Here is a 288,358-nt window from a genome sequence, read left to right as displayed (position 1 = left end):
AAGGAGAATGGCATCCAATTTAAGAACCCTCCTGAGTCAAACAGCCACATGTAAGACATGAATTTCAACCAAAAATGGCTTGCAGAGACACAGATATGCCTCCTGTGGACTTAGGCAATCAGGAGTGTCAGTCCCTAGAAGTCAGTCTGAGGAACCAGGGACCCAAAGAGGAATGATGTTTTCCCAAATATCTTTTGGGAGTGATGAAGTAAAACAATCTCATCCACTTTATGATGATAACTCTCAAATGTGAATCTGTAGCCAAGATCTCTCTTCTATTAATAAGATGCAGACCCTGTATCCAACTACCTACTGAACACGTCCACTTGAATATCTTTCAGTTTCCTAAAACTCAACTTTTCCCAAACTAAACGCGGCAACAACGTGACTTCCCAAGTACGCTTCTTGGTTTGTCACTTAATCAATCACCATGTCCTGGTGACTCGCTATACTCAGTGTGCACTATATTCAGCAGTAGGCTTGGCCCTCTACATGTGAATTAGTTTTTTATTGCATCTGTAACAAATACCAACAAAATTATAGGTTTAAAATAGCACACATTTATTACCTTGTTCTGTAGTTTATAAATCCAGACAAGTCTCACTGGACTGAAGTCAAGGTCTTGGCAATACTGCATTCTTTTCCAGAAGTTCTAGAGAAGAATCAGTTTCCTTGTCTTTTCCAGATTTTAAAGGCCATCCACTTCTTTGGCTCATGGCCTCAACTCCAAAGACACCAAGGTAACATCTCTCTGAACCACGTGCCATCACCACATCTCTTTCTGACCACAGCCAGGAATGGTTCTCCACTGTTAAGGACCTATGTGATTAGGCTGGAACCACTTGGATCAGGGATAATCTCCCCACCATGGGATCCTTTACCTAATCACATCTGCAGAAAGCCCTTTTGCCATGAAAGGTAACATAGGTTTGTAGGTTCTAGGGATTAGAATATTGACATCTGTCGGGGGCCAGTATTCTGACTGCCACAACCTTCATTATCTCATAATCTTCTGAAGAATTCTGTGAGATGGCTACTATTATTATCTCCACCTTACACATGAAGAAATAGATTTATCTAAATTGCCTAAATTACCTAAAGTCCCAATCTAATAAGTGGCAAAAGGAGAGTCATACTGAGGTCTGTTTGGCTTACTATACTGCATTCCTGCTTCCTCTATATCTCTTGACTCAGTGGTCCCACAGCAACTGTTCAGGCTACCATATGAATGACTTAGGTTATTGGATTATCATAACTGCTCCCTTTCCCTCCAGTTTTATGGTCCTTTAGGCCATTATCCACTCTACAGCCAGAGTTTTCCTTATAAAGCACACATCTAATAAGGTCATCCACCAACGACAATCCATTCCTCATGGTGAAAAGCCCAGATTTCTGGAGAAGGTATAGAAAAACCAGCAGATACACTATCTCCTGCTTTACTCATCTCTCCCCATTCCTCTGCCCCAACTCCCACAATCCCAGTGAAGCAAGATAGTACTACGATTACTTTTCTAAATTTGTCATGCTCTCTCTTGGCTCCAGAAGTTTCCACATGCTAATCCTTCATGGGGTAGCTGGGTGGATTAAGTAAGATGCAAAGTGCTTATTATTGTACTTTGAACATATAAGTCCTTAATAAAGGACAACTGCAGAAAAAGGCAATGCTTTGTATAACAATGAACAATACATGAAAGATCTCACCAATGTGGATCTAAAATAATTTAAATAGGATGCTTAATGGAAATTTATCAAATCTGCTTCCTTTTTTCTTCCATTCATTTTCCAGGGGTTGCCTCCAAAGATTAGTTTAAGCAGAGATAGGGGAAACAAAAGCAATTTCAAAAACAACACAGCTAAAAATTACAGAATAACTCATCGTCTCTATTCTGCTGTCTAAAATTATAAGCACACAAATGGAACAAAAGTAGCAAAATTCAAAGATTGAATCACAGATTCTTCTGTTATAAACTATAGCAAGTGCAGGGAATGGGCTGGTTAGTGTGAAGGTATCTTTGCTCTGGAAGCACTTTGTCCTGGGGAGCAGACAAAGGTCTAGGTGATTTAGGGAACAGGGTGACTGATCTTTATAAACATTTTGCATTTCTATGTCAAATGGAATTTTTTATGGTATGATTTAGGGAAAATATTCAAAGTTGGGTCATATGTTATTCCAGACCTGCATATGGAGTAATCTACACTATTAATTCAATTGGCAAAGGTTGACTGTACATCTCCATGAATCGAGCACTGATATAGACATACATAACCCATTACCTGCTTTTAAGGAGCTCAGAGATTAGTGACAGAAATAGACAAGGAGCAAACCATGAATATGCACTATAAATATATAAATACATAGATAACCCCTTGTGTAGGGAGTTGAGGGAGTTCAGAGAGCAAGAATCTCCTTCTGTTTTGGATGGTCAAGAAATCTTTGTTATTTTTCCTGAAAGGGGGTTCAGGAAAAAAGAGAGAAATTATTACTAAAAGTGCCAAGTCTTGCAGAATGCTCAGGAATAACCCAGGCAGCATGTGCAATGACACAGAGACACAAAACACGATGGGGAGAAAGGGCTGAGGTGAGAGCAGCACCTTGACGGTAATGCCAAGGAATTATCTGAAGTTGATGGAATCCCATGAACAATTTTAACCATAGCAGTGACATAGGAAAATTTGAATTTTAGAACGATCATTTGGGCTGCCATGAAGAGGATGAATTGGAGGGGGAAGAACTGGAGTTTTGTTTAGGGGCTGTTGTAGTAATCCAGGTAAGGGCTTTTAAGATGTCCTGAACATTGATCAGCAATGAAAATGGAGATGAGGGGATGGAAGTTAAGAAGGAATAAAAAAGACTTGTTGACTAATTGACTAACTGGATGAGGATGATGCTATCCTCTGACATAAGGAATTTAAGATGAAGACCAGTTTGAGGGGCAAATGATTAAATCTGGCCTGGATATTTCCAGTTTAGAGTGTCTGTGAAACATCTAAGAAGAGATGTGCAATAAATAGTTGGCCATCTGGACTTGGAATTCAGGCCAGAGGTCCACAATCGATATAAATTTGAGAATCATCACCATGAGGTGTTAGCTGGAGGCCATCAGAGGGAAAATTCAAAGGAACAAGAAAGGACCCTGAGAAACCCTGACATTCAGGATTTTAGGTGGATGAAGAGAAGTTCATGGAGGGGATTGAAATGTAATCACCAGAACAGGTGGAAGAAAAACCATAGATGAGTACCACTGGACCCGAGGGAAGACAGTAGCTTCAGGAGGGTAGAACTAGCACAGCACCGCCACACAGGGAAGAAGAGGCACCAGGAGGAAGAAGGTATAGAGCCTCACCCACCTAGTTTGCCCTGAACCCCCAACCTACATGGGCCACCCTCCCCCACCCCTGCCTCCCTGCCATGCCAAGCGCTTTCTATTCTATTACCCTGAGTTGCTTTACTCATCACATAAATTCTAACTGAAAATATCTTGTTTATTTTTGTTTCCATTGTGTGCACCCCTCTACAGGCCTCATACATCTTGTTTGCCATTGTCTTCATTTGGATTTCACAGAAGCAGCCCTTGAGACTAGGATTCAGTGCAAGGAGTTTATTTGCGAGGTGAACGAAGAAAACATGAGTAAGGGAGTAGGGAAGGAAGGCAGGGAAGGAAAGGATGACAATAGAGAGTATTTATTTACTTAAATTTCATGTTATTTTACTTGACAAATAATTATTGTAAATATTCATGGAGTACACAGTGATGTTTCGATACATATAATGTATAGTGATTGGATTAGGGTAATTAGCATATCCATCTTCTTAAACATTTATCATTTCTTTGTGTTGGGAACAGTCAATAAAGGGAGTATTTAAACCAGTTACCCTGTGGGCAACTGGCATGGAATCCCTCTGGGAGCCTTTGTCCATCAGTGTGGAAGACACACCTCAGAGATCTCTCACCCAAGGGGAAGGCAGCTGGGCTTTCTATTCACAGACTCCCTCCCGTTGGTCACTACTTGAGGAATGTTAGGAGTTGGGGTCTGGGGAGGGCTTTAATTTCCCAGCACTCTGACCTACCCTAGATTTAAGCAAAGTAGCTCCAGCAGCCAGAAAAAGCCCTCAAGCAAAAAAACCACCAACAACAACAAAAACAAGTACTAGCAAATGCAAGTGGATGTTCGGCCAGAAAGTACAGAAAAAGCAAGTCAAGGGAACAGAAGCAGGCCCTTAACAGCATCCACTGTAACTCCCAAATCTCCAGCCCAGAGAATAGTGCTGGGTACATCATGAGTTCTCAATAAGTGTCTGAATGAATATTATGATCAATGAATAAAGGAAGGAATGGTCTTCTTAGCTTTGCCTCATGCCACTTTTCCTTCGAGGCCAACGTTCCACCCATACTGGATTTTTACCAATTCCTCAATTTAGGGCCTCCTCACATGCCATTCTCATTGCCTGGAATACTTCCTAAATGTCACTTCCTCAAGAAACCCCTCTCAGACCTCCCTCCAAATAGTTAATGTCCTCAGGTTATACACCAACTCAGCATGCTGTCACCACTTCCGTCTATAACACTCACCACATCTGAAATCACTTGTGTCCTTAATTCATCACTGTGACTCAAATGCCCAGCATAGTTCCTACTTGAGTTCCTAGTCAAATACCTAGCAAGTTCTCAATGCATATTTATTAAATAATTAATGAGTTAGGGTTAGTGTCAGATGATCATGGAGGGGTTTTACGCAGAAAAGCAAAGAATTGACACACCAGCTGAAGGGAATGCAGCAAGTTGTTGACTAGAAACACATATGAAGACTCTGAGAAGCACCAAAGACCCAGAAGAGCTTAGAGATATTAACTGATTGTGGCACCTGATCTTTGTGTTCTGTGTTGTCCCACAACTGTGCTCTGAAAAACAGGAGTAGGATCATAGTTGGTGGATGGTCATGTTGACACAGCATTGTGGTTTTCTGAGGGCAAGACAGAGGGAAACTAACACAGCAGAAGAGTTGAAGCAATTGGAAGAGTTACTGAAGAGGTGTCCTGAACATCTAGTTGATCTCTAGGGGAGAAGTTGAGCCAGAATGGCAATGGGAATGTGATGAAGTCGGTAAAAAGGAGATAACTGATTCTTAATAGGAAGAAGGATAAAGATGTCAAGAGGTGAAAGCATATAAGACTGCAGTTAGAAAGTGGAATGTTGAAGTTTATGATTTTAGAGATAGAAGACTATGGGAGTATGATAAAGAACATGGACCCTTCAGACTCAGCATGGTCAAGACCAATTTTAGTTTTGGCTGGAGAGACAGGTGTAAGACAGATTACAGATGTTGTGATGTTCTTTTGTAAGGTATGGATCAGTGAAGTCTCTTTTGATGAAAACAGAGACTTTGTTTACATTGTTCACTGCTGTATCCCTAACGTCTATGACAGTGTTTAAAACAATGCAGACATTCAGTGAATATTTTTTAATGAATACATAAGTAAATGAAATGGCAGAAATCTTGATCCATCTGGCTTAAGCAAGTGAAAAAACGTACTGGCTTACACCAGCTAAAATCACAGGGTAATGCTTGCTTCAGGCATTACTTGCGCTATGTATGAAATAAAGTAATCAGGATTCAAGTTCTCTGCATATCTGAGCTCCACTTTCCATTGTTTTGTCCTCAGTCTTTGGCTTCACATGGTAATAAGATCTGGAAAGAGTCAATTTTCCAAAAATCTTAGCAGAATTTTCATTGGTTAACATGCCCATTCCCAAATCAGTCACTGTAGGCCAAAGAATGAGATGTTATGATTGGCTTAGGCCTGGATCACAAGTACCCTGAAGGCCAGGATGGAATCAGCCTCACTCCAGTCCCAGAGTCTAAGATTGAGAAGAAATGAAAATGTAATTTTTTTAAAAAGAGAGTAAATGGATACTGTGTGGCAAAAACAACAGGGGCTCATGACAAAGAGCAAAGCCCACATTCTCTCAAGCAACAACGTGGAGCTGCTGAAAGATTTATCAAGAGCAACTTGGTTTGATTTGCACTTCAGAAAGATCTTCCTGGGGCAGTGTGGAAGACAAATTAGAGAAGGTCACAGCTAAGGGAAAGAGAACATATGAGAGAACATCATTCAAAGTTAAAATCATCAACTATCAATGGAGCATCTTTCTTCTCCATCTGGAGACACAATAATGAACAAGACATAGTCCCTGCACTCAAGGGGTTTCTGGTCTAATGAGGAAGACAGACAAGTAACAGGCATTTACATACATAATGATAGTGCCATGAAGGCTTCCTCATGTACCATGCATGAAGTGTCATCTAAGATTAGGTCTGAAATATCAGTAGGCATTGGCAGGATCTGCAACCAGAGACAAGTGGACATGATAGATGCTTGGAAAAGTAAGTTCAGTGTGGCCAGAGCATGGAGTTCCAATAATGAAGCAATAAGAGAGGAGGTCAGATTATTCAAAGTCCGGAATCTTGAGGAGTCTTGCAAACCCAAATTTAAGTGTTAGACTTCATCCTCAAAGCCTTGCAGAATCATGAAGGTTTTAAAGTTTCAGAGTGGCATTAACCAATCAGCACTTTAAAAAGATCAATCTGGCCATGTGAAATCTGGATTAGAAGATTACAAAATAATATGCAAGAGTACCATGCAAGAGGCATTTGCAGTAATTCAGGGAAGAGACAGTGGTGCCCCTACTAAGACACCACTTATCAACGAACATGAAGAAAAGTGGACAGATTTGAGAGAGTTTTAAAATTTGGAATCATCTGCACTTGGAAATAAGGATAAGGGAGGGTATGAGGGAAGTGAGAGGAAGGAGTTAACAATCTGTGCAACTAAGTGGATAGGGATGCTAGTCACAGAAAGAGAGCAGGGTTAGGGAGAAAAATAACATTTGTTTATGGTCACACTGAATTTGAGATGCTTGTGGGAAATCAACGCGGAGATGCCCAGCTAGTTGCTGAATATGTGGACTGGGAGCTCAGGAGAGAGTTTGTAGCTGGAAACATACATTTGGGAACCATCAGCATAAAAACAGTAGCCGAAATGTTGAAGTGGATATGGTCATTCTGTTACAGTCCAGTCTTCAAAGAAGGATTCTGGCAGTGAACGCCTAGGAAGGATATTTAAGAATTACCAAGGATTGGGAGTCATCAAAGGTGGCCAGAAGAATAAGCCAGGGAGCCAAGGATCAAAAGCCTGGTCTAAACAAGGGTTGGAAAAAAGTATTCCAATTATTTATGATGTAAAATGAACAGAGCTTCTTAGTAGCCTGCATGAAGGGAACAACGGAAAGGAAGGGGTCAAAAATGACTCCCAGGTTTCTGGCTAGGGTGACCAGTTCGCTGCTCAGAAGGAGGAGGAGGTTATTAGGCTCTAAGATAATTGTTGGAGGGGCCCATAGGATATCCAGGAAAAGAACTGCGGACAGTCAGAGCTCAAGAGAGCATGTGGACAGTGGCCTACCTGGGAAGCAGGCAATGCAAAGGTGTGATTTAACATAAGGGGAGATCAGATGACCTTGAGGGGGCTGTTAGTTGAGACGGGAGCCCCAGAAATACTCTCATTTGAGGAACAGGCAGAGGAAGAGGTACTAGCAAAGGAGACCGCAAAGAACTTAAGAACAGGAAGAGCTGAATTCGTCCTTTAGAAGAAAGCCTTCTTACCTGCGGCTCACCTAGTGGGAAACTGGTCCTTGCATGTTATGCAGCCACCAATTTCCTCCACTACTTTAGGCCTTAAAAAGTCAAATTACACAATAATTTCACATGTCTTCTAAATTTACCCTAAAGCTTATCAAAGGTCCTAGGACCCATGAGGAGTTCTTTATAGTTTCCTAACTTGCCTTTGAATAAAGTACTTCCATGGGTTAAAAGAAGTGGACCACTTCATCCAGCAATGGCTAGAATTTACTTCCATATTTGGAAATACTTCAATCATTAGGGTTGAGCAGAAACACACAGCATCCTTCAAACACTGTTCCTCTTTCTTCACATGGTATTGTGAATGGCTCAGCAAGTGGGCCCATCATTTTCTTGCTAATTAATTTAGGTCTAATTGGTTTCAGCCCACACAACAGTGCAGGTTGTAAGAGAGGGCAATAGCAGTCATATTCCACCAAAAGTACCTGCCAGCATCAAAGCCTCCACCATTAAGCAATTCACTACAGAGGGAAGAGCTCTTAAGAGCTAAACAAAGTGAATTAATTCCCCCCCTTCCCAATTAACTTCAGAAAAATCTCAAAGTGCTCAGAACTCTGTCAAAGCACCAGGAAACATTTCATCTTACTACCACCATTCTAGCATAACACAGTCTTGCAAGGAGTTACCAAACACTTACCAGCCTCCATGCTGTGTATTGTTTAGAAGGATTTCAAGTTGGACAAATGACTGGTATCTCTGTAGAAGCAACAACCAGGACTAGTTTTACTTATTATTTTATCCCCAGAGGCTAATACAGTGCATATACATGGCATTCAACTAATATTCGTTACACAGGTGAATGAAAAAATTAGGAGAAAGAAGGAAGAAGGAAGGGAGGGAGGGAAGGACAAATTGATTCGTGGAGTGAACACCAATTCAAAAAGTCATAATAAAAGAGCATTTAAAGCCAATGAGCCAGCCCCATCACCCATGAGCTGTGTAACAATAAGTAAGTCACTTAACCTCTCTGAATCATAGTCTCTTCTTTCATTTCATGGTGATGGTGTTTGCATTACATATTTTAAAGAGTTATAATAAAGCATAATAGAATTAATGAATTTGAAAGCACTTTGTAAACAGTAAAAGATAGATGTTGCTCTTAAGACTGGGAATCAAACTTCAAGTTTTTCTTTAATGTGCCCATAGTTAGATCACATATCATGATATTTTAGTCTGACTAAACTTTCATAAGACTATTACCATGATTTTATGTCCCAAGTGTACAAAGAAAAATGTAAGTAAGTCGCTGTGCTTAAGGAGCTCACAGCTTGGGGGGGTGACCAACATGAAAACAGAAATTATAACACCGAAGTATTAACATGCAACGGAAACCTGTATAGATGAGTCACTGAAAGTCACAGAGGAGGGACAATTACTCTGCTGAACAAGTCAGAGACTTGAGACGGGGGCAATATTTGAACTGGGTCATGAAGAATAATAGATGATTGCCAGATGACGACAGAAGAGATTTTGGGTGCTTTATTTGCATAAATAATATTAATATTTGACCAATATATTTTTTCAACTTTCTTTTTACACAAAACACTGTATCTTTTAGATTTACCCGTATAGTTGTACGATGCCTTCACAACTGTCTGTGTGTTTTCTGGGTGTTTCCTATATTTGAAATGTTCAATGATTAAAAAATGTTTTAAGGAAGCAAAGTTACCCTGGTAGGGTAAAGTATACGAGGTAGTTAGGAGATGGGTTTTAGTGGGTCTGAGCCAGATTGAGAGAGATGTTACATGTTGTAATGAGTTTTTTTGTATTTCATTGTTTGAGCAAAAAGAATCAACATTCAATTAATAAACAGGATTGAAATGATTTTTGTTGTCGCTGTTGTCAGAAAGCATAACAGAAAATGAACAGGTTGACTGCAAGGAGAATGAGACTTGACTCATTCTCACCTTTTGTTTACCGTTTCCATGAACAATGCCCTCCAGGTTCTGTGAGTAAACCAGACAAGGAAAGATCATTAGAATCTGGGAAACTAAGATACATTCGACATGTTTAAGATGGTCCTGGTGCTTTGAAGGCCAGTGTACAAGGCACGGGCTGACACGGTTAAAAGGCCTCTGCTTCATATCAAGGGAGGAGGAGGAGAGAGCCATGCCAGGCATGCAGAAATATTTGTGTGTTCACTCTTACTTCCCCCAGCTTTACCAATAAGTCATCCTTGCCCCACCTTGTACCATATGAGGTCCCAGTCTCAGCCCCAGGATTGAAGGCCAATTGTGTGTTGCTGTGACAGCAAGTATTTAAAAGGAAAATAAAGAAGCGACAAGCTGCGACATGCTATCATTAAGTAATCATAATTTCCTCCCTATATTACGACAATAGATGTCACTCTCTCATCTGGAAGGCAGGCCACGTATAGAAACACCATGTCAAAAAGCTTTTCAGACAAAGACAGTGGGGGTGAGTTCGCTGGGTGCAGAATAGAATATTTTGATGAGTTGCATCCACCCAATTTCCCACCCCCAACTCCTACATGCTCTGATAAAAGTCAGATCTATAAAGAGCTTCAAAGGCTCCCCAGTCTGACAAACAGTAATAAAACAAGAAATCGAAAAAAAAAATCTGCCAAAGTGCATGGAGGAAGCAGAGCTGACAAGTGCTATGATGGTTCTGTTTTAGTAATCAACACGCTAACTGCAGGGCACTTCCTCCTAGCGGGAAGCGGAGTCTGGGTTGTCAACTGTGAAGGAGTACAGAAAGGTCAGGCGGAAAAGGCATTCTGAAGGCAATCTGGAATAAGCGATTGCACATTCTTTCTGGCTATTTTTCTTCCAGTCCACATCCCACCCCAAGCCCAAGCTTTCTCTGGCCCAACTGCTACCTCAACTATTCTCTCACCTCCTTCTTCCAAAGAGAAAGGAGGTGAAAAGCAAAATCAGCCAGTCTGGTCTCCCCTTCCCTTCCTCCATTTAATGGAGGGCTGGGGGTTGGGGAGAGCCTAAGACAAGGAAATAGCTCTGGAATCCAGAACATCTGGCTTCTATTCAGACACAATCACCAACCTTGGGAGCATATTGAAAGCATTTGGCTGTCTCAACGGTCTAAAAGGAGCTATTTATTTCAGACTCAACAACCAGCCCAAACATGTGCTTCCATTTGGAAACAATTGGAGGTAAGACAGAGTTTCTTTTTTTTTTTAAGGAGGAAGGTGGAAATAACACAGGACTTACAGTCAGTGGACGGACCTGCATTCCAATCACTGATCTGCCACTTGCTTGAGACAGCTGTGTGACTTTATTTGACTTCCCTACTCTCTTTGCAATTTCAGTTTCTCAGCTTTCAAGCCATGAATAAATTCTTCTCCGATGGAATTATTGAGAGGATTAAATAACACAATGTATCCTAAGGACCCAGCACAGTGCCTGGCATATGGTTCCTTCTCTCTTCAGACAAACCATATAGCCATAATTTATTCTTTGGGCATAAAAGTGCCTGTCTCGTGTACCTCACATAGTACTCTGATAATCATATGGAGAGTGTCTGTCTAAGTGTTTGGTAACTTTAAAGTGCTTTGCAGAGATGAGAGATTACAGTTGGAATCATTATTACACCAATAATGTGTAATAATGTGTCAAAGCCAAATGCTTTGATTCCTAAAACCAATCCAGGGGGAACTCAAAATGAAAAGTCTCTAGATGACCAGTGGACATTTATTTGGCCAGGCTGGTGACTAACACCACCTGAGCATTAGCCCACCCACATGTCATTATCTGGTTTGTGATCCCTTCCTAGAAACTATCTTCCCCATAATCCCTGTGGCTTTTGTTTTTCTGAACGCGACTGAGAGGCAGCCATCCTATTGGCATGTCACTAGTCATATGTGCTAAAACACAAAGCATGTGCTTGGTCCAAGACATGGTGAGAATTGCTTCTACCTCTACACCTCTATGTTTAGCCCACTCTTTAAGTGCTTTTCAGCTTAGGTAAAGGAAGAACCTGAGGCTCTTTTACTTTGGGCAATTGGTAGAGCCCCATGAGAGCCTATAAGCTTGGCATCATTTCCAGAACATTTCTAAACCACCAGGTCTCACTTTTATAATCTCTAAGACTAAGATCTCTAAGTCCTAAGAATAAAAGCCATCCAGGTATTAATAGTATTTTAGAATTTACTAACATATTTTCATTACATCCTTACAATCACCCTGTGATTGTATTTAATATGAGGAAGCTAAGTCTCACCTAAGTGACAGGTGAGCCCAGGGCTCCTTACTCAAAATCCTCTGCTTCATATCACAACTCCCAAGCCAGTCAGCATGAGGGAATCCCAGAACAGGAAAATAACCAGCAAGAGCCAGCAAGAGGTCCCCGGGAACCCTGCAGGTGCCCTAGGAAGGAGGCTTTATATGGCCTCAGAACTCCCAATTGAGAATTTTAGCAGGTGAAATTATTCCCCCTTCAAATTCCTACCAAAGCTTTTGCCCAAAACGAAAACATTACCCTCTAAAATTGTGGAGGAGGAACCAGACCTACAATTGAAATATCCAGCCTCCAGACTCAGCTTCAATGCCCCGCATCCCCTCTCCATCTCTGGCTCTGCCTTCCACACGGGGCTCAACTTGCTATGACACGGAGTAGACCTGTTGACTAAGCACCTGCCTCGAGCCCAGGTCATGCCTCAGCTTGATGGTTTCTAGCTAGGTCTCCTACTGGTTAACCAATCAAATCTTCTGGAAAGACCTTTAGTGTCACTAAAGTGTCATGGAAGTCCACTGTGACTTTTAGCTAAGTGGAAAAAGCAAAGTAAAGAAGTATTTCTTCACCTCGATTTAACTTAGATGATGGGGGTGTTCTTCCCCCGCCAGCCCTTCTCCCAACCTGAATTAGGTGCCATGCCTCTGTACCTCCATGGTGCCTTCCAGTTTCCTCCTCGACAGCACTCATCCCACTGTATTGTCATCGTATGCATGCGTGTCTGTCACTGCCTTTACCTTGTGAAATAGGTATTCTGTCTTTACTGCTATGGCCATGGTGCCTGGAACAATGTCTTCAACATGGTACAAAGCCTGAAATAACTGCTATCCAGCCCTTTATAGAAAAAGTTTGTCCCTCTCTACTCTAGAATAATGTCGAATACTACATCATAATTAATCATGGGCATCCTTGTTTCTGACTTTAATTAGAATGCTTCTGGTGTCAACTGTAGTGCAAAAGTCATAGAAACTACATAAATGAATGAGTGTGATTATCATCTGACAGAACTTTATTTACAAAAACAGGTGACAGACTAGATTTGGCCTCTGGGCCATCATTTGCTGACCCCTGTTTTAGAGTATCTGGCCAACACTAATTTAGAAAAAGAAAGTAAAAAGTATAAATATTGGGAAAAAGGAGATAAAATTACAATTTTTTGCAGCATGATATGTATCTGTAAAAACCCAAAACAATCAATTGGAAAAACTATATAATAATAAGAAAATTCAGAAAGATGAATTTACATGATTGAAATACAGAAATGAATAGCACTCAAAAATATTAGCATTAGAAGATCTAACAAAAGAGTAACAATAGAAAGCTAAAATACCTAGGAACATAACTCTAATACCCAAGAAGCAATAATTGTGTATAATTTATGATGAAACTTTAAAACGTGCATGAAGACCATAATTTATTCTCCATATTTACTTGTGAACATGCAAAATGATGAAAATACAAAACTATATATTATGGTAGTGTTTGAAATAGCAAAGTACTGCAAGCAATTAGTCCAGCAATAGAATACTGATTAAATTACTGCATATGCATCCAATAGAATATTAAGTATCCATCAAAGAAGAATGAGGGAGCCTTTTGTGTATTGATGAGGAATGTGTTTAAAGATATATTGTTAACTAACTTATGAAACATATTTATAATCTTCTACCATTTGTCTAGAAAAAGTAGGAAGAGGGAATATATAAAAACATATGCATGTAAGCATCTGCTAAAATGTTTGTGAAGAGATACATAAGAGGCTGATAACATTATTTGCTTCTAAAAAGGGGACCTGGGTGGCTGGGGACAGAAGGAGGGAAAGACTTTGTATCAAATACTCCCTTCTATGTTTTGATTCTTGAACCTTATGAGTGTATTAAGTATTCAAAACTTAAATATCATTTAAAAAATATTGTTGATGCACTAAAAATCAAATGCTTTTAAATCTTTTAAAACTTTTATGGCTGGGCGCAGTGGCTCACGCCTGTAATCCCAGCACTCTGGGAGGCCGAGGCAGGTGGATGGTTTGAGCTCAGGAGTTCGAGACCAGCCTGAGCAAGAGCGAGACCCCAACTCTACTAAAAATAGAAAGAAATTATATGGACAGCTAAAAATATATACAGAAAAATTAGCCGGGCATGGTGGTACATGCCTGTAGTCCCAGCTGCTCAGGAAGCTGAGGCAGAAGAATCACTTGAGCCCAGGAGTTTGAGGTTGCTGTGAGCTAGGCTGACGCCACGGCACTCTAGCCCGGGCAACAGAGTGAGACTCTGTCTCAAAAAAATATTTTGTGGGGAAAAAAAAACCTTTTGTGGTTATTGTTTACTTTTCTTCACAAGTTTTCAAATACCAAAGGCTTTAGAGCCACACAGTTTGAAACAAGCACATAGAATAGTGGTTAAGAGCACAGACTCTATCACTCCAGATGGCTTCGATTTGAATCCCAGCTCTGCCAGTTAAGATCTGCATGATCTTGAACCAGTTAACATCTTTGTGCCTCAGTTTACATACCTGTAAAACAGCAGTATTGATAATTCTGTCATGAGATAAATGAGATCACCTCTACTCAGTATTTTATCCAGTGCCTTGATGGAGTATCTGTGTATCATAATAACGCTATAGTGTCTATCAAGACAGACAAAAGATGGAGGAGGAATTGGAAAGGTAGGCATGTTTCTGAGGATATTTATTTTATAGGTTAGAGAAGCATAGTCTTAGACCTAAAAATGACCTTGAATTTGAGAAAAACTACTCATATATCCTCCTATCAGAGCTTTGCAATGCAGGATAGAATACCTGTTTGACTTTGTTTAAATCCACCTGTTAAATGCAGGTGTTTCCAAGCTTGTACGACGCTGGTATCCTCGACCCACAGAAAACCTATTATTACCTCTCAGGAAACTTTTATTTGGAGCAGAGCTTGTCAAACTTTAATATGCTTACGAAACACCCGGATTTATTCTTTAAATTTAGACTCTGATTCAGTAGTCTAGGTTGGAGACTGAGATTCCTTATTTCTAACTATTTCCCAACTATTTCCCAGATGAAATGCTTTATACAAGTGGCTTGGGAAATGCTAATGTGTATCATACTTTTAAGATTTATTCATGCACAAGTTTCCATTCTTCTCTCCTTTTATTCCAGTGCATCATTTGTAAACTTGTTTTAATGTATTTTCACCTTTCACAGGACAGATTTTGTTAATTAAATGTGCCAGTTGGCTAATTATGCAGTCAAGGAAAAAAACAAACCTCAACCAACCCCAATCAAAGTGACAGATTTCAAAAGTTATGGCATAAAAGTGCATACATTTTGCTTCAAATGAAAGCAGCAACAACAAAAACTATGTCATTGGATGGTGTAAAGGCAATATGTGTAACCAAAGCATTTGTACTCCCATAATATTCTGATATTAAAAAACTATGCCATTTTTAAATGACATTAGCATGACATTTGTTCATTGTACATTGCAGTTTATAAATCTTAGGATAGAGGACAGAGCCTTGGACTTGGAATTGCTTACTTTTCTAAACTTTAATTTCTTCATCTATAAAATGAGGATAATAATTAACATGTCAGAAAACTAAGTAGAGGTCAAGTGACGTCAGCATGATGGCCAACTAGAGGTGCATGGCGCCTATCTCCCCCACAAAAAGGGTCAAAACAATGAATAAGCAACAACATTTTTACTGCAGTGTCTGAAGGAGAGTGCTAGTGTACAGCCAGGGAATGGTGGCATCCCCATAGAGCACAGACGCCCAGGATGGCAGCACAGAGAGGGGAGCAAAAGCACTTTGCTTCTGCCACCCATCTCCCTCACCGGGATTGGCTGGGAGCCAGGAGTGACTTCTCCTTGTGGGAAAAAGGTAAGCAGGAGGCTCCCAGCAGCCCCCTTTACCACTGCAGACACCTGCAGTCCTTACTACGGGAAAATCCCGGCGTCCTCACAGACCCTGGGCTATTTCAGAAGCCTCCTGGAGTTCACATGGCTGCATTGTTCCAGAGTAGAAGGCCACAATTGTACACCCCTCCACTCCCTGTGACCCAAGCTGCTACAGCACAGCGCCATCTTGAAACCACAGCCACTGCTAGAGTGCATCCTGCTCTGGGGGCCTGTAGCCACTATGTCTCTCCATCCCTGTGGCTCTACCATTATTTTACCACATTCACACAGATGAATGCAGTGCTCCTACTCAGAGCCTAGACCCAGTGAAACAGCTGTGACTCTGGCACCTGAGCCCACATGGCACCCAGCCCCCAAAGGAACAAGTTGTCCTGTATAGTGGGGAAACCAACCCCTGGCTGGTAGACATACCACATGAACATGCCCTCAGCCTGACAACCAGCCCAGAGGTCCTGCCCCCAGAGTCTCACCCCTGTGCCAGTTGATCCACCATAAATGCACACTCCTGATATAATAAGCAGCCCAGAGACCCTAGCCCCAGTGAGCTTGACCCCTAACCTGGCCAACCTGCCATTTGTGTGCCCCCTCTACCTAAGAACCAACCTAGCAGCCCCGCTCTCAGCAAGGCCACCTCCAAGCCAATGACCCCACTGTGCACATGCCCTCTTGGGCTCAGAACCAGCCCAGCACCCTGCCCCCAGCAAAGCCACACCAGCCCCACCATAAATTCTCACAGCCTAGGCCACTGAGGCATTCACAGACATTGCTAACATGGATTACAGATGAAGAAACTGCATGGAGACTACACTACTGTGTCCACCAGAAGCACAGCCTCACAAACTGACAATTTCAGACCCATCTACATGAAAAGGTCTTTTCCTACAAAAGCTACTCCATAAAACTGGAATAGGTGACTATTTCACAGATGCACGTAACATCAACATAGGGACCCAGAAACATGAAAAAACAGGAAAACAAGACACATCCAAAGGAACATAATAATTCTCCAAAGAAATCCCAAAGAAAAGGGAATATTTGAAATTCCTGAAAAGGAATTCAAAATAATGATCTTAAGGAAATTCAATAAGATACAAGAGAATAAAGATAAACAATTGAATGAAATCAGAAAAACCAATTCATGGTATAAATGAGAAATTAAACTAAGAAATAGACATCACAAAAAAAACCAAACAGAGATCTTGGAGTTAAAGAAGTCAATGAATGAAATAAAAAATATAATGGAGAGCTTTAATAATAGACTAGATTAAGCAGAAGAAAGAATTTCTGAATGTGAAGACAGGTCTTTTAAAATAAGCCAGTCAGAGAGAAAAAACAGAAAGAAGAATAAAAAGGAATGAAGAAAGACTACAGGACTTATGGGACACCATTAAGAAAACAAATACTCACATTAAGGGATTTCCAGAGAGAGAAGAAACAGAAACTCCCCAAGTCTTGGGAAAGATATGGACATCCATATCCAGGAAGTTCAAAAGTCCCCAAATAGATTCAACCCAAAAAGGTCCTCTCTGAGGCACATTATAATCTAACTGTCAAAAATCAAAGAGAAAATTCTAAAAGTAGCAAGAGAAAAATGTCAAACTGAATATCAGGGAATCTCCATTAGACTATCAGCAGATGTAAATCAAGACAACAAAAATATAAATTGTATGAGGGAGTGCAAAAGTCTACAGTATTTTTATGAAACTAAAGTTAAGTTGTTAGCATCTTAAAATAGCCTATTATAAGCACAAGATTGTTTTATGTTAGCCCCATAGTAGCCACAAAGAAAGAAATTGCAGCACATATACAGATGAGAGAGAAAGGAATAAAAGTTTAGCACCACAGAAAACCACCAAACCAAAAACATAAACTACAGAGAAGAAGAAAGAAACAAATGATCCACAAAATCAGAAAACAATTAACAAAATAGCATGAGTAAGTCTGTACCTATCAGTAATAACCTTGACTATAAATGGATTAAATTCTCCATTTAATTGGAGATAGAGTGGCTGAATGGATAAGAAAAATAACACCCAAATATGCTACCTATAACAGAAACACTTCACCTGTAAGGACACACATAGACTGAAGGTGAAGGGATATAAAAAAATATTCTATGCAAACAGAAACCAAAAGTGAGTAGGAGTAGCTATACTTATATCAGATAAAATAGATTTTAAGTCAAAAATTGTGAAAAGAGACAAAGAAGTTCATGATGTAATAATAAATGAACATATTTGGCAAGAAGATGTAATAATTGTAAATACATATGCATCCAATACCAGAGAACCAAAACACATAAAACAAATATTATTAGATCTAAAGAGAGAGATGGACTACAATACAATAGCAGTAGGAGACTTCAACACTCCACTTTCAGCAATAGATAGATTATCCAGACAGAAAATCAACAAAGAAACATGAGATTTAAACTGCACTCTAAACCAAATGGACCCTACAAACACTTAATGAACATTACACCTAACAGCAGCAGAATATATATTCTTCTCAACTGGACATGAAAAATTCTCCAGGACAGATACATTAGGCCACAAAACAGGTCTTAAAAAATTTGAAAAGATAGAGATCATATCAAGTATCTTTTGTGACCACAATAGTGTAACACTACAAATAATGACAGAAGGAATTTGGAAAACTTTACAAATACATGGAATCTGAACAACATGGTCCTAAATAACCAATAATTCAATGAAGAAGTTAAAAGAAAAATCAAAAAATTTCTGAAGACAAATGAAAATGAAAACCCAATATACCAAAACCTATGTGATACAGCAGTTCTAAGAGAAAAGTTTATAACAATAAATGCCTACATCAGAAAAGAAGAAAGATCTCAAATAAACAATCTAATGTCTACCTCAAGGAACTAGAAAGACAAGAACAAACTAAACCCAAAATTAGTAGAAAGAAGAAAATCATAAAGATCAGAGCAGCAATAAATGTAGTAGAGAATATAAAAACAATGCAAAAGATTAATAAACCAAAGATTTGTTTTTTTGAAAAGATACACAAAATCAACAAAGCATTAGTAGACTGAGAAAAAAAGATGCAAATAAATAAAATCAGAGATGTAAAAGAAAACATAACAACTAATATCACAGAAATACAAAGGGTTATGAGTGACTACTATGAACACTCATACACCAATAAATTGCATAATCTAGAAGAAACAGATAAATTCCTGGACACATACAACCTGCCAAGATTGACTTATGAAGAAATAGAAAATCTGAACAGACCAATAATGAGTGAGAAAATTGAATCAGTAATAAAGTCTCTCATCAAAGAAAAAGCCAGAACGGGAAGGCTTCACTGCTGAAATACACCAAACATTTAAAGAAAAACTAATATCAGTTCTTCTCAAACTATTCTAGAAAAATTGAAGATGTCAAATTTCCAAACTAATTCTATGAGACCAGCATTATCCTGATACCAAAACCAGATAAGAACAAAACTATAAAACACTGATGCAAAAATCCTCAACAAAATACTAGCAAACTGAATTCAACACACATTAAAAAGATCATTCACTATATCAAGTGGGATTCATCCCAAGGATGCAAGGAAGTTTAGCATACGTAAATCAATAAGCGTGATACATCACATTAACAGAAAGAATGATAAAAACCATATGATCATTTTAATAGATACATAAAAAGCATGTAACAAAATTCAGCATCCCTTTAAAACAAAAACTCTCACAAAGTAGGTATAGATGGTATGTGCATCAACACATTAAAGGTCATATATGACAAAACCACAGCTAACAGGATACTACACAGGAAAAAATTGAAAACATTTTTTCTAAGATCTGGAACAAGACAAAAATGCCCACTTCTACTCAATACAGTCCTGGAAGTCCTAGTCAGAACAATTAGATAAGAGAAAGAAATAGGCCGGGCGCGGTGGCTCATGCCTGTAATCCTAGCACTCTGGGAGGCCGAGGCGGGTGGATCGATCGAGGTCAGGAGTTTGAGACCAGCCTGAGCAAGAGCGAGACCCCGTCTCTACTAAGAATAGAAAGAAATTATCTGGCCAACTAAAAATATGTATAGAAAAAATTAGCTGGGCATGGTGGTGCATGCCTGCAGTCCCAGCTACTCAGAAGGCTGAGGCAGTAGGATCGCTTAAGCCCAGGAGTTTGAGATTGCTGTGAGCTAGGCTGATGCCATGGCACTCACTCTAGGCCGAGCAACAAAGCGAGACTCTGCCTCAAAAAAAAAAGAGAGAAAGAAATAAAAGGCATCCAGATTGGAAAAGAGAAAGTCAAATTGTCCCTATTTGCAGATAACATAATCTTGTATATAGAAAATGCCAAAGACTCCACCAAAAAAACTCTTGGAACTAATAAACAAATTCAGTAAAGTTGCAGGATACAAAATCAACATACAAAACTTATGCCATTTGGTCCAGCAATCTCATTACTGGGCATCTACCCAAAGGAAAAAAACATTCTATAATAAAGACATCTACACCAGAATGTTTATAGCAGCACAATTCACAATGACAAAGATGTGGAAACAACCCAAGTGCCCATCAATACATGAGTGGATTAATAAAATGTGGTATATGTTTAGCATGCAGTTCTACTCAGCCACAAAAAATGATGGTGATCTAGCACCTCTTGAATTATCCCGTATAGAGCTGGAGCCCATTCTACTAAGTGAAGTATCACAAGAATGGAAAAACAAACAGCACATGTACTCACCATCAAATTGGTATTAACTGATCAACACTTATGTGCACATATAGTAGTAACATTCATCAGGGGTCAGGCAGGTGGGAGGTGGGGGAGGGGATGGGTATATTCACACCTAATGGGTGTGGTGCGCACTGTGTGGGGGATGGACATGCTTGAAGTTCTGATTCGGGTGGGGCAAAGGTGATATATGTAACCTAAACATTTGTACCCCAGTAATATGCTGAAATAAAAAAATAAAATATAATAAAAATCATACAAAAATGAGTAGCATTTCTGTATGCCAATAGTGAACTATCTGAAAAAGAAATCTATATAACAATAGCTGCACTCACAATAGCTACAAAAAAAAAAAAAGATACCCAGGAATAAATTTAACCAAGAAGGTGAAAGATCTACACTAAAATCAATAAAACATTGATGTAAGAAATTGAAGAAGACACAAATTACTAAATAAATATCTCATGTTCATCAATTGGAAGAATTAATATTGTTAAAATGTCCATACTACCCAAAGCAATCTATAGATTCAATGCAATTCCTATCAAAATATCCATGACATTCTTCATAGAATAACAATCCTAAAATTTGTGTAGAAACACAAAACACTTCAAATAGCCAAAGCGATCTTGAGCAAAAAAAAAAAAAAAAAAACAAAGGTGGAGGCATCACACTACCTGACTTCAAAGCTACAGTAACCAAAACAGCATGGTATTGGGGGAAAAAAAAAAAAACAGACACATAGACCAATGGAACAAAACAGAAAGCCTCGTAATAAATCAATGCATCTACGGACAAGTGATTTTCAACAAAGAACACACATTAAAGTAAGTACAGTCTCTTCAATAAATGGTGCTGGGAAAATTGGATATCCACGTACAAAAGAATGAAACTGTACCCTGTATTTTTCACCATATACAAAAATCAACTCAAAATGGATTAAAGGCTTAAATGTAAAACCCAAAACTATGAAACTAGTAGAAGAAAACATAGGAGAAACATTTAATGACATTAAACTGGTTAAGAACTTTTTTAGATAAGACCTCAAAAGCAGAGGGAACAAAAGCAAAAACAGACAAATAGGATCATATCAAACCAAAAAGCTTCTGCAAAGCAAAGGAAACAACACAGTGAAGAGGCAACCTACAGAATGGAAGAAATATTGTAAACTATAAATCTGACAAGCGTTAATATCCAGAATATATATAAAACTCAACTCAAAAGCAAAAAATAATAATAATCCAATTAAAAATGGGCAAAAGACCTTAATAGACATTTTTCAAAAGAAGACATACAAATGATTAATAGGCATATGAAAAAATGCTCCATATCACTAATCATCAGGGAAATGCAAATCAAAACCACAGTGATATCACCTCATTCCAGTTAGAATGGTTATTATCAAAAAGGCAAAAGATAACAAGTATTATAAGTAACAAATGCTGGTAAGGATGTGGAGCAAAGGGAACCCTTACATACTGTTGGTGAGAATGTAAATTAGCATAGCCATTATGGAAAACAGTATAAGAGTTCCACAAAAAATTAAAACTGGAATGACTGTGTGATCCAGCAATTCCACTACTGGGTATATATCCAAAGGAAATGAAGTCAATATGTCAAAGAGATATCCGTACTCTCATGTTTATTGCAGGAGTATTTACAATAGCCAAGATATACAATCAGCCTGTGTCCAACAATAGATGAATGGATAAAGAAAATGTGGTATATATACACAATAGGATACTATTCACCCATAAAAAAGAATGAATGAAATCCTATCATAAGTGACAACATGGATGAACCTGTATGAAACTTAAGTGTGCAGCAGAATTAAGGCTTGTTAAAACAAAGAGAGAACCCCCAGATTTCTAAACTCGTTGAGCATAGACTGGTCCAAAAATTTGCATTTCTAACCAGTTCTCAGGTGATGATGATGCTGTGAGTAAAGGTGCTATGCTTTGAGAACTACTACTCTAGAAGAAAAGAGAAAAAGATGTGAGAAACTGTGTATTTATAGAGATGGCTAATATGATACATGTTTATTTGCTCCATCCTACCAATAGGACTCTGTGATACATGTGATTTTTTTTTTTTTTTGAGACACAGTCTCACTTTGTTGCCCGGGCTAGAGTGAGTGCCATGGCATCAGCCTAGTTCACAGCAACCTCAAACTCCTGGGCTTAAGCCATCCTACTGCCTCAGCCTCCCGAGTAGCTGGGACTATAGGCATGTGCCACCATGCCCGGCTAATTTTTTCTATACATATTTTTAGTTGTCCAGATAATTTATTTCTATTTTTAGTAGAGATGGGTTCTTGCTCAGGCTGGTCTCGAACTCCTGACCTTGAGCAATCCACCCGCCTCGGCCTCCCAGAGGGCTAGGATTACATGCGTGAGCCACCGCGCCCAACCTACATGTGATTTTTTTGGAACAAATTTAATTTCCTAATTTTGTTTAGTTTCAGCCCTTTGGATACAGGTTTCCTGAGCCCTAAAAAAATAAGAATCCCAGAAGGGTTCTGCTTAATACTTTGTCAAACACATAACCTTAAAAATAAAATTAAATCTATAATTGATTCTATAGTATTCTGATATTTATGTGTTTTAAAATACACTATTCCATGCAGTGCTAATAATCACCTGGGAGGTAGGCAAGGTAAGAATTTGTATCAGAATTTTACAGGGGAAGACCTGAGGCATGCAGGGCCTAAACAATTTGTACAAGAACACACAGCTTGTAAGTAACAGAGCCAGAGGCAAATCCAAGAATTCTGATTCCAGAGCCTGGACTGTTCGCACTGAGCCCTACTGACTTTAATGAGATAGTATTGAATTATCTCCCTTCATTCTGTAAAGCTGTAGTAACCAAGACATCATGGTACTAGCATAAAAACAGACACATAGACCAATGGGACAGAACAGAGAACCCAGAAATTAATCCACATATCTGTAGCTCACTGATTTTTTACAAAGGTGCCAAGAATATTCTTTGGGGGAAGGGCAGTCTCTTCAGTAAATAATGCACAGGGGAATGAACCTAGACCACCTCTCACTCTATACAAAAGTCAACACAAGGCCGGGCACAGTGGCTCATGCCACAGGAGTTTGAGACCAGCCTGAGCAAGAGCGAGACCCCCTCTCTACTAAAAATAGAAAGAAATGATTTGGACAGCTAAAAATATATATAGAAAAAAATTAGCCAGGCATGGTGGCACATGCCTGTAGTCCCAGCTACTCAGGAGGCTGAGGCAGTAGGATGGCTTAAGCTCAGGAGTTTGAGGTTGCTGTGAGCTAGGCTGATGCCACGGCACTCTAGCTCAGGCAACAGAGTGAGACTTTGTCTCAAGAAAAAAAAAAAAGTCAACACAAAATAAATCAAAGACCTAAAATGATAAAACTATTAGAAGAAAACATAAGGGAAACACTTCAGGACATTGATCTGGGAAAAGATTTTATGAGTAAAACCTCAAAAGCACAGGCAACAAAAGCAAAATAAACAAATGGAATTATATCAAACTAAAAAGCTTCTGCACAGCAAAAGAAACAATCAGCAGAGTGGAAAGACAACCTACAGAATAAAAGAGAATATTTACAAACTATTCATCTGACAGGGGATTAATATCTAGTGTATAGAAGGAACTCAAACATCTGAACAGGAAAAAATATCTGATTAAAAACAGACATTTCTGAAAAGAAGACATACAGGACAACAGGCATATGAAAAAATGCTCAACATCACTAATCATTAGAGAAATTCAAATCAAAAGCACAATGAGGTATCATCTCACACCAGTTAGGAGGGGTATTATCAAAAGGACAAAAAAATAAATGCTGGCAAGGATGCAGAGAAAAGGGAACTCTTATGCACTGTTGGTGGGAATATAAACTTTTAATAGTACAGCCACTGTGGAGAACAGTATGAAGCTTCCTGCAAATAGAACTACCATATGACGAGCAATCTCACTATTGGGCATTTATCCAAAGGATAGTAAATCAGTGTATCAAAGAGACATCTGCACCCCCATGTTTACTGTGGGATTATTCACAATAGCCAAGATATGGACAATCAAGGTGTCCAACAACAGATGAATGGATGAAGAAAATATGGTACATATAAATAATGGAATATCATCCATCCTTTAAAAAGAAGGAAATTCTGTCATTCCCAGCAAGATGAATAGAACTGGAGGACATTATGTTAAATAAAATAAGCCAGAAACATAAAGTTAAGCACCACATATTCTCATTCATATGTGGAAGCTTTAAAAAGGCCCATCTCAAAGAAATAAAACTAGAAGAGAGTATACTGGAGGCTGAGAAGGGGAGGGAGAAGGAAAGGCTAGGGAGAGATTTGTTAAAGGATTCAAAATCACAGCTAGATAGGAGGAATAGGTTCTAGTATTCTATACCACAGTAGGATGACTATAGTTAACAATAATATATTCTATAGTTTTAAATAGCTAGAAGGAGGATACTAAATGTTCCCAACACAAAGAAATGATAAATGTTTAAGATGATATGATAATTACCCTGATCTGATCAGTAAACATATGTATCAAAATATCATTATACAACACATAAATAGGTACATTATTATGTATCAATTTAAAAAATAAAATGAAACCATGGAATTGAAAAAAACTAATGGAATTAGCAAATGGTAGAGAAATAATCAAAGAATTTATTTAATAAAAATGTGTATATTAGGTGGTTCCTGCTGGTAGATCCTGAGTCAACAAATGAAAATTAGATTTTGGAACTCAGCAGGTTCCTTCCCAGAGGAGGGGACAGTTGAACTGGAGCTTGAAGAAGGAAGACGTGGCTATGAGACAAGAAGGGGTGGATCAGGACTGGATTGGAGTGAGCTGACAACTACCAGACATAGGAATACACCTGAGGTAGACTACAGCTTATTTAGGTAGACTAAAAGAAGGTTCTAGAAGGTTTGAAATGCCATGTTGTGGAATTAGAATTCCATACAGGGAAGCTATTCAGGAGCTTGGAGCAGAAAAATGACAAGATATAAGATGAACTGATGGACAGTGTAGCAACTTCCAAAGTGCACTTGAAGATTCATTAAGGGCACAAGGTGGGGGAGAAGATGGGAATTTGTTTATATTTTTTATTTTATATTTGAACTTTTTCTAGTTTGTGTATGATTTATACTGTACATAATGCATACTGGTGCATTATGCACTTCATAAACATACACACAACAAACAGTAGATGCTCAAGCTTAATTTGCATAATCAACAGAGACAGCCTAAGACACATGCAACCACCAGGAAAGTATTGTGAAAACACTAGAATGAGGCAATTTACTCCTAAAACAGGAAAAGGTGGAACAAATGTGAGAACCCCACAGGAATCCTCAAGACTCAGAAACAAGTGAAATAGAATTTTTTTTAAAAGAACATGTTTGGTTGAAAATGGGCCCTAAAGACAATTTTAAATATGGTGGTTTAAGTCCAAGTCCCTATCCTGAAACATCTCAGAGTCCTCAGATATTTATAAAATATTTACATGAAGTGTTTTAGACCAGTGGTTCTTAAATATCAATCCTTAGACCAGTACCAAACCTTGATAAATTTTTCACTCCTTTGTTAACAAAATTACAAAAATAAGAAAAATGTAATGATAATTCCATTACACCAAATATTCGGTTAAAAGGGCTATCCTTTTTTCTCTTGGGAAAAATGAAAAACGCTTTCTCGTTCAGTGTGGGAATTTCCAAACACTTTCTCTTGAGGAACTACAATCCTTTAAAGGTAAGATCACCAAACACTGGTGCAACTTTTAAAAATATTATAGCAAAATAAAAAGTTGGCAACCTTTTATTAGACTTATTTATTCAAGATTTTTATGAATTATTTTTGTTTGCTTGTTCGATACTTTGTTCCCTTGTTTTTGCTTTATAATTCATAAAAATCTGGGGGCCCTGGAGTACGATTTACAAACTGCAGGTGCCGCTTTGTCCACCAGGTGGCAGAGCAGCTCTACACGTAACTTTTTAACGCGCCACTTTCTGCTACCTCCGCCCTTGGCAAAGAGCACCAGTTCGTCCTTTGAAAAATAGCCTATTGCTTTTCATTAGGATTTTCCCCCAAAGAATATTTTGAGCAGAAGTATTTTACATCTCAGCCTAGAAATGAATTTCCCCGACAGTGTTGTGTTTGGCCCTGTTTATCAAGCATTCATTATAAACCTCTACTAACAAAACAAAGACCTAACCAAGCAGTTCAGAGGTGCAGGAAGACGACATGAGGAAAAGACGAAATTAACCCTAAACGCCTAGCCCTCTCTCTTCTAAATCACTACCCACAACCGCCACACACAGCTGAAGCTCAGAGTGTGCGGGGACGGAGACACAGGCAGCGGGACACGAAGGAAGGGGAGCCGGGCTGGCCCGGGGGCACACGGTTCCTCAGGTGCGGAAAACACAGGATTGCCCCAGACGAGACACAAAGAGAAACCCCGCACTGCCACCCAGTGGTGGGAACGCCTTCTTGCTAGACTTCAGCGAACAAGACACTTGTACTTAGGCTTCCCTCGGTGGCTGAGATCACCCTCTCAAAGAACCTGAGGTCACACTCCTGCGCTGCGCCCGCCAGTCCCCGACGCAGGTGTTAGGATGGAACCAAACAGTGAGGACAGTCACAGGCCTCAGTCAGGGACTCACAGTCCCGCCCGAGTGCAGGGCACACGGGACCTGTTCTCGAGACTTACTATCACAATACACCACTCAGGCACCTGGGAACCGGAGAATTGCCCTATTGCCCCAGGGCCCCGCTGTCATTTGGGCAAGAGACTCATCATCACCGCCTTAATTTGTCAATTTTCCCTAAAACCTCTCATTTCAGAAAACTTAAGCAAATCTGTGACTCTCCCTCAAATGTTTAGCCTTAATGGGAATTTACTGGCTGCATAAAAAGTCCCCCATCTTCCTGCTGTCACTTCCTTTTCCTGGCCTCTGGGGCAAGAGCAGAAAGGCCAGGAAAAGACCCCGAAAATGTCTGGGTGCGGCGCAAGGAAAAATCGAGGCTCCGTGTTTCCTCCTTCTTCCCCAGTTTGGCCTAAGGAAATTTTTAAAGTACCTGAGTTTAGCTCCAGCAGCCTCCTTCCTTTCTTCCTCCTGTGTTTTTCTTCTACTTCGCAGAACACCTCTCTTCTAATGACCTCCCTCGCTAGCTGGGCGACATTATTACACATGTCTCTGGAACCTTCTCTCTCCTCTGTGACCGGAAGATAACACGACCTCACCAGCGCCCTCTGGTGGGGCTTCATTCTCTGCCTTACGTTTTCTTAAAAAATACGCCGACGTTTCCAAATTACGCGCCCTGTTCCTACATTCCAATCCAAACTCATTTTTCTTCGATCCTAGACTATGTCAGTTTTTAAGAAATCAGGTTACGTGGAGTAGTTTATAATGATATGAAAATGAGTAATAACAGCCTGTCCCTCCTAGGGTCGTCTAATCCCATCAGAAGTGTGGAACCACCGAGGGTTAGACAGGGAAGGTCCGTAGGGGTCCTCTGGTTCAAATCCCATATTCTCCAGATGACGCATCTGAATCCTGAAGACATTAAGCAGATGGCCCGAGCCACAGAGTATTTCGTAGAACAGCCCAGACAAGAAGAGGATAGATGCAGGCTACTGACCTCTGCGCCGGATTCTTTCCAATATTCCACGCAGCCTTTGGAATTCTATTCCTGCCTCTTGCTCTTGGCTTCTGCCCGTTGTGCACCTCTGAACCCATGAGCACAATTTTCCTCTCTTCTCCCCCTTCCCAATTATCACTGTCTCACATGGGTGGCAGAAAGGCTTCATTCACATTTTCCAGGCTTCATTGCTTAGAACTCCGTAGGGAATGGTTCCAGTCTCCGCATCCAAGATAATTAAGTGTGGAGTTATTTGTAACAACAAGTGGACGAAATTTCCAGAAGAGAGAGAATTGCATGAGCAAAGGCATGTTGGTGTGGGGTGTGCACATTAGGCTCCATAAGCACAAACTGAAAGGAAACAGAATAGCGGCCTAAGTTTCAAGTGCAAGAATGGCAAACAACTGATGGCAGGAAAGGAGCAGGAAGAAACGAAGAGGTTAAAAATTCAGCCGCTGGTCAGTTGCGGTGGCTCACACCTGTAATCCTAGCACTCTGGGAGGACAAGGGGGGAAGGCCGCTTGAGGTCAGGAGTTGGAGACCAGCCTGACCAACAGCGAGACCCTGTCTCTACTCAAAATACAAAAATTAGCCGGGCATGGTGGCACATGCCTGTAGTCCTAGCTACTCCGGAGGCTGAGGCAGGAGGATCACGTGAGCCCAGGAGTTTGAGATTGCTGTGAGCCAGGCTGACACCACGGCATGCTAGCCCAGACAACGGAGTGAGACCTTGTCTCAAAACAAAAAAAAAGCTTTACAAAAAAAATTCGGCTGCTGAGTCTAGTAAACGCTATCAGAAAGTTGGATTGCCGGTGGGAAGGAAGAATCCTTGTGAGGAAGTGGAGAGAAAGGTAGCTATATGAGGCATTGCCTCTCATCTCTGGCCCTGCCCTTCCCATCCCCACTACCCTGGGGAAATTCATAAAATACAAATGCTCAGCTCTTTCCAGGCCCATTAAATCAGAATTTCTGAGCGTAAGGCATTGGTAATTTTTATTCCAACATATTATTATGAAAAATTTCAAACCTACAGTTTAGTTGAAAGGATTTTACAGTGAATATGTGCATATCCATCATCTAGAGTCCACCGTTATTAATGTTTTTAATTTTATTTTTTTAATTATATATAGTAATGTTGACTTGGTGCACAGGCCTTGGAATCTGAACACATGCATATGTGCAGGTAACCACCCCTCAGGCGGGGTACAGAACAGTTCCCTCACCTCAGCTTACTCACACTCTGCTTTTACAGTCACACACTCTCTGCACTTCAAATCTTTGGCAACCACTGATCTATTCTCCATAAATACAGTGTTGTGTCTTGAGAATGACATATACATAGGATTGCACATTGTGTAACCTTTTGAGACCGGCTTTTTTCATTCAGCATACTGTCTTTGAGATTCATGCAAGCTGTCACGTGCATCAACAGTTCATTCCTTTTTACTGCTAAGTAGTATTCCTTTGTGTGCGTGCACAATAATTTATTCTTTAACCTGTTGAAGGATATGTGGTTTGCTCCCAGTGTTGACTGCCACAAATAAAGTTACTATAAATATTTGTGCACAGGTTTTGTGTATACGTATGTTTTTGTTTCTCCAGTATAAATATCTAGGAAGGAGAATTCTGGGTCATATGGTGAGTACATATTAATTTATAAGAAATTTCTAAATTTTTTCCAGAGTGGTTGTACCATTTTTCATTTCTACCAGCAATGTATGGCAGTTCCAGATGTCCTACATCCTTCTCAGCATCTGGTATTCTCAATATTTTAATTTGAGCCTTTCTAGCATGTGTACAAAGGTATCACACTGTGGCTTTAATTTGCATTTTCTTAATGGCGAATGATGTTGAACATCTTTTCATGGGCTTATTTGCTATTCATATATCCTCACTGGTGAAGTGTCTATTCAAGTTTTTGCCCATTTTTAAATTTAGTTGTTTGTCTTACTGATGAGTTTTGGGAGTTTTTTATATACTCTGGATACAAGTCTTTTGTCAGATATATTAAAATATTTCTCCCAGTTTTGTTATTCTCTTAGCAAGGTCCTTGTTATCTTAAATGGAACATTTAAATTTTATCAACACAAGTTTCCTTACACACACACACCTTTATGTCATGGTTTCTTATATATTACATCTATTTCCACTGATACTCCTTCAGACAATGTTGCAATGTTTGCTTTTAAAGATCATATTGTAAAGAACTCAAGAGAAGAATATTCTCTTGTACTTACCCACATATTTATCATTTCTAGTTCCTCTTCCTTCATTTCTGATGATTCAGATATCCTGGTATTATTTTCTTTTTTGTCTAGTGAACTTGCTTTAGCAATTCTCTTAAAGTGGGCCCTTTGGTAATGAATTTTGTTTTCTTAATTTTTTTTTCTTTTTGTCTAAGAATGCCTTGATTTCATCTTTATTCCTATAAGACATTTCTTGCTATATTTGGAACTCTGGGTTTATAGTTCTTTCAGCACCTTAAAAGTGTGCCATTTCCATCTGTACTCCATGGTTTCTGATGAGAAACCTGTAGTTGTTTGCATCATTGTGTCTCTGTAGGTAATGTGTCATTTTTCTCTGGCTGTTTTCAAAAATGTGTCTTCTTTATCTTTAGATTTCTGTTTGATCATGGTGTGGCTAGATGTGGATTTCTTTGGGTTTATCCTGTTTGAGGTTCACTGAGCTACTTGAATCTGTAAGTTTACGTTGTTCATCCCATTTAAGAAGTTTTCAGCCATTATTATGTCAAACATTTTTTTAATCCTACACTTTTTTTCCTCTCCTTTTAAAATGGCAACAATATGAATGTTAGATGTTTGTTTTTGTCCCACAGCCCCTTGAAACTTTGTTCTTTCTTTTTGTCATCTCTTTGTCTTTCTGTTGTTCAAACTGGATGATTTCTATTAATCTATCTTCAAGTTCTGCTTCTTTTCTTTGGCATCTCCATTCTGCTATTGAGCACATCCAGTGTTTGTTTGTTTTTTTTAATTCATTTATTGTATTTAAAAATTCTAAAATTTTTACTTGGCTCCTCTAAATGTCTTCTATTTCTTTGCTGAGGGTTTCTATTGTCTTATTCATTTTAAGAGTATTCATGATGGCCAGTTGAAGCAATTTTGTAAAAGCTGCTTTAAAGTCTTTGTCAAATAATTCCAACATCTGTGACTTCTCAGAATCTCAGCATTGGCATCTGTTGTCTTTTCCATTGTACATTGAAATTTTCCTGGTTTTTCTTATGCCAGGTAATTTTGGATTGTATCCTGGACATTTGAGATACTATGTTATGAGACTCTGAATATATTATGTTATGCTTAAATCCAGTGGAGAATGTTATGTTTAAATCCGATGGAGAATGTTGATATTTTTATTTTCATAGGCAATAAGACTGGGTAGGTTCAGTTCACTTTAATAAACAGTCACATAGTAAACAGTCACCAGTTTAATAAAATTGCTAAAGCAGTGATCAATTTTTTTTAAAGATGAAAAATAAAATCATGACTTCTGGTTTTAACATGGTCTAGAATAAAGATGCATTTCTGCCTTTTCTTCTTGGAAATCACCTAAAGGTAACTAAGAGAATGTGAAACAGAAGTGGACACCATTTTGAATAAGAGAAAACCTGAAAATACCTGTGAATGGTAGAGAGAAGAGACTGAGTACACAGCCTTGCAGCTGTTAATTTCTGTTGATTATAGAAACTTAAGCCCGAAAGAACCCACTGAGACACAACATGGGGTTTGGAGGAAAACCTTCTTGGAACAGAACAGTTTGTCCTCCACATAGTTGGTCTTAGAAGAATTCATCTCATTCAAAGATGAGTAATAATTTAAAAGAAGAAAGAACAAGAAACCAATAGATACTCTGTTAAGATACTGTAAGAGGAGATAGCTGAACACGTGGCAGTTCCTGAAGGGCGACATGCCCAGGGAGGGCACAGAAGCTCTGCACCCCTTCCCTCATAACTCACCCTACACATCTCTTCGTCTGTATTCTTGGTAATATCCTTTATAATAAACTGGTAAGCATAAAAAGATACTATAAGAAGTAAAGAAAAAAATGGCAAACCAATAGAAAACACTAACAAGGGGAAGTAAAAGACCCTATCCTCTTAACTCTTGGGTCAAAGAGGAAACCATAACTAAATTATAAAACACGTTAAAATAATAATAATGAAAATATTACATAGAAACAGAAGGAATTATTAATATTAATAAAAATAAAAGCAGAAATTAATGAATTAGGAAATGTGGGAAAAATTATAGAATTGATAAATAAACCTAAGACCTGGTTCTTTGAAAAACAACAATAACAAAAAAAAATTTAGCTAACTTGATTTTTTTTTTTTTTTTTTTTCAGCTCTTCATGGGGGTACAAAAGCTCAGGTTATATACATGGTCCATGTCCCGCCCATCCCCCTGAGTCAGAGCCTCAAGCGTGTCCATTCTCCAGACAGTACGCCTGGCACTCACCATAACCTGATTTTTTTAAATAAGTCGGCAACAAACACACAAAATAAGAAATATTACTGGAGAAAAGTTTTCACCCTTACAGAAGAGACTGAAGCCACCATAGAGACTACCTTGCTCAAGACTATGCATATAATTTTGGGAAGTTATATGAAATGGTTGACTTTTTGGAAAAAGATTAATTACCTAAACTAGCCTCATAAGAAATAGAAAATTGAACAGATCAATTACTGGTGAAGGACTGGAACATTTTTTTAATGTGCAAACTCTAGACCTGGAGATTTGCCAGAGAAATTCATAAAGCATTTAGGGAAGTCAATGGCTACTATGTCAAAGTGATATAAAGAAATAGATGTATGAGCATATTACTTAGAAATAGGAATGTAAATAACAAGAAGCAGATGAAAGAGCTCCATGGGCTGCCGCCCTGGAGCAGGGCTCTGGAGGGAGGAGAGACAGGAACAAGAGCTGGTCTTTTTTTTTCTTTTTCAAGTCAGGACTGGTCTTTTTGACATAGCTTTTTAGAACTATTTGATTTTTAACTATGGACGTGCACTACTTTGCTAAATATAAAAAATAATTAAATGTTTTAAAGGGTTCATTTGAAATAGGACAGGGGGTCAGGAAATCTATTATTCTGGGAGCCAAATGAAATGCCTGGGGAGGTCGGTCCCCACGGCCTCAGATTGAGCTGGCTCTCAGGGAGTGAGCAAATGCGGAGCTACTACAAACACTCCCCTTTGCTTAGAATATTGATCGTGCTGGGCTTTGAAGCCCTTCTGACAGCCCTACTGTGGTCTCCATTCTTCTCTCCTATAGACTCCCTGCTCGGCCTGGTTAACGTGGTCTCTTTCTGTACATAATTCACCTACTACCCCAGGGTGTCTGAATAATGCCTCTTTCTGAAATACCCTCCGTGCCCATAGCATTTCCCCCAAAGCTTTGGATATAGCAGTATCCACAAGCCGCTTTTCCTAGGTGACTTCACTTCTTAGCTTCTTGAAACTTATTTACAGGTAAGGTATGTTGATGTCTCATGGATAAGTTTAGCCCCTGGTAGAATGCTAGGCAGCTAGCTGACAGCTGGCAAATGTTTGTTGAATTTTTTCTTCAATAAATATTTTTCTCATGTGTTTAGTCCCTCCAACCAGACTGGCAGGGCAGCTCAAGCATAGTCACCCTTTTCTTCTGTTCATCTTATCCACAAGGTCACTCTGGCTAACTTACTTGGATAGGGTAGTAAGTAAACCAAAATACTAAAACTGTGGTCCTTCTGGGGGTGCCCAGTGTGTCTCTGCTTCATTTTTTCCCTCAAACTACAAAACAATGTTACGTCTTGAAATGTTAGTAAGTGTTCTGTAAAAAAGAAAAAGCATTTTGTAGTAGGCAGCCTCTAAAGTGACCCCATGAATGCCCACCTCTGGTATTCATATGCTATGTAATCTCTTATCATTGAGTGTGATTTTCATTTATTGATTAACACCTAATGAATAGAATATGGCCTATAGGATATGATTTACAAGATTGGGTTATAAAAACACAATGTCTTAAAAGAACAAAAAGTCAAAATATTCACTTCTTGATTTCAAAGCTTACTACAAAGCTACAATAATCAAAACAGTGTGGTACTTGCATAAAGACAGACATACTGGCCAATCAAATAGAATAGAGAGTCAGAAATAAACCCTCACATATACAGTCAAATGATTTTCAAAAAGGATGCCAAAACTATTCCATGAGTAAAGAACAGTCTCTTCAATAAATGGTGGAGGAAACTGAATATTCACCTGCAACACCTTGAAGTCGAACCCTTACTCTATATGCAAAAATTAACCCCAAAATAACCAAAGACTAAAACTATAAAGTTCTTAGAAGAGAACATAAGGAAAAAACTTCGTGATGTTAGATTTGGCAATGATTTCTTGGAAATAACACCAAAAGCATAGGCAACAACAACAACAAAAACTAGATAAATTAGACTCCATTAAAACTAAAAAGTTCTGCTCAGTAAAGGACACTATCAAGAGAGTGAAAAGGCAACCCACAGAATGGGAGATGTGAATAGATATTTCTCCAAAGAAGATATATAAATGGCCAAGAAGCACATGAAAAGATATTCAGTATCAATAATCATCAGGGAAATGCAAGTCAAAATCACAGTGAGATATACCACCTCACACCCATTAGGATGCCTATTTTCAAAAAGAAACAAAAGAAAGTGTGCATAGAGGGAAGTAAATCTCAAAGGGAATCAAGCAGGGGGGAGGGAGGAGGAGAGGATGGATGAAAACCTACCTAACAGGTACAATAAACACTATCTTGGTGATGGGCACACTTTTGACTTGAGCATTACAAAAGCTATCCATGTAACCCAAAACATTTGTACCCCCATAGTAGCTTAAAATAAAATAGAAAATAACGAGTGTTGACAAAGATGTGGAGAAGAAATTGGAACTTTAACTCACTGTTGGTGAGAATGTAAAATGGTGCAGCCATTGTGGAAAACAGTATGATGGTTCTTCAAAAAATTAAAAACACAGTTACCATATGATTAAACAATTCCATTTTTAGGCATATACCCAAAAGTATTCAAAGCAGGGACTCAAACAGGTATTTGTACATCCATGTTCATAGCAGCATTATTCATAATAACTAAAATGGGGAAGCAACCCAAGTGCCATTGACAGATGACTAGATAAACAAAAGGTGGTCTATCCATACAATGGAATATGATTCAGCCTTTAAAAAGGAGGACATTCTCGGCCGGGCTCCGTGTCTCCCACCTGTAATCCTAGCATTCTGGGAGGCCGAGGCGAGAGGATTGCTTGAGCTCAGGAGTTTGAGACCAGCCTGAGCAAGAGGGAGACCCTTCTCTACTAAAAATAGAAAAATTAGCCAGGAGTGCGGGTGTGTGCCTATAGTCCCAGCCACTCTGGAGGCTGAGGCAGGAGGATTGCTTGAGCCCAGGAGTTTGAGGTTGCTGTGAGCTAGGCTGACACCACGGCACTCTACTCAGGGCAGTGGAATGAGACTCTGTCTCAAAAATAAAAAAAAAACAACAAAGAGCCATTATTTTAAAAAAGAAAAAAAAAGGGAGGACATCCTGATGCATATTATCACATGGATGAACCTCGAAGACATTATGCTAAGTGACATAAGCCAAACACAAAAAGACAAACACTGTGTGATTCTTTATGAGGTACCTTGAGAAATCAAATTCATGGAGACAGAAAGTAGAATGGCGGTTGACAGCTGCTGTGAGGAGGGAGAATGGGGAGTTATTATTGAACAAGTACAGAGTGTCAGTGTTGAAAGATGAAAAAGATTTGGACTTGAATGGCGGTGATGGTTGTACAACAGTGTAAAGATACTTAAAGCCACCAAAATATACACTTAGAAGTAGTTAAAATGGTAAATTTTATGTTATGTATATCTTACCACAATAAAAAAATAATTTTTATAAACACTATGTGTTGTATCTTGAACTTTTTCCCCCTACTCCTCACCTCACACCCTCCCCCGTCTCCCTCTCTCTCCTATCACTCACACTGGGCAATACCAGCCGCCATGTTGTGGGGCAGCCCCGTGGAGACTGCAAGGAACCAAGGCCTGCCAACAGCAACTACATGAGTGAGCCTAGGGGTGGATCTTCTAAGGCCTGTCAAGCACCAGGAGAGTGCGCTTAGACACAGATTCCCCCAAACAGGGCCCTTCCATGACCACTCCCCGGCCAACACCTTGCTTTCAGCCTTGTGAGAGACCCTAAGACAGAAACACCTGACCAAGCCACGCCCAGATTCCTGACCCACACAAATTGTGAGAAAGTAAATGTTTGTTGTTTTCAGCTGTCAAGTTTTAGGGTAATTTCTTAGAGCAATAGATAGCCAATATAGGTACTGTGGTCAAATAAATTTGGGAAATGTTCTAAATGATATACTTTTTTTGTAGATTCCCAAAGAACACTGATGTTTAAAAAAAAAAAAAAAGTTCTGAAGCCCTTCTGCAAAGATTACTTTTTTTTTTTTTTTTTTTTGAGACAGAGTCTCGTTCTGTTGCCCAGGCTAGAGTGAGTGCTGTGGCGTTAGCCTAGCTCACAGCAACCTCAGACTCCTGGGCTTAAGCAATCCTTCTGCCTCAGCCTCCTGAGTAGCTGGGACTACAGGCATGTGCCACCATGCCCGGCTAATTTTTTTCTATATATATTTTTAGCTGTCCAAATCATTTCTTTCTATTTTTAGTAGAGACAGGGTCTCGCTCTTGCTCAGGCTGGTCTCAAACTCCTGACCTTGAGCGATCCTCCCGCCTCGGCCTCCCAGAGTGCTAGGATTACAGGCGTGAGCCACCTCGCCCGGCCAAGACTACCTATTAAACTTCTTTTATCCCACTGTTACTTAAATTCACTTGACCATGGAACTCTTTTGTTGTAGAATACCTATTAATCTGGGAGGCCGAGGTGGGTGGATGGTTTGAGCTCAGGAGTTCGAGACCAGCCTGGGCAAGAGCCAGACCCTGTCTCTACTAAAAATAGAAAGAAATTATACAGACAGCTAAAAATATATATAGAAAAATTAGCTGGGCATGATGGCGCATGCCTGTAGTCCCAGCTACTCAGGAGGCTGAGACAGGAGGATGGCTTGAGCCCAGGATTTTGAGGTTGCTGTGAGCGAGGCTGACGCCACGGCACTCACTCTAGCCTGGGCAACAGAACGAGACTCTGTCTCAAAAAAAAAAAAAAAAGAATACCTATTAACATTTCACCACATAATGTTCTTCCAAGAAACATAATCAGGTAAAAAATATATTTATATATGTAATTTGTAACCAACTTGAAAATTCTTTCTGATTAGTAAATCATTTTGGGAACCAGAAGAGCGAGGTATTATGTAGGAATCATTCACCTACAAATAATAGAAAACCTAACTTTTAAGGATTAAATAAACACCGGTTTATTTTTCTGACTTAACAAGAAATCTGAAGGTGGGCAGCTGCTGGTGCTGGCTCAGGGGCTTGATGAATCAGGGTCAGAGTCTCTGTCATCCTTGCTCTTTCTCTCACACTTGATGTCTCTGGGTGGGACGAAGGATGCACCAGCTTCAGGCATAATAATAATTGTCAGTCAAGAAGAAGACACAGAACGTTCTGTCCTTTGTTATCACAAACAGCAAACACCTTCTAGGGGAGGCTTCGCTTTATGTTATTACTCAGAACTGGATTGCCTCACCACTTGGAAAAGTGAGTCTGGGGCTGGACACACTTCTTCCTTGAATGAAAATGGGATTTATTAGCAGGAAAGAAGGGGTAAATGGATATCGAGTAAGCAAATAATAGGGTCTATGGTAGAGGGTAATGGGAGTAGCAGGAGAAATCCACCCTTATGCCCAGAAGGACAATTCAAAGTTCATGTGTACCTTGAATTGTATGTGCTCATAAAATAGTTAAACTACAAAACAGTAAGGAAGCAGAAATTAAAATGTTTAAGCCCAGCTGTGGCAGAGAGATAGATATTTGAGAGGCGGACATAGAAGGCAAAGGGTTTATCATTGTAAGCTGAAAATCTCTCAGGAATCACTCAGCTAGGAAGTTCTTCTTTCCCTGCCAAAATGCAAACATTCTGAATATATCCTCACTTAACAACCTCAGAGGGTATTAACATGAAGCTGGAGCAAACCTATTTGCATCTAAACAGAGTACACAATCAGAGGAACAGACACTGCTAGGGAAATGCAAATCCAGATGGTGAACTGGAAGCAGTTTCAGGATGAATAACCAAGAACCGTTTGCAACTAGTATGTCAGAGTGATGATAAAAGGGAAATGGGTACTACTGGAGCACGAAGAAGATAATCAGAGAATGACCACAAAGGGGGAGGTAGGATGGGAGGGACTTAACCGAATCGAAACAGATATTTTCCAGTCATTCCTGATCAAGAGTTTCATGAATGAATGGCAAGCAGGTATGGGCCAGAATCAGTTCATGATGCTATCATTGCAATTGTTGTGTCTAATAATAATTACTGAGCACATTCTATGGCCAGAATGAGAATGGCTTTGTTTACTTATATTATCTTTATTCTCACAGTAATTTTGCACATAAGTACTATTTTTCACCAATACTCAAATGAAAAAATAACATTCAGAAAGGTCTAGAAACTTGCCCAAATTTACATCAATAGTAAGTGGCAAATGCAGGACTCTGACTAAAATCTGTATGTCACCAAAGCTCAAGGAATCTCTACTCTATTACAAGCCTGTCTTTGGTCACTACAACACAGCCAATCTCTATCCATATTTTCTTTTTTTTTTTTTTTTGAGACAGAGTCTTGCTCTGTTGCCCGGGCTAGAGTGCCGTGTCATCAAGCTCACAGCAACCTTAAACTCCTGGGCTCAAGTGATCCTCCTGCCTCAGCCTCCCGAGTAGCTGGGACTACAGGCATGTGCCACCATGCCCGGCTAATTTTTTTCTATATATATAACTTTAGCTGTCCAGATCATTTCTTTCTATTTTTAGTAGAGACAGGGTCTCGCTCTTGCTCAGGCTGATCTTGAACTCCTGACCTCGAGCGATCCTCCTGCCTCAGCCTCCCAGAGTGCTAGGATTACAGGAGTGAGCCACTGTGCCCGGCCCATAATATTTTCATATTTGCAGTTTGTTGAATAGATTTTAACTGCTTAGTAAATTCAGTTAGTAATAATCTAGTCTTCAATACTTCACTAACTATATAATCAGTTTACTTTTTAATTGAAAAGAACCTAGTGGCATAAGAACTTATTAGAGACCCTAAATGAGATTCTAAAGAACCTTATAGTCCTTGCTTCGGCAGCACATATACTAAGATTGGAACGATACAGAGAAGATTAGCATGGCTCCTGCACAAGGATGACACGCAAATTCATGAAGTGTTCCATATTTTTCAATATACATAACCTGAACTTTTGTACCTCCATAATAAGCTGAAATTAAAAAAACATAAAGAACCTTATAGACAGGTTTTGGTTGGATGATTGATAGATATTATGTACTGCTTTGGTCTGAATGTATGTGCCCCCCCCCCCCCAAATTCAATTGCCAAAATCCAAACTTCCAAGGCAATGGTATGTAGGTCTTTTAGGAGGTGATTAGGTCATGGTGATACAGCCCTTGTGAATGGAATTAGTGCCCTTATAAAAGAGACCCCAGACAGCTGCCTTCCCCTTTCCATCATGTGAGGACGCAGCCAAAGGCTTCATCTATGAATGAGGAAACAGGTCTTCACCAGACTTTGAATCTGCTGGTGCCTTGATCTTGGACTTCTCAGCTTCCAGAACTCTGTGAAATAAATTTCCATTGTTTATAAGCTACCAAGCTTATAGTAACTTGTTATCGCAGCCCAAGAAGACTAAGACACCCATCATCTTGGCTACCACGACCCACAACCAAAATTTTCATAGCTGTGGCTCTTTGAGGATCCTGGGATGAGTTAAGGCCAAAACCATTTGGTCAGGGGATCTATGACATTGTGTTGGTACAACAGACCATGGACATTAGGTAAGATTTCTGTTTCAGCCTGAATCATACAGAAAGGGGGCCTGTTTCCCATCTCAATGAATCACAAACTTGCTGCCCACTGAAATCATCTGGGATCTTTAGGAAACCCTGGTGACTGACACCCGCCCCAGACATTCTGATCTTATGAGGATGAGGTGCAGTTTCTAAAAGCTCCCGGAGTGATTCTATTATGCAGCAAACTGGGGGCTACTGAACTGTGTAGTTCTCCTTCTCAGGCATGACTCATGGGTGCCCACCTGGAACATGGCCTTTTGAATGGCAGACGTGAGCCAGGCCAGTCCCTTCAGAACGGAGCCCTTGTTGTCCCTTTTGCTAGTGTCTAATTCAGATTGTCATTCTGGAGGGAATACAAAAACAAGTAGGATTAAGTCAAAGCTAGAAAGCACCCTGAGCTGCCCAGCAAAAGAAAAGGAAAAAAAAAGGAATTTAACTCATGATTATATTAGCCTGTCAAGTACAGTGTTAAAGCCAATATCTTATACATACAGGAAATGTTGACTTCAATCAAAGCTCTTATATCCTCTTTAATAGCTGCTCTTCCGGAAGGCAACAGTGGAATCTACACTCTAAAAGTGATCCACGTATATCCCAGGAAGGTGAAAACCTTGTCCTAGGGTCATATGGTCAGCCTATGGTAAACCCAGAACCAAAAGAACTCAGGTGTCCTATGAAAATGCCTAGGCAAGTCAAAATTGCCATCAAAATTCTACTAAAATTATTATTGTATTAATAACTCATGACTACCACTGATATTTACGGTAATAATTTCCTTTGGCTGCAACACTGCCCACAAATAGGAAAAAGATGATGACTTCTGGAAAGCCTCTCTCCATAGAGGAATGCTCGTATTAACCTTCTCCATCTCTGCCATACTCCCTAGAGTATCTGACTGCATTTCCTGATGATGATACCGTAAGCTTTTCCCTGGAAAGTGATGCATTAGCCTCAGTGACTGGGTGGTCCCTGAGAACAGCGACAAAGGCATCCAAGGTCATTTGATTTCAAGCACAGTGAGCCACCCAGAAGGAAGAAACCTGCTGAGTTTTCCTAAGTTCCTGAATAGTGATGGACAACCTGGTATAGAGGAAATTAGGGAGCCCAAGCTTGAACCCCAGTTCTGGCTCCCCACTAACAAGCAGTGTGATCTCCGCCTGCCAGGCCAGGTCCCCATCTGGAAAAGGAGGGCCGTGGGCTGAATGATCTCAAAGGGCCCTTCCAGCTCTCAGATTCATGGATTTCATAATCTAACTCAAAGAACAGCAATACAACTAGCTGCAGCGCCAGGCAGACGTGGAAATTTGCAACTCCCTGGAGTTCCATAACCTTAACTGAATAAGCTTCTTGGAGCGGACTCTCGAAGTTGTGAGAATTACATGCCTCATTTGTTGACAAAGAAATCTACATGTGAACAGAGAGGTGGTGTAATTACAGAAAAACCAAAGGTCCAGATTTTCCAAGATATTTCAAATGTTAACTGTTTAGTCATCCCCATTAAACACATCTTCGTTGTCAAACTATGGTCCCTGATAGTTGGACAAGAAAGCGCAGTCTCTATTGACGTAAACCTTTTAGACTTGTACAAAACATGCAGACTCTGCAACTCATCTTTGACTTCCAACAGAGCAATGTGCACATTTCTTGCTCTTTGGTTTTATTTTGCAGAGAAGAGACATCTATGTATTGTGTCTCAAGAAATGCTACTTTATAGGGCACTTTCACGTGTATTATCTCCATTTATGGATTCAGGGTCCTTATTCATCAGCCCTTCAGGGAGGTTAAATACTTCGCTAGTAAATGTCAGAGCCTCTGCTGACTCATCTCTGGCCTTCCAACCTCATTTCTTGTTCATCTTTCGTTTGGAACAATAACAGTTTCCATCCTGAAGAAACTTAGCTACCACTTGATTTGAGGTCTGGGATTTGCCAGGCATGAAATAGGCTTACTAGTATGAAACAAGGATCAAATACTGGCTCATGGTCAGAGTCAATGGCCATAGATTGCACTGGAAGGTTCAGAGTCGACTCAGGACTCAGCAAACAGGACCAATGCACAAATAAGCCCTGGCCCACAGACACTCACCCTTATGAACCTCTAAAACTTTGTTATGCAACTGAACATGGCTATCGATAGTAGAAGCCAGGCATCATGTTGGAAGCAGCAGTCTTTCAGACTGACTCAAAATGGCATTGGTCTATATTCTTACTACTCAAGTGTGATCCAGCAGCATGGGTGTCACCTGAGAGCTTGTTAAAATGCAGACTCTCCACTCTACCCCAGATTCGCTTAATCAGAGTCTGCATTTTAACAAAGGCACCAGTGGTTCGTGTGCGCACAATAGCTTGAGAGCACTTCCCTAAACTCCCCCCATCCTTGAGGTTCCACAGGCAATGGTTTTATAAGTGCAACTCCTGTGCATGTTGGTAAGTGGGAAGTTAGCGTAAGCCCACAGCTGGCATCCTAGACACCAAGTTTACACATCCACAGGTCCATAAAAGCAATTACAACTGTGGAGTATCCAGCACTCTGCAAGGTGCATGGGAGCCACTTAGAAAGTAGCTTGTTGGTCCATTTTATAGGAAGAGTAATGAGATTACCAGACCTTCTCACTTTCCTCAAGTGGAACTGGAGAAGATGAGAGGTGAGCTTTCAAAAGCTGATGTCCCTAACTTTCCTTCTCATTGCCTGGTGCAGAGTAGGAAGCAGGTTATCTCCCTCCATCCTCCATTGGCATTTCTCTGTCTCTCCCCGGCCCGCCCCTCCTTATTTCTCTCCCTTACCCAGTGTCCCCTGCCACCCCCAACGCACCCACACACACAACGTTACATTTTCCAAGTTGAAGAAATGTGAAGATTCATCTCTTCTGATTAGGGCCCAGGAGAGAAATTTCTGCAGAGACATTTGCATTAATCACCACATTAATTTTTTGTCCCAGAGAAAGCTCAGCAAACTTGAAAGCCTTCCTGCAGGCAAACACCTGCGAGACCTGGCAGTGGATGGGGAGCTCTGGGTTAGTGAGGTGGCAATGAGCGCTGGAGAGGAGCCCACTGATGGCTTCCGCACAGGTGTTCAGCATAATAGGGTGTTAATTGGGTAACAGGTGGAAGCACAGAGGGTGCAGTGAGCAGCAGGTGAGGTGACTGCCATAACCTAATTTTAAATAGAGTGGAATTTTCCTACTCCTTACTTCAGTTGGGACTTAGAAAGCTCAGTCGCAACAGGGCTGAACAGTGCATCACCATTTATAACAACTAAAATTGATGCTGCTTTCTTTTTTTTTTTTTTTATTTCAGCTCATCACGGGGGTACATAAGTTCAGGTCATATACATTGTGATGCTGCTTTCTAAGTGCCCAGCACTGAGCTAAGCCCATTATCTGCTTTATCCCTAATCTTTAAAGAAATTCTGTAGAATAGGTAGGAGAATCTGGGTTTTAAGAATGCAGACGCCAGTGCTCAGAATAAGATAAATAACTGCTCAAGGGCACACAGCTAGTATGTAGCAGAGCTAGTGTTCTCTACCGCCAAATAATCTGTGCATAAATCCACTGTATGTACTATCTCTCTACCTCTGTGTTGTTGTTCTTATGTGACACAAGAAGCCTCTTGGTCACCCACATCTGGAGTGTTGTCCTCCAGATCAATCAAACTGATGAGAGTCTAGAAACCACGTGAGAACTGGCTAAATCAGGGATGGGCAAACTACCACCTAAATCCAGGCCTACTGCTGTTATTGTAAATAAAGTTTTATTGGAACATATCTATGTATTTAAATGTTATCTGTCACTACTTTCATGCTACACTTGTAGAACTGAGTAGTTGCAACAAAGACAATGACCCCCCAAAACCTCAAGTATTTACTATCAGGGACTTTACAGAAAAAGATTGCCAACTGTGGAGATATGTCAATCATTGCCCCTGAGCCTAACTACAGAGCCTCTACTCAATGCTGCCAACAAAACTGGGGATGTTTTGCCTGAAACAGAGAAAACTCAAGGGCATATGCTTGGCATGATGTAGAAGTGGATTTGTTTGCAGACCAATGGGTAGAAATTTCCAGGCCTTGTTTCTTGGCCCAACCTAAAGAGTTGTCTGTTCCTAATGTTTATGAGTTAACTTATAAGGTAATAAGCTCTCCATCACTATAAGTGTTCACATAGTCAGATGAGCATCCACCAGAAATGTCACAGGGGTTGTCCTTCATGGTATCTATGTTCCTTTACAACTCCTATGAGCTCATGACTGTGAATGCCAGTAGGACTAATGAGCCATGAGAACTCTGCACCCTAGTCTACTAGGTTAAGTTCATTGTTCCTCTCCACACACACATTAGTAATACTTAAGTTATTAAATGTCAGCAAAGAATAAGCTATTGCACTTGAGCAGAATTCCAGATAACTGAAGTTTGACCTATGGTCAAGATGTATTTATCTTTAAGCACTTTTTTTTTATTTTCAAAGCCAAAAGGGCATAGCTGCTACCAAAAACAAGATGAATTGGTTTATTCATTCAATAAATATCTATCGAGTACTACTATGTGCAGGGCAAAAACTGTAGGCGCTAAAGACACAGGCCTCGGACTCCTGGTCCAGAAATAGACAGAGGTGGCTGGGAATCCCAGCCTTGTGGGATAACAAGCAGAGCCAGGCTCAGCAGGAGAAGGAAGCTGGCAGAGCTGTGACCACCACCTGGGGCTACAGTTTATGTTAAAGGTAGCTGTGGTCAGCCCAGAGAAAAAAGAGAGGCTGAGAGGGAGGCACACATGGAACCTGGGCCAAGGCACCACTGGACCTGGGGAAATTCCCCATTAGCACCAGTGGGGAGGAGCCCTGAGCTGTGAGGACGGGACCCCGTATCTAAACTAGAGGTTCCAAGGGAACGATTGGAGCTAGTTACAAAACTACCATACAGGGACAAATGACAGCAAAAAGGGGGGAAACTCTCACTCAGAAACCCGCATTTCAAATCACTCTAAGATCGTTCTATTATATACACTTTGTGGAAAGTGAATTCGGCTTCGGAATATTGATTTTTGGGGGCTGTTTTTCAAAGCACATGAGGAAAATGAACAGGAAGAATAAAGAGCCAAGAAAATCAATCTTAATAAAATGTAAACAACAGAACAAGCCCTGCATGATTTTTAAGTAAGTACACTTAAAGCTTCAAAAAGACAATAGAAAGAATAACATTACTTAATTTAAAAAAAAAAGAAATTATGAAACAGAAACATAAATGAAGCTCATCCCTTTGTAGTAAAGAAAAAAAAACAAAAGATACAGCTCGTGTATGTGTGTGTGTGTGTTTCCTGGTATTTCCTCCCCTTTCTGGCAAAGGTTTTGGCTCACTTTGGTTGCATTCCTACCTTCCCAGGAGGATACTACCAGGCCAGACCCGTTAGATATTGTAATGCCAAGTAGGAGAAAGTAGATAAAGCAGACAAGAAGAAAAGAGTGAGAATCTGGTAGGGGCCAAAGCTGGGGGTAGAATATGAAAGGGGTGGGAGCCTAACCCCTTACAGCTGTGTGCAGTTAGAAGACGCTTTGCTGCAATCTACATATTCATCATCATGTAAGGTAAGATAGTTTGGTTCTTTTAAAACTATTTTAGTTGTTGCAGCGTATCTTTAGATCACAGAACTTCCCTGATAACTAGACCACAAGGATGATGGCATTATATGCAAATATTACTTTAACTTAGTTATTTTTAAATTCATTTGGTGGAAATCTTTCTAGAATGTATTACTTATGTTTTTGTTTTCTAAAACTAAATAAACAATAATTTAACTTCTCTTCATGACTAGGGTTATATCAGAAGTGTTTCCCCATAAACAAAAGAATCCTTCTTACTGTTGGGGATTTTACCATTTCTTCCTGGCTGTGGCTCTTTTAGAGGATGCTGCTGTAGGCCACACTTCACTGCCCTCCCTACTGGCATCTTTCACTGCAGGGCACCAAATGACCAAGTCGATCCACTTACGTTTCAAACAAAATGTTGGAATCAACAGGCCTGAAGGTGGTTCCATTCTCTGCTGAAGGAGAAAGGACAGGACACAGTCTTTGTGAAATCTATCTTCTGGCTACTTTACATTGCTTCCTTCTGAGTTCACAGCTATGCTACAAATACTTGAGAATGCTACAAGTCCAAATGGGATGAGTGAAACATTACCATGATGTGAGGACGTGAGTACAAATTGTTGGTTCGAACCGGAAAAGCTTCATCCTGCCCTAGCGTTGGCAGAGGAGACACACTCAACATTACAGAAGGGAGGAAGTTCCCTTCAACAATGTCCGTCGAATCCACTTCAGATCACAGCAGAAGCTCAGCTGTGGACTAGGCTTTTTCCTCTGAAAAGGGGTGCAGATTGGTGTTGTAGGGTAGAGCTAAGGGCCATTATGCTGACCCCAGAGAATTCCTAGGTGTACACACAGTGTACGCAAATGGATGCTAAGCAGCCAGGCAGAGTCATGTCATCCATCCATGGAGCCAAGGAGAACCAACAGCAGAGCCCTTCCCTAAACCCACCTTTTATCTCATCCTCCCCATAAAAGTTCAATTTATTGACACTTACTATGTGCCAGTCACTTTCCTAGGCACTGGAAGAATATGAAGTTGAAAAAAAAAAATCCCCTTCTCCAGGTGCCCCTAGTTGAGTGGAGGAATACAGAGAAGTGAGCAGATAACTAAAGAGTAAGGCAGGGTGAGAGCAGCGTAGAGATGAAGCAACCTGCTTTGGAAACACAGTAAAAACAACCCATTTTTAATAGAGGACCAAAGGAGTCTCACAGAGGAGGTGGAATTTGAGCTTGATCCTGAGGGAAGGGAAAGATTTTGAGTCACAGCAAAGGGAGGGAAAGGCGTGAAGACCTGAGGGAGTGGCATAAAGAGAAGCCTAGGGCTGTGGAACTCGAGGGTGTGTCCATGACAGTCATCTACGGGCTGCAACCTGTGGTGTACGAAAGATGCAGAGACGGAGGGTGAGTCAAGTGGGGCATGGTATGCTCCAGGGGATCCTGGATTTGGTCCTAAGGAATTTGAAATGACTCTGCAGACAACAGAATGCAAGGCCGGCCTTTATGGAGGAGAGAAGTATCCTGTGTTCTGAGAGCCCCGCTGCGTGGACTGTGAGCAGAGGAGGGGAGAGGCTGGAGCTGTGTACGTATACGAGGAGATCATTTCAGAGATCCTCACAAGATGCAGTGCTGTAAAATACCAAAAACTTTCCTCTGCCTTTTCTATCAGATAAAAGCTCTTGAAAGAGCCTCCACCTTACTGTGAAGGAATAAGCAAGTGCAGCATGTGGAGCTGCAGCCTTGGCAAAGACTGACCCAGGCCCACTTGCCCATGTTGGACTTTGTCCATTAATTCCTGGCCCTTCACTGCCTGCAAGGGCGTTTGCCCCACTCCACCCTGACCTACTCTATTGATCTCTGCTGGTCATCTCCACAGATGCACAGCATTCAGAACAGTATCTGAGCCCTAACCAGTGCTACATAAGTGACTGTTGTGTCTGGCTGCACTCTGGGTCTCCTAGTCCCCCCAACGCAAGCTGTGCGTGAGAGCCTCAGTCCTTGGCTGCAGGCTGCAATATTCCAGCAAGTTCCCAGTCTAAGCCAAATAAACCCCCATCTGGGCCAAGAGTTCCAACCTGACAAGCTGATTTGGGCTCAGGGGCCCCCAATGGCTGGTTTTTCTTGCATTAAAATAGGTTTTCAGTAACCTATTTTGTAGATTATGTAGATACAGCCACTCTGTAGGCAATGGTGCAGTACATGAAGGACTCTCGGGTCAGAAAGAGCCAACAGGTTGCCCAAGTAGTGTCTAGAGTCTCTTGCCTTTAGAGCTCAGCATTTCTTTCCTGCATGGGGCTAGGTATCTCTGTCTTCATTCTGCACCCCATGGCCAGAGTGATTTTCTAAAATGCAAATGCCTCCATGACATCCATATTAGTTATTGATTCTTGTGTAATAAATGACCCAAAACCAACAGCTGAAAACAATAACAGTAACCTATTGTTATTATTTCTCAGGGAGGTGGAGGTTGGCTGGGCTCAGCTGGGCAGATCCTACACACGGTCTCGTCGTGGGTGCAGTCAGGCAGTAGCCAGGCTGTGGTTATCTAAAGCCTTGCTCATGTCCATGACTGGTACCCAGACTGGGAAGACTCAAACAGCCAGGGGCTCCTCAGGCAGCTCTCTCTCTTTATGTGGTCTCTACTCATGGTCCCTCCAACGTGGCAGCTTCGAGGCAGCCAGACTTCTTACATGGTGGCCCAGAGCTCCCAAGGGAAGAGCCATTCGGAAGCTATGTTGCCTTTCTAGCCTAGCCTCAGAAATCATTCAGTGTCGTTTCCACCACTTTCTGTTGCATGGAAGTGAGTCATTAAATCTGGCCCACGTTCAAGAGGAGGAGAATCACTTTACCTTTTGCAAGAAAGAGTGTCATAGACTTTGCAGACACATTTCAAAACTATGACACCATCCCTCTGCCTAACATCCTTCCATTGTCCCCATTGCCTTCAGGATGAAATTCAAGCCCCTTCGCAGGCTTTCAAAGTCCCTTCTCTTCTTTCTGATCTGGGTCCTGTCTGGCCTTCTGGACTGCAGGCTCATCCATCAGTCCATGCCCCTCCTCCTTGACTCCTCATACCTAAGCTCCAGTCATAGCAAGGGTCTTCGAAAATTCTGCCATGGCACCTGGAATTCAGACTTATAGCTGTATATTCATCCTTATATATGGAAAATTTTTTCTGGGAGCTGCTTAGACACACTATATCTATATTAGTATTTAATCCAGGTTCCCTGGAAAACAGAGCCTGGTACTTTATTTGTGGGGTATAAATCTAGGGCAGAAAAATGAAGAAAAAGGAAAACAAGGCCGGGCGAGGTGGCTCACGCCTGTAATCCTAGCACCCTGGGAGGCCGAGGTGGGTAGATCATTTGAGCTGAGGAGTTCGAGACCAGCCTGAGCAAGAGCGAAACCCTGTCTCTACTAAAAATAGAAAGAAATTATCTGGACAACTAAAAATATATACAGAAAAAAATTAGCTGGGCATGATGGCACATGCCTGTAGTCCCAGCTACTTGGGAGGCTGAGGCAGGAGGATCGCTTGAGCCCAGGAGTTTGAGGTTGCTGTGAGCTAGGCTGATGCCAGGGCACTCTAGCTTGAGCAACAGAGCAAGACTCTGTCTCAAAAAAAAAAAAAAAAGGAAAACAAGACAGGAAACATTGAAGGCAATGTGTTACTATTCTGGCCACAGCTCATGACATGACGTCAAGGGACGCACTAGGTCTTTGCAGGTGCATCCAGTTGGCACATGGCATAGCTTCAGAAAGGCCCCATAGAGAAGATGGCAGGGGAATGGGTCTGCCCTGTTCCTCCCACTGCCTGCTTCCTGTTGGTAGAAGTTCACTTCACAGGGAGCTAATGCACCCTCACTTTTAAGTTACATCCTATTATCCTGTGGTAGCCATGTAGGTTGCCCCACCCCATACCCTGTGGTGTGGTGTTTCTTTCAAGTCCAGTAGTGCATTCTGAGTGAGTTTCTGGCCAAAAAGCATGGGGCAGGGGTTGGGGGGTGGCATCCCAGGCAAGAATCCAAAGGCCTACAGTCACCACACCCACGGGGCAGGCAGGGCAGGATACGAAGCTGGCAGTGGTAATGGAATCAGAAAAGATGCCAAAAATGTGTGTCATATACATTTACAGGGTACTACAAAGTGCACCTTCGAACAGCATGTCTCAAACTGGTGAAAGGACCAATTTAAAAATGTTTTCCTATCTAGCACACTGATAATTTTGTAGCATACAATAAAAAATGAATTATTTGAAAAATGAAATTTTTGAAAACTGACAAAATACATTCTGAGCAGTACAACTGCAGAACATATGAGTCACTCTTGGTGGGAGCAGGCGGATGTTTTATGGGCAAATGAATTCGAGAAACAGTGTTTGCCGGCTGTCTCCTGCTCTCTCAGAGCCTCTGTGTGTCCTAGGTTCTGAGAGACTCTGCAGTGAAGAAACCTGTCCCCGTGTTTAAGCCAGAGGTTATACAATGTATGTAATCATAGAACATAGTCCTCACAAAACAAAAAAAATACGTTAAATGTTATGGATTTCAGGCTATCACATTGATAAACTAAAGGTACTGGTTTATTAGGTACATTTGAGGAGTCAATTCAATCACCCTACAAATCAATATTAAGCAAAGTAGATGGTGCCCAATACTGTCAGGCACTGTGGTCATTACAATCTTATAATAAGAGAAATAACAGTGTTATGTATAAAACATTTTAACTAGTACAGGATAACATATAGCCAAGGACTAATGAAAATGGCACAGGGTTTAAGTGTCCTAAAAGGATTTAAAAGACAGTAGAAAAAATTGAATATTTTATCAAAGATCTTCCCATCTAAAAAGCATGAGATTGGTGGTGTCAAAGGAAAAACAAAACTCAGTAAAATATTTCATAGAGGCTTATTCTGAGCCAATATGAGTGATCATGGCCCAGGGAAAACACAAACCCAAGAAGCCTTGAGCAAATGGTCATGAGGAAGTTCGTATTATAGTTTGGTTTTATACATTTTAGGGAGGCAGAAGTTACAGGCAAAGACATAAATCAATGCATGGAAGACATACATTGGTTTGTCCTGAAAAGGCAGGATATCTTGAAGTGGGAATTTACATGTCATAGGTACATTCAGAGATTCTTTAATTTAAATGAACAAAGTTTCATCTAAAAACTTGGAGTTAGCAGAAAGGAATGTTTAAGTTAAGATAAAGTTGCAATGTTCAAGTCAGGTTGGCAGAGGAAGCCACAATATACTGGGTCAAAATGCCCCGTTTAGCAAGATTGAAGGTCTGTAGGTGTAACTTAACTCTTGTCTTGCCTGGCCTTAGGTCCCGTTTATAATTTAGTAGGTTAGTTTCACAAAGAGTCTGTTTTGTCAGTCTTATGATCTCTGTTTTAACATTAATGCTGGTCAGTTGTTGGGTCTAAGCTCCAAATGGGAAGGGATGTAATGAGGCATGTCCAACATCCGCTCCTGTCATGGCCAGGAACTTAGTTTTTAAGGTCCCCTTTTAAGGTCCCCTAGGGTCCCCCCACCCAAGAGGGGAACCTGTTCGGTCAGCAGAGGGCTCAGGATTCTATTTTTAGTTTACAGTGGGAGTGTAAATTAGTACAGCCATTATGAAAGACTATGTGCAGGTTCCCCAAAAACTAAAAATAGAATCATCATATGGTCCATCATATGGTCCAGCAATCCCACTTCTGGGTATTTGTGCAAAAGATTTGAAATCAGTTTGTTGAGATGTCTGCACTCCCAGGTTTATTACAGCACTATTCACAATAGCCAAGTAATGGAATTGATCTAAGTGTCCATCAATAGATGATGGGTAAAGAAAAAGTGGTGTATATACACAATAGAATACCATTCAGCCTTTAAAAAGAAGGAAATTCTGTCATTTCCAACAACATGGATTGGAGAACCTTATGCTAAGTGAAATAAGCCAGACACAAAAAGGCAAATACCACATGTTCTGACTTATATGTGGAATCTAAAACAATCAAACTCAAACAGGTGGAGAGTAGAATGGTGATTACAGAACTGAGGGATGTGGGGAACAGCGTGATGACGGCCAAAGGCTACAAACTCTCAGGTAGGCAAGAGGAAGAAGGTAGGGTTTTTTTTTTTTTTTTTGAGATTTATTGCACAGTATAATGAATATAGTTAAAAATAGTGTATTATACACTTCTGGCCGGGCGCAGTGGCTCACGCCTGTAATCTTAGCACTCTGGGAGGCAGAGGCGGGAGGATCGCTCTAGGTCACGAGTTCAAGACCAGCCTGAGCAAGAGTGAGACCCCATCTCTACTAAAAATAGAAAGAAACGATCTGGACAACTAAAAATATATATAGAAAAAAATTACTGTGCATGGTGGCACATGCCTGTAGTCCCAGCTAGTCGGGGGGGCTGAGGCAGTAGGATCGCTTGAACCCAGGAATTTGAGGTTGCTGTGAGCTAGGCTGATGCCATGGCACTCTAGCCTGGGCAACAGAGTGAGACTCTGTCTCAAAAAAAAAAAAAGTATATTACACACTTCAAAATAGCTAGGACAATAAATTTCTAATGTTCTTACCACACACAAAAATGATAAGTATTTAAGGTGATAGATATGTTAATTAGTTTTATTTAATTATTCCACAGTGTATTTACAAATCATAGTGTCACCCTGTACCCCATAAATATATACAACTATAAATTGTCAGTTTACAATAAAAATTTTCTTAAAATTTAAATAAATAAATTAAAAGCACTAGAAACAAACAATAGAATTCTACAAATGTTTACGAGGCAGAGAATTCCAATATGAGTAAACTATTCCAGAACATTAAAGAAGAAAGTTTCCAAATTCTTTTTATGGAGTCATTATATATTGATATCACACTTAATAAATATATCATAACATAAAAACTTATAGACTAATTTATGAATATGAATACAAAAGACCTAAATAAAAAGTATCAATAAATATAATTTAGGAACTCTTCAGAAAATAATTTACCAGGACCAAATAGGATTTACACCTGGAAAGAATGGCTAAATATAAAGAAATCTATTTATTCAATTTACCAACTTAGTCTACTAATTCATCAAAGTAAAAAATAAATAAAATTATATATCCAGATATGCTACAAAAAATTTTGATGAAATTAAACATTCCCTTCTCAATTTTTAAATAAGTCTTCATTAATAAAACATAGCCATGGCCGGGCACAGTGGCTCACGCCTGTAATCCTAGCTCTCTGGGAGGCCGAGGCGGGCAGATTGTTTGAGCTCAGGAGTTCGAGACCAGCCTGAGCAAGAGCGAGACCCCATCTCTACTAAAAACAGAAAGAAATTATATGGACAGCTAAAAATATATATAGAAAAATTAGCCAGGCATGGTGGCATATGCTTGTAATCCCAGCTACTCGGGAGGCTGAGGCAGGAGGATTGCTTGAGTCCAGGAGTTTGAGGTTCCTGTGAGCTAGGCTGATGTCACGGCACTCTAGCCCAGGCAACAGAGTAAGACTCTGTCTCAAATAATAATAATACTAATATTAATAAGAATAGCTTCATTACAACATAATTTTTCCTACTAAACAACATGTTTTTCCTACTAAATAAAAATCATATTTCACCCTATACAGGCTAAAAAATTTAGTCTGCCACATTGTCATGGATGCTGGCAGAAGACATTAGAATCCTGAGTTCCAGACAAAGGACACGCAAAGTAATCACAGCAGTCAGACTATTAGCATTTTCTTGTGACAATTCCCTGAGCTCTAAGGACAAAAGAGGGCCAAGTGACATCAGCACATGCTTTAGGTGGCATTACTGAAGAAAAACCCTGAGTTTAGGGCATCCGAATATTTTATACTAGACATTAAGCATGCATGCCCTTGGCTTCAGAGGAAGACACTATGTCTATCTTTTAAGGCTATTTGCTATACAAACATTCTTGAAAAAATAGTCTAGAACAAAGGCAAAAGCACTAGAGATGCAGAAACATGAGTGAACCCTGGAGAACTGTCTCCCAACACTACTTATAGAAAACTTGAAATGCTACTTAGGGGTATAAATGAAGATTACATAAATTGAAAGACCTACCCATATTGTTGGATAATACCACCAAATATAATGAAAAGTCAAATTACTCTTAATTAATCTACAAATTTAATGCTATCCCAATTAAAACACCAACAGGTGGAGCAACAGACACTCTCATTCATTGCTGGTAGAAATAGAAAATGGTACAGCTACTTTGGAAAACAGTTTGGCAGTTTCTTAGAAACCTAAACATAGTCTTACCATATGATCCAATCAGCACGCTCCTAGGTATTTACCCAAAGGAGTTGAAAACTTATGTTCACACAAAAACATGAACACAAATATTTATAAGTGCTTTATTTATAATTGCCAAAAATCGGAAGCAACAAAGATGTTCTTCAGTAGATGAATGGATAAGTAAACTGTGGTACATTCATGTAATGGAATATTATTCAGCAATAAAAAGAAATGAGCAGCCGGGTGCAGTGGCTCAAGCCTGTAATCCTAGCGCTCTGGGAGGCTGAGGCAGGTGGATCATTTGAGCTTAGGAGTTCAAAACCAGCCTGAGCAAGAGCGAGACCCTGTCTCTACTAAAAATAGAAAGAAATTATATGGACAACTAAAAATATATACAGAAAAAATTAGCTGGGCATGGTGGCACATGCCTGTAGTCCCAGCAACTTGGGAGGCTGAGGCAGGAGTATTGCTTGAACCCAGGAGTTGGAGGTTGCTGTGAGCTAGGCTGATGCCACGGCACTCTAGTCCAGGCAACAGAGCGAGACTCTGTCTCAAAAAAAACAAAAAAGAAAAGAAAAGAAATGAGCTATCAAGCCACAGAAACACACGGAGGAAACATAAATACAAATTGCTAAGTAAAACAAGTCAGTATGAAAAAGCTACATACTGTATTATTCCAACTGTTTGACGTTCTAAAAAAGGCAGAACTATAGAGATAGTAGTAATATCAGCCGTTGCCAGGGGGTTGGTGAAGGGCCAGGGAGGAGAGATGAATAGGTGAAGCACAGGAGATTTTTAGGTCAGTGAAACTATGTATTCCATATGCTATCGTAATGATGGATACATGACATTATGGGCCAGGTGCAGTAGCTCACGCCTGTAATCCTAGCACTCTGGGAGGCTAAGGCGAGTGGATCATTTGAGCTCAGGAGTTCGAGACCAGCCTGAGCAAGAAAGACCCCATCTCTACTAAAAATACAAATTATATGGACAACTAAAAATATATACAGAAAAAATTAGCTGGGCATGGTGGCACATGCCTGTAGTCCCAGCTACTTGGGAGGCTGAGGCAGGAGGATCGCTTGAGCCCAGGAGTTTGAGGTTGCTATGAGCTAGGCTGATGCCATGGCACTCTAGCCTGGGCAACAGAGTGAGACTCTGTCTCAAAAAAAAAATATGAGAAAGAAAGTAGACCAAATTTAACTCTACATTCCCATCTCAATAGGCTGATGGGACATTCAATCTCAGACATTATTAGGGATTCTCTTTCCTCCTTAAGGTACACAAGGATCCAGAAGGCTGACATGGATCAAGAAAGAAACTTTTATATTCAGTTTATGACAATTGCTGCTAAATCTTAATTGTCCTGACCCACGTGGTAATCTGAAGCCTTCTGGTTCTGATACTTACCTGCCATATTTGGGGATGAGAATCTAGGACACTTCTTGAGACCCTAGTGCCTATGTTACAGCCCACAGAGCACCCCCACCCTATTCTGAGTCCCTTTAGCTCCACAAATCCCCAAGATAAGGAAGGTTTCAAGTCCTCATCCTATCACTTTCCCCTCCCTGGGCTTGATAGCTCCTATGTTTTGACCTCCTGTTTCCAAAACATTGCTTCCCTCTCTCAGAGGCACCCATAATTGTATAATGAGTTAAGATTTTCCCAAAGGACAGGATGGAAGGATGTTTTCAGGCAGCCTCTGCAAGCTAGTCCTGTAATGCCTACCTCTCACCCTTCAGGAAAATGAGCAGGGAGTGCCTGTCTTCCTGCCTAGAATGGAAGAAGTGAAATTTTCTGGGGGGGGGAAAGAATTACTATCTCAGTGTATAATCCTAACGCACCTACAAGGGCTATAAATTGGTGGAGAATTAGCCTCTTCTCAGAACATTGAGTCTCACCAGAGGCCTTGGTTTCAGAGAGATAAACAGAGATCTAAGTCTATTTTCTTAGAATCATAGCTGGCCCTAAGCTAGTGATCTTAAGTCCTAGTAATCCAAGTTGGTTCAGGTCTTCCAAGAAGCAGATGCCAAGACAGGATTAGACATGCAAAAGTTTTTATTGGTTTTGGGGTTTTGGTTGGGTTTTTTTTTAGGGGAAATACTTGTGGAAAAAAAAAAGGAGGGAGCTAGAGAAGGCTGGGAACAATGTGAGACCGTGATTTAAGAAAAAGAAAGGGAAAAAAGGTTGGGTAGAAGCATCCTAAGCTGCTATGCAGCTAATAGAAGTTTCAACAAGACCATCGGGAGGCCTTGGACCAATTGGCAGGCAAAAGAACCCCAGGTGTCCCAGGAAGAGATCTGCCTTAGTTAGTGTTCCTGACACTCACAGTGAGTGGTGGGAGCAGCCCCCACAGATATGGTGATGGGATTTCAAGGGCAGCTGATGAAACCCTGGGTCCCTTACGCTGCTCCCTGGGGAGGTCTCCAGGTGCCTGCCAATGACCACACGAACTGCAAAGGGAAGGGCCTGGAGAGAGCACATGAGAGCAGGACAAACTGCAGAGGGAAGAAAAGGCTTTCCCTCTATATGTGTCTCATTGATCAGAAAATAAAAATGATATGGGTTTTAAGGGTTGTTTTAAGAGGTAGCTTAGGGTAATGGAAAGATCTCTGATTTGGCAGTTAGCAGAAGCTCGTGAGACAGGACTTGGCAATGCCATGCTAAAATGAGAAATTTCCTCTCCTCACCGTGTTACTCTCCAAGACCTAGGGTTCCAAGACCCTCATGCTCCAAATAGTTTCTGAGTTTGGGATAAAACTGTTCTTCCCATGTTACTTCACCTGGGGCCCTGTCCTCCCATCCCCTCTGCTCCTGGGATATGGAATCCAAGGGGCAGGGCGAGGGCAGTTGGAGTGGCAACCCGCTTCTCTGTCTGCCTGCCACCTTCTCCCTCAGGAGAAGTGAAGGTTTCTCAGCCTGTCATGCAAAGAAGCCCACATGTCAGAATGCTAGGCCAGGTCAGGTGAGTCAACTGTGTGCCTTCCGCTACATTCCCTCTGCCAAGCAATGTCTCAATCTCTTCCAAAGGTGTCCCCCTTTGCCTAAGAATCCTTTCATCTAAAGTAGCGGGATGGGAAGTCTTAACCAGGGTCCTCCGTGTCACTTCAGTGGACCTTGACCACAGGAGGGCTAATGCCCACATGCTGAAGAGTGCTGAGCAGAGACCGTGTTGCTCCTTCCCCCAGGACCCTGGAGCAGCACACATTGTCTTGAAAAAGGTCATATTTCTGAGCACCATCCACCTCCCACCTCAAGCATAAAAGTGCTTCTGGTCTCTTCCTGACTCTGGAGAACTTCCGCGGAGACTCTGTGGCTTGAAGGTTGATGATCTTCGGGTTGTTTGGCTCAATATCACCAGCTGGAGCCTTCTGCTCTTGCCACCTAGACAGGCTTCTTCTCCTGCTCATCAGCTTCCTGCACTAGCTGGGCCCTGGCTCCCAGCTGGAGAGAGTAGTTTTCTGCCTCCTTGCAGACTGCCACGTTCCAGCACTGAGCTTTCCAGAAATTCCACCCCAAGTTACAGCGTACAGTGGTGCTGGGCTTTGGAAAGGCTGCAAATGGCTTAGACATCCCTCTTTCACTAGCAAAGGTGACCTGTCGCTCTGTTTTCCTACTACATTTGTTCTTATTTTGCTGCAGGAAGCTAGAGGTTGTTCTTCCTTTTTCCAAAGTCCCAGCCCTTCTCGAAACACTTCACTAAGTGAATCTCTAGTAAGAACCTGCTTGAGGGGAGCCTGCTCCACTGCCCCATTTCTACCACTTTCTGAAACAAAGAGAAGGAAAAGAGGAATTGTTAACATACTCTCACAGTCACACACCTCCAACAGAGTGAGACTCTGCAGCCAATGAACTTAGTAAGGGTCATTCCCTGAGAAACAGGGGCAGAGAAACATTCAAAGTTAGTGTGATTCTTTTGTGATGTTGGCAGGTCTTTCAGTTGAAAAAAATTCCAAATACTTTTTAGCATCATAACAAGGACAATTATTTAAGGACAGCCACAGAGCTTCGCTAATGGGGAAAATATTCTTTCCCAGATGTGGATTTGGATGGTACTGTCTCTAGACAAACCTAATGTTTGCCTTTCAGAGATGTTCCTTTTTTTTTTTTTTTTTTTTTTTGAGACAGGGTCTCGCTCTGTTGCCCAGGCTAGAGTGAGTGCCGTGGCATCAGCCTAGCTCACAGCAACCTCAAACTCCCGGGCTCAAGAGATCCTACTGCCTCAGCCTCCCGACTAGCCGGGACCACCATGCCTGGCTAATTTTTTCTGTATTTTTAGCTGTCCAGATCATTTCTTTCTATTTTTAGTAGAGATGGGGTCTCACTCTTGCTCAGGCTGGTCTCGAACTCATGACCTCGAGCCATCCTCCTGCCTCAGCCTCCTAGAGGGCTAGGATTACAGGTGTGAGCCACCGCGCCCGGCCTGAGAGATATCCTTATTTAACAGGTCAACTAGTAAAGGAACGGACCATAACAATTCTCCCTGGAGGGAAGACTGGAAACCAACTGGACACCAGCACTCACTGCCAGTCATAGCCCCCAAGTTCATCCTCTCCCTAGAATATGCAGCGTTGGGCAGACTTGAGTTCATTGCCCACCTGGCTGAAGCCCAGAGTGACACAGAGACTGCAGGACTCAGGAAGGGCCTGAGGAGTAAGACGCCTTCCTTTGAAATGGAGTGAGCTTTCCCTAATGGATCTTAGGACAGTGGCTTTTAAAGTCCTATATATATCACCTGGTTCTAATCCCGGACACAATGACAGATCACAGCACCAGGATTCATACAGAACCCAAACAAAATACCAATATTTGTTAAATCCAGTAAGAGGCCAATCAGAAAAATCAGGGCCCAGTAAAATGCCTCTAACTTTTCCGCATTGCCTAACACAGCCCTTTGAATACAATAGATAGGCAATACATATTTGCTATGCATTTCAGCTAAATAGCTTCCACTATCACTGAACATTAATTTATCTGTTTTTATCCTTATAGCAGATTTCCTCAGTCAAAAGTCCTGAAAAACTCTTTGAAAATGGAAACATCATTAAAATTTCACCCTATGGTTTTCAACTCCCGAGGTCAGCAGTGCCAGTATTTTTTCATCTTCTGCTCAAGTACAAATTAGCTCTTAGATCAGATGGCTGTTGCAGCCCTGTGCTCTTCTTTTCCAGAATAATCGTTTCACTGTGCTTGCAATCAGCACAGCGGCTGTCGGAGGGGAGGATGCAGGGAAAAGCTGTGAGGAGGCTTTGTGGGTTGGCAGATGCTATGGTTTTCCTCTCGGTGCGGCAGTTGTGTTGAGCTATACATTTTTGCAGACACATTCCTTTGGCAAACAGACTGTTCTTTTTGATTTATACTTCCAACAGACTGGTGGCATTATGTGCAGGCAGGGAGAGGTGTGCTTCTCCAGGGACAGGAATCCAAGGCTGACTTCTCTCATCAGAGCCGGCCCTAGGGGTGCAGGCCCCAGGGGAAACCACAAGGGGTCGCCTCTCTGCACAGGTGAAATCTGTGTGTGACAGTGTATGGCCTGGAAGGCAGAGGGAGAGTGTGGCTGGAGTTGTGAAAAGGAGAGACTATTGTAAACTGACTAAGCCAATTCAGCCTTGTACAATTCCCAGGTCCATTTTGAAGTTTAAAGAAGGTGAAACTTAGCTGCTCCCTTACAACCTTGCTACCAGATCAAAATAAAAATAAGCTTCAAGTCAAATACATACAAAAGGCCCAGTGTGGTAACTCATGCCTGTAATCCCAGCACTTTGGGAGGCTGAGGCAGGAGGGTTGTATGAGGCCAGGAGTTTGAGACCAGACTGGGCAACATAGTAAGACCACATCTCTACAAAAAGTCAAAAGAATTAGCAGGGCGTTGTGGTGCGTGCCTGTAGTTTCAGCTGCTCGGGAGGCTAAGGTAAGAGGATTGCTTAAGCCTAGGAGTTCGAGGCTGCAGTGAGCTATGATCACACCACTGCACTCCAGCCTGAGTGACAGAGCAAGACCCTGCTTCTGAAGAATATATAAATAAATAAAAAACAAATACATACAAAAATTTCTTAAGCAGTTATTAGCAAACTGATAGAAAACAGTTCATGTAACTTGTTATGTAAACACAATGAACTCCCAGCTCTTCAAATATTCTGCAAGGGAGGCAGACACAGCATTCCAAGGGAAGGGTTCTGTTACCCTGAGGGTCAACATTGGGCAAGCAGAAATCTTCCTAGACCAATAGCTGGGCACAGGTCCACAAAGGGAGAACTCCTTTGGGAAAGAAACCAGGTCTTACACTCTCTTCCCCTGTTGTAGAGTGTCTACAAAGGGGGCCACCAACATTTCCTGCCAGGCCATCAAGCGGTAGAGCATAGTTCTCATTCCCTTGAATCTGGGCTGGTCTTGTGATTTGCTGTGACCAGTAGAAGCTGCTGGAAGTGACACTGTGCCAATCCTAGTCCCAGACTGTCTGAAGACTGACAGCTTCTTTCATCCTCTTGGAAGCCAGCTACCATGTAAAGAGGTATGGAGAAAGAGGCCACATGGAAAGAGTGGAGCCCTGGAGGATGAAAGAGAAACAGGCCCAGCCAGTCCCTGGCCACTCCAGCCACACCAGTTAAGGCACCAGTGAGTGAGGCTATCTTGGATCTTCTAGCCTTAGCTGAGCTACCCCAGACAACACGACAAGGAGCAGACATGAGCCAACCCTTCAAAGTCCTGCCCAAAGGGCAGAATCAGAAGCAAATAAATAGTTGTTTTTTCCACCCACTGAGTTTGGAGGTGGTTTATGACATAGCAATAGATAACTGAACATACTGCTTTCTGCCTGCCCCAGCACAAAGCCACTCACATACATAGGAGTAGCACAAAGATAGGCTAAGCACAGATTTCACCTCCTCCAAGAAGCCCCTCTCAATCTCCCCAGACTTTGATGCCTCTTCCTTATAATATGCTAATACCCTGCACATTGCTCTATTATGACTCTTCCAACATTGTATCATAACAACAATGATAAATGTACTATGTGCCTGTGTCTCCCCCATCCATTTGTCTTAGGGACAGGAAGCATGTTACATCTATATTCATATCCTCAATGCCTTAACTATTTATTGAAGGAATAACTCACTGAATAAATAAATGAAAAGTGAGATATAGGTCAGAGTATAGACGCCCCCAAAAAGAACAATTTTACATAGCTTTAACTTTGTAAACCAACAACACAATCAGGAACAATCAAAATCCAGAGGCAATCCAAGCCAACGACATCATTCTCCACTCCCCAGGATCTGACCTGAGCCCCTAATCAAGGCAGACTTGAGTTTCTGTCTCCTCTCTCAGAGTCCCTCTAGGGAGGCAGCTAAAAACCTGGAAAGGCCGAGATGTAGCTGTCAAGAAAGAAATGACTTGGGGCATGAGCTGTGCAAGCATGGGACAGCCAGCCCCTGGAGCTTGTTGGCCATGCAGGGCCCAGGCAGGCAGAGGTGATAACAGGGTCATAGCTAAGAACTGTGGGAATCACCACTGTTTGGTGGCCCAGTTGGTGTCACTAGAACACACCCCCCAGGGGTGGTTCCAACGGGAAAGGTTTCCAGCTCCTTCCTGGTGTGAGCCAGCCCCCAAGGGAAGGACATTTTCTCTAAACCCTTTTCTCACATCCCTCCTCCCACCATACACACACGTGCACACACACACATCCCTCCCTGGACACTACCTGGACACTGTCACCTGCACTGTGAACAGTGAAGACAGTGACTTCAATACCCAGGCCTCCCTGAGATGATGATGGTTTCCACAGGTCGGGACCTGGAGCAGAGAGAAAGGCTGGATGGCAATGCCAGGAATCCGGGGCTTTGCACCTTGCTGCACGACCCTGAATCTGTCATCTTTCATTTTTGTGTGTGTGGTATAAACTCAAATTGAGGTCTTGTTCATTTGTTTTTTCATGAACTAGTCAGACAATTGAGAATCTGATGCTACCACTTAGATTTCCCAATACCAAACTGTCCTCCTACAAAAGAGAAGGCCATTGTGTCTACTCCAGGCTTTTTGAAATAATTAATCATTGAGGGCATCAGAAGTGCCTGGAATTTTTTTTTTTTTTTTTGAGACAGAGTCTCACTCTGTTGCCTGAGGTAGAGTGCCTTGGCATCAGCCTTGCTCACAGCAACCTCAAACTCCTGGGCTTAAGCAATCCTTCTGCCTCAGCCTCCCGAGTAGCTGGGACTATAGGCATGCGCCACCATGCCCAGCTAATTTTTTCTACATATATATTTTTAGCCGTCCAGATAATTTCTTTCTATTTTTAGTAGAGATGGGGTCTCGCTCTTGCTCAGGCTGGTCTCAAACTCCTGAGCTCAAACAATCCCCCCACCTTGGCCTCCCAGAGTGCTAGGATTACAGGCGTGAGCCACCGCGCCCGGCCAGCACCTGGAATTTGATGGGTTGAAATAATCATATCTAGGTGGGTCATAAGATACTGTGGTGGTTTTGTACTGTGTCGATTTAGCTAAGCTAGAACTGTTTCCCAGAATCCCCTTGCCTGGGTGGTTCTGGATTAGGCTTGCCCTCCAGGGAAGGGTGCATGGGATCTGGCCGGTGGAAGGGAAGCAGCAGTGATTACCAGGAGGGTCAGGTGTGAGACTTTAGGCCATGCATCGGTTGGCAGGTGTTGCCGCTCACCTGCTGGCTTCTCCCATCAGCAAGGGCAGCAGTAGGACAGTGGCAAGGCTGCAATTCCTCCAGGTCCTGCTGGATCACTCCCTTCAGGTCTTCGAGTCCCGTGCCAGGCATGCCTGCAATTCCACAGTGATGAGTACCAGCCTCTTCCCAGGTTATTGGGATTAGATGTGGTGGGAGGGGGGTGTGGGTTCTACTTTGACTTTATGGGTAGGCTCAAATTTGTCCTCATGGGTTCCAGTTTATTCCTGTGGGTTCCTGTTAGTCCTCACTTTGCCCTGCCCAGCTTTTCTTCCCTACTGTCTGCCCCGCTGCCCTTCAGCAACCCGGAGCCCACCACCAGAGACAGGGCCTTCCGTAGACATCTTCACCTATTGTGCGAGGGCCAACCCATGTGATAGATCCCTTAGTCTACGTCACTTGTAGTAGTTCTGCTTGCCTGATGAACCCCAACTGTTAATACTTACATCAGTATTTTTCTGCCTCAAAAGTGTGGTTCTGTAGGTGAATGAATAAACGAATGTGGTATATCCATACAATGGACTATTATTCAGCCTTTAAAAGGCAAAAACAATCTGACATGTGCTATGACATGGATGAACCTGGAAGACATTATGCTAAGTGAAGAAAGCCAGACACAGAAAAGACATGTCCTATATGATTCCACTTACACGAGATACCTGGAATAGTCAAATTCATGAAGAGAAAAAGCAGAATGGTGGTTGGCTGGGTGTGGGGGAAGCGGGGAGTCATTCTTTACTGTTAACCTGTATAGAGGTTCCATTTGGGGAAATGGAAAAGTCCTGGAGATGCGTGGTGGTGATGGTCACACAACAACGCGAACGGGCTTCATGCCACAGAACTGACACTCAAAGATGGCTAAAATAGGAAATTTTCTGTTATGTATATTTTATCACAATTTAAGACGTGGTATTTATTTGATAATTTGACGAATGAGAAAATTCTCCTCCCCTGTCCCCTGTTTTCCTACACCTCATCTCAACTTCCCCTTAAATATGAACATTTGGCACATATGTGCCACCTAGTATACTAGGTGTAGGTCAAAGACGTCACTATTTACAAAGCCAGAAAAGGAAAAGCTTGCTGTCCCACAGTGTTTGCAAGGTGGCGGCCGGGGGATAAACTTTATAGACACTGTGCTTCCCGGTGCAGAAGTCGCAGGGTCAGCTGTGCAACTGGCACAGGAGCACGCTGTCCCTGCCAAGCGAAATCAGTTGGGTTAAAAATATTAATTACTTGAGTAGGTATTTCAGAACAGCTCTAGAGGAGAAAAAAAAAAATCTATGACTAAAAATAGGTCAAAAATAAAATAAAAAAGCACTGATTTCCTGTTTCTATCTGGACTTTCCCAGTGACTTTAGACCATCCAATCCGATTCTGAGCCTCCACCTCTGCCCTAAAAATACCTTATCTTCATTCCCAGTCTCTTTCCTGAACTTCTCACTCTGTCCCATCGTATAGTCCACTGCCAGTCTTACTGAATTTGTACTTTAGGTCTCATTTTCTCATCTCACCATTGGATATTTGCACTTGGCATCACCTACCTGGCTTTGGCATTGCTTTGGTTTGGTTTGGGTTTTGCCTTTTTAACCACAACTTAGTTTCCCCCAGCATTTGTCCACCATGACCTGGGCTTTGCTAGTATCTCATAGCTAGTATCCCAGTGGATTCCCCCCAGCCTTGCAGACACTTGGCATATTTCTTAGACCATAGCTATTCTTGCACTATTCCCTGCTCCTTACGCAGAGGCTTAATTAAGTGGTGGGTGTTAGGGATGTGGAATGAGTAAGGTATGCCCTCACGAAGCTTCCATTCTAGTCAGAGAGAGACAAGGACTATAAATACATAATACGACTTAAGATAGAGACAGTAGGGTAGGGGAATGCCCTGCACCAGGGATGGGGGGAAGGAGTCTGGTAGTGACTATTTTTAGATGACGAAGACCCCTCCAAAGAGGTGGTATTTGAGCTGAGACTTGAAAAGAAAGAACCCGCCTTGAGAAAATATGAGGAAAGAGTATTCTAGGCAGAGTGAACAATGAATGTGAAGCCTTGAGGCAGGAACAACGAATGTGAGGAGACAAGGTTAGAGAGACTGCCAGGCCACCTTAAGGACTTTTTGTTCTGGGAGACCAGTGGCAGGCTGTGAATCCGGAAAAGACATGCAGATTGACCTTTCTGAAGGATCCCCTCTGTGAAAAGAAAATAGAATGGGAGGGGGAGAGCAGAATGGGAGGGGGAGAGCAGAATGGAAGCGGAGAGACTGGTGAAGAGGCAAATGCAGAAGCCCAGATGAGAGAAAACAGTGACCAGAGTGTGGCAGAAGGGGTGACAGTGAGGGAAGTGATGAGAAGTGGTCAGATTTGGGACAGACTTTGAAGAGAGAGATGACAGGAACTGCTGATAAACTGGGAATGGGAGCTTGGGAACAGAATGAAATCAAGAATCTTAAGAAATGTTTCCCTGAGCACCAGTAAATGGTCCGAGATGGGGAGATTTGGAAGAGAAGCAAGTTTGAAAGGGGAAAATGAAGAATTCTGCTGTGGGCACTCGAAGCTTGTGGAGTGCAGTGGGCATCCACATACAGAGGTTGTAACGGCGAATGACCTGGAGGAAAAAAAAAAGATTTTCTTTCTCTTTAAAACTTCCCCCACTCTTCTTGGGAACTGCAGCCTGGCCTGCCAATTAAGGCTTTTGTTAAAATTCCCAGGTGGTGGTGGCAATGTTGCCAGCTCCCCCAGGTGGGCAGCTGGTGAAGTTTGTAGGCTTTGACTTTGGCAGAGATGGGAGGATTAGAATAGTTAACCACTGTAATTGCCTGAAGCTGAGAACCCTCCCTTTAAAAGCTCCATTTCAGCCTATGTTCAGGAAATTTGAGATTTTGAGACAAGAAGGTCTACCATCTTTCCTCCTTTGCAAAGTAAACTCTCTTTCCTCCCTCCCCAAACTGCTTGTCCTCATTCTTCTGATTTGGCTTCATGGACAAGTGGTCGAGTTTTTGGTAATAAGGTGATGTGGACATTCACAGATAAGATTCTGGAGATGAAGAGAGAAATCCAAACCAATGATATAAACCTGGAAGTCACAGCCAAAGAGAGAGCAGTTAAAGCTGTGAACTAAAATAAAATCTTAAGGCTTATCCCCCCACCCCCGACTGAATGGACCCCCTCTTGGCCAAGGGGATGTCCCAAAACTAAATTGCCTGTCTCGAGGAGGGAGGTCAGATGTGCCTCATCATGCCCGCCCCCCTTCTTGGAGACACCCTTTGTAACCCGTTAACAGACCTAAGGGTATGCAAGACAAACCTGCAGGTCCTCAATTATGTGTCTAGTGGCTTATCTCTGATAAACAGCTTCTTATCTGAAAACATTACAAGCCTTTAGACAAAGCTTCATGTCTTTAACCAATTACAACTCAAAGAATCTTTAAACCCACCTATAACCTGTGAGCTCCCCCGTCCTTCGAGATGGCCCACCTTTTCAGGCCAAACCAATGTATGCCTCCCACGTATTGATTTATGACTTTACCTGCAACCCCTGTCTCCCTGAAATGTATAAAACCAAACTGTAACCCAGCCACACAGAATCCACTTGCTCAAGGCTTCTTGGGCGTGGCTCTGGGTCATGATCCTCAAATTTGGCTCAGAATAAATCTCTTTAAAATTATTTTACAGAGTTTGGCTTTTTTTTTCTGTTGGCAAAGCCGTGAGCCTGACAGCAGTCACCTGAGCTCAGCCAGCATGGTCAGCATAGACAGAGAAGGACGCCTGAAGGAGCCCAGCAGAGCAACGGGGCACCATATTTAGAGGCCAGCCCTGGGAGGGCAGGTGGAAAGGACGTCAAGAGAGTGGCGGGTCCTTGAGGCCAAGTAAAGGAAACAGACAAACTAGAGCCCAAAGTAGAGGAAATTGTAACCCTCCCTTTACAGGCTCTATTTATAAAGCAGATAGAAAATTTTGACAAGGGGATTGGTCTCGAAACCACCTATAAACTTACCAGAACACCTTGGCTACGATGAGAACACTGTCTCAGAATCAATCCAACTTCATACACAATTGACTGGTGTTCAGATTATCTCAGATCCAGAAACATAAAGCAAATTGTGTCACATTCACCAATATAAAGCCATTGTCCCTAGAAAGGGTCAGCCTCTCTGGGAACTTCAGAGTAGTTACTTTTAAGTATAGAATCAACATAGTCTATAGATAACAAATAGTTCATTAGCAATACAGCAAAGTTTGCTTTGCTTTTCTTTTTTTAAACAAGTCATATAATTTGCCCTGGTATGCAGGAGAATGTTTTTGTTTGGGGAACCAAACTCCATACTCCAAAAAAAAGATTTTTTTTTTTTCTTTTTTATCTAATATTTTTCTAAAATTCAATTTAGGTCCCTTAAAGACTTTTTGCCTAAGGCTTCAAATCGGGTCCTGTGTGCATGACTTTTAGGAGGAGGCCCTGGAGCAGTGGGGTAGCTCAGGAGTGGAGGAAACCTATGTCCTATTTCCTTCTGTTCTTATCTCAACATACTGAGGGCATCTTCAGCCCGCCAAGGGCACTGGAATGGTCAAAAGAAGGACAAAGTATTTGAAAGTAGATTTACTTCTTAAAGTTCAAACTGTATATTACCATAAGTATAAGAGAACTTACTGAAATACAACAAGTTCTTGCCCAAAGGTTTGAATTTGGGGGAAAAAAACATACTATAGCAGCAAATGAAATTTTCAATTGAATCTAAGGAGAGTATTTCTGAGAACACAGTTTATTTCCTATGTTGTCAAGGTAACTGGAATATCAGCCCCACCAGTCTTAAGTGCACACCATGTGGACACAGAAGCAGGACAATTTGTATGTAGACATGTTTCTGCTGGGTTTACCATGTGGCAATGACCATCACAGGTGTCTGGGAGTAACTTTGACAAATTAGACGTGTCACCATGCAATCCTGAAAACAGACTTTTTTTTAAAGCTAAAGAACACAGAGGAAATGGCCTACAGTTTTATTTGGAATTCATCATTTTGAGATTCCATGAGAATTAAACATAGAGTGAATTTGACTTTCTTTTGTCCTATTTTTGGGGGAAAGAAAAGGCATGCTAAGCAAATAATAGTATGTATTTTAGCTAAGAATAAAGGTGTATTTCAACTTAAAAAAAAAAAAAAAGAACACAGAGGAAATGGCCTTATACCAGAAGAAGATAAACGTGTAGAGGGGAAAAAAACTTAATCCACATTGGGAGGCAAGTAGACCTCTTTAACTACAAATGTGAGAGAGGAAATGGAATCTGGGGAAGACAGGCAAAAAGAGTCCAGTCCCTATGATAAACAAACTCAGATCTGAGTCAGTGATCCAGTCTAACCCGGGTAGGCAGGATAACAGATACAGTCACGGACCTGGAAATCAGGCATTGCTGGAGTCCAGCCCCAGCTCTGCTGTTCCTGGTGTAGGCAGGTTATTAATCCCCACTGAGACTCCGTTTGCTCAGCTGTGGTAATAACACCTCCCTCACATGTTCAGGAGAATTAGAAGAGACAACATATGGAAACAAGTCATCACAGTGCCTGGCACACAGCAAATTCTCAATTAATGAAAATAATCATAATTATAGCTAGTTCCAAGTAAGGCACCAAGTGAAAATTCAGTAAGAGAGACCTGGATGACAAAGAGATTAAAATTATATCAGATAATGAACTGAAGTTTTTATCATGGAAAAAAAAAATTCAAGAACTATATATCTTTTTTTTTTTTTGGAGACAGAGTCCCACTCTGTCACCCTGGCTAGAGTGCCGTGGCGTCAGCCTAGCTCACAGCAACCTCAAACTCTTGGGCTTAAGCAATCCTTCTGCCTCAGCCTCCCAAGTAGCTGGGATTACAGGCATGCGCCACCATGCCCAGCTAATTTTTCCTATATATTTTTAGTTGTCCAGCTAATTTCTTTCTGTTTTTAGTAGAGATGGGGTCTTGCTCTTGCTCAGGCTGGTCTTGAACTCCTGACCTCGAGCGATCCTCTTGCCTCAGCCTCCCAGAGTGCTAGGATTATAGGAGTGAGCCACTGTGCCCAGCCTCAAGAACTATCTTTAAAAAAGAAAAATACAGGGTCTAGTCCTGTTGCACAGGTGGGAGTGCAGTGGCTATTCACAGGTGCAATCCTAGTGCACTGCAGCCTCAAACTCCTGGGCTCGAGGGATCCTCCTGCCTCAGCCTCCTGAGTAGCTGGGACGACTGCAACAAGCCACCAAACTCAGCTCAAGAGCTATCTGGAATCTATGAGGGTCTTGAAGCTATGATGGGCTTTCATGTGGAAAGCAAGTTTAAAAGTGTTTTGTATTCCTCCAATGGATAGATTTTAGATCAAAGATAAAAGATAAAGGGAGAAAAACTATAGCCCTAAATAAGGAAGACTTTCTGTCTGGAGTGATGCCTTAATAAGCAATGCATTTCCCAGGAGGACAGCTGCTCTGGCTAAGGGGGAATGACCTTCTGGCTAAGGGGCAATGACCTTCAGCAGGGCTGTTGTTAGGGAATTCAGACCTAGGATGGATGCTTGCAAAGCTTCCTTGCAGCATTGAAATTCTGGTCTGCTTCGTTTGATTGCTTACTGTGAATATTATCAAATCTTTATCAATCATCTCTTGAGCATGATGGTGGGGTAAGAAGAGAGAAAAGGGGAAACAAAGAAGTAGAGAACACAGTCCCTTTTTTTGAAATTTTTCTAGTACCCTTAGGTAAATAAGATACAAAATTCAGCTTAATTCAATAAATATTTATGAAAGCTGACTTTATGGTAAAGTCTAGGCTTGTTGGTAGGAATTCAAAGAGGAATTGAGATAGCCCCAAGAATTCTGGAGAAGTATATATGAGAACAAGTAGTATAAACCACCAAGATGGTGTATGCAAGGGTTAAATAAATTTTTTGCACTCTAGGTTCTATATAAATGCAGAGGAAAGAGAAATACTTCGCTTTGAGCAGGAGCATAACTATGTATAATCAGTAGTGCCCTAGAAAATCTTTTGTACACACAACTGTCCTGACTAATCGCAATAAAATATGTTTACATCTTCATTTGAGGACTTGCTACAAGCAGAGTCAGAGGGCAGAAGCAGCAGGCGCTTGCCAGACTTCAACCACAAGAGGAAAGCCTGGGGCCTTCAGCCTTCCTGTGTGGAGATATTAAGGCAGGAAGGCAGGAAAACAGGATACAAGCAAAGGGTCCTCTCCCGGCCTAAGGATGAGCCGAAATGGTATCATTGACTCATGTTTCATTTTTTAAAATGTGGTTGCTTTAATCTTTAAAGTGGCTTAAAGATTACTCAATCCTTTGGTAAGCTCACAGCACATCTAATGTGCCTGGATTACATCTTTAGTCATTCTGTCTTCCTTAGAAAAAGAAAAAATGAATGGAAAAAGTAGTACTGTTTCATGAGTCTGTACATCAGATTCGTTATATACATTCTCCTATTTTCTCCTAAAAAACGATTATGTGAGCATTACCACTTCCACTTCATCAATGCAGAAATTAACATACAGAGTTGTAAGTAATTTGCCCAAGGTAACACAGTGGAGAAGAAAGAACTGAAATTCAGATCTCTCTGGCTCCAAAGCACGTAGTTTTGAACTATCTTACACTGTTTTTCCACTGTGCCTTATGGTATGCACACCTACTACGTGTTGATGGTGAGGATGATGATGGTGGTGATAGTTCATGGACCATGATGATGATGGGGAGGAGGAGGATATTGATTGCAATATGCTGATGAACTCGATCACAGAATCAGGTTCTCATGGCTCCAGGAACAGAAGCAAGAAAATGTTAACAACCAACACAAGAGGGACCTGTAACACTGGTCTACAGGAGAAAAGAGAGTTTCTAAAGAAAGCCTACCCAGTCTTGAATCCCAGGAGAGAAGCAGTCCGGGGAACACAGTTGCTGCCTCCAATATAGCCAGTTGAGTATTACATTTTTATCCTTAATTGATTTAAAAGTCAACCATTATACTTTTGGTTAAATTTACATGAGTCTATTAACAAGACATTAAGATGGAATTTTGCATCATCAATGAAACTACACGTGGCTTAATCAGACATGATTTTATTTATTATATTTTACTTAGATGTATTTGATATCTATTTCTTTTGATATTTAGATTAAATACAGAAACTTAATTATCATGAAAAATTATTTTTACTTTTTTGTGTGTGTGTGTGAGACACAGTCTCACTCTGTTGCTCAGGCTAGAGTGCCGTGGTGTCAGCCTAGCTCACAGCAACCTCAAACTCCTGGGCTCAAGCAATCCTTCTGCCTCAGCCTCCCGAGTGGCTGGGTTTACAGGCATGTGCCACCATACCCAGCTAATTTTTTCTATATATTTTTAGTTGTCCAGCTAATTTCTTTTGATTTTTTCCGTAGAGACGGGGTCTTGCTCTTGCTCAGGCTTGTCTCGAACTCCTGAGCTCAAACGATCCAGCTGCCTCGGCCTCCCAGAGAGCGAGGATTACAGGTGTGAGCCACCACACCCAGCCGAAAAATTATTTTTAATTAAACCATCGAAGATGCCTATTTTGAATGGAAACAAGGAACTTTCTAGAATAATCCCAATATCAAATCCGGCATTCTCATTGAAACAAAGGTAGCCAAATAAAGTCATTATGCTCCCAACTGAACTGTATGTTTTTAGAAGTGGGAGAGGAGAGGAGAGAATGTAAGAAATCTAGAGAAGAGGGGGAAATAGAAAGAGAAATAGATGGTCTCAAATTTCTGAGCTGGAAGCTTTTTTTTTCCTTTTGGGGGGTTGGTTGTTTACCATTTGTAATCTGAACCCAAAATAGGAGACAGATACAGTTGCCTTCTGGTGACAACTCACACAGAGGTGATGACTGGAAGTCCTCAGCCCTATCCAGGGTGTGATGAGTACAGAGGCCCCCAGGTCTGGAATGTGCTGGGTAGATGACATGTCTTCTGATTCTAAAGAGAAAAGTTAATATCTTTTAAGTTCCAACTTCATATTTCAAGTTTGTTGCCACTCCACTTTTTCAGTACAACATATCCAAAGTTAATTTAGCAAACTCATATCCTCCTGTCCTAAATAAGTCTCTCTTCTTTTTTTTTTTTTTTGAGACAGAGTCTCCCTCTGTTGCCCGGGCTAGAGTGCCATGGCGTCAGCCTAGCTCACAGCAACCTCAAACTCCTGGGCTCAAGCAATCCTTCTGCCTCAGCCTCCTGAGTAGCTGGGACTACAGGCATGTGCCACCATGCCCGGCTAATTTTTTCTATATATTTTTAGTTGTCCAGATAATTGATTTCTATTTGTAGTAGAGACAGGGTCTCGCTCTTGCTGAGGCTGATCTCGAATTCCTGAGCTCAAACGATCCACCCGCTTTGGCCTCCCAGAGTGCTCGGATTACAGGCATGAGCCACCTCGCCCGGCCAGATGCCTATACTTCTATGTGCCAGGTAGGAACTCAGTTTCCTCACTCATTTATTTAACCTGATTCGAAACCTCTGTTTCTTTCTGGCACTGTGACATCATGTTGCCTTAGCTTGGTGTTGATGCCATCATAAGCACAAATTCAAACATTAGAAAGTAAATGCACAAGGGCAGGATTCATTTTTCTTAGCTTTGTATTGCTCAAAATATTAAGGATACACAAAGTGAGGAGAATAGCACAGTGAATCTCTTTGTGCCCTTCACTCAGCTGCAACAATCAACAACTCCTGGACAATCCTGTTTCATCTACATCCCTACCCACTTCCCTCCACCCACTTCTCTCCACCCACTTCCCTCCACCCACTACCCTATTGGACCCTTTTGAAGCAAATCCCAGATACCATGTCAGCTCATATATAAATCTTTTAGTGTATATATCTAAAAAATAAGAACAACTTTTGAAACATAGCCACAATACCATTTTTATAACTAAAAAAACAATAACTTTTTTTTTTTTTTTTTGAGACAGAGTCTCACTTTGTTGCCTGGGCTAGAGTGAGTGCCGTGGCGTCAGCCTAGCTCACAACAACCTCAAACTCCTAGGCTTAAGCGATCCTCCTGCCTCAGCCTCCCGAGTAGCTGGGACTACAGGCATGTGCCACCATGCTTGGCTAATTTTTTCTATATATATTTTAGTTGTCCAGATAATTTCTTTCTATTTTTAGTAGAGACAGGGTCTCACTCTTGCTCAGGCTGGTCTCGAACTCCTGACTTCCCGAGCGATCCACCCGCCTCGGCCTCCCAGAGTGCTAGGATTACAGGCGTGAGCCACTGCACCCGGCCAACTCCTTAATATTAATAAATATCCAGTTAGTGTTCAAATTTTTGGAGGAAGACTTTTGTCTGTTTTGTCTACTACTGAGTATCCAGTACTTAGAACAATGCCTGGCACATAATATGAGTCCAATTAATATTTTTTGAATGAAAGAATAGATATTGAAGTTCAGCAACAAAATGCCAGTATATAATGGGTTCATTCAAATATCCCAGAATCGTATATTTTAAGATTCTCATTATGATAAAAATACATAATTTGATAAACTAGCATATAGTCCGGCAATTTCACTTCTGGTCACATCCCCAAAAGAACTGAAAGCAGGGTCTTGAAGAGATATTGTTTTTACATCTGTATTCATAGTAGCATTATTCACAATAGTTAAAATGAAAGCAACCCAGGTGCCCATCGATGGATGAGTAGATGAACAAAATGTGGTATACGCATACAATGGAATATTATTCAGCCTTAAAAGGAAATTCTGCAATATGCTACAACATGGATGAAACTTGAAGCCATTATGCTAAGTAAAATAAGCCAGTCACAAGAGGACATGTACTATATGATTTCACTTATATGAGGTACTTAGAGTAGTCAAATTCATAGAGACAGAAAGTAGGATGATATTGATAGTTGCCAAGGGGTAAAGGGCAAAGGAATCAGAAGTTATTTTTTTAATGGGCACAGAATTTCAGTTTTACAATATGGTAAGAGTCCTGGAGATAGGATAGTTGCACAGCATTCTGAATGTATTTAATGTCACTGAACTGCACACATAAAAATAATTAAGGTAGTAAGTTTTATGTCATGTGTATTTTGCCACAATAAAAACATCTGGAAAAAATGTGATTTGAAAATTATTGCAGAATTCTCAGAGCACTAAAAATATATCCTCAAACCCCAATGTGAGTAACACCGGCATGTAGATACCACTGCCAAATTAATCCTCAAGTTCTTGTCATGACTCTTTTGATCTTAAAAATCTTTAGTGCCCCCCATGACTTGCGGAGTTATATCCAAATCCCCCAGCCTGGCATTTGGGGCCTCTCTTACTTTGTCTATGCTGCTATAACAGAGTACCAGATACTGAGTCATTTATAAAGAACAGAAATTTGTTTCTCACAGTTCTAGAGGCTGGGAAGTCCAAGATTAAGGCGCTGGCATCTGGTGTCGGATGAGGGCCTTCTTGCCGTGTCCTCACGTGGAGGAAGTAGAAGGGCAAGTGGGGACAAATGCTGTGTCTTCACACGGCAGAAAAAGCAAAAGAGAGGGCACTCACTCCTGCAAGCCCTTCTTATCACAGCACGACTAGAATTAAATAACACCTCCTCTTAGGCCCCGCTCCCAACACTGCTGCATTGAGCATCAAGTTTCTAACACATGAATTTTGGGGGGACATATTCAGGCCATAGCAGGAGCCTGTATGCTGGCTTCAACTGACCAGGCTTATCTCTCACTATGCCCCTCCCCCATGCTGCTAGGAACTAGTCTGAGGGGCCGTTTCCTGCCCCGCTGCTTGCCCTCCCCTTCTGCTCCTGACGTGACCTCTCTTCCTTGCACTTCTCTTTTTTTTGGAGATGGAGTCTCACTTTGTCACCCTGGGTAGAGTGCAGTGGTGTCATCATAGCTCACTGCAAGTCCAAACTCCTGGTCTCAAACGATCCCCCCCGTCTCAGCCTCCAAAATAGTGGGGACTACAGATGTGTGCCACCATGCCCAGATAATTTTTTAATTTTTTATAGAGAAAGGGTCTCATTATGTTGCCCAAGCAGGTCTCGAACTCCTGAGCAATCCTCCCACCTCAGCCTCCCAGAGTGCTAGGATTACAGGCGTGAGCCCCCTCGCCCAGCCTCATCCTTGCACTTCTCATCCCTGCTGATTGAAATCCTTCCCATTCTTCAACACAGCCTCAAGTAGCACCTTCCTCAACTGAACTGGCTTCCTCTCCTTCTTGAAGTCAGCTAACATTTTTATCGTACTGCTGTTATTACCGTTTTAAAATTCTACCTGATTTGTTTTCATTTTTATCTTATCCCTCTTTTAGACTGCGAGGTTCTTAAGGAAAAGTGTTAGGTGTTCTTTTATGTGTATTCCCTACAACGTTTGGCATAGAGTTTTGTGCACTTCCTTTTAACGGATGTTTATTGATTGAGCAGAGCTAGCAGAAGGTGGTTGTCTCTTCACGTTCACGCTCTCTTTCTTTCTTCCTCCTGGATTCCTTGTTCACCTCAGTTTGAGTTTAAAACCCTTCACTAGTTCCCCACAGCCTTCAAGGCACAGTCTAAACTCCTTGACAGGACTTAGAAGGTCTTAGCGTGATCTGGCTCCTGCCTACCTCTAGTTTCACGTTTTCCCATCTCACTAGCCAGCCCATCTTCCTTTGACTACTGAAATTCACGTACTTATTTTCCTCCTGCATTCGCACATTCCATTTCTTTTGTCTGAAACACTCTCTTTCCTAACCCTCTGGATCTCTTATGATCATCTAGTTTTTGGCTTAGATATTGCTCCCTTTGGAAAGTCTTCCCTCATCTTCTAAATCTCGCATAGATGTCCTTCCCATGAGTTCCCATCAAACTCAGAACGTCACTATAACAGCACTTATCTCTCTGCATTGTAATTGTTTGTTTACCTGTCAGCCTTCAAGAATATCAGTAACGGTCTTAAAGGCCGGGGCCTTGCATCACTCATCATCACACTGAATTGGAGCTTAGAGTATGTGTATTACCAGTGGTGATGCGGGTAGGAGAGGTGTTAATTGCATACGTGAGATTGTAGAGAAAAACAGAGGACACAGTGAAGAGGGGCTTGAGTACCATGCTCCTACGGTTGAATGTCCCCTCCAAAACTCATGTTGAAATTTAATCACCATTGTAATAGTATTGGGAGTTTGTGCCTTTAAGAGGTGATTAGGTCAGGAAGGCTCTGCCCTTGTACATGGATTAAGGCTTTTATCACAGGAGTGGGTTAGTTATCATGAGACTGGGCTTCTGATAAAGGGATGAGCTGATCTCCTCTCTCTGTCTCGCTCACTCACTCGCCCTTCCACCGTGTTACGGTGCAGCACAAAGACCCTTGACAGACGCCAGAGCCATGCTCTTGGACTTCCAGTCTCCAGAATTGTGAGAAATAAATTTCTTTTCTTTATATTTTACCCAGTCTATGATATTCTATTATATCTGCAGAAAACAGACTAAGACACATCAAAGAATTTGGCTTTATCCTGAAGACAGTGGAAAACACTCTTAGGTAGTTTTTAGTTTAGAAAAGACATGAGTACATTTCCAGATCAGGTTGCCGAGGGAGTACGTCACCTGCAGTGTTGAGGATGGATGAAGATGGCCCAGACTTGCCCCTAACCCCACACTTACCACTCTCACCAGTCTCGCCCTGCTCTTAGGGCACTCTGGATCTGGCACACTGCTGATTCCGGGCCCCTTGCCAAACTGACCAGTCCTGGGTACTCATGTTCTTGTTCAGTGACAGCAGTTACATAACTAATTTGCTAATGTGCTAGTAGGGCTGTAGACTAGTCCTTCTAGCTATGGAAGTGTGGTGCGAGGGGTTAGGACCCCTGAAGTTAATTTTTGTTTTAGTTACAGCCAGCCATGGGACCTTGGGTTCCCCAACCAGGGCTCAGGTCATGCTAATTTTTATTGTTTTGGTTCTCTTTCTCTTACACTCTCAGCAGACCAAGCTTTTATGAGTACACACACTATTATTTGCAATTTAATTTAATTGACAACAACAGCCCTTTAAAAAATAATAATCCAGGCTTACTCTGATTAACTTAGTACAGGTATTTAAAAAGAAAACTTATTTTAAAGTGTACTAATTTGTGAATAGTTGTGCTCATGCTTGTTCTAGTGGGTTCTAAGTCACATAGTGACATTTTCCGATTCTGTCCTTTTGGCTTGGAGAAGGGAAGTCACTACCACACTGGGACCCGTGGGCCTCTGCAGACCTCATTCTCTGCACTGGGCTGAATGTGGAAGCCAGACACCTTCATTTACTCACAAATAGTTGTTAAGTGCCTCCTCAAGTGTCCAAAGTGCCGAGGGAGGTTGTATTATTTTCTCAACAGTGTGAGTTTGGATTCCCTTGAAAAACCAAAGGCAATGTTTGGGTGGCACAGGGGTAGTGAAGGGGTAGTTACTATAGAAACTCTCCCAGTATTTCATAGAAGATTCTTACTCCAGTTCTGTTAAGGTATGAATTTTCTTAGAGCATTGTTCCCCTTTTCCCCTGTGCTCACTCAGCCCCTCTGCCTTGAGACAGACATAGAAGAGAGGAAAGAGGTCCAAGATTTGGAGTCAGAATCCCTAGCACTTATGAGCTGTCAGGCAGTCTGTTAGCCTCATGAACTGCAATCTGTATGATGGGGATAATGCAAGTAGATGCCGTTCTGGAAGGGCCACATGGTATCATGGATGTAAAGGGACTCTATAAAATGCAACATGGTGTTCACATGCTTGGGATGTTGTCATTATTTCTTCCTTTTCCTCTTCTCTCTGTTAGCATAGCTCAAGTGCAACTGAGTTGAAAGGAAAAGAGTTGAAGAAAATGGAGGACTAGGAGCCCCGAGGCAATCAGAGAATGTGTCTGGGAAAGGTGTTAGGGTGAGCAGAGCAGGGGCTGAAGCCAGGACAAGTGGAAAGAAAACTAACCCTTGTCCTTTGTTCTTTGTTTCCTCCCTCCTGCCCTCCTCCCTCCCTCCCATTTAGCCTCACTTGAAGGAAGCTATCAAAAGACTGAGTATGCATTGTCTCCTCCTCCTACCTTTCAGGAGACAGAGGACAGAAGAAGCTGGCTTGCAGGGATGACCTGGGCAGTGAATGGTGCTGCAAGTTGCCTGGCATCAGTGGACATCCCAGTGGAGACCCTGACATCCACTTAGTTGAAGATGACTGGAAAATGCCTCTGGGCTGCAGGGGACAGGGACAGTGCGGACCTACTGGGTATGCTGCTCCAGAACTCTGTCCTTCTGGAGCTCTATCCCACCATCCTGCCTTCTAGTCACTTGTAGAAAACCCCAAGAATAGCTTTCGTGTGTGCATACTGCAGGTTGCAAGGCATTTCATTTATTTTCAATAGCTTTATGCTCTAAGTAATATCATCTCTGTTTTAAAGGTGAAGAATCTGGGGCCCAGTGGTTAAGTGACATGCACAAAAAATAGAAGCAAAGCCAAACACTAAGCCCAGTGATTACTGCAGGACACCAAACCTTAAACACTGATCTGAAATCCTTGGACTTGCAAAGGAGGAAGCTGTCCTGATGGGAGGGGAAGATAGTCTTATTTATTCTACCACTCCTTTAGCTCTTTATCTCCCTCCTCCCGTCCTCTGCTATTTCTCTCCGGAGTATCCAGCGACCCACGCTGTCCCCCACCAGCTGCAGTTCTTCTTACGACCACAAAACACTTCCCACTTTCTGTCTTTCCACAGACCTACAAGTGCAAAAGCCACCACCACAACAGGAAGCAGTTAAAAGAGCCCATCCCTCTGTCCTCTCCTCTCTCCCCCTCCTCCTCCTCCTCCCCACGCCCTCCTCCACCCCTGCCTTGTGAGTACAGCAGGCCTTTCAAACCTCTTCTGACTAACAGCATGGGACAACTGTTAGGGGGCTTCTTGAACTGCCTTCTCCCCGCCCCCTGTGGGCCTAGGAGATTTGCAGTTGCCAGGCATTTCAGGATATTTACTTATTTTCATTCCTTACAGATCATTTCTGCAAAACCAGCTCCAGCTCTCATTTTGTAGCTGTTACCCCAGGGAGATTAGTAACAGGCAAAGAGCCATCCTCCCCAGGTTTTAATGAGTAGGAGCAGGAAAACTTGGGAATTTGGAGGCGGATGAGCCTGCACTCTGTTTTCACCGGTATGTTTCCCTTTCCCCGCCCCTGTGAAGGACCCCTCCTCACAGCAACGCCTGACTTTGTGCATTGTGTCTTATTGTCAGGTCATGTGAGCTGACGTTGGGTTCAGAAAATACGGTCACCTCATTTGTAGGTGGTCACATACCTTCCCCAGGGGCCCGAGCAAGGTCTGCTTCATACCAGATGTTTCTTGAGGAAGAAAGCCCGCTTGACTGTGTCCATCTTCGTCTTATTTTTGTAGCCTGTGCTTAGCACCCCCTGCAAGCTTACAGGAACTTTAGCAATGGGGAGCGATAAGAAGATGCAAGACACCTAAGCAGACACCCACAGCCAGAGCCCTTACCAATGACATTCTTGCCCTCAAGGTGTTCTCACCTTGCAGTGGAGACAGGCTACTACCTGGAATATAGATGTTGTCATTTTAGGCACGGTCAGTAAAGGTGATTCCCAATTTCCTCATCTGTAAAATGGTAACAATGCCACCAACTTGCCAGGGCTCTGTAAGACAGTTAATGGGTTAAGTGAAAAGCCCCACACAAATGAGTTACTCCAATCCATCGACCCTGCATAATGAATGAGGAAATAAAGGGATGTATGCATGAGTGAAGGAAAAAATGAATGCAACAGTTTATTTTCAATCTAAATGGAGGATTTTGAGGTCTGCAATGCACTTTTATATACTACCTCATTTTAATCTTCACATCCCTTTGCACAGCACTTCTAAAAAATCTTTTTGCAGACAAGGAATATGAGATCCAGAATTCCCTGAAGGGAACTAGGTGAGAAGTAGCAGAATCAGAACTTGAACTCAGGTCTTCTGCAGCTGAGCCTGACACCACCACCATTTCCATCCGGCGTGTCTACCTCCTGTGGAACGCACGTCACCCCCTTGCTGCAGCTTCCCTGTGCAGTGCTAGAGTGCCTTCTTCCTTCACTCTCTTTCCCATTCATCTGTTTTATTTTCTTCACTTCATTTATGATTACCATGATTTGACAGCATCTGACTTGTTATTAAGACTGTAAGCAATTCCGTGTTCCAGGCTCTGTGCTGAATTTGACCTCCAATCATATTTCATAACAGCCTTATGAAGATAGTATCGTTCTTATCTCTATTTTATCGAGAGAGAAACTGAAGTTTATAGAGTTTAAGTTACTTTCCAAGTTTAAACAGCAGTAGCTGGTTACTCTAAGTAGAACAGTTCAGAAACCTGACTACAGCAGTCGCATTGTTTCTTGTTTTGTTTTTTTTTTTGAGGCAGAGTCCTGCTCTGTCACCCTGGCTAGAGTGCCATGGCGTCAGCCTAGCTCACAGCAACCTCAGACTCCTGGGCTCAGCCTCAGTCTCTCAAGTAGCTGGGACTACAGGCACGTGCCACCATGCCCGGCTAATTTTTTCTATATATTTTCAGTTGTCCAGCTAATTTCTTCTTCTTTTTTAGTAGAGAGGGGGTCTCGCTCTTGTTCAGGCTGGTTTCGAACTCCTGAGCTCAAACGATCCAGCTGCCTCAGCCTCCCAGAGTGCTAGGATTACAGGCGTGAGCCACCGCGCCCGGCCAGCAGTCGCATTTAAAACACTGTGCTAGTCTCCTAAAAGTGCTGTATAATTACTTTTCAGGATGGGGGTGCTATTTTTTTTTTTTTTATTTCAGAATTAATGTATAACTTCTGCAGCATCTCGTAAGAAAATTAGCAGCATCCTAGTATCTACCAATTTCAGAAGGATTGAGGATTACTGAATCAATGATATAATGGATGGGTGCAATAAAGGAGTGATTCGAGTTTATTTTTCAGACTAATGGAGACAAGCAACAGTATGGGCCTCATTAGTATCTGGCTTGAAAAGGCGTGTTGTTACTCCTCCCAACAGATTTTATTGAAAAGGCTTTCACCAGGAGCATCTGCTGCCTGGTCAGAAAGGAGAAATAGCCCAGAAGAGCACTGGGGATGACAGGAAATTAACTTAAAGCTGCTGGCTGTCACCTGTCAGGACAGGTATTGACTATAAATTACTGGAGATAGTAGACAATAGTGGAAAGATCATGGATTGCAACTTCTGGTACTTACTAACAGTGTGTTTGGAGTAAGTCTCAACTTTCTGGGTCTTGCTTTTGTCATCTATAAAATGAGGAAAATAAAACCTTATTTACAGGGGTGTTATAAGGATTAAACGAAACAATTCATGTAAACTACCTTTCGTGCAGTTGGTGATAAGTTAACTTCAGTCTCTTTCCACTATCCCTTAGTCAGAATGATTTACTAGTCCACATATGAGATGTGATTATGAAATAAAGAACAAGATCGCTGCTACTGCAAATAAACATACTAAAATGCATGCCGCCCCCAGCATAGCAGTACAGCCTGGGAAGCTACCCACTTGGCCCAACTCCGCTGTGTTTGCTCGAAACATTTTTGGAATGCTTCTGTCTACCAGTCAGACCCCCATGCAGAAGGCATTCGCAGGAAATGAAATCAACGATGTGTAATTCATCCACCATGGACTGTTACTCATCCTGCACAATTGAATGAGTGATTATTTTCAAAACAGACCAAGAGGTAAGAGCAAGCCACAACACTAGCACCGCTTTACAGAGTGGCCATTCATCTCTCAGCTTCTCAAGTATCACTCAGCTTCCAGAACCTTTTCCAGATATGCTCAGAGGCGCACTTGTTGGCAACTTCACCAGGAGCCGCTTTCTAAATGGGGAAGTTGATTGGCGTGGAGGAGCATAGTGGATTAGTCACAGGAGGCGAGGGATGGTGACATTCCTGAAAACAAAGGGGACCAGAAATAGAATTACAAATATCTAGGACACTCTCTTCTCTAGAAAAAGGTTTTAAAACACTAGCTCTAATGAGGGGCGGGGAAGCAGGTGATATGTAATAAAGCTAAAGTGGGAGAGAGACAAACCCATTTCGGGGGAAAAGCACTTCCCTGGAGATGGTCTCAAGAGCGTTTATTTACAGAAAAACTTGCTTTGACCATGAACATCCTGAAGAAGAGCCACTTTACTTAGATTTCAAAGGCCAACCATGTTGATGCTCTTAACTTGTGATTACTAAGCTGGATCTGTGGATTTATGAATAGCCTGTGTGGTGATGTGAAAGAGGAAAAGTCCAAGAACCAGAAGCCAAGCAGCTTGGAAGGTTCTGGGGCTTTGGGGGTGTTGCTGCTGCCCATGCTGGGGATTCTCTCATAGAAGTAAGACAACCGCCTGTTCAAGTTTGGCATCTTTTCTGCAAATGCATCACCACCACTGGAGAGAAACACAAACTCCTTTGTAACTTGAAAGGCCTAACTGCAATTTCTTAATTTTTTTAAAGAATTTGAACATTTTTAAACCCACAGAAAAGTTGAAACAATAATACATCAAATGCTCATATGTTTCCTCACCTAGATTCTCCAACTGGCAAGTTCTTGCCATACCCACCTCACTTCACTTTGTCTGCATTTATGTACACTCTTCTCCTTAGCTGCACCATCCAAAAGTAGGCTTCCCATATCATGACATTTCACCCCTAAACACTTCAGTCTGCTTCTCCCAAGGACAAAAACAGTCATAATCACAGCACCATTATCACATCTAAGAATATCAACATTAATACAATAACAGCGTCCAACACCAAGTCCATATTCCCATTTCCCAAACTGTCCCAAAAATGTCCTATTCATAGATGATTTTTTCAGATCCAGGATCCAATCAAGGTTTAAGCATTGCATCTGGCTGTTGTCTCTCTAGTTTTCCCCCATATCAAACACTCCACCATCTCTGACATCCATGACATTGAGCCCTTTGGAGAGTCAAGGCTAGTTAGTCATCCTGCAGATGGGCCCACATTCTGGATAAATGACGCTGTCCTCAGAATTAGACAAGAACACCACATAGGCCAGGATGTGGACCTTCTCCTGTGTCTCATCTCAGGAGTCACATATCAGGTTAACCCACGACTGGCAATGCCAAGTTCAAGCACTTGGCTAAGGTGGTGACCACCAGATCTCCTTGTAAAGGCAATTTTCCCCTCTGTAATTAATAGATAATCTGTGGGGTAATACTTTGAAACAATGTTAATATCCTATGCCTCAACCTTACATTTTCACCCAATGGCTTTAACCCAATGGCTATTAGTGGTTTTTAACTGAACCAGTTACTACACTGAGGGTTACAAAATGGTGATTTTTCTAATTCTATCAGTTTCTATGCTTATTTTTTGGCACTCTTTTGTAAAGAACAGTTTTCCTTTTTCTTTCCCCCTTTTTTCATCTTTTATTTACTTATTTATTTATTTATTTTTGACATAGGGTCTTGAGCCTCTAACTCCTGGGCTCAACTCCTCCTGCCTCAGCCTCCCAAGTAGCTGGGACTAGAGGCATGCACCACCATGCCCGGCTAATTTTTTCTATATATATTTTTAGTTGTCTAGATAATTTTTATCTCTATTCTTGGTAGAGATGGGGTCTCGCTCAGGCTGGTCTCGAACTCCTGACCTCGAGCGATCCACCCGCCTCAGCCTCCCAGAGGGCTAGGATTACAGTATTTTTTTATTTTTTTGAGATAAGGTCTTGCTCTGTTGCCCCGGCTAGAGTGCAGTGGCATCATCATTGCTCACTGAAACATCAAACTCCTGGGTTCAAGTGATCCTCCTGCCACAGCCCCCCGAGTAGCTGGGATTACAGGCACATGCCACCACACCCAGCTAATTTTTCTATTTTTAGTAGAGACAGGATCTTGCTGTCGCTCAGTCTGGTCTCGAACTCCTGAGCTCAAGTGATCCTCCCACCTCGGCCTCCCAAAGTGCTAGGATTACAGGCGTGAGCCACCACACCTGGCCTTAAACACAACTTTAAATAAATAAATTTCTAGGTCTTTGTTGCTTGTCCCTGGATTACTGACACATGATGAGGGTTATAGCAATGCCACATGACTCCAGAGGATAGTTAAACCTTCATCCTGAGAGGATCTCTATTTTAGGTGCCTTTCAGAGGCTGAGGACTCATCCAAGCCTTCACTTGGCCTCACCTGAGAGACTTGTCTACACTGCTTTAAGGAAGTTGCCAGACTCTCATAAAGACTACCAAGTCATAAGACATCTTGGAGCCAGCCCAAGAAAGAGAAAAGAACCATAATAGTATGAATATGATTTCAGAAAACTGGATTTAAACACTGATTTACTCTCCTTCATCACTGTGTTAACATGAGTAAGTCACATAATTTTTCTGAGCCTCAGTCTTTTTTTTTGTCCCCCCCAAAATGTATTTGTGGTAGCTTCCTCATGTTCTATTTTCTTAGAGAGATAATATTAATAATTAAAGGTATTATGCCTGAAAGTGCTAGAAAATTGTAAAGAGCTACTAAGTAGGAACAAGATGGTGGCATTTTAGCTGAAGTAGCTTAGATGTTTGAAGTCCGAGAGCAATCTCAATGCCCAGCTCTTCAATGAAAACCTCAAAAGGGCCAATTTGAACTTGCTTGTGTTCTCCTCTCTTAGTTTCCCTTTACAGGAGCTGCTAACAAATGAGCAGAGAACATCCCATGAGGAAGGTTTTAGGAGTGATCTGGAGCCTCCATCCAGGCTCATGGTGGACACAGCCACAGGAGCACCCATGCTTAGCCTGGTGTGTGTGGGGGGACAATGACTAATGTAAAAGCCAGAGCCAACAAACTGAAAGAACAGAGTCTCTTGTCATCTAGACATGTGTTTTCCATACCATACTTCCCACTGAACATTGCAGATTTGCTCGAATATCACCTCTCTTGCTGGTTCAGGCCAGCCCATTCTAGAAGGGTCATTTTCCCCCTACACTCCCATGCCCCAAGCTTCCAGTCATTCTTGCTCCGCTTCTATTGTGTGTCCCTTAGACAGACATTTCAAGGACTGCCTTTGAAGAGAATCACTGTGGGGTTGCTCACAGCACTCTGCATCAGAAACATGAGATGGGCATGAAGGTCTGTCCGATAACCAAGGAAATGCAGGTGGGGAGAGGAAAGTTTCTGACCAGGGCTCTGAATCAGTCCATCCAGGGTGGGTCTGTGGGGTAGAAGATAGTCAGTTGGCTTCAGTCTCAAAACCAGGAAAGAGAAGAAATGCAGTTACACTTGTACTACTAAAATGCCTCTCATCTCAGCTAAAATGAAATTCAAGTCAACTCAACAGAAATTTATTAAGCCCCTACTGAGGGCACAGCTACAGATAAGGCACATGGACCCTCACGGAGCTCCCGTCTTACCCTGGAGATAAGCATTTAAGTAAATGAAATGCCTTTCACTGTGCTTGGCACTATAATAAAAGGGGCACAGAAGACAAAGGGGTTGTAGATTCCATCCGTGCAATGTGGGCAAGGAAAGGTGGTGAAGTCAGGCAAGGCCTCTTAAAAGAGACCAGGAGAAGGAAGAGTTCCAGGAAGAGGGAACAGCATAAATTGAGGAGAGTGGCCTTTTCCAAAAGGGCTGAAAAAGTATGATTTACTTACTCATTTCCTGTCCCTCCCCATGATCTATCTCCTCCCCTTAACCTAAGTCATGATGTTAAAAGAGCTTCTCCTGAAACTTGAAGTCCATCCATCCTTACAATTCACTGCTCTGGGGAATACTAGCATAGTAGGCCCAGTAATGGCCACCTGGAGATAGCAGGTCCTTAATCTCTGGAACCTGTGTCACCCTATAAGGAAAATAGGGTCTTTGAAGATGTAGTGAAATGAAAAATACTGAGATGGAGAAAGTATTCTGGATTATCTGGATGGGCCTCAAATGCAATCACAAGTGCTCCTATAAGGAAGAGGCCAAAGGAGATTTCAGAGAGATACAGAGAAGGTGATGTGAAGACAGAGCAGAGAAAGGCTCGAAGATGCTGCCTTAAAGATTGGAAGGATGTGGCAACAAGCCAAGGAATTCCAGAGTCTGGAAGAAACAAGGAATAGAGTCCCCCCTAGAGCCTCCAGAGGAAGCTCAGCCTTGCTTACACCTGATTTCACCCCAGTGATACTGAGTTAGGGCCTCTGGCCTCTAGAACTGTGAAAGAGCAATTTTTGTTACAGCAGCCATAGGAAACTAATACAGACAGATCTTCCAGAGATCAAGCGTCTCTTTTGTCTAGGAGTATTTGGGAAGGAGGGAGAGGAGAGAGAAAGAGGGTGATCTGTTCCTTGCTTTATTAATTTTGCTTTTATTTTTCAGCTGGTAGGCTGGCCACCCATCCCCAACAGGGGGTATGCTGGCCAACACGGAGAGTCTACACTCTAGAGAGCCACACCGTGTGAAAGCTTGTCCTGGGTTTTCGAGGACGACTAGGCTGACTATGTCATCTCCTCTTCTGGACTTTTTCACACACTACCCATTCAGAGCACAAATTTTCAAGCAAACCTACTTTATCACACTCTTCAGGCACATGCCTTGGTTCCAACCAGCTGGGACCTGATAATCCATGGAGTATTATGTCCATCAGTGACAAATATTTAACAGGTTCACATGGGAGGTAAAAAAGAATATAATGATAGTGCATAATCCCTGCTTTCAAAAAATTTAGAATTCACTTGGCTAGGCCAGAGCATTGACCATAATTTTACTAAAAAAAGATGGGGAAAAAACACGTTAAAGTGTTAACAGTTCATCACTTTTATTTGACGCAATTATTTTTCATTCTTTCTTTTTGGACATTAACTTTATGATAAAAATACTTTCTGTATTTTTACTGTATTGTTCTATAATTGTGTCTATAATAGAAAAGCATTTAAATTTCAAAAAAGACAATAAAAAAGTAAAGGGCAAACAAAAGACAGTATATTCTCAGAGATTTTAGAATTTAAAAAGCACTCTGCGAGTTCTTAGTAGCTGGGGGTCTGGGAAGGCTTCCTGAGAAGTTCAGGATGTTTTTAGACCTTGCAGAATGAGCAGCATTTTGAGATGCAACTCTGATTTGCTGTTGTATCTAAGTGGTTTTGGATTGCTAGCCCAATCACTGGGTAGTGATGCATTTCTCAGTAGTCTAGGCAAAGCTGGGCAGACATCAGCAGGGAAATATTACCTGTAAAGAAGCTGGTTCTTCAGTAACCCAAATTCTGCAACACTGTGTCAATTGCCAGTGGCAATTCCCCAAGCTCTCATGGTTCTGCCATGCGGATCTTCAGAGGTGACTTGGTCTCAAATGTCTGGCTTTTGCATGTGATGTTTCCTCTGCCTGGAACATCCTTTCTTTCTTCCCTTCTTCCTCTCAATCTTGCCCTATCCCTACTGTCCCATTCCTCATCTAATTAACTTCTACTCATCTTCCAGTGTCCAGCTGAGACATTACTCTCTCTGGGGAAGCTTTCACAGTCATCCTCCCACCATCTGCCCCTGTAGCAAGTTGGGCAAATGTCTATGTCTCTTAGTCATCTTGTTGTGTCATGGTCTGGTCATTTCTGTCTCCTGTTAGACTTTGGTTCTATTTACTTATTTATTTTAATTTTTGTTAATTTTTTCAGAGACAAGTTCTTGCTATGTTGCCCAGGCTGGAGTGCAGGGGCTATTCACAGGTGCAATCATAGTACACTGCAACCTTGAACTCCTGGATTCAACCAATCCTCCCACTTAAGCCTCCCGAGTAGCTGAGACTGCAGGTTCATGCCACCTGCCTGGCTTCCTGCTAGACTTTGCACTCCTTGAAGACATCCCTATCTTTGAGCCCAATACCCAAATATAGTAGGTATCCAGTTGTTACAAAAGGGAAAAGGGAAGAATGAAGAATCTTATTTGTTATTTACCTGTTAGTCACCTGGAGGACTTAATTTTTTGCTTTGTTTTGGTAGAAACAGTATCTCACTATGTTGCCCAGGCTGATCTCAAACTCCTAGCCTCAAGTGATCCTCCTGTTTTTGGCATCCGAAAGTTCTGGGATTATAGGTATGAGCCACCACACCTGGCTAAGCTTGATAGGATTAAAAGGGTTCCCTTAACACCGGATCTACTACAACCTCTCTCTTTTACCCACATATCTTCACCATATAGTCTAGACCTGTGGGTTCAAGCAGTCCTGTGGTTCATTTAATAGCACATTCAAATGAATTATCTACCGAAATGAGTTGACTATTAAAATATTTCAATTGATCTTAATTAATTAAAGTTAATTATAATGTGCCCTGAACTTGGATTCAGATATATTAGTTTTCTTTTCTTTTCTTTTCTTTCTTTCTTTCTTTTTTTTTTGTTTAATGAGGAGAAGGAAAGAGGAGTTTATTAATTTGCCTGCAAAGATATTTTAGTTTTCAACACCAGTTCTACTGATTAGCAGCTGTGTGACCTTGGGCAAATTTATATAACCTCACTGTATGTACCTCAGTAGGTTTATCAACTGTTCCTATAAGTATCTGCCTGCCAGTGTTGCTGATGGTATGAAATAATCCTGTGTGAAAGTCCTAGCACGTAGTGACCACTCAACATGTTCCTTTTCCTCCAAGGACCATCATGAACAGATTGTTGTAGGGTAGGGAAGCTATGGAGGGAATATGAAAATTGGCAGGAGCAGGCAATCAGCCTTTAATCACTGAGCAATCATCCCGTGCACTGTGCTTTATGGGCACCACCAGCTCATTGGATTCTTGCAGCAACTCTTTCATATTAGATGCTGGAGAGAGTAACTAACTCCGTCTCACTTTTTTCCACGCGTGTTCGGTAGTGTTCTCCTCCCCGTCCCCAACTCTCAGGGACAGAGAGAAGCCCAAAGGAAGCCTTTGCCAGTATCCACAATGTAAATACTCGCACATGACTAATTTCCAGCTACCAGTGGTTTGGCTCTGGGCATTCCTGGGAAATTTAACAATGGGTTCTCTCGCCAGCTACTTGAACTGGCTCTGGCGCACCCGCCCACTGCTTGTCTTAATTCTCCCTCCCTCACCTTCTTTTGTTCTTTTGTTTATTTATTTTTTTAATTTTTTATTTATTTATTTTTTTTTATTGAGACAGAGTCTCACTTTGTTGCCCGGGCTAGAGTGAGTGCCGTGGCTCAGCCTAGTTCACAGCAACCTCAAACTCCTCGGCTCAAGCGATCTTACTGCCTCAGCCTCCCAAGTAGCTGGGATTACAGGCATGCACCACCATGCCCGGCTAATTTTTTTTTATATATATTTTTAGTTGTCTAGCTAATTTCTTTCTATTTTTCAGTAGAGACAGGGTCTTGCTCTTGCTCAGGCTGGTCTGGAACTCCTGAGCTCAAAGGATCCACCTGCCTCGGCCTCCCAGAGTGCTAGGATTACAGGCGTGAGCCACCCCGCCCAGCCTCTTTTGTTCTTTTGAACATTCTCATCTTAGAACCTTTGCATTTTCTGTGCCCTCTGCCTATAATTCTTTCCTGCATATCTTCATTTGGCTTCATATCATTCAGATCTCAGCTCTAATATTACCTCCACACAGGGAAACTCCCCTCTCTTATTTTGCTAAAGTAGCTTCCCACCCTCAGTCACTCTTTAGCACATCACCCTGTTTTCCTTTCTTTATAGCACTTATTGTATGGAATTTATATTACTCATTTATTGTCTGTCTCTGCCTGCTAGAATGTAGGTGTCTTAAGAACAAGGACTTTATCTTATTTATTTCCATGTTCCCAATACATAGTAGGTGATCATTGAATAATTGTTGACTGAATAAATGAACATGGTTAACAAGGAACAACGTATTAATAAGTCAAACATAGGAGACTATACTCTTGAACTCCCTGTGTTAACTTAATCCTCAAGTGGCTTGTTGAATAGTCCAGAATACAGACTAATTATGTAGCCATAGGCAAATACAATGCAAAGAAATCTCTTATGTGCTGCTGGTGGGAATACAAATTGTGTTACTACTTTGGCAAACATTTTTGCATTACCTTCTAAGTCGAAGACGGCCCAGCAATTCTAGGAATATCTCAAGAGTAATTCTTGTACATGTACACCTGAAGACATGTAAAGAATGTTCATAACAGTGTAGTCATAAGAGCAAAAACTTGAAAATAATCCAAACATGCATTTATGGGAGAGTGAAATATTATATAGCAAACAAACCAATGAACTACCCAATATTCTACAGTATGGATACATCATAGCTATGTATTAATACTAGTAAGCAAAAAAACTAAATCCCAAAAGATTACAAACAGCATTATATAATTTTAGGATTAAAACACTAAGAATTTTGGGTATATTTTTGGAATTACTTATAGATTCAATAAAAACTATATGAAAAGAAAGCCAAGGGAGTGATGAACACATGGTACAAGGTCTTCTGGTTTAGGTTTTGTTTTGTTTTTGTTTTTCTTTTGAGACAGTCACTCCATTGCCCAGGCTAGAATATCGTGGCCTCAGCCTAGCTCACAGCAACCTCAAACTCCTGAGCTCAAGCAATCCTCCTGCCTCAGCCTCCCAAGTAGCTGGGACTACAGGCATGTGCCACCATGCATGGCTAATTTTTTTCTATATATATTTTTAGCTGTCCAGATCATTTCTTTCTATTTTTAGTAGAGATGGGGTCTCACTCTTGCTCAGGCTGGTCTTGAACTCCTTACCTCAAGTGATCCTCTTGCCTCGGCCTCCCAGAGTGCTAGGATTACAGGCATGAGTCACTGTGCCCGGCCTATTTTATAAAATTTTAAAATAAACTTATGCTTAGGTCTTGGAACCCCTGAGACCACTCTAAATTTTCAAGTGGGGAAAATTATCTTGTTTTGAGTTTTTTAAATTAAGGGATTTTTTTTTCTTGTCTCATACCTCGCTTTTTATAGCTACTCAATTTTATTCTGTTTCTTAGAAATAAAATTTATCCTTATGCTACCAGTGCATTTCCTTTTGTATGCAAACAAAAGTTGTAGGGGAGGAAGAAACTTTTCTTTTTTTTGTAGCTTGTACTGTTTATTTCACAACACATCTATTGTTATGCAGCAAATCAGGGACCTAGACCCTGAGGCAGTAGGTGGGGTGGGGGGAATGTGGCCCTTACCAGGAGGAAACCAGGACAATGGAGTGTCTCCTAGGAGACTTCCAAAATAGACATGCTGGGATGTGTGGTCAGAGATGGGCAAAAAAGCAATAAAAGCAGCCTACTCCTGCCTCTTATTCTTCCTTTGCAGTTGAGAGAAAGATCTTAATTTTTTCAATATGTAAAAAAAATATAAGTTTTCTATTGATTTAGAAGTGATGCTCCAAACTTTTTTTCAGCCTGGGCCTTTCCTACTGTGTAACTTGCCTTCACAGATTAAATAACCCATCAACAATCAAGTAAATGCTACTGTGATGTGCCCAGCACTGTGCTGAGTCTTAGGGACAAGTTTAAGACTATGAAATAGTCCCCAACCTTCAGGTCCTTAGATTTGGGATAGTTGTGCCTGGGGACCGGGTAGGACCACTGTGACCTTTTAAAGTCCATTTGTTCTGAACACTCTACCTGTTGGGCTTTTCTCTTTTCTCCCCACCCCACCTCTCACTTGTCTCTCCCTCCCAGCAACCTCTTTCGACACTGGCCAATCCCACTCTGTCCTCCTTTACTTTCCTTTTATTCAATTATGGCCTATCAAAATGAAACTCAGCATTAAAGATTATCCAGTTCTGTTTTTCAAAATTAAAAAAAAATTTTTTTTTCCCAACCCTTTTCCCACCGAAAACCTTCCATAAAACTCCCAAGACCCAGAGCTGACCAAGTGGACTTGTTACGAAAAGCAAGAGAGAACGCGTTACCCACTCAGTCTTCAGTTGAGTAACCCCAGTCCCTGCCCCCAAAAGTTCCTGAGGGTCCCTTGACAAAAACCTAAGGATCCACAGCCTAAGCTAACCCCCTCATGTGGCAGATGAGAAGGCTGAAGCCCAGAGAGGGGCAGCACATGGTTTCAAAATCTCCTGGCCATGAAGAATCTCCTTGAAGTCTAGAGGCTAAGTCATTCCCAGTGATTCCCAAACTGCCTGCGTCTGACAACATTCCAGCCGTCGGTACTGGAGATATTCTGCAGACTTTACTGCCCATGCTTAATTCAGTCACTTGAACTTCCCTCAAGGACAGAGAGAAGGAGAAGGAAAAGATATAGGCCATCCTTCTGAAATTACGAGTGCAGCCACCTGGCCCTTCCTGGGCATCCCCATGGCCATCTCAGAAGGTCTGCCATACCGAGAAGGTACGCCGGCCAATGGGGGAGAGTCAAACCATGCTTCTGTGAACAAAATGAGTTTTGTGGCTTCTGACATGACCAGGCACAGGGATAGGACAACTTGTTTTCTCTTCTGAGGGAGCAGCTTCATGCTGATGTGTCAGCTCCGTGACTGTGCAAGGCCCTACTCCAGCCTCTCCCCTCCCCACTGTTGTAAGATACATCGTCAGGGCTGGGCGCGGTGGCTCACGCCTGTAATCCTAGCACTCTGGGAGGCCGAGGTGGGCAGATGGTTTGAACTCAGAAGTTCAAGACCAGCCTGAGCAAGAGTGAGACCCCATCTCTACTAAAAATAGAAAGAAATTAGCTGGACAACTAAAAATATATAGAAAAAATTAGCCGGGCATGGTGGCGCATGCCTGTGGTCCCAGCTACTCGGGAGGCTGAGGCAGAAGGATCACTTGAGCCCAGGGGTTTGAGGTTGCTGTGAGCTAGGCTGATGCCAGGGCACTCTAGCCCGGGCAACGAGTGAGACTTTGTCTCAAAAAAAAAACAAAAAAGATACATTGTCAGATGAACACTGTCTTCTCACTTTGTAATATAAAAATATAGACATTGACAAAGCTTCTAACTTTTGAAAGTCAATATAATTAAAGCACAATGCATCTTAATTGCCAGCCCCCCCCCCCCCACCCTGTGCAGAACAAATGGCAGCAGTCCTAAGTAAAGTGAGTGCTGGCACGCACCTCAAGAAGGGTGCGGAAGCCAAGCTGGGGTTTCTGTAAAAGTGCCCCAGACAAAATAGTTCGCATCTAAGATGCCTGATCCACCTAAAACTACTTTTATATCCATTGTTTCCTCTATCTCACAATTTGCCTAGAAGCAGGGAGAAAGACAATTAATTCAATTTTTCTGGGGAAACAGACATCCAGCAATTCTATGTCAAGGAGTATAGGAGGAGTCAAAAAGCTATCTTAAAGGCTAACATCGTCTTACCTTCATAACAATGATGGTAAGTGGTTGTCTGGCCAAATGTTAAGGGTTCAAAGTGGCTCTGCCACTTAATAGTCATGTGACATTGGATGAGATACTTGACCTCTGTCTGCTTTAGCATCTTTATTTGCAAAGTGGCTGATAATATGGAAGTACCTACTTCATAGCCTTGTCAAGGAATTAAATGAGTTACACGTGTAAGATGCTAAGAACAGCACCAGCATATAGTAAGTACTCAATAACTTTGAGTTATTAGTATTTGTGTAGTGCTTTATGGTTTATGAAGCACTTCCACAGACATTATTATCTCTTGACTAGGATCCAGATCACTTGACTCTCAGCCCAGGCATTTGGAAAAAAATCAGATTATTGAGTAAGGTCCAGCATGCTTTACAACACTCCACAGAGGCTAGTCTACTAGGTGATCGTGTTTCCAGTCCAGTCCTGTCTTTTTGTTCCATGTCCTGGAAAAGTATTCTGCAAAGTCCCCAGGACATCCCCTCTGCTCTGGAAGAAGCTCCCACCCAGGAGGCATAAAGTTTCTTTCATCCTTTGTACAGCAGGAGGCAGAATTATGCACATTGATGCTTAAGCTCCAGCTGTCTTATCTCCTTACTTCCAAACACCACTGAATATTCTTTAAAAAGCCAATTCCGGGCTCAGGGAATTAAGCTGTATCATTTCCCCTGGTAAAACCTTTAGACACCTTATAAAGCAACATCAAAAAGCTACTCCATGAGTGCTGGTCACCATCCTTCCCCCATACTCTAAGCAGGGAAAGGGTGAGGGGCTAACATTTCTGCAGCACCCAGTGTGCATAAGGCTAGGTTACCACGATCAGATCCCTACAAATGAGGAAATGGGGCTGTAGAGGGGAGAAGTAACTGCTCCAAGGCACCACAGTGGATAAAAGCTCTAGCCATGCACTTACCAGCTCTATGATCTTCCTCAATGTCTCTGAGCTGAATTTTCTCATCTGTAAAACTGGGATAATGATCGTACACACCCCACAGGGTCATTGTAAAAATTCAATGACTTAATTCATTCATTATACTTAGCACAATGACTGGCACATACAAGAGCCCAATACATGTAAGGTTTTATTATCATAATTACCTAAAAAAGAGGATCAGCTACGATTCACTCTGTGCCTCTTTCATTAAACCAGGTGGGGCCCTTGTCTCTGACTGAGGACAATGACTTTGTGTCCAAATGACAGCGCTTTAACATCCCCCAGCCAAGTTCATGGTGTGGGGCATGGGGTATGGTTATAGCTATGACTTCCACCCTCTTCGCAGTGGGAGTTGTTTTGTCCAACCTACAATGCAATTCGCTTATCATTACTGTGCAGTGGTGAGTCAGTCTTTCTTTGAATCCTTTTATTGAGAGGATACTCACTCCCTCATGAAAATCAGCCTATTCCATTTTGAACACCTCTTATAATCAGGAAGTGTCCTTTCTCTGTTCCTTTTCCCTCTACCCTCCCAGCACTTCCTTCCTCTCCTTCTCCTTCCTCCTTTCTTTTTCCCTTCCCTCTTCTCCTCTCTGCCCTATCCTCTCCCTCCTCCCCTCTCCCCTCCCAGGTCCTGCCGGTTCAGAGAACCCGAGGTCCTGCTTTCCCCCTGAAGGCACTGTCCAGTCGCTGACCAGTCAGGAGAGCGTGGTCGGTCTTTAGTGTAGTCACTTAGCCGCTGATGGGAACTCAGCTCCCAATGGTCCTAACAACCCTCTAGGCTTTGCAGAATCTTTCAGAAGCAAAACCTTTTTCCTGGGCCTTATGGCTTGGCCTCTTAGCCTTCTGGTCCATTACTGTCATCCATCGGTTCACTTGACTTCCATTATTAACCCCATCTTGAACCACATGAAACATGAAATGGGTTGATCTGGTGTCTTGAGCCCCGGCTGGGCCGATATGCAAGCCAAGGAGAGGCCTGGGGCACTGGGGGAACCGACGCACGCGGGCAGCCTTCACCGGTTGAGATCCTCGCCCGGGGCAGCTGGGCTCCAGCGCGTGCCTGGCCGCGAGCAGCCTGGGGCGGCGCTGCCGCTTTAAGAGAGGGGCGGGGCCCGGGTACTGGCAAGGCAGGGCCAGCCCACAGGCTCCTTTTCCTTTTTGATCCATTCAAAAATTACTCATTGCAAATTCCCGGACTGCTAGGAGCGGAGCAGGAGGGGGGCGGAGGAGAGAGGGCTGCTGCGGGCGCAGTGCTGGGGGCACCCGGGAGCCGCGGCGGCTGCCGGCCGGTCCCGTGGAAGCTGCTGGCCGCGCTCTGGCTCCGGTGGCCTCACCAGGAAGCGTCAGAGTCTCGACACGGGGAAGCTCGGAGCGCCGCCTCCGCCGCCGCCGCCTCCCGCCCGGCGCTCGGTCCCCGAGCCCCCTCCCCTGCCCCAGCCGGACTCCCGCCTCCTTCCCGGACCATCCGGCTCGGGCGCCCTCCCGGCGATGGCCGGCCGCTGAGCCATGGCTCAGTACGGCCACCCCAGCCCGCTCGGCATGGCTGCGAGAGAGGAGCTGTACAGCAAAGTCACCCCCCGGAGGAACCGCCAGCAGCGCCCCGGCACCATCAAGCATGGATCGGCGCTGGACGTGCTCCTCTCCATGGGGTTCCCCAGAGCTCGCGCGTAAGTGGCCGGGTCGCAGCCCCGGGCGACCCCTCCCGCCCCGCGCGGCCGGCCCTCGGCTTCGCTCCGGCTCGCTTCCCCGCGCCGGGCTCCGGGGCGGCGCGCTCCCCGCTGCCCACGACCTGTTGGGGGCGGGATGGGCGCGCGGGCAGCCCGGGACTCATCTCCCGGCGGGTGTGCAGGAGAAGACGCGTCGCGGCAGCGCCGGGCCGGGGGCTCGCCTTGGGATGCCTAAAGCTGGGGGCGAGGGCACCAGATTCGAGTCCCGGATGGGGTGCCCGGCTCCCAGCTCCGGCGGGTGGAGCCGAGCTGTTCTCTCGCGCGCTCCCCGAGGTCTCCAGCGCCGAGCCCCGGGGGAGGCGGGGCCCCGCGGAGGACTCGGCACCCTCTCTATCCCGAACGCTGGGCTGGCTTGGGATCCCCTGGTGGCTGGGACACGACAAGGGACTGCGGGGCAGGGAGGCCGGAGCCCCTCTTGCGGCCGCTTCCAGCTCCGGATGTCTGTCTCTGGTTCGGTCTCCCTCCGGAGTAGGAGGAGCGGGAGCGTGGGTGTTGCTGCGTGTTCACTGATAGGGAGGTGGAATGGGAAGGAGAAGCGATCCCTCCAGGGGACCTGGGTTCTCGTCAGTGGTGACGGCAGCGCAGAAATCTGTGGGTGCCTGAGAGTAAGGAGGGGGAGCCGTCCTCCTTCATCCTTCTTCCTCTTGGGGAGTGGGATAGGGAAGGGCAGGGAGAGCGCAGGTGGCTGTCCCTGCAGGCTGCTGGGGAGAGGCCTGGTTGCCAGCACAGGGCAGCAGCAGCAGGAGTCGTCTTAAGCCGGTCAACTCAAGTCTGAGGGGCTGGAACCCTGCCGATCAGGAAGCCGAGGCCCGTGGCCAGGCTCTTCTGCCTCACGTTAATCCCTGGCGTGCAGATTTCTTAGGCCTGGGAGCCTGTGAGGGCGCAGCTTCTTTACACCTTCCAATTACATCACCTGAATAGGAGAGTTGGGCAAACTTTATCAGGAAGGGCCAAGCAAATGAAAGTCCTCTTTTTTTTCTCTCCCCCTTTCTTCAAGTGATAGCTTTAGGTCCCCCTTTCCCTGCCCCTGGGCAAACCTTGTTTATTCTTTACTAACTTGGTTGCAACAATCAAAGCAGACCCTTGAATTTATCATTACCCAGCCTGTGGGACAGCTTGGAGCAGCCTTAGAAGGCTGCAAAATGGACTGAGGGTTTGTGCCTCCCTCTGACTTCCAAACACTAGGGCTCCAGTTCCTGATGCCAGAATTACAGGGAGAAGAAGTTGTGAGCTCGGCAGGGGTGTGTCAGGTGTGGATGCTGCAAGTTAGGTCCTTTGTGTGGATGATCAATGTGTGTAGCTCTCCTTAAAAACTGAAGGTAGGAGCCAGGAAGTCAGCTGGGAAATGATGCAGAATTAGCATAGTTCCAGGCAACTGCCTTTTCTGAAATGAGGCCAACATGAAAGACCTAAATTGCTTAATTAAGGGAAGAAATACTTAACTGAACTCCTCAGACTATCATATTTGCTATTCAAACCAGCTTTAAGGGGACATCTTTTTTCATGCACGGAGTCCAGGAGGCCTTGCCTGTGTCCTGACAGATTAGTATGATAGTCTAATTTGGGCTTGCTCGACCCCTGAGATCTCATAATAGCTAGCATGCATTGAGTACTTACTATATACTGTCCTTTTTTTTCCTTAACTGATAGAACATAAACTGTGTCCTGTTCCAAGCACTTTATGTTTATTACCCCTTTTATCCTCCCAGTAACTCAATGAAGAAGGTACTATAAACCCATTTTATAAATTGGAACACTGAGGTTTAGAAAGGTTATATAACTTGCTTAAAGTCACAATAGTAAGCAATGAAGTTGGGATTCAAACCCAGGCATTGTGTCTGTATAGCCCAGGCCTCACATCATCGAGAGCCAGGATGTAAATGATTTAATGTGGCTAAAATGCTTAGAACAGTTCTTGGCACACAGTGGGCAATCATTAAGTGTTAGCTACTATATTACTGTCCTATGGCTGCTGTAACAAACGACCACAAGCTGGATGGCTTAAAACAACAGAAATTTATTCCTGCAATTCTAGAGACCAGAAGTCCAGAATCAGCATGGGCTGAAATCAAGGTGTCCACAGGGCAGTGCTCCCTCCTGGAGGCTGTAGGGGAGAATCCATTCCATGCTTCTTCCAGCTTCCGGTGGGGACTGGTATTCTTTGGCTTGTGACTACATCATTCCATTCTTTGCCTTCGTGTTGCTTTTTCCTCTCTCTGTCTCAAATGTCCATCTGCATGTCTCATATAAGGATACATATGATTGTGGCTGGGCGCGGTGGCTCATGCGTGTAATCCCAGCACTCTGGGAGGCTGAGGTGGGAGGATCATCTGAGCTCAGGAGTTTGAGACCAGCCTGAGCAAGAGCGAGACCCTGTCTCTACTAAAAAAAAAAAAAAAAAAAAAAAAGAAAGAAATTAGCCGGATAACTAAAAATATATATAGAAAAAATATAACTGGTGGCGCATGCCTGTAGTCCCAGCTACTTGGGAGGCTGAGACAGGAGGATCGCTTGAGCCCAGGAGTTTCAGGTTGGTATGAGCTAAGCTGAAGCCATGGCACTCTAGCCCGGGCAACAGAGACTCTGTGTCAAAAAAAAAAAAAAAAAAAAGAATACATAGGATTGTACATAGGGTCCACTTGGAGAATCCACCATAATCTCCCCATCTCAAGGTCCCTAACTTAATCTTATCTACAAAGTCCTTTTTTTTTTTTTTTACCAGATAAAGTAGCATTCACAGGTTCTAGGCATTAGGACATAGATAGTCTTTGGGGAATCATTATTTATCCTATCATAGCTACTATCTTTATTATTACTGGTGCTATCACTTTTTACCAAAGAGGCAACAGAGAGGAGGCCTGGAGGGAAGGAGGTTGGCTGTGTTGCTCTGTCTTTCTTAAACTCTCTGCCTCGAAGGGGGCCCAGCCCTCGAAGGTTGCCTGATCTAGTTGGACTCCCTGCCCTGGCCCGCTTCCCTCCTCTACCTCAACTGAGAAAGGCTGCTGCGGTTGGCCTTCCCCTTAATAACGTAACAGGCCAGTCGGAAGAGGGGCTGTCGGGGATTTCAGAGAGCAGGCTTTTAACTTCGTTTTGGGGAGCTGAGAAGAAAGAGAGAAAGGGCATCACGTTTAGTTTATGAGAAGCCTCTTTCTTCAGCCGTAAGCCTAGTGGGTGGAGCATGATGCAAGTCCAGAGCGGGAAAGAGCAGTCATGGTCTCCCGGGTTCAGGAAGACTTGGATATGGTGCCTCAAGAGGGGATGAGACAGTTGTCTCAAAGCTGGTGCTTTCGAGAGTGGCAGTATTTAGGGCTGTCAGCTCTGATTTCCCCTATGGGTGTAACCGGGTCTGTGTTACTCGGCAGCAAGAGGGGACACTTCAGCTGGGCTCTGGGTGGGCCAGCAGAGTGGGCCAAGGCCAGGTCCCATTCCAACCCATGCTGTGCTGTGCTCCAGTCTCAGAAGGCACTTAACCACACAGGGCCTTGCTGGCGTCCTCTTAGGAGAACATGATTAATAAGTGCATGCTTGTTAAGTGCTTGACAGAGCTAAGAGGACCAGTGGCTGCAGGGCTGGCTCAGGAAGGGTGCCCTCAGGGTGTGTTCTCTCTAGCTCCTTACTCCCCCTGAACTAGGCTAGGTTTTTTCCATCCCACCATATGAACTTTGGTCCAACTTAGACGCTGCTGTAGAAGAATCTGCCACATGGAGAAGGGTGGAGAAGTGGTGATTTCAAGTGTGTGTGTGTGTGTGTGTGTGGGTGTGGGTGTACACATGCAAGTACAAGGAAAAGGAGGTGTTAGGGAGGCATCAGGAAGGAAACTTTCAAGGGGCCAAAATGGCCTATCCCTTCCTTTTTCTTTCTATGTCCACTTACACTTCCCTGTTCCAAAAGTTCTAAAAATAAAGGTCCAGCTTCCTCTAGGCAAGTGAAGTTGCTCAGAGGGAAAAGGAAGAGTGTGTGTCAGGCAAAGGCCTGAGGAAGAAGAGGCCTCAGAGGCCAGGACGAGGCTGAGTCTGACACTGGAGAAGGCAGGCCAGGACTCTGATAAGAGCTGTCACCTTGCACAACCAGACTTGATGTCAGAGCACTGACATCCCCCAGCTGAACTCTGCTGTCTCTGGGGAGAGACACTCTTATCGCTTCTGTAGCTCGGGGCTGACTCGGACTTGGAGCAAGCCACTGAATAATTGAATTTGAGGAGTCCTTGCTGATATAACTCTGACCTTTTTTTTTTTTTATTTTTAATTTTTGAGGCCACCCGTGGCGTGAATTTTCTTTGTCTACAGCAAATGGCATTCAAATGTTTCCTAACAATTGAGAGAAAATAATCTTGGGAAGGACACTGTGGCAGGGGTCAGAGGTCCTGAGCTCTGGTCTAGCTTCTAACTAACATATGAAGCTTCTAGGTCTTCATTTAACCTTTTTCCCTCAATATCCTGATCAGCTTCTGTACAAGGCAATATCTGTCATGTGTCACAGGCTTTGTGAAGACAAAATGAGATAATGGACAGGAAAGGACTTGGGAAAGTGAAAAATAGAATCTGGACACAAGATGTTATTATGACATTATTGTGTTGGATTGGAAGGACAGAGAGAAGGGGAGACGGTGGTTGAGGTGTCTGGCAAGGAATTAGACATCCTATTGGCTTGTCCTTTGTTTCTACTGAGAATATGTGAACAATATCTAGCTAAAGATCAGGATAGTGGCAGAAGGAAAGAGCTGGAATGAGCTCCTTCGACTTGGCGTGGACAGTCAGCTGTGTTAGCTATGCCTCACTGCCCAGAGATAAAAGCAGCTCAAAGTTGGCTGCATGAGGAGTTGAGAAGCATCATGCGGAACCCGTGAATTAAAGTATCTGGTTTCTCTGGCTTTCTCTAGCTTACCTGTTGGTTGACATTGGATCCCATGAAAGCACTTTGCCAACCCAGCATCTCTGAAATGTAGCTGACTCCAGGGTGGGGGCCGCAGGGGCCTTGGATAGAAAGAGAAGAAAAACCAGAGCCTACTTGCAGCTGAAGGGCCCTTATAGATGGGCAGGGCAAGGAAGTCTCTATTCTACCTGCTGTGACCGGTCGCCCACACAATACTCCCTTACATCTGTGTGTTATTGTACAGTTTAAAATTGCGCTCACATGCATTAAATACCCCACAGCAGTCCTGTGAGGTGAAGCACACGATGTGTGCCTCGTTTTAAAGATGAGGACATTTGAGGCTCAGGGGGCTCAGGGACCTGCCCACGGTCACACAGTTGGTGCGTGGGGGCCATGTTGCCATAACAGCCTCAGGCTGAGGCTGCAAGTCTAGTGAGCTTGCTAGGCTACACAGAGGTGCTGGTCAAAATAAGAAAGTCTTGACATGCTATATTTCTAGCTTTGTTGAAGTATAAGTTATGTACAATAACTAAGCCAATTTAAATACTGATGCGTGTTGACAAACCAGTGTACATGTGGGATCACTGCTACAAAACACGGCACATGCATCGCCCCTAAAATTGCCCGTTTACAGTTAGTCGTCCCTCTGCCCCTAGCCCTGGGTGACCACCAGTCTGCTTTCCGTCACTGTGGATTAGTTTGCATTGTCTAGACCTGTATACAGGTGGAATCCTGCAGTGCATGCTCTTGTACCTGGCTTCTTCCTTCACCGTAACACTTCTGAGACTCATCCTGCACGCATCAGTACTTTGTCTCTTTTTACTGCTGAGCAGACCTTGAGGTATTTGGATAGTAGGGTAATTATAACCCCTTACACACAACTTCTATGAAAATTCCCCCTTATGCCCTGATTTCTAATAATACTTGAGGCTTTTAGACCACTTTAGTGCTTACAAAGCAGATTCATGTAATAATCACTATCAGGTCTCAGACACTGATAATGTGATGAGGAAACTGAGATTCAGAAGATTAAGTGGCGCGAAATTGAAGGGCATCCTGCCTTATGGCTCTATCCTGTGGTTTTTGTCACTGCCCTGCTCCCTGCCTTCTGCCAACTCAAACTCCAGCTGCCTTTCAGTGAGTGGACAGTAATTCTCAGAAGTAAAGGCTTTGCTTTTCAGAGACAACAAACCTTGGGAATCGTGTCTCCTGCCAGCTCTGCAAAGTGCAGCTGGTGACGGCGTGGCAGTGCCGTCAGTACCTCCCCCATCCCACAGGCACTGGTGTGTGTTAAGGTGGTGTCCCTCTACTTGGCATCCAGACACTGAAGAGCCCCCATTGTTACCTGCCCTGTCCCTCCTGCCCTGATAGACAGAAGCCTGAATTTGTGGCAGCTGTGCAGATGGCTTGGGTTTGAATCCCAGCTCTGCCCCTTACCAGCTGGGTCACCTTGGCTTAGCTGAACACGCTACGCCTCAGTTTTTCTGTCTGTAAAATACTGACAATGACAGTCCTTCCCTTGGAGAACCATTGTGAGGTCCAGCAAACAGCTGGAGAGTGCCTGGCATTCAGTAACGAGGTAGGTATTACTGCCACTCAAGTGGCGATGTGACTCCCCACGGCTCCTGATGTCTTCCGGTTCCTTGGTTGCCCTCCGCTTTTACGTTTCCCCGCTCCTCACTGAGCTGTGGGCACAAAGTAGTGCGGGGGGTTAGAGGCCAGCTGGTGCGTTGTCTCTCGATACCACATTCTGTTCCTGTGTACTCTCATTCGCTAGAGCCCGCAGGGGTGCCAGGTCTGGGTGGAAGCAACCCCAGAGCAGAACCAGTGCCGCCCAGGCTGCTGACTATAATAAATGGCTGGGGCTGGAGCTGTGAAGGGCTGCCATATGGTTGTCTTCTGATTACTCTCAAATGGAATCAGACTGGAGCCCTGGGGGTGGGGGGGAGATAGAGAGGGGGAGAGAGAGAGAAAGAGAGAAAGAGAAGCGCTCCAGAACGGATCGTCCCTGCACTGTGACGGGCACAGCCCCAAGCAGGATGCAGAGTGAGTGTTCAGAGAATGAGATGCCTGTGGTCCTCATCAGACCGAACACTCTGGTCTTCTTCACGGGAGCATTCTCCCGGGGGCCACTGGGTACTTGCCTAAAGGCTTATGAGAGAATCTCTGGCTTTTCTCTTTTCCCTAGAGGATGGGTGGAGTCCTGGACCCTTGCCAGCGACTCAGGGTACGGGATAGGTGATCCCTTTCTTGTGCCATCTTGCTCAGGTCCCCATTGTCCTGATGTCTTTGCAGTCATGCTCTTTGCCACCTACTATTTATGAGCATGGGGTCTATGGTGAAGTGTTCTAGATGAACATTCAGAAACTGAGCTCTTCCTGTGTGCACGGCATCCTACTACATTCTGGGCAGTCCTCAGGAGGAAAAGGCAAATGTCAAGTTTTACCACCTGGCTCTCTGAAGCCAGCCGCTCTCCCAGGCTGGCTGCAGGTCCTTCACAGGGACCCTCCAAGAAGTAGATCTGCCTTTTCTAGGCTCGGGTGGACGAAGGCTTACAGATATTCCAAAGGCTCCGGATTCTGTTCCCAGCCCCCAGGTAGCTGGTGGTAACACACCATGAGAGCAAACTAGGTCTACCTTTCTTTCAGATCCTGGCTTTGTGCTTTCACCGTACTCTCACCTATTGGTTGCCTGGACTCGCATGCATCCTTTTCCTTCCCAGGCCTCAGTGGTCCCAACTGTAAAAGGGATTGAAGTCAAGCACCTCTAAGGTTGCTTTGCAATTCTGGTGACTTCAGGGTGACATGGACAAGTATTTTTGAACAGCACAAGGATGCTTCCACTGGTTTGTGCGTGCTTCTCTGTTCCAGAGCATTTGGCGTTTCTGTTTTTGTTTTTGTTTGGTTTTTCGCAGTGCTTTATTGTCAAATTCTTCTTCTCTCCCTTTAAAGAAAACTCTTCAGGACCGTTGATATTCTAGAGAGTAAATAAACAGAAAGAAAGAAAGATACGAGGCAATTACAACGGTGGGGAGTCATTTAACTAGGAGGCATTAGTATAATTTTCAAATTGGTACATAATGTGCTTTCTTGCAAAATATAACCAAAGTGCTAGTTGAATAAGAGAGGAGGTTAGTGCCTCGAGCCCAGCACCTGGGGCAAATAAATGGCTCATGGGCACCTTTTTCATTAAAGGGACATCTTCCCTTCTGCAGAGTCACCAGCTGTTCGTGTAACACTTCCCGTTGTGTCGTTCCCTCGCCCCTGTGGAAGCATAAACATTCTTGTACATAAAGCCACCGTGGCAGTGCGCTCCGCCAGGACCGGGGCTGTCCCCACACAGAGCAGGAAGCCCAAAGACGCACCACCGGGGCAGCTCACAGCAGTCCGGAAAGTGCCAAGGGGAAGCTGACAGCACAGATGGCCAGGGGTGGCCGAGTGCTTCCAGTCGCTTTCAGGTTTTGTTGGATGAACCTTCTCCGTGAGTCAGGTAGCAGGATTGTTTAGAATCCTGCTTCCGGGTAGACCGTGCCCCATCCAAGAATATTTACCGAGAGCATTCGTCCTCTAAATGTTTATGCTTTTAGCTTGGGTAGGAAGCACTCAGAGGGTAGGAAAGAAATCTGCCTCCGTGGCGGCGTTTGTGTACAGTCCGCTTAAACACACACAAACACATGCGCAGGGTCGCCGGGGCTCTCACCCGGTGGCATCTGCACTGTCGTTTCTGAATCCACCTCTCCTTAAACTGCGTGCCCGCCGTCCCCTCTCCTCGTTTTGCCTAATGGGACTTCACCTGTTCTGGAGAACTAGTTCAGCCAGGACACGTCTGGCTTCCCCTCCCTTCCTCTCTTCTCCTTCCTTTTCTCATCTCTTCTCCCTCAAGCCTTACGAAGCTTCCCCCTGCGAAGCAAGCAGAGCACAGGAGATCATTTCCAAATGACCTAGGAAGAGGCCAAGTGATCTTCCAAGATCCTCAACCACTTTCCTCCGTGACCGCTTCCCTGTGTAATGCCATTCTTTTTTTTTTTATGTACTGTGTAGACACTTCAGCAGGCATTTATGGGCAACTATTATATCCTATCATAATAGGAGTCGGGAGTACAAAAATAATTAGATATAATCTCCACCCTCGGGGAACCGGCAATCTAGTGTGGAAGATAGAAAATTATGATAATGTGTGGTAAATGGCGATGCAAGAGACAGGAGAGGCATCTGCGGGAGAGGAGGAGGGTAACAGCCAGACAGGCAGCGCTGGATTAAATTTGAAGCACAAATAAGACGGGAACAATGCTCTGCTTCAGTTTGGGAGGGAGGGATTTGGAAAGGCCAGTAGACAGTTCGAATCATTTCATTTTATGCCCAAGTGCAGCATCCTGCTTGGAAAGAGCTTGTTTAGTCCAATACCCTCTTTTTGTATGACCTTTTCAAGATCTAATAGCTCGTCTGTGACAGAACCACAGCTCAGGCCGGCTGACCCGAGTCTAGATCACAGTTTCTTTTTCCCCCATCAGGCTACTTCCCTGAATCCAGGCTCCAAGAAACAGCTTCTAATTGACTCTGTTTTCTGGAGGAATGGGCTGATCTGTTAGTCTGTATTAGCCCTTTTGTACTGTTTTTCTTGTCTTTTCCTTTCACTCCTCTCCTACTGCGGCCAGTTGTTTGCATCTCAGCCGACAGAAGACGAAGCTCACCTGTTGACAGGCCACCTCTGAGGTGGAGGGTGGGATGGTTGCATGAGGAAGTGCCACTCACCCCAGGCAGAGGTGTTGGAGGGGATCCATGGTTGTCTCGGTCTCCACCCATGGAGGTAAGAACAAGTTATATTCTGCTATGGCAGAAAGAACGTTGGCTTTAGAGACAAAAGACTGGGTTCAAGTTCTAGATCTGTCACTTTCTGAGGATGTGGTTTTGAGCGAGTGATTTCTACAGGTTGGATGAAATTAAAATGAGGCAATGGATATAAAAGTAATGAAAACCACAAGAAGTCATGCACATGCAAAGCGATACTATTATCTGTTAGCAACCGTTGGGTCCCGGTACTTTGAGGCTCTCCCAGAAAGTCCATGAACTGTTGGTTTTGTGCGGTGTTGGGCGGGCCCTTCTAGTCTTCTTCCCTCGCCAAGCTCCGTTGTTTCAGAGACACTGATGCCATCGGGGTGAGGAACATGAGGAGCCACTCGAGAAGCCACTTCCACCCAAGTGAACACTTCCTTCTGGAAGCTTAAATTGACACTTCATCTCTTTTGGGAAGTAGGGACATGAGTCATAATGAGTTAGCAAGTGGCTTTGGTGAAATACAAGAGGTTTTGTAAAATACAGCAAATATAGCCAAAGACGTGTAGTAGTTTCCTATTGCTGCTATAAAAAAATTACTATAAACGCAGTGGCTTACAACACAGATTTATTCTCTTACAGTTTGGAGGTCCGAAGTCCAAAATGGGTATTGCAGGCTGAGGTCAAAGTCAGCAGAGCTGTGTTCTTTCTGGAGGCTCCAGGAAAGAATCTGTCCCCTTGACTTTTCTTCTAGAGTCTGCCGGCATCCCTTGGCTATCAGCCCTTTCCTCTGTCTTCAGAGGTCATCGGTCCAACCTCTGCTTCTGTTGTCACATCTCCTCTGTCTCTGCCTCTCCTGCCTCACTCTTTCCCCTATAAGGATGCTTATGATTAGATCTCTCCTGCTCAAGATCCTCAGCTGAATCACATCTATCTGCAAAGTCCCTTTTGCCATGTGAGGTCACATATTCACAGGTTCTGGGCATTAGGACATGAACGGCTTTGGGGGACTACTATTCTGTCAACCGCAGCTTGCGTGTGCATGAGCACTTGGTCTGCCTGTCTCCTTAGTTCCTGACATTTCTCACAGAAGAGAGGTCTAGTAGTTGCTAACTCCTCATTTGTTGTCTTGTCACCCTTACCATTCCCAGCTAAGCGCTCATAGCTAAACCTCACTGAGGGCCTACTGTGTGGCAGACAATGTTTTAAACACTTTACATGTGTATTATTTTGTTTATTCCTCAAAACAACTCTCTGAGATAGGAACTATTATTGTCCCCATTTTACAGATGGGAAAACTGAAGCACGGAGATTTTAACTTGCCCAACATCCCACAGCTAGTAAATGGTAGAGCCGGATTGCAAACCCCAGGCAGTCTGACTCCAGAGTCAGCGTTCTTAGCCAGCACCCTCAGTATTGATATCCAGCTGGTGTTTGGGAAAGTTTGATGAACAGCAGAAGGAAGGAAACTTGAGGTCCAAATAAATGATGTGATGTTCCTAGATTATACAGCATGGGGGGCAAGAGAGCAACCTGACTTGCCCATTGGTTTGGTCTGTTACTGGGCCCCAGCTAACTGCAATGTGGCTAGCCGTCTGGTGATGTGATCTGGAGTTGCAATGATGTTATCACGCTTTCTGGATGTGTGCACGCATGTGTGTGTGTGTGTGTGTGTATCTGCATTTGAGTGTGTACGTGTATATACACACTACCCATCTCAGCTCCCGGCTGTGAGAAGATGGACGCAGGGTTGTACTTAGGAGTCACAGAACACCAAGTCCCTGCCAACCACCTATTCCAGCCTCCTGCGGCTGCAAACAGAACCTCCACGGTAGAACTAGGAAGCTTATTCCTGTTCATGTGGCCTCAAGGAGGGGCTCCTTGGGCAGGATGCATGGTGGTTTGTCTGGTACTTGAGTCTACGGTGCAACTGACATATGTTCAAATTCCTACTCCACTTTGGTCAAGTTCCTAAACCCCTCTGAGCCTCAGTTTTCTCATCTGTTGAACGATGATAATGATATCTGCCTCAAGGAATTGTTATGATGGTTAGGTGAGATGATACGTACAAAAGTGGTCAGCACAGAGCCTGACCCTTAAGTGCACAATCAATGATGGTGGTTAAGGTTAAGGCATGGTGGTTAAGGTCACTATCTTTAGCGTCCCAGTGTTGAGTGGGGTGCAGAAGGGCACTCGGGGTGTAAGTTAATAAGCCATTCTAAGGCTTTGGCAAGCGTGTGTTTCTAAGTTCCCTCCCCAACCTCTTCAAGACTTGGGGACTGGGGATAATTTAAATAACGTTCAGTTGGTCTGCCGAGCCCTCTAGGGAGGGGCAGGGAGGTGCCTTAGGAGTGTGGAATGGCTCTCTCCCTCAGTGCATGATGGGAACCACACCACCCCTGCCTTCTGCCTGGGCTCCCTCCCAAGCGCGCAGAGCTGCTGTCCTCCTTGTCAAGAAGAATCCACAGCAGCAGTGTGGTGATAATGGCAAGGGGCCCTGTGGGAGTCGGCTCCTAGGTAGGTCCTGAAAATCAACTGATCAATCAAGATGAGCCACATGGGGACCTCAGGCCTCGGGCCTGCAGCAGCCTTTCTGCATCAGGATGGAGGAGAATGCCTGAAGTTCTTATCTTCCTCCAAATGTAAGATCACAGGTTCGCAAAAGGAAGGCTAAACAGACAGCTGGCCCCCTCGCTGTCTGGCTGCCCCAGGCGCCACCGATCTGCCAGTATCACCTCATCCGTCAGGCCCCTGCAGGGCGGTGTGTAGGGCTGTCCTGTTCTGGTCTGCCGAGGAAGGGGAGCTGGACGCCAGGAAAACTGCCTCAGCGAGGTGGCGTGAGCCCTGTGTGACTGGTGAAGCCTTCCGGGTGGGTCCACGCTTAGGGGCCCTTGCGTAAACAGAGAAGGCTGCTGTCTGCTAGGCAGCTGGCTCTGAAGCTTGTGGAGGATGGGATCTTAGCATTGAAAGGTTTTGTTTTGTTTTGGTTTTTGTTATTTGGTTTTTTGATTTCCACTTTCTATCTTCTGCGGTCTGGGGCACTAGCCCTGCATTTCTGAGTTGTCCTGGGAAACAGGTCGGGCAGGGCTATAGATGTTCAGTCTGGGAGACATGAAGAGATAGGGAAGGTGTTGAGGCAGGGCAGAAAGAGGGTCTTGTTAATTCAACAAAAGTTTACGTGAGCAATGACTTTGTGCCAAGGGAATTGTCTGAGTTCTGGAGGTACAAATATGAGTAAGACCCGGCTTGACCGCCGGAGTTCCCTGCCTCTTGGGGAAGACAGACTCAGGCAGATGACTTTGATATAATGTGATATGATGGAGACGGAAGGAGGGTACCTCTCCTCTAATATCGGAAGGGCTGTCACGTGGAAAGGGGATGCTTACTTTGTGGACTTTGATGGGTGATTATAATCGCTGGGGGCAGGATCAGATTTCAGTTCAAGAGAAAAAAACAACTTTTGCAAACCAGCGTTCCAACTATAGATGGTCTGCCTCCTCAGGTAGGCTTTCCTCTCGCTGGTTCTGATCCAGTGCAGCAGAGCTTCCTGACCAGCCTCCTCGGAAGGACCCAAGGGTCCTATGTTGGAGTCAGCAACGTGTCTGAAGTCCCCGAGGCACCAGGCAGGGCCAGCCTGGGATCTGAGGCCTGTGGGGGGGTGGTGGGGGGACAGGGCATCTGAGGGCGTCCTGTAGGGACCAGCTTCTGGATAGCTGCTTTCATGGGCATGATTCCCAGGGGTGGTTAGGAATGCATCATCCATACCCAAGGGCTGAAGTGATGAACTGATGGGACTTGAGCATGGCTTGTTGGGCAAGCACTCACCTGTGTATACTGGCCGTTGGCTGGCCTCTGGGCATGTGGCGGTGAGTTGTGACCAGCGTTTGGGGGAGAGCGCGGTGCTCAGGCAGCAGCAAAGGAGATGGCAAGCAAGTCCAGTGTAACCAAGCCAGGGCACAACAGAACCTTAGGAGGAAGAAAAGGAACTGGTAAGTTGGAGAGGACAGGAATGCAGGCACTTGAGGCTCCTGAGGATGGCTTTGAACTTGGAACAGACAGCTGATATTTTTAGCAGTAAGAGGAATAGCCTTAGGTTGGCCTTTAATTCCTTTTTTCTTTTTTTCAATTGAGACAGAGTCTCGCTCTGTCACCTGGGCTAGAGTGTCCGTGGCGTCAGCCTAGCTCACAGCAACCTCAAACTTCTCAGCCTCCCGAGTAGCTGGGACTACAGGCATGCGCCACCAAGCTCAGCTAACTTTTTTTCTATTTTTAGTAGAGACGGGATCTCGCTCTTGCTCAGGCTGGTCTCCAGCTCCTGACCTCAAGCAATCCTCCTGCCTCCCAGGGTGCTAGGATTACAGGTGTGAGCCGCCGTGCCCGGCCTGCAACACTTTTGTGCTAAAGAGTCCAAGGCTATTTCATTGTTTAGTTCTCTTTGCTCTGGAATTACTTTTTCTACAGAGGGAGTTTTCTTCTTTAAAAGAGAAAGAAAGATGATGATGAAGACGAAGTACTCTCATGTTTCTTCAGCCATTCTCAGCTTACTGCTGCACTCCTGGCAACATATTAGAGTATCATTTTATTGTATTTTATTTATTTATAATTTTTAGAGACAGAGTCTCACTCTGTCATCCAGGCTGGAGTGCAGTGGCATGATCATAGCTCACTGCAACCTCCAACTCCTGGGCTCAAGTGGTCTTCCCACCTCAGCCTCCTGAGTAGCTGGGACTACAGGCGTGTGCCACCATGCTTGACTGATTTTCAAGTTTTTTGTAGAGATGGAGTCTCTCTATGTTGCCCAGGCGGGCCTTGACTCCTGGCCTCAACTGATCCTCCCATCTTGGCCTCCCAAAGTACTAGAACTATAGGCATGAGCCACTGTGCCCAGCCAGAGATCATTTTAGAGCTATATATCAAGGGTTCAGGATGCCTCTTTTTCCTCCTTCCACTAATTTCTTGTTAATAGGGTTTTTTTTGTTGTTTTTTCCAACACATATTAAGTCTGTACTGTGCTAGGATCAAAAGAAACAAGTATGAATAAAGAATGCCCTCTGCTGCCTTGGAGCTCCCAGTCTAGTGAGGAAGACAAATAAAAATTAAATTAAATGAAAATAAAAAAAAATAGAGCAGGGAACAAACAAGTGTATGGCATTCTTCCAAGTGCCCTGAAACACAGAGATGTAAATGATGCTATGGAATCTCCCAGGAGCTAGTGAATAACTCTACTCGGGGGTCCTTAGTTCCTCCAAAGAGCTGAGTATTGTCAAGTGAATTCATATTAGGTCCTAAAAGGTTTTGGACGTAAATACCATTCAAACATCTTTTATGTGCCAGTCACCAGCCTCAGTACCTTCCAAACACTGTCTTCCTTCCTTTTCACGCAAAGCTGTGCAATTACTACTGATAAACCCATTTTACAGGTGAGGAAATTAAGGCTTAAAAAGATTATTAAACACACACCATGAACAAGTGGCAGAGCTGGGTCCCTAATCCAACTTTTCTAGACTCCAAAGGACTTTCATTAGACTCATGTTTAGAGTGTCTTGGTTTCTGCTTTGCTGGTTTATTTTCGTTCCTGGATCACAGCTTTAAGCTCACACACGGAGCTCTCGCACCCTGACTGGCAAACAAGCGTTGCTGGCAACGCAGTCAGCTGCTGTTTCCTGTGTTTGGAGACCACATTGCAGGAAAGTGTTTTAAGAGCTGTTTTGAGTGTCGATTCTGCTCCTCCGTGAGAAAGTGTGGATGGTGCTTCTGAGAAAAAGGAAGGTGATGGTGGAGGCTCAGTGTTCTGTGGCAGTTCCCATTTGGTGGGGATCTGGAGAGGAATTTGTGTGTCGCTGGATGAGATCAGAGTCTTTGTTTTGTGTGGTCTGAGATCACGTGGCCTCCTGAAATCCATTGACTGTGAGGTCAAAATTCTAGAACTTGCCCCGCTGCTGGTCTGCCCTGTGACTCTGGGTGAGATAGTTTATGTCTGCCTTGCCCATCTGTGCCCTTTAGTTCTCCAAAGTTGCAAGGAGCACCTCGGATGAGCCAAGCGCTGCGTAGGTCCATGGGCCCCCGAGATAAACAGAATGCGCCCTGGCCTCCGCAAATCCCTGAGATTAGGAAGAGGCTAGACAGGTAGACGGTAGATAATCACAAAACCAGGAGGGACATGCTGAAAGGGGGGCTTTCTTCCAGTGTTTTTTTCCAGTTTGCAAAAGGCTGTCTTAGAACTGTGGGATATTTGGAATTTCTTAATTAAATAGAGACAGATAGTGAGACCTTACATTTGTGTGGACCTGCTATGTGTTATTTTACTCTTTTCTGAATCCTGAGGGAAGTAGTGAGTAGTATTTCCGTTTTACAGATGAGAAAAGCGAAACAGATACATGAAAGGATTTATCCCACTTGGAAGTGGCTGTGCCAACCTACTGGGAGGCGGCTGGCTTTAGAGCACTCAGCCCTTCCACCTCACCCTCGCAGCCCTCTGAAGATTTACTTTCAAGTTTCAAAATGCCGACATTCCAACAGTCCTCCACTGATTTCTTTCACCCGGGCTCCCTTCTGTGTCTCTGGGTGTTGCTGTCAATCAGGAGGTGATCACAATCTGGTGGCCACTTGCCCCTCTGGCCCCTTCTTCCCCACCTTTGACTACTCAATTCCTTGCATTGTCAGCACCCCTGGGTCTTGCTCAAGTTTGTCAGTGGATCCATACGTGCCTTCTTCCTGAGTGCATTTTTCTCTTAGGTGCAATCGTATACAGTCAGCCCTTCATATCCGTTTCACATCTATGGATTCAACCAATCCTAGATCAAAAATATCTGGACAAACATTGCCTCTGTATTGAATGTGTACAGACTTTTTTCTTGTCATTATTCCCTAAACAATGTATTAATAGCATAGCTATTTCCATAGCATTTACATGGTGTTAGGTAGTAGAAGGAGTCTAGAGATGATGTACAGTAAGCAGGAGGGTGTGCATAGGCTATATGCAAATAGTACATCATTTTATATCAGGGACTTGAGCATCCGTGGATTTTGGAATCCGAGGGAGGTCCTGAACCAATTGCCCACAGATACCTAGGGACGACTGTACATCCTTTTCAAATAATCTCTCCTTTGAGAAAATTTCTCAGGTTGCATTGCCCATTTCTAATTCCTTTAGCCACCTCTCTCCATTCCCATCTGGAGGCAGAACGTGTGTATGTGCGCATGGGCCATGTACCGTGTACCATGCCTCTGGTGGAGCACCTGTCATATTGCCTTACCAAGGTTGGCTCATGTCAGTTTCCCAGACTAGACTGTGGCTCCTCGGAGTGACAGTGTCTTAGTTTTTCTATTTCCCTAGCCTCTTGCATGGTGCCTAGTACATGGTAAACACTCAATTCATTCATTCATCCCTTTATTAGAATTTTACAAATATATTAGTAAATTACATTAATTACATAACTAAAATTACATTGGTAATATTCATGTGCCCTGTGCTAGCGAAACAGTGGTAAGCAAAACTAGACTTGTCCCTGCCTTCATAAGCTTAATAAAAGTTTGTTGGAGGAATTTGAAACTGATCAACTTACCTATGAAAGAAGGCTACTGTCTTGGCTTGGGTTGCCACAATGAAATACCACAGGCTGGGGGGAGCTTACACAACGGACATTTATTTCCTTACCATTCTGGAGGCTGGAAAGTTCAAGAATAGGGTCCTGCAGGGTCCAGGTTCTGGTGAGGGCTCTTTTCCTGACTTGCAGACGGCCACCATCTCACCTTCTCACTATGTCCTCAGATGGCAGAGAGAGAGAGAGAGAGAGAGAGAGAAAGACAGAGAACATGCTCTGGCCTCTTTGGTCTCTTAGAAGGGCACTAATCTCATCATGAGGACCCCACCCTCCTGACCTCCTAGACCTAATTACCTTTCAAAGCTTCCATCTCCAAATACCATCATGTTAGGGTTTGAGCTTCAATATATGAATTTGGAGGGAACACATTTCAATTCAGTCCATAGCAGCCATCCGTGACCTTCTGGGGAGAATCCCTATGTGAGTTTGTTGGGAATTTGAGGCCAGGTGGGAGAGGAAGATGCTATATAGAAGGAGGGTGGCATATTTCGGGGCAGGATATGGCTTCCTCCATACTCGACCCTTCCTGCCTATCCCCCTCCGTCCTACCCCAGGCCTCTCAACCAGCTGGGGAGGAAATGGGGACTGTGCTCTCTGCCCCTCCTTGCACTGCTACTGCACTCAGCCTAGATCCCTCTGGCTGACCCACAGGCCTGGGTCCAAGTGACCAATGAGGAAATAGAAACCACAAGAAGTGAGACGGGAAATGCCTGCAGCCTCTAGGAGTGAAGGTGGTAAAGGCGGGATCTCTTTCCCAGGCCTTCCCGCTTAACCAGTTTGCCACACTCTCCTTGGGGGCACTCCCATAGGACTCACTGGGGTGGGTGACAGCCCTGCTGGCCCTGCTGCCATCAGCTCCTAGGTCCTGCTGCCCGGAGGCTGAAAGGTGTATTTTCAGGAGCTTCTGACCCCTGGGCTCAGGAGTTCCCTGTGCTTCACAGAGTGGCCAACCGTGGGAAGGCAAACTCTCTAAGAGTTTCAGACCCAAGCTGAATCCCCTTCTGTTTGAAATGCTCTGGAACTAATTCCTCCATCAGTTAGGACAGAGAGTATCCGTTTCTGAGGCCTGGCTTAGGGAAAGGAAACTACTCAGCAGGATTCTGAGAGTGGGGGTTCTAGTCCCAGCTTTTTGCTTGATCTGTTGTGTGATCCTGGGCAATTCATTTGTTCCGTTCCAAATAACACATATTATACCCCAATAAGGTACCGAGAACTGTGCTCAGTTAGTGGGAATGTAGGAATAAATGAGGTGACCTCTTCATACCCGTGTAAGAACCTTGGTGTCATATCCATGTAATTCAGGCTGCGAAGTGGAACATGAGGTACTAGGGAGCTCACTAAAAGCCACTCAGCCCAGACTTGGGGAATCCAGGGAAGATCCTTTCAAAGGAGGTGCCACTTGAGCTGGGGTTGGAAGGATAGGAATTTGGACAGTTGGACATGTTGAAGCTAGGGGGTAGGATGAGGAGGGGTATTCTAGGCAAAGAGGTCAGTGTTTGCAGAGGCACACTGGGTGAGAAATGCTGGTACTTCAGGGGAGTGTGTTTTGGGGTGTGTTCATGAGAGGCATGATGGCCAATGAAAGTGGAGAAACTGGCAACAATCGCACTGTGCTAGGGAATCTGAGTTTATTCTGAAGGCTCTGGAAAGGCATGACAGGGTGCTGAGCAAGTTCATGGCATAACCAGATTTAGTCTGAGAGAGCCTCGCCTTTACCACTCAAAATGTGGTCCTCAGACTGGCCATTTTGGTACCAGCCAAGAGCTTATTAGAAATATAGAATCTTGGCCGGGCGTGGTGCCTCACGCCTGTAATCCTAGCACTCCGGGAGGCTGAGGTGGGAGGATGGCTCAAGGTCAGGAGTTCGAGACCAGCCTGAGCAAGAGCGAGACCCCATCTCTACTGAAAATAGAAAGAAATTATCTGGACAGCTAAAAATATACATAGAAAAAATTAGCCGGGCATGGTGGCACATGCCTGTATTCCCAGCTACTTGGGAGGCTGAGGCAGAAGAATTGCTTGAGCCCAGGAGTTTGAGTTTGCTGTGAGCTAGGCTGATGCCTGGCACTCTAGCCTGGGCAACAGAGTAAGACTCTGTCTCGGGGGGGAAAAAAAAATACAGAATCTTGCCAAACATGGTGGCTTACACCTGTAATCCCAGCACTTTGGGAGGCCAAGGTGGGAAGATCACTAGAGGCCGGGAGTTCAAGACCAGCCTGGGCAACATAGTGAGACCCCCATCTCTACAATAAAATAAAATAAAATAAAATAAAATAAAATAAAATAAAATAAAATAAAATAAAATAAAATGCAGAATCTCAGCTCCATCCCAAACCTACTAAATTAGAGTCTATGTAGATTAAAATGTGTAATCTACATTTTAAGAAGATCCCTCTGTGATTGGTTTATACGTTCAAGTTTAAGACACCTGGGTACATAGTAAGGGTCAGCAAACTTTGCAAAGAACCAGAGAGTAAATATTTTAGGCTTGTGGGCCACATGGTCTCCGTGGTGACTACTCAATTCTGCCGGTTTGTAGTGCAAAAGCAGACATCGATGATGTGTAAACAAAGGAGCATGGCTTTGTTCCAATAAAAGTTTATTTGTGGACACTCGCACTTGAATTTCATATAATTTCCATGTCTCACAAAATGTTATTCTTCTTTTGATTTTTGTTTTTAACCATTTAAAAATGTAAAAACCATTCTTAGTTTGCAGGTTGTACAGAAACAGGTGGTAGGCTGGATTTCGCCGTGGGCTGTAGCTTGCTGACCCTGATCTGTAGGTCCTCAGCTTTCAAATACTCCCTCCTGACTTGCATGCTTCAGAGAGTTGCTGTGAACATCGAATGAACTGGGAAGGACATCCAAACTAAGCCCTTGTTTTTCAGATGAGGACAAAGGGGCCCAGAGTGGGGGAAATGACTTGCTCAAAGTAACACCGCTCGTTCCTGGTTAGGACTCAAACACAGGCTTGCTGAATTCCAAGCAAATATTCCTCACCTAGTCCATGTATGACCGACTTGAAAGGAGACTAGAGTCCTATCTTTTTTTTTTCCTGCAACTGAAACAGAATAAAGAATACTGAAAAGGAAAATGAACCTTCCTTCTGATATGTTATAAATGGTTAGTTAAGGCCCTTTTCATGTCAGAGCTGCTGTGTCAAAGCCAACGTGCTATAAGCAGCTTCAGCCCATCCTGGGAAAATGTATCGTGCAGAGCAAAACCCCAGGCGTTGCAACACCTGACGTAAGACAGCAAAGCTCTTTTTTACTTAGCAAAATAAAAAAAGTTAGATTAGATGTTACTCCATAACAAACGAAGTTTGGCTAGAAATGATTTGATTTATACCTATTTGTTTTTGTCTAAACCTTGCTCATTCGTAGTAATTAATGATTCATTCATTGTAATAGTTATTTAAAAGCATAATAGAATGAATCAAATGTTCCATTTGGTTTCTTATCCAACACTGTAGGATGTCTTAGTGATTCTTCTTATAGCAAAATTCAGGACATTGATTTAAAAAAAAATCTACCAAAAATTTTACATCCTTCGTAAATATATTAATATATCCCCAGCTCTGGCCCTTTTTCTGTTGTCCAGGCTGATTCCTCTGTCAAACAGAAAGAGTTGCTCACAGAGGAAATGGAGTTTTGCCTTCTTTTACCTCTGGTGCTCTGCTTTCAGACACAGAAGACAATGATGAGGTTCAGACTATAGGTCCCCAATAAGTCAAACTGAATAATTCACTCTGAAATCATATATGCAGGGAGGTCCTCAGGGAACATGGATAAGCGTTCCTCTAAATAAAGCTGAGTCCCGGGAAGTGGGGGCCTGGTCATTCATTGGCCGGGTGTCCTGTTCCTTGTGGACTGGGCACTGGGAATGTACACTGCCTGCTGGGGTAGCAGGCGCAAATTCATATGCATCCTCCTACACACACACACACACACACACACACACACACGCACACATATACACGCAAACACACATGCATACCCCTCTTGCTTGCTTGATCCCTTCAGAATTTGAAAAAACTGTGCTTCGACTTGGAGGCTGGAAGAAGCCTATGAGGTCACTGAGTGCCTTTGGGGAGGGGACACAAAGAGACAGGTCTGCTGTTGCCATCACACGACCGCTTGGTCAGGGCGTCCGTGATGCAGGATGCTCCGCTTAGGCTTGGGAAGCCTTGTGTGCTGAGCATGGCGGCAGCGAGGCTGACTCATCACTGCCACCCGGGGTGGCCCAGCTGTCAGAGCAAGATTGGCCTATCTCCTCCTCTCCCATCTCCCTGCCTTGTCAAAAAAGCGACCGGTTGTGAATCATCTGCTCACATAGAGCCTCTCAGGAAGCTCAAAGGGTGAGTGGAGAACACGGCTGAGTGCAAATTCTCCTCCTGTGCAGCACCCTGCTGACTCACTCTGAGGCCTTGAACAAATTGCTTTTTCTTAAATAATTAATTACAATAGTTTTCACTTATTTAGCAGTTGACTGTGTGGGTAGTACAACGGAGCCACTGTTCAGATCCAAGTCTGACCCACAGCACAGCACTGCCTGCCTCTCACCTTCCCATATGCGATCTCACTCTATCCGCATAGCAGCTCTTTGATATAGATGGTAGTTAGGTTCCCATTCTACAGATGAGAACACGGAGACACAGAGACGTTCACTTGTTCCAGTTGAGGGGCAAGGAGTGAGTCCAAGCTTCTGACTCCAAATCCCATATTCCTTTCAGTCTGCCTTTTTTTAGCTTTTATTTTTCCATGTGAAAAGTTGAAAAATACCTCTTTCTATTTCCTTTGGTTCCTCGAGCCTGAGATAACACATCTCTCTCTAACCAAGAGCTTCTTTGAGAAAGATGTTCATTGGGACACCAGAGCCCAGCTCTCCTCTTGTTCTCTTCTGGCAGAACTAGAGGGATAACCCAGCTCTGGGCTGCCTGGACCCTCCTCTCCCCTCCAGGAGGGACCTGCACCAAGCCCAGCCTGTCATGGATAATCCTGCTCTACAGAGTTCACCAGTCACCCTGCAGTGAGTAGAAACGTAATAAACTACTGATTAAAAAAATTCAGTGGAGCCAGGCACCGTGGCCCACTGGCTGGGACTACCCTCACCTGTAGTTCTGGCTAGTTGGTGGGCTGAGGGGAGGATGGCTTGAGCCCAGGACTCCAAGTCTGTAGTGTGCAGTGATCGTGCCTGTGCATAGCTGCTGCACTCTAGCCTGGGCAACATAGTGAGACCCCATTTCAAAAAAAAAAAAAAAGTTAATGGAAAATTTCAAATTTGTATTAAGGTAGTGAGAATAGTATAATGAAACAAATGTATCAAGCAGTTCCTCCCTGATTTTATTCCATCTATACCACCTGCTTCCCCACCTACTTCCCCACCCTCCTCCAGATTATTTTCAATTAAGGATTAGATATAATATCGTTTTGTCTGTAAATATTTCAGTATGTATCTCTAAAAGATTATAATTCTTTTTAAAATATAACCATAGGAGCATTATCACACCTGAAACAATAAATATTTAATATCATCAAATATCGTCAGTGATCATATATCCTCAACTGCCTTATAATTAAAAAAATTTCTTGTGTGTTTCAAATCAGATCTATACTTGAGATGGAGGCTTGTGTTTCTTAGCATAGTTACCCTTCCTGCCAACCCTTCTCTGATTTTTTATGTGTAATTTCCTATGGATGACCAGGTCAAATGTCTGGATTATATTCATTTTAGCCCTGGATGGCATGGAACATCTATTTCTTATGGTTCTTTTAGTTTTGTGGTTAGATCAAGAGGAAACTGTCAATGTTTAATATAGATTTCATTGGGATCAAAACCTCACTTGATGAAGAACTCTCGGGGAGATGTCACATACAGCACACGTCCTATAGGAGAAATGGGAAACTCACTGAAGAATAGGCTGAGAGGAGACATTTGTCTTATGATATCAGTTTACAAGGTGTGTCCTAGAGCAACAGTCCCCAACCTTTTTGGCACCAGGGACCAGTTTCATGGAAGAGAATTTTCCACTGACCGAGGCAGGGGTGGTTTCGGGCTGATTCAAGCACATTACATTAATTGTGCAGTCAAACCTCTCTGCTAACGATGCTGTGTATTTGCAGCTGCTCCCCAGCACTAGCATCATCACCTCAGCTCCACCTCAGATCGTCATGCATTAGATTCTCGTAAGGAGCCTGCAACCTAGATCCCTCGCATGCATAGTTTACGGTAGGGTTCGAGCTCCTGTGAGAATCTCATGCTGCTGTTGGTCTGACAGGAGGCGGAGCTCAGGCATGATGTGGGTGATGTGAGCAATGGGGAGTGGCTATAAATACAGATGAAGCTTCACTCGCTTGCCCACTGCTCACCTCCTGCTATGCGGCCCGGTTCCTAACAGGCCACGGCCTAGTACTGGTCTGTGGCCCGGCGGGGGTTGGCGACTGCAGTCCTGGAGTCTGTGTTCACATGCAACCCATATACTAAATTGGCTATAGATACCAGATTGACCAATGAGGAGTGATCTAGTGGGTAGGAATTTCTTGAGTACTTACTATGTGTCTGCCAGGATACTAGGTGTTGGGGATTCAAAATCAAATAAGGCCTAGCCCTGGCGTGGGGAAGCTTATTCTCTAGTGAGGGACAAACCATTAAAATTCGGGATGGTGGCATGTTGGGAAAGTGCTGTGTACACTTATTCACAGATGCCAAGAGCTGTGGAGAAGGGGGTATGTTAACCTCCCTGGAGCATGGGAGGCTTCCTGGAGGAGGTGACATATTATGAAGGATGAGGTGTGAACAATTTTAGAACTGAAAGTATTTGGTCTAGTTTCCTGCATTTAGAAAAACAGAGAGGAACTCAAAGCAACACAGGGTTGTGTCCATTTTTTAAGAAAGATTTTCAGCAAGGATTGCAAGCAGAGGCTAGGAATCCTCCTGTAACTGGAACATGATTTGTTCAGATCTCTCATTCCTTAACTTTTCTGGCTTATCAACACATGTTCATATGCCGTAGGTCTGAAACTGCGTATCTTACCCTGACAACGGGAAGGTAACCTCTTTTTTTCACCAGTTCTGGGTCTTCTTGGATTATCACCAAGTTTGCAGCCAATATTCTAGCAGCCACAGAATAGGACTATAGAGGAGGTGAAGGTCCCCTGTGCCCACAGTAGAAGGACAACTTACCTCGTTTTTATTCTTTGTTTATTTGCTTGTTCTCTGTCCCCTATCTCTGCATGTAGCTTCCTGAGAGTGAGGACCTTGACCATCTCATTCATCTCATTCATCTCTCTGACTCTACTGCCTAGAAGAGTGTTTGCCACAGAGCAGGGGCTCAAGACATACTGTAGAGCTAATGAACTTATCCATCTTTGTCTACTCCCTGTCCTTCCCACCTAGGGTGGGGCTTTCCTCTGAGAGTTTCCCCATGAGAGTACTCCAGTTCATAGGCAGAGATGTGCTTTTTCAGATATAAAGCGCTGTGATCGGACACACCCCCCTGCCAAGGCCAGCAGTGATAAAGCCAGCACATCTCGTTTTGATAGTTCATTAGTACAGTCTGCAAAGCATTTCCGTCTCCTGGTCTTACTTGAGCTTCACCCATTGGGGTGGAGGCTGAACAGATAATGTTATCACCATTCATCAAGGAGGAAACTGAGGTTCTGAGAGGCTGAGTGAGTTGCACGAGGCCACACAGCCAGGGAGCAGCAATGCAGGTACAACACTCTGCAAGACCACCAGGCTCATGGAAAACAAAGACCAAAAAGGAATCAGTTTCTCCCCAGGTCACTTGGAGAGCTCTCGGGGGAAGTCCAGTCCCAGCTATGGCCTTAAGTGGTTTGAAGTCCTTTGGGGAACAAGATAGTTGGGGCTGCTTAAGTGCTTAGCAAAAAGTCTGCCAGACAGAACCAAAGTAGAGCCGGGAGAAGCAGATTTTTCTCCTGAGCTGAGTCACGTCAAGGAAGAGACAGATGCCCATGAAGGAAAAATACGGAAGTAGACTGGTCAACACACAACTGCGTGTACAAACAGCAGACTCATGCCAGTTCTGTGAAAAAGCACAGGGTCCCCCTTGACTCCAGGGCATAGAATGGGGAGCAAAAACTGTTTCTTCTCACCAGGGTGCACGGATGCTGTTGATGGCAGAGGGGGAGATTTATAGCAAAGGTGGAAGTGGTGCTCAGATGGCCTTAAATGTTAAGAAAACAACTATAAAACATGTTTGGTGGCTGGATCTGTGCAGGATGAGTAAGGCTCTTGGCCGTGGTGTGCAGGGAAAGAACATGGCCCCAAAAGAAAGGCCACTGGGCTCACGAAGAGAGCTCAAGGTTGCGGGGGCCGGGGTGAGAACAGAAACGAGGACGTCCTGACTCTTCTTCCTGCCCGGCTGCAAATGCCTCGTGGAAATAACTAGTCTGGGCATTGATTTTCTCCTTTCTCTAGTTCCCTTCTTCCCCACGTCCACTCCCATGTGACCACTAACTGATCTCAGACAAATCAACTCATTTCTTTGAGCCCTGTTTTTTCCTAAGTAAAATCAGGCTATTTCTATTTTCTGTACCTCTAGTAAGGTGAGGTGCACCAAACATGAAAAGCTGAAAGTTTATCGTAAGCAACACAAATGGCAGATGGTTTTGACGCCATCACCTTAGCCACTTTAGGAGTATGTAATAAATGTGATAAGGTCATGGCATTTTCAGTATGCAAAAGATGGCACTTTGCCATGCTCTTGGGAGCCTGCCTGATTCTCGTTTAGCAGTGACGACTGATGAAATGACTTGTCATGTTGATTCAAACCTTCCACTTGAAATGGTCCCTCGCAGTGCTGGGCTTCCAGTGGGAGGTTTTACCTCATTGTCCGGCAAGGGGGAAGATTTTGGAACTTGAGGAAGATGGAGAACAGGTGTGTTGTGTTGGGGGAGGATAGAGGAAGTGGGGCTGGGAGAAAGATATTAAGCACCTACTACATGTCCTCTACTATGCAATTTAAATTTTTTTTTTTTTTAGAGACAGGTCTTGCTCTGCCACCCAGGCTGGAGTGCAGTGGCCTGATCATAGTTCACTGCAGCCTCAAAGTCCTGGGCTTGAGTGATCTTCCTGCCTCAGCCTCCCGAGTACCTGGGACTACAGGCGTGTGCCATCACAGCCGGCTAATTTAAAAAAAAAAAATTTTTGTGGAGATGAGGTCTCACTATGTTGCACAGGCTGGTGTTGAACTGGCCTTAAGCGATCCTCCCACCTTAGCTTCCCAAAGTGCTGGGATTACAGGCATGAGCCACTGCACCTGGCCTACCGTGTGTTTTATATGCCATTTTATTCCTTTCTGCAGCCTCCTTAAACCCATTTTACATATGAGAAGGTTAAGAATCTGCTCAGCATCTCTCAGTTAGTAAATGGCATCAGCATTCCAACCCGCGTGTGCCTGCGGCCCAGCTGTGTTCCTTCCACCGCACCCAGAGTCCCGCCACTTCACGGTCAGCTCCGCTCATGTCTCCAACCAGAGAGGATTTGCCAAGTCGTGAAGCCAGCTCTGTACTGTCTCATCTCCCTGTCCTGACATAAGTGCCTCATTTAAATACCTAATAATAGTCATGATAACAATAGTAACAATAAGAATAATTGAGCAGAGATAGAGTATTCATCACTCTTATTTTATAGGCTGGTTTTATTTTGGATTCTCCACCTGACTTCTTTAGGGCACAGGTGTCTGGGCCTATTGCCATGGCAGGTGCCCCAACCTTAGAGAGAGAACCGTTCACCTGCCTTGAATTTCCACCCGATCCCTCACTGCATGCCTCAGGAGGAAGGTGAGGGGACTTGTTGGTTCTGACTGGGGAGATGTCAGAGTGCCTTCCTCGGGGTCCAGACATCAAGAGGGACGGGGTAGGACATTGGTCATTTCTGCTGGGCCTTTAAATAACCCCACAATTTAAAAAGTGATATATGCTTATTGTGTAAATTTTGGAAAATATAGAAAAACACAAAGAACAAGCAAATAAGTTGGGATTATTACTCAGCAATTTGTTGTGAACCTTTTTCTGTGTCATTAATTATTCTCCTAACACGATTTCTCATGCTTTTCTAATATGCCATTAAATGAATCTACCATTTAATCAGTTGCCTATTTTTGGAAATCCGGGTCATCTTGTTGAGATGAATATTCTTACACATAAATTTTTGTGTCCTGAATAGCAGAGTGGAAATAAAAGCTCGAGTTTCCTCTTTTGTAAAATGGAGATATAATACCCATTTGGAAGCACTGTTATGAGGATTGTATATAATAATTCACATAATGTCCTTAGCACAGTGCCTTATGCATAGTTGGCGCTTCATAAATGATAGTTATTATTATGAGCTAACTTTACGCCTGATTTTTTATTTTCTGGAGTTAAATGCTAAGAGTAGAACTATGTCCTCATGGTTTTGGAAGGTTGTGTGGTTCCGTTGTGTTAGCCTATCTGAAGGTCAGGTAAAACAGGAAGCCGCTGTGGCACATCAGCCCAGCCACTGCTTAAACCAATGAGAGAAGGCGGCACCCACCCAGAGATGGGGTCCTGGCAGTCAGACTGCCGTGTTCCTGAGCTTCCCTGGCCTAGACCTTCTGAGCTCTGAATCCACTGGCTATCACAGGCCACACGGCTGCTGAAGTTTAGATAGGAGTATGTTATAAATGTGATAAGGTCATGGCATTTTCAGTATGCAAAAGATGGCATAAAGATATCCAGGAGAGCCAGCTAGAGACACCTAAAGCTCTGCCTCCCTCCAAAACTCATCCATATCCCTTTATTTCCCATCACTGTACTGCGATTGTAGGAAGGATGGCTGGGGTGGTGCGCTGGGCTCCGTGTATTCGCCGCTGCTGCTGGAGGAGGGTTTGCCTTGGGAAGAGTGAGTCGGATGGGTCATCTTGCTCTCTATAATATACTACTAATATCACAGGATTTCAGAGCTGAAAGAAGCTTAGTGGTCATGGGGACTGATCCCTCCACTTCTGGGAAAGGCTGAAGCCCAGAGCATTTAAATGATTTGCCGAAGGCCATGAAACAAATGGAAAAAAAAAAACCTGGCAAAATCAGAACCATACCCCAGGTCTTCCGGATCCCTCCTCCATCCAAGATTTTTCCGCCTGGGCCCTGCTCATTTCCAGCAAATGAAAGGTCGTGGTTAACTTGTTGTCCAGATATGTTTGCCTCTCTCTCCAAAACAGAATGTTTCTCCTGAGTTCATCACTGGAAAAGCGAAACCACATGGCTGTGTGTTCTGCCCCGTGCCTCTGCCGGGCCTTTCCTGCAGAGCATGCTGGTAACATCATCAGGAAGCAGGAAGGAACTTTTATAAGGTGGCTCTTACTTCTTTTCTCCCCTCTCAAATTTTATTCAAATATTTGAAGCTGGGTTTTGGCGGATAAAGTCGCTCCTTTCTGGACGAAAACTTCTGCAGCTGAGTAGCATTTCTCTCACTTCCTTGGGTGCAAAGTGGGGGAAACTGGCCTTTGTTACCTCAGATGCTGTGAACACAGGACTGTGGGTGAAGAAAGAGCAGCTGTAACCCCCTTCCCTTGTGCCGAGGACGCAGTTGTCAAAACCGGGCCGATATTCTTTCCCCGCTGGGGAGCTGCTGGACACTTACTTTGCTCCTTAGTCAATTTAAGCCTTAAAATCTTTATTTGAAAGTGTTTTTAATTCAGCTTTCAAAGACACCAGTTCATCTGTTATTGCGGTAGCCACCCACCACTTGCAGGAAAATCCCGAAATGTCAAATTGTGGGTATTTTATAAATGAAAAAGAGACATTTCTGGAATCAATGAAAAGGCTGCCTTGATTGGCCTTCTGCTGGGTAAGTGTGGAGCCGGGTGGTTTTTGCTGAGTCCCACGGCTTCAGCAAGAGGCCGTGATGGTCATGTGTGGCAGGGTCCTGTGCTTTGGCCGGGGTTTGCTCGGTGACTTCACTGTGCTCTCAAAGGGCACAGTCAGTGCCACCCCCAGGCAGGCCCAGGTCCACCCGCCCAGGCTTGGGCTTCTGATCCTGACAGAGGGCAGCAGGTCAGCTGGACTGAGGTCGCGGAGCAGCCCAGAGTGCTGGTGAGATCACTGGAGCTTTTTAGTCCTGGGTCCATGTCCTGGCTCTGCCGCTTGTGTCCAACACGTTTGTGGAGTATCAGCTAATGCCAGGTGCTGACAACAGAGAGAGGAGACACATTTCCTCCCCTCACGGAGTTTAGAGACTGGTCGGGAGAGAGAGGACAAGTGAATTCATGACTATAATGTGCTACGCGCTGTAATCACGGGGCTCATGTCACAGGCACACTGAAAAAAAGTCGCTGTTCTTAACCCGAAGTGGCAGGGAAACACCGTCAAGGGAAGAGGACATGACCTAAGGATATGACCTAAGATTAGAGTTAACCAGCTGGAGGAAAGCAGATGGGGAAAGGACAGACATTCCATGGGGGGAATGGACCGGGTGGACAAGGGTGTGGAGGGATGAGCGGACATGGGTCACTTAAGGAAAAATAAGCCTGTAAGTGTGGCTGGAAGAAAGAATGATGAGGCTCAGCTGTGCATCCATCCATTCACTCACTCACTGATTCACTCACACAATTGTGTCGCATGCCCACAGTTTTCCCGTGCGGCTTTGCCAGGCTCTAGGGATACATGCTGCACGCAGTCATGAGGTGGGCTAGGGAGGTGGTGTTAGGGGGACCATGGGGCCTGATTTGGCTGACATACAGACAGGCATGACATTAGGAAAGTGGTGAATGATATGGTGAACAATTTTTCTTTTTACAGATCTCATTACAAGGGGGATCTCAGTTCAGAGCTAACCGATCTTTAATAACTCTCTAGAACTTGTTAATCTCTCTTTTTTTAATCAGCACTCTAGGCCTTAGGCTTAGAACACTCACAGCAAAAGGATGTAACTAGAATTCAGTAAGATTCCTTTGTTTCCTATTGTGTTGTTGTTGTTTGTTTTCTTTTTATGGCAAGTGGTACTAGTTTTCCATTTGTGGTAGTCATCCAAAATTTTCTTCAAGAGGTATTTGAGTAAATGGGTTATTTTAATGAAAAATACTTAGGGCAGGCACGATGGTACATGCCTCTAGTCCTAGCTACTTGGGAGGCTGAGACAGGAGGATCACTCAAGCTAAGGAGTTCAAGGCTAGAGTGTGCTATGCTCATGACTGTGAATAGCCACTAAACTTCAGCCTGGGCAACATAGCGAGACCTGGTCTCTAAAATTAAAAAAAAAAAAAAAAAAAGGGAAGAAAGAAAAATACTTAAAGATAGTAGAGTGCAAAGGCAGATCTAGAAAAACTAGCGAGTTGATATGGAAATTGCTGAAGTCTAGGAAGCACTATCATGTATGATTTGAGGCCAGTGGAGTGAGGGTTTTAAGCACAGGGAGGAAGAGCACCTAGCCAAGACTTGTTTGCACTGTGGGGTCCTTGAGTGCCAGGATTCAGCATGCCCCCTTGGTTTTGAGATCCCTAGCTCCTGGCATAGAGCTTGGAACTTAGCATGTGCTTAATTTGGAGTATCCCAGGGCATACCATTCACAACTGATCTGCTTTAAAATTCAAAACTTTGCATTTATTCCTTCTACCCATTCCTGTCATCACTCAGTCGCATGGATGCTTGGAAGGAGCTGGAAGCTCTGGCATTATCTGGCTGGAGGCTGTGGGTGGGTAGGAGTTTCCAGTACTGGGGCCAGCAGGCTAGGGAGCACACACACCTGGATCCTCCTCTGCAAACATGTTGAGTCCTCCTGACTTTGTGTTTTATTTTATTATTTGTTGGTTTATTTATTTATTGAGGTAGGGTCTCCTTCTGTCACCAAGGCCTAAGTGCAGTGGTGTGATCATAGCTCACTGTAATCTCGAATTCCTGGGCTCAAGTGATCTTCGCACCTCAACCTCCCAAGTAGCTGGGACTACAAGGCATGCCCACCACGCCCTGCTAATTTTTAACTTTTTTTGTAGAGATGGGGGGTCTCACTATGTTGGCCAGGCTGGTCCTTTAGCCTTGGCCTCCCAAAGTGCTGGAATTACAGGCGTGCACCACCATGCCCAGCCAACTTCGTGTTTTGATAACACTTCAACCCCTCCTGGGAATGTCTCCCTGAAGCCTATGGTGATCACTCCGTTATTCTCAGAGCGATGACAACCAGAGATGGTAATGCTAATAAGTGCCTGATATTGCCACCATTTCAGTAGCTCTTAGGAGACTTTGTGGTTTCTCTCTCTCTTTTATTATTTTTTTAGTATTCCCCCACTATTCATAAGTGTTTGTGCGTGTCACGTTTTATGCATCATGATCCTCTCAGTGCCTTGGACATGTTGTTTGGACCCTCATTGCACTGCACCTAACTCCCTGGAGGGCTAATGATGCTCAGGAAAGAGGGAGGAAGAACTGCCTTGCAGCATTTTGGCATCAGCACATTGGTTCCTGCATCCCAGCCGTGCCAGAGGGGTTTAAAAAATGAAGTTTTCATTTAGAGCTACCCACAGCATGGAGCTAGTGGGAAGTTACTGAATAGACACGTTGAGCTTATGATTTCACCCGGCCTGATAACAAATACTTTTAATTCCTCACCTCTGAGCTAGCAGAATTTTAACCTTATTGATGATTTCTACAGGGCACTAAGTCACTAAATATATATTTTAAAAGACTTTAGCTGAAAACTAGAGTGAGTTGCATGTGTGTCCAGGTGGCTGCCCACCCTTCCTTGGGCCATGCTTAGTACCAAGGCCCTATCAAAGCAGCGTGGCAGGTGGCTGCATGGCCTCTGGCTTCCCGTCTGTGCAGAATACACAGAAAGCAGCCCAACTCTACGGGAGGCCCCAGTCTGCTGACAGACATTTCTCCTTATCTTGTTTTTACATCGGTTGCAACATGATTTCTGTTCAGAGCAAGCGTGGGTGGGGGTTCCCCCTGCCCTGCCCTATGCTAGCTGTTAAAATAAGAGGGTGGTTTATTGTTTTGTTTTTCAAGTAAAGATCAGGCCACCCCGAGTTAGTGACTCCAATGGGTCACTGGAGGGATTTGTTCATGGCAAGGAAAAACCAGCCCAGCTCTTTTGGGGATACATCTCCAACAATCCACATGACAGCCATTTGATTTTGAAGATTAGGGTCTAGGGGAAGTTTGAAGTTTTGTTTGACTGCTAAGGGGAATTAGATGGCTCTCAAAACATTTGAACTACATTTTCAAACCCAAATAATCCCAGTGAAACACCACGAATGGGCTGGGCGTGGTGGCTGACACCTGTAATCCTAGCACTCTGGGAGGCCGAGGCGGGAGGATTGTTTGGGCTCAGGAGTTCGAGACCAGCCTGAGCAAGAGCGAGACCCCGTCTCTACTAAAAATAGAAAGACGTTAGCTGGACAACTAAAAATATATAGAAAAAAAATTAGCTGTGCATGGTGGCACATGCCTGTAGTCCCAGCTACTTGCGAGGCTGAAGCAGTAGAATCGCTTGAGCCCAGGAATTTGAGGTTGCTGTGAGCTAGGCTGACACCACGGCACTCTAGCCCGGGCAACAGAGTGAGACTCTGTCTCAAAAAAAAAGAAACACCAGGAATGGTGGCATGCAGTTGACCACTAACACTTCATTTGCATTTTCTAATCCACAAAGCACTTTTATATATGTGATTATTCCCATTTTACAGAGGAGAAAACTGAAGCTCAGAAATATTTGGAAAATTGTGACGAAAGTCACATGTTTTATGGCGAGGGACTGGGGGAGCTAGAATTCAAACCCGGGTCCACTGCCTGCCAGTTCTGGGCCCTTTTTCTTCCATCCTCTTGTTCAAGTTGAATCCATTTGCTGCTTTAGTGGAGGCCTTGAAAGTCGAGGCTTAGTGAGGGCAGGGTAGCCAGGTACAACAACTAGGGATTGAGTCATTGCATTGCAGCATAGATTCACAGGTTTACAGCAATTTAGAAATAGATTAAAGGAAAGAGGCGAGTGCTTATTCAGCAAGCAGCTGCTGTGCTGGGAGCTTTTTGGACCTGACACTGTGCGAGGGGGTATACATGTATATAGTTCTTCATTTAACCCTAAAACAGCCTCTGGAAACATGTTTTCTCATTCCCGTCTGATAGATGAGGGCCCTGGAGCTTGGAGATGTAAGGAAACTTGCCCAAAGTTGCATAACAAGTGGTGGAGCCTGAATTTGAACCTAGGTCTGTCTGATTCCAAAGCCAGCCCAGTCCAACCCCCACATTCTGTCGATGAGGAAACCAGGGTGGCAGAATGACTGCTCTGGTCCCACGGCGCCTCATGGGCAGAGCTGACCTCAGCACTCTCGCCGTGTACTGGGGAGATCTCATCTCCTAGAGTTGAGATTCTCCTCTGTCCTATCAGATGAAAAGTTGTCAATATTGTGGACGACCTCCTCTCCCCTCAGCCATGCCCCTGTAAGTCATGCCAGCTTTTTGTTGCAATTCACACTAGGCTTTGATTTCTACCTTCTGTTGCTCCCCACCTTCCAGAATCCTCCATGCCGCTCATCTAAGCTCTGTAAAAGGTGTTTACAAATCACCCCATTTGGCCATTTGACATTTACATTTTTCTCCCTACTTTGCACCAAGGTAGGAGAGAATGGCTTTTGAGACTATGAAAAATTAGGATAGCATAAGGCTAAAGCAGAGGAAGAAGATGGATGCATCACTTAATGGAAACCGCACCCTTGGTGTGGGAGAGTCCGGGGTAAGTGTTAGGTAAGGCTGGCACCAGCTGCAAGGATCCCAGAAACCAGGCCTTGGAGCGCCCCAGGTGCCACGTGTGGAGGCCGGCTGAGTTGCCACAACAGCCAGAACCTGAACCTGGTCCCCTGACGCCCACATAGCCACAGCCTCCACATTCCGCCCTCCTGACACCCAGCACTCCCCACCCCTGTGGAAGTCTGTTTGCATCAGCACTGCCATTGATGTTCATTCCAACCTGAGGTTGTGTGTATAAATATGTAGTGTATGCAAACCATACACTGGGATTGGTTCTAAATTTCTGGGCCTCTGATGGATGGAGCCTCAGAGGCAGGAGAGGCAGAGGGGTGGCATGGGAGGGAGGGAGCTCATGTCTATTAGGTGCCTGCTACGCCTAGGTTATTTCATTTAATCCTCAGGACAACACTATGAGGTAGGTGTTAGTCCCATTTTACGGAGGTGAAGACTGAGAGGCTCACAGTGGGTAGGTAATTTGCTCAAGCTTGTCCAGCTAGCAAGCGTCAGAGCTGGGATCAGAACATGGCTTTCTTTCCAGAGCCCATACTCTTTCTACCTTACGATGCATCAGATGTAACAGAGTACCTACCTTCGACATCTTAATAAAGGGTGGTAAAATATGACCCCTGGTCTCAAAGAACTCACAACTCTGGAGAGGGTGGCACATGGAGTCACAGAATTGGATTTGAATCCTGGCTCAGGAAGCTGCTGTGTGTTCTTGGCATTTCCTTCAGCCTTTGTACTATCTCCTCATCTGTGAATTATCTGTAGGTACCATTATCTGCCTTCCAGAACTATTGTGAGAAACATATCAGATGACAGAGTTTTCAGTATCTGTGATTAAGCCCTGTGTAAGTGTTATTATTCAACCTTGGAAATCGATCAAGGAACTGGCAGTGGTACCCACAGCCAGCATTGGGACCAGACGCAGGTTGTTGTCAGGAGCTTGATTCACCTGGACTCGCTCAGTGGGCAGGTGTGCGGCATGTGACATAAGCTGTGGGTGCAAGAGGAGGCCCCGTGTGCTGCACATCTGGGCGGCCAGGAGAAACTGAGGCAGCCACCCTCCCCGTGGAGCATCCCTGCTGTTGGAGTGAGGAAGAGGTCAGTTCTGATGATTAGGTGGAGACCTCAGAGTTATTCTTTACAGACTTGGTTTGAGATCCAATTCCTCAAGGCTTTTAGCTAGTACAGAGTTCCTAGAGCTGAGTGGAATGAATGGTTTAACATTGAGAGCTTTGTCTCCTCCTCAGTTTGGACCCTGACCAGAGTTACAAACAATGAGTACATTTTTTTTTCAAATCATTTCCCAAGTTCAGGATTCTGTTAAGCTTTAGGGGTTTATTGGATAAACTTAACATTTCTTTTCTAAACATCATTATGTCTTAGACTTTTTCATCTTATTTTTTCAATTTAAACTTTCATGCCTTCGTCTTCTTCGCTCTCGTAATTTACTTCTCATCTTGACGTTAACAGGGTGGGATGCAATTTGGAGAGGAAATGTATTGCGGACAGGTGAGGCGACACTTAACCTCGGTAAACAGTAAACTGGCCCAGACAGTGAGCTGCAGTGTGGGAGAGCCCTGGAAGCCAGTGTGTGTTCAGAACTTCAGAAGACACTCTGTTCCACATTTAACCCGAATCATCATGTTTCATCACAAAGGAACATTAGTGCCATGGGTTATGTTTTCTGTTTTATATTAAAAATTCCCAGCCCCCAACATCCTAATCCCATCAAGCCCATGTGGGCCGGTACCAATTTGCATGGTTGTGTGATTCTGTTCCATCTGCTTTGAATTTCTTGGCTTCTTTGTCCGAAGGCATTAACAGATCTGGTTGTTTCTTGGGAGGGTCTAAGGACATTATTGATTGATTTGGAATTACAAAGAAACAAAAAGGCAGTGGGAAATGTTCTAATTGGGTCTTTTTATTGTGCAGTGTAGCCTGACGTTCCCCAGGGTAATTAATATGAAGTGCAAAAAGTTTAATGTTCCAGTCTAAAAGGCAGTGGGAGAAATTACATAGCATGGAAATAATAAAACGAACTCTTATTAATGAGAACGAGGCTCTTGCAATGGCAAGTTCTGCTGGTCACCCGATGGGAGCCAGAGCCTTTCAAGCTTCTCTTTTGGGTAATACTCACAGTTTCCGACATCTGTGTGCTTTTTAAAATGAACTTGTTCTTCCTTCTGACACTCATCGCAAGGCTCCACGGAGACGAGGAGGTCTGCTCAAGGTCACAGGGTCCTCGCTTGCATCAACGTGTGGTTCTGTAGCATCCACTCAACCAGCCCACAGCTTCCTAAGGAACTAGGATGTTCAGGGTAGAAGGGATGGAGGGCTGAGAATAGGATCAATTCTTTCCTTTTGACTCTTCCCTCAAGATGTCCTTATCTTGGTCTGAAAACCCCTCCTGACAACTGTTGCCCATAGCAAACCATCCTGCACCTCTAAACTCCAAGGACCTGCATTGGCCTTCTCCCTTTTGAGCCCTTGTACCGCCATGTTTTAATCTTGACTCCCAGTGGAGACTATAGTTTCCTTGAGGGCAAATGTGTTCTTTACCTCTTTATGTCTCCCTCGGTCCTAACATGTGGATTGCAAGTACTACAGTGTATTTGCAACAAAGAAGGATGATCAGCAAACGCCCCATGAGGAAAAGTAGCGCTTGTTCCTTGGAAAATGGAATTATTTGCTTGAGTAAGGAACCCATCTCCAGCATAGTCATGTGCAAGGAAACATTGCATCCAATATACTAATGACATCAGCATGGAGAGAGATGAGTCTGAAATAAAGATCTTTTGAAAGCACTTAAAGGAGGGCAGAGAATATGATCGCATAAAGTAGAATATAAGGCCCTATCCCTAAAAGGCATGAAGATCCCTTGCCATCATTGTTCAAGATCAAATTGGAGACTGTGGTAAACCCCAGATTGCCAGAGATTCTAGAAGCCAAAAATGCGTTATAGGTTTTGGGGAACAGATAAAACGTTCAGCTGGAGGAAAAATCATGCGATTTTTAACTCAGGAAAAATGTATATTCTCCTTACTTGTCTTTGGACTACACTAATGCCATTAAATGAAGGAGTGGAATTGCTATAAAACTTACTGCTAATCCTGATTTTGCATTTGTTCATCATTCATAGGTTCATTTATTCATTCATTCTTTTGTTTTTTTAACTGACTTGCTTTAGTTGTCAAATAATCGCTCATTCTTTAGACAAAGCACATGCTCCCTGAAGGTGGATGCTGTGTCTGGGTCATTTCTGGGTCATTTCTGGTCATTTTTTTTTTCAATATGACTGTAGCATTTTAATAATAAATTCATAAAAGGCAATACAAAGAAACACCTACTGAATAGGCTTTTGCCAAGCAATTCATGTTTTAAAGTTAGACTCTACCAAAGTGGCACTATGGCATTATAGGCATTCAATTTTTCTTTCCTTTTTTCAAGTTTGTCAGTTCTTTACTACTGTTACTTTTTTTCTAGCAGAAGATAGTGTGTACTCACAAAGTAAGGCCTAGAGACCATTGACAGTTGCTTGAAATATCATGGTGGAATTAACTCTCAGGAGCTGATATAAACCAAAGTGAACAGTAGCCAACTAGAACCACATTTGGTCACATTCAATTACTCTCCAAAAGCACTTTGCTAATATACATGTTCCCTTCTTCTCAACTGATTTTGTGTTAATCTTATTAAAATTATAACAAACAAGACTGCAAAGTTTTTGTAGAGTTATATTTTTAGAAGACTACTGTGTTCAAATGAATATATTTTAATTTGCAATATGTCATTAGTAATATCCTTTCTATAAACATGGTTGGCAAAATAAAAAAGGCACAAAAGAGAGGTAATGAGAAATATTTTCAACTTTTAGTGAAGATAACAAAGCATGTATCTTTCATGAAGAAAAGCAGAGAAAAATGTTCAGTAATTCATGCACAACTTGAGCTATAAAAAAACTCTTCAGATAGGTCCTGAGGCCTCCTCCCTCTTTCCCCAAGCTTCGCCCAGAGCAGATACATAGTAGGTGTTTATTGAACTGGGTTGGTTGCAGATGTGCCCTATACTTCTTGGATTTCTTTCTTTTTTTTTTTTTTTTAACTTTTCAAAACAAATAGCAGTCAAATGATGCTTATTCCCTTGGAAAATACGGGAAAATCTGCCTGCTTAAGAGTCACAAGTGAGGTTTGGAAACTTGGGCAGTTTATCGATTTCAAAAAGAGGTTTAGATCATGTCTGAATAAACACTTTTAGACATTGTGAATAAGTGGGGCCATTGGAGACTCAAGGATTTAACAGAAAGTTCTTGGCATAAATATAATTATTCTTTTATTGTACTTTTGAGCCCCTTATTTTGTGAGGATAAGCGTCCCACTCCTGTGACACAGGAAATGACTGAATGAGGTTCTAAAAGAAAGAGAACATGGTCGTCACCTGGGATTAGTTTAGCGGTTGGCAGAAAAGCACGTTTTTCTAGGGTGGAAGAGAGGTTAGCTGTGGCACAAGCCCTGGGAAAATGCACTCTAGGGACCTGGCATTCCTGGAACGTGCTGCTCTACCGGCTTTGGAGTGGTCATCCCTCCCTATCTTGGTGGACAAGAGGATCTCTGGGCTTGGGGGCCTCTGTCTCCTACATGACAACAGTCATGGCCTAGAAAATGACTCACTTGGACTCGGAAACCAACTCGACTTGCTCAAGGCGCTTGTGGCTACAGGTCTCAATTAGACCAAAACAAAGTTCTGCCAACAGCAGCAAGTGCTCTGAAGGCTGCGCAGGAACTTAGAGGAACCAGAGCTGGTTGACCTTTTATTGATGACTGAGTCCTTGGCCTGAAGCCTGCTGTTGACAGTCTAAGGGGGTGTCTTACGGGGTGTCTTGTGGAGCGTCTGAATCACAACCTCCGATTCTTCCTCTGAGAAAGCGGCTAGAAGTTCCCATTTCTCAGCTTTGAAGACACCGCTGCTCTTTACCTCAGTTGGAGATGGCCTTGTGAAAGGTCACGCGGTCAGCCGTGGCCATGAGAGTAGTTTCCAGGGGGACCTGAGCTCAGGGAACTGATGGGCTTCATTGCGCAGATAAGAGAATTCCCCGCGCCTCGGACTGGTGGGATATTAGAGAGGCCACTTTCCCCAGAGACTATAAACAGATGTCTCTGGAAACAGTTGTTGATTTTGTTTTTAATAGAGATTTTATTCTGGGATTTCTTTAAGGGCTGAACTTTCTAGAAGTGGCACTGGGTGGAAGTAGGCAACTGTCTTATGTTTGCTTTATTTGGGGGGTTAGAAGAAAAGAAGGTCACCTGGATAAAAGTCCTATCGTTAAAGAAGGATTTGTTTTAGGGCTCCAAGCCTAGTTACTTCAAGTGTGGGAGGGAACAGGTACTAACCTGGCTGAAATCATATGTTTGGGCCAGATCCCTGGCCCCTGGCCCTGCACAGAGAGAAACTATCCCCACGGACACAGGCTGCCCTCCAGCTGCCAGCCAGACTCATGAGTCCCAGGGAAAAGTGGCTTTGAGTTTGCAGCTGGCTCAACCTAACATCTTCTCCACCAGGAAGCATCAATCCACGGGCCCACAGTCCACTGCCTGAGGGCCAGCTCCGCTTTGCACACCACGGCGGTGTAGCACAGAAGCTGTCAAAGCAAGGTCTGCTCTCTGGTCCTAATGAAGGGGGACTGTTTCCCTAGGAGCTACCGTCCCAAACGTGCTTGTGGCTCCTGGGCTTCTTCACCAGGAACCTTGAATCTCACTAACCCAGTGGGGCACCCCCACCATCACCCTCCTTAAGCAGTTAGTGAGGTGGGGGGACTCTGAGGCTTGTCGGTAGATTAATGGGAAAAGAAAGTGACTACAAATGAGACCTTCTGTCTCTACCATCCAACTTTGCCACAGGACTTTGTTCCACCCTTGCTCTGCCTAACTTAATCCTCATGGGCTGAAATCTTTCTTTTGTGAGGAAAACAGTTGACCATCCTTGAATCCTGTGATCCCAGGTGTGATGTCAACCTCCACAAGTCACACCGAGGCACTGGGACACACATCTGGTGGCTAACTTGGGTCTAGATCTTAGGCCACCTATCATCCTAGTGGCTGCTCCTAAGAGGCCAAAATGTTCATCCTGAAGAGAGACGATGAAGGCATTTCTTCTTTATTTGCCAAACCCCTAGTTCTGGACTCACATCTTGGGACTTTGGGACTTTAGAAAGTGTGGGTTATTTGGAAGAATCTATCTCTTTCTAAACAGGGTTAAAAACTAGATTTGCGAGCTCTCTCCTTAGCCTGATGGTTTTTGTGGCTTCTATATAATCTGAGCACTCACAGGTCTTGTTTGCGCATCTGGCCAGCTATGGGAAAGTTCCTCGCATAAAAAGGTCTGGAGAAGTGGCTTTGTTGCTAACAACTCATGTTGTTAAGCTACAGAGTGTACATTCTGCATTTTCCTCCAGTGCCCTGGATACAAGATTCCCTTGGGGAGTTACTGATCGTCAGAACTGAGTGTGTATGGGGTGGGGTTCGAGGGTAGCCCTTAGATAAATGAGTTTGAGGCTTGTTGCTCTCCTAATATTGGAATCCACAAAGGAGTGGAAGGCTTTCAGAGGAATCATGTAGATGGATAGTTCTGGAAACCCTTGGCTAAAAGAAGTACCAGGAAGTTACATATATGTACATAAAAATAATAACTTGCAGCTTGGTTCATGTACTAAAAAGGGAATATAAGATGGATAATTTCAGCTGTACATTCTTGTAGATTATCTGATACACATATACCAAGCGAAAGATTGTGCCATTCCAGGTAAAAGAAAATGGTTTGTCTCTATCTAAATCTATCTGGGCTGAAGGGCCGTATTCTTCAGTCATGACCTTGGTTCTAAATCCTGTTGACGTTGTCATTAGTCCACAGTGAAGTGAATAAAGTATTATAAAAAAGGGACACTGGTGGAGAGTTGCCAGATCATCTTCCTGGGGAGGAAGTGCCCTTTATTCTGAGATGATATCCACCTTACTTCTTTGGTATCAAAACATCCTTTCTTATATGAACTGATAGTGGTAATTGATAATGAGGACTTGAGATTCAGATTCTTACTGGAGAAAATTAAAAGTTAACAAATCCACTTGATCCACCCCCACCCACCCCACTGGCCCCCGTTTTCAAAGTGCACTGGTCTGTAAAAAGCCAAGTATCTGGAACCAACTGGTCTACCCATCTTCCTTTAAGCCATCAAGCGGATGACACTTTCCTGCTCCCTATTCCAAAAGAACAGTCTACAACCCTACTCTGCAGGTTTTTCCAATATTTCCCTCCAGCCCCTGATGGGGAGTTGTAACCTTTAACCTTTTTCTAGCCTGCACCTTCTCTGCGTGGTGCCCTCTTCCTCGTCTCTTCCCAGTGAAGCCTTCTAGAGACTCCTCGCAAGACAACTAATTTGCCTCTTCCTCCTCTGGGCTGCCCAAGCGCCTTGTTTGCACTTTGTTTTAGCACTGGCCATGATAAAAGAGAATTATTGGAATGAGCCTCTTTCTCACTAAGCTGTGAGGTTCCCGACAGCTTATCTTTTTATCTTTTTTGTTTTTGTCATTACTAAGCACAATGCCTGATAAATATATATGTGTTGAATAAATGAGTATCTTAAATCTCAGGTTGCAGTTAAAGCCTGTTGTCTCGTTTGTCTCCCTCGGGAGCAATAAACAGCTAATCGCATGTATAGTTTATGAAGCATGAATACTATGAGGGAGCGGTCTCCTTCTCCTGACATCATATTAACACTAGTAGAAAAGCGCTAGGCCAGAAATTTGAAAACTGGGCTCTGATTCTGACACTGGCATGCCTTACTCTTCGGAAACTCAGTTTTCTATCTGTAATGGAAAGAGATTGAGAGTATCTCAGAGGTTCTCACTGTTTGCAACATCCTACGGAGCGTGGGAAGGAGGGGTCTTTAGAGGGGAGATGCTGACTGTTCTCCAGGGAGTTTCACTAAATCATTTTGAACTTTATTCTTGTTTGGTTTTTGGTAACCTATTTGTTCATTCATTCTTCCAACAGATTTTATTACCAAATAGACAACACCACTCACTTGTATCTCTCAAAAGGCCCACACAAATTTTGGAGTAAGGCATCTCTCTGTTTGATGTTGGTATGAGTCTTGGCTGTGTCTTCTAGAAACCATATCATATGGGGCAAGTCCTCATCGTGGGCATCAAGTGTGTATAATAATCCTTCTGTGATAGTTATTGAGAGAATGAAATGGTAAAATGTATGTAAGGCATCTAGCCTGATGCCTGGCATGTAGTAAGTGTTCAACACATGGTCATTTCCTATCGCCTCCTCCGAATGCAGGGAGCATCTGCATGATGACCCGAGACCCCGCCAACTTAAACCTGATAAGCTCATTCATACTGTGGTATTAGAGACTTAGAACTCTTTGACTGCCCTTCCCCAGCCCCACCTTTATGTCTACTTTGTGAAAGAGGCTGCAGAGAGAGGGCAATGCCAATATCTGTTCTACAGGAAGAATTTGGTAATCATGGGATTTCAGGAGTGAAGGTTTGGGGAAAGAACTGGGATCACTTACAGGTCAGGCCCTATAGAAGCCAGGCAAGTGTAGTGGGTGGTAAGCAAGCCTTAACTTTACTACATCAGAAGGGGATGGGGAACATGTGTGGGTGTTGGGGTGATTAGGGATTCAGTGTGTGTGTGTGTGTGTGTGTGTGTGTGTGTGTGTGTGTGTGTGTCCTGCCGCTTTGATTCCCTTATTAAAGAGAATGAAAATAAACTCTGCAGCTGCTGGTTAACTCTTTTCGGGTATAGGTCCGTGATCAGCAGAAGTGTTTCAAGTCATCAAGCACTCCTGATGTCCTTGGTGGAATTTTCCAGTCTAAGGCTTTTGCAAGTGGGGAATTTGAGTCCCCACCTAGCCTTTTCTCCTAGAGATCTGAAAGAGATTATCACACTGTCTGAGAAACTAGGCCTCTAAGCTGTTTTTGGTTTGTGTGTTCATTCATTAGCTTGGATTGAAAGAGCTTTTTCTCAGTCATGGATTTAAGATAATGGACAATAAATGACATGGCCTAGCTTTCAGGACCCCACACAACAGAAGGAAGATTAGACCAACAGCAGTAAAGTTAGAAGATATAGGCAAATGCAATTGAGGAAACGCATTCAGGAGGAGGAAGAGCAAGTCCCAGAATGTGCTGGTAGTTGGGGAGCTGGTGGGGCCACCATTATTGTGGTGCTTATTACTAGCCCAGCACTGTGCTGTCCTTTGTACATATTATCTCACTTTGCATCACAACCATCTGCAAGGCAGGTCCAATCTCCTCCCATTTTTCCGAGGAGAAGGCTCGGAGACATTAAAAACCATACCTGATGTCCCCCATCTGAAGAGTGGTGGAACCAGAAGTCAAACCCTCATCTACCTGGTCGCAGTATCCCCAACCTCTGCCTCCAGAAGCATGTGATTTTGAGCTGCAGTTAAATGACAGTGAACCCTGATATAGCCGAGACCATGGGAATCAAAGCAGAAGTGGTAGTGGGGCTGGAAGGTGCCCTGGAGGGCCTGCTGGAAGGATTAGGGGGCATAGAATTGGTAGGCGGTGGGAGCACAGAAAGCCCGCGCTGCACACCACTGCCCGAGAGCTTTTGCTCTCTCATCCCAAGAGGAGAGGAACCCCAGGTGTGAAGGCTTTGGAGTAGGGTGGTGGTGGTGGTGGAGTGGTCATGGGAACAGCTAAGGTATACATCCTGGACTTTCTGGGACAACCTTAGTTTTCAAATCATTCATTTCATTGGGAGGCCATAGACAAAACCTTGATCTTGACTGTTGTTTCAGAAAACAGGGTCACCATTAAAGTCATGGGGTTAGGAAGTGTGGGAGCCTGTTGCCTGAGGACTGTAGGAAGGGGGAGTCTGTGCCCTCCTGACTTGTCCATGTCCGGGGAGACCTCCTCAGCCAATCCCCCCAAAGGGAGCCCCCATCTCTCCTCTTTAAACTCTCTGGCAAGGAAGCTTCCCAGCCTTGCAGTCCCAGGCTCCTAAAATTTATGCAGCAGATATTTGGGGTGGGCCAGAGCATCCTCTGTATAAACCCTGGAATTCTTAATCATTTTAGTGCTTAGGGAAAAGAGAGGAGAGCCAATTAGATCCCATTCACAAATCCATCTCCTTCCTTCCTTTTTCCTTTTCCTCACTCTCCAGCCAGGTGGATCCCACCACAAATTCTCAATGACCCCTGAGTCCCAGGTGGGCTCAGAAGACTCAGAGTGGAGGCAAGCGCAGGGCAGGGTGTGGAATGGTAAGCAGGTGGGAATGAAGGCACGGAAGGCAGTGCACTGGCAACCTTTCAGTGCTTGCAAGGACACACGCCCAGAGTACGTATGCCTGTAAGTCTCCTGAGCATGCTTCCCAGGCACTTCAGCCCGGCCTTGGCCTCATAACTACCTCCTTCTGCATAGTGGGCACAGATGCACGTGGGGAAAGATTCCAGGTTTCCATTCGATTTCCTGTGCTTAAGTTTGGGCAAAATCGTCTGCTCTCCTTGGGCCTTCATTTTTCCATCTCTAAAATGGGAATACTAATCCCGCCTTTGATGTCCCCTTGGCTACACACAGCCCTCACAAGGACACTGTTAAGACAAGTGAGTAAAAGCAAAGAATTTTAAGGCTAAGAAGAAGCCCGGGGTTCATTTTGTCCATCCCCCTACCTCCAGCCAAGCTCTCTACACAATACCCATACCAGACAAAGGAATGTGCCAGGGCATGAAGACCACCTAGGAAGGGGAACCCACAGCTTCCTCTTGGTTTGAAGCCAAGTTGGAAGTTGTCATGCCAGCTTTTTTTTTTGTTATTGCATTGCTGTTCTCCATCAAGTAATTCAGGGCATCGGAAAAAAAAAAAACTTCTCTGAAAATGAGGGAGTGATTTGCAGCATCTGTTACTTCCTTTTTAATTGAATCTGTTCTTCTCAAATACCAGGAGCAAGTGCCAAAGTCAGCAGCAGAATTCAGCTGTGTACATTTTGAAAGAGCTGGAAGATAAGTTTATGTGCACTATACGGATGCAGATCGTACAGAAGCCAGATGGCCAGATTGTCCTCAAAGTCCTCTGGAGGGTGGTGGCTGATACGAAGCTCCGGGGTGAGGAGGTGGGAGGTCAGTTAACTTTCTTAAGGGAGATCCGCACCCAGAGTGGACTTGGACTCTGCCTTGGGGGGTAGGGAGGGACGTCACATGAGAGGGGCTTTCTCAGCAGCCTAAATGGACTTGGAGGCTGTCGTGCTTTCTTCCGTCCTGCCCCTGCGTGACAGTTTGGCACAGCCAGGGTCCTGTTGGTCCTAGCTTCTTTTCCCTTACCTTCCACAACCTTGCTGAGCACCGGGAGAGCTCCCAAGGGAGGCTGAGGAATTTGCTACCCTGGAAAGTACGCAGACAGCCCCGCCCTAGCTGGGGGGCTCCAAGAGGAAGACTCAGCAGGCTTCACAGGTACCTTCCTGCTGATGGCGTTAAAACACAAACAAACAAACAAACCCTCACCCTGAAGCATACAGAAACTGTACTAGCCTCAGGTGCACCTTCTTAAAAGCACATTGGTTTGCAGGAGAAGTGGGGATTTTGCTCCAGGACGCACGAGCGATGGAGGTTCAGGGATGTACACTTCTGAGCTGAGATGCAGAAAGGCGACTGGATGTTCCTCTTCCTTCTCTGAGAGGCCTACTTTCTGAGCTTTCACAACTGTGACTTGGAGACTGGGATGTGCCAAGGACTCAGCCTTTATGTCTTTCTTGTGCCTTGAGGCCAGGCAAAGTAGCTTGGCGTTAGTGTTCCTCACTGTCAGGCAGGGAGGTTGAGGCTCACAGGGGGATAAGTCTTCCTTAGGGCCCACAGAAGGAGTGTGGTAGGTCCTAGGGCCAGCGCCGTATGAGGAGAGGGGCCTCGGTTTGGGAAGTAAAAAGCCACCCGACAGGCTGACTGTGGCGTGAGACGAACGCGTGTGAAAGCGTGAGCCCGAGGAAGGCAGGAAGTTACATCAACTGTGGTGATAGATCTGTAGATGCAAAAGCCCCGGGAAAGGTCTATCCTGTGGAAATGGAAGGAATAGTACAGCTTTAGCCTCTGTGATTTGCATATGTGATTTGTTCAAGGAGATAAGCTTTTTGTGAGAAATGTAAAGAAACTACAGGCATCTTGCATTTTTCTGAGACCCCAGCTCAAATTTTTGGTAAGACTTTTTCAGAAAATCATAGTATTTTATTTGGTGAACCTTAAAGCTTATTTATCCCGGTCACTCCCAAATCTGGCTTCATGTCACGATCATCTGAGGAGTTAAAAAAATATATAGATGTTTTCGGTGCACCCCTGAAGATGCTGATCCAGTAGGTCTTAGGGAACCTGGAAGTCTGAGTTTTTGCTGAGCTCCACTAGTAATTTGCCTCTGCAGCCCTAGTCCAGTCCAGTCTCCCATCACATGCTTATATCCCACGTCAGAGACCACCTCGGGCTAACTTAAGCAGAAAAGATTTTAGGCAGCTCACAGAACTGATCAGGAACCTGGATAACCGGGTTCTAGAAACAGGCATGAACCACGGATACTGCTACCAGACACTTGCCACAACCCCTACAGTTTTGGTCACTTTCTTCAGGGTCCAAATTTTTAACGGGAGCAGCTGATCGGCTGAGTCCAGGTCATATGCCTGGGTGTGATATGCAGGAAGCTTTAACAGAGAACATCTGCCCCAACAGCTTCCTTAGTGAGCCCCCCCCACTCATGGCAGGATTCCCCCTAAATAAGAAGGGTACTCAGATACTGGACGGACAAAACTACCATTGATCTGTACAGTGTTGCAACAGTCATCAAGACTGTGCTTGAACCCTTCCATCATTGGGGAGCTCACCACCTTACGCGGCAGTGTATTCACTCTCTGCATATATTTGATAACTAGGAAGTTATTTGCATGAAACCTAAATCGGCCTTCCTGAATTGCTACCCACTAGCCCTTAGGTTCAAGCCTTTTATCAAAAGCTTATATTTATGGGACATTCAAGAAGAAAATCTTCTGAGCTTCCGCTTCTGCCTTTACTTTAAAATCTGAAGCAATTGAGAGGCAGACCCCTTCTTCCGGGAATGTGGTCGAGAGGCAGTGTGATAAAATGGAGAGAGCACAAGACGGAACTCGGTCTTGGCTCTGCATCCTGGCTGTGCGATTTATTAGTCCTGAGACTTTGGACAAAGTGCTTAACAACTTTGACCCTCAGTTTCCTCATCGGTAAAGCTGGAGATACTAAGGATGGCAGGAATTAAGCCCAAACACTTCACAAATGTGCTTCCCCCTTCCATCCTGGCTCCCAGCGAGGCAATGCCAGCTGTGACGGGAAGGTAGGGTAGGACAGTGAAGAACAGAGGTGTCAGGCAAGCCTGCGTTTCGAGCCCGGGTCCCACTCATTCACTGTCTGCATCACCTTGTACAAATTATTGACCTTCTCTTTTGCTCATCTGTAAAGTGGGCACAATGATAGTACCTTCACCGTAGAGTTGTTCTGAAGACTAAATGAGATATTAATAAATGCTCACCTAGCGCTTGGCACACAGATAACACTCGAGAAATGTTATGTGATTGGCAGTTGGGGGTGCGACTCCGCGGTCTGCACGGGCCTCGCATTGCTGCCGTCGAGGCGAGGGCCCCTCCGTCAGAATAGATGCAGTGCTGCTGTCCGCGTCTATTAAGAACGAGGCGGTGCACGTGCTGCCCTTCTGCGCTTCTGCAGAAACCATCCAGAAAGCTTCTGAATCAATAAAACCTCTGTAACTGCTGTAGCTTCTGCAGAGCTATCATCGTTTAGAGCCATTTACCCACCCTGTCGCCGGAGAGACACGGCAGAAATTGCTGGAGAAACGCTGATCAGAAAGTGCCTAGCAGTGCCTGCTACTCCTCTCCTCCCGTCTGTTCCCCCACTTCCCCCAAAGCACACATAGACACACACCCCTTTTTTCTCTCTCAAAACAGGGAATCATTAAAAAAACCAAAATCCAAACATCGAGCAGAAGTTTATGCTTGAGTCTCAGAACACAACATATGGCGCCCCAGCCGTTGCCAGGTTCTGCAAACCACAGAGAGAGAGGGCTGCAGCCTCCGCCGCGGCCCCCTGGCTTCGCGACTGTTTGCCGACAGTGGCAGCACCCCTCCCTCAAAGACGAGAGGGTCATGGGGTTCAGCCCCTTGAATATCAGTCAAAATTATAATGCATTTTCCTGTCTTTTGAAAATGTTCCAGGAATAGGGGTGACTCAAATGCTTCCCTTCCTCTCTTTGCAGCGCTGGAGTTAGAGGCAATGGGTGATGTGGAGAGAGGACTCGGAGGTGGCATTTTCTGGTCATGATGCACCGTCTCTCTGCGGGGGACGAAAAGCTGTGTGGTGGTAGCAGCAGGCTGGGGCTGGTGAGAACCCCAAGAGGAGGGGGCGTCTTGGCACCAGCCGAGGGCTGTGGCATCCCTCGCGGGGGATCTGTCTGCTCAGAGCTTTCAGTCTGCACTGCTCTCTGCAAGGAGGTTTGGGTTTTAGACGTGTACTCTCTCCACCCACGATCAGATAACACAACCACGGCATTGCCCTTTTCGATAAAATTCCTGTCTGAGCAGTCCAGTTCCGTTACCCAAATCTTGAACATCCGACTGAAGAGGGGACCCCCAGAAAAATTTGCTGGAGGGAAGAGAGAAGGAAGATCCTTCCCTTTGCTCCGAGAGGAAGACTTTGGGCATGGCTCCTCTGGCCTCATGATTTGTAGATTACATAATAGATGGACAGAATCGCGTCGATGGTAATCTCATCCCCCCTTCTCCCCTCCCATCCAAGTATTGACACAGATTGGTGCCTGAATTTCCCGTAGCATACCGGAGGCCAAAGTGTAATAATCTGAATGACACTTGACTAACGGAGCAGCAACAGGGCTACTCTTAGGACCAGCTCATTCTCATGGGGTGGCTGGCTGCCTCCCCGTGGCAGAAACCTTTGTCCTCCGGGTCCCAGAAAAGTCCTCAAGTGTTGCCAGACTCCCTGGAGTCAGCACAAGAGCGAGGCCTGGAGGCGCGGAGATTCTCTCTGCCTGTCCCGTGGAGGCCTAGCTTCTAAATCCTTGTTGCCTGCTCAAGAAGTGCCACGTCCTGGACTGACTGATGACTGCAGGGCCAGGTCCCCGCTCTACCCCTAGGGAAGTGATCGTACCCTACGGCCCCCCCAGATAATCACACCAGAAGATAATGGACGTGTGGCAGTAGAAGAGATTTCCTGGCAGCAGCTGAGACCAGGCGGGGAGAAGGATGTCCTTGCCACACCCAGGCCCCGCGGACCCTGCGGCCTCTACCCCACACCAGGCGTGGCTGTGGCTACAGATCAGCGGGGAAGAAGCACCACAAACAGCAGAGGCACTTGTAAATGTCAACTGCCCTCGGTGGGGGTTGAAGAGACATGGCTATAATTAGTGTCTCTAGTACCCTGTGTGCCCCAAAGGGGGAAACGGCCCCCCGGAGAGGGTGTTTTTTTCTGCTGCTGTACCCCATGATGTCACCACAGGTGCCTTCTGGCTGACCCCAAGCTTCTTCTTGTTCTCCAGGAACTGCTGTGACTGTTGGTGGCAGTTCTGCAGCTCTGAGAAGTCACAGGGGGCCTGGTCAACCACCAGCAAATGACTTCCTCTTCCCTTCCCTTACTGTCCCCTCCCCCACAGCCCAGTCCCGCGACATTAGGCCAGCACTTGCCTGGTGAGAAGGAATTCAACCGTATGTGAATTTCTCACCTGGAGTTAAACACATCCAAGAAAGTAGATGCAAACACACCTAGTATAATGTTGGAAATACAATTCACATAGAGTGTTTCTTGTTCCCAAACATAAAGTCCCAGAGCCTAACGTTCCCGGCAAACCGCTCAGACATTAGTGTATGGCATCCTGCAGGAATATTTAGTGCTGGGCAGACCTGTGGAAGGCTGTGGATTTGAACCCAGGCTCTGCCACCTTCAGCCCTATGACCTTGGGCGAGTTGTTTAACATTTGAGCACTGGCTTCCCGGCCTATAAAATGGGGGTGGTTAATTGCCTTATAGGATTGTGTGAGGATTAAGTATGAGGACACATGTAAAAGCAAATTAACATAGTGCTCAGCAGGTCTTCAATAATAGTACTTTTTTTTTTTTTGAGATACAGTCTTTCATTGTCACCTGGGCTAGAGTGCTGTGGTGTCAGCCTAGCTCACAGCAACCTCAAACTCCTGAGCTCAAGCGATCCTCCTGCCTCAGTAACTGGGACTACAGGCATGTGCCACCATGCCCAGTTAATGTTTGTATTTTTTGTAGAGATGGTGTCTCGCTCTTGCTCAGGCTGGTCTTAACTCCTGAACTCAAGTGATCTTCCCACCTTGGGCTCCCAGAGTGCTAGGATTACAGGGTGAGCCACCGCTCCTGGCCAATAGTACTTTTTATATTAATAGCAATATTAATAGTATGGAATAAAGAATATATATATATTTTGAGACAGAGTCTTGCTCTTTTTGCCCCGGCTAGAGTGCCGTGGCATCAGCCTAGCTCACAGCAACCTCAAACTCCTGGGCTTAAGCAATCCTTCTGCCTCCCGAGTCGCTGGGACTACAGACATGCGCCACCATGCCCGGCTAATTTTTTCTATATATATTTTTAGTTGTCCAGATAATTTCTTTCTAATTTGTAGTAGAGATGGGGTCTCACTCTTCCTCAGGCTGGTCTCGAACTCCTGAGCTCAAACGATCCTCCTGCCTCGGCCTCCCAGAATGCTAGGATTACAGGCGTGAGCCACCGCGTCAGGCCAAAAATATATTTTTGATCGAAGCCAAAAAGAGATAATGAAGGGGCAGAGATGAAAAGCTAACTCACAGAGTATGTGTGTTTTGTGGTGGGAGGGATAAGGTAGAATCATCCTTTTTCCACTCCAATGTGACAGAATTCGTCTGTGTGACTGGGGCAATGGAAATAAAAAATGACACTATTGAGCATTTTTTCCATGTGCCAGTTCCTGTTCTAAGAATCTAAGAATAATTATCTTAATTCTCATTACAACCCAAGGTGGTAGGTATCATTACAATGCCTGTTTTACAGATGGGTTAACCAATACACTGAGGTTAAAAGTAACTTTCCCAAGACCATACAGCTAATGATTGGGAGATCCAGGAAGTCAGTTCCCCTCTCTGAGCTTCAATTTTCTCACCAGGGAGTTGGTTTAGCTACTCACTAATGTCCACTGATGCCCAAAGTTCTATGTTTGTGCTAAATTTACCTGGGAAACTCTGCGGAGTACGTGGGAACTTGGGGGTTATGTTAGTGATGTTTATGATAGAAAAGAAATGGTTTTAGGAAACTTAAAATAACCTGAAATTCTTCAAAAGCCTTACATTTTCTCTTGCCACCTACTTTCACTACTCTCTCCTTGTCCTTCTTCTTCTTGTTGTTCCTTAAAATAAGTCTCCAGGAGGGAAAAACTTGTAGTAGGCATCATGAGCTTATCAGAACCAGGCATCTATCTATCCCATGATAAGTCAAGGAGCCTCCCAGCAAAGGTGGTAACAGTCAGGCTTAGTAGTTTGAAAGATCATTTCATCTGTTTCTTTTCTTGCAAAATTTAAAGCACTGAGACAGGGAATCTTCCCACACACATAGCTCACCACTGCTACAGCCTACAAACAACTAGCAACTGAGAAAACCACCACACTAAGGATATCTATAACCAAGGCACCCATCCAGAACCTAGATTGCCATCAAAGCACCCACAAGCAAAGCCAAGGGTCCTTACCCAACATACATTACAGATACACCCTTGTGAGTGTGTGTGTGTGGGGGGGAAGCCCCATCTAAACAAAAGAAAATCCAAAAAAAAAAAAAAAAGAAGCAACAGCTGCTCCAGATGAGAGAGAATCAGTGAAAGAACTCTGAAAGTATGAAAAATCATGGTAAAAGGATGCCCCCAAGGGGGAACACTAGCTCTCTAGCAATGGATACCAACCAAAATGAAAATATTGAAATGAAAATAAAGAATTCCATATATGGATTGTAAGGAAGCTCAATGATATCCAAGAGAAAATGGAAAATCAACTCAAAGAAACCAGAAAAACAATTCAGGAAATGAATGAAAAATTCACTAAAGAGATCAACATACTGAAAAAAAATAGAACCCCTGGAAATGAAAAATTCATTTAAGGAAATACAAAACACAGTGGGAAGTTTTAAGAATAGACTAGGCCAGGCAGAAGAAACAATCTCAGAGCTTGAAGACAACTCAGTCAGTTAAAATAAAGAACAGAGAATTAAGAGGAATGAATGAAACCCTACAAGAAATATGGGATCATGTAAAATAGCCAAATATGAGAATCATAGGCATCCCTGAGGGTGAAGAAGACAATGCACAAGGGCTGGAAAACCCTTTTGAGGGAATAATTCAGGAAAACTTCCCTGGTCTTGCTAGAGATTTAGATATCCAGATACAAGAAGCTCAATGAACACCTGGGAGATTCATTGCAAAAAGAAATCACCATGACACATAGTCATCAGACTGGCCAAAGTCAACACGAAGGAGGAACTCCTGCGAGCTGTGAGGTGAAAACATCAAGTAACATACAAAGGAAAACCCATCAGGCTAACTACAGACTTCCCAACTAAGACCTTACAAGCCAGAAGGGATTGGGGCCCCATCTTCAGTCTTTTTAAAAAGAATAACTCCCAGCCTAGAATTTTGTATCCTGAAAAACTAAGTTTTATATATGAAGGAGAAATAAAGACTTTTCCAGACAAGCAAATACTGAGGGAATTGATCAAGACCAGACCTGCCCTGCAAGAAATACTCAGGACTGCATTATACATGGATCAGCACAATAGATACCCACCAGTGTAAAACCACCCAAACTAAAGCTCAGAGCTCATATATAATAGTAGCACAAGAGGTAAAACAAAGCAATAAGATACTATCCAACAGGATGCATAGAACAGCATTCCACATATCAATTCTATCAATCACCTGGAACAGTCTGAATACCCTACTCAAGAGACACAGGCTGGCTGAATGGATGAAAAAAATACAACTCAGGTATCTACTGTCTCCAGGAAACACATCTAACCTACAACGACTTGTACAGACTAAAGGTGAAGGAATGGAAAACAATATTCCATGCAAATGGAAACCAAAAGAAAGCAGGTGTAGCCATTCTCATATCAGATAAAATTAACTCTAAATCAACAATAGTAAAAAAAGACAACGATGGTCATTATATAATGGAAAAGGGAGCAATTCAACAAGAATACATAACAATCCTAAATATTTATGTGCCTAACACAGGTACACTGAGATTTGTAAAGAAAACCCTACTAGATCTAAGCAAAGAGATAAACAGCAGCATTGTAATTGCCAGGCACTTCAACACCACACTGATAGAAATGGATAGGTCATCCAAGCAGAAAAATAAAGAAACACTGGACTTAAACGGGACTCTAGAACAAATGGGCCTAACAGACATTTACGGAACATTTTACCCAAAAACTACTGAATATACATTCTTCTCATCAGCATATGGAACATTCTTCAAGTTGGTCATATCTTAGGCCACAAAACATGTCTCAGCAAATTCAAAAAACAGAAATCATACCATGTATGTTTTCAGACCACAGTGGAATAAAACTAGAAATCAACTCCAAGAAAAACACTCAATTCTATTAAAAGTCATAGAAATTAAACAACCTGCTGTTGAACAATTATTTAGTCAATAATGAAATTAAGATGGAAATCAAAAGATTCCTTGAACTGAACAAAAAAGGGAACACAAGCTATCAAAATCTATGGGACTCAGCAAAAGCAGCCTAAAGGGGAAAATTCATAGCCTTAAATTGCTTACATCAAAAAAACAGAAAGATCACAAATTAACAATCTAGTGACACATATCAAGGAACTAGAAAAGGAAGAGCAAGCCAAACCCAAAGTCAGCAGAAGAAAAGAAATAACTAAGGTTAGAGCAGAACAAAATGAAATGTAAAAGAAAAAAAATACAAAAGATCAATAAAAAAAGAAGTTGGTTCTTTGAAAAGATAAACAAAATTGGTAGACCTCTTGCTAGATTAACCAGGAATAGAAGAGAAAGGACCCAAATAAGCTCAATCAGAAATGAAAAAGGAGATATTACAACTGATACCACAGAAATGCAAAATACCATCTGTGAATACTATGAAAATCTCTACACACATGAACTCAAAAACTTAGAGGAAATGGACAAATTCCTGTAAACACACAACCTTCCAAGACTCAATCAGGAAGAAACAGAACTCCTGAACAGACCAATAACAAGCAATGAGATTGAAGCAATAATAAAAAATCTTCCAACGATAAAAAGCCCTAGACCAGATGGATTCACAGCTGAATTTTACCAGACCTATAAAGAAGAGCTGGTTCCTACACTGTAGAAATTATTCCGTAACATCAAGGAGGGAATCCTCCCCAACTCATTCTTTGAAGCCAGTATCACCTTGATACCAGAGCCAGGAAAGGACACAACAAAAAAAGAAAACTATAGACCAATATCCCATATAGATGCAAAAATAGAATATAGATATAGAATATAGATACAAAAATCCTCAGTAAAATACTAGCAAACAAAATTCAATAGCACATCAAGAAAATAATCCACTATGACCAAGTGGGCTTCATCCCAGGGATGCAAGGGTGGTTCAACATATGTAAATTAATAAATGTGATTCACCATATAAACAGAAGCAAACACAAAGACCATATGATCATCTCAATAGATGCAGAAAAAGCATTTGACAAAATTCAGCACCCTTTCATGATAAAAACCATCAATAAACTAGGCATAGAAGGAATATATCTCAAAATTATAAAAGCCATACATGAACAACATCATACTGAATGGGGAATAGTTGAAAACATTCCCATTAAGAACTAGAACAAGGCAAGGGTGCCACTTTCACCACTTCTATTCAACATAGTGCTGGAAATCCTAGCCAGAGCAATCAGGCAAGAGAAAGAAATAAAGGGTATCCAAATCAGGAAAGAGGAGGTCAAACTATTGCTTTTTGCTAACAATATGATCTTATATCTAGAAAACCCCAAAGACTTCACCAAGAGACTCCTGGAATTGATAAATAAATTCAGCAAAGTCTCAGGTTACAAAATCAATGTATACAAATCAGTAGCATTCCTATACACCTATAACAGTCAAGCTGAGAGTCAAATCAAAGACAGTACCATTCACAATAGCTGCAAAGAAAATAAAGTGCCTAGGAATACACTTAACCAAGGAGGTGAAAGATCTCTACAAAGAGAGCTTGTAGAGAAAGAAATCAAAGATGACACAAACAAATGGAAAAACATATAAAAAAGGAAAAAATTAAAGTGTTAAAATAAATCATTTAACAATAAAACTTCTCAAAGAGTCAGTTGTCTATACTGGCTGTTTCCACTCCTTTTCTCTTTTGAGCTTATTCCAGTCAAGTTTTTGTCTCACATCCCACCAAAGCTGCTTTTGTCAAGGTCAATCCAATGGGCAACCCTATCCTCCATCTGCAGTGTTTGATGTAGGTGATCCCTTCTCTCTTGATGCTTCCTTGAAGATACTTGGTTTCCAGGAGTCTTTCCCATCTTGTTCCTCCTATCTCCATGGCTGTTTCTGTTCTGACTCCTTTGTGGGTTCCTCGTCATCTCACCTCTAGATATTGGAGGGCACCATGGACCCCTGCTCTTCTCTAGCTGAACTCACTCCTATGGTCATCTCATCCAGACTCCTGGCTTTAAGCATCATCAACATGCTGACAATTCCTAGATTTACATCTCCAGCCTAGTTTCTCTCCTGCTTTCCAGACTTTATATTCAACATTTCCTATGGATGTGAAATAGGCATCTCAAATCATAGCTCCTCCTACAGTCTTGCCATCTCCAAGTAGGACAACTCCTTCCCTCCAGATGTTGACCCTCCAGATGTTGATGTCAAACCCCTGGAGTCATCCTCAGTGCCTCACTTTTTCTCATATCCAGTCCATCAGCAAATCTATCAGCTTCACTACTTTCACAGGCCCCAATCCCTGCTGGTCTCTCTTCTTTGTAATGTTGCCGTTGCTGCCTACTTGGTCTCCCGGTTTTTGCTTTTGCTATCCTACAGTCTACCCTTGTCAAGATAGCCCTAGATCCTTTCAAAACATAAGGCAGATGGAATCCCTTCAATGCTCAAAATGCCCCAGAGTTTTCCCTATCACAAAGTAAAATCTGAAGCCTTCAAGTCCCTAGTTAGTGTGTTCCCTTGCTACCTCTCTGAATCTTACTTCCAATCACCTTCCTCCTTGCTCGTGGTCTACTCTTTGTTCCTTGAATACACTAAACACGCTACTGCCTCAAGCCTTTGTACTTGCTCCACCAGGAATGCTCTTCACATAGACATCCCCTGGGCTGCTCCTGTTCTGGTGATTATCTTATCTGATCTTGTCAAGTAAAATAGGAATCCCCTCCCACCCTTCCCTGCCTTTATTCTTTTCCAAAACACTTATTATAGGGTGCATGTATTTATTTATTGTCTGTCCTCTCCCCTGGAATATAAACTCATGAGGTCGAAGATCTTTTGTTTTGTTCACATACATATCCCCAAAGGCTAGAAAAATGTCTGGCACGTGGTAGGTGTTGGATTTATATTTGTTAAAAGAATGAATGACTCTAGGCCACTTTCTACAACAGATTCCAGAGGACCAGCCAAGCTCTTTATAGAATTCTGTTCACTTAGCGTAAGTGAATCTTGCACAACACTGTTGGGCCTGGGAGTGGGAACACAGTGGCTGGGAGGACCGACCGCTAGAACTCTTTGCTCTAAATTGCTTTTCCATAGGATGGTATTTACCAAACCAGGATTTCAGCTCTACCTCAAAGCTTGTCTAAGGATATTTGTCAGAGTGAACTTGCCTGAGAGTTCAATAATTCTCAAGAATGGTTTCCCTGAAAGGATCCTTGTTCGGATACCATCCCTTTAAAAGCCCTTAATCCAGACTGCCTGTTCTCCAGACATTCTCAGATGCATTATTTAAAGTTATTTCCAGTGGTATGTGGGTGGGAGGTGGGAGCTACATTTGTTACTTAGTGGTTTCAAAAAGCCTTCCAGGATCTCTTTCCTTTTCACCCTAGTGAGGTTGCTCGTTTTTAACCCTTCTTTCCAAGTCACCTAACATAACCTCTTAGACTCGGTAGCTCATCAGCAAATCCTTGAGTGCACTTCATCTGCGGTTGAGTGAAATTTAGAAATATGCCACTCCCTTCCTTGGAGATGTCTCTTAGGAGAGGGAGGGTTCTTTACCTTGATGAAAGAGTGACATTCATAGAGGATCCTGTTTATTGGATGAACCAGTTGCACAGACTTTCAATTCTTTGGAGAATGCTCCCGTCTGTGATACAATGCATTAATCATCATACTTTTGAAGAATAAAAATGATGCATTGTATTTGCGTGGCCTTTCCACATGCCCTGCCACCCTTCACATCTGTTATTTCATTTGTCACTCGCAAAGCTTCCTGCTGTAGACAAATTATATCACATTTTACAGATGAAGACAGAGGCGTGGGGGCGGGTGTAGTGACTAGCTGAGAGCTGCTCTTGGTTGATAGCCCAGCTGAATCCAGAACTCAGGCCTCCTGCTCTCTGACTTCCTGGATGTGCAGGACTTTAACTTTAGCATTTTGCCACCCCTGACCATTGGTAGATGTCCCTCCCGTTCTCCCCTGTGCTCCAGGAGCCCAAGTACTGGTCTCAAACACTCGATAATTGCCTTTTGCTGCAGGAGTCCATTTCTAACTTGCAGCATCTTGCTTCTGGTTCTCCTGATTCTGCCAGGTTCTGAGAGAGACAGGAAAGGTCCGTGTGTCTCTGTGTATTTGGGACTGTTCTCTTTCTAGGAGAATGCTCGGTGGCTGAAGGGGCTATCTATATATCCATGGAGAGCTGCCCTCTCTGAGTTCATGGGTATCTAAGCTCCAACTCGGTAGAGAGTTGGACTTCTCTTCTGGACGTTCACAATGAAGCCACATCCCTTAGAAATTCTCCACTTGCAATTCACACCTAACAGGTGCGGCACGCTGTCTGGGGGATGGGCATGCTTGTAGCTTTGACTCAGGCCGTGCAAAGGCAATTTATGTGACCAGAGCGTTTGTACCCCTGTAATATTCTGAAATTAAAAAAAGAAAAAAAAAATTCTCCACTTGCAAGTCACGCAGCTCTGGTGGTTATCTTTTAAGCACATTACTCAGACCTGGAATTTCTTTCACCACAGTTATAATAATGCTAGTCTTTGTACAGTGCTTTAGAATTGTGGCTATGTTTCAGAAACACCCCGAAGGTTTCTGAAAATATGAATTCCTGGACCCTTCCTCTGGAGATTTTAATTCAGGAGGCTTAAGAAGGATCCAAAAATCTGTAATTAAAAAAAAATTTTTTTTTCTTTGGCGATTCCGACAATTAACCAAGCTTAGAGACCACTGTTGAGATTACAAAGCGCTTTTGTATATAATATTTCATTTGTTCCTCACAACACATGAGGAAACTGTTAACCTCCTTTGCAGATGTGACTCAAATATGGTAAATAACTTATTCTAAGCCTCTAAGTTCATGAATGGCAGAGCCAAGTCTCCCGCAGAAGGCCTCTGTCTCCAAACCTGATTGTCTTTCCACTGCAGTCTCCCCTGGAGACTCATTCTCCCATTTCTCTGCTGCCCTGGGTCGGGGGTGGGGTGACGGTTTCCCCTGGCCCTCTGATTGCTCACCAGGGAGAGGTTCGGCTGCTCTTCCCTGAGGGCTGCTCTTCCCTGAGAGCTGCTCTGAGCCGGTTTGGAGAAGACAGCGGAAAGACAGGCCCCAAGGAAGCAGTTCAAAAATCCAGCCCTGTTGGTTATCTGGGCCCATGAGGCAAAAATGGCGTGCGGGCTCTACCCTGGAGGAGTCACCGCAGTCACCAGGCCAGCAGGCAGGGCCTGCAGACCAACCTGCAGGCCTGAGTGGGTGTTTCCGCCCAGTTCCAAGAAAGAGTTCTAAAGAGCGCAGAGCAGAAACCACTGGCCACTGGTGTAGAGTTAGTGGTAAATCTTCCCTCTTTCCATATGCATTGTGTGTAAGGGCTCGATCATCATGAAGAAACCTCAAAAATCTCAAGTTTCATTGTAATAGGAAGGATGCAGGGTGGCCCTGGGGGTGGCGACGGGAAACTCTGAGTGCCTTTGCTGCTGCTTCTGGCCGAGACGATGTCAGCGTGTCAGAGTAGCTAGAGAGCAGGGCTCTTTTGTTCTAGCGTGTCCTGTGCCACTGGGAGCCCCCCGGGTTGAAATGCTTATGCTGACTTGGGTGGGTGCCCCCTCAGCCCAGATTCCCAGTGTGGCTGCTATTCTGGGAATTTTAGAAACTGGAACCTGGTGGACCTTTTCCTTATGAACAGGAGTTTGATTTCTGATTATTTCATTCTTTCATTTATGTGTAGACATTATTACACAGTGATTAGAAGCCTGAGAGCTCTGGGGGTAGATTTCCTGGATTCCAACTCTGGCTCTGTCATTTACTGGCTTTGTAATTTATGTCCCTGTGCCTCAGCGTACTCATCTGTAAGACTGTGATAACACTAGTACTTACTTCTTCGGGTTTTGGTGAAAGTTAGGTAAATCATTATGTGTAGAGTGCCTAGAGCAGGGCAGGTAAGCAGAAGGTGCCGTGTAAGTGCTGGATGTCAGTACTGCTCAGCGAATAGCCAGGGCAACAGCCAGGGGCTGCGCCTTATAGGAGTTCACAGTTTCCTGGGAGGTAGGCACGAAAACAGATGACTGGAATGCCAAGTTGCCTTGTCACGTGGGAAGTGCTGCACCAGAGGAACACTCAGAGCACTGTGGGAGCATAGACGAGAGGCCACTGCAGACCATAGAGGGGCTGGACGAGGCCTGAGCTGATGTCTTAGAGGAGCTAGTAGCATCCGATCTGAAAGTGTCAGTAGGAATCCCTCAGGTGGAGAAAAGGGGACAGGCATTCCAGGAAGGGGCACCAGCACTCACAGGACCACAGAGCCACGGACGCTCTGGCGTGCGCGGGAGATGAAGTGAAGTGGAGAATGGGACGCGTGACAAGGAGGTGGGAGGTGAGTGGGGAGGTCAGGGAGTGCCGTGGTAAGAACCACTGACGCCAAGGGAAATGGACTTCAGCTGAAGGAAGGGCACTTGGGACGTATCGCGGGCCCTGGAGTGACATGCTTAAATTTGTATTTTAATAAAACCACTCTGGTTGCTGTGAGAAACATAGCACAGTTAAAAAAAAAAAAAAGGAAACAACCAAACCCATGACTGGAGTCTCTCACCCTCAGTAAATGTGAGCGTAGATCACCCACCAGTTCCAAGAGGGCTCGATGTCAACTGTGGCCAGGAGGCAAGGCTTTGGAGAACTGGTGCCAGTTCTATCCATGACATTCAGGGTGACCTTGAGAAGGGCCCTTCAGGTGTCGGGACTCCCAATTCCTTAGATGCGATGGGGATATCAAGCTCCCTCCTATACCCCACCTTTAGATAATGGAGTAGCACTGTACTATATTCTATTCCCCCCAAAATGTAGCCAACTCACAAGGAAAAGTGGGGCTCCATAGCTTGTTTTATTTTTCTATGGGATAATTTGCATTTAATTTTATCATTGACTACGTAACATTCTCGTGGTTCAAAAAGCAAAATGGAAGAAAAAGTTACCCATCGACACAAGTTTGTTGCCACCCCTGCGCTTAACCCGCCCTGTCGTCCGCAGCCCTGCCACAAGAAACCACGCTTACTGGTGTCGTGGGTTTCCTTCTAGCATTGCTTTACGAGTAAATACAAATACAGACTTGTACTGTACCCCTTTCTTGTGTAAGTAGAGGCACTTTTGGAATAGGTATCAAGTGTATCAACAAGGTCTTTGAAAACTAAAAATCAAACTGGTGAAGGGATTTTTGACTAGTCCAGTTATTTCTTCTAGAGTGAAGAAAAGGAAAGCAGAAGTTGGCGGTGCCTTTGTTTCCCTGCTCTGCAAAATAGGGACAGTATTCTGTCTACTCTGACTCCCATGTGGGAAAGCTATCAGTCATTTCACATTCATCAACCTCTTTGAGTTTTCTGGCGGAAGGGATTCTCAGAGAAATACTTCCCACTTGGCCCCTGGTCCCAGGACCTATTTAGAAAAAGAATCCAGACTGCTAATTGTTAACAAGTTGTTGGGTTTTTTTCTCCCCTCCAGCTCTTCCTCTCAAAACTTCTGAGCCCTAATTGGCAGCCCCAGTCTCTGCCGGGACCATGTGTGTCTGATTTTAAGCAGCATCCTGCCCGGAGAAGCCTGCTGCACACATGTAGCTGCAAGTGCTTTGCCTGGTATCTGCTGCAAAGTTCTTAACTTTTTTTTTTTTCCACCACATGTGCTGAGCCACACAGAAGCTTTAAGGCTCCAAATCACAGCGCAGGCTGGCTGTAATTAGCTAGAATTGCAAACTCCTCCTGGTCATGAAGACATTGTGTCTTCGCTTACCGTGGAGAATTTCCTGCATTCTCTCAGGGTCGCTGGAGAGGCTCAGAGGAAGGAAGCTGTCTATGCTTGGAGGAGGGGCCAGCCTAGCTGGTCTCCAAGATGCCTGCAGTTCTAAAATTACACTGTAACGGCATCTTCTTCAGGGCCCAACATAGGGAGGTGACCATTATGCACAGTAAGCTCAGTGGACGCCTCCGGAGCACACTCGGTGACAAGGACAGGGAGGCTGTTGTTTGGAAACCACAGAAACTCCTTAATGTTTTGAAAGGGATTTGGGTTTTGTTTTCCTGGGAAGTTTCCTGGAAGTTTTCCTCTGGAGGGAGGGTGTTTAATCTGGTTTCTCAGGTTCAGCGCAAGGCCATTTTCTCTCAGACGTGGGCTTGGCAAGACGGAGCTCCGTTCTGGGCCGTGATTCACAACCTCACCAGCTCTGTGAATTCAAGAAATCCTTGTGCCACCCAAGGACCCAGAGAGATTTTCAACAGCCTTTTCACCCTGCGCGCACAGCCAGTTCAGGACAGCAACCAGTGGCATAGTCCCCATTCTGAAGGCTCACAGCCCTCACCTAGAGAAAGTCCACCTTGAGGAGCACCCACCCCTGCCCTGCGGTTTTAGTCTGTCTCGAGGCAGAACCACGCAGTTGTCCCAGCTGGGTCTTCAGGAGGATGCAGAACCGTTGAGTTCGTGTAAGGAACATTTAGCAGTCTGCGTCACTTGTACGTGCCTCCCTTAGGGAAGACTGACCCTGGAAAGCGCTGTGGATGCTGGCTGGGAGTACTCCCCTTTGTGAATTGGCACAGACATCTTTCTGCCCTTCCATTTTGCTAGGAACACTCTTTACGGTGTTGCTGTTGAAGCAGGCGGGGGGATTGGGGATTGGGACGAAAGGATAGCTGGTGGCCAGTGTTCAACTTGAAGAGCAGGAAACCTGTAGATTGGAGCCACCAGCCCAATGTCTGTATCTTAGATCTGAACTGTCAAGACCCGTAGCCACCTCTCTACAATTAGTGAACTCTTCTTCTCCATTGAACAGCTCCCTATTTATTTATTTATTTAGAACAAATAATATTTGTCCAGGTTGGAGTGCAGTGATGTGGTCATAGCTTACTGTAACTTCAAACTCCTGGGCTCAAGTGATCCCCCTGCCTCAGCCTCCCAAGCAGCTGGGACTACAGGCACGTGCCACCATACCCGGCTAATTAAAAAATATATTTTTTTTTAGAGACAGAGTCTGGCTAGGTTGCCCAGGCTGGTCTCAAACTCCTGGCTTTAAGCAATCCTTCTGCCTTGGCCTTCCAGAGTACCTGGATTATAGGTGTGAGCCACTGTGCTTGGCCCCAACTCACTATTTACATGTTAGCCTCTCCAGGGAGATATGTGGGATCCCTACCCTAGCATAGCATCGGGCACATGTGGATGCTCAAGATTTGGCTGTTGGATTTGGTACTCTATTCAGCAACATTTATTGAGTGCTTACTCTGTGCATTGCAATGTGCTAGATTCTGGTGATGCCAAAATAAGATATGAGCCCTCCCCATAAAGAGTTGATAATCCAGGAGAAGAGGGGTCTGTGTATTCCCAACGTCCAGCATGGTGGTAGAAACAGAGACACTGGTGGCTTTTGAGCTCAGTATCATAAAATGTCAGAACTGGAGGGTCTTAGAGATTGTTGAGTTCCTTGCTGTCACTTCAAAAATGAAGAAACTGATTGGTGAGAGACTTGCTCAAGGCCATGCCATCAGACAGGGACAGAGAGAGTGCTCAGCCCACAGTCCCTGCTTTCAGCTCATTCTGTCACCCCACGCAGCTTGGCTTTGGCCTTTAACTAAAAAGATCAAATCTTGAAAAGTAGAGGCAGTACCAGAGGGGGCAGGTGCCCACTTTCATTGCAGGTCTACTGTGGCTCGGTGACCTAAATCCCATAAGGACTGGGAAGCTCTGGACAGTGGCTGTCAGGCTTAGACTGCAGAGATGTATACAAAGGCAGCAGGGGCCCAGCTGCCTGCAGTTCCCACCGAGGCTTCACTCTCAAGAGGCCAGAGTGCCCACAAGCGGAAGGCTCATCACTTCTGACCCTGTGGCCCCATTCAGCTGAGGTGCCAAATGGTTCTGGTTGAGGTTACGATATGTGAGAGGTCCTGGTACCTGAACCATAAACAAGGGCTTTTCAACCTGCTAAAATCAGACCAGGACCTTGTTTGACCCCGATTCAGACAATCTAACAGTAAAAACACATTTTTGAGACAATCATGGAAAAATGAATGCCGATTTGATATTTGATGGTATTAAGGAATGATTGTAAATGTTAGATGTGGTAATGGCAAGTGATTATATTAAAGAGAAAACAGTTCTTATCAGTTAGAGATGCACACTGATGTCTAGATTGTTTTAAAATAGGAAAAAGGCCAGGCCTGGTGTAATCCCAGCATTTTGGGAGGCTGGGTTGAGGCCAAGAGTTTGAGAACAGCCTGGGCAACATAGCAAGACCCCATCTCTAGAAAAAATAAGAAATTAGCCAGCTGTGGTGGCGCATGCCTGTAGTCCCAGCTACTCAGAAGGCTGAGGCAAGAGGATCAGCTTGAGCCCAGGAGATTTAAGGCTGCAGTGAGCTATGAATCCTGCCACCGCACTCCAGTCTGGACAATAGAGTAAGACCCTTTCTCAATCAGTCAATCAATAAGTAAATACACACATACATACATACTCAAGGGGAGGGGAGAAATCTTTTTTTTTTTTTTGGTAGAAACAGGGTCTTGCTATATTGCCCAGGCTGGTCTTGAACTCTTGACCTCAAGTGATCCTCCCACCTCAGGCTCCCAAAGTACTGGGATTACAGGTATGAGCCACTGCACTCAGCCAAAAAGAAACTTTTATAAGTGTTGTGGGGTGAGATGATGTATCTGGGATTTGCTTTAAAATATTCCTGAAAAAAAGTTGGGAAATTTTAGGTGAACAATTTGACAAAGCATTGATAATTGTAATTATGGAAGCTGGATGATGGCTACAAGGGAGTTTGTTATACTATATTCCCTACTTTTGTGCATGTTTGGAAAATTCCACAATAAAAAGTTAAAAATGCTAGGGGCCTCGGTCTCTCCCTTTGCCCTCCATGCCCACCAGTGAACCCTTTCAGAATGGTGGGGACTTGCCCTGCAATGGCAGAGCAGGTGAGGATGATACTGCTGAGACCCTGCGGGAATCAGCTCAAATCTCTGGCTATCTGAGAGGATACGTGGAAGGGCAGGAACACTCCGTGTGAGTGCGATTATTCAAGGACCTGTGAGATGTCACCCACTGCCTGGTAGTGTCTGTGGAAGCCGCCTCCTCCGCAGCCAGATGAACCCAATGCCATCCTTGGTGTTTCCATTCACATTGTTAGTCCATCTCTGTTTCAGGCCAGCCTCCTCAGACTCGCCCAGAGTGGCCCATCCAAAGCCAAATCTCGCCTGAGCTGTGACACAGTGTGTTGCCAGCACTGCACATTGTTGCATGACAGTGCTTATCTCTTTGGCCCTCTGTGAAACCGGTATTTGAATCCTTGTTCACCCTCTGTCCGTGTCTGTCGCTCTTTCCTTTCCCTGCCTGAGAGTGAAGCCTTCACTACATTTACCTGCAATAGTTCTGTAAGATCCGAGTGACCCAGCCTCTACGACGTAGAGCTTTTACTCTTACAATGGTCCCTCCTTATCCTCAGGGGTTACTTCCAAGACCCCCAGTGCATGCCTGGAACTACAGATAGGACTGAACCTGATTGCACCCATCAGATCTCATTTCTGACAAATTTAAAGCCTTTTCCATCTTAACTAAGCACTTAGCACTCACTGTGGCTGAGACTTTTGCAGTTTGAGGTGAGACAGCAAAACTAGTGTGAATTTCTTCTACCTTCCTGACAATTTCACAGATAGAAGACTCATTTTTACCATACAGCTTAGCAAGCTCAGAGTACAATTTTTTTTATATTTCCTTATTAAGTCGAGAACTTTGAACTTTTTGCTTAATGGAACCATTTTCCAGCTTCCTTTTGGCGTATTTGAGTTGCCAGCATGACTACTCTTGTGCTTTGGGGCCATTATTAAGTCAAATAAGGGTTACAGGAGCACAAGCACTGCGATACTACGACAGGCAGTCTGATAACGGAGACAGCCGCTAAGTGGCTAACAGGTGGCCGGCAGAGACAGTGTGGGTACGCTGGACGAAGGGAGGATTCATAGCCTGGGTAGGATGAAGCGGGATGGCATGAGATTTCATCCTGCTACTCAGAACAGTGTGCAATTTAAAACTGAAGAATTGTTTATTTCTGAAATTTTTCATTTAATATTTTCAGGCTGCAGTGGAAAGTGAAAGCATGGATAAGGAGGACCTGCTGTACTAGTTCATTTCCCTTTTTTGCTCTCTTGCCGTACTCATTGATGAGGTTTTTATACCCAGGCCTGCCCTAGGTCTGTTCTTCCTATGGCCATGCCCTTTACGGAGTGAAGAATCCTTAGGTCCAAAGAGACATGCTTACCTGGGGCTGTGCTTTCCTCTACCCCCACCTCAACACGCACATGGACACACACGCATACCCACCACGCTGTGGGTATTAGGAATCCAGATGACTAGGAATCTGCTGCCTACATCTTGCCCCCATTTGCAGCCTCCCAAATAGACACCCATAGCCTGAAGAGAACCAAGGAGCCTCTGTTTGTAGGTGTGTGGACAGAGCTTTGATGTGCTCCTGGGGGATCCCTACACATGTGTGTGAGGCCCCTGGTACCCAGAGGAGCCAGGGTGGTACATAAAGCAGAGGGGTCAGACCACAGGTAGAGAGATCAGAGACCACCAGCTGCTAGCTCTTCCCAGGCTGCCACGTTCTGGCACAGAATGCCAGGGAGTCTGAGCATCGAACCGGGCATTGTGAATGTATATTGGTTGAAGTAGGAGGCTAGGATGTACCCGTTGGTTGGCTTATTTTATTACTTTTAAACATGTAGATGTTAAGGTATGTGAGCCTCCCTGTATATTCTTGCCCAGGCCCTGTACATTTTAGGTATCTGTTTCCTGATGGAGACGCAGGAATTTTGCTTTCGCCTTAAGGAAGGCTCGTGGTCTCCCATAGTATTTCCTGCAACTTGTAAAATACAACTTGTAAAGTCCTATTGTAGCGCCACTTATTTCCTGTGTTTATAATGGAAGTGAAATCATGGTTTGTCTTTCCATCCTCAACAAGCTTCAATTATATAAGCTAACAAGCTAATTAAAAATAGCCTTAAAGTGGGGGGGGGGCACTTGTGTGAATCAACAACTTTATCGTAAAAGGCTTCTCCTGAAATTTCCTGTGCTCATTCAAAGGGACTGGCTGTGTTCTAGACTCTGTTTGACAGATATTAGCCATAAGACCCAAAAAGTTAAGCTATTTTTAAAATTATAGTTTCCCAAATGGCTCCTCCTATTCAAACAGTGGCAGAATCCCCTCACCCTCCCTCCCTCCAGTGAAGTGTTTCCATCTCTCTCAGTGAGTTATAGGCACCATCGCTCTACCGACAAAGTATCAAGCAGAAAGGTTTTGAAGGCATTTGGGGTATCAGAGCAGAGGTCTCCCATCCATACTGGTTATGTAATTGGCCTTTCTCTCTTTAGAGACTCAAAGCCCTTGCACTAAATAGAAAATGCAAAAGAACTTTGGATACGGGAGTTGAACAAATAGGTGGCTTCGTACACAATAGAAAACGTGTTCCTCCTTTGCTCTAGAAGACTAACCTTCACAGCTTCCTACTCACTCCATCTCAAACCCCAATTAAATTTTAATCCAAATCATCATGAATGCAAAGTGCTTTCTTTAAGCTCCATTATTTCTGGGGCTCCCCAGTGCCCAGTTTGATAAATGCTTCAGGGAAAGATGTCTGGCAGTGCCTGGATGAGGGTATTGGCTTTGGAAAGGGGAGTCTTAACATCAACAAGTATGTCAATGATAAGTCACTGGAAACAAATCCCAGCCATCCAGTTTGCTTGGTTATGCGGCTTCCGTGCCATGCATCAAAGCTTGGCCCAAATCCAAGTTTCACGTTGGCAATTCCTGCCGTTCAACATGTTTGGCTTTTGTTTCTTAATGGGTGTTGACAGACAAAATCTACTTCCCCCAATCCTCCTCCATTGACACATGCATTCCATAGACATGTGTTGAGTAGCCCTGGAGTCCTTGCCTTACACCCACCCATGGGTAATGTCAACAGATTATTACGTAGTATTAATAGTAATGATAAGAGTATGTGATAATAGAGGAATGCATAGCACTGTGTGAACTCAGGAGAAGTAGTGTCTTGCTGCCCTGAAGAATTGGATGAGATATCTTAGAGAAGGTGACAGTTGACTTAGAGCTTGAATGATGTACAAGAGAAGGTACAGCTGATCTAGGTAGCTGAAATTTAATGTCTCTTCTCTTAGGATTTGTGCTCTGAAAGCTTTTGGTTTTCACGAGCACAGAAAGAAGGTCAGTGGCCTGGTGATCAACAAAGGGCCTTTTGAGAAGTACAGCAAAGAGAAAGAGAACTGAAAGGAGCTTGGTATGGCTGAGCCAGAGGAAAGGTCTCTGCCTGGGCAGGTGGGGAGGACCAGAGGGAAAGAGGGAGGCTCAAAGGCTCTCTCACTATGCTCTGACCCCACCGTTTTGCTTGGGTGGTGTTCATAGATTTCCCACTATGCTCTGACCCCACCGTTTTGCTTGGGTGGTGTTCATAGATTTCCCACCATGCTCTGACCCCACTGTTTTGCTTGGGTGGTGTTCATAGATTTACTAGGCATTGATGGCTTCCAATGTACCACTGGGGTGGGAACTGGCTGTCCAGAGGGGCTAGTGGGAACAGCTGTGGGCACACTTTCGTCTGGCTCAGTCTTCATCCTGAAGACATGGCACGCTTCACATACAAACCTCGCTGCGACTGCCGCCTTGATTCACATCTTGAAATAAGTCCTCATCACTGGATGAGTATTTTAAGATGCAGCTTTCATCAAGAAGTTTCCATTAAAGCAATTCCAGTATAGCGAATAATCATTTATCCCCCTCATCAGACATGCTTATCTTATAGAATTATGATGAGTTCAAGTCTTGCATTTTTTAGCACTATCTTTAAAAAAAAACTTAGAGAACTGATCCTGCATCTGTGTCAAAAGTTTCCCTCTGCATTTTCTGTGTCACCCTTGCTCTTTATGGATTTCCTTATCACAGTTTTTTCTAACTTCCTATTTCCTAGCAAACTTTTTATAAATTCATTTTGGTTTGTGTTAAGCCATTCAAGAGTGAACTTTTCATTTTTTTGGAGGCCAGTACTTTTTCTGGACCTCCTTATTCATTGTACACATTGAAGGTCACAGCTATTTCAAATATTTTGACAACCTTCAATTATTTGCACTTAAGGGGTTGAGTTAGAGAAGGGGAACTGCATAAATTTACCAGCAAAATGACATTAGAGCAATCACATGGATAATACCCCATAGCATATATTCCCCATTTGTTTATTTGCCCTTTGAATGCACTTAAAATATTATTTTTACCACACTAAACTCCTTCATTTGCAATTCTTATTCATATACTAGATAGGCACAAAAAAAATTACAGTGAATAACTCAGAATATGTGGGTAACCAAACTAATGAACTAACAAGAACAGCTTGTCACAAAAACAGACTAAATGTGCAGTCTTGTAGCTAAGGAAAGAAATGCAAAGCTAGGCAGACAAGAAGGCCTGTTCCACCAACCTGATTAGTATAGGCCTAGACTTTAGTCCTTCAGTCATTCATCATTTACTGAACACCTTATGTATAATAGGTGCTGGAGAGTCAAAGAAGGCAAAGACATTGACATTGTCTTCTTTGGGTTCAGTAAAGGAAAACACAATTTGACAAATGCCCAAATAGATTTGAGAGTCCCTGGGAGGAACAACTATTTCCACCATATTTCACAGAGAAATATTTGATCTGGATATAGAAAAGTATGTTGCAGGTATTGAGGGAGCGGGAGTTCAGGATGGTGGGATGCAGGGGCCATGGGAGGGGAACGGCAGGGTCAAGCCTAGAGAGATGGATTTGGTACCACCACGGAGCACCTTGGATGCCATATGAAAAGGATTTGATCCTGTAGGCAACAGAGAGTCCCTGAAGGTTTAAGCAGAGGTAATATGGTTAAATCTAAGTTCTAAAATGATAACTAAGACAGCAATGTGTATGGTGTATAAGGCAGGAGAAAAGACAGGAAACCAGAGTACACTTGCCAGGTACGAGACGAAGCTATTCTGGCCCAAGACAGTGGAGACACAGATGGGGCGAAGGAGGTGCTGTTCAGTCCCACTTAGGATGCTTTGGTACCTGGCAGAGGAAGGGGCAGGAGAAAGATGGGGAAGTCAAGAATGCTTCCTCATTTCTACTTATTTCAATATTGTGGCCAATTTGCTGAGTGCACAGATAAAAATGTCTGTTGCAAAACCCAACTCCTGCTTCCTCTCCATGTTCTTCCATCTCCTTTCAGAAATGTGTAACTCATCCCTAGAGTTTGTTTGAGACACAGCCTCATTCTACACTCTGATGCTTTTAGGTCTGAGGACTTGTAATGTACAAGACTTGGACTTCTTCCTCTTTAAGTCAATGAACACCACTGGCATCATGTTGGAAGATAAGGCATGCACAATGAAGACCTGGTCTTTTCCTCCAAGAGGCTCATAAGCTTACAGAGGAAATAGTAACCCAGGAAGAATGAAAACAAAAGGGTGGGGAACCATAGAGAGAAGGCTGGGAGAATTCGGGAGTATTTGGCATAGAAGGTGGTGCTTAAGCGAGGCTGTTCATTTTTATTGAGCATCCACCACGTGCCCTGTACTATACTTGACCTTGAGAATAACAGTCTGATACATACACATGATAAGAAGGAAGACACACATCATTATTTTTTTTTTTTTATTTTTGAGACAGAGTCTCGCTCTGTTGCCCAGGCTAGAGTGCCATGGCGTCAGCCTAGCTCACAGCAACCTCAAACTCCTGGGCTCAAGCAATCCTTCTGCCTCAGCCTCCCGAGTAGCTGGGACTACAGGCATGTGCCACCATGCCTGGCTAATTTTTTCTGTATATTTTTAGCTGTCCAGATCATTTCTTTCTATTTTAGTAGAGATGGGGTCTTGCTCTTGCTCAGGCTGGTCTCAAACTCCTAACCTTGAGTGATCCTCCCACCTCAGCCTCCCATAGTGCTAGGATTACAGGTGTGAGCCACCGCGCCCGGCCGGAAAACACACATTAAATAAGTATTTAGTCACAAGCTGAATGAATGCTTAGAAAGAGAAATGCAGGGTGTCATGAGAATGTGTAACTGGGATCAGGAAGCTGGGCATGGTGGTGCGCACCTGCAGTCCCAGCAACGTGGGAGGCTGAGGCAGGAGGATTGATTGAGCCTGGGAGTTCAAGTCCAGCCAGGGCAACATAGCAAGACTGCATTGCAAAAAAAAAAAAAGTAATAATAACAAAAGACCAGGGAAACCAAACTAGAAGATTAAAGCTGAGATGTGAAAGGTGGGCAGATATATTGGCATAGGGGAGGGGAAGAGAGTTTCTGAAGAGAGAACTGCATGCATACTTGCTCAGTTGTGAGACAATGCGGCATGTTCAAGGAACTGAAAGAAATCTAACATGGCTGGAACACACAGAGAAGGGTGCGGTGGCCTAAAGCATGGCAAGGAGGGGCCAGAATATAGCGATCACATGGGCTGGTTAGCCGTGCTGAGGTTCTGGAACTTTATCCTAAAGGAAAGAGGGAGCTACCGAGATGTTTTAAGCAGAAGAATGTGCGGTGATTGTGTATTTGGAGAATAAGTTGGAAAGGGCAAAACTGGAAGCAGGGGATCTGTCAGGGAGTTGTTGGAACAGCCAAAGTGACAGGTGACGATGGTTAAAGAGAAGACAAGCGATCGAAGAGAACCAATATGTAAGAAATTCAGGAGGCCGACTTGGACGGGACTTAATTAGTTACACACGAGAGGTCAGAGAAAGGAAGAAGTCAAGGGTGGATCTGAGGTTTCCAGCTTGGGAAACTGGGTGGATGGCATGTCAGGAACCAAGAGAGTCGGGAGAGAAGCAGGATTGGAGGGAAAGAAAGTGAGTTCATTTATTGAACACATGAGGTTTATGCAAGCAAGAGAGTCAGGTGGAGATTTCCAGTAAGGAACAGGTTATGGAAGCCCAAAGCTGCAAGAGAAATTGGTGGGACCTAGTCATTAGGGCCTCATTAGCAGGTAGAGGCAAGAGGCATAGCCATGGGAATAGCTGAGACCCCCTAGAGAGAATGAATGAAACGTGAAGAGAAAGACTGGACAGGTTCCTGAGGAATACCAGCAATTAAAGTGCCTGTACAGAAATCAGAGTTTACAAAGGAAGCTGAGAATAAACAGCTGGAGAAAACAGCAGAAGAAAAACCCAAAGGGTATAGCACTGTGGTCCCCAGTGGACCCGTCATGGCCTGTTAGGGAACGGGCCGCGGAGCTCTGCCACCCCCCACCCCGCTGCCCACCCCATATCCATGGAAAAATTGTCCTCCATGAAACGTAGGAACCTGGGGGGAGCGCACAGCAGGAGGGGAGCCAGCGAAGCTTCATCGTCTGTATTTACAGCTGCTCCCCACCACTCATCACCTGAGCTCTACCTCCCCTGCCCCAAGTCCATATGTGGAAAAAATTGTCTTCCATGGAACTAGTCCTTGGTGCCAAAAAGGCTGGAGACTGCTCGTACAGCATCAGGGAAGTACAAGTAGAGAGCAAAGGTGGCTGGTAATGGGAAATGCTGGGCAGAGGTCAAGAGATAATGGCATTCAAAAAGCCCATCAGAGTATGTATAGTGATTCGAATTCTCACTACTACTTACTGAGTGACCTTAGACAGGTTATTAACTTTACACTGAGCCTTGACTATAAATTGGAATGATTGCACAGTATTTAGATCAGCATCTTAACTGTTAAATAAATTTTACCCATTATTATTCAGTGATAATATGATGAATTTAAGTGACACAATAACTTTAGGGACTTTAGGGGAAGCATTGTTGGAGGGGAGGTGGTGAATTAGAGTGCCTTTTAGCAGGAGGCCAAAGTGACATTGAGGATTTGGGAGAGATTGTTTAAATGCAAAGGAGGAAGAGATAGAAGATCCAGGAGACGGATGGATGGATTGGCTTTCAAGGGTACTAGAATAAAAGAACACAGAAGGACAGATATGAGCCGAGGAACCCAAGGTATGGAGTCATACAGTGTGACAAGGGGACATGGTCAAGTGTGATGGTCAGAGGGTGGGCACAGTGGCCCAAGCATATAATCCCAGCATTTTGGGAGGCCGAGGCTAGAGGATCACTTGAGCCCAGGAGTTTAAGACCAGCCTGAGCAACATAACAACAACATAGCCTATAGTCCTAGCTACTGGGGAGGCTGAGGCAAGAGTTTGAGGTTGCAGTGAGCTGTGACCATGACACTGCAGCCTGGGCAACAAGGCGAGACGCTGTCTCAAAAAAAAAAAAAAAAAAAAGTATGATGGATGATTGGGAAGATGCAGGAAGAACTAGGGTGGGAGTTGAGCCCGTAAAGAATTTCAATTAATTGATTTAGACATTTGAATTTTACTCTATGAGTTTAAAGGAGCCATTGACAGTTTTAAAGGAGTGGAAGGTCTAACTCAATTGTTTTAGGAAAATTACTCTCACAGTAGAGAGAAGGATAAATGATAGGGAAGAAGATTTAGATAAGAGCCATCCACACTGGTTGCTGGTGGAGGAATTTCAATGCAGAGCAAAAAATCACTTGTAAGCGTTTGACCTTGGCTAGGTCACTTCACCAAGACTCAGTTTCTCCACCAGTAAAATGGGGATAATAACATTTGTGTCTGAGATTCTTTGGGGTATTACATTTTATGTCAAGTACCTAAGATGGTGCTTGGTATATAGGAAGCACTTCAATCAGTATTAATCCCATCCCCTAGATCTTGTCTTCCAAAAATTTTCAAAGAGTAGGGCTAAATTTTCATCTCTGCTCACTTCCTGATTTAGCAAATTGGCATAATTTATTTGCTGTGTACCAAATTTTCTTGGCATGAGAGTTTTGTGTTTGGGGCTGGGCAGTGGCTTAAAAGTATCACTTTCCCATTAAGCTTTTAAGGCATTTACCTATAAGATGGATAACTCATCCTTCCTGGACAGATGGCAAACCCCTGAAGCCAGTCCCTAATTTCTTCTCCAATATTCTCCTTTCATCCTGTCTTCTGTGATAGCTGCTTTGGTTAAATTCATTTCTACTCAGAAATAGCTAGTTCCTGAAAAGGCTCTGATACGGGTTGTATTGCTATAAAGCCATATGCTCTGTACATCCTCACAGATGCCATTTCGTTTTATCCATTCAGTACACATTTATTGAGTGTTTGCTTGGTGCCTGGCATCTGCGGTGCAGAGAATAATAATTCAGTTCTGCACTTTGAATGATCCCACATTTTGTGGGAAAGCAGGATCTAAAGACATAATTTCAGTAGACTGTGGCTAGGTTAAGTCCAAGCTACCAACTGGCTTTAAGGTGGGTGGGGACTGGGAGGCTGCAGGAAAAAGTTTCAGAAGATCTGGCATTTGTGCTGCATCTCGAAGTGAGAGCTGGATTCTTCCAGGTGAAGAAAAGGGAATGGGCTTTCCTGATGAAATGACACGTACTTGAAAGAGAATGGCTGGTTCTGAAATGGGTGAACTGTGCATCATCCTGGGATTAGGCTGCCAGCAGCTATCTGCTGAGAGCTCAGTATGTGCCGTGCATGGTGCTAAGTGCTTCTTGTTCTATTTCACTTGGTGCACATAGAACAACCGCATGAGCTAGGCCCTATTGTTATTCCCATTTTACACAGGATGTAACTGATGCTTAGAGAGATTAAATAACCTGCCCGTGATCACACAATGGCAAGCTCTGACTTGAATATAAGCAGTCCCGTGCACCAGAGCCCGTGCTTCCAAGCCACCCCAGTATACCAGATGTGTGGGCCACGGCACAGAGCATGAGGGGTGAGGGGTGCAAGCTGAAGGCAGAAAGGTAAATTGAGGCCAGCTTTGAGGTACTGAACACTAAGGTAGGAGTTGCTGTAGACAAACATCATTGCATGTATTTTTTTTATATTGTAAAGTGAAGTAGAAGCCATTATTTAGATTAATTTTTAGCAGAAGACCTGCTTTGTTGGGAGATAATTATGTAAATAAGACGAGAATTGGGATTAGTAATCTCACTTAAAAGCAAATTGTTCTTAGGGATTTTGATTCCTGCTTACTTGAAAATGCATACTCATATATAAATGCATTTTCGGTCATCAAAAGTAAACCCCAATATATAAAAGTACTACAAGTTATTAGCCCTTTACATCTTAAAAACGAAAAAATTTATTTTTATTAAAAAAATAAAGAATTCAGACCTTAACCTCAACTCGTTTAAGGACTAACATTGTGATGCCATTCAGATTTTACAGGAACTTGCACAGAATAAAATATCTATTCAATTTACTTTCAGCTCATAGAACAATTTTATGTTCTGGTGTTTTTTTGTTTTTTCTAACAGCAAATTTCTAAAGTCTTCAATTTGATCCTAGTACAAACATTTCCACGAAGTGTTTCAAACAGCAAATACAAACCCAAACCAACAAAAAGATAAATCAACACAAATAGCACTCGTGTTGGCTATTTACTAATAAACGAACATTCGGGTTAGAATTCAGTGAATGGGCATAACTGGAGACCATGTTTGCTTCATCTCAAACTTTTCCCTTTAAGATCTAAGTAGGTTCACATAGTAGTTGTTCAACTTTCCACTCCATAGCAACTGCGTAAGTAATCAAATACTCCAAATCCAAAACCTTCGCGGGGCTCCTGGAAGGAAGGCTGACCCATTTGGATTATGAGGCCCAGTGGTGCTTGGTTTGGAAAAGGCCGGGCCAGGAGCAAGGAGTCCAGCTGCTCCCCTTCCCTCCCGTGAGGCCCTCATGACTTCCAAGCACCGAGAACATGAACTTTCTGAACTTGGGTGACCAGGCTGCTTCAGAGCCTCTTTTGGAGTCAGCAACCCTGTTTTGCTCTTCCCCCCTCCCTCCCACGGGTTCTGCTTCCTGGACCCTTTTGCTGACCAAGGAAACCAGCCTTGAGCAATTCCTTGGTATTTCACCCAACCCAGGCCGTCCAACTCCCTGAGAAAGGCTCCCCTACCCTTTTGCCAGATCTCTTCTGGAACCTGGGGCCCCTCATGAGCTGACATTTAGCCTCGCTAGTCTGATGATGGAGCAGAATCCTGAGAGCCCCTCCCAGCCTCTCAACAAAACTAGTTCTGCAGCAGCGGCTCTGGTGTTGGATGCGGTCCAAGGTCATCTCAAGCATCTGCTTCCTCCGGCAAATTCTTCCTCACTTGTCAGTCAGCGAGTTGGTCACAATCTCTGACCTCAGGGAGCACTTAAGCCTGGAAGGGTCAGGAGAAGCTTTTAAGAAAAGGGTGGGACTTGGAGAAAGAGAGTTTTGGACGGTACTCCAGACAGGAGAAGCAAAGCCGAGCCAAGAAGAGCAAGCAATCCTCCCAAGTGGAGGAGTCTCTCATTTCAGTCCTGAAGATCTCCAGGAAAGGAAATTCCAGGGCTTCCCCTGAGTCTAACCCATCCCTTTTCCTATGACCTCCGATGTTCTATTTTGTAGGTCCAGGCTGTTAAATATGTAAAACCCAAAAGGAAGGGCCGGATAAAGGAGAAGGTCAGGGTCTGCAGTAGAAGTGCTAGCCTGGTGGAAAAAGCCTGTCTGGGCTCATTTTGTGGTCCGCTCTTGTCTCCTTGCAGCCACATGCGTGGTATCACTAGATCGTATTCCCTTAGGCTGGTTTGGGAGGGCGGCCTGCTGACACCCTTACTCGATCCTCCAGAACCGGCTTTGGCAGGAATACAGCTCAAAGGGCTCCCTCGTGGCTTCACAGCGTTGAGGCCAGTTTCCTTTGCAAGGTCACTGCTGCGGGAAAATGTTTCTAATCACTTTTCTCAGAGAGAGGGGGAAAAAAATGAAGTTTCAGAAATGTCATTCACCCCCAGAAATGTCATCTCACTATGGCCTCCCTTCTATCTTTTCTCTGTAGGTTGTGGAAATTGCCTCTGGCAATTAAAGTACATAAAGGGAGCGACCTCACTCCTGAACTCCTCAACTCCCCCATTGAACTTGAGCCAGGCCAGCAAGGGTTTGTTCATGTGTGTTTGTGCGTGCGCATGTGTGTGCACGTGTCTGTGGTGCAGTGTAGTGTGTGCAAGAGATGGGGTACAGGGAGCGCCTCCATGGCCCACATGGGGCTTAGGTGACCCCAGCCTATGGCAGCTCTTATTCCTTCTCTCTTTAGTCTTCTCTGCTTCCTACTCCCTTCTCACCGTTGCCTTTTGCTCTGGTGTACCTGGCCATGTTAGGTACACTGTGTTCGGAGCCAGGATGGCAGAGAGGGGCTGTGACTTAAAAATGGAGAGTCGGGATCGCGAAGTCTGCTTCTGGGCCCCTAGAGCAGGTGACTTAATCTCTTTGCTCTTCCTCAGCTGTAACCGGGTATATTATTAACCTCATGGAGCTGCCATGAGGATTTTAGGAAATGCTGGTAATGAAAAAACTTTGTAAAACACAAAGTGCTGCAAGGTTTGAATATTAGAAAGCAGGACCCTGACATCTTTTGATTTGGAGTGGGGTGGCAGGGTGGCGGCAAGGCCCAAAGCAGACTGTTTCCATTGCAAAGGAGCGTGACTGAGTAAGTAGCTGAGGGCCTGCACAAGTTAGTCCAGGAGGGCTCTGGGGAGAAGTGATTTCCAAAGGAGAGGGGCTCCGTATTGACAGACAGGACGGTGTAGGGTGCTCCCTTCTTCCTCACACAACAGCCCTGGCTGAGGGAGAGGTGACATTGGATCTGGGTTGCTGCATCAGACGAGCCGTTGGAGCTTCCCAGCAGGACTGACCCTGCTCAGGAGCTGGGCCAAGTCAGGGCCTCTTGCAGTCCAGCCCCTCTGCCTGCGGAGGAGACGCAGACGCCAGGACATGTCCCTTTTGAATCCAGCCCGTGCACCTGGGCCCCTTCACAGCGGTTCTCACTTCACTAGCACCTCCCCTCCCCACACAGGCTTCCTGTTTTGAAACCACCAATGGATGGAAAATGTGAGTACTGTCACTTGAACGGCCCAGGCTGTGTGAAGTGTCTGGGTGTGTGTGTGAGCCGTGAGAGCTTGTGTTGTGTGAGAGAGTGTGTATGCAGGTGTGAGTGTGTGAGTGTGACCGCATGTGTGTATGCAGGTGTGCAGGTGGGTGAGCGTGTGACTGTGTGTGTGAGTGTGTGTTGGGTGAGTACATGGGCATGTGTCATGTGCAGTTGAGCATGTGCATCTGTGTGTGAGTGTGTGTTGTGACTGATCGTGTGTGTGTCTCTGTAAGAGTGCCTGTGTGAGTGTGGGGTCGTGTGTGAGGGTGCTCGTGTGAGTGTGTGGTCATGTGCACGTATGTTGTATAAGTGTGATCATGTGCATGGCTGTGTGATTAAGTGTGTGTGTGTGACTGAGCATGCATTGTGTGTGATCACGTGCATGACTGTGATTGTGTGACCCGGTGTGAATGTGTTGTGGGTGATCAGATGCGTAACTGTGTGAGCATATGTGATTGTGTGTGTGACCAGGTGTGAGCTTGTGTTGAGCATGATCACAAGTGTGACTGTGTGATCGTGTGTGTGAGACCGGGGCCGAGCCTGCGTGTGCCGCGCAGCCTGAGGAAGGCCCGCTGAGGCAGAGGGCTTGTCCTTGCAGGGACCCGCCTGGCATGGGCAGGGGTCTTGAGGAGCCCTGGCCCTCCCAGGAAACCTGTCTTCCTGAGCCGCAGGAGGGAGGAACGCGGTAAATTAGCATCTGCAAGCATGTCCTGCAGGGCTGCCTGAGGCCTTTCCTCTCAACGCTGAAAAACTCACCCCTCAGCTTGCACTAAGTTCTTTTTTTCCCTCACGCTTCAAAATGAATACTTTCTTACCCCTTCAAAAATGGCTTCCCGAGAAACCAGACTCTCAGCCCTCCCAGCTCGAAGGGCCGCCCCACAGCCAGTCCCTCTCTTTATCCCCGGGGCCTCTCGCAGCTCCTGGCAGCTGGGAGGGGGCCAGTGAACTCATTCAGCAGGGATGTATGGGGAGCTGACTGTCCCCCAAGGATCATTCCAGGCTCTTGGGATTCAACACAGTTCATAACGAAGTCTCTGATCTCAGGGGTATGTGGCGTTGGGGGGACCACCACAGCCCCCTGAATACATGCGTAAATATATCTGGTGCTGCAAATGCTGGATGAGTGATCTTTCCACAGCTTTGAAGAAGAGGCCCTGGCCTTTTCTGGCTATCAGCAGAGGGGAGGCCATAATCAATATGCCTTTCTTCATTTACAAAGATACTATTATTGACCCACAGGCTTTTGAAAGTAAAAATTATCCCTAGCGAGAAAATACCAGTGGGCAAGCTCACTGTACCCTCCCTCCCCTGCCATGGCGGAGCCACGTAGCTCCTGCACCCTGGCTCCCCGCCCCCCATTCTGTTCCCTCTCCTTGTCCAGATGGCGCAATTCCACTCATCCATCAAGGCCCAGCTCCAACCCTGTCCCTGCTGTGGGCGGAGTCAATCTCTCCCTCTTGGTGCTCCGCCTGTGCGTTCTACATGACCGGGGAGCGTGTGTGTCACAAGCATCGGGATTATTTGCTCCCTGTTTGTCTCAGTTAAGTTCTTTGAGGCCAGGGGTTATGTGTTGTCTGTGGCTGACTTTCCCAGAGCCTGGCACAAGGCCTCCTCCTTCTTAGGAAGACCGGATGGGTGGGTGGGCAGCGCATGGCTAGATGAAGGCGCCATTGCCCACCTTGACACGATGAAAGACGCACGCTACGGAGATGGCGGTGAGGACCACGCAAGGGACAGAGTTTTAACAGTGGCGGATGCTGAGTCTGGGCTGCTTTTGCATTTTTATAGATGATCTGGAAAAGGAAGTTCAGAGTGAAACTCTCACATCTGTGGGTGACACGGAGCTCTTTCGGTAGTGAGGTTCCACACTAGGAGGGTAGACCGGGGGAGGATCTCCTGAAATGTGAGTGGGCGGACAAGTGGGAGGTGGCTTCAGCCAGAGCAAAGTCACAGGCAGAGGTTATCTGAGGTAGGAGATGGTGCCTTTGGGAGACTAACGTTGGCAACAAGGAGCGAGGACTGGGAGTCACTTCATTCAATCAACAATTTAAACACCTACTGTGCCCTGCGCTGTGCTCAGGCCTGTACCTCCCACCCTTGCAGACCTCAATCTCGTGGAGAAGAATGCTCTCCATATAGTGGGAAAAAATAGACATAGGAGGAACTAAGTAGAGAGAAGACGGGCCACTGCTAATAGAAGAATATTGCAAAGTGCTGTGAGACCTCTCTGCTGTCTGGCGTGGGGATGGCCCGGGAGGAGTCACTCATTCTGTGCTTATTTCATGAATATTTCAGGGCATTTACTGTGTGCTCAATTCTGAAGGCACAAGGTTAAACAGAGCCTTATCTCCAAAGAGCTTCCAGTCCACTGGGGGAGATGGATTAGTAAAGTGTGGGAGGGGCCACGAGGGGCGATTTATGATTCAGAAAGAAAGTTCTCTGAGGATTTTGTTGAGGAAGTGAAGTCTTGGCCTAGTCATCCTGGAAGTTCATTAGGCAGAAAAGTGGAGATGCGGACAATCCCAAGCAGAAAAAGCAGAGTGGGCAAAGGTTCAACAGCGAGAATGCCAGGGTGTGTTTGGGCGGCTGCAGAGGCTCCTGACGGAAGTGGGGGCTGCGTGGTAGGGGGTGGCCGCGGGAGAGGCAGCCGGGCTGGTGGGAGCCGGCACAGGCTTGGCCAGCAGTTTGGGGGGCCTCTGAAGGATTTCAAGAAAGACAGGGGCACGATCCAGGTTACTATTTTAGAAAGATTAGCTACCTAGGCACAGTGGAGTGTGCCTGTAATTCCAGCTATTCAGGAGACTAAGGCAAGAGGATTGCTTGAGCCCAGGAGTTCGAAGCCAGCCTGGGCAACGTGAGATGCTGTCTCTTGGAAGGAAGGAAAGAAGGAAGGAAGGAAGAAAGGAAAGAAGGAAGGAAGGAAGGACGGACAGTCTAGTCTTGGTGGAGAATGGGAGCAAAAATGAACCCAGAAGCTGGCAGAACCTCTAAAATCAACCAAGCAAGAGTTTATGCCTTGGGAATAGAATAAATGAATAGATCTAGAACGAGCAGAGTGGAATTGTCTTGTGACATTAGCCAACAACCTTTGGGAAATGTCATTCTCTCAGTGTACGTGCAGGGACAATGCCAAGCTCAGGACCTAGATGCAACATTAGACAGGAGGGGCGAAAAGGGCACCAAAGCCCTGGGTCCAGAGCTGGGCGTGGCTCTGTGGCCCTGGACAATTATCTGACCTGCCTGAGCCCCTGCTGGGACTGCTGTGAGAATGAAGTGAGATAACATATTTTTAAAAGCTCTTTATAAACAACAGGGTCAGCAGCTGGAGTGACATTGGGTGGTTTGGGCTCCTGCACATTGAAAGATAAAAACCAAGGCTGGAGAAGGTCCAGAGAAGGGCACTGAGGTGATTAAGAGGTTGGAAAGTTTTCTCTAAAGAGACACAATGAAAATGTTAGAGCTGTTCAATCTGGAAAGAACAAAGAGAAGGTCCCAAAGTTTAAGCTTCATAGCACAGGCGTGGAGAGGGACTCTGGAGTCAGAACGCCTGGGTTAGAATCCTGTCTGTACAACCTAAGAGCCATGTATTGCCTTGGGATGATGAAAATGAGCTGATTGTTGTGAGAATTGCTGATTGTCGTGACCTAGCTGTTGTGAGGATGAAATGACAAAGTGCAGGGAAAGAGCAAAGTGCACTGAGTGACACATGATACGCATTTCAGTCACCAGCAGCTATGACATTATTAACTGGGAAGAAGGTTTGCGCATTTAGTTCCAGGTCCTGCCAAAGGAGACCAACACCACTTCCACCAAAGAAATACATTGTCGCAAATAAGAAAAGGTAGAGTGACTTCACACAGTGGTTCAAAACCGATGAAAGCTATCATTCCTAAAGAATTGTGTGGACAACTCCAGACTGTCATCCTGCCCATCAACAGTAGGCTGGAGTTGGGTAGCAGCTGCCTCCTTTCTTTCATTGTTTTAACTTTTTATTGGGAAAATTATCAAACATCCACAAAAGTAGAGGGAATATTAGAATGAGTGCCCATGCGTCCTCATCCAGCTTCATTGACTATTAATACCAGAAGCCAATCTGGTTTCATCCAGCTGCCCCCTGCAGACGGGGCATGCACCAGACCAGGCAGCAGCCTCATTCTCCTTGCTTGCTCTTCCCTGAGTGAAAATGGAAAATGGCCTGTTAAATGTCATTTAATCTTGGTTTAGCTTCCTTTCCACTGGGCTAAATCATTTAAGTTTATGCAGTTTATTATCACAAAGCATCTCTTGACATTTTTATCTTTTCCTTGATTCTTCTCTGAATACTTCCATTTCTTCCTTGCCCACAGTGGATGTTGAACCCAGAACAAAACACAAGATTCTTGTGAGGGTCGATCCAAGGATTACAGTGATGTGAGGCTCAATGCAAGGCCCACTCCCTCCCCCCAGCTCTAAGCTCCCAGCAGCCCCAAACTGTGTCATAGTCCTCAAGTCCCTTGCACACACTATTGCTTAATCCTGATTTGCTATTTAACGAGTCTCCTGGATGTCAGTAAGGGAGCGAGTGTGTGGAAGGAAGAAGGAAAGGAGAGCTCTCAACTTTAGCTGCACCTACATGGAGAATGTTTTCACGGCCAAGACAGCCTAGGGCCGCTGTGTGTCCTGGTCCCAAAACGGTCCCTGCATACTGCACACCCCAGACTACACATGGCAATATGTGTATTGTCACTGTGAAAGGAAGAGCCTTCTGCTGACACATCGAAAGTACTCAGATCAAATCCCTTGTGGCTTTGGCTGTCATCAGAAGCCCTCCCCTGAGATACAGCTGAATCATATACTGCATATCGTTAGTTGGTGTCTAATTTGTGGGGCTGGCAGCCTGGAATGTAGTGATTGCAAATGATACCAATCTCTGAGCTGAATTCCAGAGCGAAACTGCTTCTAAGAACTCCGTAATTAAGTGTGGCAGAGACTTATTAGGCATTTACTATATGCAAAGCACTTCGTGTGTTGGCAACACTTGCCAAAGCCTAGAAAATAATCACAATTGTTTGCATTTGCATTGTGCCTTGCATCTGACATCTGTAATATTAACAGAGAAAGTTTATTGGGTGCCTGCTGTGCACCAGGCACTACGGCAGCAAAAACCTCCAGACAATATTCCATGCATTGGTACCACTCTCCATTGTCAGATGAGAATCCGAAGGTTAGCTATGTTTAGCAAATTTGCCCAGGGTCACACAACTAGTAAGCAGTGGAACAGGATTCAAATCCAGGCCTGTCCATCTCTCAGGTCAATGGGTTTGAGGACTAAACCACAGTGTCTTGTAACTCTAACAGAGTAATCATTATTTGTGAGATAATCATTATTATTCCACTTTTATGGATGAGATACCAATGCCCAAGGAGATTTTCCCCAAATGGCAGCTGGTGAGTAGCAGAACCAAGGCTGCCCCCACGTGCAGCGTCCGAGCGGCCCGTGTGACAGGAGCGGGCTCATCAGCGCAGGCTGCCCAGTGTTGCGATGGCTCAGTCACAGGGACCCAGCCTTTCTTTACTGCTGGCATAGTGCTCAGGCTGGTTGGCAGACGCCAGGTGTTTTCTACACTCACAGGTACAATGTACCCCCAGTTACCCTCACAGAATATTGTTGCGCTTTTGACCTAAGCCCCCAAAGCTACGAAGGCCATCACTCAGCCAATACCACGTGTGCTAAGGGAACTGGACTAATTTATTTCACCAGCATGAGGTAAAGAGCCAAGTCCCACCTACCCTTTTGTAGTACAGAGAAACAGACAAAGCATCCTTTTCAAAGGAGCCTCGTGGACCGATTCTGGAGAGGCTGAGAGACTCCGTCTGCATCCCACCTGGTGGTGTTAATACCAGTTCTGCCTTCCACAGTATCCATTTTCAGCGAAGCACGGAGGGCTAACCTAGCAGGCTCAGGACCACAATCCTGACTGCTTGCACTTTAAGATCCTACTACTCCAAGCACTACCTCTGTCAAGGAGCTGGGGACAAGTCACTTGAACACATAGACCCCATTCTCTACCAAAAAGATTCAAACACTACTCACCCTCCTCATCAACCTCTTAGGAAGGCTGGAGAAACAGACAACTTTGCGAGCATGCTTTGAGATCCTAGGAGGAAAGATACAGAAACTCATTTTCTATCAGCATCACTGAGAAGGGCACATTAAGCACTGACAGTGTGATAACTGAGACAGAGTTGGGTGAACATCCATATTTCAGTGCCTGCCAAGAGGGACCGACGCCTCTAGGTAGGCAGGAAGAACTACACTAGGAGCCCAGGTTTTGGACCCTGTTGTTCACAAAGCTCCCCTGCCTCTCACTCTTTGGGAAAGTGCACAATCTATTGCTGTGCTTGGCCAAGAGCAAAGAGCTTTTCTTAGGTCATACCTGGCAGCATTTATCTCATCATAATCCTATGAATTAGATACTATTCTTCTCTATAGATGAGGCAACTGGGTCCCCAAAAAGTGAAATCTTGATTCTCATGCACTAAAGAGAATCTTCCCCTCCTTAGTGTTTCTAGAAGCCTCTGGGATGCTCCCTGGGAGGATGCTCTCCACAGCCCTGGGAGCTAAGGAGCAGCGAGCTGTGTCCCTCTCTGCCCGACTCCTACCCCCGTAGTCAGTCTGTGCACAGGAGGCTCATTCCAGTCTAAGAGAGGCTGTGGCTGGTTGGCGAGATGCTGGAAGCCTGGCCGGCAGCTGGCTTCAGGGCCACCAACAAAGCCCACCTCCTGGCTCCAGCTTGCCCTATAATTAGGTGCTTCAATTGGGCGCTCTGTTTATACTTGGCCAGAAGTGTTGTGCTGGCTGAGGCCTCACTCGGGCCACGCTGCCTGGCTGCAGCCCTGCCTCCCCTCATCTCCACCCCCCACCAGGAAGATGGGTTTATTATGAAGGGGACAGAGTCTAGCGCCCCATATTCAGGCCTTCTGCAGTAGATTGGGAGCCTGGGCTCGTCCTCCTGGAGAATCGTGGCTGATCACAGTGCTCCAGTTTTCCCTAGAATGCTGCTTTTAAGAAACTGGGCTCCACATCACACCTGTCATTGCCATGCCTCACCGCACCCCCATCAGCCTTCTCCAGTGAGAGAATCCTCTAGATGAGTAGTGGAGTCCTACAGGTTTGATCCAGGGTGAGACCAATCGCTGCTACCAAACAGAGTCGGGTCTCCAAAGTAAAGCCGCCGGCAACTGAAATGCTGTTCCTTTGATTGGGCTGGAATTCTGTCAACCTAAAGTATAAAAAAAAGGAGGAATGAATTAATTATTGTATCTTCCTAGACACAAGTATTTGAAATTTTTATACTAAAACAGGGAATCCATGAAAGGAAAACCATAGTCCTCCTGTACAAAGCTAGTTAAACTGTCTTTTCAAACGGAATTTTCTTCCTGGCTTACCTTGCCTGCTGTCTGTCTGGCCCCAACTAAACCCAGGCCTACAGGGTCAACCATCCTGCCCCATTGTCAGGTGACCCTGGGGTGCCAAGCGCTGCCTAAGCACAATCACTCTCTTTGAGTGCTGTGCAATATTATTGAGGAGCTAAGACACACACAAAAATCCCCTCTGGGAGAACATCTTACAATGTGCAAAGCAAGGCGGGGCATTCAGAGTGACAGAGTTGTTGGAGACTGGAGTTAGGGACAAGGTGAAGTCAAGGGAGCAGATGCAATTTGCAGGAGTGGAAGAAGGAAGGGCATGGGTGGGCCATGGACACATTTATAACAGGATCAGGCTCACCTTAAGAAGGTCCTATCTGATCATGAAATAGCAGCTTCCTAAGCAAATGGGGCAGATGATAGTGCCAAATACTAGGAGTTCAGTTTTGATCCTATAGGCAGGAAGGAGCCATTTTAGTCTTTACAGCACAGGAGCATGATCATAGTGGTATTTTAGCAGAATTATTTCCTTGGAGGTGTGCATGATGGATTGAAGTAATAATCTCAAGGCAGGGAGGGCAGCAGAATATTCTCCAGGATCATGGCAGTGAGACTCAGCAGCAATGTTAGGACAAGGTCAATAACACAAATGTCTAACTCTTTAGAATTTCTAGAGTGCTTTCTTTTACATTATCTCATGTGATTTATTCAAACAACCCCTTGAGGATAGTATCATTACTCTCATTTTACAGCTGAAGAGATTAAGACTCAAGGGGCTAATTGCCTCCCCTTACCTGCCTTTCTGATTGGAACCTGGACTAGAACCTGGCTTGTTTCTTTCCGGATCCTCTGCTCCTTCCAATACATGTACCTGCCTCTTCTCTTATTGTTGTTTTTCATAACCCTCTTAGCACCCAGCCTAGGGAAATACCAATGGATGCTCAAAAATGAATACTATGAAAAAACCCTGAGTTTCTTAGAAGAAACCTCCTATGTAATTCTCAATGATTAACTTGTCTGTACTGATACCACAGTATTCTCTGCCCCATCTAACCTGTCTATCCATCAATTCCATAAATGCATTGAACAAATCAAGTGTTAAGTATCTGCCAGGCACTTCACTAAGTAGTTGAGATCTAGAAATGAGCAAGGCAAAGCCCCTGCCCTGGTGGAACTCGCATTCTAGTGCAGCGACGTCCAGCTGAACTTGCTGTGCTGTGGGAATGTTCCACACCTGCACCGTCCAACATGGCAGCCACCAGAGCCTGAAGCGCGGCTGGCGTGATGAGGAACCGAATGTTTTGTTTTATTTAGCATGTGGCCAGCGGTTAGCATTTCGGCCAGCGCAGCTCTAATGCCTCATGGAATGGTGTTACAGACAATAGTGAGGGGAACTCCAAAGGTTACTGTCAATTGCTAAGACAAACTACAGGGGGAAATGAGTCTTTTTGTGGGAATAATGGAGGCTGCCATGCTGGCTGATTGCTGCCACTCCAGAAGTAAAGATGGGCCTTCAGCCTTCTCTCTTCTTCTGCTCAGGGAAATTGTCTTTCTAATAAGCTAAAACCGGCACCTCATTTTCCTGAAGAATTATTCTCTTTGAGTCTTCATTACTGAACACAGAAGAGTGATTGGGGGATCCCAACCTGTATTGCATCTGGGAGATCAGCTGGAGGGGTCAGGCTGTGCATGCATGGCTTAGAGAGACAGTATTGGGTCCCTTCATTAAGCAGACGGAGGCTTGAGGCTGCCACCAGGAGAAGGGGCTGGAGTTTGAAATGGCTGCTTTACGTGGCACTGGGTATTGTAAGTATGACTCCTGCTTTGGTGTCTGGCATCGGTTCCCACGGATGATTCTCCATGACCCCTCCCTCCCTGCGGGCTACTCTTCATGATTAGCCCACACCCCTGTTTGCCCACTCAGTGTTATCTGGGGTTAAGGAACCAGCCCAACTTCCTCCCTGCGGTGGGTGGGAGGAGAAGAGGAGCTGCAGCACACAGAAACTCACAGGCTATTAGAACAGGAAGGGGCCTTTGAGAGCCATGTGAGCCCCTTTTCATTTTCCACGATTGCTGCAAAGTTGGGGGACTTTCCTAAGGCCACAGAGTTGGTGACAGAGCCAGGAATAGAAGCCGCGCTGCACCACCAGCCTGGTCCTTCCCACAGTCAGTCAAAAGAGGTAGGAAGAAGGCACAGGTTGGAGTGGTGGCATAGGCACCTGACAAGGATTTGTAAGTCTTGGGTTCTAAGGTAAGCCCTGCACCAGCTCACCGTGACCGTGAAGAAGTCATTTTTCTTCTCAAAGCCTCAGTTCCCTGAACCATGCAATGGAGAAGTCAGATACATGATACTCCCCGTTTCACGGTTTAACACCCAATGTCTCTGCGTGGGCTTTGGGGGAGCCCCAGAGCTCTTATGCATATTCAGTGAAAGGTAACCCCACTGCCACACTGCACACCACCATGAATTCAGTTTTACACATACCCACAAGGACTACACAGCTCCTTTCCCCTCTCTCAGGGTCTCGGTTTCCCACCTTGTCCATGCAGAAGACTCAGATGACCCAGGGGGCAATTGGCCTTTTGGCTTATAGTCTTCTGCGGAAAGTACCTGAACATTTTATACTTTTTTTTTTTTTTTTAAGGAAAGTGAGGATGAGGTTATAGGGTTTGAGGGAGAGAAGGAACAACTGGGACCAGAGGGTGTGGCTACTTGCAGTGCTGATCTGCCACCAAGGGGCTCTGTCCAGCCAGCTTCAGAAAAGCCTCCAGCAGGAATGAAAATGATTGTGCAGAAGGCAAGCCCTCTGCCCCCAGATCACACCACGGTGGTTCTCAGCCCTGAGCTGCTTATCTTTGCCTCCCGCCCCAGGAGCAGGCCTTATCTGCCAAGGAGGAAGCAGGGTAGGGGAGAAGTGACTCATTTAGGATCCTTCTCTGAACTGGGAGCACAAGTCAACTTAGGCTTTGTCAGCTCAGGCTCAAGGTCCTATAATTCTGAGACTAGATTTATATCTAGAGAAAGAAAAAAGAGAACAAACTAGAAAGCAGTTTTATAAATCTCACGGCTAAAAACAAACCTGGTATAAATATAGGTAATTAATTATAATTGGCTTTGCTTATCCTTGCTTTGGTTAATTTGATTCTCTGTTTCCTGGGGCTTGGAGCTAATTACAGCAGTCTTTTTGTATCCACACCTTGCAGTGTCCCTCTCCCTGTTACCATGGGGGTGCTGGACACAGGTGTTCCTGGGCAGGTCATGAGCTGGTTACGGAAGAGTGGCAAGTCATTAGGGTGGAAGGAACCAAGCCTGATTTAGGCATAAGCACTACCATGTGTTGGCCTAACAGGAACCAGGGCTGACCACCTTCGGGGTGGCATTCGAAGGTGGCAGTAAGAAGGAACTTTGTGGAGAGTTCTCAGAAGTGTTTGGCCTTGAAACCCATGCAGAGCAACCCGGAGCTGAGTCAGGTCCTCCTTGTACTCCAGAAATGTGGAACTGTGTCTTGACACTTGGAGCCAGTGACTGGATTGGATTCCTCAGCTTGCACATTTGGAAGCTGAAGCCTAACACTGCCTCTCTCTCTGAGCCTGTTTCCTCCTCTTTAACATTTGCCTCCAAGACCTACCTGCCCACGGATGACATAAGGTATTGTTCTGTGAGCAAATGTGCCAAGGGCAGTCTCGGATACCCGGTCCTTCTCACACTTCCTGCTGTTCCTGCCTCATCCCCTCTGCACCCATTTATTTCCAGTGTGTAGTTCCTAAATCCCAGAGAAAGGGCCATGTTTGGCTCTCTGCAGACGCACCCTCCTTCACATCACTGATGGTTGCAGCTGCTGCCAAAGGCTGTGGGGCCCCAGTGTGGGGGGCTGGGGGAGGCCCTGGGGGCAGCCAATGTGGAAGCAGTCAAAGGAGGAAGCTGGACCCCAGGGCAGGAGGGCTGAGCCCTAGAGGAGGAACCATCTGTCTACCCTGCCAGGACCACACTGTAGGGCCAAAACGAGCTGCCCCTTATGGAGGGGATCAATCCCAAGACCTCTCAAATTCACACTGGCCCGGGAGCTCAAGAGGTTGCCCTAGATCAAAAGGAAATTAAGCAGCAATCTAAGCGAAAAAGACAGAAACACAGCACTGTAATGTGCAAAGAGCACAGTCTGGTGCACTGGGTGACCGGGCTTCCTGTCCTGGGCAAATCACTTACCTCTGCGGATCTTAGCTCCTCATCTGTAATGGGAGAGGATTGAGCTAAGTGATCTTGGTCTCCAAGGCCTGAGATTCCATAAGCATGGTATCCTAAGTATCATATCTTAATGCGTATACCATTATCACATCCTGAGTATCTTTGCCTACACACACACACACACACACACACACACACACACACACACATAGACACACACACATAGACACACCCACAACTTGCTATCACACTCAGGGGTGCCTGATACAACACTGAGGATGTTACAGTAGATGTTGTGGATTGAATGTTCATGTTTGCCGAAAATTGGTATGTTGAAATCCTTACCTCCAAGGTGATGGTAATGGGGGAGGCCTTTGGGAGGTGATGAGTTCATGAGGGTGGAGCCCTCGTGAGTGGGACAAGTGCCCTTATAAAAGGAACCCCAGGGAGCTCTCTCATCCTCCTTCCACCGTGGGAGGATACAAGGAAACGTCAGCAGTTTGCAACCTGAAAGAGGGTCTTCCCCAGAACCCCACCATGCTGGCACCCTGATCTGGGACTTCCAGCCTCCAAAACGATGAGAAATAAGTTTCTATTGTTTATAAGCCACCTAGGCTATGGTACTTTGTTATAGAAGTACAAATGAACTAAGACGGTACATATCTGATAAATCTCCACATTTCAGGCGGTGTGGCATTAGACAAACAGCTGTATTTTCTCAATCCATAATGTAAAATTAATAATTGCCTTTCGGGCTCTGTTTCCTTCCCTACTAGGGCATTGAAGGAGGAGGGCTCTAAGGGGTAAAGATTCTAAGTGCTCAGAAGTCCAGGGGGAAGACAAGACCCTATTTAAAAACTTAGCCACTCCTTTGAGTTGAGGCTTCCTTGGGGCCCCTAGTCTGGCAAGGGCTTCAGTGTGTTTGCTGCACGCCAAAGTTCAAGTTGCCTGACTCCCTGAGCTCTGGGAGCTAAGGCACTGAAGAAAGAGGTGGCAGGAGGGGACAGCTTGGGGGACTGTTGTTGGGCTGGCAGACAAATGGCTGCCTGGGGAGTTTCAGACCCTCTTACTTCCTGGCGTGTTTGGTAAAGTCCCATTTATAATAAATAAAGTACCCCATAAAAGAGGAAGCAGTAAATCATTTCAGGAGATTGAGCCTGGCCTCTCTTAGCAGCTTAGCAGTGTTAGGACAGGCAAGGTAGAATTTCCTGGGATTTCAGCTGCAGAGTAAACCTCCTAGAGCATCAACCAAGGACTATTTTACTGAGGAGCTTGGTCCAGGAGAACCCCAGGGCAGGCCTAACCTTAGGGTTGGGAAAGCTGGGGAGGGCGGTCAGCGGTGGGGCTGAGGGGGCACCTGGCGGCTGCGGAACACAGACCCTGTGCCAGACTCTGAGCGGGCCACCTCTTCAAGGGCATGTCGCAGAACCACACAAACCTGGCTGATCAGCCTCAGTTTACATATGCAGGGACTGAGCTTAGAGAGGTTCTGTCTATCTGCTGCTGAAGTTGTCTTCCCTGCCACTCTGCTCTACTCCCCTTTCTTAAGTCACCAAGCCGTAACTCTTGGCCTAGAATGACCCAAACCAAGTTTTAACTGGTGGCAGGAACAAGATGCAATGTGTTCATGGTGAAGAAGTCAGATCGGCCGTCCATCCCCGGCATGAAATGCCTGGGTAGCCCTTCAGGCCCTTCCGTGCTGAGCTCGATCACACCTGCTCATTTCAGCTGGTGCTCAGTCCATGTTCCTTTCCTGCCTATTTCCCTCTTCCTGAAAACCTGGGTGTATTTGTTTTTTTATTACTCAGTATTAAAAACTTAATGGCTAAACACACACATTTATTATTTCCCGCATTATTATCTCTGCAGACCAGGAGTCCAGGCCTGGCTTGCCTGGGTTCTCTGCTCAGTCTCACAGGGTCGCAATCACCGTGTGGCTGGGCTGCGTTCTCACCTGGAAGCCTGACTAGGATCCGCCTCTAGGCTCACTCAGGTTGTTGGCAGAATTCATTTCCTTTTGTTTGTGTGACTGAGAGGCCCAGGTTTTGGCTGGGGTGTTGGGCAGAAGCCCCCCTCAGGTCCTAGAGAGGCTGCCCGTAGTTCCCTGCCATGTGGCTCTCTCCACAGGCTGTTCACAACATGCTGCTGCTTCAAGGTCGGTGGGAGAGTGAGTCGCTTAGAGTCCTGTATATGTGTCATAACGGAATCGGAGAAGTGACACACATCGCCTCTGCCATATTCTGTTGGACAGAAGTTAAGTCATGGGTCTCACGTACACTCAAGGGGACGGGATTATGCAAAGGAGATTATACAATAGCAGAAGGCAGGATTACTAGGGTGCACCTTAGGGTCTGTCTGCCACACTGGATATATATAGCTTTAGCAAATACTGTGCCAGCTACAGAAACAAGAAATGGTCTGTACTTCAAGCAGTTCACAGTCTAGTGCAGAAGACAGATCACTTTAATATAATTGGAAGGTGCTATGCGACAACCACCTGGCTGTTACGGGTGCCCAGACCAGGCAGGGAGGGACAGCTTCCTACAGGAGACAAAAGCCAAGAGGAGTGTTAAAGGATAGGCAGGAGCTAGCCAGGTAACTGGGGGTGGAGCTGACCTTGTAGAAAAAGGAACTGGCAGGAGAAAGGTTTGAGTGTGAGACAAAAGCCAGGGAGGCAGGATATTTGAGAGTGACGCTGAAATGGGAGACAGGACTGAGGCCATGGAGAGCTCCGTGTGCCACCTTAAGGAGTTTGCACTTGCTTTTAAAGATGAAGATCTTTACAAACAGGATGGGAAGCTTTATGTTGTTGAATCGTGGATGGCAGCAGGTATCTAAACTAGACAATCTCTTCTCTGAGTCCCTGCAACGCTCACTCCTCTTTCTGTTCCATCCTGTCCCACACATAACTGTACTGGTGGACTCCCAAGACTGTTCGGTTCTTTTGCTAGCTTGGATTTTGGCCTCCATGGATATCTCTTGAAATAAGTGATCAGCAGAATGGGATTTGACTGTGCAGGAGCTTTTGCAATGACAGTCTTTCCTCTGGTACAATTTGACTTATATTAATAATTTAATTTGGAAAGAGGTTCATATCTTTTCCAGAGTGTCAGTCGGCAGGACTGAAGAAGCAGAGGATGATTTCTCTTCAGTGGCTTCTCCCCACTCTCCTTCGAAGGTCCCCCAAGAATCCCATGATAGCAACCCATCTTCCTGGTAGAGAACCCTTAGCTTAATTCTCCAGATCCAGGGCTGCTTTTTGTTTGCTCACGTATTTCTTATTGAAATCGACCTCAATCATTCCACCGGGGGAGGTGGTCCCAGGGGAGTGTGCAGACGAGAACACGGGTTTGAAAATCAGACCTGGTTTCATCCCAGATCTGTCACTGACTGATTGAGTTGCCTTGAACAACGTTCTTAATGTTTTCACCCACCATTTCCACCAGGTGTAAAGTGGGCCCGCCCCACCAAATTGGTTTGAGGATTAGATGAGATGATACCTGTAAATTGCACGCATATGATAGGCCCTTCATTAACGTTAGCTTCCTCACTTGTCCCTGATCTGTTTGCTGATGTGGTAATACGATGACTCTCCTTAAGGGCAGGAGCCACGGCTTTGTATTTACAGCTCTTAAGGCCATTTCTGGCAGCAGAGCTGGACTCCATGCATGCTTGTCCAAGGGATGTTTAATTGAATGAATGAGTTAATGAACTGTTGGATTGAGAAAACAGCGCCGTCACGTTTTGTACAAAGTCCATGTGGAAGATCATCACTCTGCTTCACCTTATCATGACCTGGGGGCAGAGTGGCCACTGCCGGTCCTGGCACCCATCTGCTGCCCTCCTGACTCTCGGGAGGATTTGGGGCCTGGGGCCCAGTGGCCGAGCACACACCAGAGGGCCACACTGTGCCTTTCGAGCTGTGTGACTTGAGCCACGTTATACAATCTCTCTAAGCCTCGCTTTGCTCACCAGTGCAATGAGGGAAATACTGGCACCTGCCTCAAAGGATTGAGGGAGGATTGGATGAGATCACCCATATTTAAAATGCTTCGTCTGGGGCCTGGCCCCTAGCAAACACTCAGTAAATATTAGCTAATAAATTCCTTATCGAGACAAGTTATAGAAGGGCGACAGTGGCCCTCTCTGGTCTGTGTTTGTTTTCTCTGACCCAACCAAGTCTGAGTCAGACAGAGCTTCTTATGTAGCTTTGGGCTGAAACCATTTCAGAGAGACTAAAAACCATCCGTGCTTAGTATTTTTAGCTGATTCTAGTGGTTGGGGGGGGGGAGGGTAGAAATGGGAGGACGAAAAAATTAGTCTCTGTTGTCATCTGCAGACTGAAAGGACTCCTCACTTCATCTGCTTCTCCCAGGTCTTTCTTTCTTTCTTTCTTTCTTTCTTTCTTTCTTTCTTTCTTTCTTTCTTTCTTTCTCTCTCTCTCTCTCTCTCTCTCTCTCTCTCTCTCTCTCTCTCTCTCTCTCTTTCTTTCTTTCTTTTTTCCTTCCTTCCTTTCTTTCTTTCTTTCTTTCCTTTCTTTCCTTCTCTCTCTCTCTCTCTCTCTTTCTTTCTTTTGGCAGGGTGGAGTGGGCACTGTACCCTCCCTCTGTGGTAAATCCCCCTGGCCCAGTGGTCGCTGTGGAGGTCAACCTCACTGACCCTCACTGCTCCTTTGCTCCCCGAGATCCAGCTGTGCCTCAGAGCTGATGCTCGGGAGGACGTGGGGCCCAGTGGGCAAGAGAGAGCAGGGTTTTAGCCACATAGACTCTGCCCTACATTAATGAGTGAAGCTGAACAGTTCTTTTAACCTCCCGGTTGCCTCATTTTACTCATCTGTGAAATAAGAATGACAGTGATGTCCTACCCACCTTGTGGAGCTGTCACGGGGCTCCGTGAGAGTGAAGATATAAAAGTCTTACGAACAGCTTCAGCGCTACCATGGCGCGCTGGTGTTTCACACCGTTTTCATAAGTGAGCTCCATCCTCTTCCTCCCTGAGGGCAGCCACTGCGTTCTCAGTTTTCTGTATCTTCCCCCTGAACGCTTTCTGCCTTTGACACACCACAGAGCACTTCCCCCCAGCCGCGAAAGGCGCGTGGGGCTCGCTGTGCTCTGCGGTGGCCCCCAACTCTGCACAGCGCCCCCTGGACACGGCCCCTCCTGCTCACGGGACACCTTTGCCCCCAGACCAGCTGGGCCTCCCTCTGCGGGGATGCAGACTCCACACAACTGACCCTGTTCCTCCAGGGGTGCCCGATTTCCACAGGGTTCTGTAGAACCTGTAACCTAGAAATGGAATCTGCTGGACTGACAAAGAATCAGAGACTGACACCGCAAATGTGAAATTGAACCGAGCGGTGAGTTGCAGGACTGACCCACATTCCACTCTCAGATGCCTCTCAGGAAAAGTGTGTGAAAGCCTGCGGAAATGGCAAAGTCCTGGAGAGGATCTACTCATAACAGTACAAATCGTGGCCATATTTATGGAGCACCTGTTATGAGCAGGGAACTGTGCTAAGTGTTTACATCTGTGATCTCTTTCTGGTGTCACCGGCCCCCTGGCTTGCTGTTGTCCTTGGGTAAGACAGAGGCAGCTTCTGATCCTCCGTTTCTCAGGAAATAATAATAGTTCAATGTGCACAATGGATTGAACTTTGGAAACTTGCGTCTTATTCCCTTGGGAGGTATGCAGGGAGGCAGTGATGTTACTACTCTGTAGAATGAGGAATAAAGGCCCCACAGGGAGCGTTAGTGACAAGATCTGAAGTCTTAGAGGGAAAAGACAACGCTCCCCAGCCTCTGCCCAGTGCCTGACGGCTGCAGGCACCCAGCTCCGGGCTGTCACGCCTCCCTTCGGATACCTCCGCTGAGCAGAAACTCACACCCTCCATGGACAGCCTAGATGATTGCGGGCAGTGGTGGAAAATGTTGCTTTCCTTTTGTTCCTCCAGTTCCCAGCTCTCAGTGGCTCCCCACTTTCTTCCTGGTCGAATCTAAACTCTTCCTGCCTGGCTCCCAACGATCTGCATTGTCTATCCCCTTCTCCAGTAGACCCCTCTGCAGTAGTCACCCATTGTGCCTTTCCTTGTGTTATTGCCCTATCTGAGAAGTTTTTCTCTCCCCCTAAATCCCATACACTCCTCAACACCTTCCCAGATAGTTGTAGAGTGTTTTAGCAGAGAAAGCATCTGGGTCCGCTGTTGCCCAGCCTTGAAATATTTCTATTAGCATGGAATGTACAGACATATATTCTAGGGACATGGCAAAGATTGATTCAATCATATGCATGGGCATATGTGCAAATGTTATTTCTGTTAAGTACCTAATATATGCCAGACACTGTGCTGAGCTCTTAAGTACGTTATCTGATATGAGTCATTATTCTACCCTGCGAGGTAGGTATTGTTATCTTCATTTAAGAGATTGGGAAAATGAGGCTTAGCATGATTAACTTGTCCACAGTCCCACAGCTAGCTCCAGCCTGGCCCCCAAGAATGTGCTCTTTGTACACCGCAAACACTCCCACCTGTGCCTCTGTGCGAAAAGCCTATTGATCTTGAGGGGAGGAAAGGCCTTGTCTAGATCCTAGAGAGACTTATAACAGAGGCAAAGAGAAATGTGCTTTGTTATGTCACCACCCGTGGGCTAATGGCTGGTTTCCCAATTACAAACGCCTGCCTCCCCACAGCAGCGGCCAGAGCGCCGGCCCCTTTTGAGCAAGAACGAAACACGGCCTCCCCTGTGGGCAGGTGGGCCCTGCCACATAACAACCTCAGGAAACCTAAACAGCACTTTCCCTGCGAGCTACCCCCAAGGAGAGCTGCCTAATAGGCTCTTTATGGGATGGAAGATGGAGTCTTGTTGATAGGAGAGAAAGAGGGGCCTCGCCATCGGTTGGGGTCCTTCAGTTGGAAGGCCTGCTTAAGCCCCCAAATAGCTCAGTAATTTTTTTTCCCCTTCTCTGATTAGCTTCATAGAAAAGCCCAGAGCCTTTTCCTTCCAGTTGGTGGGCAGTGGTGGTGGTGGCATCCCCAGCAGGCGTGCTACTATCCCATTGACTGTTAGATGTGCGGCTCTCAAACAGGCCACAGCAGCTGAAGGCAGAGGCCATTAAGCCCTGCTAACTGAAAGGGTTCACTGCCAGGAGACCGATCCTGAAATTGGGTCTTTATGATCAATATATCTTTCTCCATTAGTTTCATTTCCTCGGAAGGAAATGGGCAGGGCCATTACGGTTGACGTTATTGACAGGCCTCCCTCCCGCCCTCCCCCAGCCCCACCGGGAGCCGGCTGGGGGGCAGGACCCTGGAGATGAGGCCGAGGAACTGACCTGCCCTGGCTCTTTGCAAGCTTGTTCTACTGGCCTTGGTAACAAAAAGTGGCTGGAATTCCTGTGTGAAAGCGATAGAATGAATGATTTTATTCTACAGGAAAGAGTGACCAGCTCCACCAGCCACAGAAAAGGGTAGCATGAGTGGGAACACGGCTGGAGGGTGTTTGTCTGGTCTGAGTGCAATCTTGCCTGGCCGTCAGGAGACGTGGACGGGTTGGTCTCGAGATCCTTTGCAGCCGAGGAGTCACTGTTAATCACTCGCAGCAGCTTCCGAGGACCTCAAGACACTTCATAGATGTCACATCTTTCTTAAACTTCCTGTGGGCTTGTTCATCACCTCCTTTTTGAAGATGAAAAAACTAAAGCACCAAAGTGAGAAATGACTTTTTGGGGGGAAAGGGCACCTGAAAACCAGTGCCCATGTTCTAGCTCCTGCAAGAACCTCCCAGGGCAGCAATACGTGGCCAGTCCCTGATTTTACTTTAGCCGGGAAGGCTTGGCTAAAATCACTGCCTCCCCTCCTTGGCTTGTGAGGCTCTTAGCCGCTCCTCCAATGCTTCTTCCATGCTGTTTGGCCTCCGACCATCAGTTAAATGTGGGACTGAATCCGTGTGGATCTCATTGGCCACTGGTAGCTGAGAGGGCGACCATATCAGGAATTGACGTCTCCATGATGCCTGGGCGGCAGGAGATGGGAGGGGCTGTCGCGTGTGAATTCAGGGGACTCAGCGGGTTGCTCTGCCAGCATCTCCCACCCTGGCCACTGGAGTCCCTGGCTCTGCTGGCTCCATATTTTGTGTCTTTTCGCCCGTTATATCCAACTGCTCCACACGTGGGGGAGACTCCATCCCGGGAACCAACCTAAGCCAACGGGAGAGAAAAAGGAAGCATGCTGACTGCAGCGTGGGGGGAACTGAACCTTTGCCAGAGGAAGGAGGTAGAATCCAAGAGGAATACCCAAAAGCCTGAGAAGCAAGTCACTTCTGACGCATAGAAAAAAAGGCAGAGGGAACTTCTCCTTTTTAGATTAGAAGGAGTTTTTGGTGTTTAGTCATAAAAGCCTTTTTCTTTTTTCATGTCTAGACTTGCACCTACAGAGACTGGATTTGATTTTACTCACTTTTTTTTTTGGAAGCTAAAGGAAGGCCTCTGTTGATTTTACTAAGGTAAATATCTGGGGCACAGGCCCTCAGACAGACAGACACTGAAATACTCAATATCCCCAGCTTCCTCTGCTGTCAAGAAGTCCCATTCCAACCTGGAAGACACCCCAGGAATCTGGAGTAGATCTCCGTGGTCACACCCAGGGAGGGGCGCACTGGCCACTTCTCCCTGGGTTCCTAGGGAAGAGCTGGCAGGAAGACAATCAGCTGGGACTCCCCGGGGCTCCGGGCTCAGTGCTTCACAGGCAAGTGGAGCTCTGCTTTGACCCGAGACAAGGATCCCAGCTCATGCAAGCCACTTACAGGGGGAAGGGGAGGAGAAAGTTGGAGGGCTGCTTGTGCAGACCCCTTGATTAGGGGACTCAGCAGGTACTTCCGAGGAGGAGTGGCAACTCTTTTGTGGGGGTGGGTTCCACCTCAGGGAAGAAGAAGGTTAGCAGACTAGAAGTGGTTGATAATTAATTAACCCCTTTGGCAACCACCGCCTGGTACGGATCACTTGGTCTGAGCCCACCAAGTCAGTGTATTTTTCATGTTTAGACGCCATCTCCAAGGCATAAGTCACTTGGAAGCCTTCATACCTGAAAATGCATGTTGTGTGTAAGTCCTGGACCTGGTACCCAGGCTGCTCCTGGACTGTGACTGTGGCTTTAGTGTCTTCACCCTCCCCTCACGCAGCTTCATGGAAGGTAGCCTCACTGCTACACGTTGCCTGTGACCACTCTCGGCATCATATCCTGCTCAGCTGAAAACTGTAGCAGGCAAGGCCTAATCTGGGGTCTGAAGACTCCTGTTACCCACCCAGCGTGACTGGTGCACTGTGAGGGGGGGCACCACTGGCTCCCCGTCTCCAGTGGTTAAAGGGAGAAGGGAAGGTAGAGGGCCGTGTAGCTGCCGTGGATATCCAGGGTCCTTCTCAGCAGAGCTGAGTGGAGAGAGAAGCATCCCCTAGTGAGATTGAGGCCTCTGTGGGTCAAGAGCTGTCATGGACTGCCCATCCTATTCTGCCATGGATACAGACGCAGTTGTCACTTAGGAGAAGCAGCATAGGTGACATAAAGTGGGATATAGTAACGGGACATTTTTACTTGGCTCTGGCATGTGCCTGCATGGGTACATTTTACCTGCCTTTGGACTGGTTCATGCTTCCAGTCCCCCACTGCACACTCACGCCCCCAGCCCCTTCCCCACAGCAGTCCAGATTTCTAATTATATTTGATAGTAATTATTTTTAAATCTAAGCACAATGCAAGCTTCAAGTAACTGGAAAGTTCAACAAATTAGTATTCTACTTAATTGAATCAAGGTCTTACCATTCTAAGGGAATATATTTCCTTTCCATTGGCATATATATTCTCTCTTGTTTTTTACCGCAGGTGTCAGATATTTGAGTTTTGTCACGTGGCAACAAAACAGGGGAACGCTCCTTTGAAGGCACGTGATGAGCCACTCTAGAGAACTGGAGGTCTGGGCTAACCTATCCACTTGAGTCAGGGATGTCTTGAGTATTTATTGACCTCAGTATTGAATGAGTTGGGAGCAGAAGGTAGGAAGGAAGCAGGAACTCAATGGATGGCCCAAAAGAAATGTCTGGATTATAAAACAGAAAGAGACAAGGAAGCATAGTCAAGCTAACAAGACACACAGTACCTAACAACACGACCTGTGTCTGTTAATGATACTTGATCTAGCTATTAGCCTGAAGCAATAACTAAACTCTTTGTCCACTATCACCCCCCAGCCCAAACTCGTTTCTACTCTTGCATTCTCATTCAGGAGATATCTTTACCCATCCAGGAAATGTCTTGACCTAGAGTAGCTTGGTGTACAATTTGAGAACCTCAGGCTTAGATCTCCTACTGCGTTAGATCCCATATTCTGGACTCTCTTGGCAAACTGCACATCCCTGTCATGGCCGTTAACGTATTGCCTGGTGATAAGCTGCTTGTGTGTCTGTTTCTTTCTCTAAGGCTGTGAACTCTCTCAGGCAAGGATCATGCTCTCCTCCTCTTTGGACACCAACAATACTGCAGGGTCTGGCTGGCCTACACCTGAGAGAAACCGAAACAACAGGCAGGTTAGAGACACAGTGGAACCCGGGAGAAGCAGGGTGGCCATAGAGGAAGTCAACCTGGATGCCAGTCAAGCTCAGATCTATGGTTCTGAGAGGGAATGAGAATCCCGCTGGATCTGGAAATGGTACCAGCCTGCATCTGCCTGGTCAGGCCTGAGTCAGCCAAGGGAACCAGAGGCTGTTGTCTCAGAAAGGGGCCAACAGAAAGCTCCACTCAACAAACTCTGGGTTTTGTTTTTGGTTTTTATTTGGTTTCCTGGTAAGAGTTCCTTAGGACAAGAATAAAAAAGAGAATGGAAGGAAAGAAGGGAGAGGGAGGGAAGAGAGGAGGGAAGGAAGGATGGAGAGAGAGGGAGGAAAAAGGGAGGGAGGGAAGGAAGAAAGGAGGAAGGAATACTTTGTCTCAGGCAAGCTACCGGGAAAGCGATCTTTCCTTTCCAAATCTCCTTCAAAGGCACGAGGGTGTCTCTCTGACCCTGGGGCCAGACCGACCTTGAATCCAAAAATCAGTGGAGATTTCTGGATAGTGGGAGGAATCCCAGACAGAGTGGAATGAGGCCATCAGTGGGCGCTGCAGGTTCCTCCCCTTTTGGCTAATTTCCTCACAGCTGCGGCCTGATTTTTTGATTGGCCATTGTGTTTATCTTATTTGTGCAGTTCTTCCCCATCCTTAGTAGACATGAGAGTTTGCATCATTTTTTTTTTCATATCCTGCAACAAATTAACCCTAGACATAATTGGGAAGGTTAGAACCAGAATCAGAAGTCAAATTTGTGTTCACATATGATAGAACTTCAACAACTCACATATTCTATCGATTCTAACCTAGAAGTTCCCATTTAAATCACTAATTGCTATAATTTGTTGCTACAATCCCATGGCTGGGTTACTGGCATTTTAGTTTAAAGAGATACTCCTCCTCTATCTGCACAGGGTCTCAAGCAGTCTCTCACGTGAACCCTCTGCCAACTTCGGAGTTGCTCTGAGGTTGGCAGATGTTCAGGCTCGGTCTGGGGTTTAGGGTCCACCCTACACACTCCCACTTGCCCTTGGCATTGGCCCCAGTGGATGGACCAGGGAGGTGGGTGCTCTATGGCAACAGGATTTCTTCAGCAGAGTGGAGTGTTCTCCTGCGCCCATGTTCAGTCTGTTCTGTGGGCAGAGTTCTGGGAACAAACTCAACCCAAATCAGTGCCAGCCTACCAATGGGTGAAAGGGTAGCAGGGTTTGCCCGTGACGCATGACCTTAAGGAAAATATGACCTTGCTCCTCCTGCAAACTGCCTAGGGAATTGCACACCGCGATTTCAGATAAATAACTAGTTTCTAGAAATTTTCAAAAAAGTAAAAAGAAAACTTTAAAGCACATTACTGCCAGAAAGTTCTTCCTGGTAGCTAACTCGAGTCCTTTGTGCTCTTGCCAAAATTTGTTTTATTTTGGCTAATCTTTACCAAAGAAGGTGCATCAGATACAATAATCTTCCACAAAACTGAGGACCTCTCTGACTAGGTGTTCTCCAAAATGAAGAATTTGAATTTCCTTAACCTTGCTTCATAGTCTTATCACCCAAACCTCTAATTATCTTTTTCAATTTTTTTCTTTGAACCCCTTCCAAAACTTGTCTTTTGAGTTACGGAGACCATAACTTAATTAGATCTTTCATTTCCAGAGGATACTCCTGGTGCTTTGGAAGAAATAAATTAAATTTCAGTCAGATATATTTCATTGGAGGAAGGGTGTAGAAAAAAAGAAATTGGATCCTTTATATAAATAGCATATTGTCTGGTACCATAAATGAGTTTTCCTTTTCCCAATTGTTTTTGAAACAATGGGTCCTTTTTTAGTGAATTTACTCCCTCAGAGATTCTAACCTCTGAAACATCATGATTTGCATTCTTCTGTGGCTACATGACTTTTGGATGGAAAAAAGTGAGATGCGTGTTCTCTGATTGGTGAGCTGTGAGGCAGCAGACGAGCCAGCAGTAGGTACCTTGTCAAGGTGTGGGGATGGGCATGCCTGGGGCTCTGCACTTCTAGCCTTTTCTGCACCAGCTTCTGTTCCAGGGGCACCAGAGGGGCCTGTCTTGCTTCTCCATAACTTCATCTTACTATAAGATGTCTCTCACGATGCTTCTCTCCTTAGCTGTGCAGCTCGCTTTATCCTGATTTCATGGGCAGAAAGAAAGGTCTTTAACTTATCTTTGTGCTGTGGAGCAGAGCGATAGAGCCCGGCCTTGGAGTCTGACCTGGAGTCTGGCCTTCGCTCAGCCATCCCCTTAGCCAGGCTGCTCTGCGCGCGTTTCTTCGCTTCCTTCCACCTGGGTTTTATCTTGTGCGAAATGAAGAACTTGGACTCACAGATGATCTCCGAGGTCCCTTCCAAGCTGACCCGGCCAGTCTCACAGCATTGGCTGTTCTGATTACTCCATAGTGGGGTGGCACAAGGAAGGAGGAGGCGGGTTCAGCAGCCAATTGGGAAAAGAGTGTCAGTTTAACTGGGATTCCCTCTCATCTCTTCTGCTCCCAAGGACCGTGAATCAATAGAGTATGAAGGAACAAGAATGATCACCTACTGATCACCTACAATGTGTCAGTCACTGTCCAAGGCACTTTGTGTACACTAGCTTATTTAATCTTTACACCTCTCTATAGAGTAGATGTACTAGGTGTCTTCGACCGCCACAGCCCCCCCACACCTCCCACCCACCCCAGCCAGATGTGTCTACATCCATCACTCAGGTCTCCCTTGAAATGTCACATCTGCAGTGCAGCCTTCCCTGACCCTGACACCAGCTTAGGTCTCCCTGCCTATGTTCTTGTTGTTCCCTGTGCTTCCCCTCCATTGCACATTAACACAAATGTAATTAAACAATTACCTGTATAATTAATATTTTCATGCTTACTCGACTGAAAACTCCTTCAGGGCAGGGACCATAAACGTCTTATTCATTACCATACTCCTAGAGCCTAGCACAGTGCTGACAAAGTAGTTGAGAGTCAGTAGCTATTTCCTGAATAAATGTAAAGCATGAATGCATGAATGAATGAAAGGGTGGATGACCAGCAAAGCCGGATACCAACCCAGAACTATGTGGCTCTTGGAGACCTTCTGTATAATTTCAGAAGAGCTCGACTTGTAAGCTTGTGCACAGGGGCCTGCTGCTATGAGCATCCTGTGGCTATCGACTCATTATTAGTAGGGCTTTGAGTTGTTTGTCCAGAAGTGGGAACGAGAGCTGCACTGCTCTGGCCATTCTCTTTTACCCAGTGCTGCTTGTCCCCAAAGGTATCTATAAAATAGTTGGAGATGATGGATCCAGCCTTGGGGCTGTTGGTGGTAGTGGTTGGAAGTGGGTAGAGGGAGGCAATGAATTGAACTAAACCAATTGTCCTTGTGGGCATTCAGTCCCGTGTCCTAATAACCATCAGCACCACTTCTAACCCATTCTGCCAAGGGGTTGCAACAAGAGTCTGCTCTGTCAGGGATCTGGGTCAGTAAGAATGAGTGGGTGAAGAGGAAGGAGGAAAAACTAAGACATGACAACCTTTTAGAGAAGCAAAAATAAAACGCTAATGTGGAAACTGCTGAAAATAGACTTGCTTGGGCTGTCAGGCTGCATGCAAATCCAATGCTAATCACATGGAAATTAATTACAAGTCCTAACTTCCATATGCCTTGATATGACCCGTGGGGAAAAACCTGCTGCAGGTGTCTCCCCCACACCGCAGAGGCGTGAGTGGAACACGGGCTTTGATGTTGCCCCGTCACTCTCAACGCTGCCACTGCAGCGAGAAAAGCTGAGAGGAGGCTAAAAATACTAACAATAGAAATTTGATTTCTTCTTCCAGACAAAAAGCCTTGGCATCCACAGGAGGAAGAAGTGTTCAGGCAGCATGTGACTGGTTGGTATGAAATAAATAAATTGAGAAAATAGCATATAATTATCTCTGAGTGTCTGTGGATGAGTGGGGCTGTGCAGTCTTCCTGTAATGGACCCTTCCAGGGGGGACATGAGCCAAAAGACGGAGTGACAAGCCCATTTATCAAGTCAATGGCCTCCCCTGCCCTGGCCCCAGGGTATGCTTCTCCTCGGCACTGGTTAGAAAAATTCAAAGTACTTCCAAGATAGGGCCCTTCTCACAATATCTGCCCCCTCCACTCATTTTAAGATTCGCTTTAGGGGTGTGGATGCTGGGCAAATCCAATTAGAAAAATATCCTCCTTCCCTTCCGGGATCTCACTGCCCAGGGCAGATCCCACAGGCAACCCTCCTATGTTTAAGCACAGACTGAACTGAAGGGCAGGCTGGGTTCCAGCCGTACTACTGGGTTGGGAAAGGCTTTGGAGTTCATCTGAGAATGCTTCCTGGAGAGCAGTTTTAGGATTTTTTTTTTTTTAAGGAGTTGTGGGATGCGGAGGCTCTATGACAAGCAGGAGAACAGAAGTTGATGCATCTGAGAGTTAGTGATGAAGTGTGAGCTTCAAGGAGTAGGTTTTAAAGCATGAATGAAAACCATTCCCTGTGCAGTGCCCGGGTGCGAAGTTCATGGAGGGTGGGTCCGTCTCTTTCAGTTCTTCCTGCCCTCCCATCATTCTCCTCGGGCTCCCTCCTCTCTTACAGGTTATTCTCCCACGTCGGTGACCCCTTCCTGGATGACCCCCTGCCCCGGGAGTACGTCCTCTACCTCCGCCCCACCGGCCCCTTAGCACAGAAGCTCTCTGACTTTTGGCAGCAGTCCAAGCAGATCTGCGGGAAGAACAAGGCACACAACATCTTCCCCCACATCACCCTCTGCCAGTTCTTTATGGTGAGCTGCACCCCACCCCCAGGGAGCCTGGCTCCTGTGTCCCGCCAGCCCCTTGTAAAAGCAGAGCCACCCAGGAAGATGGCAGAAGCAGCTGTGGGTGCCTAGAGCTGGGTGGACCATCAGGGGATCAATGTGGTCCATGGCGAGGGTCTTGCCCCAACTCCTCCTCCTTCATATCTGCTGAGGCCCAGGAGCACCCCGGGTCTGATGTAGCATCGTGATGACCGAGTGCTCCCGTGGGACCCTCTGTGAGTGGCACGCTGGTCTGGCATCGGGAATAGATCCACTGATGCAGCTTCCTCTTTGTCTATTGGCAAGACAAGAACAAAGACTAGGAGAGAGTGAGGAATGAGAAGTGTAGTCTATAGACAGGGAAAGCTGTTTTAGCCTTGTGACACAATCCATACTTTTTGTTTTCTTCACTAGCTCTTTCTAGAGAAAGCAAAGATACATTTTACCTGCCATAGTTAGCTAGTCTATAATCCTGGCTGTCAGAAAGCTTAACAACCAAATTAAATCCCCCTCACTATAATAAATGTAAATACATTTCATCTACTTTAGCTCTCTGTCGTGATGGAGAAGAGTTGGTTTATCCAGATATATTCAAGACAAAGCAGAATGTTAGCGTTTTAAGACAATTAAAAAAATATATATTTTGCTTTAGTTTCTCCAGATGTATATTACCCCCCTTAGATAAAAATATGTTCCTAACACCTTCTCTTTTACCATTCACTCTGAAAATTAAAGTGATTATCATTTCCTCTTAGTCATCCCAAGCGCTTTCTCTAAAGCCTTCAGGGTTTTAGAGACACTCTTTCTTCCAGTGCTCTCAGGAAAGTAGGAGGATGATGTCACAGCTCTCCGAGACTCATTCTTCCCAACTATCCTGAGGGTGGAAGTACAGTCAACTTTTGATCATCTAAGAGGACTAGAAACAGTACACATGATGCAAAACAGTAGAAAACATCCGTTTCATCCTGGGATGCTGTATTCTCTCTTTCTTGTCATGTTCTTCCTTTTTTTTTTTTTTTCATGAGCAAGAACTTTTTTTTCAATTGAGAAATAAACATTATATATTCATAGTGTACAACATGATAGTTTACTATACGTATACATTGTGGAGTGGCTAAATTAAGCTAATTATATATGCATTAGCTCACATATTTATTTGTGGTGAGAGTACTTAAAGTTTACTGTCTCAGTAATTTTCAAGCATACACTGCACGGTTATTAACTATAGTCACCATGTTGTACAGCAGCACTCCTGAACTTATCCCTCCTAACTGCAATTTTGTGTCCTCTGATCAACATCTCCCCAATCCCGCCAACCCTGCTTTCTGCTTAGCCAGTCCTACTGCATTTTGGCTGTGTTCACAGGGACCACTTAAGAGCAAGGAAATGAGAGAAGAGGTCTTGCGTTCCCCAATTTAATTTACCAATTGAATAGTCTGTGTCCGGATAATTGGGAGTCTGCGGTTCTCCCTCCGCACAGACAGGAGTGATAGTTAAATAACTGCATTATCAGCCTCCAGTCTCCGGGGCGGGGATGCCAGTGCTGAGTAGCAGCAGACGTCCATTTCTCCTTGCCTCTGAGTGAAGCCTGCTGGTTTTTCCCCCGCCAGTGCGAGGACAGCAAGGTGGACGCCCTGGGGGAAGCCCTGCAGACCACCGTCAGTCGCTGGAAATGTAAGTTTTCAGCCCCGCTGCCCCTGGAGCTATATACCTCCTCCAACTTCATCGGCCTCTTCGTGAAGGAAGATAGCGCCGAGGTCCTCAAGAAGTTTGCCGCTGACTTTGCTGCGGAGGCTGCATCCAAAACCGGTGAGCAGACGCGGCCACCGAGCCTGGGCTCTGGGAATCAAAACGAGCTGGGAAGAGAAATGGGTAGGAGATGTTTGTAGAGGAGCAGGGTGGAGTCAGGAGGTGGAGGGCCCCGCGGGAATAGCCCACGTGACAAAGGACACTGCAGCACCTCACACCTCTTAGCTCCCTTGTAAAAATATTCAACTACGGCTCTGCTAACCTCTGGAGAGGCTGTCCGGGGCTCACTCCCCATGTTAGGCTTGCTGCCTATGCATCCAAATGGAAGGGGGCAATGACTGTCCGCTTTGAGCTAGAATGTGATCCCCTGCAGCACCGCCGCTCCCTCCCAGTTCAGAATTCAGGGGCCTTCCTTTCTTCCTCCAGAACTCCCACCCGTGCGGGTGTTTATCTGGCTCTTACTGTTCACTTCGTGAGGACCCTCCCAAGCTTTTCTTGGGGGGGGCAGCATAGGACAGAAGGAAGAGTAGAACTACTTTGTATTAAATTATAAAATCCGCTGAGCCAACGCCCTTCAACTTTCTGAAACCCATTAGATGGGCCCCTAAGCCTCAAAAGTCGGTCCAAAAATGTAACCCCTATAAGATGTCCTTTTCATGGAGCTCTCAGTCCAAGCCAACTGAGATTTCCCATCAAAGGAATTAGCTTAAAGGGGTGCTCGAGGCAGGAGGCACGTGGAGGGGACACGAGGGAGAAGTTTGCAAAGCTGTCTGACTGCAGGCGCAGACAAGCTCACTTAGCTCAAAGAGAGCCTTTTACACGGGGACAAACAGACAACCCAGCAGGGGACGGAGCCTCTGCTGGCTCACTCCAGAATGAACTCACAATCAGCAGGTACCTACTGGGCACCTACTATGTGTTTATCCATGAAGAATGCAACAGAGAAGAGAATAAGAAGTGGCTTCTGTTGACCAGAGGCACAGTTGGGAAACCCAGTTCAGGCCCTGAACTCTCTGAGAAGAGAGAGTCCATCACAGGTGGAGTGGTTTGATCTTCATAGAAGGAAGAAAACTTGCCCTGGGAAGATGCTGATCAGGAGAATGGAGGTGGGGTCTTTCAGGTTGGTGGGCGCAGGAGCACAGGCAGGAATGGGGGCCTGTGAGCTGGGGGGCAGCGGGGAGGCTGCCCTGAGCAGGGCGGAGGGTGCAAGCTGCACACCTGAAGCCCAGTGTTGAATGCCAAGCTGGGGGAGACCCAGAGCTTGTCCACCCCACATTTCATGGCAGGCCAGGGAGGGGAAAGGCCTGGGCAAAGCCACTCAATTTGCTTCTTAGCCTACACCTCACCTGCCATCGTTCCCTGTGCCATTGTCATCACTAGCTCAGGCCCTTTGCCCAGTGTTCCTCTGTGCCAGAGAAGTCCCCACTAGGGCTTCAGACTCCGGGGACAGTGTGAGCAGGGCTCAGCATCACTGCAGGCGCACAGTGAGGTCCCTGCTCTCAGAGGGCCCCCCAGGCCTGGAAGCCATTTCTGTCCCTTGGGAGGGGAACCTCCTTAGACTCCCCCGAAGCTCCTCTTCTCCTCCAGGGTCTAGTCTTTGGTTTCTGACTTCGGTGGAGCCTGACATTTCACAGGAGCTTAATATTTCAAAGAAATAGCATAACGGAGAGGCAAGTTATTTCCTGTTCTTGTCCCTCCGTCTCAAGGAAATGGCTTTTTCTTCATCCCGCAGTAGTTATTGTCAGAACCACTAAATCCCCACAAGAACCAAAACTAATGCCATAGCCACAAAACCCAAATCTTCCGCAAATGAGAAAAGTGGGTCTCAGCCAGGACTGCAGCAGATATTTAGAGTGTTCACTGAGTGACAAGTCGAGGCCCCAGCTTTCCACGTGGGAAGGGGATAAGACCAGTCCCTGTCCAAGATTCTGCTGTCACTAGGAACTCGGCCGGCTTCGTTTCTCTGCCCTAGTGTGGCCCCCTGGTGGTGATCTGGAGAACTGGGTGACCCTGCCCAATATAGCCGGTCCGGCTCCTTAAAATCTAGCGTGGAAAGCAAGCCACCCTGTCTTTGCCCTAGAACTTATGCCTTGGTATTCTAGAGTTGTTGACAGGCTCACATACTTTCAGCAAATACAGTTAGTGTCGTCCTCCACTCTGGGTGACTTAAAGAGATTCATCCATGTGCATTCATTCATATAACAAGTACTGAAAACCTCCCCAATATGCTGAGTGGGGATACGCTGTGAACAAGAGATGAACATCTTATCTCATGGAGCTTACACCAAAGAAATGCAATGCAATATAACAGAAAAAGCACTTAAAAGATCCAACTTCTAGTTCTATCTTGGCCACTAATTTCTCTGCATGACTTGCCCAAGCCCCTTCATTTCCCAAATTCCCTAATTTCTTTCTTTCTTTCTTTCTTTCTTTCTTTTTCTTTCTTTCTTTCTTTCTTTCTTTCTTTCTTTCTTTCTTTCTTTCTTTCTTTCTTTCTTTCTTTCTTTCTTTCTTTCTTTCTTTCTTTCTTTCTTTCCTTTCTTTCTTTTTCTTTCTTTCTTTTTTTTTTTTTTTGAGACAGAGTTCACTCTGTTGCCTGGGCTAGAGTGCCATTGTGTCAGCCTAGCTCACAGCAACCTCAGACTGCTGGGCTCAAGCAATCCACCCACCTCAGCCTCCCAGAGTGCTAGGATTACAGGCATGAGCCACCACGCCCGGCCCCTAATGTCTTCTAGTTGCATCTTCTTCATTATTCTAGCTTGGGCAGCAGATGATTCTTCCTCACTGAAAGTACAAAAGAGAAATAAAAGTCATTCCCTTATGTAGGTAGGTTTGTTTTGTTTTGTTTTTTGAGGTGTCACAGAGTAACAGTCTATACACTTGAAGCCAGTGCTTCTCAACCAAGGGCAATTTTGCTCCCCAGGGCCATGCGGCCACATGGAAGTCATTTTCACAACTTGGAGGGTGCTACTGGCCTCTAGTGGGTCGAGGCCAAGGATGCTGCTAAACACCCTGTAATGCACGTGACAGCTCCCCATGCCCCCAGCAAATAATTATGCAACCCACAATGCTGTTGAGAAACCCTGCTTTCAGCTTTGAAAATCTCAATCTTTCTTCTCTCATTTCTCCATCAGCTTCACCCAGAAGCTAAGAGACTTGATTCCAAAATGAAGACGGTATACCCTTGGGAGTCACACAGTTACAAAATGCACTTTGTATTTCGACATAAATTATTTTTTCCCCTTTAGGCCTCGGGTCCTCATGTGAATGGTGGGGCTGGCAGGAACCAACTGGAGGGGGCGAGGGGGGAGTCAGCCAAAAGGCCGACCCAGAGTTGCTGCAGAAGAGCCATCTGCACGTGCGTGGCTCTTTGTCTCTTGAATGGTGGGCTGATGCAGAATCTCTTCCCCCTGCCACTTTATTCTGCTGCTGTGAGGGAGAGAAACAGCTTTTGTCTAACCAAGGGACTGTCTTCTTTGTTGTCTGGGAAACAGAATTTATCAGGGCTCCTTTCTATGTTCTTCCGTAAGTCCCCACCATCGCTATGATTACCACCTTCTAATACCTGACCTTCTTCTTCCTTTTTTGCAGAAGTACACGTGGAACCTCATAAGAAGCAGCTGCACGTGACCCTGGCTTACCACTTCCAAGCCAGCCACCTACCCACCCTAGAGAAACTAGCCCAGAACATTGACGTCAAGCTAGGGTGTGACTGGGTGGCGACTATCTTTTCTCGGGATATCCGATTCGCTAACCATGAGGTAATAATGTCTCACTGCGCTTCCTGATGCTACCAGGTGCGGGGATGTGACCAGAATCCACAGCTCGCTGCTGCGGGGAAATGGCCACCAAAGGGGACAAATGGAACAAACCACTGAGTCAGGTGGCCCAGGATTTTGTCCAGCCTCTGCCCGACATGCAGGAAGGCTTTCAGCATGCATCCCTCCTCTCTGGCTCCCAAGTGGTTCATCGGGGTGACACCCCCACGGTTCTGTCTGCCCTGCCAACCTTACGGGAGTGATAAAGAAATGAAATGGAGGGATAGATAGAAAATACATTGAAAACATTTTTTAATGTTATATAAATTCCTGGAGTTAGTAGAAGACATCATCCTGACCTCAGGTGAGTTAAGAACACATAAATACAAAAAAAAACCTGCAAAGACATAATCAACAGATACTTGCTGAGTGTGTGTGCCACGCAAGGTATCGTGGAACATACTAGAATTTTAAAATGTGGTCCTGTCCTCAAGGAGCTTTGAGTCCAGCAGGGCAGAGAGGACAGACACACATGAAAAGGAAGCTCAGGCCAGCATTGTGAGAGTTTGTGCGCTTCGCAGTCGAACAAATGAATCCTATTGCAGGCAGAAAGACTGGTGTGATCCTAGCATCCTTCCTTTGAGGGAATCAACATTGCTTTCCAGACAAGCATGTGCTGTCTCAGAAGAGTACCACTGTCCTTTTTGTCCTGAAGGAAAAGCTGAGACACAAAGAGATCAAGTGGCTGGTACAAAGCTAAATAGCAATTTAAGACCAGAGCTGAAGCCAGAGCCCAGGTATTTTCATCAATAAAGATGGTAACGCGTCTAAAAAAAGACCACACAGTTTGATAAAAAAAATTTTAAAAAATGTCTTCCAGCTTAACTACATTTATTAAGCAATACTACGTTTGTTTTTTTCAACAGCAAAAGAACTGATGTTTTTGTTAGTTTACATAGCTTGTTAACATCTCTTTTAGGCTTTTAGGCTTTTTTTAAACATGAAAAATAGTTTGAACGCCAAGGTTAAGACCAGACAACCTCACCATTATTTTGGAAGTGTGAGGAAGAGCCAACCCGTGAATCAAAGGTTCAAGGCTAAGCATTGTTCCCTGTGAGTGTCAAGGACATGCAGCTTTGTCTCAGTCTGCTGATGGGAATGTCATGGCCTCCTTTTGCATCATTTGATGTAGGTTTTTGTAAAAATGCATTAAGCAGTCTGGGCCTGCTCTTACTTAAGAATTCTGACATCTCCTGGAATCACTTAGGATGAGCCCTAAAGATAACAAGGGAGGTGTGGCTGGCTGGACTCCTGATGGCAAAGAAGGAAAGTCAAGGGTTGCATACAGATGGCCTCTGAGAAGTCACCTTTCTCAGAGAAGGAAGGTGGCAGTGGAATTTTACAAGGAATATCCTCTAATCAACAGTGCCCTCCAGTTAACTCGAAGGGTAATTGCTTTTCTGCCTGACCCACATTCTGCTCAATTGGCAGGGAAGGGAAGAGGCAGCAAGCGCCCACACGAATAATTTTCTAAAAATAACTTGGCCTCTTTTATCTTTTATTTGTAAAAGCTCATTTATTACAGCTCCTTCTGATAAAACTCTCCTTGGCCCCTTTGGACTAGACCTCTCTCCCCCTGAGGTCTTTTGGTTCCACCTGAGCCCTTCTGTATTTGGAAACCTCTTCTTGCCTGCCTTCTTCCCTGTGTCCCCAAGAGGCAGTTTTGAGGGATTGTTCCAAGGAGGGGACAGATATCCAGAGAAGGAAAGTGGTTGTAGGCAAGGACATTCAGCAAGGCACAGTGATGCTTAGGAAAACTTCAAGTTCTCATCCCTCTGCTATTTAGAGTCTCACTGGATTTGGACTTGCAAATGCCTAGTTGTACTTGACATTGACTCTTCCATGTTAGTGATTACACTGGGCCAAGCCAGTTTCATAGGCTTGAAATCCATAGAAATCCAGAGGAAGGACAGAGTTATACAAAAAGCATAAATTTTGGAGTCTAGCACACTCAGCTTCTGGCTCCATCACTTTAGGAGTGGCTAGATTAACTTTGACAACTTATACAACTCTCCAGTCAGTCCTTAGTTTTCTCATCTGTAAAATGGTGATAATGTTTTGCTAGACTGTTGTGAGCACTAAATAAGAGGATGTATGAAAAGGCTCTAACCCAGCACAAAGTGGATGCAACAGAAATATTGCTGCAGCTGTTATTATTCCTGAGGATACAAGGGGCTTCAAAGGCAGTGTGATTCTGTTCCTCTAACTCTATAGGGCTGAAACTGCCCTTTAGTCATTAAACTTTAAGTTCAGACCCAGTGTTGAAAGAGAGTAGACACATACCAGAGATGCACTCGAGAATTCTTAAAAGTACATGCCAAACATAAAACAAAAGAGTGAGTATAATGTAATACAAACTAGGCATGTGTCTATCTCTCAAACTTAGACTAAGTGTTTTTATCTGCTTTTGGTGAGTAAGGAACGAGAAGTAGGGACATGAGTCCCAGTTATAATTTCTAATTTATTATAATACCTAAATCCTTTTATTGTTCATTCATAAATCAAAGCCACTTATTGTCCAACTGCTCTCTGCCTAAGACATAGTGTCTCTGACCTTTGCTGTGCCTCAGTTTTCCTGGGGATACCCTAGAGCTAGAATGCTCACCTCCACTATGTGATAGGACCAAGGAGGAGTTCTCTGGAGCTGTGTTGAGTTTCTCGAGAGAAAGGCACTACTGGGCCAAAGGCATGATGAGCCAAGACCGTGCTGTGCTTGAGTTCTGAGGAACTCGAGTTTAGGTTTGTTTCCTGACAACTCAGTGACTTTCTGCACCCTGTTCCAGGAAAAAGAATGTTCCTTTTCATGGAACATCACACACCCAGCTTTGAGATTTATGAGATTTCATGTGATTTTTTTGTTGCTGTTGTGCCCTTCAAGCTGTTTGAACGATCCTGCAGAAAACCTTCCTGGCTTGTTTGGAAAGGTGGTTGGTTAGAGTGCGTATGAGGTTAGAGTGCAGATCCAGTGGTGCAGACAAGTTCTGTGCATTATCGATTTTATCCTCTGAGAAGAATCATTCTTTTACTGGCTCCTTTCATCAGAGATTTCCAGAAGGACATTCTCTCTTTTTCCAGCATGTTCTGGTGTGTCACCTTGACACCGGCGAGCCGGTTAGCTCATAGGCTTACCCAGCACAGCATCCAGGGTCAGGGCCGGCTGGAAGGAAGGCCATCACATGGGGGGTCGGGTGCCATGGTTCAGTAGGAATAATTATGCCCCTTCTGTGTACAAGGCTCTGTCCTAAGGCCTTTTCTCAGATTGTCCAATTTAAATTTTATAGTCTAGGTATTATGTGACAGATGAGAAAACTGAGGCCAAAGTTAAAAATCTGAAAGTTGGACCCAGAATATTTAGCCTCCAGCTAATGGCTTTGGAACCTTAGAAAAAGCTGTTCAAGCATTCTCCTTCTTGCGGTCCCTTGTGAAACAAATAGGATACCAAATATCTTCCTTACTAATGAGAGGTTGCCTGCTGCTCATAACAAAAAATAGTGAAATAAATGTCTTCCAAAGTACCTTCATGCCTATACTTACAATGTTTATATATACCAGGAAAGGGACACACACACACACACACACACACACACACATGAAATAAATCAGCCAAGTGGCATGGCCTGTGATTGGCCCAAGGGGCTTTTTCTGAGCCCCAAGAAGGAAGATGTTCTCTCTCTGTTTGCTGCTTGAAGCTGGTTCCATGCTGAGATACCCACGGATGTCTATGAAAGATGTATTTTTTTCTTTCAAGGTCTTTGTTAAAGCTGTATAGGTTTAAAGAAAGGTCCTTAAAGGCAGGGACCATGTCTTATTTCATCAGCTAAGTTACATAGAAAGGGGAATACTTCATTCCTCAACCCTTCCCGTAGGAGGGTCACTCTGCCTGGCCCTTCTGTAACCCTCACAGAGCTGAGTTTCAAGTGTCTCTTATGGTCCCCACCCCAGCAGATGGAGTGGGGACTACGAGGTCTAAGTCCACTTGTACAGCAGTTGACCAGAGAGCCAACAGTTTTTCCATTGAATTTCCCAAAATCATATTTGAATACTGATAGGAAGTGAAGCCGTGCCTGGAGGAAAGTCCAGAACCATCCATAGCACACACCCACAATACCCTGAAAAGAGAAGTACTCTCTGATCGGAATCCAAAGCTGCTCAGAGCCTGTGGGTCTCAGGGGCTCCTGCGCATGGCGCCATCTGGAGGTGTGCAGCATTAGTGCAGAACACGCAGGCCCAGGCATGGGGCTCACTCATCCTGTCTTCCTTTTGCAGACATTACAGGTGATCTACCCCTACACCCCACAGAATGATGACGAGCTGGAACTGGTCCCCGGGGACTTCATCTTCATGTCTCCGATGGAGCAGACCAGCACCAGTGAGGGCTGGATCTATGGCACGTCCTTAACCACCGGCTGCTCTGGACTCCTGCCTGAGAATTACATCACCAAGGCCGACGAATGCAGCACCTGGATATTTCATGGGTAAGCAGACTCCAAGATTTGCCCACTGCTTTTCGGAGAACATTGCTGTGGCAAACTTGGAAGAGGTGGTGGAAATGGACTTGATCCTAGACACACAGTGCCCCAGTAACAGGAAATGGAGTCCGAGGGGAAGAAGGCTCTGTGGCTTCCAGAATTCCCAGAAAGGAGTTGACTTGGGGCATGGAAAAAATATGAAATGAATTGCTCTGCCTCACTCTGCCTCCCCCATTTGATGTAGCTGTCTGCCTGAGTTCCCGATGGGAGACTAACCGGAGGCTGCTTGGAGGTCCATTTCTTCTGGCTCACGGGTGGTGTCATCTCAGTGTTTTGTCTCCACTGCTTTGGGGCTTCTGTCCACCCCTTTCTGGGTCATTACTCAGGGTGGTCTGACCCCCCAGAGCAGCTGGGCAGATTCCCACTATGCCAGCCAGACCAACAGTGGCAGTGGCTTCAAGGGTCAGGAGCCCTAACTGTACCCCTCACTTGCTAGGCGACCCTGAGCAAGTCCTCAGACGCAGCACATGCTGCCTAGACAACGGAGACCGTGTCTCAGGCAATGGCAACTGCCAGAACCCAGAAAGGGTATGTTGCTTCCGCAGTCTTCCTCAGGGTCATAACTTGCCACCCATCCTTGTTATTGTTTTGCCCCCATCCCATCCTTATGGTCCCATGCTCAGAGTGGCCTCTGTTGTCTGGCTAGCTTTGTCCCGATAGAGAAAATAGGAACAAAGGCACCTTCTCTTTTTTTTTTTTTTTTTTTTTTTTTTGAGACAGAGTCTCACTTTGTTGCCCCGGCTAGAGTGAGTGCCGTGGCATCAGCCTAGCTCACAGCAACCTCAGACTCCTGGGCTTAAGCGATCCTACTGCCTCAGCCTCCCGAGTAGCTGGGACTACAGGCATGAGCCACCATGCCCGGCTAATTTTTTTGTATATATATTTTTAGTTGGCCAGATAATTTCTTTCTATTTTTAGTAGAGACGGGGTCTCACTCTTGCTCAGGCTGGTCTCGAACTCCTGACCTCGAGCGATCCACCCGCCTCGGCCTCCCAGAGCTAGGATTACAGGCGTGAGCCACCGCGCCCGGCCTGCACCTTCTCTTTCTTAATCCAAGCAGCTCAGAGCCAGTGCTTCCCTGACACGCTCGGGCGTCGGGCCAGGGTGTGCTGCTGCTTTGTTTTTTCGCACCCTTGTTTCTGCCTTGTGGCAACAGGGCTGCGATGCAGAAGCCCTGAGCACCAGCTGCTTGGTGGCTCACGCCGTTACTGCCACCATAAAAGAGAAGCAGAGAGGGGCGATTTCAGCAAGTGTTTTGCCTGGAGGGAGAAAAGAAAAGAAAGTCCCCTACCCTGGTGAGCAACAAACAGAAAAACCACAAGCCCAAAGATGGGAAAGAATATTTTCTTCCTGAATAACCCCCACCCGCAATCCCTTCTGCTCCTCCCCAACTCCCCGACCCCACCCCAGTCCGTGAACATCCAGCATTTGGTGGCACAAAATTAGAGTGTCAGAGCTGCCTCATGTTCCCCAAACTTTGCCTTTTCAAAAATGTTTCTGAAGATCAAAATACCTAAGCTGTGTTTCCAAAGTCACTATTTTATCCCTATGAAAACATGTAAAGCAAAATATACATGAATAAACTGGGAACTAAAAGATTGTTTGCCCAATAAAGCACAGCTCCCAGATCTCTTTCTTAAAAGTAGGGCTACACGTGGGAGAAGAGTGCATATAAGAAGCATTACCAACCTGCTTAGAGTCACTTCATTCAAACCCACTTGCCCTGAGTTAGAGCTCAGGCTGAAGCATGGGTGAACCTAAGTGACTTCAGTCTATGTCATTTCCTTTTATTCTGAGACATTACTAGTGATGTTATTTCCCTGGGTACCACGTCTGAAATTAAACTATCAGCTTCCACAGCCAGCCCTGCAGAGAGTAGGGAAATACTCATGTTAGGCGTTAGGACATTGCAATTAAGAATTTAAGTTTTGTTAGCCAGGCATGGTAGTGCACACCTGTAGTCCCAGCTACTTGGGAGGCTGAGACAGGAGGATCACTTGAGCCCAGGAGTTTGAGGTTGCGGTGAGCTATGATGATGCCATGGCACTCTAGCCTGGACAGTAGAGCAAGACTCAGCCTCTAAAAAAAAAAAAGGATTTAAGTTTTGATTCCAATAGTCTTGGATTCAAATCCTAACTCTCCCACTTACCAGCTGTGTCACCTTGGCCAAGTTGTATCCCCTTCTCTGAACCTGTTTGCTTATCTAGAAAGCGGAGCTTATAATCGCACTTGCCTTGTGTGGCCTAGCTTTACGTGGATCGGTCAGGTATGTATCAGCACTGTCTATAAAGTAGCCATTCATGTTATGATTACTCTTTTTTTCTATCTCGTGTTTGCCAGTCCTTGCTTATGTGCTCATCAAAGCAAATGTCTCTTCCGCAAAAGTGATCCTATAAGCACTGCACTTTCCTGTTTAACCTCAGAGGTAGAAATAAGGCAAGGAGGTAGAGCCCAGCTTCCCTGTAAGCCAGACCTTCTCTCAGTCCCAACCAAAGATAGACGCGAGGAGGCAGAGCCACACGGGTGCTCAGGCATGACCTGGCTGGCTGGATGAGAGGGTGCAGAGGGGATCCAGGCAACACACAGGGACTTGGGGGTCAGTGACCTTTCTCAACCCTCGCTACCCTCTGTTCCTCAGTTCTCTGAGTCCTTTCTAGGGAAATACTGTCTTGCCACCTGTACTGGAGTGTCTTGCCTGGTTCTGAGCATCCCTAGGCATTTGTCAGTTGATGAAGCCCCATTGCGTCCTCTGAGGCAGAGTGAGCTGCCTGACCCCTCTGGGCATAACAGGCCTAGTGTGTCCTAGGGTGGAGCGAATGGTGCTTGAGAAAATGTTCTAGGTGCCAGGCCCAGCTTCCTGCCCTCACTGTTCTCAGTATGAAGCATCTGACTATTGTCTTACTGGGACTGACAGCCACCAAACTGTCTCAGAGTGAGTCAGGTCCTTTCATTACGATGACAGTTAAGAAGGGAAGGAGGCTGCCATTCTCCTTGCCACCGTGAGCTTAAGGAGGGAGAGAAGGGATCCTATCTTTATCTTCACAGCTGCAGTAAAGAAATGAAGAGACACGCACAGGCAAGATGTCAGCACGATTCCAGGTAGTCAGACACTTTAGGCCCCGAAGCTTTGATGAGTCAGACAGTAAGACTGAATTTTCTTTAACTGTGTGATGTTTGGGAAGGTCTCAGTTTAAAATAAAGGAGAACAGCTGGTCTATTAGACTGCGTGAGTAGCAGAAGATTTCCCTGGGCTACAGTTACTTAAATATTACCATAACAGGTTTCATTGAGCTACACATCAAATGTACTGATGCAGCTTTGCTAAACTGTAGGTTCCTGGGCGCTGCCCCACGCCACTGAGTCACGGTCACGACCTGTGAGGAGGGCCCAGGCATGAGTAGTTTTTAAAGGCCCCCTGGTGGTTCTGGTGTATACAAGGGCTGAAAATCACTTTTTCAAAGTATCAGGCTTCTGAAACCGTTGCTTATAAGTAGAATGAGTCTATCATTTATTTATAGTCAAAAAAGGGCCATTTCTGAGAGTGAAAGGGGTGCTAAGATATTAAAATTGTTTAATTTTTTGCAAAAAGTTTACTAACAATTGGTTAGCTTTATTATATTGTTAAATATGGCTCACGCCTGTAATCCTAGCACTCTGGGAGGCCGAGGCAGGGGGATCGCTCGAGGTCAGGAGTTCGAGACCAGCCTGAGCAAGAGCAAGACCCCCATCTCTACCAAAAATAGAAATAAATGATCTGGACAGCTAAAAATATACAGAAAAAATTAGCTGGGCATAGTGGTGCATGCCTATAGTCCCAGCTACTCGGGAGGCTGAGGCAGGAGGATTGCTTGAGCCCAGGAGTTTGAGGTAGCAGTGAGCTAGGCTGATGCCACGGCACTCTAGCCCGGGCAACAGAGTGAGACTCTGTCTAAAAAATAAATAAATAAATAAATAAATAAATAAATAAATAAATAAATAAATAAATAAAATTCTAATAATAATGCTGTGTTTAAAATGAATAATCCAGAACAGGTGCCAAACTGGACATGTTGCTAGGGCAACAGACACAAACCAGTACTGTGCCGGGTAAACTGGGGTGTGGCTCTCCAAGCCGTACAGAAGCAAGATATCTACAACCTAAATGCTCCCCCCGCCTCTATCCAGCGATACAGGCGAGATGTTTGTTGGATTTGCCTAACTACCGTATTTAAATGGCGATGTTTATTAGATGGAGCTTTGTGGAGGTCTTACTATTCACAGTAATTTAAACTTGGCATGTTTTAGCCGACTTCCTTTCAGTGAGACCTCTTTTGGGCTTCTGTAGTCACACTCAGAAATGAGAGTTCTTGGCTCACAGCTCTAAACATCTGGTGAGAACAATCTCCTCTGAAATTATTCTGTCTTTAATCGTCCTGTTGGAGGCGTTTTCAAGGTTGGGGTAGGATTGGAGGCTGAAGAGGGTAGGATAGAGGCCAGTGGCCATGAAGTTTCCTGGACCATTAGGACCTGTGGGCAAAGTGGTGGAGATGCTAAAAATCCCCATTCATTCTTTACTTCAGATGGAAATTACCATGGAAAATATTAAAGACAACAGGGATTGTTTATTTCTTTTGAACCAGAAAAATAGCCGCAAACAATGGTACATAATTGATACCTCATTATTCTTTAACATGCCTTTGGTGCCAACCATGCTTGCGGCATCCTAATAAGCACAAAATCATTGGGCCCCATCCCTGCCCAGAGGGATGAATACATCTGTCCATCTACCCCTGATTTATTAACTGTAAGACTTCAGTAGAAAACAAGATGTTCCTCCAGGAATCAAGCGTTCTGTTCAGCCTTCCCCACCATTGCGCTACCCAGAGAGTGACTCATGCTGATCCCCAGGCTCCTGTTGAGCCCTGGAAGTGCTGATTCCTCCCAGCCAAAGCAGTTACCATCTTCCCTATCTTCCATTCCAGTTCGTACTCAATCTTAAATACATCATCGTCCAACCCTCTCACATTTGGGGATGGAGTCTTGGAGAGGCGGCAGTACGAGGACCAGGGACTGGGGGAGACGACGCCCCTGACCATCATCTGCCAGCCCATGCAGGTAGGCGGGTCATCAGGGCCACCTCCTCAACTCTAATCAGCAGTCACTGAGAACCTCTTTATTAACCAGGAGGCATCGCCCTGGCTGTCCCCACAGGGTCTCTGATCTCTTGGAGAGAAAGTACATGAGATTTTAAAAGATATACAGTAATTCAAAGCTAGGAAGGGTCAGCAATGTGGCACTGACAACCACCACCAGCATTTGAGTCCAGGCTAGTAGGGAAGGTTGTTGCCGAGAGGGAGGAGGGGAGATTTTATCTCTAAAGTAGGAATAATGCCCATAACTGTATCTATTTGGTAAATTGGTTGTGGAGATTAAAGAAAATAATAAAATAAGGCTCTTAGCACAGTAACTGGCATATAGTGAGTGCTCAGTATATGTTAGCCTGTCCAAGAAAGGTTGGAGACGGGAGCAGTGGGGCAGTAGCTACTGAATAGTACAGACAAAAGCAAGTTGAAAGTTCAAGCATGTTGAGGGTCAAGAGAGTAGGTCAATTTGGCTGGAGCCCAGGTTTTGAAGTAGGCAACAGTAGGAAAAGAAATGGGAAAAACCATGCCACCGTTCCATGTATTAACCATGTCAGGGCAACCAGAAGCAAGGTCAAGTGCTGGCCAACATGAACCCGGCAGCACGGAGGAAACTGGGAACAGCTGACTGCATCAGAAAGAAGGAAGGTAGAAACATGTAAAGGTTCCACCCAGCCGGGCGCGGTGGCTCACGCCTGTAATCCTAGCCCTCTGGGAGGCCGAGGTGGGAGGATTGTTTGAGCTCAGGAGTTCGAGACCAGCCAGAGCAAGTGCGAGACCTCGTCTCTATTAAAAATAGAAATAAATTATATGGACAGCTAAAAATATATATAGAAAAATTAGCCGGGTATGGTGGCACATGCCTGTAGTCCCAGCTACTCGGGAGGCTGAGGCAGGAGGATTGCTTGAGCCCAGGAGTTTGAGGTTGCTGTGAGCTAGGCTGATGCCACAGCACTCTAGCCTGGGCAACAGAGTGAGACTCTGTCTCAAAAAAAAAAAAAAAAAAAAAAGGTTCCCCCCAGAACCAAAGTCATTTGGACATGCCGTTGACTAGACTTGCCCATCTTACCGCGCAGAGGTAGCGGTTGTCCGCCCTGAACATGCACGTAGTCAGACAACAGCACCCATGCGGTGACGAGAATGGGCAAAACAGGGCCTCACTGCAGGAGCAGACCATCAGAACCACATGGTCTGAGCACCACTTTGGAGATGAGGCAGGCACATTTGTGATGATAGAAGTCCTCGCCTCCTGAGGAAGTTGAGAAAGCATCCCTTTTGAGGAGGAAGCTGTCCCACTAGATGGCTACCTCTACATTAGTGGCTGGTCGTACCTCTGAGCTGCAACTTCAACTGGCCTTCGTGTTTTCGTAATGGCCAAATTCTACTTCCACTAACAGAGGCAGCAGCATTTTCACAACCCTTCTTATTTTACAAAGTACCTGCAGTTTACTTCATTTGAGCCTCAGAGTGACTTCTGAGGTCTGCAGGATGAGTCTTACTATCCTCATCTTGCAGATATGCCAACCTAAATGCAAGGCAGTTAAGAGGCTTGTCCCAGTCTTAACTCCGCAAAACTTGTACTGGAGCTCAGCTCACCTGGCACCTGGCTCCAGGATGTGTCTGCTTTGCCTCGTGTTTCCTCACTAACAGCCTGTCTTTCTCCGCAGCCTCTGAGGGTCAACAGCCAGCCTGGCCCTCAGAAGCGATGCCTGTTTGTGTGTCGGCACGGTGAGAGGATGGACGTTGTGTTTGGGAAGTACTGGCTGTCCCAGTGCTTTGATGCCAAAGGTGAGTCGTTGGCAGGCCTGCTCAGCACTGGCATACCCATCATGGCCTCTAGGGGGCGCAGCCAAGCTACATTTATCCAGCTGGAGTCTTTCGTGGTTTTGTGCTATAGAAAATGTCTGTAATCTGTAAGTCCTTACTGATTGCGTTTTAAGGAAGAGGTAAGTTTTCTTGTCACCATCCTATAAACTGGGGCACCAGGGACCAAAGATGGCAGATGTCTTGCCCAAGGTCATGTGGCAAGTCAGCAGCAGAGACGTGCCCTGATTCCATGGCCAGAGTTCCCTCCGTTAGATCACCCCAGCTCATTCGGTTCCATTTTCCTCTGAGTGGCATTTTAAGATAGGGAGGCTTGCCTAATCGGAGAATCCCACCTGCTTTAGAGTGTCTGGTAATTACTTTCACTCAGAAACTATCTCTTGTCATTTTTGTCGGCAGAATGAACGGTGAATTCCAAGTCATTCTCTGGAGGAAAGTGTCAGCCTTGATATTTTCCCTCTGCTCCCACGAGTTTGGTTTGGTCTCTTTGGCCAAGTAGGAATGGGGGTGGAGAGAGTGTCAGGATCACTAAGGGAAGCCCCAAGGAAACAAGAAACTCACGTGGCTTTTATCTGACCATTTCTTTCTCCAGGCCGCTATATTCGCACCAACCTGAACATGCCTCATAGCTTACCTCAGCGGGGTGGTGGTTTCCGGGATTACGAGAAAGATGCTCCAATCACCGTCTTCGGATGTATGCAAGCAAGACTAGTGGGTGAGTGTCCTAGAATGACTGCGTGGCATTTCCTGGCTGCTTCTTCAAAAGACCGGTACCAGTGGGTATGCAGTACACTTCCTGGGGGCTTCTATAACTTCCCTGCAACTAATATATTTCCGTAAGTCAAAACGGATTTATTATACAACCATTAGGTTTGGGACACTGGGCTCAGCCCTGGGTTGGCTTACCGAAGTGAATGAGGGGTGGTCCCTATTAAGGAGCGTATGGCCCAACGATGGGGGAGGTCAGGCTTGGGTTACTTAGGTCCCTGGTGTAGCAGACAGGTCAGCTTCTAGTTCAAGACAGCGGCCTCTGCCACATGGCTGAAAGAAGAGGGCAAGAGTCAGGAGCAGGGAGCCCTGCAGTGGCTGAATTTATAGAAGCCAAATGATATTTGGAAGATGCCCGGTTCTTTGCAGGCTCATTCCATACCTGCCACGCAGAGATGGTACCTTGTCCTGTTCAGTCATTTCACAGATATTTATTGATTATTTACTTTGTGCAAGGCACTGGGCTATAGGCTGGGGACCCAGGTGTGAGTCCCCACCCTCAGGAAAACAAACTTATGCTTGGACAAATATCATACAGTGTTATACTCAATAACAGAGCCATGCACAGAGTATTATGGGAGCACCAAAAAAAATCTTAGAGGAGAGAGGTAAGCTGGGAGCTGGAGTGGAAGTTACTGTCAGAGATGGAGCAGGAGGCAGGAGAGGGTATTGTCAGCAGGAAGGACCACATACACAAAGTCACAGAAGTAAGAAACAGCATCAAAAGTCCACAGTGGAAACAAGTGGTCTTGTTTCTAGAGTATACATTGTGAGTTAGGGCAAGAGATGAGGCTGGAAAGATGGAGAAAGAGAAGTTCACAGAAGACCTTGACCACAACATTGAGGTGTTGGGACTTTATCCAGTGGAGAGAAGTGGATTCTATGAGGGAAGGGTTAAATTATCAGGTGTTGGGATTTATCCCTGGTGTCCAAGAATGTAAGTTGAGATTTTGGTTAGCACAGAATAAAATTAAAACAAGGGCCGGGCACGGTGGCTCACGCCTGTAATCCTGGCCCTCTGGAAGGCCGAGGCGGGTGGATCGCTCCAGGTCAGGAGTTCAAGACCAGCCTGAGCGAGACCCCATCTCTACTAAAAATAGAAATAAATTATCTGGACAACTAAAAATATATATATAGAAAAAATTAGCCGGGCATGGTGGCACATGCCTGTAGTCCCAGCTACTCGGGAGGCTGAGGCAGGAGGATCGCTTAAGCCCAGCAGTTTGAGGTTGCTGTGAGCTAGGCTGATGCCACAGCACTCACTCTAGCCCAGGCAACAAAGTGAGACTCTGTCTCAAAAAAAAAAACCAAAAAAAAAGACCTAATTTTCATAATATAAACCTTCTCACCTCTGTCACAAACTTGAAGTCATAGCATTGTCCTATGTTCCTGGGTTTCTCCCCATGGGTGTCTTACCACTTTTTAGTGCCAGGGAGAAGGAAAGAACAAGACAAGCAGGGGTCTGGCACTTGCCCTCTTCCATAGGAACACTGGTAAAGGGATCTGTTAGAAACAAAGCTGAAGGCACTAGCTCTACGTGAGCCCCAACTAGTAACGAGGGGTCCCCAGAGTCTGCTTGGTACCCTTCACTTTGAGTGCCGAGCTGAGCTGAGTAAATCTATGAGACTGATTCTTGCTTTGGTTTTGCTTGCAGGTGAAGCCTTATTAGAGAGTCACACGGTTATCGACCACGTCTATTGTTCCCCATCCCTACGCTGCGTTCAGACTGCACACAATATCTTGAAAGGTATGAGACTCTCGGGTTGACGAAGGTCGAATAGTCCATACGTCTGTCTCTAGGCAGCCTCACACCTAAATTATCGTAGAGTCATGGCACTTTAGCCAATTGAAAGGTTTCAATCTGGAATTTTTAGCAAGGATTCTTTCAGAAGATAATCTTGCACAAGTCACAAAATCATACTCTGGCAGCCTAAGCGAAATAAAAGCAATTATACTGTTAATAATAATGTTTTTCTTGAGAATTCAAAGCTCTCTTGGATGAATCGTAGACTTGCAAAATATTTAGAGCTTATGGAGCGTGATCCTTTCTTTGCACTTAAAATAGTCAAATAATTTTTGCCTTTTTAGATTTGTTGTTTGTCTCTTGTTTACAGTAGCAATGGTACTCTTTTAAGTCTCAAATCTTTTCTTTTTAACTAATTATTTTTAGAGACAGGCTCTCACTCTGTCACTATGCACTATGCAGTCTGCACTATGGAGTGCAGTGGCACAGTCATACCTCACTGCAGCCTCAAAATCCCAGGCTCAAGCGATCCTCCTGCCTCAGCCTCCCAAGTAGCTAGGACTACAGGCTTGCACCACCACACCTGGCTAATTAAAAAAAAATTTTTTTTTTGTAGAGACACGGGTCTCAATATATTGTCCAGGTTGATCTTGAACTCGTGGCTTCAATCAACCCCCCACCTCCGCCTCCCAAAGTGTTGGGATTACAGGCGTGAACCACCACACCCAGCCAAAAGTCTCAAATCTGTTTTTGTTTGGGGTTTTTTTTTTTTTACTAAGATCTCCAATGTCCAAGAAAGTCTCGGAATCTTAATCATCTTTGTTTCTTCAGTTAATTAGAAAGACTTTAAGAGCATTGTTGCTATAAAGATACTCAACTTTCACCCTAAAACCTGTGAAAGTGTGAGTTACAGGTATCTCTCTCTTCTCATATCACAGGAAGGAAAACTAACAGAAACAGAGTTAGACTGTTTACTTACACCACACAAGCGAGTGAACCAGAACTAGACAAGCCAACAAAGAACTTAACACTATATTTGAGTCTTCTATTCTTTAACCTTAAGTAAACCTTCTCTTCACTACCAGAAGGCATTCATGTATTGAATTTGCACAGAAAAATGGGACTATAAAATAGAGAGAGAGCTAAGCAGGGACAATTCCTACTCTGAGGGTATTTACACGACAATAAAACACAGGATTTGTGCACTGGCACTTGTAGATACTCAACATTCGATTTTCCAACAGAGAAAATGAATAATTTACATGATATTCAAATACAATGTAAGCTGTTGTAATGTAGTTGATGTTAAGAGAATATCTGAGGTTTCTTGGTAAGACAACCACAGAATTTACTTTAAAAAGAAGAAATATAGTAGTCACAGAATTGAATAAGTTATATGGATAATAACTTGTGGGGTTCTTTTTTCTTAAATCAGATATCACATAAAGTCAGCATACATCCTGGGGGTATGGCAAGAATATTAAACTCACGTGTTTGTAACACAAAAAGATTAAAAACCTTTCCCAAACCGACGTGCTTCCACTTTCCTTGAGCTGTATATAGTAGCCAGTAGGAAAGAGAACAGCTGATTTATTGGCATTTTTGTAACACTTTGGCCTATAATTTATGTTTATTATAGCAGCACTTCCTTCATCTTCATTTTATTTTACCTCTCAGGTTTACAACAAGAAAATCACTTGAAGATCCGTGTAGAGCCTGGCTTATTTGAGTGGACCAAATGGGTTGCCGGGAACACATTACCTGCGTGGATACCTCCATCGGAGTTAGCTGCGGCCAACCTGAGTGTTGATACAACCTACAGGTAACCCTTGGAAACCACTACGTCCTGAGGCCAATGTGGCCATACTTTCTACGCCATCACCAGGCCAAGTTCAGGAAGGAGATGAAGGGACAGACATCAGCTATAGGCAGTTGTCCATGTTGGTGGAAGTCAAGCTATAATTTAGGAAACCAAAACTGGAAGAAATCCAGCATTCCCATGTATTTGGCATTAGTGTGGATTAGATAACCAATCCCCAACCCCCTGTGCTGTATTTTCCTGGATTTTATTATATCTAGTTCAGTGTAGTAATAAAACCATTTTATCTTCCAAGAATAATCACCTGCTAAGGGTGATGCAGTTGAGAAACTTGCTGGGAGATGAGGAGGATGACAATGTCTTGCCTTGGATTTTCACTTTTAATTTTTTAAAGCATTTTTAATTCTCTTTATTATCTTCATTTATTATTGCTATAACCCCAGAATGCAGGTGAGCCATTTTTATATAGGAGAGCATTCAGATGGCTTGCATAAAGTTATACATACATTGAGTGACCACACATCATAATAATAACAGCTAACTTTTATTGGTCACTTTCTGCATGTCAAGCCTGATATTAGTATAATGTGCTTTGCAGTGGTCTCCTTCCTGCGCCTTTGCTTTTTCAATTAGACCCATCTGTCTGTGCTGGGATTTTAAAAAGTGGTGGTAGATTGCTCCCAGGTGAATAATCCACAAGTACATAGTTAAGAATTATCCACTAATAATATAATTATACTATCAAAACTCTACTCAGGCACTTGTAAAATCTCTTTGAGGAGGAACAGACAGTCACAACAATTATAGTGGGGAATTAAGTTCATATTTCTTAGGGCAGAATTTAGAACAAGTGGCCAATATAAGCAGAACTGACTTCCTTGTGATGCTGTTGACCTTTTATTTCAAATATCTACCCAAACCACGTATGAAGCATTTCTGACTAAGGTAGGAGAGACTATCTTTTTTTCCATACTCATTTTTTTGCTCTGCAAAGAAGACCTCAGATAACCCCACTATTGTGTGTTACTTTTTCTTATCTTAAAGGAATTGGCATTCCTCAAAAGTAAAACTACATGAATCAATAAGATCCCCTACTAAAAACATGTCACATTTTGTTCTATCCCCTCTATGGCCACTATTTTTCTGTTCTTTATGGGGGAAATAGCAAGAAATTGTTGTCCCCGTGCCAACAGACGTCATCCCTCTGGCCCGGATAGAGGGGGAGTTGCTGCCAACATCTATGAAGTGACTTCCGTCACTCATCACCAGCCCCATCCAGGCCAACTTGGGCCAACTGTGTCTGCAGTTCCCCCCCAGGTGTGTTCTGCGCTGCCTCCCAGGCTGACTTACGAAGGTCTCCAGATCGTTCCAGCCGAGCCTTTCAGTGCACACAGACTCACACCCACCAGCAGTGCAAGCAGAAGGATGAGTGCAGGAACCTGGAGGTCAGGACACAGGCCTTAGTCCAGATTTTCTTTCCCTCTCCAGCAAATCAAAATTCAATTCAACCGTTTCCTACTAAATATCTGGTGAGGGAGTTGGGGGAGGAGATGAAGCCTCTAATTCTGTAAATTAGTTGAGAAAGCCAAAGTTAAAGCATGCGAGAGGGACGGCCCAAGAGTTTAACTCCCTATGAAATTAATGATGCCAAATGAACAGGCCTTTTGAAGCAAGTAGGTGGTGCCCAAAGGATTGAAGACACGTGATGCCAGGCAGAAGGGCAAGCCCTGAGAGCCAGGGTAGTACGAGTCAGGCAAACCCTGCTTGAAAAGCCTTGCATCCTTGCAGCAGGGGTGGACAGAGAACAGGAAAGAGGCGGGACAGGAAACCAAGTTAGGGAAACTAACCAGACCGGTGACTAATATGTAAGTGTCATCCACAGCAAGACCAGCCTAGGGGCTGGGGGTGAAAAGCAGCCCCAGTCTTGGGGAGCTGGGCCAGAAGGAGCAAGATAGAAAAAGCGAAATACAGACCAGCTGGGCAAGGCTTCAGACTAGGGCCCTGACTGGGCAGAGAGGGGACCAGGAGAGGGCATGGATCTGGAGTGTTAGAGAGACAATGAATCAGACTTTGGTGTGGAGCTCAAGGTAGAGGCCTGAGCTATAGCCTGGACCAAAGCAGGTTGGGCTGTGGAGAGTGCACCAGGGAGGACACTGTTCTGGAAATGCCACCTGAGAACCCAGAACACTGGGTTCTAGATCTAGTGGGCACTGGGAAGCCCACCTGACTCTGAGGACAGTACAAGGGCCCTGCAGGTTGGCTAGCAGCATGACAAGTCCTGCGAACGGAGGCAGGAAAGCTTTGACTCTGTCTCATGCCCATGAGAGCCAGTCAGACACTGGAGCCATTCATAGGTTCAATTTCAAGGTGCTGGGAGAAGCCAAAGGCAAGAGCTGATCAGAAAGAACCGGATCCCAGCATCTATCCCATTCTTCACTTACATAAATCTCACACATTGCAATGTGGTCTCGCCCTTGCAATGACTCCATGGGCCATACAGAGTAGCCTTTTGTCTACTGTGCCTGGGAGCCTCCCGGGGGACCAGGTGACATAAGTGGTGATGGGACTGGATGAGAGGGGGGATGGTGAGAGAAGGCAGGGGAAAGAGTTTGCTCCAGAACAGCGAGGTACAGCCCTGACAAGTGGTGACTCACGTCTCTACCTATCCCCCAGGGTGCTGTGAGATTCAGAAGGTTGTTTCCTAGGAGAAATGTGCATGCTGAGGGAATGTTAGAGAAGGGCAAGTTTCTCCTTCAAATGGAACGGCATCCTCCCTGTCTGGACAGTAAGCCCATGTGCGCAGAAGGGCAGCCTTAACAAGGACACGGTCAGAAACTGTCCCGGTTGAGGGATAAGCGCACAGGTCAGATCTCAGACCCAGGTTCAAGTCTAGACACTAAGAGTTGCTGGTGGTGTGAGCGTGGGCAAGTGAGCTGCAGCCTTTCTGAGCTTCCGTTTTGTCATCCATAAACTTGGGATTGTGAAAGGGCCTCTGTAAGGATTTTATTGAAAGAATGTAAGTAGGACACTTGCACAGAGCCACATGGGAACCTCTCGGTAAATATTTTTAGCACTGAGAGTAGCAGCACTAATGTGTTATGATCAAGATGCCATGTGAATTCTCTTTAACAACTCACTGCCCCCTCTGCCACGCACTAAACGCCCAGAATGCCCAGAAATGAAAGACAACATAAGAAAACAGAAAAGTGGAATGACATAGTTGTACTCAAAAACAGGAGAAACATCTCATGGACCAGAAACCACAGAGAAACTGAATAGTTGAAGCGGGTAGAAGCAGGCTGGGCCCTGCGGGCATTGGTGACTGGGTGTGAAGACGTGCAGGGTCACCAGGACGGGAGGCCCCACTTTGACTGTCCTCTTAAACGCCCGTGTAGATTGTGTCATAATTATCGTTTACATCAATAGGCTCCTCAGCCCAGCCCACGCAGACAGCTCCTCAAGCACAGAAACTGGGCTCTCTGTCTCATGTCCCCTGGGATTCTCCCAGTGCCAGGTGTACGGTCTGTGTTCAAACTAAGAGAGAAAGGAAAGGAAAAGACTGGTGAAAATTGTCTGACCGTGGTGGCTCACGCCTGTAATCCCAGCACTCTGGGAGGCCGAGGTGGGAGGATCCCTTAAAGTCAGGGGTTCGAGACCAGCCTGAGCAAGAAGCGGGACCCGTCTCTATTAAAAAAAATTTTTTTAAAAGACTGGTGAAAATTGTGTAAGCTCACAAATCAGATGGACTTGATGTCTGTTTTTAAAACCTATCCTTGCAGCATATGGTGTGTAAGGCTCCTGAAGACAGACTTGGGAGATCCCTGCTGATCTAAGTAGGGAGAGAGGTCTAATCTCTGCTTTGCTGTCTATTAGCTACGTGACTAGGACCGCCAATAGACGGCTATATGTTATCCTGCAGGTGAAACATGCACTGAGTGTCTCATTTTTCAGCTAGACACTGTGACACCATACCTATAGCCTTTGTTTCTGTACACTTCAGTATACCTCCCTATACCTATACCTTCCTGTTTTCTAGGGAAATGGATTAACAGATATGTTAGAGCTTTAGAAAGGTCTTGAAATAAATGTTTAGAGTGATATCCTTCTTTGTCTCTAGATCAAAGTGTTTTCATTTCCTTTGTTCATTTTTCTATTACAGACCTCATATTCCAGTCAACAAATTAGTGGTTTCAGAATCCTATGACACTTATATCAGTAGAAGTTTCCAAGTAACAAAAGAAATAATAAGTGAATGTAAAAGTAAAGGTAGGTGGTAGAGTCTTGGACTCCATGTTTAAATATATGATCATTTCTCCATCGTGCTTAACAGGCTATTCAAGACGTTTCAGTTTGCTTTGGCAAACTTGCTTAATAGGAAAGAAATATATTTCCAGACTCTCTTCCAGATACTTTCACACTGAATTTGTAATATTCCCTGAGTACCTAAAATGGTAGATACTTCAAAAGAATACACAAGACTTAGTCACTGTATTTAATAACATAGAGTCTGCATTACAGCTATTCATTTTGCACCCTGTGAAGGAGATTTCCTCTTTCAATTTCCAAAAGTTCTCTAACATACCACTGTTTTTCCTATAATTGATGCAGGAGCACAGTCACCCACACACAAACACATCTACACAAACACACCTACACAAATACACCTACCGTCCCTGCTCTCACCAACTAAGAGCAGTGTTCTATAAAGCTCAAGTCTTTTTGCTATTGAATTTCCTAAGCCTTGAGCTGAAATATTTAATGATATGTATGACTACAAATTTTTTAGTGAAAAAGGCAGATTGTATAAGAGTTATGCACGTTCTCAATATCCTTTTTTTTAAAGTTAAAATACTTATATTCATAGGACAAAGACACAATTATATACATGAACGTAGTAACAGTAGATAGCCCTAGGCAACATAATTATGGATAATTCCCACCTTCTAATTACCGCTCTAAGCCACTCACACTCATAAAGGTACTCAACATGTTCCATCAACTAGACAGTTTCAAATTCTCACAATTCAACAGTGGCAACATTTAAAACTATATTAGAAGGGGTGGCACAGAGAGCCCTGTGAACATAGAATAGTTCTGTATCTGGACTATGGTGGTAGTTACACCAATCTACACATGTGATAGAATTGCATAGAACTGTGTACTCACATATACACAAAGGAGTGCTTGTACACCTGTTGAAATCTGAATAAGCTGTGTGGGTTGTACTGTGTATGCCATAGTTATGCAAGATGCTACCACTGGGGTAGGCTGGGTGAAGGGTCCATGCCACCTCCCTGGTGTGTGCATGCGTGTGTGTGTGCATGCGTGTGTGTGTGTGCGTGTGTGTGTGTGTGTGTGTAACCTCTCATTTATAATTATTTTAAGATAAAAAGCTTTTTCTAAAAAACATTAGGCTGCCTTAACAATAACAAAGCATTTTCAAAATATTGTTTGGGCAAATTGTCTTCTTGCATATGTTTGCCCCTCTCCGGAGCACTTAACTTCCAGTGTTTATTACATATGTCTTTATAGAAATGATCTTCCCATTCCTTGCTTGTTCCCCCCAGGAAATAACATTCTGATTGTGGCCCACGCATCTTCCCTTGAAGCATGTACCTGCCAACTTCAGGGCCTGTCACCTCAGAACTCCAAGGACTTTGTACAAATGGTCCGAAAGGTAATTCATTCTTGCATTTATGGGGCCCGGGGTGCCTAGTAGTTTTATAACAGTTCAATGACTGGCTGATAGCTAAGTTCTTTCAAGCATGTGTTTATGCTGAGCTGGGAAGATTCATTTATTGATTTCACTCAACCAAGATGTATTGAGTGGTACTCTGTGTAAGGCACTTTATTAGACCTTACATAATAGACAAAATGTTTTAGAGCTAGTTCCAGCTTCTAAGAGCTAAAATTTAGGGAGCAGCTAAGAATTATAAGCAAATTGTCTGAATTTCCCTGAGGAACCTTAGATTGGATAAACAGAGGTGAGTCCAAAACACAGCATCTGAAGGATTAGCTCGAGGTAGGTAGGGCAAGGATTGCAGCAATTTAAAATGATCGGGCTGAAAGGCAAAGCCAGGAACAAGGCAGCAAGACAGAAAACCCATGAGGCTGACCTACACATCTGGACTCTTCGTTTTCATGCCTGTTCTTGAGGCTTTCTGGTCAGCTACCGCCCACACACTTCCCTTCAGGCGAGTTAGGTACTTCCTTTCTCTGCCACCAGGGAATCTGGTTCAAACTCAATTGCAATTTTTTTTCTCATTATTAAAAAGCTTATTTATTCATCTGCCCTTCCCATTAGTCTGGAAGCTGCTGGAGGGTAGATATTTTTGTCTTGTTTATAGATGCAGCTCTGGACACACACACACAAATGAGTTTTGAAATTGCCATGACTACTGAAGTTAGGGAGGGCACAGCTTCTACTTTGAATGTTACAGATCCACATGGGGGGAAAAAAACAAGGTTAAAACATTCAAGTTTTCAAAAATTGAATAATTTTTCCCATTGTGTCCAAGTATAATTTCAGAAATGTTTGAGCTGCTTTTTTTTTTTTTTTTTTTTTCTGCGACAGAGTCTCACTCTGTTGCCCGGGCGTCAGGCTAGCTCACAGCAACCTCAAACTCCTGGGCTTAAGCAATCCTACTGCCTCAGCCTCCCAAGTAGCTGGGACTACAGTCATGCACCACCATGCCTGGCTAATTTTTTCTATATATTTTTAATTGTCCAGCTAATTTCTTCCTATTTTTAGTAGAGATGGGGTCTCACTCTTGCTCAGGTTGGTCTCGAACTCCTGAGCTCAAACCATCCACCTGCCTCGGCCTCCCAGAGTGCTAGGATTACAGGCATGAGCCACCGTGCCTGGCCGAAGTTTAATTCTTTAACTTTCACCTAGACACAAAGATATTCAGGTGGCCCTAAAGAATAACAGTCAGGAATGAACAGGAGATTTGTAGAAATGCATTCTCTTCAACGATCAATAAAAAAATGAAATGGATAAAACCAATATATTAGAGGGAAGAGTATTTGCATTGCAAGAGGATTCATCAGAAGGATTGATCAAATGATGAGCTCCCCTAGTACAATTAAGTAATTGTTTATAGATTGCTGCTTAATAGGGTAGGAGAAAAGAAAAGGAAAAAAAAAACCACATATAATGCTAGGGTGCCAAGAGGTAATTCCTAATTGCAAGTCAAGTTAAAAAGGTAGCTCAAGCCGGGCACGGTGGCTCACACCTGTAATCCTAGCACTTTCAGAGGCCGAGGCGGGAGGATCGCTTGAGCTCAGGAGTTCGAGACCAGCCCAAGCAAGAGTGAAACCCTGTCTCTCCTAAAAATAGAAAAATTAGCCGGGCACGGTGGCACATGCCTGTAGTCCCAGCTTCTTGGGAGGCTGAGGCAGGTGGATCACTTGAGCCCAGGAGTTTGAGGTTGCTGTGAGCTAGGCTGATGCCACTGCACTCTACTCAGGGCAACAGCGCGAGACTCTGTCTCAATTAAAAAAAAAATCAAAAAAAAGAATTAAACCTCATCTTCTGTCTCCCCTTTCTTTACTACTCTTACCTCAGATCCCATACCTGGGATTTTGTTCCTGTGAAGAATTAGGAGAGACGGGAATATGGCAGCTGACAGATCCACCCATCCTTCCTCTGACCCATGGACCAACTGGGGGCTTCAACTGGAGAGAGACCTTGCTCCAAGAATGAACCACAGGGGCGAATGAGAAGAAAAGGGCTTTTGGAGACGTGTCTTTTGTTGTGTTTGGTAACAGTGAGAAAATCTGCAGCACACTCCAAGTGGACAGCTCAGAATAATTTAGCATATTTCCTTTCACGCTTAAAGTTCTTATAATGAGACCATACGTGAGAAAAAGACTTAATTCAGAGAAAAAAAAATTGTTCTCTCTGAACTCTTGCCTAGCTAACAAGGCTTTGGAGAATTGTCTTCCTGAATCCGGGCACCTGCTGCAGCAGAGGACATTTTCTGCCTTCCACCTATGCACGGCTAAGAAGTCTCACTCCTCCCAAAGGGAGCTGCCAGCCCGCCGCAAGGGCTGCAAGAGGAAAGAGGATGCCCAGAATCCCGCTGGGGGAGCGTTGAGCTGCCAGTTTGGGGATGGAATTTTCTTTTGAACTCCATTTTCCAGTTAGGCAGAGCCAAGCTGAGGAATCCTTTTAAGGTTATTAGAAAATATGCCCTGAAGAGAGTTGTTCTTAAGTTAAACATCAAATTCTACTCTCAGTAGACCCCATACACCGGTGTCGCTGGCTCAAGACACCTGCTTGAGGATGCTAACGTTTGCCTTGGTACCGCCACACTTTCTCCACAGCGGCTGGCCCTTCTTGCTACAGCCTGTCCCCTTTGCTTCTGTCTGTGAAATGGGGAGACAAAGCACTTTTGGATACTCAGGAGGAAGATAAGATAAAGGTGTGAAGTATTCAATCATAGACACAGAGAACTTGCAAAATGTAAAGTGACTTGGAATTACCCGTATTGTAGCCTAAGGAGCCACCACACTTCTAAATCACCATTATTCCTTTGCCTTTGCCCCTAGACTCTAGACTATGTTAACTAGTTAAGGATTTTTGACCTTTTGAAGGGATATATGTTAGATACATTACTTGAGTTAGCAAGAAGCTCATTCTGTGCAATACGGACGTCTTTATGAACCATATCAAGGGTCAGGTTGTTGGACACTTACAGTACATGTCAACCACAGCAGAACATCCACAAATGCATCGGTTATACCAGGGATGTATAATGAAGTCAGGGAACTAATTTAAATGATGACAGTCACGACTGCACTGCTGCCTGTGCTATTGGTTTTTGTTTGTTTTTCTATGATAATTTAAGATATATAGGTAGGGCTATTTAGAACATTTGGAAAGCCACATCCTGTGGTTTCTCAATACACCTACTTCCTGCATTTAGAGGGAGTTTATTTAAAAGAAAAATAAATGACAATCAAACCAAAACACAAGTTATCAATGTTCATTTAATTGTGTGACTGGTAGACTGTGGATGGCCACAGACAAGGGTCTGGTATGGTATAGTCACTCTGTAGAATATGTGTGCAAAGTGAAATCCCAGCCATTTAGAGAGAACATTAGGTAGTGTAAAACAGATCTATACATATTGTAGCAACAAGGAATACATTTCAAAACCCAGATGCATAAAACATGGTATTTAAAAGTAGATCTGTGCTCGCATTTGAAACTGGAACTTGATGGCCCCTGGACAGAAGAGGAAGTGAAAGGATGTTGGCTATAGATGTTAATCAGCAAAAGGAGTATGGATGTATGTTTTAAGTCACTTGGAGGGAAATATGTCATGAATTTTACGTTTTAAGAGACAGATCGTGGTTTCTTTTAACATTGCACAAACAGTGATCCAGCTTCTGGGTATGGAAATACTCCTGTACTGACATGTTTATGTAAATGTTTTAGCTTTAAAATGTATTGGGGGGAAGATTACTCCCACTAAACATCTTAAGAGAAAAGTCACATTACAACTAATGTAATGTTGATACCATTTATTCTTCTGGCATTTGAAATGAAGCAAATTCACTGTTTAATTAGATCTATTATCTTTATTAGGTACATAGCAAATTTTTGTGGGCTCTGAGTGCTTGGAATAATGTTTGAACACCTCATATCAGATCTCCTTGAAACTGCAGCGATGTGTTCTGGGCAGCATCTTGTAGAAAATACAGCCCAGAACTGGCTCTCGGCTCCATCTCTCCCAGTTGTCTTAGTCCTGTGATGATCTGATAAATTGGTTTGACTGGGCTACAATTCACTGTCTTTAGTCCAACATGGACACAACCTTAGGCAATGGTCTATGTGAGCTAAAGGAGGCAGAGATCTGAAATAATATTCTGAATAATTAAGTGCAGGAAAGAGTTTATTCCTAGGCTTTAATTATCCAAATGACTTATCAAAATGGCCTGAGTGATCGGAATTCCCATTAAATTCTCATGGCACATTTACCTATTTAAGAAACTAAACTTGGACTGCAACTGAGAAATGCTTTGGAAATCATGTTGAATCTATGTATAATAGAGGGAACAGACTATTACCTGATTTTATACCATCCAAACATACTAGGTTGATATTACAACCTGAAGTTGAGGCTGGTGTTTTTTGATCTAAGCCGATGCTTATTAGAATAAATGATGGGTGGGGAGTGGAGAGGGAAGGAAGGACAAGAAAGGAAGGAAATGGCAGTTTAGAATCAAATGGTTTCTAGTATAGAGAAATTTTTTTTTTAATGTAGAAAATTTTCTGAAATAAACTAGGTGAAATGAAATTACCTGAAGGATTTAATCTGGGATTGAAAGTCTGAAACAGTTTCCTGCTTCAAAAGCATGCCACATCAATCTGCTAATGCCCCAGTATTATTATTCATAGATGGGACTTTGCTGTCCGTGATTTTAAAATACCACATCCATTCCTCCTAGTCCTCCGTGGACAGGAATAATTGGCACATTTTAATGCATAAGCTGGGGGTTTCAGTTTCCCAGGCTCTCTTCACCATTGCTGCGTTGGTAGCTAGGAGCTTATTGCTTCGCCCCAGTATGGAGTTCAGATCACAGTGTTTCCCGTCACATTTAGATTCATAGAATCTGAATGGCTGATTAAATGGCCATGTGATGGCTGAAAGAGGGGGTATTTTTCACCCTGTAGTGAAAGGCTTGGAGGAGTTTCTACTTTTTATTTTAATTATACTTTAACCAAAGAATTATTTTAAAGTAAGCTTATATTTGAAAGATGATTTTGCAAAAAATAAAAAATAAAAACTATATCTTCTGGAGTGATGTCAGTTTGTGATGATCATCGTTGATAACTTCCTTGTTAGTGGTATTTGGAGTGCATATAGATTGTCTTCCCATTGTGCTCAGCATTACCATAAATGTGTCTTTTCCACTCAACTAGCTGTATTCGTATTAAAATGAAGTCTCTTATTTCAATTGCTTAATGTCATTGGGAAAATTGAACAGCCACAGTAAGAGAAGTTCCTATCTTGTGGCCTTTGTGGAAAGGCTTCCCTGTGTGGTAAAAGGAAGGCATTCCTCCGTAACCTAGGCACTCTGCAACCCCAGGGTTTAATTTAAAAGCAGTGATGAATTGCTCTTTTGAAATTACTCTAAGTAATGCATGTGTTAGAATACAGATGAACCTCCGTTTCATTCTCACAGGCTTCCGCACAGTCAACTGTACCGAATCTGCACGAACTTAGATAATGAGGTGCAGGGTTATTTGCATTTAAATTGTAATCCAGCACACGTGTGAGAAAGAAGAGGCGCCAGTCTAACAAGGCTGCCTTGCTGGGCGGGATGAGACTGGCAGAGGAGGAGGAGGAGGAGGAGGGGGGTGGGGAAAAGAGCGATTTAACATCTATTTAGGTTAATGTTCACTGTTCCAAAGGTGTTGGGGGATATTTTGTTAGGTGATGGCAGAATGCTTTTCACTTTTAAACATAGGATTAAAATTGGATTCGCTTCTCTTTAATACTTCAACATAATTGAATTTCCCTAGGAAAGTGATGAGCTATAATGAAAATTCAAGGGATGGGGGGAAAAAGATTATCTCTAAATGAAGAGGAAGACTTGATTTTTAAATACGTATAATATTAGGTATGGTGTATGTAGGTTTAAAATTATAGTGATGAGTAGTCAAACTTAATATACAATCAGTTCTCACAAATATTTTACACGGTACCAGTTAGCTGCTGTTACACAAAAATTGGAATTTTGCAGCTGTTCAACTGTTGGTGGACTCTGTACAGGATAGATATGTATCATGGGCAATGTATACTGCTTCTTTGATTGCCACCCAAGATGGGAACACCATCGCAAGGCATTTTGGTTATGCAGAGACCATTCTAAGCTTGCTATTTTGGAGAGGTATATTGATTTCTTTCTCATGTATAAGGCTATTGTATAATTTTTTTTTCCTTGTGATTCAGGTGTATTTATTTGAAAAATGTTTGTAATTATGACAAAGAAAACCATACCTAACTGTATTGCCAAATTCCTTGTAAACTATCTGTAAAGCTTTTGTGCTTTTCTGGCTGAGAGCTCTCTCCTCTTGATACAGCTATGGCATCACTGTAATTAGTTCATTCCCTTTCAGGAGCATCTCCGTTTAAGTCGTTCATAGATGATTTAATAAAGAGAAACTGTGTTCTTAGTTGACCAGAGCAATCTCATGTTAAATTCTGAGTGGTCTCTGTTTCTATCACGTTTTCAGATGTTACTTTGGTCATTATGATTTTGTAAATGCCCATTAAGAGCGTGGTTCTTCTTTCAGAGGGCCCGAGGAGCACCTGCTGCTGCTAGAAGCGGGAAGATGCGCTGGCAGCATTGTGGGTCTCTGGTCCCTCTGAAAACCCACACATAAGAGGAAAAGCAAGCTCCAAAATGCTTCCACTGCCCTCTGCACAAGCTGTAGGTGACACAAAATATCTTTCCTTCCACCTCTGAGGCCCCTATAACAAAAGACAGATTATCAAGAGAAAAGCATGCAAATTTATTTAGGGTTTATGTGACACAGGAGTCTTCATAAGGAAATGAAGACTTGGGGGAAAACAAGTGAAACCTGAATATTTATATACAAAGTTTGACGAAGAATGGATGGTGTAGGGGTGAAGGGAAGACTTCCCCGCTGAAGGTTCGCTGAAAAAACAACTCACATAAGGCAGATTCATTGGAGGAATGGCGTGCGATTTTACTTATTCCAATAGCGACTCACTCCAATAAGCCTCTTCATAGAAAGCCTAAGTGGTAGTTTTCCAGGTTTAGGATAAGTTTTTCCCTTATAAGCAAGGGGTTTCCTGGAGAAGGTGTAGAGGAGGCAGCCCCCATAATCCCCCAAAATTCGCTCCTAGACTTAAGATCGTAAAGACTCCTGTTGCCACAGACAGGGATGGTATTTGTGCCTATGGTGCTTCTGGTATCCCACAGATTTGTGGGGGGCCACCAGTCACAGACCAATTAATCTGTGACAGCGGGTAGGCCCTCTAGGATTGGACTTTGCCGGGGCTAACCAAGCCACAGGTTTGAGACCACAAAAGCCCCGTAGGGATGGGACCTTTTGAGACAGACTCTTCTCAGAGCTTGACACACTGAGAATGAAGAGTGGGGGCTTACATGTCCTCAGACTTCCAGTCTTTTCAGACTGGCCAGCTGGCATGACCCAAAAAATCACACACAGACCAAGAGAGAGTGTTCCCAGTTGGTCACAAGTCAAGCTCTCAAGGACATACAGGGGAACCTCATCAGGTTTTTGTGGGGGGGGGGACCCACAGCAAAGTTTGTCATAGTAGATGACGGTGTAGTCAGAACCGAAAAACCAAGCGGTCTGCAGGGCTGGCACGAACAGTGGGCTTATGGGTGTCTTAGGCCCGTGTTCTACCCGTGGTACCCTGTTTATGGCAGAATGATACAGAAAGACAAAGATGAAGGAAAACAACCAAAAACAGACTTTCTAAAAAGAAAGGCATCAAGCAACATTAATATTCCTACCTAAAAACTACACCAGAGTTGCTACACCAAGAACAAGTCACACATACTCTTTTCTCCCATTAACCAAGATTTTGGAGAAGAAAAAGAAATAATGATTTTTCCCATCTGCTTGACCAGATTCCAGAGAGAGAAAGACTGGGAGTCTGGCTAGTAAGAAACTCTCACCCTGATGCTAGCGGGTCAGACCCCGGATTCCCTTGAGCACAGCTTCCAGAATAGCAGAGCAGCTCTGGTGATCCAGCTCATAACCCCAAAACTGCAGGGGGCAAGGGAAAACTTCCCCTTCATCCTCTGAAGTTGTGCTGAAAAATGAACTCATAAAAGGCAGATTAATTAGAGAAAAGGTGTGCGAAATTTATTAACGTGTACATGGGAGCATCACAAGGATTACCCACCACCCAATGGGATGCAGAAACGTATACACCATCTCGAGGTTACAGATGGGATGGGGGCTTGGAGCATGGCCAAAACCAGGTTATGGTGGTAAATTAGGTTCTAGTGGCAAGATGGGTTATGGGAGGGCGAGAAGATGAGGCTTGGCTAGCAAAGGTGGTCTTGTGTGGATGGAATTTCAGAGGTCGCAGCCCTCAGAGAGAAGAGATGGTAATTGTTTCTTTCAGACTTTTGAAGGTGTCAGAACCTAAATTAGTCTTTCCTAGATCTGGACAAGAGAAGTCCTGGCTGCATCAATGTAAATTCTCCACCAATGCAAATGACTCCCTCCAAAGACAGCTTTGCAGGGCTACTTTTCTGCTATAGGACCACCAGGTTCGTTTTCCCACTGCGTGGTAACAGATCTCCACACCGAAACAGCAGGAGTTGCAGGGGAGCAAGAGTTTCATAGTCACTGGGCAGCTGAATGAGGAGGTGGGAGGAACCCCTCAAATCTGTCTCCCCAGAGAGTTCTGGACTCAGGTTTTTAAGGATATTTTGGCAGGCGGGGGTTAGGGAATTGGCATAACTGACTGGCTAGGCTGGGGGGCGGAAATTACAGGGATGTAGATTCTGCATTCTTGCACTGAGTCAGTTTCTCAGCAGAGGTCACAGGATTGGCTGTTGTCAGGGGCCCCCTGGAATGTAGGGTCTGGAAAATATCTAAGAAAACAGTCTTAGGTTTCTTAACACTGAAAATGTTATCTATAGGAGCAATTAAGGGAAGTTATAGGACCTTATGCCAAAGGCTACGCCATTCCTTGGGTATTAGAGTAAACAGCTATAAGAGAGTGGGCAAGAGTGGGGTATTGGGGCAAGAGCTGGTTAATGCTTAGCTGTGTTTTTTCAAGACTTCTGTCCTTGTTAAAATCTCAGTAACTTTGTTTTAATTAATTTTGTGAGGATGATTTCACCTCTGTTTGCTGCCTATCTGACAGCCATCTCAAAATATGGCAAAGAAATATATCTTGGGGTAAAATATTTTTATTTCCTTCACCAGTCATGGGGAAATACAATAGGACAAAGAGTAAGAGCTCACAGTAATAAACTGGGGGAAGCTTAGCAGGCCTGTTTGTTCAGATTCTTCTCGGCGTCCTTCTGTCTTCAGAGGGAAGGATGCTCCTTTCCTCTTGGTGTAGGGAGGGCCCCTGTCACATGAGGGTCTTATGACCTGCTTCAGGGGCAGGTCAGGGAATCCTTCCTAGGTTTCATACCTGCTTTAAAAGAGAAGGGGTCAGAGTGACCTTCCTGCTCCTGTTGTTTTCTCAAATTCCTTCATCTTAAAATACTCCATATGCTGAGGTGCCACATTTTGGGGTAGCCTGCCCTGCACCCCATCAGAGCCTTCATCTCTCACCACTAGCAGGTGCACCACGAATGATACACAGAGTAAGAATTTTGGTAAGAGAGAGGGTAAATCCAGCTCACACTAGGTCCTACACTACGAAAAGCCCTAGAACCCATATTTTAAGTGATTATGTATTAAACTAACAAGATTTTAAAATAAGCCTTTGAAGGCAAATTTGTGCCTAGGACGTGAATGCAGATTTTCGTTGACACAACTGTCTACTGCCCTGGCAGGGTTTACTTCCTGAGCAAACATAACAGCTAATGTTCGCATCTGACAAAAGACCAGGCTATGTTTAGCCTTCTGGCTGGTTCTCAGCCATTCTCTGCTTGACAGATTCCCAAACTCATTTTTCTGCCCTTTTGTGATGTATGTTAAGGCTATTTGCACATCCAGAGAAAATGAATCAGCGTACTTGGCATTTGTTTAAGCTTAAATCAGCAAAATGTCTGGTTTTTTTTTTTTTTAATTGTTTGAGGACCAAAAAACAATCTTCCTCCTGAAGAAACTGAATACTTCATTTTGCCAGAAATAAACATGTAAAACCCAGATGGCTTGCTCCTGCCATGAAATGAGTAGGGGCCTGAAAGGGAACATAGCTAGGGAACTGGGTGGAAGATCAAAGGTGGTGAAAGGAGGGAAGGGCAGAAAATGGTAAATGGAAGAACCAGGTGGGGAGTTTAGCAAAAAGGCTGATGAGGTTCTATGTAGCAAAATTAAGGGGAGTTCAGTTCTCTTGGGTGAAATAAGATCCAAAAGAGAATAGAGAAGCTTTAAAATATATGTAAAGCCTGAATATCAGCTTTTAATTTAGCTGACTTCTGACCATAGAGCTCTTTTAAAAAAAAAAAAAATCTGAGTATCTTATTATCAAGTTTTAGCTGGGTAAACAGAAAACATTCTTGTTTTTTGGCTTCTCTTTTCCTGAAATTTGTAATTTAAAAGGGATGGTTTCTCAGGCAAGACTGGAATTCAGTTTACATTTCAAAAGGTGCAGAGAAATAATGCAGGTTTTTAGAAGACCAAGATAACTAATAATCAAATTTCTCCTTTTGAGTAAAAGTTCCCTTTTAGCTCAAATAAGAAAGCAGAAAGCAAAACACACACACACACACACAATTTTTATCATGCTCTGATTATAAATCAAAGTTGTAACTAACAAGTGACTCAAGTCTAAACTAATAAGCTCTTTCATGGCTTTAACTAAGGTAGCCCTTTCGAGATTCAGACCATTCCCACAGGACAGCCAAAGAAAGAAAAGCTCAGCTAGCCACAAATGGGGTATATTCCACATTTTTGTCCAGCAATATTCTTGGGGCTCCCAACCCTTTGGTTGGTGCCTGCACATGAAGTTCTGATAACCTGTGTGCCCTTGGCAGATAGAAAATCAAAAAGGGAGAACAGTCAGTAAGACAAAACAGGAAAACAAAAGTTGTCTGGGGGCGAAAGGATAATTAACTAATGTCAAGAGTCATACAAATAGTTTATAAATCTTGTAAGGTTTTGTGACTCAAAACCGGTATGACTTTTTATGGTTTATTACCAAGAAATGCAAGATTTTGTTCCATAGAGGGTGTATGCAGTCCCTCTTAAGATGTAAAGTTTCTCCCAAAGATGGCCTAAGACAGCAAAGATCCTCATTGTTAACAAAGCAATTAAGGTTGAGACAATTAAGACAAATGTTCTTGACAGTTGGCATGTTTGGACAGACAGACACTTTGGACTGGCTGGCCAGTGGCCTAATAGTTGGGTCAACTATTTACGCTCTCTAGGGTGGCAAAGACCAGAGAATAAATTCGCTGGTTATGAAGTCAAGCTTCTCAAGACACGAAAACAAGACAAAGGGAGAATGTTATGATTTTCCTCCTTATGACAAACCTCACAAAAGACAGACAAAGAGAGCAAAGACCATCTCTGGGAGTCTCAGGATAAATGACCAATGACCAATGACCTAAAACAAGTCTGCAAGAGTCACAAGTTCAAAGAACTAATTTTTATAATTTTTTTCTCCTGTTATTTTATGGGTTTTTTTGTTTGTTTGTTTGTTTGTTTTTTTGAGACAGAGTCTCACTCTGTTGCCCAGGCTAGAGTGCCATGGTATCAGCCTAGCTCACAGCAACCTCAAGCTCCTGGGCTCAAGCAATCTTCTTGCCTCAGCCTCCCGAGTAGCTGGGACTACAAGCATGCACCACCATGCCTGGCTAATTTTTCTACATATATTTTTAGCTGTCCATATAATTTCTTTCTATTTTTAGTAGAGACAGGGTCTCGCTCTTGCTCAGGCTGGTCTCGAACTCCTGAGCTCAAACAATCCGCCCTCCTCGGCCTCCCAGAGTGCTAGGATTATAGGCGTGAGCCACCGCGCCCGGCCTGTCCTGTTATTTTAAATTTGGAAAAGAAGAAAAGACAAGTGGTGACTCTAACCATCCACTCAAGCAGATGCCACAGGTAGAGATCCAGGAATCAGACTGGTAAGTATTTCTTAATTTCTTACTGCCTTTGTCAGGTGCTAGGTTTCTCAACCATAGCTTCCGAAGCAGCAGAGTGGTTTTGGTATCCTGCCAGCTACACCAAATCTGTAGGAGCAAAGAAAATTTTCTTCCCCCTCTGAAAGATCTGGAGTCTGCTAAGCAAACTGACAATAGATTAACAGGAGAAAAGGCACACGTTTGTTAACATGCACATGGACACCGGAATCCCACAAACATGAAACTTGAAGGACCAGGTGGTTGAGGCTTAAATACCATCTTCATAGGGAAGAGGGAAATGGGGGAGGGAGGAAATTTTGAGAGGTAATGAATGATTTTAAGGGGAATTAAATGAACCCAAAGAGCAGTAATAGTTTGTAAGCGATTCTCTTTGGAAGTTAAATGGGACAAGCAAGTTATGGAAAGGTAAGGGACAGAACTGCACTGAGAAGTAAGGTCTCATTAGGCAGATAAACTCTCTTAGGTAATCTCTCAGAGTTGCCCTTAGAATAATAGTTGTCAATTCTGTCTGGGCATTGTAGTGACAACTTTTAGTCTCTTCTCTTCTCTGGTGCTTAATCTTTCCTGGTTACTTGATGAGATTCCTCAGGAGAAAGTCTTAAGACAATTGCGTGTCTTTTGGAAGAAGCATTTCTCAGTCAAATAAGGTAACTTCCCCTTTCTGCTCTTGGGGAGAGAGAAACAAGAGAAGGTTAGAAAGTCTTTTGTTTCAAGGCAGCTTCTAAAGCCTTTCCATTTCCTTTAATTCAAAAGTGTTCAGATGCCAAATACCATACTTTGGGGTATGATTCTCTGAGCCCCAACAAGGAATATGGTAAAAATGAATGTGTTGATTGAATTCTGTGATTTGTCCAAGAAGCTGCCTTAATGATTTATCACTTTCCCTTTGTATAACTCTTTATGATTTCAAAAAACACTTTCCTTTTGATCGTTATAACAATTTCACAGGGTAAGGAGACCAGGTATTATTAACTCATTATATGAAAGAAACTAAGAAATTAAGTCTGTGGATTCATTGATCGTTCTACAATATGTATTGAACACTACATTTCCGGCAGGGTGGCAGGCGAGAGTGGCAAATATGAAAGCAAGGCCCCTGCTGTCATGGAGCAGGGAGACAGAATGAATACATAAGCAAACAAGACAATTACAGACTTTGATATATGCTGTTTAGGAAATAAACTGGGAAACAGGATAGGAAGCAACTTTGGGAGGGATACGGGGCAGGGGTACTATCTTACACAGGGTAGTCAGGAATGGTGTCCCTGAGCGGCTGGCAATTAAACTCTCATAGCTACGCAGGAGCTGGTCGTGGCGAAAGACTAAGCGAGGAGGGTGTCAGGAAGTTACGTGTGCAGAAACCCCCAAGTGGAAAGGAAATAGCTGGGTTAGAACAGTAGAGGTTGGGGAGCTAAATCATAGTGAGCATGGCAGAAAGTGGGGGAGGACGAGACTGGGGAAGTGGGCAAACCCAAAGACATGGGGTCTCATAGACCAGGGGTCAAGAAATTATCGCCCACGAGCAGAATCTCATAGATTCTGTGGGCAGAATTTGGCCCACAGCCTGTCTGTAGAGATACAAGCTAAGAATAATTTTTACATTTCTAAATGGTTGAAAAAGAAAACAAAAGGAGAATGTTATTTCCTGACACGTGATAATTATATGAAATTCAAGTTCCAGTATCTATAAATAAAGTTTTATTGGAATATCGCCTTGTTGATTGATTAACGTATTGTCTACAGCTGCTTCCAGGATACAAAAGCAAAGTTGAGAAGTAGAAATATTTTAAATATTTGCTACTTGGCTCTTTACAGAAAACATTTGTTGACCACGTTGTAGACCACGGTGAAGCATTTGGATTTTATTTGATGTCCATGGAATCTGGCACAAGAACTATTTTACCTGGCATAACAATGAATAGATTAGTGATATCCAGTGACTGGCAAAGTCACAGCCAACATTTATCGAGCACTTGTATTTTTCAGGCACTTTTCCAAGTACTTTATACATGTACACATCTTTAATCTTCTTTTTTTTTTTGTTTTTGAGACAGAGTCTCACTCTGTTGCCTGGGCTAGAGTGCCGTGGCATCAGCCTAGCTCACAGCAACCTCAAACTCCTGGGCTCAAGCGATCCTACTGCCTCAGCCTCCTGAGTAGCTGGGACTACAGGCATGCGCCACCATGCCCGGCTAAATTTTTCTATATATCTTTAGTTGTCCAGATAATTTCTTTCTATTTTTTATTTTTTTTTTAGTAGAGACAGGGTCTCGCACTTGCTCAGGCTGGTCTCGAGCTCCTGAGCTCAAAGGATCCACCCACCTTGGCCTCCCAGAGTGCTAGGGTTACAGGCGTGAGCCACTGCACCCGGCCACATCTTTAATCTTCTTGAAAATCCTATTTAGTAGATACTATTAGCCCCAATTTATGAAAGAAGAAATTCAGTCTTAGAAAGATTCAATAATTCGCACACAGTCAGCAAGTGTTAAAGTGTTAAAGGTGGCATCTCAACACTGGCAGCCTGGTTCCAGAGCCTAGACTAATAGTTTAAAATTTTTTTTTAAAGAAATCTTCATGAAAATATTGTGGAAGGCTGAGGCACTTGGGCGATCCTTGGCTTCTTGAGAATACAGTGTGGAAGCCACAACTTTCATCTAATGCCCCCATTCCAGATGAAGACACCAGGGTGGTCATTTATCCTGGCAGAGCTCCGTGAGCTGGAAGCTGAAGCTGCCCCTTGCTGTTCTGTGGTATATTCCCCCAAACCACGATTTCCTTCTGAAATCAGTTTTATTTGGATTGTTTTCAGAATGATCTATTTGGTTAGATTAAATAAAGTTCCCACCCCCATGAAAGCCCAGGTTCACAATGGTAGGATTTCTAGGCAGAAGCCATCAGAAACAAAGCTTAACGGTCCTTTTCCCCTTCCGGGTGCACCTACCCCACCACGCTTCCTGCAGGAAGGAGATGCAGCCCCAGCAACCTGAGGGCTGCAGATTTATGAACGATCTTTTTTTTTTTTTTTTTTTTTTGAGACAGAGTCTCACTTTGTTGCCCGGGCTAGAGTGAATGCTGTGGCATCAGCCTAGCTCACAGCAACCTCAAACTCCTGGGCTTAAGCGACCCTCCTGCCTCAGCCTCCCGAGTAGCTGGGACTACAGGCATGCGCCACCATGCCCGGCTAATTTTTTCTATATATATTTTTAGTTGTCCAGATAATTTATTTCTATTTTTTAGTAGAGATGGGGTCTCGCTCAGGCTGGTCTCGAACTCCTGACCTTGAGCGATCCACCTGCCTCGGCCTCCCAGAGGGCTAGGATTACAGGCGTGAGCCAACGCGCCCGGCCTGAAGGATCTTTTTTGTGCCATGGTGCTGGGTGCTCTGGGTACTGTATTTAATTTAAACCTCCCAGTCCCCTTAGGATGTCATTATTCTCCCCATTTTATAGATGAGGAAATCGATTCCAAGAGGCAAGTACTGTGCTCAAGGCCACACAGCTGCTAGTGACAGGGCCCAGGGACAAGCTCAGGTCTGCCTGCCTCCCACATCCATGTTCATCCCACTAAGCTCTGCTACTCCTAGGAAACTTTTCTCCCAGTCAGTAAGAACTAATTGCAAAGGCTGCGGCTCTGGCTTAGAAACTCCAAGGTCACTTTGTGTTTTACAGCAGCACTCAGATAACCCTGACACTGGGTGTGAATTAGCCGAGACACCTGCTGGGAGATGCCTCTTACCCTGGCCTTGGGGAAGGCCAGGATTCTACACAGGAGCCATTAAAGGTCAAGAAGAAAGTGTGGGCCCCTCTTGTAATTGCCACAACAACAAAAAACCCCAGTGACTTCTACAGATGAGGAAATTCCCTGTTTTCTGACCCTTAAAACTGTCAATCTTTAGCCTTTTCAATAAATGTCTTCTTTTTCAGGTTTTTCCCCACTGACATCTCAGGTTGACCAAGGTGATGAAAAATGTGATGTTTGTTTATTTCTTTAAAAATCTGTCCCCCCTCTGCCACCCCATCAAATGTTACTCCCTAGTAGTATTGAAACATAATATGAGGATTTTATAAAACGGGGATTAAAATGACAAACCAGCTATCGGTCATGACATACAAGGTGGTCAGCAGAGGCTTTCCCATTAGAAAATAGGTTGAAGGTCTCTCTCTGACCACTGCACTCCAACCTCATCTTTTCTCTCCATCTGCTGAGCAGCATCAGCTGCTGCCCTTCCGTAGAACGCCCCGTGGGCTGCAGACTGAGGTGGGGGTGGTAAGAGTAGGAGGGACCGTGCAAACCCCAAGTGCATGCATGTCATCCACACATGAGCCTGACAGCATTTCCCCCACGGGCTGTTTTTGATCTCTGAGTCCAGCAGACTGTTGTGACATTTGTCAAAGTTTTCAATTAGTTGAATAGCATACCCGTGGGTGAATAAGACACACTCACCATTGCCCAAAGTGCAATTTAGAGTAAGTTCTTCTTTAATGCTCTGGAAAAATTATAAATCAAACATCTTTTTAGACTTCAGAGCAAAAAGAGTAGCGTTTACATCTCAAATGGAGAACCCATTTATTCTTTCATTCACTCGCTCATTGACAACCTATTCTGAGTGCTGTCCTGGGCCAGGTTCCCTGGGAAACAGAGGCTGAGACAGAAATTTGTGCACAGAAGTTTATAGGTGAGTGTTATTGGTGACAAGAAGGAAGCAAGATGGGGTAGAAAGGGCTGAGCTGGCCTGAGACACAGTCACAAGGATCTCAGCTGATCCTGGTCCCCTGGGGAGCTCTGGAACTGGAGCATTTCCCTTCAGAGCTGCTCTTGCATCTGGAGGCAAGGGGACAGGACCTTTAGACACCCTCATGGTGCCCCATGGAGGAGGTGTGACCTTGGGTGTGCTGGGTCTTTTCCATTAGGGCAGCCCCCAGAGAGGGACCCAGCTGACATGTCCCATCCTTCCAAATGCTGGGGGACGTAGTGCTCCTGTGCCAAAGAGGGAATCTGGTGGCTCATCAGAAAATATACCCCAAGCACCAACTAAGGTCCAACACTTAACATTTAATTAACTCCCCCTGCTAACCTGAAAACGTCCCTTTGAATTAGATAATCACAAAAAGCAATTGTGGGAACATACCAGGTTCCCTTTGAAGTTACCCTACAACTGATTCAATTTAACAAACAATTATTAAAAACTATACTATGGGGAATAACCCCCAGGCCCATCTACAGGTGAGCGGGTAAACAAACCGTGCTACATTCCTGTAATGAAATACTCCTCAGCAACAAAGAGCAGTGAACTCCTGACACACACTACATCATGGATGTCATTATAAATGATTATGCTGAATGAAAGAAGGCAAGCAAAAAAGGTACATACTGTACGATTCATATGAAACTCTAGAAAATGAAAACTAATGCATAGTGACAGGAAGCGGATCAGAGGCTGCTGGAGAGGGGAGGCGAGGAGGGGTGAGAGGGAGGATTACGACAGGCAGGTGGAGATTTGGGGGCTGATGGCTATCATCTGAGTACGTTCAGGCTGCTATAACAAAACACTTCAGGCTGGGTAATAAACAGACAAAATAATATATTGCTTACAGTTCTGGAGGCTGGGAAGTCCAAGATCAAGGTGCCAGCAGACTTGATACCTGGTAAGGACCCGTTCCTAATAGATGGTGTCTTCCTGCTGTGTCCTCACATGGTGGAAGAACAGGGACTAACAAGCTCTCTCAGGGCAGTTTTATAAGGGCACAATGCCATTCATGAGGGCAGAACCCTCATGACCTAATCAGCTCCCAAAGGCCCTAGCTCTTAATACTATTGCATTGAGGACTAAGCTTCACCATGTGAATTTTGGGAAGACACAAATATTCAGATCATAGCACGTATGTTCACTATCTTGTTTGTGATAATGATTTCATGGGTATATGCATATGACAAAATTTACCACATTGAACACTTTATTTTTTAGATACAGAGTCTCACTATGTTGCCCAGGCTGGTCTCAAACTCCAGGCCTCAAGTGATCCTCCCACCTTAGCTTCCCAAACTTGCTGGGATTACAGGTGTGAGCCACTGTATCTGGCCAATAAAGATACTTAAGGCCGGGCGTGGTAGCTCACAACTGTAATCCTAGCACTCTGGGAGGCCGAGGAGGGCGGATTGTTTGAGCTCAGGAGTTCAAGACCAGCCTGAGCAAGAGCGAGACCCCGTCTCTACTAAAAATAGAAAGAAATAATCTGGACAGCTAAAAAAATATATATAGAAAAAAATTAGCTGGGCATGGTGGTGCATGCCTGTAGTCCCAGCTACTGGGGAGGCTGAGGCAGGAGGATTGCTCGAGCCCAGGAGTTTGAGGTTGCTGTGAGTGAGCTAGGCTGACGCCACCACACTCTAGCCTGGGCAACAGAGTGAGACTCTGTCTCAAAAACAAAACAAACAAACAAAAAAAGATACTTAAAATCAGCTATACTATAAAAAAAGTCTGTGCCAGGCCTTGGAAATACTAGAGAAAATATGAAACAAACTGTTTCCAGAGAGCTCAGAATCTAGCAAGGGAAACAAATAGATATTCAACTAAGTATAATATAAATCAGAATAAAAACTAGTATAATAAAAAGAAAGAAACAATTATAGGAGCAAAGAAAAGTAGGGAATTGATTTCTCTGGGAGCTATAGAAGATAGTGACAGCTAACTTTTTAATGGTACTTACTGTGTGCCAGACACTAAGTACATTAGCTCCTTTAGTTTTCACAACCACCACATGAGTGGGTGCTATCATTATGCCCATTTCACAGGTGAGAAAACTAAGACTTTGAATTCAGAGAGACTGGTTCTAGCGTCCATGATCTTAATCAGTAGTTACTGTTCCTCTCTGAGAAGTGCCACATTTGATCTGGGCCTTGGAAGATAGATAGAATCTCCCAGGGAAAAAAGGCCATTTTAGACAGAGAGAGCAGTATGAACTACGATTATGAGAATGTACTGTGTGCTTGAAAAATGACAATTTTCTATGGGTATATTTGGGGGACTGGTGGACAAGGAGGTTGGAAACGTAGATTGGGGTGAGGGTGTGAATGGTCTCGAATGATGTGCTAAAGAGTTTGGACAATAATGTTCACGGAAGAGGGAACCACTGAAAGTTTTTGCGCTGAAGAATAACAATCAGATTTGTGTCTTAGTAAGAGAATGGAGAGGAAAGAGACATTACACTCACTTTCCCTGGGTGTGATTAAGGGAGTAGGAGACAAGGTGCAAAAATAAAGCATCACTCCAAAGTAAGGACAGGACATTAGCAGGAAAATCAAATGCTTAGACATCCATGATGCCTTAAATACAAAAATTAGAAGTCCCTGGAAGGAATCTCATAGGCAAACGAGGGAAAAAAGGATATATATGTATGTATATATGTGTGTATAAATGCATATATATATATATCTGTGTGTATGTATGTATGTATATATGTGTGTGTATATACACACACACACTTAAAAATCTTGGGTTATATTCTCAGTTTTACCACTGAATCGCAATGTCACTTGAGGCAAACTTTTTAATTCTTCATTTTTCAAAAGGATACAATGCAGCTTGCTCATTCTTTGCCTTATGATGCCTGAACAGCTTGTTAAACACACAGGTAGCTCCCATTCCAGAGAGAATTTGGCTTAATCTACCTGGGTGGACCCTAGTAATCTGTGTTTTTTAGCTAAAGGCCTGAGGTATTCATATCATCATACAATTTGAGAGATATTATATCCTACTAAGCTCTTTAAGATAGCCCTACTTTCTCTCCCCTCTTTTCTTTTCATTCTCTTTCTACCTGTTAAACTAGGTAAAACATTTGAAAGATATTTCTGATGGGTAAGATTTTTCCTACCCAAACTATCAACAAATCTATAGAATATTAAAACTAATTTCGATTAGAACCTACAAGTAGTATTTTCTTTACAATTTTCCAAACATTGCAGACTGACCTCTGTCTTCTAAACATTAAGTCTAGTAGTAATATATTTTGCTGTGTGTCCCTGGAAAAATGAAATAAAGTCTATCTCAATTTGCCCAATTAATGAAAATTAAATACCAAAGTTATTCATTTGAATATTGTTTCCCCCAACAAATCATATTCTCCTAAAAGACAAAGTGTTTATGTTTTATATCTGATCGTGTCTTGGAGCAGTGCATAGTAGATGCTGGATAGGTAGAGAGAGGTGAATGGATGGATGGAAGGAAGGATAAATGAATGGATGGATGAACAGGTGAGTAGGTGGATGGATGAATGGATGGGGCAGACAGATACACAGATTTCAAAAATGAGTAAATATGTGAATGAATGAATTCATCCCCTGGTAACCATTAGAAATTGTTACCAGAGTTAGAAATATAAAATATTCCCAAGAGTTGAGCAAAATTGTCTAATTATAATCATCTAGTAAACTAGAAAAGTAAAAGTAAGGGTGACACCACTGCACAGGGACATTTTAGTTTCCCTCCCACCCTTCCTCTCCCCCAAAGCTTTACAACTAGTCAACTTACCAGCACTACCCACTTGTGGTCGAACAATTTTTGCCACTAGCACATCACTCACACTTCTCCACAATCAAGATGTCACTTGTGGTCCCTGAAATGTTCCAGCAGGAGGTGTTTTGGGGGCAGCTATGTAAAAGGGGGCTCCCAGACAGATGGAGGAGTTGATATACATGAGGTCACAAAGCTACCGCCTCTCTCCCTTCAAAAGAAACTTCACAGCTCCATTTATTTCAGTACCTGGAGGAAGTTGACAAAGTGCCACAGCGGCACGGCACAATATGTGGTGGAGAGTTTTCAGTTTGCTGGCTTGGTTCCCCTTACAAGGTAAGGACTTACAGTGGATGTTTTTATGTTGCTCAGCTGATCTAATGTTTTGCCAATTTTACCGAGCAGTCAGCCGACTGCATTTACAGAGGACCCACAATAGAAGACAACGCAGGTAACTTTGCTAATACTTTTCAAGCCATGCTCAGATCACACATCTGAAGGATGTTGCCGCCTTTATTTAATCTCTTGTTTAGTTGCTAAAGAGTATAGAAAGGATCATCATAATATGTGTCTCTGTGGAATCTATGTTATAACAAAATGTAACAGGCTTATTAGGCTCTGTCTTTTAAGGATATACCAGTTGAAAGAGCGTCAGTTTTGGATTTAAAAACTTCCTTGCTGTATAAATCTTAGGCAAATCGTTTAATTTCTCTGGAACTATTTCTACATCTTGAAATCAAGATGATAGAAATATTTGATCTACCCAACTCCCTGGATTGTTATAAGGATCAAATTTCAAATGTGAAAGCACTTTGGAAATGGTAAAATGCTGTACAACTCTTATTCAAAGTTCAGAGATAATAATAGGATCAATGAAAACTTTACACTTATTTTTAAACAGCCAGTTATACTTTATATTTTACTATAATTTTCAAATTTTGTTTTTGATGCTTAATTCTAATGTAGCATTATGAAAATTAAAGAAAGATACAGTTGCATTTTTAGTGCAGGTCAAATAGTTTCTACCCCAAAGTGGGGGCAGGGGTGTAGGAAATGGCTCCTGGGGTCCCTAAGTCTCTGATTGCAACTTGTATCAGATTCATGCAAAGGAAATCACTCATAACTCCCTGGCTTGCTTGCTTTTTGTGTGTTTGTTTGTTTCCAAACACAGAATCTGTAGTTCTGTTTCATGAAATTCACCTCTCCTTCTAATTCTGCATTCACTGTAGAACAGCATCCGAAGGATGCTCTTTTTAAAATCTAGATTTCCTATTTTACATAGTACTTCAATCCCCTATTTTATACACTTTAATTAGTACCTTCTTTTTTGGTCCCTGTACCCTGAGGCACTTAACAAGGATCCAATTTTGGTAATGAATAATATTAGTTTCTTCAATAAGTGGCTTAAAGAATAGCTAATACATTCAGAAAGAGTACATTTAGACAGCTAAAATTAGAATGATTTCAATTATTACAAAAGTTAAAGCTTTTAACTGACCTTAACTTTTCCCAGTTTCCAGTTATTGCCTCCAAAAAGATACCTTCTAAAGATAAGTTTTTAAATAAGTAGCAAAAATCATGTCTTAAGTAAACCTAAGACAAGTCTTCTAAAATATAAATGATTTAAATACTATTTATAGAGAGAGAAAAATAATTTTTTGTGCCATGCACAGTGCTGGGCACTTTTTGTTAATTACATTCACCCTAGCAAAAATACTGAGGTAGGTGTTGACATCCTAATTTACACATGAGAAAACTGAGGTTAAAAGAAGTTAGGTGACCTGTCCAAGTTTTACACGGGTAGTAAATGGCAACATAAATATCATACTGAGAATCATATAGTAAAAGTATTATCCACGAAACTTTCAATTAACCTGTGTGTGTGTGTACATGTGTGTGTACTAGGTTGTGATGGAAAATGTGTTTCTCTTTTTTCCCATCTTTTTATTTATTTATATGCCAATAGATTTAGGGGGTGTAAGTGGGTTTTGTTACATAGATGAATTGTATAGTGGTGAAGTCAGGGCTTTTAGTGTACCCATTGCCCAAATAGTGTACATTGTACCCAATACGTAGTTTTTGATAGGTCAGCTCCCACTTATAAGTGAACGCATGTGGTATTTGTTTTCCATTCCTGTACTTCACTTAGGATTATAGCTTCCAGTTCTAACAAAATTTCTGTGAAAGACATTATTTTATTCTTTTTATGAGTGAGTAGTATTCCATGGTGCATAAATATATATATATATGTACGTGTGTGTGTATGTGTGTATCTCACAGAAAATGTGTTTCTTAATGTGGATCAAAAGTTTGAAAGTTACTTACTTACACAATTTAGAAGATTGAGTACTGAAAAATGCCAATTTGAAAACTCATTCAAGGGACCACGCAGAGGGCACCTACACTCAGTGGCCCTTGAGCAATGATTGCTCACCTGACCTCAACTTGCTCAGGCTCATCAGAGATCCAGATAGGGAAAGAGCTGACCATGTTGCTTTCTTGTCAACAAAAAGGCAGCAAATCATCAAATTTTGACAAAGGTATAAATTGTCAGCTGATTTTAGAAAATTAAGTTATGAAAAGATCACTATGACCAGTTCTACTGTGCAACTTCTAAAGCTGACAAAAATTTATAGACAAAGGAAGTCCCATAATCTTGGACCCTGCCCTCTTGTCAAAGCTACTTCTGGAATAAATAGTCCCCAGGATAGGTAAGACAATAAGGAAGAATTTTTCAAAACTCATCCCATTTACCTACATTGTAGACAATAAAAATGTCAAATCCACCAAATTTTAAACCCTCCATTTTGGTTATTTAGTGGACGGTAGGATGCAGAAAGCACAAAGGAAAACTGCAAATTAGGTAGTTCTTTTGATACTTCTTTTGACCAGGAAAAAGTCATGTGTTTGATGACATGTTGTCGAGATAGCTGATTTGAAGCTATACTAAAAATAATTTAATTTTGACAAGTCTGACTTATTTTTATACCTGCAATTTTCTCTATTGATTCTATCTAAAAATAATAAAAATTCATTTTTGTAATAATCTAAATTGAAGCACATTTTTGCTTAGTACTTCATAATAAACATGTAAATAGGGTTCTGGTTTGAGAATTAACTCACTGTCTCTGGTTTTAATTTAGCTCTAGTCTTATTATTCAATATAACAATTAAAAGCAAAGTTATCCTATTAAAATACTTATTCTTGAATATATATTTACTAATTTTTATCCATTAATTCAACCAATATCTAAAATCTTACATTATATTAAAAATGAATGAATGGCAAACAACTTTTCCATGAGGAGTTTGTAATCTATCCACAGAGACCCACTTGTAATCAAATAATTATAAAATAATGGGCCAAGTGCCATAATAGAAGCATATTCCAAGTATTTGGGAATTTAGAGGAAAGTAGCATAAATCATTGAGGGGAGGAGGGAGGCTAAGGCCTGGTTGGGAACTTTTGACAAAAGCGATGTAATTCGAGTTGAGAGTAATTGAGTCTTGAGTCTTGAGGTTGAGTCTTAAAGGATATAAGGAAGGCATTCTAGGTCAAGAGAACAGCATAGACAAAGGCAAAGTATCTTCTGGAGCCTGGAACTTCCTGGAAACAGCAAGTGACCATTTGCATAGACTATCTAGAAGGGAGTGTCAGCAGATGACACTGGAGGAGAACACAGGAGTCAAGTCATCTGGAATTTTGGCCTGATTCTTACAGGCAGTGGGAGCAATAGCAAATAGTTTAATGAAGGAAGAGACGTGATCAAATTTAAGTTTGTAAAATGTAATTCCAGAAGCAGATGACGATGAATTAGAAGGAAGAGAGACTACAAGGAAGTTATTGCAATGGTCCAGGAAAGAAAACATGAAAGCCTCAACTAACACAGCAATAGTAATGAAAAAAGAGGAATAAATTGATTAAAGAGATGTTTTGGAGAGAAAAGAGTCTAGAGCAAACATCTGGTAGGCAATGGTTGGTGATGACATTAACGAATATAAGGGAACACTGGGACGGAGCAGGTGGCTTATCTGTGTTAGACACGGGTAGAGCACAGGGGCAGTAGAGATAGTGAGTTCCTACAGGACATGTGGAGTTTGGGGTCTTTGCAGGACAGACTTGGTCTGCTTTGGTTTTGCATTTATCGCGTGTACAAATAGGGCTATTAAGGCAAGAAAAAGAAAGACTATTTTATTCTTGTTTCAGTCTACTATGATAACCTACAGTACAGGTAAAGATTATACATGGCAACTTCCAAAATCTTAGGGAAGAGCGAGGAACCTTCAGAACGGCAGTGGTTTTATATACATGCACTTTGGTAGGTGACTGTGCCTGCTGTTGCCCTTTCACAATGAGAGTCAGTCACATGGGCTTTGGTGTGAAGCTCTCCACTGACAGGACAATTATTAATAGTTCTTGAGGTTGGGAGTAGCGATGATATTGAAGGTCACAGGCCCCACTGCCATATAGAAACCAGTCACAATCCATAGCCCCAGGCTCAGCTAGCGTTCTCATAACACATGGCCATGCACGGGTGGATGAATCCGGTCATGGAGATGATGACCGAGCACAGAAGTCAATAATCGACTCAGTAAACCTGACCTGCCAGTAGGAAGTGGTGACCTCACACGCCGCAGTCATTCATTGTCAAGTTCTGTATGCTCAGCATGTGTGCGGCCACGTAGGCCTAATTTGCAATACAAACTCTGAAGCCCAGACAGAGAGAACTAGGAAGGAGGCATGCAGCAGTCAGGGTCTAATAAGAAAGGCTAAAAGTGAATGAGGATATACACACGTCTTTAGAGCCTACGGGGAGGAAGTGGTGAACACACCCCATTCCTCTGACAACAAAGGTGAAAGTCTGACTCCAAACTTAGGTGAAAAGAAAATTCAAAAGACAAGTTCCAGTTTCATTTCCAATGGCAATGAGAAGATCATGGAGAACTTTTCCTTAGAAAATGTACTATCAAAACTTAGAGGTACAGCATCCTCCTCTTCCACCTTTAACAAGACCTAGATACACTGAAAAATGTTTTTAAGCACTGCAGTTGAAGCAAGGCAGGGTGGGTTTGTGGCTTCTCGCTGGGGCTATTCTTCCCTTCTACGGTGATTTCCTGTTTCTAAGTCAAATGTGGGATCGACATGATAATACTGCAAGAAAAACAGGCCTGTAAAGCCAAAAGCAAGGCTTGGAGCAGAGTAGAGGAAACTACTCTTTAGAGCCTCAAACACAGCCCTTTCCATGTGAAAGTCACATATCTATGGTGTGGTCGGTCTGGTCAGCAGACTGATCCTGAATTCTCAACAGCAACAGAAAACATTAATCTTAGGAAATACACAGTACTTTGGCCCGTGATAAAAAACCATACTACATCTCATCACCATTTTTAAGATATTGTAAGAGTTAAATGACTCTATTTAATTCATAAGCATGCATCCTAAGAAAGAGACAAATGATATAAATGGGAGACATTTATTACTAAACAGACTGGAGATAAATCACACCACTTCCATCTTACCAAACGCAGGCTTTCTGTCTAGACAATCATTTCACCAAACATAAGAACATTGGCAAAACTTCTATGTGTCCGCTTCTAATTCTAAAGGATGAAATTAGGGCATGTTTCTTTGCACTAGTCTTTATTCTGTCATTTCTTCAGTGTGTGACTAAGTTCCCTTCTGCTTCTCAGTATTCTTATTAACAACAGGAGAACAAAGATATCTGTGTGTTGCCTGCATTAAACTGCCATCATGAGAACCGGCATTAAACTATTACTTTTCACGCTCATATGGTAGAAGTTTGTGTAAGGAATGAATATTAGAAAAATATAAAACATTCATTGCTCCTTGAATCTATTTTTATTTATTTATTTATTTTTTTTTTTGAGACAGAGTCTCACTCTGTTGCCCAGGCTAGAGTACCATGGCGTTAGCCTAGCTCACAGCAACCTCAAACTCCTGGGCTCAAGTAATCCTTCTGCCTCAGCCTCCCGAGTAGCTGGGACTACAGGCATGCACCACCATGCCCGGCTAATTTTTTCTATATATTTTTAGTTGTCCAGATAATTTCTTTCTATTTTTTTGGTAGAGACGGGGTCTCGCTCTTGCTCAGGTTGGTCATGAACTCCTGAGCTCAAACAATCCACCCGCCTCAGCCTCCCAGAGTGCTAGGATTACAGGTGTGAGCCACTGCGCCCAGCCTTGAATCTGTTTTTAAACTTAAATCTGTTTATGAGAAAAAAGACAGTGCATGATAACTAGAGAGTAAAGCAAGAATCATCATAATGCAATAGAAGTCGGACAATTCTAGATTAAAATCTTGGCTCGGAAGCTGCTTATCCTCTGTGCTTTGATTTCCTCACCTGTAAAATGGGAATGATACCTTCTTTATAGAATTATTGGTTTCTTGCCTGAGTAGCTGGGCTTACTGTTGGCTGGTGGTAAAATCTAGGAGAAGAATATATTTAGGGGGAGAAAATCAAGAGTTTGCTTTGGACTTGCCAGGGTGAAATGCCTCTTAGACATGTAAGTGGAGTCATCAGCAAAGTAATGAGGCCAGATGAGATGACCTGCGGGTGAGTCTACGCAGAGAAGAGATGCAGGATCTGACCTCCACTGTGTGGAGGGCACATTGATGAGGAGAACCCAGGAATGCAGGCTAAAAAGCAGCAGCCAGTGAGTTGGGAGAATGAAGAGAGACTGATATCTAGAGAACCAAGGAAAGGCATTGTTTTCCATAAGGAGCAGGGAGTGATCAGTTACAGTGAAAGCACACAATGGGTTGACTAAGATAAGGTCTGAGAATGGACCATTGGTTTGAGCAACGTGAAGGTGTTTGGCCACCTTGACAAAGAGCAGCTTCAGTGAAGTAGTGCAGTTGAAAACCTGATCGGGAAAGGAAAAGTGAAATGAGCAAGTATGGATAATTCTTTGGCATAATTTTTCAATAAAGAGAGGGAAATAAGGTAGTAGCTGGAAGAGAATATGACATCAAAGGTTTTGTTTTCTTTTTAATACAGGAGAAATAACAATATATTTGCGTGCTGATGCGAATGATACAGTTAAAGAGGGAAAAAAATGCTGACACAGTGGAGAGATGGGGCAATACAGGAGGGAAATGCTCGAGTAAACAGGATGGGATGGAATGCGGTGCCCAGGTGAGGAATATGCCAGTCCATCCGCAGTGACGTAAGGCAGGTGGAGCGTGCAGGCTCTAAAAGCAAGTAGATTTGATTTGGTGGCAGGAACAGGCAGAGGTTCTTTTTTTTTGAGCAGCACATCTTTTAGAGCAACACTGACGCGTGTGCTAATAAATAATGTTACAAAAGCAAACAATTTATGTGATTAAGAGAAGAAAGAAGTGGACAAGAATTTTATAATTTTATTATTCCACAGAGTTATAACATCTCTTTCTTTCTTTCTTTTTTTTTTTTTTTTGAGACAGTCTTGCTCTGTTGCCCCGGATACAGTCCAGTGGCATCATTGTAGCTCACAGCAACCTCATACTCCTGGGCTCAAGCGATTTTCCTGCCTCAGTCTCCTGAGTAGCTGGGACTACTGGTGCACACCACCACACCCAGCTATCTATCTCTCCCCCCCTTCCTCCCCCAAAAATAATGATAGTGTGCCACTAACTGAACAGTAGGATTAATTCTACCCTTGGCACCTAAGGTCCAAAATAAAAAGAACTCATTATCACTATCTAATCCTCAAAATCCCTAATTCTCCTGAGCTGTTCCAATAACAAGACATTTACTGTGGCTGTAACTGCTGCTTCTTTTAACGTCTACAGGACCATAGAATGTCTAATACTGAATAGTCCTGTGACATCTGGGAAGGAGGTGTCTTTTGACATTGACCCTTTCAATTTTTCTTTTTAAAGCAAGAGTCAGTTCAGCTCTTCAAATAATTCTTGGGCACTGCTTACCAAGTAATAGCAGTACATGATGCTTACTATATGCAAAGAACCTATTCTTATTCTTTCTGTTATTTAATCATCTCAACCACTCTATAAATGAGTACTATTGTGTTTCCTGTTTCTGTAGTAAGGAAACTGAGGTACACAGGGTCATGATGTTGGTAGTGGAGGAGCCAGGATTCCAACCAGGCGATCTGGCTTGAGTGTGTGTGTTGTAGCCACAGTGTCATAGGCCACCCGTGTTACAGATAGGGAAATGGGTATCACACAGCTCCTCCCTGCAGCAAGTTCAAGTTCAGATGCTACAAAGCCTTGGAGACTAATGACAGATAAGAGAATCAAGAGCCAAATGTTCTCAGAAAGCTGAACTGTCAGTCCAAACCGACCAAATAAGACTGACCTAGAAAGAATGCGAAATATGACCTTTTGTTCCAAAATGAAAAGCATCAACACAGGATGAGGGAAAAGTGATGTGACCACAAGTCCTCTGAAAAAGATCTGGGTGTTTTAGTGACCACTTGCTCACCATGAGCCTGGTGAGATGTTACCACTCAAGAGGGAAACATTGGTCTTAATAGAAAAGGGGGTCCACAGGGTCCAGTGTGAGGCAAGTGAATGTCCCCCTGTGCTCTGGCCAGCTTTGAGGACACCTGAGTCACCTGCCCCAGGAAAACAGTCGTATTTTTAGAAGGACATGGACAAACTACAGTCTATTTAGGTGTGGCAGTTGGGAAGGGATAAGGAAATGATAATGAAACTAAAGGCATATCTTCTTTAATTATTTGATCATGCTATGGAAAAAATATTTATCTTCAGAGGACAGAAAAAACTAAGATCAAAAGGTAAAAGTAATAAAAAGACAGACTTTGGCTCCTCCTTGGCACCACCCCCCCATCCCACCCTGACCTGTGCCCCGTCTTCAGGGGTAGATGACTTTAAGATGGGGGTCTCTATTTGCTCACTTTCCCCTTGTTACATTTCGCAGGCCCCTGTTGAGAGAACACTCAGTCCAGCTAAGGGCATAAGGGGTAGGATACAATGGAATGGCAGAATGTCTTTCACTGGAAGTCTTTGAAAATAAGGTTGACGCCTATCCTCCTGTTTCATGTGGTTCTTGCAGAAGCAGAGTGTTGGTTCCAAATATCTGAGAAGCATCCAGGGGCTCTGGAATTTTAATTATTCATTGCACTGCAACTGTGTTCTTTGGGAATGGAATGATCTGAGAACTTGGGCCTGGGCTCAAGAGAATTGATGCATGGGTCTCACCAGAAATTCTGATTTAATTCATAAGGGGTGCAGCCTAGACATCAGAGTTTTTGAAAGCTCCCCGGATGATTCTAATGTACTGCTAAGGTTGAGGACCTCTAGTTTCCCTATCTACCTAACAAGGATGTCATAAGGATACCACAATAGGGATAAATGACTTCCCAAATGTTTATTATCAACAAAAATCCCTCAGAAGAAATTCGATTTTCATTCTCTGTTAATATTATTGTTATTACTCAACTATAGGTTAATTCTATAGATAAGAATATTTCCAAATGACCAAACCTAACCAGAATTCTAGCCTACGCCTCAATGCTTTTTTGAAAACACAAATCTCTTCTTATTGGCTCCTTGTTGTTCATCATAGTATCAGCAGATGAGATGGATATTTTTCCACTAGAACTCAAGCAAACTGTTTCCCATGAAAGTCAATCTGAATACAATACAGTAATTCTGGGTTATGACTGCTGGAGGCTAGATTGAAATTAATGACCTAGAAATGGAATAAACAAAGAAGTCGGCACCAATTAATTCCCAGAGCTCTCCAAAGCCCTTTTTCTAATACTTGAAACTTATCACAAGGAAATACACTCCCTTCTGCTTTTATTTTTTTAAGGTTTAAGATGATGCAGTAAAACGTGTTATATTTGCTATTCATAATTTATAACCCCATGGTATTCTGCTGTTTTTAACAGTGTTTTATACCATCATTGATAGGAACTGTCTTTTCTTTGGGAAAAAAACATTTTTTTCAATTTCAAATTTGAAGGAATGATGAATGGCAATAAGTGTGCTAAATCAGCAGTAACGCCAGTTTATTTTTCCATTAATTTCCTTTTTGGGGAGATAAATTTGCGGCTGCTTAAAACCAATTGTTTATCATTCTCTGGGGGTTGTGATTCGGGGAAATGAGACTTTCGTGTTTGCCTGGAGAAAGCGCTGATGTGGAATATTGAATTGGAGGAGATCTTAGAACATCTTCCCTCTGGTGTAGAAGTGCCGACAGGTGGGGCTTAGCTACTCCCCGTGAAGGGCAGCTCCATAATTCATGAGAGCGCCACAAGTTATAACATTCTGTTTTAGAATCCTAGACACACAACTTGTTCTTGAAGGTACAAGATGCCCCTTTTATAAACCGAGGCCAGAAGGGCTGAGTTTTCTGAGTGTCATAGCTTAGACAGGCTGATGAAGTTATGTGAGCACGGCCTTCGAAGTCCACAGCCCTGGGTGCAGATCCCAGCTCTGTGACCTCTGTGACCTTGAGCCTCTATTCCCCCATCTGTAAAGTGGGCATGCTAATTCTTCCTTTATAGGATTAGTTTGAAAACTAAATTAAATACAGGTGCTATCTCCTGGCACAGCTCCTGGCATCTGACAGAGCAAGTGCCCAATACCTGTGGGACAGTTGTTCAACTTCCCCTTTCTTCCTGTCAAAACCCTATCCCTCATGTCGACCTTGTTCCGATGTCCCTTTCCCTTCTTCATGAGGCGTCTTTACTGCTCCTACACACAGCGCTCACTTTTCTCCTCACAGTTTTTGGTATTTGTTTATGTTTTGATTTCTAGGAGAAATGTGTAATAAATGATTGAGTGAATTAACCAGGTTGTGTTGAGACTGAATCCCTGCCACGTTGCAGGTGTGGCTCGGCCCCACCAGCCTGACTGTCCCCAATTCTCTTCCTCCACAGAGGCCTTTCTGACTAACCACACGGAGACCATCACTGTGGAGGAAGGCCACACTCTCACCCTAAAGTGTGTCACTCCTCTGAGCAAGGCTGCCTCCCTCCAGTGGCTGACCCCCTCAGGATTCACCATTTTTTTAAATGAGCATGCTGGTAAGTGAAAGAAAGAAAAAAATCCGCCGCCAGACCTCAGCCTGAGGGATATTCCAGCCAGCCAGGCTGGGGGGACAGAAAGCCTGCATGAGTCACCCGAAGGGCAGGCTCCGCCCACTTACTGTTACGTGTGAATCACACCTCCAAAGCCTGTTGTGGTACCCAGGGCTGCTTTTTCGGGGGCAGGAAGTCTGGAATGGAAACCCCCCTAAAATGGTTGTTAAAGGGGACTCAAATTACAAAGCACATTTCCATGTCCCCACCCCCTCATCACTTTTTGACTGTCAGCGACTATGACACAACCACAGCAAAATGGCAGAGAGGCAGCTGATCGACTGTGACCCCTTTGTCCTCAGGCAGCCAACAGCATCCCCCTGCATCTGGAGCCAGCTGCTTCATTCTCCGTCTGAGCAATCCAAAGTCACGTGACAAAACTCCCTTCCAGATACCTCTTCTTCTCCTGTTGGTCTTAACATACAATCAAGATCTCTAAGCAGTAGAAAATGACAGGGTGTATTACCTCAGAAACGAGGGCAGTCATTCCTCTCTTCACAAACACACCTGAAATGACTGCAGGATGCCTGAGGTGGAAAAGGACACTTAACACATTGACTGCCACACTAGAAAAAAAAAAATGTTTGCCTGGGGCCATGGTGTTTTATTACGAAAATAGAATTAAAACTTTGAAAACAAAACAGTCCTTTTTAATTTAATGAAAAATTTCTCATTTTTTATTGTTTTCTGAATCATATGCAACTCACGTGGCACTAGAATCAGTTTTTACACTGCACACCACTTCAGTTGTATGTGACTCATGACATACTTATTGAATTTGTTTAGGAGAATTGAGTCTTCATATGCTTTCTGAGGAGCTGGGCTCAAAACTAGTGTGAGCTAAATACAACTCACATGGCAGTTAATGTGTTAAAAGTCTATTTATTTCATCTCTTTGACTTTGGGCATGATTTTACTAAACCTTTTCCTTCATAATGAGGTAATTTTGTATTTACATTTAATATTCCTAACTGCCAAGTACTTGGAAAACTCTCTAAAGCAGCAAATTTTATTCTTATTTACAAAGCAGAGCCTCTAAAAAATTTTCATATGCTTTGAAAACATCACTAAATACTGAAATGTTAAATATAAAATAACCAAATATATTATTTCAAGCTAAATCAATTATTAATACTAGATTCCAATAAAATAAGTAGATACTAATTGTTCTGAGAGAAAAAATTTAGAGGTAATTCTGTTAAATAATGCTTTTGTTTTGTTTGGCTTTGTTTTTGTTTTTGGTGAACTTGAAGAAGATGGACATTCTCGGAGTTCTGCAGCAGAATGGCTTGATCTAGCTTGATGGTCCTCAACCTACAATGATCTTACCTTCCAGGGAACATTTGACAATGTCTGGACATAGTTTAAAAGGGGCACAGTGCTTCTGGCATCTAGCGGGTGGAGGCCAAGGATGTTGCTAAATATCCTACAATGTACAAGAAAGCCCCCACAGCAAAGAATTATTGATTCAAATGTTAATAGAGCAGAGGTTGAGAGCCCCTAAATTCTAGTTCATATACTACCAGTGCCCCAGGACACACAACCATTGTTCCAGATGACCAACACCTTCCTCAGTCAGCCATTCAAGATTTAACTGTCTTAGGTAGGCGTCTTTGTGTTATAAATCTCAATAGTAAAAATCAAAACCAAATAAACAAAAACACTAATTTCAGAAGCCCCCAATCTTCTAAGGGATCTTTGACCACAGATGGAAATCCCAGGTCCACACACTGTTAAGAGGAGCACTTGCTATTGGGTGGAACTTTCTGGAACTTTCTGGCGCCTGCTTTTTTTTGCCATTGGCTAAACATCTGGAAGAACTAAGTCATAATCTGTGAGAAATTTCAAATAAGAACAAGACTTTCAATACTAAAAATAAAAAGCACCCAGCTAAACTAACTTTGAGAGGCATCAACTGGAAAAACTGGAATTTGGAAGGCAGTGCAATCGAAGGCATGACATTTTTTCCTTTAAAGGGTGAAAATCAAAAGCCATTCCTATGGATGATCGATCTGTGTTCATCTGATACCTTTCCTCATAACATCTCTATTTTCCTCTTGTGCAGCTTTTAAAAATTCCAAATACCAGCTTCTTCATCACTCGGCCAGTCAGCTGTCCATCAGAGTGCCTAACGTAACCCTGCAAGATGAAGGTGTATATAAGTGCCTGCATTACAGTGACTCCGTGAGCACGAAGGAAGTGAAAGTGATTGTGCTAGGTAGGTACCCCAGGAAGTAAACCCAGGATGGGTGCAATACAGTTATGAACACGACGTAACATTTTTAAACTTAACATTTCAGCTAAAAAATGTTGCCTATAACAAGGCATTTCCTGGGGCACCACTGCCATCTTTTATTGAAAGGAAACAGAAGAGAACAATTTGAGAAGCGAGCCCTAGATTGAACTGTGAATTTGTGAAATTTGTCTTTGGCATCAACTAACTTTTCTTTCTGGGAAACTAAACAGAAAGAGAATTAATATTTGATGAGCTGTGACTATGTGCCAGGCGCCAGGGAATCAAAGACGAGTTAGGCACACTCTCTGCCCATAAGGAGTTTGCACACTCATTTAGGAAGCAAAACATGTATGTAAATTCAACAGAGCCTCGTGACAGCACATCACAAGATAGGATGAATTCAGATGTAGCTGCACTGCCTGATTTGCTCACATCCTCTGCCAAAACAATTCCTCTTTTCTGCTGGGGAGTGGGAACGGGAGGCGCCAGTAGGAAGTGACAGCCTCCTAATCGTCTGGGACTCAGTTCTGTAGACAGTCAGCTCTGTCCAGATATTAAAGTCTTAATATCTTTACTTTTTCTGTTTTTTGTAGCAGAACAGATCGATTAAAAGCATTGCTTTTTATTGGTCTCTAAGTAACATCAACCCACATATCACACAAATGAGTTTCTTAAACTTCTTTTGTTGAATTATTGTAGCACGGTGCCTGTCACAAACTAAAGGCACGGTGGGAAAGTAGCTGAGAAGGAGTAGCCCTCTGGAGGTTTTGAGAACCAACGCAACTCAGCTCAGGCAGGGTTGTCTTCCCCCAGCCTTACAGGCCACCTCCAACACCACCCTGGCTCAAGCTAGCTGTGTACCCTTCTGGGCTATCATGACACCCTGTGTATACCTCTACCACTGCACTCAGCAAATGATCTTTTAATTAACAGTGTACGGGCTGAGTCTACCCCCAGACTATTAGCTCCTTGAAGAACCATATCTCTTTCATCTTTGTGTTGCCAACATGTAACACTGTCTAGTGCATCCTTGGAGCTAATAAGTGCCTTCACAATGTCTTGATGGCAGATGAGTGAGTTAGATAAATGTGGAAGAGTGTAGTTCTAGAACAAAATGGAAGGAGAATGGGAAAAGGAAGAAATAAGCCTAGCTAAAAGGTATTTTCAAGACAGAAGTGCAAAGAAAAAGGGCCAAGCCATCCTTTAGAAGAGAAACGCACCTTTGATGGTAGGAGGGGACAGAAGTAACTTCCCTTGAGGTGGGTCGTAGACTCACTCATCAAAGTTTAGAGCTGAGAATTTAGAGCTGAAAGAGCCCATTCACAGACAAGAAAACTGGTATACTAAGAAGTCGAGGGACTTACCCAAGTAGTTATAACTAGTTGGTGACAGAGGTGGGACTAGAATTCAGGCCTCTATTCCTCACCTAGTGCTCTACCAACCAAATACAGTCAATCACATTTAAGAATTGCTGTTGTAACATAGTCTGCTTGGGAATTTTCAGGGACTAATTGTAAACTGAGTAACATTCTGACTTCAGCCCAAGTAGCTTTGCAGGCACATAAAAGTCCTTTAAAAACATGTCTGTATTCTGGAAAAAATCAAGTGAAAGATATGCCCATTAATTAGACTATTCCCTACAATGATCCCTACAGATCATTAGGCTCTGTGCTTTGCTGAGATACGTAGACCAACTAATTAAGCACAGAAAAATCCATTTTCTTCTAGCAACTCCTTTTAAGCCAACCCTGGAAGCTTCAGTTGTCAGAAAGCAAAACGGAGAAGAACATGTTGTGCTTAAATGCTCCACTGTGAGAAGCAGGCCCCCTCCCCAGATAACCTGGCTACTTGGGAATGGCATGGAGATCTTCGGTAAGTGGAGACAGAAATGGTTCTTTTTTCTTCTTTGTTTTCCTTCCTAAATTTCCAAGGGATTTTTAAATGTTTTGGCACCCTCTGGTGGCAGGAGGTGCCAGAAGACACCAATGATTCATCAGTTCTTTTCCAGACAAATTATCCTGATAACCAATCAATATTATGCCTTAATCTTGAAAGGCTAATCACAGATAATAAAAATGTTTTGTTCAAAACAAGTAGAAACCTAAAGTTTAATATTTACAATAGCTTCTTAAAATTTTACAAAATTTTCTAAAATAAGAGGCATAATATAGCCATTACCTCTGAGCATGAACTTTTTCACAAGCATAAAATTGAAAATACATTTAATATATTATAATACATGTAATTGGAACAGATATGATCTTCCCTACGTAGTATAGTACTGTACTGTGTCACACCCACAAGAATGGATTAAAACATTCCGGTAACAAAGAATCTAAACTTTGAGACTTTGAAACGAAGTAACTACATAACTGTGATCTTTGGGAACTATTTATAGTTTGCTTACATTTCAACAGATGTTACCTTCAATATCTATATAATCACCATCCTTAGAGCTGCAAGGGAGCCTTTACAGTTGAGAAAACTGAAAGCCCAATGGAGTTCTAGAGAGAAAAGATGACTCCCAGTCCCATGCCAATTCTACTTCATTATAGGACTTATCCTTTAATTCATTTATTTTTACAACCTAAGTAAGCTCTTGGGTCTTTGTGTTCCACAGTAACATCAAGCTGTCCATCTTGTATAAGCTTTGATTTTTTTTTTTTCCCAATAGTGAAGGGTTTGTAGAAACTTATCCACTCTTGCTCACCTACTTGCCTTTGGGATCAGAGCCAAGCAGCGTCTCTAATAGAACTGAGCCCGTTGAATAACCTCATACATCTCTTTAAATCGCTACGTAGGTGGAACTCACAATGAATTTGAAGCTGATGGGAAGAAATGTAATACGACCAGCACACTCACAGTCCGCACATACAGCAAAAATTCAACAGTGAACTGCATTATCCGACACAAAGGCCTGCAAGGGAGTAAATTGGTAGAACCCTTCCGGTTTGAAGATTTCGGTAAGAAAAGCAAATGATTGGATTTAATCACTTTTAATTTACTTTAAGATTGAAGTATCAAACAAAATTAAATGGAGTGGGCAAATTTCTTCAGAGTGAGATTACTGTCAATAAAGCTCTTCTTAATAGCAAATTTTTGTAATGATTGACATTTCTCCAGCTGTGTGACAGGGTTTCAACTATTCCAATGTTCAGAAGAACCTCCATTGTGTAGAAAGCCTAACAAGAGTTAGGCTTTTAACATATGCAAATAGTGTCATGCTTTTTATAACAACAGCTAACATAATTTGACTTTAAATAGTTTTATTGCAGTTGTGGGTTTTGGAGCAATCGTATGAGTCATACTGCCTCTTTGTACTTGACCCAAAATGAGATAAAGTTAACTAAAATAAATTTAAACTTGTCAGTATCATTTTATGTTATTATAAAACATGCACACAGTTACATTAAGACATGGTTACTCTTGAGATTTATTTTATTATGATTGTTTTGAAGATTTTAGATTAACTATGTTAAATATTCTACGTAGAACACTATTTATTTATTTATTTATTTTGAGACATTTTCACTCTGTTGCCCCAGCTAGAGTGCCATGGCGTCAGCCTCGCTCACAGCAACCTCAAACTCCTGGGCTCAAGCAATCCTACTGCCTCAGCCTCCCCAGTAGCTGGGACTACAGGCTTATGCCACCATGCCCGGCTAATTTTTTCTGTTTTTAGTTGCCCAGCTAATTTTTTCTATTTTTAGTAGAGACAGGGGTCTCACTCTTGCTCAGGCTGGTCTTGAACTCCTGAGCTCAAGCAATCCTCCCACCTCGGCTTCCCAGAGTGCTAGGATTACAGGCGTGAGCTATCACACCCGGCCAGTAGAACCCCGTTTAAAGCATCAAATATTAAATATGAAGATAAGTGGCTTCTATTCTCAGAATCTCTGTTCTATGATCCTCTAAGAAGTCACATGAATCACAAGTCTGTAATTAGTAGGACTCTGAGCTTCATTGTTTACAAGGTACTTCTCAGTATAAAAAGAGATTCTTGAAGTACAAGGAATCACTTACATTAGTGAAAGAGAAAACTGTTGGACGATGATGCATTTATTGAAAAAACTCTTTTGTCCAATGGAATAAATAACTGATGATGCAAGGCAAGCTTGCTTAGGAGAGCCTCGCTGTGGGAAAGCTGCCGTGTTGCCCTGTGGGGGCTGTGGCTGCGGTTGACAAGTCCCTTCTGACGACCACGTGCTTTCCACAGGTCACTTTCTCACCAAACCAAAAGCAGTTATTATGGAAGCTGCATTAGAAGACTCACAGCAGTGCAGCTGCCCTGTCTGGGGTGGAGAACAAACCACAAAGGAACCCACCTCTCTATGGTTCGTTCCTCATCCCACGCCTCCACCTCCATCAGTGGAATTGGAGCATGGGGCATGTGGGAGTGAGACTATCTGCCTAAATGCTTCCCAAAGACACTCAGATTCTTAAACAAGAGAACAACAATGTTGAAAAAAGTACATTTTTACTTTTCAGCAAATTGTTCGAGCCATCTACAAAAACCACTACGGAGGGAGAAATGGTAGTTTCTCCTCCTTTGTGGCTATAACTCTCCCTGACTCACAATCATAGCTATAAATGTTTCTTTTCTTTTCTTTTTTTTTTTTTTTTTTGAGACAGAGTCTCACTCTGTTGCCCGGGCTAGAGTGCCGTGGCGTCAGCCCAGCTCACAGCAACCTCAAATTCCTGGGCTCAAGCAATCCTCCTGCCTCAGCCTCCCGAGTAGCTGGGACTACAGGCATGTGCCACCATGCCCGGCTAATTTTTTCTCTATATAGCTTTAGTTGTCCATATAATTTCTTTCTATTTTTAGTACAGACGGGGTCTCGTTCTTGCTCAGGCTGGTCTCGAACTCCTGAGCTCAAATGATCCACCTGCCTTGGCCTCCCAGAGTGCTAGGATTACAGGCGTGAGCCACTGCACCTGGCCTCTATAAATGTTTCTAGTAATAGGTTAAGACTTGACTTTTTTTGGTGATCTAACTTGATTATCTAGCACCCACTGCCAGATTGCCGGCTAGTATCCAAAGAGGCACGCCAGTATCAGCTGTTGGTGGCTTCCATTTGTTCATTACCTTTTTCCTTTGGTGAGCTACTATGCCGACATACAGATATTACAAACATTTTGTTCATCCAACTAATTTACAAAATTTACTAGCTGAGGATGCACATTTACAAGTGAAGGCTCTGACTCCTTTCATCTCTACGCTGTCTGCACAGTACGACCCAGGCAAAATGAGGATCCTACCAGCTGCATGTCTGGGGGTGGTCCTGTGGAAAGAAGGGCTTTCCTTCAAAAAACGCACAGTTCAATGCTTGGAGAAAAAGAATAGAGCAACAGAAATAGATTAGACTATCTTCGGAAATATTTATTTCATCTTTTTAGTATTCCAAATGTGGAATATTGTTTTTCTCTTACTTATTTGGGGATGGGATTTTTAAAAAAATGAGCAATGGTTTTCGAACCTTTTGATTTCAGGACTCCTCTACACTCTTAAAAATGATTGAAAACCTTCAAGAACTCTTGCTTGTGTGAATTATGTCTGTCAACATTTACTTATTAGAAATTAAACTGAGATTTAAAAAATACATATTTATTAATTTATTTTTAAAATAATAAATCTACTACATGTTAAAAGAAATGAAATATTTTTATGAAAAAAATCCTGTATTTAGTGACACCAAAGAGATTAGTGAGTGAAATGGCATGGTTTTACATTTTGAAAACCTCTTGAATGACTGGCTTAATAGAAAACAATTAGGTTCTTATGACTTTTGCATTCAATATCTTGCAAAATATTTGTTTTTCCTGAAAAGAATTCAACATCACACAAATATAGAGCTGGAAAAGGGAAGAGTATTTTAATAACCTTTTCAGATAATTGTGGATATTCTTCTTTGATGTTACACCAAAACTCAGCAAGAGTTAGTTTCTTAAAGGTTTGTTGCTATGTAAACTCTGGAACCATATCAATGAACTTTTCATACTCTGTGAATTGAAATCCATTGAATTATCTTGCACTTAGAATGGAACTTTTACCCAGGCATGATTTTTGTAACATCAAGCCTTGGTTGTTTGGAAAATACTGAATCACTGAGTTATACTGATCTTTCAAATGTTGACATATTTCAGAATCAAAATCACATTTATTAATATAATCATTGATCTCATTAGAAGTATTTAAGTATTTGGAAGCTGACAAATTCTCAGTGGTGGATACAAGTTATTCAGAATTCTAACTTAAAATGTGGCTAGGGCAACTAAGGAACTAAATTTTTAATATTGTTTAGTTTTAATTAATTTAAATTTAAATAGCCATTGTAGCTAGTGGATATCATATTGGATAACAGAGATCTACAACATTCTGACCAACTAGGAAGATAAATCATTATGTGCTAGTTTCCACCTAATCAAGACAACATTCAATCTAAATGCAACTATTTATCAGTTTGTTAATTGAGAGAATAAACCTAAGTACAAATAAACCTATAAACCTCATAGTTTTAAAATATAATATAAATGATATAATTTTTATAAATTTTATGAATAAGCATAATATAATATAAATAAATCTAAGTACAAATAAACCTATTAACCTATATTGTTTTAAAATATATAGATAAAACTTGTTTTCTACATAAACATAATTATCCGGATTCACATATACTATATTAGAAGATTTTAGTTACTATTGATAAATTTTATTCTATGTGTCTCCAACATTTCCCATGTTATGTTCTTATAATTTATTTCCAGTGTTTCTATTTGACCTAGCTTTCTAGTATTTCCATCTTTTCATCACCAGTAGCTTTCCTCTTTCTTCAATTTTCTCTGGCATCTTTGTGATCACAGAGCTCATTTTAGCCTTATATAATAATCCATACTACTATTTCTCTAGTGTTTCCTAGTAGCTCTTCTTCCTCTTCTCAGAGCTCTTATACACAATTCAGGTATCTTTAAATATTTGACTAATAAAATGAATTTCAAAAGCGCAGAAAATTCTTTGATGAAATAAACACTGAGAAGTACCCACAAATTTCATAAAGACATTACCCACTGGCCACATCAGTATTAATATTTGTAAATTGACAGGCATAGTTGTTACATACTTCCTGCATGTGGGCCTGTTCTCTGACTGGTGAAACCTATACTAAGTTGAACCTCTGTAAACACTCCTAAGCATTTCAAAAAATATTATGTAATAACCTTGAGCATTGTGCTTAATACATAGCCAGGCATTATACTAAATATGTTATATGGATGAATTTATTAATTCTCACAAAACACTCCAAGAGGTAAATGCTGTTAGTGTCTCCATTTTGCAGATAAGAAAAAAACCTGAGCATTAGAAAGATTAGGTGTCTTGTCCAGCTCATCCAGGAGCAAACGAATAGCAACACTGGAATTCGACCCAGTCTGAGGCTGATTCCAAAGCCATCTAATGAACAAATAAGTAGATAGATATATGGATGGGTAGATAGAGGGATGGGTGGATAGACGATGGATGGATGGATACACATAGAGACAGTGAATACACTTTGCTTACTACTACTCCCGGACACAGAGGTGCGGCATGCTGTCCTTTTAAGCCAGGCAGGTTGGCAGATGGGCAATCAGCGGGATACAGATTTAAAACCCAGAGCAAAAGCTGCAGAACACACAGTTCTGGGGTTTCTGCACAACCTCTACAAGCAGGTAGCAGCCAAATACATTCTCCAATCCCTTTTATGGAACACAATGTGGGTAAAATTGCTCTCCGTAGTTGCAGAATTTTGTTTTTCCCCTTTCTTAGTTACTGATGAAGAGACAGTTTCAGATGCTCTGGAGAGAAGCTCTCTATCCTCTCAAGACTCTCAGCAGCCCACTAGTACTGGTAAGTGCCGAAACTATTAAGTCTTTATTTAAAAAAATCGTGCCTCCTTGGGAAGGTCACTTTTCTAATTATAAGTTTTAAGAATATTTGTATTTTAATTTTTAATAAGATCATACAGGCCCCCTTCAACTGGCTGCGAGTAAAGGCACGTCAGGACTACTTGCTTAGTGGGATGGGCTCCAGGAGAACATAAAGCCTTTCAAGTTCAGTGCCATTTTGCTTGAGATATGTATGTATACACACACACATACACACAGGATTTGACATTTGAATTTCCTCTTAAGTAAAGGACAAGGTTGAATTCATTTGCGGGCAGCCTCATGTCTTTGTTTACCTGTCTAAAGCAGACCAGCCACAAAACACAGATAACAACTAAGAGCAAAGAAACAGAAGCTGGAGATTTGGTGTTGTCATTGAATAGCAAATTCACCTTTGAAGGCACATCGATTACTTGGTTGTCAAGAATTTAGGTCTTTTTGATGATGAGATTGAACTATAAATGCAGAAGAAATTAGAAAGCCTGGATTATAAATCCAGTTTTGAGACAGGGAACCCAATAGATGGCTAACTCAGGGCAATAATCATATATTTAATTTAACTTTGTATTTTACCTGGCAGAGTGTCTGGCAATAGCAGGTGCTCAGAAAATGCAGTATGAATGAATGAATGAATGAATGAATGAATTTATTATGGTGCTTTAAGCAAGATAGCCTCATCCCGAAAGGCATAAATTTCTACATGTTCTCTTTCTGTTTCAGATAGTGTCTCTATAATAATTTCATTTGGTAGAATAAGTACTTTCAGGTCATTATCATGTTCATAGTTCTGAGTATCAGATCATATTTTTAAAAATTTGCATCCTGAATAATATTTAAAAGTAAATATTTGGGGTTTTTAAACACTGATAAATACAACATGTATCATACAGTTTTTTTTTTTGAGGGACAATGGAAATTGAAAATATTATGAAGTGGACCAGCCACACCACTTGCTTTAATAATCCAATTATTGTAAACGTGTTTAGAATTTAGTTGTCTTTAAATTGGCTTGCACCACTACTAAACAACTCAGTATTCTGCTCTGCCTTTTCATACATAAGATTTTAAAAATATGGTTTGTAAAATTCCTTTCAGCTTTCAATCTCTACGATTTTATTACTGTTAACAATGCCCATTTTCAGTAGAATGGGAGACTTCATTCCCCTCGGGGTCCACATAGTGGCGCTGTGCAATGGGCTAAAAAACCAGAGACTGCAGAGGGAAAAAAGGGAGTAGGAGATAAACAACAAAATCTGAAAAAGCAGTCTCTTATTTTTATAATTTGTCGTATCTAGCAAAAATGTCAGAGTACATCCTACTTTTAAGGGGAAGACAGGCAGAGGTTCAAATGACAACTGAGGCTGTATTTCAACATAAAAATCATTGCTTTGTGCATTTCAGGCTGCAGGTTTTGTATAAACAGAGCTTGGAATACCATTCCTCAGTGTTCAGTTGTTATCTTGAGGCTTCCTAAAGACCTTCTCCTTAATAGGCCTGACTCAGGAAGGAAGTATGATAACAGTGGTTTAAATTTTGGGTTCTAGAGTTAGAAAAAACCAAGTTTAAGTATTGGTTCTACCACTTATTTGCTGCAGAACTTTAGGTAATTTACTTAACCACTCTAAACCCCTGTTTTCTCAGAGGTATGGTGAGAAATAACACATACCAAATGCTCAGATCAAGGCCTGAAATAGAGTAAGTGTCCAACAAATGTTTACCTTTAAAAAAAATAAGCCAAAGTGAGCTTGGCCCTTTGCAACTGTCTTTGTAAGAAATCAGTAGTTCAAAAATGATCTCAGTAATTGTTTTTTAATAAGGATCATTTAATTTGGTTTCCAAAGATGCTTTGGGAAGAATATATATATAGTTATATATAGTCACATACATGTGGTGTATGATTTTATCATGTCTTACTTTCTTTCACCTTAGTCTCAATAATGGAAGATTCTAGTACATTAGAGATGGGCAAAGAAGAGGAAGAACAAACTACTCAAGATGCCGACTTGACCACTGGTAAGTGTCACCAACCATATTTAGAATAAACTTGACATTTTAACCTCTTAATTGATAATCCAATGACCTTTTCCAGTCCTCCTTGACATTTCTGCCCTTGACGACATGATGGGTTAGGTTTCTCACTCCCTGGTCCCTTCTTGGTCTAGTTGCCTCCTGGCTTCTTGACATACTTTGCCTAGTCCTGTTATTTCTTGCTAACCACTGCTTCTCTTTATCCATTGGCTAACTCCACTTCCTCCTCTGACTTCCTCAATGCGAGTATTTTTCTGATTTTACTTCTCCATCTTTTGTTCTTTTCCTTAATTCTTAAAAAGTTGATCCATCCCTAAGATCATTCCTATTGTCACTAGGCAAAAGATTTCTATACCTGTATTTCCGGAACATTCTTCTGAGTGTTAGTCCCAGTTTCACTTCATTTTGTACATATCTCTAGCCAAATTTTCTGCCATCTCCTCAAACTCAAACTCAACATAACTAAAGACCAAAGAGCACCTTTTCCCACAAAAATCAGCTTGTCCAAAGTATCACACAGGCCCCAAACCTCAGTGTTATCTTTCACTCCCGTGTGTGTGTGTGTGTGTGTGTGTGTGTGTGTGTGCATGTGCACACACATATATAAAATCAGTTTTCCAGGACTTTGGAGTCTTTTCTTTCAGGAATTGTACCCATTATCATTGCCACCCCCCAGTCTAGACCCTCATCATCTCCTGCATGAAGTACTGTAATTTTAGTTTCTCATCTTCTGGTTCATTTTTAGCATCCTGCCATCTAAACACCCCTTTGCACTTTGCACTCCTGCGTTCAGAACACCTTCATGGCTTCCCAAAGTCCACAACACACAGTGTGAGCCCCAGACGCCCCAAAAGGAGCAGTCTGCTCCCTCCCTTTCAGTCCTGTGTCTATAAAGTCTCTGCAAGACACATATTTTTCTCTGAAAATATCATCCTCTTTCAGTTGCCCTGCCCTGTTTATTCTAACTTCCCCCAGTGGAAAAAGAGACCTCATCAGTCCTCTCCCTAGTCCTCTGTCAAGGCCAATATCTTCACTAAAAGCTTTTCTGATCAACTTGACCCTCAGAGACCACTCTTGCCTTTCAATCCCTGAACATAATACTATAATATAAACACATATGGATCTGGAATTTGGAGTAAAGATATCTTACTTTTGTTTGTTTTTATTAATTTGTTTACATATGTAGAGAACCACCCCGAAAGCATAGGGATTTGTGTCTTCAGCAGCTCTAAGCATGATGTTCTACACATAGTCAGCACTCCTTAATTACTTGTTGATTGAGATAAGAGGACCAGGACATTTAGCAAAACTACAGATCATAGACTCAGAATTCTAGGTTTAGCAAGACTTTTAAGAACTTATCTAATTTAGTCCCAAATGCCTTCATATAGGGCCACATTAACCAAGATAAATGAATTTTCATTTTATTTAGATAGTTTCCCAAACTTTTTAACAATCTCTCTTGTTACTTAACTACACTTTGCTAAAAATTCATTCCTTACAGCTAACTTCAATCCCTTGACTATAATTTAAGTCAATTTTCTCACATGCTTTCTCTAGAAGTGAAAAATAACTAGTGCGATGTCTATGTAACTTTAAAAACTTTTTCAAATCCTCCCACGGAAGTGCTTTGTTTGCTTGTATGCCTGTTTGCTTGTTTTCGAAGAATGAACACATGACTCTCTTTGCCTTCGGGGGTAAGCTCTTCCTCATCTCTTCCTCATCTCTTCATCTGAGCTGTTAGCCCACACTACACTGTGGAAGTATTGTATGTATTCCTCAGTGACTGAAAAAAACTGAAGTATCTAAAGTCCTTTCACCCTTTTTTATAGAAGCAAATCCTCAGTATATGGAATTGACAAGGAAGAAAAGTGGCATCCTGCTGCTCACTCTGGTGTCCTTCCTCATTTTCATACTCTTCATCATAGTCCAGCTGTTCATAATGAAGCTGCGGAAAGCACATGTGACATGGAAAAAAGGTGAGTGGCCAGAGAACCCGATGGAGGCTAGAAGATGCCAACACAATTGGCTAGGAAAATTTTGTCGATTAAAACTTTTTTCGTTAAATGCTGCACGATCTATTTGGTAAGTACTGTCATTCAAATAATCAATTGTTTGTTTTCTGGTAAACGTGGGCTGTGAATCTCCAGGGACATAGTGTAAGAGTGCATACCAACTGACACTGGAGTAGCTCTGGGAATTGGTATTAAATTATAGAAGCTTCTGTTCATGAAGGGATACAAAATGGAGAGCCAATTCATCCGTTCATTCAAGAAGCATTCATTGAGCATCTTCTGTGTGCCAGGCACTGCTCCAGGCAGTGGGGACACGACATATCTGTCAACAAGACAGCCCAGGTCCCTGCTCCCAAGGAGTTCATATTCTAGGGGTGGTCAATCAGAGGTTGAACATAATAGGCTGTTTCAATCCCATTCCTACTTTACAAGAATGCGCTCAGCTTCACTCAACCACAATATATCAGTCATTGTTTTAAGCATTCTGATTAAAAAATTAGCATTGTAAACAAAACAATATTATTTAGCTAGCATAGAAGATATCCATTAAAATACATAGACTCAACCTATATCAGAGTTGGAAGGGACCTACAAAGTTATCCAGAATGACCATTTACTCAATTCATTCCATAACCATGTGTCAGGATCAAATACCCTCCTTAATTCTGAGTGATTGTGTATCCCTGTGCTGTCCAATAAATCAGCCACAAGATGGCTACCGAGGACCTGACATGTGGCCAGTCCCTAATGGGATGTGCTGTAAGGATAAAATACACATCCCATTTTGAACGCTCTACACACACATATACACATACACAAAAGAATATACCAAATAATAATCTTAGATGTATTAATTAAAACATGTTATTAAATTAATTTCACCTTTGTTTTACTTTTTGTATGTGGCTACTAGGATATTTTCAATTACACATGTGGCTTACATTATAGTGCTATCGGGCAGTGCTGATCTAGCCACATCAAGCTCACATACCTCCAGTGACAGAGAGCTCCTTATGTCCTAAGGCAAAATACTACATCATTGAATAGCTCTGACTCTTTCTTAAAAGTATCACTTGCGCTAGTTTAAAATCAGTCTCCCTGGGTATTTGGAAGGGTAATATCCTCATTATACACAGACGTAGAGACAAGGTCTGACTTTTCAGCTGTTGTAGCACAATAGTCTAAGGCCATAGCATTGTTTCAAAATCTGTCCACTGATGCTTCATCCCTGTCATCCTTTTAGGGCTACATGAATTGTTCCTTTCTGAAAGACAACACTTGGTTCTAATCTGTGGTCAGTTGACTTCCAGTACTCATAATGCCTACCACAGGGCTTACAGGAACCATAGCAAAGACTAAAACACTATGTGTTGAAATTAATAAGGACGCGAGGTATGGGAAGGGCACAATAAGTCTCCTATTGTACAGTAACAGAGGTATCATCTTATTCAAACATACATCTCTACATGTCTGTGGCACGAGAAATTAGTGACTCAATTTTCTTTTCTTGCAGAAAATGAAATTTCAGAGAACACACTAGAAAGTTACAGATCGAGGTCAAATAATGAAGAAACATCATCCCAAGAGAAAAATGGCCAAAGTAAGTCAATTGTGTGACCTGAGATTTGAAGACTGAGGGTCATTAATGTATTAGTCAGGGCTCTCCTGAGAGACGGAACCAACGGGATATATGTATATGTATATGTAAATGTATGTGTGTATGTATACACACACACACACACACACACACACACACACATATGAAAGGGCATTTATTAGGGGAATTGGCTCATACAATTATGGAGGCTAAATCCCACAACAAGAAGTCTGTCTGCAAACTGGAGACCTGAGATGCCAGTAGCCTGCCTCAGTTCAAGTCTGAAGGCCTCAGAACTAGGAAGCCGATGGTTAACCCACAGGCCAAAGCCACTGGCCTGCGAACTCAGGGGACAGGGAGAGGGGATTTGGAGGGAGCCGTTGGTGTACATCCAGGCAGCCTAGAGTTTTGTTGTCCAAGGACAGGAAAGGAAGTGCGTCTCCCAGCTCCAACAGATAGATCTGAGGCATTCGCCTTCTCTCTGTTTTTGTTCTCTCTGGGTCTGCAGCTGACTGGGTGGTGCCTGCCCACACTGTGGGTGGATCTTCCCCACCTCGTCCACTCAGACTTGTGCTAATTTCTGGAATCGCCCTCACAGACTCACCCCAAAATAATGCTTTACCAGGTTTCTAGGTATCCCTTAATCCAGTTAGGTTGATACTTAAAAGTAACCATCACAATCAATTAGTTGCTTTCAAAAAGAAGGAAAAAAAATCAAAGCTTGATGTTTAGCACTAGAAAGTCAATCTCGTAAATCATCTTGTAGAACTTAAGGAAGTTCATCTTAAACAACAAACAGTAGCAGTTAGGCTCATGTAGTGGAAGGTAGGCCCCTTTGGGAAGCCATCCCTGACTCCTCGGGGTCACAGACAGGGGCACCGAGGACCTTATGCCCCTCCTGTGCCCCAGAGTGGCCTACGTACACCGCTATCAGTGAAGCACTTCCACACCATATTGTAGTTTGTGTTGTTTTGATTTAGCTGCCACAGTACTCCTTCGGATGGTGAGTAACGGGATTCACACTGTGCCTTCAGATCCTATTACAGGGCCTGGCTCCAATGGAGTATTTGATAAGTCTGTATTGAATGAATGAATACAGGCTTAACCAATGCAAGCAGACATGTATCAGGTCTTTTGGATGAGTTCATCGCAATTCCTCAGGCAAAATACGTAAAGAAAATGAAAAGAAAAGAATCTAAATGGGAAGGAGATTGTGTGTATGTGTGTGTGTGTGTGTGTATGCACACATGCGTGTACTCTTGATGAAGATGCAGAAGGCAGAAGCTAGGGCTACAGAAGAGCTGGAATCTTATACCTTCCAACCATTTTATTTCTTCCATGCAAATTAATTCACTGCACTTGCCAGGAGTTACAAGAAATGCAGTGAGCTTTGCAGCTCGATTTTATCTGTTTGACTGAGGTCTCTGTAACAAGCTTGCCTATGACGCTTCTGCCTTTTTTTGGTTTTGAACTACTAGAGTGTGAAACGGGAAGAAAGAACAGATGTCCCAGCAGGGAGAGGAACACAAGTGAATTGATTGGAAAACTAGGGGTGGGAGGGGAAATACGTGTGAACTGCATACAGTCTGTTATGTTGCAGCTCATGTTTCTACAACATCAGTCATCTCAAACTCACCTGGCAGGTAGAGAATGATGTCACTATAATGTATATGTTGGGTCATTTCCTATGCCATTTTTCCTAGGTAAGGGGAAGAAAAACAGTGGGAGTAGAATTATCATCTCTCACAGGGAAAGAAAAGCCCTCAGCTCAACTACTGAATAAGCAGAAACCCTTGCAATTGAACTCTAATAAAATTTGAAATGAGCACCTAAACTCAGGGGCTGCCTCCCCAGAAAGGTATACCCCCAGCGGCCTGCCAGTGCTCACAGGAGGTTTTACTTTCTCCTAGGCTCAGACCTCCACTTTCATCCTCCTTGCCTTGGTACCTGGAAATCCAGCATTTTAACTGTATTGTTTTGCACATTTAAAAAATATTCTCCAGGGCCATCTCCAGTCTCTTTGTACAGAGTTGCATAGGCTTTGAGTGGTCTGCCCAAATCCTGTCTTTCCCTTAATCCCTGTTATTTTTGGTGTGCAATTTTGTTAAGGCAATATGCTGTTTTCAGCAACACATGTTATTTTATAGCAGAAATATTTGTCTATTTTATTTCAGGTTTATTAGTATATTGTTTAGGTAGCAAGACTTTTTTAAAAATTAGAATATGACAATGCTTTCAGACCATTTACAGGCATCCAGGAATTTTAGATTTTTAAAAGACATTAACATTGGACATAAAAATATGATGTTCAATCAAGGTGTTTCAAATAAGTGGATGCAATGTTGTTCAACATAAATATTCATCTTCAACACGTTTTTCTTTCAGCTTCCCACCCAAAGCGTTGCATAAACTACATCACGAAGTTGTACTCAGATGCAAAAACAAAGAGGAAGGAAAATGCACAACATTCAGAATTAAAAGAAAAGCAGACTCATATACCAGAGAGTATTGTGTAGTGCTCCCTGCAGTAGAAAATGTGATTTCAGGGCAGCCGCAGCGTCATCTCAGCGGAGCAGCCCGTGGGGAAGAGCATAATGACTGTGCCATGGAAAACGTCCTTGCTGTGCAACATGAGACGGTGTCCTCAGATGATAATCTGTCCCAGAGCCAGCACGACAACATGAGGACCGAACCACACACATAAAGCTCCTTGTTAAAAGGAAGAAAGCAAGAAATAACCTATTATTGCTGACACTACTTCAGAGCAGGAAGATTCTACTAAGCCTTGAGGATCAGGGTCATTGTGACCAGCTAACATCTTACCTCAAAGGGAACAGGAATGTTTAGATACTTGGCTCTAGTGGAACTGCTTTATTAAAAAAAAAATTTTTTAAATCTTTCCTCTGGTCACAAAATAAAGAATTTTGGGATGAAAGTACCTAAAGATCTCCGATCCTAGGAGGCTACTTTCTTTTTGTTGTTGTTGTTGTTGTTCAATATCAGCCCCTTATTTGTACATGTTTCAAATGACCCTGAGTATTCATTGAGCAATATAGCCTGGGAAATGAGAGAAAAAGATGCACATGGAGTAGGGTTAGCCCATAAGATCCCGCTCACTGACCACTGTCCTAGAGGGGCCACTAGGTGGAGGTGAGCGCCGGGTCCTGCAGCTTCTGAGTCATGTGACCTGGGGCAGCTCCTTCAGCTCCCTGAACTGAAGAGGTTAGTTTCAAGACAGACTTTAAGAAGATGTAACCAGCACTCACCAGGTCAGGGAGAAATGGTGCATAATAATGAATGACTCAGATGGGCAGGAAGGCCCCAGCATCCAGGCCCCAAGGCACAAGGAGTTAGCTTAAAGTAGGCCCAAAGATTAGAATTTCTCCGATTTTCTTGCTAAATCATGAGAGCTGACCTGATAGAGTTTTGACCTGGACATTCCATTACAAAAACACGTACAAAAGAAAATGATGAGTTTAATTTACTGATTATTGGCCTAATAGATGGTTTTTTAACACTCTTTAATAAAGAGCAGAATATATATTTGTTATTCTAGTGGTTGTATTCTACCTTGTACTTCCTGTTTTCACATGTGAAAGTAACATATGGCATGTCTTTTTTTTTAAATTTTTTTAATAGAACAATGGTTCTTTTTTTTGAGACATAGTTTTACTCTGTTGCCTCCGCTAGAGTGCAGTGGTGTCATCCTAGCTCATTGCAACCTCCAACTCCTGGGCTCTAGCAATCCTCCCGCTTCGGCCTCCTAAAGTGCTGGGATTACAGGCATGCACCACCACACCCAACTCTGGCATTTATGTGGCAAATTTCTCATTGTTTGAATCTTAATAAACCAATTCTAAAATAGCACACACACACATATTATTAGTTTGCAATTTGTTACAGGGGCCAGATCCAGCTGTGCTGATTTTTTTCTCTTGACAAAAATTTTTTGAACAATCACAAAATTACCGAAGAGTGTAAAGACAGCACAAAGCACTTTTCCCTCTGAATTGTTTGAGAGTAAGTTGACATGATGTCCTTCACCCTCCAAGCAGTGTAGTGTGGATTTCCTACAAACAAGGACACTTTCCTCTACAACCACAATGCAACTGCCAAAATCAGGAAATTAACATAGTTATATTTCTATTAATGGTCTTCAGCCTCCATTCAAGTTTTCCCAGTTATACCCATTGTCCCAAAGCATCCAGTTCAGAATCACGCTTCATTTTAGTCTCATTCAGTTTGGAACAGTTCCTTAATTTCGGCTTTACTTTCATGACCTGGATATTTTTGAAGATTACGGGTGAATTATTTTGCAGACTGCCCTCAGTTTGGCTTTGTCTGATGTTTTCTTGTGATTAGATTCAAATTATGCAACTTTCAGGGCACTATCACAGGATCAATGTTATGTTTATATCATTGCATTTTATTTATCCTGTTGTTGATCATGTTCACTTTGAACACTTGATTAAGGTAGTGTCTGCCAGACTTTGTGGAGAGATGCTTTAAGACTTCAAATATCCTGTTCCTCATCAAACTTTCAAGTTATTCATTTATTTATACCTGTATGGTGTATATATATATCCCTGTATAGTTTCCTCTGTCATTCAATGGGTTAAAATCTGTTACTACCAAATTAATCCGTTGCTAATTTGATGATAAATTGTGGAAGCTGGCTTCCGTGTCCTTTGACATGTACTCGCTAAGCTTGGAGCACTTTTTTGCTTTCTTAAACAAGATATTCCAGTCTTATCTTAAACTTTTCCTGTCCCAACCCTGGAATCAGCCATTTTTCCAAGGATCCCTAGTTCCATTTAGTGGAAAATGGTATTTATTATAGAAGCCCAGATCCAGCTGCCAAGTGCACTCATTGCTTTTATGGTACTATCATTCTCAAGTCCTGTCAGTGGACAGAGCTAGGAAATACATGACAATTTATGTGTATGTGTATGTGTATGTATATGTGTATATGTATATAATATGTGTATATATTTAAATATAGCTATTGAAAACCATGAGTTTATTTGAGATTTCTCCCTTTCTGTAACTCCCTTCTCTGAGAAACATGACTTTCATCACCCTTAATATATTTACTTCTTTTTTTAAATCAATCCTCTGTATGTAACCGATCTCCCATCTTTGCTACCATCCCATTCTCCTTGAGGATGCCCTTCTCTCTGCTCAGGCTCTGACTCCCATTCTGTGCTCCCCTCCCTGCCCCCACCCCGTGGGTGATCTCCTCACCAAGCCTGGGCTCTGACACCCCACACCAGGTGGTCCCACTGTGCGAAAGCTCTCAGCACACACTCACACACACACACTGCTCCACGTAACTCTTCTCACCCACACCAAGTGCTGGGCAGCCCTCTGAGGGGCCCTGCTTCCTCCCCAGGCCCTGGCTCTGACGCCCCTCTCTGGGCCCCCACAGCTTCCCCACCAACACCACAGTGGACACCTACTTTGCTATACCCCACCTAAAGGACTTTAGGACTGAATTGTTCAGGAGGAGAGGGGAGGTAACAGAGTTAGAAGGGGAATGAGCCAGATGTCCTGCTTTCTAAGAGAGTTTTAACATGCAAACACATCAAGATTAGGCATGTCATTTATAGTTTTATAGCAGTTCTGAGTCAGAAAATATTCACCAAGACATTAGTATTCTGAAAACATTCACATCAGATATCATGCTTGTCGGGGTTGATTAAACCTTGCTGCTGCATGGGCCTACTTTGAGTTTGTGTTTGCAAGTTAATCCTCCCAAAGGATGCGACTGCTTCCATTTCTCCAGTTGCTTTTATTCAAGAGGCCAAACAATTGTGCCAGCATTTCAGTAACATGCAAAGCTGATTGTTAGAATCATCCAAGAGGATTTCATAAAACAGAGATTCCCAGGTTTGCTCTCAAGTATTGGTCTCAGTAGACCTGAGGTGGAGTTGTGGAATCAGTATTTTCTAAAAGCTCCCTGAGTGATTCCAACAGGTTGAGGAATCCTGATGTAGCACAAACCAAAAATTTTCAAAGCACAGCTGAGTTATAAATATTATCTTTAAGGTGACCATAGTGTCCTGGTGATTGCTATAAAGTGTTCATAGTTTCTTGGAGGCATAAGGACTTATATATCATCTAGTCCTACCTGGTATGAAATTATACCCCAATACACTGGCCAAACACTTTCTGTGGTCAACGAACATCTAACTTGCACAGTGCCTAGCCCACGGTAGTTTCTCAATTTATATTTGGCAAATGGCAGATGGAAGACATAAGAAAGAAAAATGATATTTACAGAGGACCAACTATGAGGCAGACACTTTTCATGGGTATTCTCATTTAATCATCATAACAGTTTTGCAAGGTATTAGGTATTATAATGCATATTTGTCACATAAGCGATGCTCTAAATTCTATAAAACAGCTTAGGAGACTACCAAGATTATATAACCAGCTGAGGGTAGAACCCAGAGGCTGATCCAGTTCTGTCTGAATTCAATGCGGTGCCCTTTCTACTGCTAAATTAAGATCAGAGACGTCTCCAGGGAGACGTTTAAGATGACATGAGATGTTGGGTGGCTGTGTCGATACCTTTCATTTGTCCCTCCATTCTCTCCACCTTTTTCTACCTGATGTGTGCCCCGGGAGACTGACACCTTGGGCTACATCAGTGGGCTCCTTTGCCCTCTCTCCGGCATCCAGAAGGGAAAGGTATAGTTCCAGCAGGGAGCAGGGAACACCTGGTGTCCACGGTTGCCAGGGACTAACTGTGCCCCCGAGTGGAGGTCACAATTCTGGTCAAGCAGAACCATCTCTGGTTCTGGAATCTACTTATTTCCTTCACCTCGCGACCTAGGAGGTGAGAAGGAGGGGCAAGTTGAATCTTAAATTGTTTTCAATAGTCATATTGTTAATCACAACATTGGTATAGATATTTGAAAGTATAATAATATATATTGTGTAGAATAAAGTATATAAGTAATTATGTTAATATCATTGGGACCAAGATTTTCAGCATAAGAATAAAGAGATACAAATATAAAATCAAAGTTAAGTAAAAACCTGGTATTCTGAAATTTGAACTGTAAACAAAAGCATGCGCTCATAATGTATTTTTCTCTTAAAAAGAAACCAAAAAGTATTTTCTAACTTTTTCTACTGATTACTGTCCTGGAGACAGTAATCATACCAGTAGCCATAAGTGTCCTTAGTGCCCAGATTGTGGTCTCTAAGTATTATTCCCACCAAAATGACCCAAGGCTCTTTGGGGAGATGGCTATTCCAGGTTGGGGCAAGAAATGTGTAAGATGAGTTTGGAACATTTTGTACTGGAAAGCAAGGAAGCTATCAAAGACTCTTCTGAGGCTGTGTCACAGGGCCCAGAAGCTGATCTGTGTATACCCTTCAGGGACTTCCAGTGGCCCCAGAGATGGGAAAATTTGAGCACCAAAAACAGGAAAGACTCTCATCCAAGTATTAACCAGGCCCAACCCTGCTTAGCTTCCCAGGTCAGATGAAATTGGGCACATTTCAGAGTGGTATGGCTGTAGATGAGACAGCACTTCACACCCATGAGGATGGCTATAATAAAAAAGACAGAAAATAACAAGTTTTGGAAAGGATATATAGAAATGGGAACCCTTACACATTACTGGTGGGAACGTGAAATGGGTTAACCACTTTGGAAAACAACTCAGCAATTACTCAAAAAGTAAAACATAGTTACCATATGCTCCAGCAATTCCATTCCTAGGTATATACCTGAGAAAATTGAAAACATGAAGTCCACACAAAAATTTGTACAGGAATATTCATAGCAGCATTATTCATAGTAGTTAAAAGGTGTAAACAACTCAAATGTCCATCAACTGATGAATGGGTCAATAAAATGTGATACATTCATATGCTGAGATACTATTCAGCAACAAAAAGGAATAGAGTACTGAAGGTGCTACAACACGGATGGACTTTAAAAACACTGTGTTAAGTGAAACAAAGCCAGACACAGACACAAAACACATATGTATGGATTCCATTTACACCAAATGTCCAGACCAGGTAAATCTATAGAAAGGGAAAGTAGATTAGTGGTTGCCCAGGGCTGAGGGAAGTGGGGAATAAGTGACTGCTAATGGGTACAGAGCTTCCTTTGGGGAGATACTCTGGAATTAAACAGCAGTAATGGCTGTACAATTCTGTGAATATACTAAAAACTACTCAATTGTGCACTTTAAAAGGGTGACTTGTGCACTTTAAGAAGGTGAATTGTGTGGTATGTGAATTATACTTCATTAAAGCTGTATTTTTTAAAAATTATTTTGTTGAACTTGTTTGGATTCTGATTCAAACCAGTGAAGTATAAAAAGACATGTAGACCTAAACTTTTGTACCCCCACAATATGCTGAAATAAGAATAAAAAAACAAAAAAGACATGTAGGAGACAATCCAGGAAGTCTGAACACTGAGTATTAAATAATATTAAGAAGTTATTGTGGGGCTGGGCGAGGTGGCTCACGCCCGTAATCCTAGCACTCTGGGAGGCTGAGGCGGGAGGATTCCTTGAACTCAAGGAGTTTGAGACCAGCCTGAGCAAGAGCAAGATCCTGTCTCTACCAAAAATAGAAAAAAATAGCCAAGCCTCATGGTGCTCGCTGTAGTCCCAGCTACTCTGGAGGCTGAGGCAGGAGGATCGCTTGAGCCCAGTAGTGTGAGGTTGCAGTGAGCTATGATGACACCACTGCACTCTAGCCTGAACCACATAGCGAGACTGCCTCCAAAAAAAAAAGAAGTTATTGCTAATTTTGTTTTAGATGTGATAATGGTATCATGGTTATTGAAAAATTATCTTTTAGAGATACATTTTAAAGTACTTACAGATTAAACCATATGATGCCTGGGATTTACTTTTAGATAATTTGGTGGGGATGGGGCATAATAGGAATAGAAACAAGATTGGCTACTTGTTGATCTTTGTCAAAGATGGGTGAGGACAACATGCTCATTCATTATACTTTTCTCTCTACTGTTGAATATGTTTTCAAATTTCCATAATAAAAATGTTTGAAAATTATTTTTAAGACAGAAAACCAAGAAAGCATAAAAGAAGAAAAAAGGCTGTCATTAATAATCTGTTCATTTGTGTTCTAAAAGCCGCCCTTCCAAATCATCTTTTTCCCAAAGCTTCTGACCTCAGCCAGGCCCAATTCTATTTTTTCTCTGGGCTTTCCCAGCACATGGCTCGTTCTTCTAGAAGGGTGTCAGAGTTACTTGTCTGTTGAATTGTATTCTCTGTATAAACACATATCTATTATAATTTCAGCCCTCTAAAATTCTCAAGGTTGAGTCATTCTAAATAAATACCTTTTTTGTGGATCTTTGAGGGTTTTATCCCCTGAGATTTTAAAAATTTTAGTATTTTGGATAAAAATCTTTGTAAAATATGTGACATAATCTTTAGCTTTCTAATCAGTATTTATTAAATTGAGTTATATGAGTTTTTAAAAAGTAATCATTATGAAAATTAATCTTTGTGCTTGCTGTAATACTGTGATTCTCATACTGCAATACTGTGCTTGTTCCCTACACCACATGAGCCCAGGTTGCTTTGTTTGTTTGAACATCTCTTCATTTTGTGATATTTCTGTCCCTTCATTTGTTGGTACTGCCCTTTCTCTCTGCCCTGAGTGGCCTCCTCAGCCCATTTCTAATTTGCTGCTTCTAATTTACTGTATGTGTGAAGGAACCAGACAATTAAACTTATTGTAATTATATACAGAATGACCATACTTTCTACCCAGGACCATTTCAGTTATTCCTATGTCCATTTATACCTATTGCCCTGGTGTAATTAATAAATAGCATCCATTTTTAAATTCTTGGATGCATCCTGGATTTTAATAATAAATGATCTAGGCCGGGTGTGGTGGCTCACGCCTGTAATCCTAGCACTCTGGGAGGCCAAGGCGGGTGGAACATTTGAGCTTGGGAGCTCCAGACCAGCTTGAGCAAGAGCAAGACCCCGTCTCCACTAAAAAAAAATAGAAAGAAATTAGCTGGACAACTAAAAATATCTAGAAAAAATTAGCCAGGCATGGTGGCGCATCCCTGTAGTCCCAGCTACTCAGGAGGCTGAGGCAGAAGGATCGCTTGAGCCCAGGAGTTTGAAGTTGCTGTGAGCTAGGCTGACGCCACGGCACTCTAGCCCGGGCAACAGAGTGAGACTCTGTCTCAAAAAATAAATAAATAAATAAATAATCTGATCATACTAGGTATATGCCAAATAAGGGCATATCCCTATGAAAGGGCTTGGTGGGCCACTCATCAGTTCTGTTAAAGGGCCTGATGGAGACCTACCATTTGATCCAGCAATCCCATTATTGGGCATATACCCAGAAGAACAAAAGTCATTCTTTAACAAAGACACCTGTACCCGAATGTTTATAGCAGCACAATTCACAATCACAAAGATGTGGAAACAACCCAAGTGCCCATCAATCCACGAATGGATTAGTAAACTGTGGTATATGTATACCATGAAGTACTACTCAGCTATAAGAAATAACAATGATACAACATCTCTTTGGTTCTCCTGGAGAGAGCTGGAACCCATTATACTAAATGAAGTATCCAAAGAATGGAAAAACAAGCATCACATGTACTCACCAGAAAACTGGTTTTCCTGATCATCACCTAAATGTACATCAGGGAAGGATACCAATTGGATATCAGACTGGGATGGGGGGTGGGGGGAAGGGATGGGTGTATGCCTACATGACGAATGCGTTGCACACCCTCTGGGGAATGGTCATGCTTGAAGGTGCAGACCCTGGGAAGTGGGGGGGGGGGAGGGGATGGAGGTATGAATACATGGTGAGTGCCAGGCGCACTGTCTGGAGAATGAGAACGGACGTGCTTGGGACTCTGACTCAGGGGGATGGGCGGGACATGGACAATGTATATGACCTAAACTTATGTACCCCCATGATGAGCTGAAATAAAAAAAATAAAAAAAAAAGGGCCTGATGGGCTACATTTATATACTCTCCATTCAAGTGCTAAAGTGTAAAGGTATTGAGGTTTTCTTTCAAAATTTATTGTGCATCTATCAGGTGCCATTCACAACACTAGTCCTTGTTCACTGGGAGCTTATAGTATAGTAAGGAGATAACAGAAATATAAGTAATTTCAATGCACTGTTGTAGGCGCATAAATCTAAAGCTAGAGGCATGTAGCTGGGTGCGTCAGGACCACAGACCAAGGGCCATTAACCTAGTACAGGGTTTGTCAACTTAGGCATTATTGACATTTTGGACTGGATAATTTTTTGTTGTTCTATGCATTGAAGGGTGTTCAGCAGCATCCCTGCCCTCTACCCACTAGAAGCCAGTAGTACTCCTTCAAGTCATGACAATGAAAAGTGTTTCCAGACATTGTCAAATGTCTCCTGGAGGACAAACAGCCCTGGGTTGAGAACTACCCTAGTCTAAGAACCATGAGGACAGCGTGGGGGACTGCCCGGAGATTCTTCCTGGAGGAGACAGTGCTGAGCCAGGTCCGGTGGACTGAGGAGGAGTTAGACCAAGAAAGAAAACGGAGTGGAGGAGAGGTCTTTGGAGACACAGAGTGAGTGACAGTGTAGGGAAGAGAACAAGGAGGAAAGAACTTCATGGAAGGATGGAACACGTTCAGTTCAGTATTATGAATCTATGTATTTCTTCATTTTTTGACCTGTTTTTCTCATTCTCTGTGTTTGGGTTAGTTCAGGGTCAGACTGACAGCTGAATTCTGAACAGATAATGTATGCATAAGCACTTTGCAAACCCTGTGAAGCGCTATTCGTATGTAAATAATATTATTGCCCTAACAGCAGAGAAAACGACGTACTTTAAGGCTTTATTTTATTTGGATGCACTCTATAATCCTTAAGAATTCTGAAGAACTGAACATTAGGGTGCTGCTTATTAAAATATTGTTTCTCAGCTTTAAACGCTCATATTCTCTGGTTGTGACGCTGGGGCAACCCCTGCAAACCTTCTTTTCTCCTTTGCCAGCCTGCTCATCGTTAGGATTGGCCAGGAGGGGGCAGTAAAGGGAGATCGCAAGGCTGGAGAAGAGAAAAGGAACTGTTCCTTTGCTTTCTATGCTCTCAGGGTCACCTTGACAGTGTCCCTGCACCTCAGCAGCTCAGTTTGTTTCAATAGCAGCAGTTGATTCCAGTTTTCCCAACACTCCGGGAACCAGCTTCATCACACCTCTTCAAAGACACCAGCACCCACCAGCTGGGGATCTCACCCTCTTCAATGGCTTAGGTCCCAGCTCCGTGGACCCCTCCTCTAAGCTTCTAAGTGTTATCATTCCAGGCTGGTCCCTGTGTTCTCCCAACCACAGGGGTGCAAGTGCTTTCTGTAGTTACTATGCTTAGGATACCTGTGTTCCCCTTTCAACTTTTCAGTTAATAAATCTTCCTATAAAATTATTTCCATTAAAATAACTAGCATGGTTTCTGTCTCCTGATGACCCTGACTTCCACTCAAGTGCATTATTTCCAGGCTTTTGTTGCTCTAAATAAGAAAAATCACTCCAGCCATTACAGAGGAAGAAGGAAAATCAAGCTTAGAGTGTTCCATGTTCTGCCTGTGACTAGTTTCTGCAAGTAGCTGCTGGATTGACAGACTCCTAAATCACACAGGGACCACTGATGTTTTCTGGATAATGCAGAAAGCACTTGAAGAATCGGAAGAACCACAGCATCAATTTCCATTAACCAGCAGATGAGAAGGTGGACAAGTATGAATGACTCAACGTTGATTCTGTAAGATATTCTGGAAGCCACTATAAGGAACAAGTTCTGCTTGGGGTTTGTTTCCATGTTTGCTTTTGCTCTAATGATATCACCAAAGTTTTCACCTATCTTGCTTTTATTTCTTCAACGCATATTGAGGTCCTGCTGTACACTCATAAGACAAGTTCCCTTCTGTCAAAAAAATTTAAAAACTCTAATGCTAATGAAAGATAAAAATAAAAAATGCCAAAACCGGGTAGTAAGGACATTTTCCAATTTCCTATGTTTCCTATTATTAATGAGGCAACTGGTATTGAAGCATTCTTGCCTCTTTGAAAATGGTTATTCAAATCTATATGTGGTTTTAATGCTATTTAATGTGCATATAATTCCCATCACTTCCTTTCTTTACTCTTCTTTAAAACCTTTTTTGATAATGAAATATTATGCACATATATAAATGTACAGCTTAAGGAATTATTGTAAGATGAACTTCTTTGTAAGCACCATTAAGGTTAGGAAATACAATCTCAAAAGCATTATTTCCCTTAACCTTCACCCTGGATACCAGAACTAACGACTATCCTAACTTTATGGGAATCACTACTTTGCTTTTTTTTTCCGCATCATTTTCTCCACTAAATACGCATCCATAAGCATAGTAGAGTATAATTTAGCCTGTCTCTAATTTTTATACACAACATCAAACAATATACATTTTTCTGGATTTTTGTTGTTGTTC

General features: G+C 43.8%; 2 protein-coding genes and 1 non-coding gene across 4 annotated transcripts; all 3 read left to right on the top strand.

Annotated features, from left to right (window-relative positions):
• The first annotated feature begins 39,455 nt into the window (after positions 1–39,455).
• On the top strand, positions 39,456–39,562 carry LOC123643042. Its single transcript, XR_006736619.1, has one exon. It is a non-coding gene; the product is annotated as a U6 spliceosomal RNA (small nuclear RNA).
• A 55,446-nt stretch (positions 39,563–95,008) lies between these two features.
• Positions 95,009–233,893, top strand: UBASH3B (ubiquitin associated and SH3 domain containing B). 2 transcript variants are annotated; one of them, XM_045555780.1, is made up of 14 exons: positions 95,009–95,527; positions 199,335–199,388; positions 200,108–200,294; positions 201,917–202,115; positions 205,647–205,816; positions 210,140–210,348; positions 215,364–215,496; positions 217,190–217,310; positions 217,939–218,061; positions 219,769–219,861; positions 221,536–221,680; positions 225,837–225,943; positions 227,245–227,354; positions 229,245–233,893. In XM_045555780.1, exons 1-14 carry the CDS (start codon positions 95,367–95,369, stop codon positions 229,380–229,382), a joined length of 1,950 nt encoding a protein of 649 aa, XP_045411736.1. In that variant the 5' UTR covers positions 95,009–95,366; the 3' UTR covers positions 229,383–233,893. The 2 variants fall into 2 exon arrangements, with proteins under 2 accessions (XP_045411736.1, XP_045411737.1); XM_045555781.1 differs by having other exon boundaries at positions 199,335–199,392.
• A 34,918-nt stretch (positions 233,894–268,811) lies between these two features.
• CRTAM (cytotoxic and regulatory T cell molecule) lies at positions 268,812–277,564 on the top strand. Its single transcript, XM_045555779.1, has 5 exons — positions 268,812–269,171; positions 271,139–271,222; positions 273,070–273,216; positions 274,766–274,852; positions 277,235–277,564. The coding sequence occupies exons 1-5, from the start codon at positions 268,904–268,906 to the stop codon at positions 277,363–277,365; spliced, it is 717 nt and encodes a 238-aa protein (XP_045411735.1). The 5' UTR covers positions 268,812–268,903; the 3' UTR covers positions 277,366–277,564.
• The last annotated feature ends 10,794 nt before the right edge of the window (positions 277,565–288,358 follow it).

Source organism: Lemur catta, chromosome 7 (assembly GCF_020740605.2).
Source record: "Lemur catta isolate mLemCat1 chromosome 7, mLemCat1.pri, whole genome shotgun sequence".
NCBI classification, from domain to species: domain Eukaryota; kingdom Metazoa; phylum Chordata; class Mammalia; order Primates; family Lemuridae; genus Lemur; species Lemur catta.
This window is presented reverse-complemented; position numbering and strand designations above follow the sequence as displayed.

What these genes read in the sequence shown, in the direction of transcription:
- UBASH3B (XM_045555780.1), top strand. Translation starts at nt 95,367, where the DNA reads ATGGCTCAGTACGGCCACCCCAGCCCGCTCGGCATGGCTGCGAGAGAG. An exon ending in TCATCTGCCAGCCCATGCAG is followed by an intron (nt 215,497 to 217,189) that starts GTAGGCGGGTCA and finishes CTTTCTCCGCAG; the next exon opens with CCTCTGAGGGTCAACAGCCA. An exon ending in TATGCAAGCAAGACTAGTGG is followed by an intron (nt 218,062 to 219,768) that starts GTGAGTGTCCTA and finishes TTTTGCTTGCAG; the next exon opens with GTGAAGCCTTATTAGAGAGT.
- CRTAM (XM_045555779.1), top strand. Translation starts at nt 268,904, where the DNA reads ATGGGCAATCAGCGGGATACAGATTTAAAACCCAGAGCAAAAGCTGCA. An exon ending in ACATGTGACATGGAAAAAAG is followed by an intron (nt 273,217 to 274,765) that starts GTGAGTGGCCAG and finishes CTTTTCTTGCAG; the next exon opens with AAAATGAAATTTCAGAGAAC. An exon ending in CCAAGAGAAAAATGGCCAAA is followed by an intron (nt 274,853 to 277,234) that starts GTAAGTCAATTG and finishes TTTTTCTTTCAG; the next exon opens with CTTCCCACCCAAAGCGTTGC.